Source organism: Phascolarctos cinereus, unplaced genomic scaffold (assembly GCF_003287225.1).
Source record: "Phascolarctos cinereus isolate Bilbo 61053 unplaced genomic scaffold, phaCin_HiC Scaffold_3;HRSCAF=262, whole genome shotgun sequence".
In the NCBI taxonomy this organism is placed as follows: domain Eukaryota; kingdom Metazoa; phylum Chordata; class Mammalia; order Diprotodontia; family Phascolarctidae; genus Phascolarctos; species Phascolarctos cinereus.
In genome coordinates this window covers 157760206-158012175 of record NW_027555736.1, presented here as the reverse complement: position 1 = coordinate 158012175, position 251970 = coordinate 157760206, and the positions used below count along the sequence as shown (strand labels likewise).

General features: G+C 36.6%; 2 protein-coding genes and 1 pseudogene across 2 annotated transcripts; 1 reads left to right on the top strand and 2 right to left on the bottom strand.

Moving 5' to 3' along the window:
* Window positions 1-10827: 10827 nt before the first annotated feature.
* PYGO1 (pygopus family PHD finger 1) lies at window positions 10828-40644 on the bottom strand. Its single transcript, XM_020981346.2, has 3 exons — window positions 40502-40644; window positions 19024-19109; window positions 10828-17905 (listed from the first exon to the last, which is right to left on the bottom strand). Exons 1-3 carry the CDS (start codon window positions 40548-40550, stop codon window positions 16781-16783), a joined length of 1260 nt encoding a protein of 419 aa, XP_020837005.1. The 5' UTR covers window positions 40551-40644; the 3' UTR covers window positions 10828-16780.
* A 30324-nt stretch (window positions 40645-70968) lies between these two features.
* PRTG (protogenin) lies at window positions 70969-205331 on the bottom strand. The gene is made up of 20 exons (XM_020981348.2): window positions 204878-205331; window positions 202252-202554; window positions 153954-154098; window positions 152721-152854; window positions 152155-152292; window positions 151749-151907; window positions 149566-149725; window positions 146527-146774; window positions 144246-144410; window positions 137542-137847; window positions 135424-135612; window positions 96577-96672; window positions 95815-96001; window positions 94628-94755; window positions 92748-92918; window positions 81063-81245; window positions 78427-78547; window positions 75880-76045; window positions 74235-74339; window positions 70969-73607 (listed from the first exon to the last, which is right to left on the bottom strand). Exons 1-20 carry the CDS (start codon window positions 204963-204965, stop codon window positions 73203-73205), a joined length of 3597 nt encoding a protein of 1198 aa, XP_020837007.1. The 5' UTR covers window positions 204966-205331; the 3' UTR covers window positions 70969-73202.
* Window positions 205332-228324: 22993 nt separating this feature from the next.
* Window positions 228325-251450, top strand: LOC110206997 (small ribosomal subunit protein eS6-like; annotated as a pseudogene).
* Window positions 251451-251970: the final 520 nt, after the last annotated feature.

The following is a 251970-nucleotide window of genomic DNA, read 5'->3' as shown; positions in this document are numbered from 1 at the left end:
ACCTCTGTCTGCCTGTTTCCCGTTCTGCAAAATGGGGGTTCTACCTTCAAGCATTGTTGTGAGGATAAGATAATGTTTGTAAAATACTTTGCTGACTTTGAAGCACCGAGTCAAAGATGGCTATTGTTGATCTCGTCGTGGTCGTCTCAGCCTTTGCAGAGCTCTGCCTTTCCATAAGTCTTCCATAGGCAATCCAGGACTTCTGGGTCTTTAAATATCCTGTGTGTGCCATAGGAAACACTAATCTGCTTGTCTATTACAAGCCAAGTCCTGACTTCTTTTAAGAACTATTTTCTATTTTCTTTCATAAAACAAAAATCCTACTTCAGTTCTTCATGGTAGCATAGGAGTGATTCTGGGTTTTTCTAAGGCTGTGCCAGCAGAGCCTAGGGACTGGCAAATTCTACCAATGCTTTTGTTTACAATTCCAGCAATAGACTAAGTAGTCTCTCCCTGGCTAGAGTTCAGGGAATCTGTGAACTTGAATTGGAAAAAAAAATAACATCTCTGTTTTCACTAGTATGTAACTAAATTCAGCATTTTCTTTCAGTATGAATGTCGGCAACAAATATTCTGAGAAAGACTGGCAAAGGAATCCATAACAAAGGTTAAGAACCCCTAATCTAGGTAATGAATTCTGTGACCATGACAGTCCCGGTTGGATGTACAATTATATGCTGTTTACAAACAATAAGACACCTACTGCACAGAAGACTTTGCCAAGGAAACACTAGCAATAGAGACAAAAACAATGACACATTTCTTACTGTTGTAACCAGAATTTCCAGCCAAAGCCTGGAGAATTTTGCATGAGGCTCTACTAATTGTTGAGAGAATGCTGACAGTGACCCTGAATGCCTGACTTCATGGGGAATGGAAATGATGTGACAACTTGAGAGAGTAGAGAAATTCTTTCTTCACTCTTCTTTGAGACTATTTTTAGGAACAACACCAAGGAGAAGAAAGAAGACATTTAAGGGGAAGCCAGCTCCTCAGCATGTTCCTGATTTCCACTTTGCATTCCTAGAGACTTTGGGGAAATTCCCCTTAGGTGAGAACAGGACCTCTTTCTTGGTTGAGTAGAGATGTCTTGCTCTCTGAGGGAGAAATTATTTTATTTTCTAGTATAATCAGATCTGTATAGCTTCTCTGTTTTGGTTTTTTGCTTATAGAAATGGATTTACTTGCTATTCACTATTTGTGATGGTCATTTGTGTAATCAGTATTTGACAGGAAGAAACCAAGCTGATGATACTGAGTACCCCTTTCCCCTTAAGAGATAGGAGCCAGAGTGGCAGCTAGGTGGTGCAGTGGATAGAGCACCAGCCCTGGATGCAGGAGTTTGGTTTTTTGCTTATAGAAATGGATTTACTTGCTATTCACTATTTGTGATGGTCATTTGTGTAATCAGTATTTGACAGGAAGAAACCAAGCTGATGATACTGAGTACCCCTTTCCCCTTAAGAGATAGGAGCCAGAGTGGCAGCTAGGTGGTGCAGTGGATAGAGCACCAGCCCTGGATGCAGGAGGACCTGAGTTCAAAATCAGCCTCAAACACATAACATTTACTAGCTGTGTAACCCTGGTCAAGTCGCTGGCTATTGCCCAACAAAAAAAAACAAAACAAAAAAAAGAGATAGGAAGCTTAGAGGTTTTCTTTTCTTAACCAACTCTGCCTCTAAAACAGCAATATTTAGCAAGACATGTAGATATAATTCTATTCTGGTAACCCTTCTTTCAAAGTAGAATAGGGCAGCCAGCTTCATGGGGGGGGGACCCTTGTACCCCACAAAACAAGAATTGCAGTCACCCTAAGAAAGAGGTAGGCAAGATTCCAGAGATATCTCGGTGCTTCTGCTCAAGCCACTTGTCTATATACTTAGATATCCAATTTGAACATACATAACCTACGTGGGGAGCACACACCTTCCACACTCTAGGTGCTTAACATGAACACAAAGTATCCTTACTACAAAGCAGAGTAGAGTAAAGGCAAAAGAGATAGCGGACTAGAGAAAAGTATGATAAGGAAAGAACATGTAAGGGAGCAAGATAGAATTACAAAGCTGGAAGAGATCTTAAAAAATCATCTATCTCAACTGCCTTATTTCATATTCAGGAAACAGATTTGCCTAAGTTCATCTAGGTTATAAAAAGCAGAGCCAGGATTTCTACTCAGGTTTTCTTGACTCCAAATTCAGTACTTTTCCCCCTTCCAGATATTGTTTCTCACTTCACACTACAGTGACTCCCTGGAAGATTTTATAAAAAACAGGCTTGTGCATCTCCACAGTAGACTCCAGCTCTTTTCAAGTGTCTCTACCCTTACCCCAGTTCAAAAAGTCTCACAATTTCCCAATGTAGTTTTTTTATTTGATAACAAATATTTCACTATTAAAACTTTGTCTTAAAAATAATTTTGAGAAGGCTAAATGGAAATGGTGCCTGAGTTGACCCTTAAAGGAAGCAAAGGATTTTTAACAGGTGCAGATGATAACAGAGTGCATTCCAGGCATGGAATATGGCTTGCATACTTAGAGGTGGGGGGTGGCAAGATGATATCATGAATAGTTAGTAGTCCAGTTTGGTAAGAACATAAAGGAACATGAAGGGCAGTAGTGTGAAGCAAGAATGGCAAAGAAGAGTGGAACCAAGTTGTGGAGAAATTTAAAAGCTAGACTGAATTTTAAAATTTGTCTTATTGGCCACAGGGGATCTCTTTTGGGCTACGGAAATATACCATTCTTCCATTTTCGTATTAAGAGTGGAAGAATAATACCGAAGGACTAGAGATAGATGAACAAGCCAATTTTCAAAAAAAAAAAAAAGAGGAGGGGAATAATGTGGCATCTTCAAATGATTGACTAATTCCAGACAAAATTGTAGATTATTATTAAAGGGATAGTTTCTGAGAATTTACAAAGGAAAGCTGTGATTGCTAAGAACAGGCATAGTGTGATCAAGAACATGTAAAACAGACTCATCTCATTTATGTTTTTGATAGAGTTCCTAAATTAGTTAATCAGGGGAAATCCGTAGGCATAATCTAGAATTCATTAGACAAAGAAACTCCTTATGAGTATTTTGATGGTACTGGTGGGTTGACAGAGAAGTGGCTGAATGACTAGACTGAAGAGTAGTAAGTGATGCCAAAGTAGAAGGTTTCTAGGAGAGAGCCTCAGGGATCTGTCCTTGATTCTATTCTGTTAGAGCATTTTTATTAGTAATTTGGATAAAGGAATACATAATTTACTCATCAAATTTACAGACAGCCCAAACCTGGGAAAGATAACTAATGTGCTACACAACAGTCAGGATCCAAAATTATCTCAGTAGGCTCCAACTAATGATCAAATGTAATGAAATTGATAGGGATGAATGTAAATTCCTACATATTTTTTTCCAAAAATCAACTTCAGAAGCATGGGATTGAGGAGGCATGGCTAGGTAACAGTTATGAAAAAGATTTGGAGGTTTTAGTGCAATGCAAGCTCAATTTGAATTATCAGTGTGATATGGAAGTCAAGAGAGTTAATGGGATCATGGGCTTCATTAATAAAGGCATAGTATTCTCATAGATAAATGAACAAAACATATGAACAAGCAGTTCTTAAAAAAAGAAAGACTGCCAACAACCATATAAAATGCTCCAAATTACTAAGAAAGAGAAATACTCATTTAAAACAAATCTGAATTTCTACCTCACACCTATCAGTCTGGTAAAGATAGTAAAAACCCAAAAACTTCTATGTTAGAGATCTTCAATAAAAGCTGGATGATCACTAGACAAGCAGATGGGATTCTTGTTCAGGTACTCATTAATGCCACTAAAATCTCTTCCATCTCCAAAACTGTATGACTCTGAAGAAATTATTTTTAATCTACAGATAAGGAGTTCATGTCCAAACAAAGTATGGAGAAGACCTCTTAAGATAAAATGGGTAATTTTATCAAATAAAATTTAAAAACTTTTGCATAAGTAAAACCAATGAAGCTAAAATTAGAAGGGAAACAGTTAACTAGGAAAAAATATTTGCATCAATTTTCCCCAAGGTCTCATATCCAAAATATATAACAAACTGATTCAAATTTATAAGAAAAGATGTTATTCCCCAATTGATAAGTAATTGAAGAATATGAACAGGCATTTTTCAAAAGGAAGAAATTGAAGCTGTTAATAGCTATATGAAAAAATGTTCCAAGTCACTAATAATTAGAGAAATGCAAATTAAAACAACTCTGAGGTTCTACCTCATGCCCATTAGATTGGCAAAATTGACACAAAAGGAAAATGACAAATATTGGAAGGGCTTCAGGAAAACAAAGCACATTAATGAACTGTTGGTGGAGATGTGAACTGGTCCAACCTTTCTAGAAAACAATTTGGAACTATGCCCAAAAAGTCACGGCATTGTGCATTCCCTTTAACCCAGTGGGGTACATGAGGTGTTCAAGGAAGACTAGCACCTCTGGTGTGAGGGCTTGCTGAATCTTTTTTCAGGGTGTCTCATCTTTGATGTCCACCTGGCACTCACCTGTCACCTATGACTCCAAGAAGTTGTAGCATAAGCAGCAGCCACACAGCTAGGTAAACTGTCTGGGCAGATGGGCTAAACCAGGTTGAAGGTAACAGAAGGGCCTCAAAGCCACCAATGAGTTAGAGGGGTGTCTGCCCCAAGGACATGAACACTTCTCCCAGTGGAATAGGCAGATGAGAAATTTGTTCCAGTGGCCATGAAGATGACTAAAGCTAGTGCTGTGGAGCACTTAGAGCTTGGTCAGACATTGAAGATGCCAAGGTCATCCACTGTATCCTGGGCCATCGGGAGTCATTCTGCCTTTTGTCTTACCACCAGACTTCAAAGGCTGTGGAAGAGAGATTAAGGCTGACAACTGTGTAATTATATCTCACATAAATCCAATTCATGGGAGTCAAGACATTACCCCATGACTGGTCCTCTTGAAAAAATGAAGGACAAACAACAATCACTATTAGGCCTAAGTAATGAAAGAAAGAGGGAAATTATCCATATATTCAAAAGTACTTATAACTCTTTTTCTAGTGGCAAAGAACTGGAAAATAAGGAATTATCCATAAATTGAGGAACAGCTAAACAAAGTATAGTATATGAATATAATAGAATACTGTTGTGTCATAAGCAATGGCAAAGGGGGGGTCAGCAAGGTGGCACAGTAGATAGAGCACCGGCACTGAAGTCAGGAGGACCTGAGTTCAAATCTGACCTCAGACCAAACTCTTGACACTAGCAGTGTGACCCTGGGCAAGTCACTTAACCCCAGTTGCCCAAAAAAACCTCCCAAAACAAAACAAAGAAGCTTTGAGAAAAACCTGCAAAGACTTGTATGAACTGATACAAAATGAAGTAAGCAGAATCAAGAGAACAATTGATGCAGTGATAACACTGGAAAAACAAACAACTTTGAAAAACTTAAGAACTCTGATCAATGCAATGAACAAGCATAATTCTAGAGGTCCAGTGATGAAGTGTGGTAATGAGGGGGAAGGTGAGAGGGAGAGAAAACTGAAAGCAATTTAAATTGAACTGAAATAATTAAAAACGAAAAAATGTAAAAAATCCAAAAAAGAGAAATTCTATGATTTTTGTGGAGGCCAGTAGGAATAAAACAAAACAGGGAGAGGAGGCTTCTAAAAACTAATTATCTGAGGAAGAAAAAAGATGGGAAAGAGATGCAAAATGATTGATAATTGTATCCAGCTAGTCAGCTATAGTTTGCATTGAACCTTTGACAGAAAGCTATTAATTATCAGTGAAGTCAGCTGAGAAAGCTGCACTACAAGTGAGGCAATATGGATGTCAATAGGAGCACAGACTTTGAAGGTGAGGTTTAGGGAGACACAGAGAGTGAGATAAGGAGAAGGAAGATTGACAGCATGAACACAGTCTTCTCCTTGGAATGGTCACAGGTTTGTTGAGAGTGGCAAGTGAGGTTCTGTCTAATTGAGCAAGGCAATGTACAGTGCAGAAAGCCAACAAATATGAGTTCAAGGATTTTGCAGCTGTTTGAGCCAAGGGAAAGTATGGCTTCTATTGAAATGCTTATTGCTGTGAATGACTGGTACCATTTCTTCCGGTACACATTGCTGTCAAGAGATTAGTATTAGGCACACACTTTCTGTTCCTTCATTCTGCAATGGCAGCCAGGGAGAGTGAAGTTCCCTGTTTGTTGGTGAAAGGATTGAGATATTTAAAGTTTCTGTTAATGCACAAATTGGTTGCTTGCATTTTATTACACTTGTATTTATTTGAATTAAATTGCTCTTTGAAGTTATGACTCTTACCTAAAAGTTGACACAGCATGTTGGGAAGGGATAAGGACATAAACCATTAATTAAATTAGTCATACCCAAGATAAGGACTGAGGATAAAGGTGGGTGGGGCATTAGGTCCGTGGTACTGATTATTTATAGAGGACTATGCAGCTATAATGCAACCACACACTGTATTACAAATGAATAAATAAAACCTTGCTTAAGAGCCCCCAGAGATAGAGCCTTGCCTGAGGCAAACAAACTTGGCTAACAGACTCACAGCATAGGAGTTACCAGGAAGGGCCACCAGGAAGGAAAATAGAGAAATGAAGAGTGAGGACCAACAGATTTAAAAAAGACATTTAAAGAAGTTGGAAGCAAAATTCAGTAATAGAGGATGAATTTTTTAAAATGTAGCATAGTCCCATAGCAATAGTAATGAGTACTAAAGCTCAGAATAAACTGAGGCTAAGGAGAAAAGCTAATTGCAATATATTTTTTTATTCCATCTTTATGCCTTATAAATCCTAACCCTGTTCTTCTTTCTCACTGTGACCCCTAAACACTATCTCTCAGTTCTTTTCCAGGCCATTACCCCTGTGCTGGCCATTTTCTTCTCCCTTCCCTTCATGAATCAATTTAACCCTGTACTCTCCTCTACATATTAATCCATTATCCATTTGGTGATCATACCTAGCCAAACCCCATCCTTGGATTACTCTCATCTTGTGCCACCTTCACTCCTATTCACATGTTCTGAATTTGAGCTGGAGAAGGTCATGAAACTGTGGTGACTATGTGTATGACATTTCCTACCTTTGCATTCTTCTTATGCTTTACTCACTTCCTTGAACTCTCTGAGTTCTTAATATATGCCTGTTGCCTTATTAACAGAATTAAAGGTATATTGGAGAGGAGAAAGGAGGCTAAATAAAGGATAGGACCAAAAATCAAGTGGATGGAACAAGTCAGCCACTGATTACTGTTCAGGGTGGCCTGCTCAAGGAGAATGGAAAAGCAATAACATATGATGAAGAGAAATTGGAGCTGCTCAACACTTATATTACTTGTTTCTTTGCCAAGGATCTTTGGGTTGTAAGACAAAATTTAAAAGGCTAATAGGGAATTGAAACTCAAGATGAGTAGGGAAGAGAACACCTAGCTGTCTTTGATAAGTTCCAATTTACCAGGCCTAGATGTACTAAATTTGAGACTGCTTTAGAAAATTAGCAGATATGAATAATTTTCAATGATTTTTAAAATATCATAGAGAACAGGAATATTTTAAAAAGGGGACTAAACCATGAGAAGCCAGCCTTTCAGTGCATACGCAGTATACTAAGCCTGATTCAATCCCCATCTAGATTTTGTAATATGTACAAGTATTCTATGACTATTTCTACTAACTATGTGGTGAAGACTTTAAATTGGCGGCTAAACCAGAATTGAAAATACACATGAAAGACTCCCTGAGGAAAACTCAGTTCTTTTTCTTTCCCTGACACCCAGCAAACAGGACAAGCTACTGTGGGCCTCTAAGTAAGAGAAGGAGCACCCTTTTCCACCTGGAGTCAGCATGATGCCACAAACATATGGCACTGTTGTTGAAAGATTTATTTTCAGTACCAGTGCCCTATTCTCTCCACTTGGGCTAACCACCATCTTCCCAGTCCCCCAGGCTCCCAACCTAAGGCCTATCAATTTTATGTCTAAAACATCTCTTTAATACGACTCCTCTCCTCTGATATTGCCATAACCTAGTGAAGGCTCTCATCAACCTCTTTTTGATTTTATTACTAAGTATAAATTGCCACTTAATCAATACTACTAATTCATTCATTTAATTTTGCACTTTACACTTACTGACACCTGTTATATTTTCTTCTTTTTCTCCCTGCCTAGATTCACTTCCTTGTAAGCTCCTACAAAACAAGGACCAGGTCTCAACTACACTTTGTAAAGTCCCCAGAGTAGTACTATAAGCTATCCACAGTAGAGACTTTATAACTAATGCTTGTTAAATTGAACTTGAACCAAATTAAACCCAAATCTTGTCAGTTCTTGATCCAGTCTAACTTTCATAAATCTTTCTTAATTAACAAGACCACACTGATCTCTCCCTTCATTGAACTTGTATAACTATTCAATCGTTGCCTTACATTATTGATTGTTTAAATATGTAAATCTTGTTTCCACAAATGATTATGAATTCTTCATTTGAGGGAAGACTATGTTATATTAACACAGATCCCAGCTTCCTTTTGAATCTGATACTTTCCAAAAAGTTTATTTCTAAGTCTGCTGTTTGGAATATGGAATGTTTTTTTATTAAAACAATGTTGTAAATGTTATATAAATAAATAAATGGTCTACAAAATGTTCCTAGACCAGTGCACAAGCCATAATGCATGCGGACTATAGTACTAAAAGCACTATTTCAATGATAGATAACTTTATATCAAAACCTTTTCTGTGAGAAAATGCATTGTAAATTCCAATGAGAAACACATCTGACTTTGCTGCATGGAGTGGTATGCTGGTGTGATGCCAGTTCCCATTGACATTTGTTAACTTTATACAAATGCACAAGGCCCTTCAAGGCTAAGCATTCCTCAGGGTATAATAAATTGAGTATTTTGACACTATTTTCCTCCCCTCCTTTTTATCCCTCCCCCCCCAGTTGTCTTTCCACATTAGAATGTAAGTATCTTGAGAGTAGGGACTGCCTTTTTTTTGCTTGTATCCCCAGCACTAAGCACACTGCCTGGTTCATAGTAAGTTCTTTAATAAATCCTTGTTGACTTGACTTTAAATTGCCTACATGATGCATGTAGTCTCTGACATGGCTACTTTCTGGCTTTCTAAGTAAAATATTCATAAATCAAAGATTACCTAATTTTTCCCTCCTCACAACACAGTCTAGACACATAGTAGACACTCAGGTATTTACAGATTGTTTTTTCCTAGGTGTTTAATCTATATCAATGTTTCCCAATGTTTTTCTTCCCAAACCCTCTTCTAACAACAAAAATGTGGTGTGAATGTGCAGGGTAATTTAATATTGTATTCACAATATTCTTTTAGATTTAGTTAAGTACTTACAAATAGTACCATAATAACTTTTGTCCTTAAAAGCTCCAAATAGCAGCAGAAACAAACTTGAAATCCTTCAAACATACACATTTGCATGCACATACTGACACAGAGGGAAAACATATTTGTAACATAATCAGACAATTATTTACTGCTTAAGGTGTTCTTAAAGAATTTTTAGCTTGAACTGTTGGTGGGAATCCCTTGAATAGGAATCACTGCCTTAGACATCCCCTCTCATCTATAGTAACAATTGAATATTACTGTGCCTTAAGACAAAACAAGTATGAATGTAACCTGTTTCAACAGTTCTTCTTAGATGAAGAATTCAGAGAAATGTGGGCAGATTAGTATGAACTGACAGAGTGAAGTAAGCAAAACTAGAAATCAGTTGATATGTTGATTACAAAAACATAAAGGAAAATAATATAGAAAGACTTCAAAACTTAAGGCCTAATGGTAGTTTATTCTAAGTGCAGCATGAAGCATATATTGTCAGACATTTACAGTATGATTTGTTTTGCTCAACTATTTGTTGGGGGTGGGAAGTAGAGGAATAGGAAGATTGGAAAGGAAAGTGATATTAAAAAAAAAGATAATCTGAAAAACTTTTTAAAAGACATTTCTACTCATGTTTACATACTTGGGCCCTGAATTCCTTTAATCTTATATTCACATTTGTATTCATACCCTGACATTCTCTTTCCACCTTTTAGCCCTGTCCAAATTCAGCGGCAAAATTCCTTTTTCATGTAAACTCTTTATACATTCAACAGACTACTCCTTAAAAACATTCCATACCCTATGATCAGTGACATTTTGGTAAACCCAACTTTCACATGAAAGTTCAGTAATTCCCCTTTTATAGAACTTTTAAGGTTTACAAAATGTAGTCTTCACAACAACTCTATGAGCTAAGTAAAAAGTAAATCCTCAACAGAACTATATTATTCTTTTTATCAAAGAGGTCAAGCTTTTTGGGGTTATGAAGGAACCCTTATGCATTGTGTTTCCTGCCCCAGTACTAAAGTCCTGTTTAACGTAGAAGATACAAATTAAACATAATAAAGGAACACCAAGGCTCCTTCATAAAGTCTGAAATCCATAGTTCTACAAAAGTTTCACAGATCTAGAAAAGGAAATGCCTGATCTAAGGGGCTGGTCTCATTAACAAGATATACGAATGAATTCTGGGGCCACAGTGCTATATGATGCTTACCTGTACCAACATAGGGACAAAGATGCTTATCCCTTACTTGCCATAAGACAAGCCCTCATACTTAAATAAACAGGCATTTTCTCTTTAAAAATTAGCTTTATTTCAAAGAATTTACTGCAAAATAACAATATTGGAAAACTTACAATACATATTGTTCAAGAAAGCCTGCCATACATAGTTTCTACTAATAGTAGATGTATTCTGATAAACAAACACTCCTTACTATGCACATGACATTTGGCATAATCTTTTAAATGAAAGGCCAACAATAACTCATATTATGAACTGTCTGGATGGCAGTAACTGTAACTTTTCTTACTACTTTTCTATTTGCCACTAACCTGAAAGGCCACAGTAATGTGAAACAAAAAAAATAAGGTGGAAGACAATAAATTATACTCCTTCAGAAGGTCTTATATTTAAGAATGGTGTGTAGTGGGAGACGAGAAAGAGAGAAGATGATTTACAAATTAAGTATACTTTGTAGGAAATATTTTAAAGTTAATTTTCTCATAAAGAAAATAGAATTGGCTTGTCATTATTTAATTATTATAAAGAAATTGAGAATATTTAGCTTAATAGTTGGAAGCACTTAAATAATTGAATTTGAACATTTACCATTCAATCAATGAGCCAATTTTATTTCCCTAAAGACAGTAACCTATATACTGTCCAAATAAAAAAGCCTAAACCATTTTGAGCAAATAATTCAAGTCATATCATTGTCTTTTCTCATTTTAATTTTTCTACAAAGTTACTTGAGTTAGCAATTCATGAATCATTTAATAATAAATACTTCTTTAAACCTGTACAACTGAATCAAAAGTGAAAATCAGTTTCAAACAACAATATGCTAAAGTACCAGACAAAAGCAAAGTGCTAAAATTTTTCCTATGCATTCAAGTCTAAAGTCATGTCTATAATCAACATAATCAGTCCAAAGACTGCTAACAGACCGATCTGTTATTTTTTTTCATGTCAAAAACTAAAATCAATTTTTCTTCAATCAATTTGATCATTAATACATGATCAGATGACTAAAAATATGGGTCGGCTATGACCCATACCTGCAGCATGTAATAGTGTCAAAATGAACACAGATTATGATACAATAGAACTTCACTAAGTCAGAAGAACTTCAATAAAAAGTATGAAAATTAGGATTTTTTTTAAAGAAGTACATTTCCATTCTGTTCAAAAGATACATATTCTTATTTGAATTAGATCAAGTGTTGTCTAGTACAGGGACTGCCGATCAAATGATAATGCTTTGTGGTTAGAATATTATTTATATGTAAACATAAATAATATTTGCTCTTAAAGTGCTTAAAAAGTTTCTTCTCTTAAGGTTAACATTAATTATCCTTATGTTTTTGTGTATATAGGTTTTTCTCATAAACATCTTCCTTCATATAGAATACAAAAGTTAAGTCCAATTCAGTGCTTATCTTAATAATCACAAATTCTGAACTAGTTTTGTTCAAGTTAATGAAGTTTTACATTTTCCTAATGTTTTTTTAAAAAAAGAAATACTGGTCATTATTTCCTGGAGAGGGGAAAGGGAAGGGGCTGATGGTGGAGATTCATACAAGAAAGGCATTACTAAAAGTATAAAATTTGGTGTATTTGAAGGAATACTATTTAATATTTTCATTTTTAAAAATACATAGAATTTATTCTAATCTACAAAAGCCTTGTGAAATAATTAGATGACTAAGACTCTATCAAAAATATATTTTAGTCAATTGATGATCACACAGTATAGGTTTAAAACCCTGAAGTGTCAATTTGAAATTTAAAATTAAATAGCATATTAACATTACTAACCACATTAAATAATTCTACTATATACCATATTTTCCAGCTAACTATTTCCTATTAAATTATGCCTGTAAGAGATGATTAAGTTTTCAAGAAGTATTTATTCTACTATGAATATCATGAATTGCTAACATTAAATTTACCCTTCACTCCCAGTTCAAGGACACCAGGCCAGCCACCAATCCTTAAACAGTGATGTTTCACATACTTCACAGAGTAGCTTAAAACACACCATCATATGAAATAATTAGTATTACATAGTAATTTTCTTGTCATAAGAATAAATGTTGGACAAAGTCTGGAAACTTTTTTTTTTCCAATTTGAATTACAGTAATTTTGCCACAGACCACAGCACTAATGCATGTGTTAATTCAGACATGCTCTAATTTATAATCAGAACAAAACTCAAAAAAATTAGTTGCAAAAATACATGTCACCAATGTGGAACACACTCAGATTTGTATAAAAGTACTGAACTAATATCCCAAAAAGAGGCATATGTAAACAGTACATAAGGAAGGAATAGTTTTAATATGAAACAGTCATTTAAGTCACATACATCATGATAAGAAGCAGGACTTTCTTTTATAAAAGATAACATTTTGACTAGCAGGCAACATCATCTATATAACATGAAAAGTACTGGTAAGTGAAGATAAAGTCGTTTAAATATAACTACAGATAGTGTTATTAACAAGAATGAGAAAAAAAGGGACATTTTTGTAAAAACTTCAACTTTTGAAGTCCTTCTTATGAATGACCTTTACATCAAAATAGCTTATTCAATACCCTCCCTTCTATCTTTTAAGACAGGATCCTCTGTCCCAAAAGTCCCCCCACCCCACCCCACATCCAGTAGAAGGGACCATTTATCTATCACTGGACAATTAGACAGAAAAAGCATGCCACTCAGGTGGCCAGATGATATTGGATGGGGTTGAAGTAGACAAGTAAAGCCTGAAAATACTTAGAAACATAAAAGAACCTGTGGGTTCAGAAGACTGGGAAAAGAAGTTTTAAAAAGAAAGAATTGTTAGGAAAACTGACCCCAGGCTATTTATTCCAAAATACCTTATCACCATAGCTCACATTGCCTAATTTTATTTTTCCATTTCAATCTGTTAACACTCCTCGAGATCCCACCAATTAAGAGATTCATTTGGGTTAACAAGCATTCTATACTTCTAGGAAGGTTTGGTAGCTATTAGACATTGACACTTAGAGTAGATTAAGTAAATGAGCCATAGCCATTGATTAGCAATTTCTGCACCCAATGTGTTGTGGCAGGGAAGAGGTAGAAGGAAGGAAAAGATGAGTGGTCAGGCTGGGGGAAGAGCTCAACAGGCATATATGTGGCCAAGATGTCAGTGTCCTGAAATGGTTATGGGTTCAGCAACAAGCTTATTTCCTCTTAGTTGAAACAACTATACTAAGGAAATGGGAGTTTTGATTAGATGGGAGATTGGTAACAGAGAACTTTGGGGTAGGGCAGGGCTGAGATATGATGCTATGGAGTAGTGGTTAGGGCAGCATGAGGGAATCAGCACAGAGGGCCAATAGGTGTGCTGGGAATGCAGAAACAAAAGTACAAAGGCAATAAAAGACAAAACTTTATTTACTTAAAAATTCTGCCTAAGGCTGACCCTGTACCAGAAAAGGGGTAGGAAGGACCCTGTCTTTCTCTTCCCATGTCCTCCCTCCTCTGTGGGCCATGGAACTCCTGCCTCAAAAACCCAGAGCTCAGGTTGCACTGTAATTCAGCTACAATATAAGTTAATTAACTAGGCTTTTATGGGCTAGCTTGAAAACCTAACCACTATTTATAAGTATTGTTTCTAAGGCAAAATATGTTTTGAATTCCAAACAACTTAATACATTTTTTAATATACCCCACCTTTAACTTAAGGGACTTGCCTGTATCCTTTAAATTAAAAAAAAAAATCTAAAATTGTATAGATTTTTTCCATGCCTTTATACACTAGCAAAAGAAATCCAAAGCCTCTTCAGCTGCCTTCAAAAATAATCATTGCTTATATATTATTTCAATATTCATTATAAAATAGTTAACATAGTGAAGGGTATTGTACGCATCAGCCCTTTTAATGTGTGCAAGACAGACAAGTTTAAAATATTATTAGATGAAGACTCTTGACACTTCTTTCACCTGGGATTAAAATCAATAGGTTGCAAGGTTAAAGCACACTGGAAGGAGGTCATTCTATCAAGGCAATGCTGGGAGCCTTAAAAAAATACTGGATTTCTTTATGTACTATTTTATTATCTATGCAGAACAATCACTAGCCAAGAAAATGTCCAGTTTTATTTACACAAGTATTCTAATTTTGACAGTTAACTCTTTAGAAATGCTTTTAAATATCACACAACTTAAAAATCAGGACAGATCTAATTCTAACCACTCTAACTGATAAGCACCATTTATTTTCCTGTACAAACTAAGCTAATTCTATACTAGTGAATCTGCAACATTTTATAACCAGCATAATAGGAACTCTCCAGTGATATATCAAGACAAAACCTCATGGTAAGTTCTGATAGAGGAATTGCCACTATGAAAATTTCCATTAGTAACACAGCCTTTTTGAAAGACCTCCTAACATTTTAGCCAGGTGGAACATTGGCAAGGCTTCCAAGACTGGATAGAAAAATTCTTAAGATTTTCTGCTCAAAATTTTTTTCTTGTGACAAAAGAAGCCTTTCAAGAATGAAAAGAGGACTGCACCAGAGAAAGAGCTGTGATGCTGGAGAATTAATATACCTTTGTGCAAGTCCTTTCATTACAAATTTTCATACTTCTAGGGCAGTCTACCACTGTCCCAATAAAATCATATCCATATGTTTGATTAATTCAACCCCCTTTTGGTCAAACTGAGCCAGGCAATTAGTATTTGGCAATAGCTTGTCTTCCCCAAGAACAGTTAAGTGTAGGAACACTCTAAAAGTACCACTGAGCTAAATATACAAAAACATTCAACTATTAATATACAATTCAGATATGGTAAGTACATTGTCAGAATCAAGTACATGTGGTTTTCATTTCAATATTTACAAGATAATATTTACTAATGTTGTTGCAAGCCTAAATATTTGAACGAAAACCCTCTTGATGCAAATACATAACTTCTATTTGAAAATGGAACATGAGAGAAGACTGTTACAAACCAAGTATCTTCAAATTTGCTTGGGAGAGGTAAATTTATTTCACTTTCATAGAAATAGCTGGCTGCACATTATAAAAGGTAGCATAATTCTTCTAAGCAGAGAGCTAAAGAAAATGCAGGATCAATTTAAGCACAGAATACAACTCAAGTACTATTGTGCAGAATGTTAAGTGGACTCCTGAGAACAAACACTGAAATGCTCTATTCACAGTAACTATCCAGCTCTGTACATTAAACACAAAAGCAGAAGAAATCATGATCTCACTCTAAGAATAAGAATACAGCATGCAATGAATCATTTTAAAAACTATTCACAAGAAATCAAAAGAAATTGTAGTTGGCTAAGTTGATTGCTTAAAAGTTTACAGCAATTACGTATTTCCAACAAAAATACAATGTAGACAAACTAGGGCTTTCACATATTACTTACTACCAAGTGGTAGGAAGACAGAAAAAAACAGATTATAGTTTAACCTGCTTTATTAAGTGCTAATTTTCACAAAATGCTACTACCCAGGTATGGAGTTCATTTATTTTTAAACTTCCCAAAAATGTGCAGATGTTGTATTTACCACAGCTTTTGAGGATTTTTCAATACTTACCTCTAATTAAAGTCAAACAGAAAAAACTGACTAGAACTGAGTTCCTACTATTTATATGTATAACATCTTCCTACCTACAACATACGTACATATGCACTGACAAGGAATATTTGCAAATGTGAAGGTAACTAAAATTGAGATAGCTGGAAAAATCTGGTATTCTCTTAAAAATTTATAAAACCTTAGTGTTTCCCATTTGTGTTTCACTTACACAAAAATATTCTTAAAACAAGCTAAAAGGACCCTTACAATAGGGGATACTAAACTCAGTATTTTATATGGTGCTTTCAAAGTTCAGCATTTTGGTACAGTTTATTCATTAAAATATACATTTGGATTCACTGATTATTTTTTTTTTACAGTTATAACCTGTATATGACCAATTTAAATTTTAGCAGATTGTTTTGAAGATTAAAGAGGCTTTTATATTTCCTTACAAAATTTACAACAGTACTGAAGCTAAATATTGTAAAAACTAAAGGATAAAGTAACTGATTTTGTTTTGTTTCTGTAATGTGAAATTTTAAGATCCTATGCAATAACTATGAAAAAACTGTGCTAAAAAACTACTGATTACCCATCAGAGCCCACTGCAGGTGGTCCAAAAGTTTCTCTAGTGCGCATTAACTGGACATCTTTTTCAGCCATGCAGGTATCACAACCCCATACTGCTGAAGCTTCTGCAGTCAGGAGGCCATAAGCAGTTTCAGTCATCCCTGTACAGATCCGGTGGAACCATTTCTGGCATGAGGCCTCACATAAGATGGCATCCTGATCATCATTCACTTCATTTGTACAAATGCCACAAGGATATACTGGGTCTGAAGATGAATGGCCATGTCGACTTGGGTGGAGAGTGGTTTTGTTGCTCTTTTCAGAATTACACCCATCAGCTGTGACTCTGGACTGACGGGGCTTATTCTGAGTTCCATTTGCATGGCTGCTGTTTGCATTATCAGTGCTGTTGGAACGGTTGCTTTCTTGATTTACTGTATTGTTTCGACTAACATTTTTCAAGTCAATATTACCCTGGTTTACAGTTTCATCCATATTGAGATGAGGGGGATGGGCAGAAGAATTCTGATTAGTGCTTTTAGTTGCTCCTTGACTAAAGTCTTGTTTTTGTGGGGGTGCTTTTGCTTGGCCAAAGGTGTTTGGTGGAGGGATAAATGAATGATTTGATTCTAATGGGGAGGTAAAATTTGGATTATTTCCAGGGACAAAATTAGATGCCAAGTCTGGATTGGATACTTGGCTGGCATTCTGTGGAGGAATCTGATTGAAGTTTTCAGCAGGATTTTGTCTAAAATGTTGATTAGACATACTAACATTCTGATTTAGTGGACTATTATATGCTGGATTTCCAAAACCTGAATTATCATGTGGCCCAAAGTTAAAAGCATGAGGTCGATTAAAACCAATACCTAAAGGATTTTGAGGAAATGGGTGTGGCTGGTTCCTAAGCGAATAAGGACCACAGTATGGGGATGACATTCTTGGGGGTACATGAGGTGGCATTCTGAATGAGCCGTAGCCTCCAAATCCAGGGTAACCAGGGCTAAGATATGGATTTGATGAAGGTAGAGGCTTGTAGGAAATGGTATTATAGTTGTCATCAAATGGATTAGCTGCTACTAGATGGTCAGCATTTGGATTTGGTGGTGGGGCATATTCAGACAGTGGAGGAAAAGAAGGCCCCTGAAATGAGAATGAAAAGTAAAATATACATTTATGAACAAAAGACTCTAAAATAAATTAACTTTTCATCATAGCACCAAATGACATTTTTCTAGTCAGTTTTTTTGTACTCCTGTTATAGAAAATATAATCCCTTCCCTTTGTAACTGTAATTTTACATTTCATAATCTTTTATTTGCATTTCACAACCATTTTTTCTTTAAAAAATACCCACGAAAAAGGTACTAAATTTAAATCAATCTTCATGTAATACTAGAGAAGTATATGTAATTTTCCTAAGAGATTGCATAATTTACATTTACTGTTATTACTTACAAATCTAGGAAATAGTTCATTTAAAATACAAAAGATTCTAATTAAAACACTTATTAATCTCTGAATAACCATAAAATGACAAGATTAGAAGTAGATTTGAAATATTTTCTTAGATTCATTTCAGAAAGGAGTTGCTAAAACAAGGCATTTCAGTGCCATATTGGAAAAACAAATTTACTGAATCAGTCACACTGCAAGTTCCATAATTAATAGTGGTTTTAGTAGGGGAAAAAAAGCATCTCTATACATACTGTATTATCAACAGTCTTCCATTATAAAAAGAATGCTTCAATCTAATCTATAGGGAATAAAATGATATGAAAACCTAAGTCTTCAACTATATATCTTCAACAGCATATTATATAAGCAAAGGATGCTTACCCTATTACTTTGTGTATATATGATTTCCATAACACCTAATTATTATAATAGGTTACTTTAAAATTATTTCAAATGAAACCTTCCCAATATACATTTAAAAATATTATTTTAGCTGAACTACAGATGTTATTAGGATGATGTTAGGCATTGTTAGACTTGAAAGCAGCAAAGACTTAGTAATATATGGCATGGGATTTTTCAATGACTTCCAAGGTTTCCTGTCTTCAGTTCTACTTGCCTAAATTTACATCTGTAGGACACAAAAAGTAATTCTATGAAAAGTGAAAAATTTATTCAAGGAAGAATCACGATAGGACCTGAAAAATGGTGGAAGTATTTATATCCAATTTCCTTTCTAATTGAAAACCTTATCAAACCAAAAAGGGAAAATGAAAATAAAAAAATTTTAAATGGCAATTTACCTGGGTATTTGTCTTCCGCTTTTTCTTATCTGGGCTTCCAAGTTGCACACCTGGTCCTCCTAACCCATCCAGTCCACTGTCACCACCTACAAAGTTTAAATTCAGATACGTTTTCCATTTATAAGTGAATATAATTATACCAGTCACATCAGAGAAACTTGTTTTTTATTCTAGCAAGATGAAATTAACAAAGGAAGGAGCACTTAACTTTTGTTATCTTTAGAACAATATAAAAGCTCATTAGCTTTACATCAGAATATTCTCAAATAAGGTCACATTAACATGAAAAGTACTAATTAAGTTTCTATGCTCTCAAGTTGGTTTTTTTTAAGAGACTTACTCTAGTTCTACCTACCATAAAATTGCTATCAAAATGAATTTGAATATTAACCAAAAGTTCTAGCTTCATCTGGTCTGACTGCTCTATGTACAGCCCACCCCCCCAAAAAACCATACACAAACCATAATCACAAAAATTGAAACTTCTGATTCGAAGCAAACCTTCTGCTTCAGTTTACATATTCTGCATCTCATTTTCTGGACTTTATCATCATGATTTAGCTACTTTCTCCCACCACACCTAAGAGTTCCTTGTCCTAATGGGGAGTTTTTCCTGGAACCTCCATTTTGGGGAAGGTCTCAGACTAGCCATCCTTCATTAGCCGGACTTCACCACTTGGCTGACTTCTCTTTTCATCGCTGGGGCCCCTTTCTCCTATTGTTAAGTTCTTCCCAGCATTTCTACTTTGGACAAGAGCCCAAATCTGCCATTCCTCATTCTCTGGACCATGTAAGTAACACTACTCCCACTTTTCACATCCCTTTAAATGTGTTGTCTTCTCCAGTTAGATTATAAGTTCCTGGTAGGCACAAACCATCTTTCTTTTTACTTGTATTTGTATACCCAGCAGTTAGTACAGTGATACTTAATAGCAGTTATCACACAAGTAGTTAACAAATATTTGTTGACTGACAAGCTAGTGAATGTTCATATCTGTGACTAAAGAGTTCCAAAGAGATATGGTAAGCTTGCCCTATGTACATAATCTTAATAGTATGATGATACAGTAATAATAAAACTGTTAAAAGACACACAGGTAGAAAAACACAGCTACAAGTTCTGTTGCACAAAGCCAGCTCAGTGTCTAGGAGACTAAATCAATCACTAGGCAGGGGTTCTTAATCTTTTTTGTGTCCTAGATCTTTTTGACTGTCTGGTGCAGCCCTTCTCAGAGTAATGCTTTTAAATCACGGAAGGGAATGCTAAATTTCCATTAGATATTAATAAAAACAAAGATAATTTTTCCCCGTGCAAATTCTCACCGCAGACCTTCTGAAATCTATCAACTCCAGGTTAAGAACTCCTGCACTAAAATTATAAAGAGCACATATTTGGTTGTTGTGAAGAAGAAATATGAGAAGACACCCCCACTTCATCTCTTTGCAGAGACAGGAGGTCCACATGTATTGTGTATTGCATATTCTTAGACTTTCTCAATGTATATTGATACACTGAAAAAGTGTGCAATTATGCTGATTTTTTTTACCTTTGTTTTTGTCTTTAAAAATACTATTTGTTATATGGATGGGCTCTCTGAGAGCGGAAAGGCAAGAATACTGGTGAAAGCTATAGTGATAGAAAAAAAGAACAAGATATAAATAAAATTAGATTAAAATAAAAAAGAACACCTGCAACATTCTTGATGACTATTTTCTCAATAATGTTATAAAGAGGAATCTTGGTCAAGTATGGGTTGGGCTAAATGATCTTTGGAGTCCTTCACAACTCTCAGACCCTGAGATTCCGTCTGTCTTTTCCCCAAAGTCACAGAGTACATTAGGGGAACTCTAAAGATGCACCTGATATTACTGAGATTCATGAGGTTCTCCTAAGTAATGTAGGCCACTGTATTTTTTAAAATTCAAATACAATTTTTAACTTACAAAGGGAATTTCACTTATAAGTAGAATATTATGTAGCCCTTCCCAAAAGTCCTACTCTGATGCTTCATCATAGTATAGTGGTTTCTCAAAGATTACATCAGAGGAACAAAAGTGTGGCAAGTTCTACCGTGACAGAAAGACTTCAGATAAAGTTCTAGCAAGAGACTATGTCTACTTTCTAAGAGGTAACCTAGTTAATCAATCCACCTATTGAAAAGCATAATTAAGTACCTAATATGTTTTAGGCACTGTCCTAAGTGCAGAGAAGCTCAACACCAGTAGAGTGACCACTGGGTCCTGAATTCTTTCACCATGGCAACTCACAAAATAAAATTAAAAATGCCCTCACTTTTGTATTTCTACTTCTCCAGTGACAGTGACTGAGTGGCAGAAAAGGGGATGCTACAAATAACACTAATTGACATACTACTGGAGGAATTAAGTCATATCAATTTGGACATGAAAACACTATTTAAAAAAACCCCAGAAGACAAAAAGAAGGGGCACCTGTATGGAAATATTCTCCCTGGAGAGGCTAGTAATAGGAGGAGGAGGAGGATTAAGTTAACATTTACATATCACTTTTAAGTATTTTTTTACAAGTATTAATTTTTATCAGACAAAGAAAGAGTCCTTAAAAGTAAAAATGCTAATGTGTAAGCCAGTCTCTATTTTTGGGGGGGAGGGTAGGCAATGGGGTTAAGTGACTTGCCCAGGGTCACACAGCTAGTAAGTGTTATGTGTCTGAGGTCAAATTTGAACTCAGGTCCTCCTGAATCCAGAGCCAGTGCTCCATCCACTGCGCCACCTAGCTGCCCCCAGTCTCTACTTTTTAACCTATATGTTCAACCATACAGTGCATTCTTAAAATCATAGCTAAATACATTCCAATAGAAGCACATACAAATATTTCACCCTAATTTATACTTTTATGTTCATTACTGCTGACTACAGAATCAGATGATACTCTATCAGATAACCAAAAAAGTGAAAAAAAGCAAAAACATGCACAAGCAATTTTATTTCCACTTCCTCATGTGTAAAATGGGAATGTTAATATTATAGTACCTGTCTCACAGGGATGTTTTAAGAAGGCTCAAATAAATGCTTTGGGCAGGGAGATAGTATAGTGGAAAGAGGGCTGTATTTCAAGTTAGAGGACTTGGGGTTTAATCCTGCCTTTCCTGCTTATAAACTGTGTCTTCTTAAGTGAGTCATTTTACTTCTCTGACCTATTTCCTCATCTGTAGCAGGGAGGGTTAGACTGGATCATCTCAGGTCATTTCCAACTTTAAATTTGTTATGTTATGAAAATACTTTCACTTTTTCACAAAGAAAAATTCTTTCTGCTAACTGTAAGGAACAAAGAGGAGAGGATAATATGCTCCCTTAATGGTCACTGTCTAACCTCCCTAACTTCAGCACTTAATTACTATAATTAGGCATACATTAAAACTCTGACATTTAGGATCCAACTTCTAACTGTCAAGCATGCTGTGAGCAAACCTGCCTAAAGTCCATTTGAGAAACACAGTTACATGAATTAAATTACTATTCCACAGAGTCTACCAACTCCTTCCATAGAAAATCTCTACTCTAAATCCTCAATTTAGCAAACATTTTGCAATTATTGTGTAATCTTCCCAGCTACCAACAATGGAGAGGTCAGCTGAACACCCTGAGATTCCCCTCCACAATGAAATCAGTGAGGGATGGCTGAGGGCTTCTGGTCACTATGGCTTAGCTATAGAAGAACCCTTCAGGCATTTCTTCCAGTTTTTGGAAATGAGATCCAGGTAGTTGTCTGGTTTTAATTCCTTCTTTCCCTCCTCCCCTCAACCCATGCCACAATATAAAGGTGGGAAATGTAGTATTAACCAACTCCTATCAAAGCTAGAGTGCATGTTCATCTAATGACTTGTTCCCTTGACATCTGCTATAAACACAAGTTGAACTTGTTTCTAGAACTGAAGTCAATTCAGTTCAACTTAAATATTTATTAAGTATCTATTAAGGCATTGTAGTAGGTGCTTAATACTTTCCTACCATTCCACAGCAGTAGCTAGGAGTTTAGATATTTAGTAAAGAATTAAGGCGGGTTGCTAGGATATTGGCTGCTGGCTCCATTTGTAATCTCCAAATGTAATCTCTGCTTATTTCCTAGGCTCCCCTTGCCTCCTAAAGAGACTCCCTTAGGTTAGAATATTCTTAGGAATAGGAGAAAACAGTGCCAATATTATGTAGGTGAGGTTTTTCTAGCATCAAGGCAGATAATTTCTATATATAATTCTATTAAACTGACAAACCCTAACTCTAAAAGACATAACAACTACATTCACTTGAATTTTATTCTTCAACCTTCACCTACTTACTAGAAATTCACTCTCTGGGGGCAGTTAGGTGGTACAGTGGATAGAGCACTGGCCCTGGATTCAGGAGCACCTGAGTTCAAATCTGGCCTCAGACACATATGACACTTACTAGCTGTGTAACCCTGAGCAAGTCACTTAATCCCACTGCCTAGCCAAAAAAAAAAAGATATTAGAAATTCATTCTCTTTCTCTCTTCTTTAGTTTATTAAAGGAGACACTGGACTGTTAAGCTATGTAAGAAGTACAATACAGTGAGCAAATACAAGTCAGTCCTCTATTAAATTGAAGAGGATAGTTAAATAGTAGAACCACATTAATTCATACCTTACTAATCCAGGATTTGTGATATGCCATATTCGATTTTTATTAATACTTCCAAATTATTCCAAATAATTAATTACTATGACAGAAGGTAACCCTTAGCATAGTTCACCTGTCTAGGTCTTAAGTTTGCTTCTAAGAAAAAGCAGTTGCTGAGTTGTCTGCCTGTACAATTCATCTGTCTAGGCCGAAGGGCGGGGAGCCCACAGCCTCGTTTGGCCATTTGATCGAGTCCAAGTTTTACAGAACAAATCCTTTTATTAAGTCTGTGAAGCCTCTAGGGCATAGGTCTTCTTAGAGTTCAAAGAGAAGTAGTTACTGAGTTAAGTCTGACTCATAGTTCTGAGATGGTAGTTGCTCATTTGCATATGACAAGCAGTAAGACATTAGAGTGAATGGAGAATACAGTCTGCTTCAGTGATTTGTATATGAAGAACAGAAGTTCTGGGTTAATAACTGAGGAAATACGGACACCAGAACTGTTCTATGATTGCAGGACAAATGTTACTTCCTTGATTATTAACAGAACATAAGAATTTGGTTACTAACCATCTAACCATAAACTAAGGTGGGGTCAATTGTAGGAAGGACCCATCTACTGAACCAAGAAAGGTTAACAAAAGAGGAAGAAAGAAGCAAAAGAACAAGTTTCAAATCTGTCAAAGTGAAACTGTACCTGTCTCTACACTGCCATTTGTTGCTGGGCAGACTGATTGACCTAGAGGCTAGAGTACTCTATTGCAACCTGCTACTAAAAATCTATAGAGATTACCCACTGCTGTCTATTAAAACTTACTGCTGAGGATAAGGAGAGAAAATATACTCTATTTTCTAAGCTAGAAGAATACTTTTCTGTATCACCACCTGTTGTTGTTGAGAGGTAGAGAAGAAGAATCCTGCAAAGGGGGAGAGTCTGAGCTGCTTTTGGCAACTTTAAGATAAAGATCAATGCCTTTTCCTAAAAGAGCAAAACACTACTTCAGCTGACAGACATTAGTTAAGCCTAAAGCTGAAGATAGCCTGGAAGCAGAGAACTGGCCCAGTGGATCAATAGTCCAGCTATGATGTCCTGCCCAGTGAGGCTTTAGTGAAGCACACAAAGGATCAGTTTAGCTTCGCTGTGTAAAAATCTGTTCAACACAGCCGAGACATTCATCAAAGAACTTTTATGGACAATTAAGACAGAAAGAGGGCAATGAAATCTAGTTCCAGAGTTGCAAGTTGCCCAGGCCACATGTGCTCCCTATATGGGTCCTTTACTATCCTAGGACTCTAGTTGTGTGCCCATTCTCCCCATGCACAGTGTGTACACTGGTGAGAGAGTACAACTGAGGTTTATGTGTGGAATGTTATCATGTGTTTGCTTTGTATTTTCAGCAAATGTTTCGGTTATGATTAATTATTTGTGGCTGATTTGTTGATGGGAAATACACTGATGGGGGAGGGGGCTTACTAGCTATACTGTTGTAGAAATAGCTGCCCATGAGAAAGAGTTAAGAACAAACAGTATCATCGTTCGCCCTCGGGGTAACCATCCCAAGCCAAGTAAAGAAAGCTTGGAGAGAGTCAGAGGTTGGGTATAATGCCTGGACTTCACAAGAAGCAGTGAAATATAGCCTAAAACCAACAGTCTTTTCAAACCAAAACCTCAACATCAAAGATTTCCTAACTTGTCTTCACTTTTGAGGACAGCAATGAATTCCTAGATGTTAAAGCACTTTTAGGTTTATTACATATTGTGCCATTTAACCACAATAAAAATAAGTTTTAAAACCACTTTCCTCATTTTGATGCCTTTAGAAATAATAAAATGACATTTTTCAAATATTCTATACTTTAGAATTTCTACTAATTTAACCTCAGCCCTACAAATATTTATTGAATATCTACTACATTCAAATAATTGAGCTAGATGCTCAAGAAGACAGAAACAAAATAGTCTCTGTATTGGAAGAAATTATAGTCTATTGGGGAAACAAGTCAGACTAGCCTCCTCAAATATTTCAACTTTGTGATGTCTTACTATATATATTATACAATTAACATTCATCTTATCAAGCTCATTTTGGTGAAGCTCAGCAGCTACACTATATATACTTTCATACTTTGAAAGATCTGCCATTTTATCAGTGTGGATACTCCTTCCATCAATGTAAATCACAACCCCACTATGTCTTTTTATTCTGTTATGCTTGTTTATATTTTCCTGTAAACCCTCCATAGAAAAAGTTTCCAATGTGTTAGAGCCCTCTCCTTTATAGCAACACTAGAGGCATAATGGCACAGGACTAACTTTAAAGTCAGAACAGCTTGACTTCAAGTCCTGCCTCACACAATATCTTGGGCAACTAAGAATATAAGTTACAGATAAGTAGTCTATCTGTACCACTGAAGGGAGCTTCCATACCTGGAATTCCCCACATGGATAAAATCAGAGGTCTGGGCAAAAACAAACAAACAAATATCACCAGGAGAATACTGGTGTTTATAATAAAGAGGTTTTTCCAATGCAATCAAGATTAGAAGCAAAGAAGAACATTGGAAAACAATTTTTACAGTGTCTCAGATAAACTTCTCATTTCTTAAACACATAGAGAACTGAGTCAAATTTATAAGAATACAAGTCATTCCCCAATTGAAAAATGGTCAAAGGATATCAACAGGCAGTTTTCAGATGAAGAAATCAAAGCTATCTAGTCAAAAATACAAAAAAAGTCAAAAAATACTCAATTACTACTGATTAGAGAAATGTAAATTAAAACAACTGTGAGGTACCACCTCATACCTATCAGATTGGCTAATATGACAGAAAAGGAAAATGATAAATGTTGGGAGGGGATGTGGGAAAAATAGTGCAGTAATGCACTACTAGTAGAGTTGTGAACTGACCCAACTATTCTGGAGAGCAATTTGGAACTATGCCTAAAGGGCAATCAAACTGTGCATATGCTCTGATCCAGGAATACCACTGCCAGGTCTGATAATAAAAAAGGGAAAAGGACGTACATGTAGAAAAACAGTTTTGGTAGCTCTTTCTGTGGCGGCAAAGAATTGAAAATTGAGGGGATGCCCATCAATTGGAGAATGGCTGAACAAGCTGTGGTATTTGAATGTAATGGAATACTATTGTGCTACAAGAAAAGGTGAGCAGGCAGATTTCAGAAAAACCTGGAAAGACTTAGATGAACTGATGCAAAGAGAAGTTAGCAGAACCAGGAGAACACTGTATGCACTGTATACGGTAATAGCAACATTATGTGATGGTCAACTATGACTGACTTAGCTCTTCTTAGCAATACAATGATCCAAGACAATTCTAAAAAACTCATGAAGGAAAATTATAACTACATCCAGAGAAAAAACTGATGGAGTCTTGAATGCATATTGAAGCATAATATTTTCACTATTTTTCATGTTTTTTTCCTTTTGCTTTGTTTCTTCTCATACAACATGACTAATATGGAAATAGGTTTTACGTGATTGCATATATACATACATACATATATATATGTGTGTGTGTATATACATATATATATGCATATATATACATATATATAACCTATATCAAATTACAACATGACTAATATGGAAATAGGTTTTACATGATTGCATATATACATACATATATATATGTGTGTATGTATATATATATATTAATAACCTATATCAAATTACCATCTTAGGAAGAGGAGGGGGAGGAAGAGATGGAGAAAATTTGGAATTCAAAATTTTATTTAAAAATTAATGTTAAAAATTGTCTTTATGTAATTGGAAAAAAAATACTATTATAAATTTTTTAAAAAAGAAACAGGTTTTTGTGGTAGGGCTCATTCAAAACACAGTACAGTACCAAAGATCATCTAGACCTAATTCTTTCTATGATTCAGTTCTGAGTTGAGCTAAAGATTTATCTGTAATAACTGCTCAAGAAGCTTATGCTGAAAGATCAATTAGATGGACTGTCTACCTAGTTTCATGTCATAATCTCATTACTATGATTTTTTGGATCCACTGTTTTTTCCAGTATGGATGGAACAATCTCTTTCATAATATTGTAGATTTCATTGAAGAAACTGTGTTAATTGTTGCAATAAATACAATGTCACTTGTGAGTGAGCATTTGGAAAACTTTGACATTAATATGAAATATTTCTTTTTATAGGATCATTGGTTCATGTATATACTGGAATTGACTGAATCAATCAAACTACCCCTATTCCACTTAAGGTAACTGGCAAGCCACCGTGCTCTGCTACCTTTTATCAAGTGAGAACAAATCTCAGTTGAATCAATTAGAGGTGTAAACCATGTGTTAACAAGGCTTGGACATGTCCAATTCAATCCAGGCATTTCAACTAGGAGCAACAGGAAGTATGTTAAGATTGGTTGAAGGACTTGGTCATGCCCTTTGACACTTGTATAAAACCAGGAAACTAGTTTGGAACTGAGGATTCAAGGGTCTAGTGGCTTAACGGTAGCAACCTCAGATCCTTGATAAGGAATCACCTAGTGGAGGAAGAGAGAGCATTTTGCTCTCCACTCCAGTTTCTTCCCCCAAACACCTTGACCAGAGGAGGACCTATGAAGTGTGAAGAGTCAGAAGATTTAGACTTCTTCATCAGTACCCAGGACAGTAGTGGCTTGGTAGCATTTTCTACACAAGGAGGCAAAGACAGACTAGGCAGACTGGGTAAAATGAGGAAAGGCTGTATAAGAAGCCCAACAGAAAAGTCATAGCACGCCTAAGGAGAGAAAAAGGACTGCCAACAAATAGGAACTGAGTTATTACCCTTTTGTCATATGTTCTATGTTACATATCTCTCTATGCTTGAGTCCACATTCCCCTGATCTCTGGTATGTACTGTTTGAAGAGTGTGTCATAAACTTTTAGGAGAAATGTTTTGTATCAACTTTTCTTAGTATACCACCAATATAACCTTAGTAAAATACCCCCTTTCTGAAAGGGGATTAAATCTGGCCAACTGACATTAGTAAAATCATAGGGTGGGGGAAGGGATGTGAAGAGGAGGGGAAAGCAAACCAGTGAAGGTTTATGAGATACAGCAGTTTTGGCTGGAGGACCCCTTAATAATCTTAAAAACTGTAAAAGATTCGAAAGAGCTTTGTTTATATAGGTTTTATCTGCTGATATTTACCACATTAGAAATTACAATTTTAAAAATATTTATTCACTTAAAATAATACACATTAAATGTTAACATGAATAATATATTCATGTGAAAAATAACATTTCCCCCCAAAAAAACAGTGAGAAGAGTGGCAACTGTTTTTACATATTTTGTTATATCGCTTTAATGTCTTTTTATAGAAGACTGGATTGTCATATCTGCTTTTGTATTCAATTTGTTATAATATATTGTTTGAAGTATATGAAGGAAATCTAGCCACACATAATAGATAGTTGGAAAAAAGAAGAGTATTTTAAAAGGCAAATAACATTTTAGCATTACTGTGAAAACTGTTTTGACCTTGTAGACCCCCAGGGGTCACCATGATCACACTCTGAAAACTGATGAGCTACAGCATTGGAGAACCATGACCAATTCCTCAAGAATACTCCTAGAACCCAGTGGCTCTAGGGACTCTGCTATTGCTAGTGGGGATTGAAAGGCTAATTCCAGAGCCTGTGCCCCACCTCATATTTGTATTTTATATATATATACATACACACCACACACACATATATGTATAAAGCTCACTTGATATTAATAATAATTCAGTAGCAGATCAAATGAAAAAAGTTCTCTGTCATTTATACCTGTCAGGGAACCTTATATAATTTATACATACTTATGAGGAAATTCTTATTTGAGCATGGTCTTTAAGGCTGAATTTTGTTCTACCTAGTCTCATGGTTTCTTAAAATCAGCAAACACAGTGGGGTCTTACATTCACTATGGAAATATCTGTGAATTGCATGGCATGTGAAGGCAGGTAAGACCAATATAACTAACAGTTCAATAAAACATAAACAGCTGGCTATACATAGTTTATTTTGAAATTACTATTGTCCCTGGTCTATTAAAAGATTAAGTTAAGATACTCAATATCTTAATTATTGATTGACACTTTTCTTGAATTTTGGTTCTGCTACTTGGTACCCTTATGGCCTTGGATGTGTCACTTAATCTCTTCGATCTCAGTTTCTTCATCTATAAAATATGGCAGTTGAACCAGATGGTTCCTCTAGCTGGAAAAGAGGTATAGTAACAGCATAATAAGTAATAGTAATAAAGTATAGTAATCACGTGACAAACAATCTCAGCTCCAGCAATAGCAATCAGTCTTGGAAAATGGGACAGCAATGGGTCATGCAATTAACTTAAGGAGGCCGTTTTCTGTTGTTAACAGAAAAGAAATCATATTTCCCTTGACTCTAATGTTGTGCCCTAAGGCTGTGCCTCTCTCTTTGGTTCTCTCCTTACTTGCAAATAGGTACCTCAGCCATCATGTGGCACCTCTTCTGTTCTCTTGCTGATACTATTTCTTGGTGGGTAGAGTAGTAATTCAGCAGCAGGTCTCCCCTTCTCCACCTCCCTTTTTCTCTGTCACTTGGCCAAATTCAGTCACAGATCTTCTCTTCCCTTTGCTTGTATGTCTTATACCAAATCACTCCAAGAGAAGTCAAGGAAAACTATAAATTTTTAATATTACCCACCATATGTCCACGACTGCTTGTATGTCTAAAGCATTAGAGTTTTTACTAAGAATTATATTTTCAATTTATAGAAATCATTTATGATAGATTTATATATTTGTATTGAGTTGGAAATGTCCCTGAAACTTGTATGCCTGTAAGTTTTCCTTAAATGTCCCTTTCTGCATTGAGGAACACTCATAAGAAACTAGAAAGTCCTACCTGTTTTGAGATGCAGCCAGCCTAAGCCTTGACTCAAAGATCCCAAGAATTGTTGGGCAGGAAGCGGTGTTATTTGAAGACCTAAACCCATTCCTAGAACAGTGTTCATAACAGATAGCTGAGAATGAGTATCCACAGCAAGTAATTTACATTTCTTATGATGTTGTTTGGTACTTGTCACCACAGGTAACTAAGGCTGGGAGGCTAGGGCTTTGCCCCAGGCAGGAGACTGGTGGGGAGGGGAAGGGGAAAGATAGGTCCTAATGTGCTCTAGAGACTGATGTTCCTGCAGTTTTCAGTATTCTGGCATATGCCACCACAGAGGTGACTAAAAAGGTAGACCCTAGAAGAAGGAAAGGGAATAGGGTTAATGGTCAATGCAGGCTAGGGGAATAGGGACAAGAGACCATCCATCACCTTGTGGTACAAAAGTGCTCTGTAATGTTTCCCCCAGGACTTACCTGCACTGCCAAAACAGAATTTGCCTCCTGTGCTAGAATCCTTTGTTACTGCTCCACTTAACACATCCACTCCTTTTGGACTATCTACTTAAAGAGTTTCTGAACACACTAAAAGACTTTAGCTTCTCTCCTTCCTTGACCCTGAACAGTATTTTCCAACTTAGTTTTCAGCATTAGTTCCCTATGTGTTTATTTACATTAAAGCCACAAGTATCATATTTATAAAGTCCCAAATAATTAAATTTAATTTGGAGGATCTTACTCAATTTTTCATAGACTTTCTCTACTTCTTTATCCTCCACAGCAGATGTTGGTGCCTAAATTTTCTTTACCCTCATTATGAGACTTCCAGGCAAGAAAACAGCTAACATTTATATAAGGCTTTAAGGTTTACAAAGTCTTTATATACCTTATTGTACTTGATCCTCAAAATAATCCTCAGAAGTAGGTACTTAAAAAGTAATGTTATCCCTGTTTTACAGATGAGAAAACTGAGGGCCTGACAGGTTAAGGGACTTGCCCATACTCACATGGTAGCAAGGGTTGGAGACTGAAATGTAAACTCAAGTGCTGCCTTCTGTTCACTGTACCACACTGGCTCTATAACTACATGTACCATTAAGCATTTCCTGTTATCTTTGGCTGCAACAAGAAATTAATTATTCCCACAAATTCCTTTATCTGCCTCTTCTAGTAAGTCATTCTTTCATTTGGCTGACAGTTGTCCCTTCCCTTTAGCTGGAAGCTCTTATGTTTTCACTCTATAGTGAGAATATCTATACTGACATATGCATGTTACCTTGTTGGTCACTCAACTGAGCTCACACATTCAAAGAACCAACAGTTAAATCAGTTTTACTAAACAGCCTTATAACTTTGGGATTCCTAATATCCTCTCCTCCTACCCATCACTCCCCCTTCATCACTGCTTAGGTAGAAGGGGACTGCATGCATTTTTATGTATTTCATGGACTGCCATGGCCAAAAAAAATTCATCATGTACTGATCAATCTTCAGGTGATGAACTTTGTTGCAATTAGCAAAGCTGCTTCTGGGAAGGCAGACATATAGTGTGTTGCCTTGTTCATACCGAAAATATTTCCACCTCCGCTGGATCTAACAGAATATCATAACACTGTATTACTCTCTAGTGTCCAAGGCCACTTAATAATAATGCATCAAAGTAGGAATTAATACTGTGATCAGCCAAATTAAAAACCAATATTTATTCAATGCCCAAAGACTGTATAGCACTGGACTTCACACTATAGAAATATTAGAAGATGGAAGGACATAGACAAGATGATATGAACAGGTTACAATATAATACATATAACATACAATATATTACACATAATATATCAATAAATAATATAGTTACTATAATTTAATATATTTTAATCTTTTATAATTATTAATATATTAATATATATAATACAATTCATATATTGGACACAATATATATCACAGATCCATTAAAGCATTCCCGTATATTATGTATGTATAAGAGTGAATAAACAGAGAAAATAGTGGGTTATCCCTCACTTGAGATCTTTAAGCAAAAGTTGAGTGATCACTTGTCTGTTAACATTACAGAAGAGATTATATCGAAGTAGAGACTGGACTAGATGGTCTCTGAGGACTTTTGCAACTTTGAGATTCTGTAATTCTGTCTATATATTTTAATCTCATACATAATATATAGTATTCTATTAAATAACTCATAACTGGTACAGTACCACATGACACTGAGTAGATACTGTTTTTTCATTATGACAGCATAGGATTAGGATTAATAGTAAAGAAATATAGTTCCTAATCTTAGTTTATATAATGATTCACTCAAGTCTAAGCCAAACCACTTACTTTTTGTGTCCTCACACAAAATACATGCTTAACAATAGTAAACTTTATTATGGGCTTGCTTTGTGAATTAATTTGTGAACATAACACATTATAGAAACTACTTTGCCTAGCATTCAAGGCTCTCTACCATCTGGTACAACCAACTTTCCAGCTTTATCTCACACAAATCCCCCTCATGTATTCTATGTGTCAGTCAAACTGGACTACTCACAGCCTCCATACATGTCCCATACTTTTCAGCCCATGTGCCTTTGCACATGTAGTTTCCTATCTGGATTGCCCTCCATTACTCCCTATATTTGCCTTTTAATTTCTATCCATTCTTCAAAGCCCAATTCAAATGCTAGCCTCTCAGGAAGACTTCCTTGATCTAAATGATATGAACTTATCTAGGAATTTCACATTTCACTGTGGGTTATTGTCTTACGTACTTACCATGTATTACTTAGTAATATGGTTACTTACATATTAAAAAAATGTTCTATCTATCTAATAGATTATAAGCACCATGAAAGCATGGACTCTGTAAACTCTGTAGTTCTCTTAGCCCCTAGCAATGTGCTCTGCACATAACAAGTTCTTAATAAATATGGAAATGAATTAAACTGAATTAAATACAAGTGTCTGGTAAAATGCCTTTACAGTTTAGTAGCTGACATTCTTTTTAAAAAATATAAGTAATAGACAGTGGCCTCAATACTTAACTCAAACTATATACACTGAATGAATATTAAACAGAGAGGCACTCCCAGTTCTTGATTTTTCAGATTTTGAATATTTGTGGTTCCTAATGCCAACCCATCTCTTTCTCAAAGTAATGATTCTTTATGTTTACTGAGCCCCATGGGATGCAGAACTACTTTAAAAGATGAAGAAGGGGCATAGGGATGGTGCACATGTGCAATGCATAATAAATACTTCAATTAACAAATCCCCTGGGAACGAAATTTCTTCATAACTAACAGTGGTTAAGAAAAAAAATTTAAATCTTCATAAATCATGTAAAAACAGAGCTTCAGTTAGTCACAAAAATACCTCCAGACACAGCTTCTATTTATCCTCTCACATAGCTGAATGTACATAGAGCTGTTCACCAGAATTGTTAAATTTGAGTAGTTTATCTTCTGTAACTGTGGGGAAAAAAGTGTATGCTAAGATGCAATCTGGCATAATGGATAGAAGACCAGCTTTAGAATCAGAGAGACTAGCCCCTGACACATGTCAGCTATGTGACCTTCAGCAGGTCACTTCTCAGTGATCTTTTTTAGGAAATTGTCTTAAGACTATAAATTATAGGCAAGTTGTCAGTTTGATTACGGATAAAACAAACAAAAAAATCTTCAGTATCTCTAGCTGCCTCTTCTCTTTCCTCCCTAAAGGCAATAACCATTCCCATCCATTATTAGCTACGTAGTACTTCTTTGCTCCCACCTAATAGGAAAATCAGAAAGGTTCAGATATCAGTCATTTACACTTACTGTACTGAATTGAATATCCTTCAGTGTGAATGAATTTATTAATGAATTACTTCAAAGAACATTTTAGATTTTTAATTTCTAAATGTGAATTCAAAGGATTTATTTCCTACTAAAGGAATTTCAAGCAAGCAACAGCCCCTTTCTTTGGGGAGGCAGGGAAGCCCCCAAATCAGTTCTTAGGTTCTCTCCCTCCTTCTTGCTTCCCTAGGATGACCAAAGGTAGAAGATGGGAGGTGGAGGCAGGGACACAGGGAGGGTTGACTAACGAAAGCCTAGGAACTGCTGAGAGATTCTTATGCTCAATTTCTTTGTACTGTAATTTCCCTATTACTGACTTCTAGGACCTGAAGCCTCTCTAGCTTCCCTTCTCTTTGTCCTCATATTAATCCAACCCCATTCCTCTTTCTACCCCCAGATGCATATTTGTCTGAAACATTCAATATTATTTTAATAAGCATTTAGGTGTATTTTTAAATCATAAAATATCTTTAATCAGTCTCAAAGAGTAGGTCTCTTTCTTGCCAAGGCTAATTCCTATACTTGTATCTTTGATTCCATGTCCTCTTGTCTCAGAGGCAGTATGGTAGTAAAGAGAGCTTACTGACTCTAGCATAAAAGAATCCAAGTTGAAATCCTGGAGCTCTTATACTACTCTTATACTACACACTACTACAACTTACACTACATGCAAGACTTTGGTCAAGACATTTAATCTCACTGGGCCTCAGTTTCTAGATTTGACTAGATCAGGGTGGGGAACCTGCAACCTCGAGGCCACATGTTTTTTGACTGAATCCAAAGGGCCAAGCTTGAGGACCTCGAGGGCCACAAGTGGCCTCGAGGTTGCAGGTTCCCCACCCCTAGACTAGATGATTTCTATATCCATGATCTATAATATTTCGAAAGTCTGACTTCATCAACCATTCTTTCTAACTTTGATCTTCAAATTCTATTGGTCTATGGGTTTCTCTCCCCTCCTAAAACATTCTTAGACCCCACCATTCTTTAAAAAAAAAAAAACACCAAAAACCCTCCTCTTGAAGTTGTCATCCCTTCAACCTATCCTCTTGTATCTCTCGTCTTTTTTACTACTAAACTCCAGGAAAGAATAGCTTTCACTATCTGCCTCTGTTTCCTAACCATCTATTTATTTCTTGAACCCTTGCAATCTGACTTCCAACCTCACCCACTCTACTGAAATTGCTTTCTCAGATGTTGCCAATGATCTCTTAAGTACTGAATCCAATGGCCTTTTCTCAGTCCTCAGCCTACTAGACCTTTCTATGGCTTTTGACACATTAATGACCATCCCTTTCTGCTTCAGTTTTTACAAAACCACTTTCTCCTGTTTTACTTCCTACCTAATTCTTACTTTCTTAGCCAGATTGCCATCCTCTTCCCACGCCAGACTATATGTGTGCTCCATAAGGTGCACATTTTAGGCCATTCTCCTCTTGCCTCATAATATTCTCATCTATATGCAGATGATTCCCAAATTTATATATAACCATGTATAATCTCTCTGCTGAAATCTAGTCCCACATCTCTAGTTGTCTACTGGACATCTACACCTAGATGTCCTGCTGGCATCTCCAATTTAGCATGAATTCATCTTCCCCTTCAAATTTACTCTTCCAAACATCCCTAATGTCTGTTTAGAGCAACACCATAATCCTCCCAGTAAGGTTTTTAACGTCAGTGTTTATTTCTTGCACTTCCTACTCCCTCACCCTCCCTACATCCAATCAGTGGTATCAGTTGCCTAGTCCCATTGATTATTCCCTTACAAAATCTCTTACATCTGCTCCTCCTCTTTACTCACATTTCAGTCATCACCCTTTTTTAGGCTCTCTCCAGTTATTATATTAGCCTCCTTACTGGTTTTTTTCCCTCTAAGCTCTGCCTTTCCCAATCTATCTTTCATACAGCTATAGCAAAATAATCTTCCTAAAGCATTGATTGGTCTGATCATGTAACTCCTTAATACGAACCTCCACAATCTTGCTACAAAGTACCTCACCAGATTTATTTCACAATATTTCCCTTTATATATTGTGTTTTAGCCAAATTGAACTACTAGTTCCCTGAATGACATGCCTCTATGCATTCATATAGGCTTTCCTCCTCCATGGAAGGCACTTCCTCCTCACTTTGTAGAATCCTCAGATTCCTTCAAAGCTCAGCTCAAGTGTCAACTGAGTATCCTAAATGATACCTATTGTCCTCTCCCTAATAGAGTCCTTCTTTCCCAAAAAATTATTTTGCATAAATATTATTTACTTACTTATCTGGGTCCTTGTTATACTCCTGTAATTGAGCTTCATGAGGGCATTTTTATCTGTGTATCTTCAGACCTTCGCATAGTGCTCAGCATGTAGTAGGTGCTTAATAAATACCCACTGAATCTTCCTTTATCAACTCAGGTATAATCTCCTAGGTAAAATTTGTTTGACTCACCCAACAAAGTATTCTATTCTTTTAAATTTTCCTGGAGCTCTCCTTTATCCAAATCCCATATTATACTTACCTGTGTATATACTTCGTTCCCCAGTAGGATATAAGCTTTTTGAGAGGAGGAGCTAAGTCATTTAAAAAAAAAATCTTTTTATTCCTAGCACCTACCAGTTCCTGGCACACAACAGATACTTAAATAAATGTCTGCCATTTCTTCTTCTGATACTAAAGTTTTGGAAGATACTGAAGTCAGAAGAAAAAAGGACTAAACTAAGAGTCAAAAGACCTGAGTCTTAATTCCAACTTTACTGCTTCTATCTAGCTTAACTTGTGTGGGTTTTGGCAAGTTGCTTTATTTCTTTAAGTCTGTTTCCTTGTATGGAACTGAAAGGATGCAACATAGGGCAATGAAGAGCGCTGGCTTTAGAATCTGAAGAATGGAGTCTAACTCATGGATCTCTCTGTGACCTAGGGCAACCTACTAAACCTCTAAATACCTCCCTCTCGGGCAACTCTTTAAGATTATCAAAAGACATAGATCAGTCTGATATTCTGTAGTGGTGTAGGTTTTCCATTATCCCTGAAAAAGTCATCGGAAGACATCTTTTTAGTTAATAGAAATATTACTGTAGTTGCTTTTTGAGAGACTAAGTGGAGTAGGAGTGAGGAGTTCAGAGCAGGCAACTAGGACCTTTATCAAAAATAGCTCCTACGACCATTCCACCATTTAGAGATTCAATTAGGTAAACAACTTTCTCTTTTAAAATGCAAGCACTTCCTTTTAGGGTTAAATCCCATTCACAGTTTCCTATAAATTAGTTTTTTGAAGGAAGTAGGGTTGAGATTAGGCCCTAGAGGAGAAACTCTCAAACTGAAAGGCAGACTTGAGTGGATAAGGAAGCAGGACAAATAGAAGGCACAGAGGCCTGAAGGAGCTTCCGACACACCGATATTCTTCAAACTGTTCTAGGGCCCTGGCAATACTAGCTGCTACTGTGAAAGAATTCATCATGCAATGATGACCCTTTTAATACTTATTTATTTTTTATTTATTTTTTGGCTAGGCAATGAGGTTAGGTCACACAGCTAGTGTCAAGTGTCTGAGACCGAATTTGAACTCAAGTCGTCCTGACTCTATCCACTGAGCCACCTACCTGCCCCTGAGTCTCTCAATATTTAACTAGACTAGTCATTGGATTTCTATAGTAGCACTGAAAATTGGGATATCTGAGTTGACACCAAGGCTAGTTGAAAAAGCTTCTAAACTCAGTTCTCCATAATTCATCCTGGTAAATCTCTAAGCAATCCCAGACCTTCCCGTTTGGGGAAGAAGTAGAGGTTATATGTGCATGGAACCTCATTCGTCCTTAACTTTTTTATTATCAATGTATTATGTTGTTAGTATTCAAGAGGTTTCCCTATTCTTGGAAGTTCTAAAATGAATGAATCAACAGATGACAGCTTAATGTAATGACATCTTTATAATGGTGAGTACCAAAACAGCAAAGTTCTGCAGAATTGTTACAAAGATGCTCAAATGTTTTCCTGCCTTTAACAACTCTTCAATCAGCAAGCCAGTTACTACAAAATTATTTATTAGAACTTTGTATATGACTTTAGAAAAATTATTTTCTTTTATTCTCATTAAGCAAAGGGTATCCTTAAACCCACACATGAATATACTGCAAGGTTTATTTAAGCCTATAGGTTTAAAAGCATCAGCCTGAACAAAATGTACATAAAACTATATTCCTCAGGCAAGGCTGAAATACACTTATTTTTACCCAGATTAACACTTACCTACACAACTTCAATGATTTTGGTCACAGGCATAAAATTGATAGCCTGCTCCCATCCCTACAGACCAATTTATAATATAATGCGGCAAAATACCAAGGGAATAATTGTACCTAAGAAAAACTACTCCTTAGGGGCCATTGTCAAGTCATAAACACAAGCATAAAGGAAGACAAGATGGCAAATCTTCACCAATGAATAACTGAACAACAATTAAATTTTTCAGATGACTTTTGAAAGAGTATAGAATCCGCTTAGATGAGCTCTCTCTGGGCCTCAGTTTCCTCCTCTGTAAAATGAGGTGGTTGGCTTAGATCACAGGTGTCAAACTCTCACCCCTCAGGCCACATGCAGCCTGAACCTGATAAAAACATAATCGGGAAATGTTTAACAAATTAAATTAAAATGCAATAGAACACAGAGAATGTTAATTTGTGGTTTTCTACAGCAATATGCCAAAGGGATATATTTCTATTTGAGTTTGACACACTAGCCCAGTTGACCTCTTTTAGGATCTCCCTCTAAAATTCTCTGTTTTGCAATTCAGACTTTACTTTTAAAATCTATTCTTAAATGTTAAATAAGCTCTTCTCTACCTAGATGCTTCTAGGTACTTCTGGGTGGTTTTCTTGGGTATCCCATAGCCAGTGTGTCATAGATCTCTCCAACTACACCACAGACAAAGAGGGAGATGTAAAAATTGACGCGTCACTTTTGTCCATGGAGAAACTGTATTTACTACTCATCAATTTGTAAATAATTTTTAGTTGTTTGGATAAATATTGTTTCCAGGAAACTTTTTTCCTGGAACCTTATGTGTTAGAAACCTTCAAGTCTCAGCTAAAAGTTCCACCTTCTGCACGAAGTGTTTCCAGATACTCCTTAACCTTAGTGCCTTCCCTTTCAGATTTTCTCCAGTTTATCCTGTGTATATCTTGTTTGTACACAGTTATGTGCATGTTGTCTTACCCATTAGAATGTAAGCCCCTTGAAGGAAGGGACTCATTTTTGTCTTTCTTGAGAGCTTATACAAAGGATACAGTGCCTGGCACACAGTAGGCACTTCATAAATGCTTGCTGACTTGATTTGCTAAGCCTAAAAACTAAAAAAAGATCTAAGTAGTCCCCTACTTCGTGATAGTGGATGTTTTTAAATCCATTTTAGTAGAGTATTCCTTTTTGATTTTGTGAAATAGTGAGGCAACGGGGAAAAAACACATCCTAAAAGGTCTTTCATTGTTTACAAGTAAGAATTAAGCAAAAATTAATTCATAAAATTCGACTGAGCTTTACTGTAAGAGCTATTGGGTAACCGTCTATTAAATTTACAATAAGAACTAGCATAGCGCTTTATGGTTTGCAAAGCGCTGTGCACGTTATCTCATTTGGTATATCAATTCTTAACCGTTAAGGAAAAGAAGTTTCTGGTTTGTTATTGTTAATGGTAAAGGCCCTGCAAACCTCCTCCCCAAAAGCGTCTCGAGCAGGCAAACTAACTTTTGGAAAAATCACTCCTCGTCTCTACCACACGGGTCCTTCCTTGGGCAGGTAACTCTGGTGAAGACAGATAACCCGCAGGGCCGGCGACAGGCAGAGAGGACTCTGGAGGGGAGGACGCGATGGAGATGCTGGAGGCGATTTCAACAGCTTCCCCCACGCAAAATCGGGCAGAGCCCTTCCAGCCCAAATCGCGCCCCGGGAGTCCGTGGGGTTGCAAGCAGGCTGCTAGGAGGGCGGCGGTCATGCCTGGGCTCGGATCGCGCCGGGGCCAGGCGGGCTCTGCAGTTAGGCCCCGGACGGCGCCCCAGAAACGCCTTCCCGCTCCTGCCCCGAGACCCCCACCCATCCCGTCCTCCGCAGTGTTCGTTCCCTCTCCCCCTCACCCCACCTCCCCTAGCCAGTTACCTCGAACTCTCTTTAGCGCAATGGGATCCTTCTCCTGTTCTGCTGACATTACAGACTGCAAAGCATGACTCCCCCCCAGGCAGCGGGAATCGCGTCTCTTTGATGCTGCTGCCGCCGCCTCCTCCTCTCGCTGCCGCCGCCGCCGGGGCTGCCGCTGCCGCTGCTGCTGCTGCTCCCGGTGCCGCCGCCGCCGAGCCCGGCAACGGCCAAGGGCGCGGGGGACGCGGGCCCGACTTTGCAAAGTTTGGCAGGAGGACCGGGCCTAGGGGCGGCCTGGCCCGCGGGGGGTCGGCGGCTTAAGGACGGCGGTGAGGACCGCGGCCTGGGGGCAGCCCCCCGCCTGGGGCCGGCGGCATGTGCGGGGGCCGAGCCCGCTGCCTCTGCCGCTGCCTCCGCGCCGGGAGCCGCAGGAGCCGCTGACAGCGGGTGGCGGGAGGTCCGGGCCCGGGTCGGGTCTCGCACACACACGAACACACGCTCACACTCTCTCACACACACACATACACACTCGCTCACTCACACAGCGCCCTCTGAGGAGAGCCCTGCTCCCCGCTCCCCGGCTGCGCCCAGACACAAAAGCCGCCCGCTCCCGGGCCGGGCGAGGGACGTGGCCCAGCCCCGCGGCTTCCCCTGCCCGAGCTCCTCAGCCCCGCACGGGGATGGGCTGCAGGGGCAGGGGGAGGGGGCCCCGCTCCCTCATCCCCTCGTCGTCGCCGCCCCTCCCCCTCGCCGCCGCCGCCTCTCCCCGCTCTCCACGTTCAGTGTCGTCCCAGCCCCCACCCCGCACAGCGGGCCCTCCCGCCGCCGCCGCTACCGCCGCGGGGCGCGCGCTCCCCCGCCTCTGCCCAAATGCACTGGGGAAGGACGTGTGGATGTGGCTGCCCCGCCACACACATACATATACACACACGCACACACACACGCCCCCAAACGCCCTGCCCCCGCCCTACTCCCCACCCCCGGGTTGGGGGAGATCTAGGCGTTCGGGGTCCGGTGCCCACTCGCCCCGAAGCGGATGCCGCCGCCTCCAGGATGCGGGCCCGCCTCGTGATCGCGACCCACGCTGCCTAGGCGCTCGGTTTCTGCAGCCCCAGCGCCCGCCTTGGTGCCACCTTCTGCCCAACTACCCCGGGAGCCTGCCGCCAGCCAGCCAGGCTGAGCCAGTCACTGGGCACAAGCCACGCGAGTGCTGACACCCCTCGTGCAGAAGTGGTTTGTTTGGGGGGTGGGGTGTTGTGTGTTCTAAAGAACTGGCGGTGGAAAACTTCGGGGGGAGGGGGAAAGAGGTTAGCTCCACTAGCCTAGGGCACAAGGACCTGAAAATGGAATCAGGGTCCAAGGAAACTTCACCAGCAGTCGCCGAAGTGGGTTTTTGTGTTTCTTGTGGTGCATAAGTGACACAAACACCATGGTTGTCACGCTTAACGTGGAGCTCCGTGCCTCGACGGGCAGTTTGGTTTGTGGTTTTCCATGAAGATCTAAGACATTAAGAAACCCAGTTTTATTACACAGGCAGGATGTGAGATTGGGAACTGGTTCGTTTCCTAAGTAAATAGCCTGCTCCCTCCCCAACCCCCCACCCTCATCCCAACCTCTCCACCTCTGTGCTGCATCAGTTTGGACTTCATCTGAGTTCAATGCTCGATTCATACTCCAAACATCCGTCTTGAGTTTTAGCTGTATTCTTAGTTAAGAGGAGGAGTTGTGTGTGCCTCCGTGAGTTGAAGTTATTCCTCTCAGTATAGTCTGCTTTTTGGTAATTATCATCAAAAATCACTTTTCAGCACCTATATTTTTATCTGTGCTATGGGCTGTCTTTAAAGCACTCCTGTTCAAAATCTCTCGTATATATCCAATTAAATCGAAACACCTCCGTGCTGTGGTCCCAACCTACCTTTCCACCCTTGTCTTGCGCTATTCCTTTACACTAACCCTGCTCACTGTTCTCCAAATCTAACCAGTGCCTTCCTCCTCCTTTGCTTAAACAATTCTGCCTACCTGAATGCCTTCTCTCCCTTTAGTCCCCCAAATTATTTTATCCTTAAAGGCACAGCTCAAATGCCACCTTTTCACGACACCTTCTCTGATCCTGTCAACTGGAAGAATCTCTGAGGGTCTCGCTGTACAGCATATGATTAATATGCTGCCTTGTGTAATAAATCGTGTACTTGTTTTATCCTTCCAGGAATGGTGAACTCCTTCAGGGCAAAGGACCATGTCTTCTTTTCTGTATCCTTCTCAATGCCTTATCACACAGTAGGCAATGAATTAATACTGGATGAATATGTGAATTTAATTGGACAGTTCCCAGCTCTTGATAGCCTATTCTGCAGCTGACAGACATTCATTCAGATTAACACAAAAGAATACCAATATAACAGAACTTAAAAACCAAACCAATTTGTAAATAATCAAAATATCTTTTTTTAACCACCAAAAATTGGTACATTTGTGTGGTACAGAGTCATGGAAGTTCTGTTTTTTCAAAAGAAGCAGGCCCAGAGAAAGTTGTCGCTTCTTTAAAAATTTTGGAAAGTCTAGGTGGAAGTGGGATTTCAGGAACATCAAGATTAATTGGAAGTTAAGTAGTCTTAAGAGTCAAATCAAGGAGGATACTTCATATGATGGATGGGAACTGACATTAGAATGAGTGGATAGAAGGGGTTTTGAGGGGAGCAACATAGAAAATAAGGAGAGATGAGAAAAGTAAAGCAGATCCCAAGAAGGTCTTAGAGGTATCCAGTAATGACCTTGAGTTTTTGATAATAGATGGCAAGAGGACTTGAGTTAAAGGCAAGAGTTAAAGTGCAAAATCACAAAATTATGATCGGATGTAACTTCAGAGCCTACCCCACACCAATTTTATATTCAACAACATCCCTAGGAAGGGATCATCCAGGCACCACTTGAAGACTTCCAGTTATAGGCAACTCACTAACTATTGAAGCAGCACATTGTGCTTTAGGACCACTGTAACTGTTAGGAAATTTTCCTTTATAGTCTGTCCAAATTTGCACGTACACCTTTAACACTGCTACTAGTTTACTCAGGTATAAATCTAATAATTATTTTCCACAAGACAGTCCTTTCCACATTTGAAGACAGTTATCAATCCCTAAATGTTCTCTTCAATTAGTCATCTTTTAACATTGTTCTGAGGTCCTGAACCAGCCTTGTAACCCTTCTCTGAATGTATTTTAGGTTATTAAAGCCCCTCTAAAAGTGTGATGCCCAGAAATGGTCACAATATTACAGGTATGTTGTGATTAAGGCAGAGTACAAAACAATCATTTCCCTTGATCTAGACATTATGCTTTTATTAATGCTGTCCAAAATTGTAGTTATGTTGTTTCAGTTGTTTCCAACTCTTCATGACCCCATTTACGGTTTTCTTGTCAGAGATACTGGAGTGGTTTGCCATTTCCTTCTCCAACTCGTTATACAGATGAAGAAACTGAGGCAAACAGGGTTAAGCCACTTGCACTTGTTCTTTTCAGTTCTACAATGATTCCTTAAGGTCCAACTATGTAAAAGGAACTATCCTAAGCATTAGAAAAGAGAAAAATGAAACAGTCATTCCTTGCACTTAATGAGCTTATGTTCTTCTAGGGGGATACAATATGTACACAAATATAGTCAAAGAAAAATTTTAGAGGCAGAAAGCAGTAACCTGGGGAGCAATCAGGGAATGCTTCACAGAGGAGATAATTCTGAGAAGCAAAGATAGGGAGAAAGTGTAATGTAGGCATGGAGAATGGTTTGTGCAAATGCCCAGAGGTGGTAAATGAAGATCTAAGTTTTGAGCATGGCTAGTAGAATAGTTTGTCTACAGTATAGGGTTCATGATGGGTGTTAGCATGCAACAGGGCTGGAAAGATTAGTGGGAGCCAGATTGTGAAGAGCTTTAAATATCATGCCAAATTGTTCTGTAAGAAATAATGAAGGGAATGGTTTCAGAGAAACCTGGGAAGATTTGTATAAACTCATTCAGAGTGAATTGAGCAGAACCAAGAGAACAACTAATACAATAACAACATTGTAAAGACAAACAACTTTGAAAGTCTTAGGAACTCAATCAACACAATTAGTAACTGATAAAATTTGCAATCTACCTCCTGATAGGGAGGTGATAGACTCAGGGTATATGACCAAGACAAATTTTTTGGATATGGCAAATGCAGCAATTCATTCTACTTGAACTATGCATATAGGTTATGAGGGCTTTCTTTTCCTTTCTTTTCCAGTGATAGGGGGGAAGGAGAGAAGGTGAATTTTAGTTAATTAATTTTTTTGAGTGTCATGCCAAGGATTTTATATTTTAAATCCTATGAAAAATAGGGAGACACTGGAGGTTTTGAGAAGAAGAGGGATATAGCTGTATGTCTAGGAAGAAATTTTGGTAGCTGTGTGAAGTACAGATTGTATAGGGAAGAGGCTAAAAGCAGAGAGACCAATTACAAGCCTTTTACCATAGTTCAGTCAATCTGCACTCTGAGTCCATCACCTCTCTGTTAGGTAGTGGTCAACCATATTTCCAGAGCACTAATGATAAAGTATGCTTCCCACACCCTGACAAAAAGGTGATAGATTTAATATGCAGAATAAGACACATTTTGTTTTTACATACCACAGTGGGAATTTTTTTTGCTTAACTGTTCTTATTTGTTACAATTGTTTTTCTTGTAGAGTGGGATAGGAAAGAAAAGAAATGCTTGTTAATTTTTTTAAACATTTATTAAATATTTTCATTGTTCTTATTTCATCTTACATCTGGTGACATAAGTCTTAATACTTCTCTGAATCCTTCATATTTGTTGTTTTTTTTTCCTTATGGCAGAGTTATATTCTGTGTTGTTAATGCACCACAGTTAGCTGATCCTCTAATGATGGGCATCTACTTTGGTTTTTGGTTTTTTTCTACACAAAACAGTGCTATGAATATTTTGGTATTTGTTACCTTTTTTTCTATCTTTGACCTCCATGGGATAGGTGCCTGGCAGTGAAATCTCTAAGTCAAAGGATGTGAACTTATTTTTTTTTGTTTTTCCAAATTGTTTTCCAGAACATTTGGACTGATTCATTGTTCCCATGACAGTGTATTAGTGTGCCTTTCTTTCTGTAGTCCTTCTAGCATTGCTCATCTCCTGTCACCTTTACCAAGCTGCTGAATGTAAAATAAAATCTAAGTTGTTTTAATTTACATTCTCTTAATATTAGTGATGTAGAGCATGATTTCATGTGGTTGTTAATAGTTTACAATTCTTTGGAGAATAATTTGTTCAAATCCGTTGACACTATATCCATTGGCTCTTCAATCAACTGAATGGTCCTTAAATTGACTGAATTTTTCACCTGTCATTTACATTATCTGGATTTAGGTAAACTTTGAGAAAGAAAAAAATTGTCTTTCAGTTGTTTTTAGACTTTAAAAATTACTAATTTTACTTTGAGTAGAGAAAAAAATCAAATGAGTTTTCTTCTGTTTTTAAAGTCTATATTGTCAGTTTGTTGCTTTCAAGGATGTAAGTGATAAGTGGAACCTGGTCAATTTGGCAATCCCCAGAGTCATATATATCCATGTCTCCTATATGGAAAATCATAGATGGAGTCCTAGTAGTTATTGCCATCACAAGGATTAAAATTGAGAGTAGTACCAAATATAACAACTACCATGGTGATGACTACATCTGTGGTACATTTTGCAGTAGCAAATACCCAGGAACTGCATCCTAAAAGCCTAAAAGCCTTGGTTAGGGAAGTGATATCCCAAAAAAGTCTTCCAAATAGAGTTGCTTTTTATATTCAAATATCTCTTTCCCCATTGGAAGAAATTTTACAGATTTTAAACACAGATTTACACACTTTGGACCACTGACAGATTTAAAGAATTCCCTGACAACTCTGTTGAGAGGCAGCTGTATTTTAAAAAGTGAAAAGAGTCATGGAACAGGGGATAGAAGATTTCAATTCATTTATTACACACAGAATATTCAAGGACTATGCTGGAAGCTTAAAATATGAAGATAAAAATGAAACAATCCCTGCCCCCAAGCAGCTTACATTCAAGTGGGGGTAGGGGATAAAACACATGAACAAGTAACTACAGAGTATATAAAAAGTATTTTTAAAGGAGAAAGCTAATAACTAGGCAGATCAGGAAATGCCTCATATAGGAGATGGCATCTGAGCTGTACTACAAGGGAATCTAGGGATTCTCTGATGTGGGAGTAAGGAGAGAATTCATTCCAGACATCAGGAACCACTTGTGCAAAGCCATAGAAAGATGAAGTAGCAGGCCATTTTGATTAGAATGGAGATGGCTGGAAGGGCAATAGTATGAAATTAAGTTGGAAAGACAGATGGGAACCAGATTGTGAAGGAATTTAGATGGCAGACTAAAGAGTTTGCCTTTTATCTTAAGGGCAATAGTGAACCAATGAAGATTTGTAAGCGATGGAATAAAATGGTTGGGGCTGTATTCTGGGACCATCAGTTTAGCAGCTGTGTGGAGGCTGGGTTGAAGAGGGGAGAGACTAGAAGCAGAGAGTTAATTAGAAAACTATTGTTGTTGCTGAGTGATTTTTCAGTCGTACAACTCTTTGTGACCCATTTGGGGTGTTCATACCAAAGATACTGAAGTGGTTTGCCATTTCCTTCTCTAGCTCATTTTACAATTGAAGAAACTGAAGCAAACAGGGTTAAGTTACTTGCCCAGTGTCACACAGCTAGTATCTGAGGCCAGATTTAAACTCAGGTCTTCCTGACTATCTATCCACTGTGCCACCTAGCTGAACTATGGTGGATACTGTGTAGATGGAGAGAGGGGGACAGATTTGATGTTACAGGTATTACTAAGATCAGTAAATGATTGATTCTGTGACTAAGGGAAAAGAAAAAGCCAAGGAGGATTCCAAAATTGTGAATCTATGTGATTGGAAGAGTGTTAAGATTCTCAACAGAAATGCTATAGGGAAGTTTGGAAGAGGAATTGGTTTTAGGGACATAGGAGTTCCATTTTGGACATGTTGAATTTGAAAGGCCTATAAGATATCCAGGTAGAGATGTCCAGTAGATACGTAAGAATTCAGGTGAAAATGTAGCTAAGACTGCATTTGTAGATTTGGAAGTCAACTATATAGAGATTATAACTAAACCCAAGTAAGATGATCAGATTACCAAGGATGACTATATACAGAAATGAAAACTCAGGACTGAGCCTTGGAAGATGTCTGCAAATAATAATAAAAATAGCACTTAAATAGGTTTACAAAGAACTTTGCAAATATTAGCTCATTTGATTTTCATAACAGCCTTGGGAAGTAGGTGCTTTTATTGTCTTTATTTTAACAGATGAGGGAACTGAGGCAGTCAGAGGTTAAGTGGCTTGTCCAGGGTTACACAGCTGAGAATGGATTTCAGCTCAAGTCCTATTCTCTTTCCACTGTACCACCTAGCTGCCCACCACACTTGGTAGGAGGAGAAGGGTATCTTAATAAGGATGAACTGTCAGGAAGTTAGGAGAACAAAGAAAAAGTAATGCCACAAAAGACAAGAAAAGAGGCAGGATCCAAGAGGAAGAGGTAAATAACAGTGTAAAAAACTTCAGAGAGATAAAAGAGAATGGGGAATGAGAAAAGGCCATTGGATGTAGCAGATGAGAACCCTGGCAAGTTTGGAGATAAGAGTTTCATTCAGTGGTAGTATCAGAAGTCAAACTTCAAGGGACTGAGAAGTGAATGAGAACCAAAGAAAAGAAGACAACAAATATAAATGGCTTTTCTTAGGATTTTGAGTTCAGAAAGAATATATATAGGAAGTTAGTCTGAGGGAATGGCAGGGTTAAATGAAAATTCCTTAAGGATACACTTGGGTACACTTGGAATATGTTCGTAGGTGACAGGAAAAGCACAATGGGATTAGGAGAGATTAAAGATGAGAGAAAGGGAAGGAATGATCAAGGGAGCAAGCTTCTGGAAGAGGCGTAAAAAGGTAATATCAAGATCATGAGTAGAGAGTTAGATTTGGCATTGCTTCATTAACTGGAAAAAAGGAGGAGGGTCAAGATGAAGAGTTTTGATATGAAGTAAGGGAAAAAGGTGAAGGTAGTAAGGTAGAGCTCTGCTGAAATGGGGGAGTATAAGATGTCTAAAGAGAAAGAAGATTTGGAAATAGACATATGAGAATGTATGATTGTTAATCAGGGAAGAATAAAAGGATTGCCATGCAGCAGCATGGGCCTAGTTTAGGTTAGGTAACATAAATCTGTAGTGAACCCTATTGGCTCGGTTGCATTATTTTTTCCAGGAGCCACATGTGAGTATAAATGAAGAAAATGGATAGTGGGAAGAGGAAGGTAACCCAGAGTTGGGGTCTAGCAAGGTATGTCTGGTTATAGAACAAGGAGATAAAAGAGTATATGGTTGTACTGGTCAACTGAAGGGAAGGAAATGAGACCAGATCATGGGAAAAAGAGAGAATAGACATGGGTAAAGGGACTGGACGTGTGATCATGAATAAAAGGTTTGGGTTGGTAGGGGTGAGGCAGAGAGTAGGGTCTTCTGATAGGATAAATGAATTTTAGAGTTCTGGATCATGGAGCTAGAACAGTTCTGGGTGTTGATCAGATCAAAGTTATGACCATTCCTGTATGTGGCTGAGGTGGAGTTAAGATGGAGGTCAGGTTGATAAACTGGTTTGAGATGTTTTTGAATCCTGACCCTGCCACCTGTTATAGCCTATATGAGCCTCAGCTTCCTCATCTTTAAAGTTGAGGTGATACAACTTGCAATACCTACCAGGAATCTAGCCTTCTATTGAGAGAAGGGGAGTTCTTGAGATGCAATAGTCCCTTGGGAAGAAGAGGGTTAAACATATACCCCCCACCCCCAAAGATGGAGGAATAGCAAGGGATTAAAACCATGACACAGGTAAACAAAAGACTTGGATGTGCCAAGCACTATGCTGAGCACTTTACAGATATGATCTCATTTGATCTATTACTGAGAGTTATTCAGACAGTGACATTTGATAGGAAGGGAGTTGTCAGCCTAACTACCCCAAGTATATTTCTCTTTCAGGAATTCAAAGCTCTCAGGGCAGCGCCATAAAGAGAGAATTAATGAATCTTTGGGATAAAAAAGTGGGACACCCTGGAATGGCTTGTAGATCTAGTAATCATAAATATATTTTCCCCCCTGGGGAAGTTAAGTCTCTGGATGCCTATATGACTCTTGGGGGTGAATGCAAGACTCAGTGGAATGTTTGGAAACTGCTCCTCTAGCAACCTCAGTGCCTTTCCCTTCTGTGAGGAATTCAAAACCACAGAGTAGTGCTATAATTCTGCATAGGGCTTTGGAGCAAGGTGGGACTCATCACAGAGAGAAGAAAATTGTATTGATTATTTATGGGCTACCGAGAGTCTTCTATGTCTTTTCTTCATTTTCTGTACAGTAAAATGAAGCTGTTCTATATTCAATATGCATTGTGACCTTCAGGGTTTTTATGGGACATGAGACCATTCTACCTAGATCTATGATCTAGATATAAACTAGATTCAAACATATTTGAAGATTTCCCAGAAGAAACTGAGTGGGGACAAACAAACCAAAGCATAATGATTTAGGACTGCTCCCAAAACTGAATTTGGTATATGAAAGTCTGGGATGCTTTAAAGGTTACTTTAAAAATATGGGATTTGGGATTGGATTAAAGAGCAGCTTGGTATCATTGAAAACTCTGTGTTGTTTCCCAAATGCAATCCTGCCTGCTCTCTTACTCCTAGACAATTCTTGATTAAGCTCTCTGTCCACCTGTAGTACTTATCCATGATATATATGTATACATATATGTGTGTATGTATTCTATATTAGATATAATCATCATGTGTATTATTATAATTATATGTTATAATTATATAAATATTGTAATCATATATAATTGCATTGCATATTATTATCTAGACAATAGTCATTCTTTATCCATTTGGTTTTTCCTGTGTGGATTGTTAGTCCAATCTTTTTTGAATAATTGTGGATCTCATTGAGGAAGCACTGTAGTGTTCTGAGGCTTGATGCAATTAGTTTAATGTCACTGACAAATAAGAACATCTGGAAGACTGCTCCAATCTATGGGGAATCCCTTTTTCAGACATCTTTTATAATTGCAGCAAACACCTTTGGTGAACATGTCTCCCTGTTTTATGCCTCACTTGATAGTAACAATAATTTCAGTGATTGCATCTATCAATGACCCTTGTATTATCTTAATATAGAAGTCAATCCATGACCACTTATTTAGGAAGGAAAAACATCTGTATTTAAGAACAACTCTGGCACATTTCCCAGAAATTTCTAGTTGAAAAAATAAAGACAGATGATTTTAAATAAGCTATCAAGTAGGCTCTTTGAATTCTGTTAAAATATTCAGAAAATTTCCAGGACAAGATGCTAATATGTCAGTACAATTCTTCTAGATCTTTGTATTTCAAGTGAATTAAAAATCTCTGTTTTCTTTATTACTATAAACGTACAATGTGGCTAAAGAGACCAAGATACAATTTAGTGTTAGAGGGAAGTGGGAGAAAAGGCATTAGCCTTTGTAATTTACATTGAACAGAGGACAATGATGGTAAAGGTTAAAAATAGTTTCTACACCACCATTTCAGTCAGCTCCCTTTCTGTTGGAGAAAGTAGATATTTGCTCCAACTGGGGGGCTGGGGTATAAAAAAAACCAACAAGAATTAAAATGGGTTTTGACCACAAATTAGAGATGAACTGAAGGACTTAGGGGAGACAATATGGAAGAGTAAAGTTAAAAGAGGAATTCAAAGAACACATTTCATCTTAACCTGGAAATCTGCTTCGTTCTAGGAACAGCCTTGCTAAAGGGAAGAGCTTTATAGCCATTGGCTGGAAGAACTGGCTGACAGAGTTCCTGAGACACTTGCTGAAGGAGCTGACTGGGTATAACTATAGAATTCTATTGTGTGGAAGAGGTTAATGTTAACCACAATATCCCCAGTGAATGGTGTACATAATATTAGGTGGGCCCTGAAGATAGCACCTTAGCTAAAAAACTATAGCAGAGACCCAATAGGGAAATGAAAGAACTGACTAAAAGAATTGTATCTCCTCTACTGGTAAGAGGCTTGCTAACCACAGGATTCTAAAGGAAAGGTATAGAATCAGGTCCCCTTGGAGATGACTGAAAAGCAGCTAGAGGGAAGATGAAATTTCTAATGAGAAGAGATGAAGACAAAACCCAGTTGGGACAGGCAAAAATAAAACTCCTGGCAGGGAGCAAGTCTGGCAGAGAGAGGGGGCAATGACATCATCCAAAGATATTGGTAGCTCTGCAGAGTTGGAGGTATAACTTACCCCTACATGTGTTCCCCACGTGTATATGCCTCATGTGTGATAACTATGTATGTTTGCTCTTCTCATTAAGGGCATATGTATTTGTGCGAGAGTGAGTTCAAGGTTTATGGAGCAAATGTTCTGCTGCTACTCTAATTACTATGCTATTTTATTAAATGCCTTTGATTTTTAACAGGGTGACCTCTGGCTGAGTAGTAAAAGTGAACATGTTTGCTAGGGCTTGTAAACTATGGTTTGGAGAAGATTCTGATCCACAAAATACCAAGAACCTGGGGAAGCTTTCTGGGGGTCTGTGCCAAAGCAACTAATATACCAAAAGAAGTCAAAGTTCTTTTCTCATAATTCAAAGACATTTGATTTTTCAGGCTATAAAATGTTGCCAGCATAAGCAGACTGTAGCACTGTGGGTGCCTGAGAAGTCTTTCAGAATAAGCAAGATGTGTGTGTATTTGTGAATGAAACACAGTTGGATTGGGGCACCTAGGAAACAGTCAAAACATAGCTGTTAGAGCAGCACAATGAAACATGAAGCAATCAGCTCTTTAGGAAACCTTCCTAAAATAAAGCCAGTGTTTCCATTTCTATCCCTTTTAGGAAGGGCCAAGAAGTCTTTTTCCAGTAACGTATGTAAGAGAGAGACACAGAGGCGGAGACAGAGACAGACACAGAGACAGAGATAGGGAGTGTGTGTGTGTGTGTGTGTGTGTGTATGTAAACTGGGGCCTTCAGAAAAAGCAATACAAATGACTAAATCTCTAGTTTTTAAACTTAGCATAACTATACATATAATGAAGCAGTGGATAGAGTGATGGGCCTGGATTCAGGAAGAAGGCCTGGATTCAGAAGACCTGAGTTGAAATCCAGCCTCAGACACTGTGTGACCCTGGGAAAGTCACTTAACCCTATGTGCCTCAGTTTCCTCATCTGTAAAATGGGCTGGAGAAGGAAATGGCAAACCACTCCAGTATTTTTGCCAAGAAAATCCCAAACAGAGTCACAAAGATCATACATGACTGAAAGGACTGAACAACAACAAATTATACATATACATACATGCATATGTACAGTACAATTTGTGGGTTTAGGAGTAGGTGGCCACTACTGGTATGACCTGAATAAGTATTAGGAATCTCTGCTTAAAAAATGTCAACCCTACCACTTATTATAATTAAAGTTTCCTTCTTTTCAGTATTAAAATCCCATTGGTCTTTAAGAATCAATGAAAATGTAAATGCTGCCAAAATAATCATATCTTAAACTAATGCCTCAGCTGGCTGAATTGACAGGCACTTTAGAGTCACAGTCAGGTTTTGTTCTGTGTTTGGCATTTTTTGAAGGATGGGGACACAGGTAGGAGGAGGGAAGGGGATGGTTGGAAGAGAGAGCTGCAGACAGGGTAGGTTGTATAATGTATATATGCATTTGTAAAAACAACATATGCCCAGATATATATGGGTGAAAGGGAAGGAAGGAAAGAAAGAGGAGGGGGTAGAAAGAGATAAAGAAAACTGTACTGTTGTAGAAGACAAAGTGCTGACCTTAGAATTAGGAAGATCATGATTCAAATCTACCCTCAAATACTTACTAGTTCTATGACCCTGGGTAAATCTATTAACCTCCTTTTGCATGCCTCAGGCAGCACCCTAGGATGTACCTATAAAGTCATAGGCAGTTGTTTGGACGAAGTGGGGTTTGGGTATTTATATGTGTGTGCATATATATGTATATATACATTATATATATATATATATATTATATATATATATATATATATATATACACATATGTGTATATGTACATATGTATAGTGAGCTGGAATCCTGCCTCAAACACTCATTAGCTATGTAACTCTAGATGTCAACCCCTCTATTTCCTCACCTATAAAATCAATCAAGCATTTATTAAGCATCTACTATATGCTAGGGATGCAAATGCAAAGAATAAAAGAATCCCTATTCCCAAGGGATTTTCATTTTATTATGGAGACGTGTATACACCTACATACGCAAAATACACACAGTGTAAATATAGAAGAAATATAAGGCAGTTAAATACAAAGTAGTTAGGGAGGGAGGGAGGGCACTAGCTCTTGTAGTGAGATCAGGAAAGGTTTCACTTAAGAGGTGATGCTTAAGCTGCATCTTGAAGGAATAGCAGGATTCTCTGAGGGGAGAGGTAAAGAGAGAGTGCATTCCAGGCACGGTGATGGCATGGGCAAAGGCCTGGAGATGAGAGATGAGATGCAATATGTGAAGATCAGAGAGAAGGCCAGTGTGGCTGGATCCCAGACTGTAGAAAGGGAAATAATGTATAACAAAGCTGGAAAGATAGAGCAAGGTTGCGAGGAACTTTAGAAACCAGAAGTTATATTTTACCCTCAAGGCAAGAGGTATCACTGAAGCTTTTTCCATAGAGAAGTGGCCCAGTCAGACTTATGCTTTAGGAAAATTCCTTTGGCAGTTCTGTGTGAAGGATGGATCAGACTGAAGAGAAATGGGAGGGAGGGAGAAAAACTGGAACACCATTGCAATAGTCTAGACAAGAGAGGAGGGCCCAAGTTAAGGTGCTGGCTGTGTGAATAGAGAAGGGTTTGGTTACAAGGGATGTTATATAGGTAGAAATATCAAGATCTAGCAACTAATCAATTCTTTGGGTTGAAGGAGAGTAGAGTTTTGAGGTTGTGAACCTGGGACACTGGAAAAATAGTATCTTCAACAGAAACAAGGAAGTTTGATAGAGGAGTAAATTTGGCAGAAAAGACTGTGGGGTTATGTTTTGGGCGTGTTAAATTTGAGATGTCCCCAGAACATCCAGTTTGAAATGTCCAATAGGTATTGGTGAAGCATGACTAAAGGTCAAGAGAGAGACTGGGACTGAATCAGCTGAATAAAGATGGTAATTAAATTGGGGGGTATTTAAAATGGAGATAATAATAGCATCTACATCACAGTATTGTGAACATCAAGTGGGATGATGTATGTAAAGCATCTTTCAAAACTTGAAATACCATATGTGAGTTGCTATTACTACTACCACCACCACCACCACCACTACTACTACTCTACTACTACTACTACAACTACTACTATTACTTCTATTATTTTATACAACATTTATCTGGCATGTTTAGAAAATGGATTCTGGGGCATCTAGGTGATGCAGTGGATAGAGCACAGGCCCTGGATTCAGGAGGACCCAAGTTCAAATCTGGCCTTAGACACATAACACTTACTAGCTGTGTGACCCTGGGCAAGTCACTTAACCCCCATTGCCCAAACTAAAAAACAAACAAAAAAAAGCATTCTGATTAACTGGCTATTTCTATAAATAGAGTAATTACATTTACTATGCATGAAGCTATATACTTAATTTATTTGGCATCCTTGGGAAAGAAAATATTTCAAATAAGTGAATAAAGTAACAGAAGCTTTCCCCCTTTAAAAACCAAACTTTCTTATTTTAACAATTTATAATGGAAATTCTTCTGAAATGTATTTCATATTCTGCTTTCTTCAACAATTTGAGGTAACTCATATATTACAGTTACACCAATTACACTGATACTATTACTCATGGAATTTTAAGGTATATTTGCTTTTAGCAGGTACAGACTAGTCCTTTCATCTAGGGCTTTGGCATATAGTGTTATCAGGTGCTATTGTTGTCCTGGAAGAAGGGGTGTTTATGCCTCAAGAGTCTTCTCCATCTGTTTCTTATAGCTCTATAACCCCTCCCCCTCCTGCTCTGCATAGTTCCCCACTCTAGTTTCTTAAAATTTAAGTGATTGGTTACTCTATTACTAACACACACACACACACACACACATATGTATATATGTGCATATATAAAGTGTATGTGTGTGTACACACACACACACACGCACACACACAGTTTAGAAAAGTTTTCATTGGGAAGACTTGGACAAGAGTCACACTGGGCAGGCAAGGATGAGTTGTGAGTAGCATCACTGATGGGAATACATGCATCAATGAGATCACAATGGAGTATGTGAGATAACAACAATAACATTTTTTTTTGGTCAAAAGATCAAATAGTATGTTTCGATCTGCTTTCAAACTCCATAGCTCTTTTTCTGGATGTGGATAGGATTATCCATCATGAGTCTTTTGGAGTTGTCTTAGATCCCTGCATTGCTGAGAAGAGCTAAGTCTATGAAAGTTACTCATCACACAATGTGGCTGTTACTGTGTACAATGTTCTTCTGGTTCTGCTCACTTCACTCACTATCAGTCCATACAAGTCTTTCAGGGTTTTTCTGAAATCCACCTGCTCATCATTTCTTATAGCACAATAGTATTCCATTACATTCATACACCACAACTTGTTCAGCCATTTCCCAGTTGATGGGCATCTCCTCAATTTCCAATTCTTTGCCAGCACTGAAAACTGCTATAAGTATTTTTGTACATGTGGGTCCTTTTCCCAGTTTTATGATTTCTTTGAGGTATAGACCTAGAAATGGTATCGCTGGGTGAAAGGGTATAATAATAACATTTATATGGTGCTTTATGGTTCACAAAATACTTTATAAATATTATTTCACTTTGTCCTCACAACAGCCCTTGGAAGGACAGAAAATACTATTATTATCTCCATTTTGCAGATGAAGAACTTGACACAGAAGTTAAGTGATTTGCCTAGGATTACACAGCTAGTAAATATCTGAAACTATTTAAACTCAGGTCTTCTGACTCCAAGTCCAGCCCCATATCCACTGAACCACTTAGCTGCCTATGTATTTAGAAAGCCATTTGGTGTAAAATATATAGCTATATCACTTCTAGTTGACCAAATATGCTATATATTACTATAAAAAACTAGAGATTCAGTGGTCATGAGTTCCATCTCCTTTTATAACATAATTTATAATCATAACTGACATTCATATAGCTATTCCATGAGATATTTGTGAGACTTTTACATACATATTATATGAGATTTTATTTATATATTTATATATCAACTCTGGATATACCCTAACTGTGGGTATATTCTGTGAGCTAGGTACTTGTTAGGGGCAAAAGTGGACTCAGGCTGGCACTCTGATGGTTCAGGTTGAGAATGTGTAGATCATCCTATGGTTACCAAAAAGAGAGTTATTTATCCATAGCCTAGAAAGGATTTTCAATAAAGATACTCCAGCACTTAGCTTGGGTAAACAGGCCTCCCTCAGCTGTCTATGGAGTCATGTTTGGTACACAGGGTATAATGGGCAGGGTATAATGACTAACTTGGTATTGGGGAAATTGCCAAGTCTAAAGTAATTTGATGTCATGTGGGTAAGGCCTTTTTATGCTTTTAGAAAACCAGGAAGCCATATCTGTACAGAGGCTACCAAGAAGCTGCCAAATGATATAACTCTTGAACCAAGGACAGCTTTGTAACTTAAAGGAAAAAAAAACCCTAGCCTAACCCACAAGAAAGGGAGAGAACCCTATCACAGTATTATGGATATAATTGTTAAACATGAAGAAACTAAGGCTCACAGAAATTAAGTGATAGGGGGCAGCTAGGTGGCCCAGTGGATAGAGAGTCAGGAGGACCTGAGTTCAAATCTGGCCTCAGACACCTAATACTCACTAGCTGTGTGACTCTGGGCAAGTCACTTAAACCCAATTGCCTCACCAAAAAAAAAAAAATTAAGTGATAGGCAATGGTCAAATGGCTAGGGTTAGAGGTGAGATTTGAACCCAGGTCTCCCCTCACCCAAGTCAAAGACTTTTCACCATTACTTTGCACTCTATAGTTGTATATTGCCTGAGGTCATACAGGCCTTAAACACTAGAAGCAGAATTTAAGCCCGGGTCCTCTGACTCCAGAACCTCTGGTTTTTCCATTGTACTGTTGCAGGGCAGATGGGGAGGGAGTTGGGGAAGACTGATGCTGCCCACAGGCATGGTAGCTGTGGGAAGAAAATAGATACCAATGGGGAATAGCATATGTGGGCAACACTTCTATGTCCCCAGCTCTATGGGCAATCTACTGGTTTGAACATGTAGAAAGATATCCATTTCTATCCATAGCCCCTGAAGCCACTCAGAGCTCAAACTTTTATAGAGTTTTAGACAAAGAACTGACATGGCATTAATAAGTGACTACCCCATCACCTGTGAGGCAAGGAAGGGGTCTTGAGACCATAAAAAAAGTGTCCTCTGAATTGCTGAATGAGGAATGTGGACCAGGGCCCTAATTGCAAGCAAATGACTGGGGAAGAGTGGGAAAATGCCCAGTCATGAAGTCAGTTAAGCCTTAGTATGAGTGCAACCTGGGGCTGGGGCCCACACCAATCAAATAGATTTTAAGCAGTTCACAACTGTGCTAGTCGCTCAGAATCTTTTAAAAATTTATTTCTGGTTTCACTCCTGTATTCCAGATAACTGAGGCTGCAAGCAGCTTGATTTCCAGCTAAGTAGACTATTACCATACCCATTTTTAACCAGTTTTAACAATAAGAATATAATAAAATATACTTAGCATTAAATGCCTCTACTCAGTCATTCTCTGATTCCTCATCATGTCATAGAGGTGACCCTGGGTTCTCAAAGGCTATGCCAGCAGAACAAAAGTTCTCGCAGGTTCTAATGGACTGGAAAAGTTTCAAGTATGACCACTGCAACAGACCAGCCTGACTAAGAATGAAGAGGTCCATCACTAATAATTCATTACTTGGTGATAAATTGCTTATCTATCAAAACCTTCAAAACATTCCCATTCCATATACCTTGATCCTGTTCAGCCTTTTTCCTCTTCTATAGTGAGAGGCAGAATGTCAGCAAAGGGAGTAGATGATACTAACATGGTCTTTGGGCCATCTTTAAACTTAAATTTGATGGTTGCTTCTCTAAATCAGAGATGTCCAAAATGGGGTTCCTAGAATTGCCCCAGGGGTGTGTGATCACCCAATTAGAAAGTAGGAAGATAGATCATAACTCACCCTCCTTTCCTCCAGAGCCAATTGTAAGCTTGTCTCCAATGTAACTGCCTCAACCCTTTCAATACTTCCTCACTCAACAGCCTTTCTACGAAGACCTCCTGTGTGGTTCCCTCTCCTCCCCTGCCCCCACACCCCTAGGCTAGTTGTAACTTAATCCCATACTAACACCTGGAGCAGCTGTGCTCATAAAATTCCTATTGCAATCCTCTCAGAGGTTGGCTGTGTAATTAGCAACTCCCTCTACCACCACCTCCCAAACCTCAATCCTCACTTTTCATTTATTGGTAGAAGAGAGTAAATAGCACAGGATGAACAAGCATAGATAGGGTGTGATCACACTATTTTTCTTCCCAAATCCTCACCTCTTCAAAACTTTTGAGAGAAATGATTATTAATAACAAATGATTTGGGGAGATCCAGAGTTCCCCCCCACACCTTTTTCTAAAGTCCTGATTTCAACAGTTCAGTCTCTTCCAGGACTGATAATGAGATTGGACTAACTTCTTAACAATCTTATTCAGACCCCACCCAGGTGGAGAAGCCATTGTGTTCTACTCAGGTTTGAGTGGGGATAAATTCTTTGAATAGATTGCCCAAAGCTGGGAGTAATTTAGAAGTAAAATGACATAATCAAAGTTCATTTGGATAGGTTCAGCCCCTCATTGTAATATTCATTCTCTCATTAAGTGTTGATCAGAGTTGATTACCGCCCTTCGGAGCCCCTCTCTTCCAATGGGCATATATGCCAGAACCCACCGCCATGATTGTCTTTGGTCTAAGAGAGAGATGGCCAAATGACCATCCTTTTATTAAAATGCTGACATTATTAATAAAATGATTAAGTTACCCAGCTATTATGTCTCTTGAACTTTTTAAATCCACTTTCTTATTTCCATCAAGGATACCACCACCCTTCTAGTCATCTGGGTACTCAGCCTCCTAGTTACCCTTGTCTCCTAAAATAACTGAATCTACTTTCTTCAAAGTTACTAATGATGTCATAATTGCCAAATCTGATAAGCTTTTCTCACTTTTCATGCTTCTTGACCTCTCCCCAGTATTTAACACTGTTGACTGTCCTCTCCACTCCTCCTGGATACTAACTCTCTTCTCTCTGTGTTGTCATCATACCTCTCTTGGTTATTCTCTTACCTACTTAACTGGTCCTTCTCAGTCTCTAAAGCTAGACCATCACCCATATCATGCCTCCTAACTCTGGGGGTACCCCAAGGCTCTGCATAGGACGTTTTGCTATTCTTTCTACCCACCTGGTAACTTCATCAGAGCCTAGGACTTTAATTATCATCTGCATGCATGTGACTCCAAGATCTAAATATCCAGCCTTAATCTCTCTCCTGAACTCCCTCACCAATTGCCTTTGGGGCATTTTGAACTTGATATCTTATAGGCATCTGAAACTCAACATGTCCCAAACAGAATTTATTACCCTTTCCACCAAGCCCACTTCCTTCTTTTGAACTTTCTTGTTTCTGTTGAGGGCACCACTATCCTTCCAGTCACTCAGATTTGAAACTCAGGTGTTATCCTTGATTCCTCATCTCCTCAGTGCTACAAATATGAAATATTTGTCCAATGACCAGTAAGTGGACGTCCTCCTGGAGCAACAGAGTCATATCAACATTAGTATTTTTGCTGTAAGTTAAACCATGAGAAGAAGAATGGGGGAGAAGGGGCAGAATGTTGAAGACAAGAAACATTATTTCACGGGATTATTTAGTCATCTTGTATTGCACTACTCGTTATAAGTAGACCATTATAAAAAAAGACCATCAAGAAAACATTTACTACTTATGCAACAGGATTGGTTGCAGAGGATGAAGAGCAGAGAAATCCTATGAAGAACTCAATAAGATTCTCCATATGAAAGGAGACTTCCATGAAAAATTGGGAAAAGGTGAGGAATGAGAGAGGCCAAACTACACAGAAGCCTCAGGCCTTTTCATCATGAAAACTTACTTTGAGGAAAGAATTTATATTCTTTCCCTCCCTTTTGCCAAAGGGAGAAATTCCTCTTTGGTGACAAAAACTCATTTTGTTTAGGTGAGCTAAACTGGGGGTAAGAGCTGATAGAAGCAACATCCAGGACCAAATATAGGCAGATATCTATGGAAATATTTTTTATCTTTTGTGAAGGAAAAGTTTATGGGGTAGGAGTGAAAAACCACTTTCCATCAGAGAATTTTGGGTGGTTTGTCATTTTTCTAGGCTTCCCATGACACTTCAAAATAAGTTAGTCTCTGAAGGAAAAGGGAAAAGGCACAGTGAAAATAATGTGCTATCCTAGCAATTGAGTGATGCTATCAGTGCCTCTACTTTATCACGAGCTTTCACTGGTAGCTAGGATAAAAAGCCAGAAGTAATAATAATAAGGAAAATATATGGCATATAATTGAAAAAAGTTTTTTGAATGTTTAAACAACTATTAGATAATGAAAATGGGGAATGGATAATAGAAATGACAATACTTTGGAGTATAATACTTCAGAGTATTGTAGTACAGTAATTTTATATCAATATAAATCGATTTCCATGACAAAACTAAAAGAACTTAGAAAGAGTCCAGTGGGCTGACAATTGGTTTACTTGCCAAGTGGAAAGATATGGCAGATAAAAGTGAAAATGGTATAGGATGTACACTCATTTGTAAAAATCTTATGAAAAAGGATATAGACATTTTTTTTTAAATAGGATCACCTCAAAGAGCAAGAATTAGTAGAGGTTAAAGTTAGTTTAAAGAAAATTTGGCAAGGGACTGACTAAGCAATGTCATTCCAAACGTATTTAAATATGAGCAGAGGAGGGGGACAACAAACAGGAAAGACCCGTAAAGATTATTATAACTAATGATTTTTACCATCATCTATTTTCTCCTTACTCAACATTGCTGTTTCATTTTAAGACTCAACTCTTCCCTTCTAGGCCTTCCAGGTCACCTGAGCTACTTGGGTCTCTCTCTCTAAATTTACCTACATTCTACTCTGTATGTATTATGTATCTGCCCATTTATTTGCCCACTATTTTCCCCACTAATATGTAAGCTGCTTGAGGACAGGGACTATTTGTGTGTGTGTGTGTGTGTGTGTGTGTGTGTGTGTGTGTGTGTGTGTATGTTTTCCCTTTCTTTGTGTCCCCAGCATTTAGCACAGGGCCTAATACAGAATAAGTCCTTTATAAACGCTTGCTAATTGATTGTTTCAAGGACAGTTGAGTTACCTCACATAGATGAAAAATGTCAAGTGACAGAGTTTGTCTATCAGTATATGTATCTGGGACAGATGACGTGGATGGACAATGAGATGTGGATGGACAATGAGTCAGATTTGAAGCAGAGAAAAACAAGCTGATTACCCTTGGAAAATTGAAAATCTTTAATGACTTCCTACTAATAAAAGTTCATTTTTTAGTTAACTCAGTTTTTAAAATTAATTAATTAATTAATTTTAGTTTTCAACATTCCCTTCCATAAGATTTTGAGTTCCAAATTTTCTCCCTCTCCTTCCCTTCCCCCCACCCCAAGACAGCATGCAATCTGATATAGGCTCTACATATACATTCATATTAAACATGTTTTCACATTAGTCATGTTGTAAAGAAGAATTAGAACCAATGGAGCCCATATTTTTAATGCCAAAATTCTACTGGTGTTGCTGTATAGCAAGATATGGAATATCACAATCTCTGAAGAACTGAAAAACAAATATTACATGGAAAACAATGATGGATGAACAAAGCTGCAAAATATAATCACTGAGGAACTTTAAAGTCAAGTTCACAAGTTATTAGGTACCAACTACGCCAGGCAATGTGATAAATGCTGGGGGTGAAACAGGCAAAAACAGTCTCTACCCTCAAGGAGTTCACATTATAATGGGGTAGACGAAATGCAAAACAACTATATACAAATAGGATATATGCAGGATAAATTGGAGATAATATGGGAGAGAAGGCACTAAGATTTAGGAGGACCAAGAGAGGCTTCTTATAGAAGGTATAACTTTGGCTGTGACTTGAAGGAAGTCAGGGAAGCTAGGAGTTGGAGATGAGGAGGGAGAGCATTCCAGGCATAGGGGACATTGAGGAACAGTGAGGAGGCCAGAGTCATTGGATTGTAGAGCATATGGAAAGAAGTTTAAGAAGACTGAAAAGGCATGAGGGGGGAGGTTAGGAAGGGCTTTAAAAGCCTGAGGATTTTGTATTTGATGTTGGGGGCAATAAAAGCCACTGGAGTTTATCAAGTGGGAGTGGGGGTGACTTGGAAAGATTTGTGCTTTAAGAAGATCACTTTAACAGCTGAGTGAAGGATAGATTGGAGTGGAAGAGACTTGAGGCAGGAAGACCAATGCTATTTCAATAATTTAGGTATGAGATAATGGGGGCCTAAACTAGGGTGCTACCTGACAGTATCAGGGGAGGATATGCAAGAAATGTTACAAAGGTAGAATTGTTAGGACTTAGCAACTGTTTGGATGTGGGGCGGGGTTAGAAAGTGAGAAGTTGAGGATGACACCTACATTGCAAGCCTAGATACCTAGGAGGATGGTGGTGACCTCAATAGTAATAGGGAAGTTAGGAAGAGGGGAGTGGTTGGTTTATTTGTTTTTGGAGGGAGTAGATATCGAGATCAGTTTTGGATGTGACTTTGGAGATATGAGATTGGAGGTCAGGAGAGAGGTTAGAGCTGGATAAATAGATCTGAGGACCATTTGCTTAATTGAATTCATGGGAACCAATGAGATTATCAAATGAAATAGTATATAGAGAGAAAAGGACTCAGAAAAGAACCTTGCAGGAAACCTCTGGTTAACAGGCATAGCCTAGATGAAGATCCATTAAATTTAGGAGACTGAGAAGCAGTGATCCAACAGGAGGAAAACTGGGAGAGAGCAATGTCATGAAAACCTAGGGAGAAGAGAAGATCAAGGAGAAGGGGGTGATTTACAAAGGCTGCAGAGAGGTCCAGAAGGAAGAGGACTGAAAAAAGGTTCTTAGATTTGGACATCAAGAGATCATTGGTTACTTTGGAGAGAGCAGTTTCATTAGAATGATGAAGCTGGAAGCCCTGCTGTAGTTAAGAAAAGTTAGAAGAAAAGATATAGAGGCACTGATTATAGGCAACCTTCTCAACCAGTTTCACCCTCAAAGGGAAGAGAAAGATAGGATAATGACTAGCAGGGATGAATACATCAAGGGAGAATTTCTTCAGTGGGCAGTAGGGAAGCAGCCAGTAGACAACGAGGAATTAGTGAGAGTAGAGATGATAGAGGGAGAAATCTGCTGGAGAAAACAGGATGGAATGGGGATGACTTTAGCATAAGAAGAGGGTATTGAGACAGAAGTTAAGGAGGCAATGGTGAAAGGCATTTTGGTGACATGAGATGCGAAGGAGGGGAGAAGAGGGAGCTCTTGACAAATAACCTTTTTTTTTTGGTGAAAAATGAGGCAAAGATCTTAGCTGAGATGGTGGGGGGGGGGGAAGAGGGATGAAGAGGTTTGGAAAGCTTCTTTGACGAGGGGAGTAGTGAATCAATTAGAGCGGTACCCAAGGATTGCTTTGCCACAATGAAGGTCCAGTTGAAATGACTTAACATAAATATATAGTGGAGCTAGTCAGTAATTGTGTGCTTTTCTCTAGCTTCCTTCTGCAGCATATGAATAGGAATAAAGGCAGTGGATGGTGGGAGTAATCCAAAGCTAGGATTGGTAAGGCAAGAAGGGTGATAGGAAAAGGGGGCAAGGGACTTAAGAAAATGAACTGGTTCACCAGGGGTCGAAATGGGATAGGGAGGAGAGTGTAGCTAGTATAGAGGTTATAGCCTGGGGAAGAAAAAAATACTGAGGAATGATTGTAGGTCACAGTGAAGACAAAGAACAGGGTTAGGGTTTGTAAGGTAGAGGGAAAGGTGGAATGATAAAGGATTATGATTGATAAAGGAATTTCAGAGTTTGTGAACATGGAAATTCAATACTTGTGAGTATCATGAGCATGACCATTTCTGTGAGTAACTAGTGGCTAGTGGGGAGGTGGAACAGTAGTAGGGCATGGGAAATGAGTAAATCAACAAACTGGGAAGTTATGGTATTTGAAAGAGTAGCAATATATATGTCAAAGTTCCCTACTATGAGGGTAAGAATTGCAAAAGAGAGAAATATTGTGAGCTAGGCATTAAACTCATTGAGAAAAGAAGGGGAATGTCTTAGAGGTTGGTAGATAAGAGCTACCAGAATACTGATTAGGTGACAAATACGGATTAAATGATGCTCAAAGGACAGGTTACTGAGTGATGAAAGTAGAGGGAGAGTTTAAAAGTAGCAATGAGGAGCAAGGAGTTTTCTGACTCTACCACCGTCACTAGTAAGTTGAGTATGGATGAAAGTATAGGTAGTGTTGGAAAGGGTGGCTATGATATTATGTCATCAAGAAGGAGCCAAATCTTAGTGAGTCCAAGAAGATGGAAGGACTGAGAAAGGACAAGTTTTAGGATGAAAGTAAGCATTCCAGAGAGCACAGTGTAAGGAATGGGTAGATCTAAGTTTAAGCTGAGGAGGATAGGAAAAAGGGGACAGACAGTGAGGGGTGGGGAACAGGGTTTGTACAATTAGAGCTGGGGGTTTGGGATTACTGGTATGGAGACAGCTGGCCATCCTTCATTCTTTGCTCTCATACCTTCCCCGGGTTTTTAGCTCCCTCTTATATGTTGTCTTCTCCCATTAGAATGTAAGCTTCCTGAGAACAGGGACCATCTTTCTTGCTTGCTTGTCTTCATATCCCTGGTGCTCAACACATGCCTAGCACATAGAATATATTTAATAAAATGCTCGTTGTTGAGCTCCCAATTCAGAAGGTGTTTGGAGACCTTGTAGCACCTCAGGACTATCATTACAAACAATGACTATCATCGTATTATAGATATGTGCAAATGCCAGTTGATAGAATTCCAGATGATAAAATGTTGCCTTTTTGACTTCAAATAGTGTGAGGGGAATTTTCAATAATTTTAAATGGACTGAGCTTTCTCTTAATTTATAAGGCAAAAGGGAGTTCCTTTATGGCATTTTTTCTTCTTTTAAAGAAAGTTTTGATGCCTTTGATTTTTTTATATCATATCACAACTATTTTGGGAGATACCTGCTTCTATTCCCAGCTTCAGAACTGAGCCCTTTCTTGTAGCAAAGTAAAATAGTTAAGCAAAAACACCTGATACAGTGACCATGTCTGACAACACACATACAACATTTTGGTTCCAGTAAATCCACACCTTTCAGAATCTTGGCCTTGATTAAGAACATATTTGTTGGGACAAGCTTTTAGATTTTGGTATACTTTAACCCTTTAGTATCTGAGATGAGCAAATATTCAAACCACCAAGATTCTGAAGCCACTCAATATACCATATGAAAGAAAATTCGAGGCTCTACAATCTAGCTCTGTTTCCCTTTCCTCTGGGTGGGCTCCAGAGCCCTCCCATTCTAGCATAGCTGGGCCACCTCCCCTAGAAAATGAAAGTAGAACTTTCCAACTCCCCAAAAGAAAAGTGAAACAGAAAAGAATGCTACGTTTTACTAAGGAAAACTTTTATTAAAACTGTGCAATCAATCAGTATTTAGACAGCAGTTTCATAAACATTTTGGCATTTAAACTTCTATTCATTTTTGGCATGACCTTTGAGATAGCATATAAACAATCCCAGGGAAGGGGAAAAACACTAGGTAACATACACTATAATGCTAGAAAAAAAAAACAACTGACAGCATAACAAAATTATTTTTTAAAAAGACATGAAAAAGGTACATTCAAAATCAAGGCAAACATTGGCTTTCCTCATGCAATGGAATTCACAGAGCTGATCCCCTGAGTCAAATATAAAATTAAAATAACTCAGCTCTATTCTCCATTGGTAAGTCTGCTAATGTTGCCCTTATATAAGAAAATGGTATATGGAGTGAAAGGACCCAGAACACCCACAATATGAGATACATAACTGGCTCCTACACTTTCAGTTCATTCACATCTGAAGAAAAAAAGAAAAAAGTGAAACATTTTGTAAAAAAAAAATATAACAATGTATACCCATCTACTCTAATGACAGGCTGAGGCAATGTGTGTACATTCAGTCTTTGTAAATACTTAAAGCAGGCTCAAATTACCAATTATTATTTCAATTAGAAAAAAAATTAATGTCCAATATGTTTCCAGAGTATCAGATTCTTTTAACGAAGAATTTTGATAATAAGTTAGAAGTATGGAGATGTAGTAGTACTTTCTGAATGCAGTTTACAGTTTACTCTTAATTTATCCACATGTAGATAATCCAGGCAATTTCAAATCCCAGGTTGTACTCTCTCTGCCACTTTCCCCCAACAATCATTTATTTGGTTTATGTTGAGGGGATGCTAATATTTTAATTTTAGACTAAGCAAAGGATAAGGTAAATCTACTGTGAAAAGAAAAGAAAATCTATATACTCTATCCCATAGCCTAATGAAATTATTTTGGAGGTATCTTTCTTTTATTTGGTCAGTTTTTTAACTTTTCAAAGAACTTCTACTTTCTTATTTGTTTTTTAAAACAACTCTCAGAAGTTAACATAAAGAAAGCTATACTTTAAAAATCTGATTCAGGAAGGTATGGAAAAAACATTTCCTGCTCTTTACTCCAAGATAAAAATAGCATCAACTGACAGGCTGATTCACCCACCAACCTAAACTGAGCTACACTTTCTAAGGTCGTCTGTCTAATGCTAAGACAATGAAAGCTAGATTTGTGTTTAATACTGTTTAATGGGAACAGACAAGAACAATTTTTTTTTTGGTTTAAAATACCTCCTATTAGGCTGTAGGCTGCCTAAGGTAGCAAGAGTAAATAAAACTGAATTGGGTTAATAGTAGTACTGTGAGAAAGAGTACTGAGTTCAAAAGTTCTAGGTTTGTAGCAACAAAGCATTTTATAAATGTAAACTAAAACTACACAATGTTAAAACTAAAAAGGATTGGTCCAAGCTCATTTTTCGATGCGAAAACTGAGATTAGGAGTGTTCAGTGAATTGCCAAAGAACATACAATGAGTTAGTCAAAGAACCAGTCCTAAAACCCATCCTAAATCTTAGTCAAGTATTGTTCTTTTCTACTACCCTGGCCCTGCAGGTAATAACTTCATTAGAGCCCAGAAGGTAACCTGGCACCACTTCTGATAATGTCTTCTGCTATTAAAAACAAACAAACCCAACAACAACAACAAAAAACCCAAACAGGTTTGGGTTTTGTTTTAGGTTGTGATATTTGGGATAATTCAAGAGCAAACAACAGTACCAAAGCTTCTCTTGAAGCTAAACTAGTATGATGGGGAATAACATAGCAACTATTTTAAGCAAGAATAGAGATAATCTGAAATAAAATTTTAATTCACAGTAAAAGTATTCAAGAAAAAAGTAGGAAGTCATATTAAATACAATATGAATATCTTCTAAAATACTGTTAAAATTCATAAAGATAGAGGCAAATATTTTTTAAACTTTCTGTTAAATTGGAATCTAAAAAAATCTTTTAAAAGCGCATGTTGGAAAATTAAAGGTTAATTTGCAAATGTATGAAATGTTTTTGAGAGAGAATTTAATATGAACATTTGATAAAATGTCAGGAATTTTATGGTCTCTGCATCATGAAGAAAGGAATTAAATGAACCCGAAAGGGCACCTAACCTCTTTTGCTGACCTTGGACTGCTTTTCTGAGCTATGGAGGATTATAGATGTCTTACAGGTCTGGGAATTTAATGGAAATAACTTAATAGTTGGGTTAATATGACACTTTCCTTTTGCTCTTAAATACTTGGAAAATACACGAGTTGCCTGGCTAAAGACCAAAGACTGAAAACACACATTGTACTAGCCTGGATTCTTATTTTTAAAGCATATTTTTAAAATGAGTTCAAAGAGATTAAAATGGAATTCCACCTTTATGTTCAGCTTCTAAGTATCTTGAGCAAAATCCACAATGACAATTTATGGTGTATTCTGGTCTCCAGAACCCTTATTCTGTGATCACAGCCATCAGAAATTGTTGTATCACCTGTGACTTTTAAGACAATTTAATCAGAGGTCACATAATAAGTTGGTAGGATAAAAGTCTGCAAAGCAAATGTGTACTGTAGTTGGCCTTGGAAAAAGTCAAACAAACTGAATTTATTAACACTGTGGGATTCAAAATTTAATTAATTAAAATTTGTGGCAAATGAACAAATTCAGCCTTTGCTGAACGTACCAACATCTGAGATCTGTTTGTTTGCTTTTTACGTGAATGATTTCTTGAACTAAATTAAAATACTTTCCACACTATATTTTTTGTGAACTTCAATGGTTATCAAAGGCATGTCTACATTATGGCCCTGACAAGACAGTGCTTACAGGCTGGCAACTGGTGAGCATGCTTCTTGTAAGCATCTATTTCTGGTGCAAAACGCTACTAACCCTGTAATATCTCTCCCAGTGCTCACAACAAACTTAGCTGAAACAAAAGTAAATGTAATCCACAATGCTGATGATAGAAACTTCCTTCATATCCTAAATTAAATTTTTTAAGTCACTTAAAATGCTACATGTATATCTTGCTTTAAGCTAACCCAGAATCTACAAGACCAATTGGACACTAAAGAGTCTTTGCTTTACAAAAAAAGATTTCTCATGTAATCCTTTTAATTAGCAACCCCTTTAGTGCACTTGCAGTGATTTAAATAATGAAAATTTGATTTGTAAATAATTTTTTTCAGTAGCATATGTTGCACAAAGTGAGATCTACCCATTCTGTGATCACATCTATTCATTTACCTGTGTCCCTAAGAATTTTACATCAGACCCTTTTCCCCAACATCATTAGTTGAAGAAATTTTAAAACTTTTGAATTAACATTGAAGATAACTGCCTAGGTTAATTCAGAGTGTTGCCATAATGGTCTGAAACTGAACATAGTCTGATTAAATTTCTGGTGGGATTTCATGGCCAGGCTATTAGAGAAGTATTATTCTGTTCTTGGTTTTTTAAAAAATCCTATAGTTGAATCAGCAGATACAATGGAAAGTACATACTCCTGACATCTGTATGTGGAATGGGCTCTGGAGAGACATCATTTGTTAACATAAAAACAAGAGACAGAAGGGTTTAATGTAAAACTAAATTTGCCTATATGCTGAGGTAACTTTAAATATCTTTGGTTTTTCTTTATTTGCTGATAAAAAGTACTTGAATAAAAACATTAATAGCACTGTAGCCATATTGCTTTGAATTATGTAAACTTTGATATCTTTAGCTACTAACGCTAAATATCCTTTCTATCAGCCACTAAACATTATTTCAAATATGCTCATCTTTAATTTGCCTTGTGTAGGCCTATATAATTTACTGGTCTTTGGTATGAAAATACTGATGAGCAACATCTACTTGTACACTTGGCATAAAAATGAAATGCATTGTATTAGTACTTATAACAAATAAATCTTTGGAGAAGAATACAGCTACCCTTTGCATATTAGCCCCTTTGAAGTGAAAAACTCTGAAGTGCCCCTACTCTGAAAGAGAGCAATAAACTTCACCTTTTGGTAACAAATTCAAACTTAGATTTAGCATGCTTTAGCTAAGTAGAAAGTCATCTTTGCTGTATACTAAAATTTTTGCTGGATGAGACATATACATGTGTATGTATATATCTTTGGTGAAAAAAATTTTTTCCCCTCCAACAAGTAGATTCATCAATTTAAAAATATTTACTCTAATACTGTATTATTGGAAAACTACTTGCTGAAGAAAAAAAAATTATGCTTGACATTCTTTAGAACTATTTGCTGGTAAAATGCTCTGGTAACAATAAGGTAGTTAAAACTGTAGAAGTCTATACTAATCTATTTAATCAACTACAATCATATAGGCCCTATAGTTTTGGGTTAGTAACTACTTGGATAATAAAATTTATTCAGCACTTCAAACCTATAGACGTTTTTAGCTAATTCAAAATTTTTTGAAAATAATTTTCAACTTCTCTTTTCTACAGAAAATTCTTTGGTAACAGGATTATTATCATTATTATTATTATTATTATTATTATTATTATTATTATTATTATAAAGCCTGTCTAGCAACAATATGTAAAAGAAAAAAGGTACTGGTACATAATAAGCAAAGAGTTAACAGCCTAAAGATCTGTATCAACTATGGCCTGGTTTATCAAAAAAACAAACAAAATCCTTTTCTTCAAGGACTCTGGATTAGTTTCTTAGGCTTTAACACTAGCTCCAAGTCAAACCATTCCTAGATGCACATTCCATAATCTTGATGGGCTATTTTTTAGCTTTTAAAAATTAAAAGCTTTTGAATTTTGTTTGCTTTTTGATAATGTTTATAAAATTTTTTTAAAAGATCTAATTATATTCCATAATTTTAGACACTGGTAAATTTGGCCCTATATGCTGCTCCTATTTAAAAAGCAAAAAACACCATACCCTGTCAGTTTGCCCACATTTTCATGAGGCAGCTCAAAAGCAACACAATGTTCCCTGAGTACAGGAAAAAAAAATAACACTAGAATAACTTTAAAAGGAGGTAGTATAAAACAGGAGCTGTAAAAGGCAGAAGCAGCATTTATCTTTGCATCAGACTGTTCACCTAAAGCTCTGCTTTTTCATTTCTTCAGGAAGCCCGCATTTTAAATGATCTTTTAAGGGAAGCTCTGAATTTGAGTTAAAAGCAGTTGTCTTGCAAAACCGCTTAAAATTGGTTTGCTTTTAAGCATATTCATTTTGGCACACAACTGTATATAATCCAATAAATATGTCCACATCATTGTTTGGGAATGATAGAATGGGAGAGGGGGTCCTCCAGTTCATTTTAAAATCCTACCCGACAATAACCCTATTTATTCAGGGAAGGTTTTAATGAGATTCAAATATAAAATTCTTCTTAAAATAAGGCCCCAAAGTAATTTCTAGACAATTTTTGTAACTCTAAAGGAATAGGGAACCATTTCAAGACCATGTCATTTAAAAAAATCCCCTTATGCTGCTTGGGGTAGTGTTTAGTACAAAGCTCAATAAACGCTTATGACCCAATACTCTCTATAACGCTCTACTGTATAGACTGTATGCCTATTTAAAATCAGCATGAGGATAAAAATCTCCCCCTGAAGTTAACACTCTTCATTAACAGCACTGATACTGAAGGAAGAAATAGTACTGATTTCTCTAAATAATTCAAGAAAATGGATAGAGCTCTGAATACTTGTAATTTTGGAGAGCTATTGTACTTTACAATAAAAAGCATCCATAAAATTCAGTATATACTTAAGGCAACTTTATGTGCTCCTGTCCTAAGCAACTTTATGAAAATTGACAAGGCATAAGGCAAAGAATTTCATACTAAATAATGGAAGGCACCGTTACAGTGATGTTTTAATAGTTCATTTTACTGTCTACTGGTGTTCATCCTGATCCTTTGGGAAGTTTCCTCATTCATTCAAAGCCAAGCCAGAATTAGGAAACAACCTACAAACTTAAAAGAATTCATTCTCAAAAATGAGTTTTGCAGTTAACCCTGCGAGAACGATGAATGTGAAATACTTCTATGGACAGGCTGCAGACAGTGTAGCCTTTTGAACAACATTGAGGGCACACTGCAAAGGCACAGCTCTGGGAGGGTTATTTGGGTATACTCAGGCTCTAAAGGCAAATCCTAAATGCCTTCAAAGATGTAATTTGATACATGCAATAAAAAACACATTCTGTTATTTCAATAGAGGTCTTTTTTTTTTTTTACCAGTGATTAAAAATGATCCCACTTCCCCCAACCCCCAATTAAATGGTTCAGCACTTCTCCTGGTCAGAGGTACTGAATTATCTCAATTATGTAGTTATTATAATTTGTTAAAAAGTCAGAGCTTCAGATAAACATTCTAACTCTTCCACCTATCACTCCTTCAATCAAACACATTACACATACAGCAATTAAAAAAAAAACGCTAGTAGGAAGTATCATTGGTTACATAGCTGAAATCAACTATAACACAAATGAGGTCAATTAGTTGTCTTCAGAGTTCACCATTTGGCAAACTGAGGTAGATAGTCAGCAAAGGGGCTTAAAAAGTCCTCTTTGCTCCAGTGATATATTCTAAACTCTAGTCAGATATCTTGACCTTTTCACATTTCTGACAATAAAACATTCAAAACAAGTCAGTTTGAAAATAAACAAAAAGACATTCAACAAAAATATCAAAAACACCCAGTAAGACATCAGGACTTTCACAACATGCTTTGGCTTCCTGTTCATTGTCCTTCGAACAGACATATATACTGTGAGCATGTCTGGCATGGCTGTCTAGACTGGAAACTCATTTTTATCAAAGCACAGCATTGCAGACTGTAATTGTAAAGATGAGGTAGAAATCTGCTCAGCAACCAACTGCATTGGAGTGTCTTCACATTTATTCATGGCAGGATCTCCACCTGCATCACTGCCTAAGAAGGAATTAGAGGTAGGGGGCGTGGTACTTATGACTGAAGAGAGGTGGAGCTCATCATTAGATTCATGGGAGAATCTTCCAGAATCTCCAGTCTCATGGCTTCCTTCACTATTTGCAGAATGTTCTGTGTCAGCTGTAATCCCAAAGGGCACTTGGAAACTGGTTGGTTGGCCTGGAGAACTGGGGGAGTCTTCATCACTTATTAATACAGTAGTGCCTGGCTGATAAAAGCAGACTGTTTGAACAAATTTTCTTTGAGGCTGTGCGGAAAAAACAAAACAAAACATAGAAATGATAATAAAGCACCTACAGAAAATCTCAAGTGCTAATAAGTGGAAATGATAATGAGTCTGATTTCATGCGTTCTAGAAAAAGCCACTTTTTAAACACAAACAAGATTTTGTTGAGTCATTTCAGTCATGTCTGAATGTCCATGACCCCTTTTGGGGTCTTCTTGGGAAAGATACTGGGATGGTTTGCCATTTCCTTCTCCAGCTCATTTTACAAATGAGGAAATTGAGGCAAATAGGGCTGAGTGACTAGCGCAGGGTCCCACAGATAGTGTCTGAGACTGGATTTGAACTCAGGTCTCCCTGACTCCAGGCCTGGCACTCTATACACTATGCCAACTATCTGCCCTTGTAATAGAATTTCCTCAATATTATCTATAGTTTTGAAACAGTTCATTTTTATAAGCTGGGTAAGTACTTTTAGCAAATCGTTTACTTTGTGCGGCTAAAGTTAATAAGTCATATCTATAATGAAGAGAATCATATATGACATTTTTTAAAAACTTAAAATTAATGTATAGATATTTTAGTTCTTTCCCTTCTTTATAAATATGGTTTCATATGGAGTACTTTCAGGCCTGAGTTTAGATGAGTTACCTGCTCAATTTTCACCTTCTTAGCGTCTTGAAAAAAGAGCCATTTCTTCTTAGGGTTACTTTTTGTTACGGGACCATAGCTATTAATAATTAGGTCAGTTCCACCCTAAAATAAAAAGGGAAATTTTAAATTTTCTAACTTCAAAAGCTTCAGCATATTACATTTGTATTCAAAAGAAAATAATAGAATAAACAAGAAATAAATTACATGGTATCATTTTTTTGACTCTAGTAATAAATATCAACATGGGATATTTATAAGGTTATATCTAGATTGACCAAAGACACAGAACATGATGCATTTTGTATGTATTTTATGTGCATACTATTTCTATTATTCTGTGCTACATGCAAGCACAAATAGTCAAGTACCCTTTGATGGATTTCTGATTCATTTTCATGGGTATTCCCACCAGCAGAAAAGATTATGATCCATCCATGCTTTCTCAGCTCCTGTCATTCCTATCTACGTCTTTCACCAAATCTACCCAACAGGGGCTTTCCTCTAATTCTTTTAATATTGTGTAATGCCCTTACAGTATCTCTCACTCTTTCCAAATGACTAGGCCACCTCTTTTTTTGATCACGATGATGGCTTTCAGAGTCACATCTCATGCGCCGCCTACTACGTATCTGTTCATTACCCTTTGAGTCATTTATAGTTCTGAATTTTCTAAGGTTGTGGGGGTCCATTATTCCCAGCAGTGGAAAATTACTGGTAGAATAATGGTGTTTAAAAGTTTTGTTGTTGTTCAGTAGTTTCAGTCATATCCAACTCTTTGTGACCCCATTTGGGGTTTCCTCAGCAAAGATACTACAGTGGTTTGCCATTTCCTTCTATGAGTTTTTAATTCTGAAACGATGCCATTGAAAATTATTAAACTGTGTGTACCTTTTGATACAGTGATACCAGTATTAGGTCTATAACCCAAACAGACCAAAGCACAAAGGAAAAGGTACCATGTTACCAAAACATTTGTAGCAGCTCTTCCTGTAGTGGTAAAGAAATGGAAACTAAAGAAGTACCCATCAATTAGGGAATGGCTGAACCCATGATAGTATATGAATGTTAGAGAATATTCGTGTGTTGTAAGAAATGAAGAAGGGATGTTTTCAGAGAAACCTGGGTAGACGTGTGAATTGACAGTGAGTGAAGTGAGCAGAACCATGGGAACAATTAATACAATAACAAGACATTGTAAAAACAGACAACTTTGAAGGAATTAAGAATGCTGATCAAAGAAATAATCCAAAGGTTTCATAGAACTAATGATGAAACACGTTATCTCTCTCTTGACAGAGAGGTGATGGATTCAGGGTGCATAATGAGATATATTTTTTGGACATGGCTAATGTTTTGCTTGACTATGTATATTTCTTGAAAGGGTTTTGTTTTTCTTTTTAAATGGTAGGGGAGGTAGAGAAAATGTAGTTTTATGGGCTTCTAAAGCAGTGTGCATTTAAGGATCATTCAAAGTGCTTCGTGATTTCTCAACTGTGATTCAGAACAATCTTCTCTTTAATCCTTTGGGAAACATAGTTACTTTGCATATGGGCTAACTTTTTGATAAATGTATTTTACACAGGGCATAAAAATGCATATAGGCAACTGTAATATACTGCATTAGCTTCTAAACTCAGAGTACCTTTGCATCAATGAAGTTATTTTGTGCTATCATCGGTAGTAAGGATTCTTCATTCTCTACAATTCCTTCCAGGTTCTTTCTCATCTCATTTCCACTGGCTAATGAGGCACTGGTTCGAGACAACTGCTCAGTTCCTGTTTGTGAAGTTTTAGAAGCAGATGTTTTCCTAAAATATTTTTAAATTGAAAAAAGGAAATATTATCACATAGAAGAAATATGCAAAAATACTAAATTTATACAAATTATATTTTGTGAAGAATAACATTCTCTAATATTTTTTTCTTTACCATATATAGACGTTACCACAATTAACTCTAGTTGTCAATAGTACTAGATTTTACTTTCATCAAAAAACACTTTAACTTTGAGGAACCTACTTACCTTTTCCCATTAATTTCTATACATGTAAAACCTTTCCCCTTAATAGTTAAGCATCAATTCTCTAACATTTATGAAGTGCTTCAGTTGTTAAATAGTATTATTTCTTTTCATGTTAATTATAAACAATTATTTTCGAACCTTATCATTTTCTAAAAATTTCTGAGATAACCTTTTAGTTTGTTGTACAGTCAAAACAGCTGTAATCTATCAAGTTTTAATGACAGTGACTGTTAACAACAGTGCAGATTATGAACGAGACTTTGACATATGAATATGTGAAAAAAGTTAGTGATTTATTCACCCACAATTCATTTATAATCTAAAGTACAGAATTTAAAAGATTTCTTTAAAAATCATTAAAGGTACAAAATAAGACATTAAAACTGAACTGTTTTATCTGAAGGTGGTTTGGAGGTTCTATTATCAGTATTACATGTTTGTACAGTCAAATCTAGATGATCTGCTAATGGAAGGGAAACAGAAGCATGAATAATTTAAAAATCTTGTATGATTGGTTTTGACTTTCAAAAAGCAGATTTACCTTCCTAATGATATTTCTTCTAGACTAATATTAAAATTAAGAATACATTCTTTGAGCATAAATCAGTTGAGAATAAAGGGAGTTAGGGGGCAGCTAGGATAGAGCACTGGCCCTAGAGTCAGGAGGATCTGAGTTCAAATCCGTCCTCAGACACTTGACACTTACTAGCTGTGTGACCCTGGGCAAGTCACTTAACTCCATTGCCTAGCTCCCCAAAAAATAAAATAAAAGGATATTTAGGGGTAGCTAGGTGGCGCAGTAGACAGAGCTGCTGCCTTGGAGTCAGGAGGACCTGGGTTCAAATGCAGCCTCAGACACTTGAAACTTATTAGCTGTGTGACCCTGGGCAAGTCGCTTAACCCTGATTGCCTCACCAAAAAAAAAAAAAAAGGCAAAAAAAAAAGAATAAAGAGAGCTAGCTTATGAGTAAATAAACGGCTAAGAGAACTATTCTAAAATTTAAAACTTTTGGTTTAAATAAAGGATAATTTTCATAAGGCTAAAAATTGATCATATATGTGATCTATATAAAAATGTAGACTATTTCCTAGGTTGGACTGACAATATGTCAAAAGACAAAAAATGAAAACACCTCAACTTATGTGTAAAAAGGATGTTTGTATATTAAAATTAATTTTTCTTCTTTACTGAAGAGGAAATTTTTTGCTCCCTCCACCCTAACCTATTCCTTTTACTTGTTACAGCTTGTCACAGCACTTAGCACAGGGAATTTGGAGCCTGCCATCAGCATTTAGTTGTAGAAATCAGCACTGGATTCTGAACTCACAAACAGCTTTGTAATTCCCCTTTGAGTTTTAGGAAGGAACAGGTTACAAATTAAGCAGTTATGAGCTTTCCCACCTCCATTTAAAGACATATTTAAACTGCTTAAACCAGAATGGCATGAATGATGAAAACCTGGCTGCTTAGGGTCCACCACTTCAGCAGCTACAAATCAATAGTGGTTTGAAATGGTAACATCAAAATTGCCCAGTTTTACATTGTAGAATTCTATTCCTCTCATATTCTGTTCATAGAAACCTCAAAGTAGTTCTCTTTAATTACAGATCAATAGGAGTTATTTTTATAGCAGCTTCTCCAAAAGGAGTAAACTATTTATATTACTCTGGTTAGCTGTAGTCATAAAAATTTATTAGTTCTTCCTGAACAATGAATCATTTAGGCATTTGAAATGGGTACTTGAATATGTAGAAATCCAAGAGGTTTTGATTAAAGATCCCCTTTATAATCAAGTGCCTCACATTTGGTGTATCACATAGAAATGGCCTAAGAGTATCCTGGCATCTCATTTAAAACAACAAAGAAACCAGGAAAACTTTTCTTTGAATATTTCAACAGAAGAGCAGTTTTTTTTTAACAAAGTAAACAATGATGACAAAATAACGTCACAATAAAGATTTATTTGTTAGAATTTCTATCACAAAGAATCTCATTAAAGTACAAAAATATAAATGAGAGTTTTATATAGAAAGATATTACCTCTGCCCCACAATTTTCCAAAGTATTCTCTATACCCTAACTTTTACTAATGTGGTTTGCTTTGTGGTAATAGCTAGCTGTATTTTCTTTTAAACCATCTAAGACCTCTGTCAATGAACACATACCTGGCTTTGCTTCGATAGATCAAAATGAGGATACAGATAAGGATGCAAGTCAGGGCTATGCAAACACCAACAACAATGCCAGTCATGGACTTCTGGTCCAATTGATAATAGCCAGAATAAGCTGTAGGGGAAAACAGTGTATTTATTTCAAAGAGTATATCATAAAAACAAATGATTGTTATACTTCAAAGAATTCTCCATTGCTTGGTTTCTTCTTGTTCACTTTTTCCTAAGAGAGACTAGTGAGTAGTGGTCACAGAGAATGGCAGTGCATGCCTGTAATCTCTCCTACCAGGGAGGCTGAGGCTGGTAGATTTCTTAATCTTGGAGGGTTCAAAGCTGTAGCGCACTAAGTTGATCAGATGTACACATTAAGTCTGGCATCAATGCAGTGAGCCTCTGGGAATGGTGGAGGTGGAGAGGTTGTGGAGGCTTCCTAAGGAAGGGCAAACTGGCCCAGGCTGGAAACAGAACAGGTCAAAGATTCCATGCTACTCAGGACTGGGATGGGGCCTGTGAGTAATCACTGCACTTCCATCCAGGATAAGAAAGGAAGAGCCAGTCGCAAAAAGTATGTATGTACGTATGTATGTACGTATGTATGTATGTATGTATGTATGCATGTATGTAGGTATGTATGTATGTATGTGTATGTGTAAATATATATATTTATATGCATTTTCACACACAATATACTATCTAATATATAGTTAAATATAAGAAAGAAACGAAGGAAGGTGTAGGAAAGAAAGGAAGGAACAAAGGGAGGAAGGAAGGATAGTTTCAGATAGAAAATGCATGTAAATTAAATACTTTTTTTTTTACAATCAAGGAAGTCCACTGGCTATTTTTATTTCAACATGTACAAAATACAGATATTTCCTGATACACAAAAGGTTTACATTCTAGTTAAGTCAGCTGAGAAGCAAACATCTATAGGTTATCGATTATTTTTATGATTGAGAGACAGGAACTAGACCTGTAATTGTAATTCCTAAATAAGAAAACACCTTCCACCATGTGTGTTGGCATGTTCTCTGCAGCTGAGAGTCTTAGAGAGTTGTGTAAAACACTGAGAGCTTAAGCGACTTGGCCAGGGTCATAAAGTCAGCTTGTGTCAGGGACAGGACTTGAACCCAGATCTTCCTTTTTCTAAGGCCAAATCTCTATTCACTATGACATGCAGTAATCAGCTTGACTTAACATTAAAGAATTTAGGGTACATTCCTTCACAGTCAGCTACCATCCTGTTCTTGTGACCATGGCTACTCTTTACCTCTGTTACTGCTGAATCTGGCGCTGAACACCTATTTTCATAACAACTCATGTTCCCCTCACTGCCTCCTTAGTAATGCTGGTACTTTGGAAGGCTACAGACTCACACAGGTCTGAGGCAGTCTCCATTTGCTAAGTGGGTGGAGGATGAAAGTGTCAGATTGGAGTGAGTAGCCTTTTAAGAGGTTCTGTCCTACTGTTAAACAGCTTCTGTGGAGAGAAATGAGCAAACACTTTCTTTCACACTTTCTGTGGAAAAAGAAAACAATGCCCTTCTCAGCCTAAACTCTGACAATGCTCATTTCCAGGCAAGTAAACAAAGGGGCTGCCCACCATTTATCCTTGAATACAATTCATGAAAATGCTTCTTGGAAGAGAGGTGATGGAAAGTAGGGCACAGGTCCAGTAATTGTTGCTAGGACTAAAGTGGCCTCTTTACCCAGTGACAGCACAGAGGGCAAAAAAGAGTACCAAGCATTAGGATGGTGGTGGGGATGTGCCAACAGTAGGAAGAGGAACGTGAATGTGGTAGAGAGAAGGTAGAACTTAACCAACAGCATTTACTTTTAACCTTATGCTAGCTTAGAATTCCACAAAGTGGGTTTCTTCATTTTAGGTGAAACCTGCAATTATAACTCTGAATGGCCAGTAATATCCTGAAAAAATATGGTTTCAAGCTCTTCCCACAGAACCACACAAAGACACTATCTGTTAGTGGGCACTTTTTGTACATACTGAGGTATTCTTTCTCTACTTATACACAGATGTGTCAAATTAATAGCTCACATGGAAGAGGAATCCATCTCTTTCACAAATAACAGACAACTGTGTGGGAGATGTCAAACAAAGGCAAAAAACTGTGGAATATGAGGCTTTTCTCAATAGAGGTGCTAGATGCACGCTGCTAGGTACAAACTGTATGGGTGGAAGCACTGGGTGGTAGGTTCTCAGGGTGGCAATAATGTAAGAGAGGAGTGGTTTCCCCATGCAGATCATCGCTGTACCACTCTGCTGATTATGGCTTTTGTTACAAATTTGCGCCCTCAGTATTTGGTACAACCAGTTTCTGTACAAGATGTTGAGTCACTGATAACTCTGCCAAAGGACGAAAGAGTAGAACTGGAGAATTAGAGGCAAAGTAGATCCAACTCCAGATCCAGATAGTTTCAGGGAGGTGCAAAGGGAAAACCAGAAGAAAGCATGAGAAGCAAGGCAGGTGACCTTTGGTGGAAGGTTTAGAAGTAAAGAGTAACAAGTACTGAGATAGCTAGGAACCCATTAGGGTGATTAAAGAAGGAAAGATAGGACTGAAGAGACTTTCCCCCCTAAGGCTTGAGAAAAAATACAGCATTCCTACAGACCTTTGGCATCAGCAGAATCTAAACGTTTCGGCCTTTGATTTGATTCAGAGGTTTCCTTCGGAAGAACTGAGAGCTCTACTGAATTGGAGAAGGGTCCCTCTCCCACTTCGTTGGATGCCGCTACCTTCACAATGTAGACGTTTCCCGCCACCAGATTTTCCAGTAAAGCCATGGTTATTGCTCCTATAAATACATAAATTCCTGGTTAGCACAAGAGAACAAACTCTCTCGACAACATCTCCCATTTATTTAAGACTTTTCAATTTACAAAATACTTTTCATACATCTCATTTGAACCATATAACAACTCCATAAGGTAGGTAGTTCAAGTATTACTATTTCTATTTCATAGGTGAGTAAAACTGAAAGCCTTAATGTTAACTGACTTCTCTGAAGTCATACAGCTAGTTAAATGGCAAACGTGGGATTTAAACAGGTTTTGAGATTACAATCCAGTACAACCTCTCCAATACTATTCTTTAAATACAATTTTAAAAAGTCAATCAACAAGTACTTATTAAGCACCTACTATGTGCCAGGAATTGTGATAGACCTTAGCAAATAAAATATACAAAATAAACATAAAGGAAATAAACAAATTCAAATAAATACGAAGTAGTTAAATATAAGGTAATTTGTAAGAGAAGGAGCTCTAGCAGTTGCGGAAGATCAGAAAAGACTTCCTAGAGAAGGTGGTATTTGTGCTGAGCCTGGAAGGAATAAGGTAATTGTTTGAAGTAGAGATGAGAAGGAAGTGTATTTCAGCAATGGTGGATGGCCAGTGCAAAGACCTGGAGGAAGGAGATGGACCACCATATGTGAGAAACAGAGAAAAAGCCCTTCTGTGCTGGATTGTAGATTGCAGGAAAAGAAGCAATACCCAAAGATTGTTTGGGCCCAGGCTGTGAAGGGCCTTAAAAGCCAAACACACAAGTTTATATTTTATCCTGGAAGTAATAGGGGATCACTGGAGTTAAGATTGAGTAAGGGAGAGACTTGTCACATTCGTACTTAAGGAAAACTACTTTAATGGAGAGTGGTCTAGATAAGGGAAGAGACATGAAGCAGGGAGACCAGTTAGGTATCTGCAATAATCTAAGTGAGAAGTGACAAGGGCCTAAACTAAGATGGTAGCTGTGTGAGTAGAAAAAAGGGGTTGATTTTAAGAGATGTTGTGGAGGTAGAAGTTACAAGATTTGGGCAGTTGTTGTAAGAGTAATATCCTAATTCCTCCCTACCTTGCAAATTAGTTTTTCCTTACAAGTTATTAAAACATTTCTTTATACCTGGTTGGCTCAAAGGACTGAAGGCTCGGACTGCTGACATATCTCATCACGGCCTGAGTACAAAACAGCCTTGAGGAGCTTCAGGGATGCTTCGCTACTTGATGGTGAATCATGATGGGTAATAGTTAAGGGGAGCTTTGTTCAGATGAATCAGTGCAAAGTGTCATCAGTGCCTATCCTAGTTTAGTGTTCTTCTCTTGCCATAGCTAAGTAAATCTCTTTTTTGTTAAGTATTCAATGACGTAAGAAGTAGTTCATTTTGTTTAAATGTTGAACCTAATCAACTAGGGGACTGGCCTGAGTTAGACTAACTGGATAATTTAGGTGAGGAGCAATGAGAAGTGGAGGATAATGCTAAGGTTATGAATCTGTGAGACTGGAATATAATTCTAGTCTTTATATCTAAATTATTAATTATTAATAAATTAATAATTATTAAATTATTAAATTCCAGTCTTTTTTAATTTAAATTTTTTAATTTTTTCCATACGCTTTTGAGTTGAAAATTTTTCTCCCTTTTCCTCCCCACCACCGTCCCCAAGACGGCACACAATCTGATATAGCCATTCAACATATTTTCACATTAGTGAAGTTGTAAGTAAAAATTAAAACCAAGAGAGATGAGGAACCATCAGAAAGATGAAACAAAACTCAACAGAAGGTAAAAATAAGTGATAGCGATTCGACTTCCATAGTTCTTTCTTTGAATGTGAACAGCATTATTCATCCCGAGGCCTCTGGAAATGTCTTAGATCCTCATAATGCTGAGAAAGGTTCAGTTTAACAATCTTAGTCATTGCATAACGTGGCTGTTATTGTGTACAAAGTCCTCTTGGTTCTGCTCACTTCACTCAGCATCAGACCATATAAGTCTTTCCAGGTTTTTCTGAAGTCAGCCTGTTCATCATTTCTTACAGCACAATAGTATTCCATTACATTCATATACCACAACTTGCTCAGCCATTCCCCAATTGATGGGCATCCTCTCAATTTCCAATTCTTTGCCACCACAAAAAGAGCTGCTATGTATATTTTTGTACATGTGGGTCCTTTTCCCATTTGTTTGATCTCTTTGGGATATAGCCCTAGAAGTGCTATTGCTGGATCAAAGGGTATGCACATTTTTGTAGCCCTTTGGGCATAGTTCCAAATTGTTCTCCAAAATGGTTGGATCATTTCACAACTCCACCAACAATGTATTAGCGTTCCAATTTTCCCACATCCTCTCCAACATTTATCGTTTTCCTGTTTTGTCATGTTGGCCAATCTGATAGGTGTGATGTGGTACCTCAGAGTTGTTTTGATTTGCATTTCTCTAATCAATAACGATTTAGAGCATTTTTTCATATGACTATAGATGGCTTTAATTTCTTCATCTGAGAACTGTCCATATCCTTTGACCATTTATCAATTGGGGAATGGCTTGTGTTCTTATAAATTTGTCTTAATTCTCTATATATTTTAGAAATGAGGCCTTTATCAGAAAGACTGGTTGTAAAAATTCCCAATTTTCTACCTTCCTTCTAATCTTAGTTGCATTGTCTTCTTTCTGCAAAAACTTTTCAATTTAATGTAATCAAAATTATCCATTTTGCTTTTCATAATGTTCTCTATCTCCTGTTTGGTCATGAATTCTTCTGTTCTCCATAGATCTGATAGGTAAACTATTCCTTGTTCTCCCAGTTTACTTATGGTATCAGCCTTTATATCTAAGTCCTGAACCCATTTTGACTTTATTTTGGTATATGGTGTGAGATTTGGGTCTATGCCTAGTTTCTGCCATAATTACATATAAATAGGGAAGTTTAAAACAAAGAAGGGTTATGGGGAAAAGACAACTAGCTCCCCATGTTGAATTTGAGATGACATCCAGGACATTTAGTTTGAAATGTCCAATAGGGAATTGGTAATGTGAGATTTAAACCCAGAAAGAAAAGAATGAATACTATTTTCTTCCTAATAAATGGAGATCCAAGATTCCTACCTGTACCATGTAAACTGTGAGAAAATGAGAAATTAATATGCAACCTTCAAAATTTGATGAGCCTTGATATGAAATGTCTATCTGAAGCCCTGCAATGATTTGTTGTTGTTTAGTTATTTTTCAGTCATGTCCTACTCTTTGTGACCCCTTTTCAGGTTTTCTTGGCAAAAATACTGCCGTGGTTTGCCATTTCCTTCTCCAGCTCATTTTACAGATGAGGAAACAGAGGCAAACAGGGTTAGGTGACATGCCCAGGGTCACACAGCTAATAAGTCTGTGAGGTAGGATTTGAACTCAAGTCTTCCAGGCCTGGTACCATTAAAATGATAATAGAGTGTTATCTTTTTTTTTTTTGAGAAAAAAATGAGGAACACCAATGATGAGAATATCTGAGTGACAGAATTCTAAGAATTCGAAGCTGTCTTAACTACACTCGGGAATGGACCGCACAGGGTCGCCCAGGATTTGTACTGGGTCTTCCACAAGTTTACCATGACTCTGGGAAACCCTAACAACAGTTCCAGTGAGTCTATAACCAAGGACTTTACTCCAAGTTTATATCCAGTGAACTATTGCCCCCTTGTTGCTTCCATTATGGGAAGTCAGCAAGAGCCTAATCTTTTAAGCTGGCGTCCTAATGCACATGGCACCACTTCAGGTCACAGGGTATGAGACAGCTAAACTAGAATGGCAATATCAGGAGCTGACTAGAGGATGTTTTGGTGATCTTAGGTTTCAACTTGACCTTAAAAGCATGTGATCTACTTTAGAGTACAACTGTTAGATAAATACACAGACCCCTATATTTAGAGTTGACTTAGACAAATAGAATAAAAAAAAATAGATATGCCTGACACACTACATCCAGCTGGTATAAGGAATGCTTCAAACCATTCACTTCTTTTTAAAATTCCATTTAAAATTTTTATTTTTACTTTTATTTTTAATTTGACAAATAAAGAAGCAATTAAATGGAGTAACTATTGTTTTGATATTCTTTTTGTTACAGAAGACCAAACATGTTTAATTTTGAAAATGGTGGCTTAGAAAATTTCAAAATATCATTACTCTAGATTCCAAATAAGTCTCATTATGAAACAGTGAAGTTATTTGACACTTAGCTCCATTTAGAGGATTATTTCCTCATTTTCATGATCAACAAAATATGTAAAAGGGCTTTTTTTTAATAGGCAAAAAAGAAACTACCTCAAAAACCCTAGCTCTTTCATAAACAAATAACCCCCCCCAAAAAAACTGCAAAAAGTAAACAAAATAGAAGCAAAACATGAGGACTCTGGGACCAAAGCAGTCATCGTTTTCAGCACCATTATTAATGGCAAAAGTTCATATTGCAGTATTAGAGATCCTTTCCCAATGGTGCTTTTCAGATGGGCTGAATCATTAAAGAGCCTAAGCTCTTTGGACTGATTTACTGCACACCAGATGTGTAACGGCTGTAACCTCTGATCTACTTGGAGATCAGAGAAAGGGGAAAATGGTACTTCAAACTGCACAGGCAGTAATTCACCATCACATTATTGTCTAACCATTTTATCAAGTCATCATTTTAGACAACATCACAGAAACTTAATTGACAGACATTAAAATACTGGAACTCATGGAACAATTTTGCTTTTGTTTTATATTAAAATTTGAACTGGTTAAGGAACATTTTAAATGTTTATATCTGAAAAAAAACCCAGCAGTACAAGGGTGTGTGTGTGTGTGTGTGTGTGTGTGTGTGTGTGTGTGTGTGTGTGTGAGAGAGAGAGAGAGAGAGAGAGAGAGAGAGAGAGAGAATTATATAGACAACAGAAAGAAACTTACATGTCAGGAAGACTGATAAAGATAAATGACAAGCTATATTCGTTGTAGAGTTGGAGGATGGAGTACTGTTGCCAAAGGCAGTGACAATGACACTCATTTGTTATTCAGTTGTTTCATCTGTGTCCAACTCTCTGTGACCCCATTTGGGGTTTTCTTGGCAGAGATACTGGAGTGGTTTGCCATTTCCTTCTCCAGCTCATTTTACAGATGAGGAAACTGAGGCAAACAATGTTAAGTGACTTGCCCAGGGTAACACAGCTAGTAAGAGTCTGAGGCCAGATTTGAACTCAGGAAGATGAGTCTTCTTGACTCCAAGTCCGGCACTCTATCCACTGCATCACCTAACTGCCTCAATAATACTCCTACAACCCTAGAAAACATATTGAGCATATGAGAGAATTCAGGAAGTCAAAAGCACACAGTTGCCCTAGCCATTCATATATAAAAAAGACATGATTTAAGAAGTCCAAGAAGATTCCTTTTCTCTCCAAATAGTTATGTTACAACCCGTGTGTCTTGGAAGGAGGAGGAGAAGAGATTAACGGAAATGGGAGCTATATGGAGGCATTGGCCAGAAGAAGTGAAATTCAGACTAGGTTTTTTTTAAAGTAAATTTTATTGATGCCTTTTGTTTTATAGCCATTTTAAAATATACTCCTTTTACTCCACCAAACAAACTAAATTCTCACTTGTAAGAAAGAAGAACAATAAACCAAAACCAACAATAGTTGACAGTGTTTGCAATGTAGTCCGCCACCTCTCTGTCAAGAGGAAGAGTGGGTGTCTCATATAGGACCATTATTGGTTTTTCAATTACTCAGACTTTGGCTTCCTTTTGATGTTTTTTTTTTTCCATTTACACTACTAAGATTTTTGTGTATATTCTTTTGTTTCTGCTTATTTCACTCTGAATCAGTTTACAGAAATCTATACATTTCCCTAAATTCCTTGTTTCTTACACAGTGATTCCATTTTATTCATATACCAGTTTGTTCAGCTATTCACTAATCAACAGATACCTATTTTGTTTCCAATTCTTTGCTAAGAGATTCAGACTTCTTTGTCAGAAGACCGTAGGGCAGGTAGAGCAAAGTGATAGAATTAGCTTAGTCAAAGTGGGTGGTCAGATCAGGAGTTTTAGAGGTAGATCCTTGAAGAGCACTAACATCTGGATTGAGACAGATTAAGAAGTAGAGACTGGATGGGTTGTAGGGAACAGGTGCTAGGACCAGTACAGAAGGGTTATCAACTTCTTCTACTCTGGATACTACATACCTTTGTATTCTTGCAGCCTGAGATCATATTAGCTTTCCTTGGCTATCTCAGTATATCTCTTACTTGATGAAAAGTTTGCAGTCCATTAAAATACACGGTTTTTTTTTTAAAAATATGAACTACTACATAGGCACATCTGTCCCAATTTGTATTTGGTATAGTTAATGCTTCAAACTTATATACAAGACTTTATATTTATTCCTAGTAAATATTATCTTACTAGCTTATGTCTATTGTTGCAGACTGCTACAGACTTTCTTGCATCTAGAATTTGAAGGATATTTATTTTTATTATTCACATTTAAATTAAGTCTTATATTCTTTGGTTCTAATCTTCAAGAGAGAGATAAAGATTTTTTTTTCTCCTTCAAAGAATACAGTTAGATTGCTCTCTTCCTGTGAGTGGCTCTCAGTGTTTCTTCCCTACCCCATATATCAGAAGACTGAATTAGAGAAAAAGCTGCATATTTCTAACACAAAAGATTTATAAACATAAGGATCCTCCATTTTTTAAGTGAACTCATTCTTGGAAATAGCATGGAACAATAAAATTATAAATAACAGATCATTTTGATCTCATGCACTGTTAAAATTAGAATGACCTATTCAGGGGATGCCCATCAGCTGGGGAATGGCTGAACAAGTTGTGGTATATGAATGTAATGGAATATTATTGTGCTATAAGGAATGATGAGCAGGCAGATTTCAAAAAACCTGGAAAGACTTGTATGGTCTGATGCTAAGTGAAGAGAGCAGAACCAGGAGAACATTGTAAACAGTAACAGCAAGATCGTATGTGAATGATTAAGCTCTTCTCAACAATACAATAATCCAAGACAATTCCAAAGGACTCAGGATAAAAAAATGCTATCCACCTCCAGAGAAAGAACTGACACAGTCTGAATGCAGATAGAAGCATATTATTTTTCATTTTCTTTATTTTTCTTGTGGTGGTTTTTTTTGTCTGTGTTTTCTTTCACAACATGACTAATATGGAAATATGTTTTGCATGACTACACATGTATAACCTGTATCAAACTGCTTAATGTCTCAGAGTGGGGGAAGGGAGACAGGAAGAGAGAGAATTTGGAACTCAAAATTTCAAACAATGAATGTTAAAAATTATTTTTACACGTAACTGGGAAAACCAAAATGTTCTAAATTAAAAAAAAAATGACCTCCAGGTCAAATGGAATGAAGTTACCTTTCCCCACTAGATGGAGTACTAACATTTCTTGAGAAAGAAATGACCATAAATTTGAGACCAAGCAAAATGTATCATTTTAAAAATTCTAGATGGAAAGTGACAAAAAAACCCCCAAAATATCTTGCCCTCATACTTAAAATTCTTTGTTTTTATAAATACAACACTCTTTGGTCATAGCTCAAGTGCCATAACGCAAACTGGGCTTGCCTAGGGGCAGATATAAAGACCCAGAATCTGCTTGCTCCACAAACCAGTAAAACATGGCTCAGGCAATCATTCTTATAAACAAGACTTCATATATGTAGTGTTTCTGAACCCATAACAAGTAATCCTGGCTCAGGTTTTGTACACTGGGTTGTAGTGTGATAAACTGATGTTCTCATAACAATTCTGTAGGATAATCAGTGTAAAGACACATATAGTTTAGTGTGGTAAGATTAGGAAGAGATTCATGTTGTGATAAAGATAAGTACTGAAATATATATATCAATCCTGGTATCAGCAGATATACAAGTAGCTACACTCAATATATCTATTCTGTCATAAAATATTAAATTTAGCCTCTTATCAACTTAGATCAGATGACTTCTTTAGATGTCATTATTAGTTTCCCAGGAAATTAAAACACTAGAAAAGGAAAGAGCAAGGGAATAAACATCTATATTGCACTTACCATGTACCAGGCATCATGCTAAGAACTTTTTACAAAAATTATCTCATTTGATACTCAAAACAACCTGGCTAGGTAGGCACTGTTATTATCCCCATTCTGCAGTTGAGGACACTGAGGTAATCAGAGGTTAAGTGATTTGACCAAGGTCACTTAGTAGTAAGTATCTGAGGCTAGATTTGAACTCAGGTCTTCTTGATTCTTGGCCCAGCATTCTATCTACTGCACCATTTCTCATATCATAATACCCCAAAATCACCATTGAATTTTGTATCCCTAAATATCATCTTAGATCTGTTAAGGGGTTCTCTAATGTCCTGAAATAGCTTGTTTGATAATAAACCAACAGACTGACTTTTCCATAGCTTCAGCTGATTTTAGGCAATATATTTATGGCTTCCAAAACTATTCCTGTTTGAATATAGAAAAACCAAGACTGTTTCCTTTGTCAATATCATCTAAATCTTGAGGTTACAGTAATTGGGCTTATTAATGAGTACTTAAGAATTTTGGTCCTTTAGACAATCCAATTAATACTAAGTCTAAATTCTTTAGAGAAAATTAATGCAAAAGGTTTTTAAGTACTTGGGGATGGCTTAATTGATAGAGTGCTAAAGACTCTGATTGTCCCTAGTATTTACTAGTTGGGTGGCCACTAGTGAGTTACTTCCTCTCTCTGGGCCTGTTTCCTCATATGCAAAATAGGTTTATTATAATAATACCTGAAGTACCCATCTCATAGGTTGGTTGTACTGCTGAAAAGAAAGAATGCACACAAGGTGTTCTGCAAACTTCCAAGCACTGCATGTCAGTTATTATTTTCAGAACACTCAGGCAGCAAATATTTATTAGGGTTATCAATATAAATTCATGAAAAGTCTAAGTTAGAGATTGTTTCTAAAGAAATAAAATTCTATTAGTTTCAAGTGTAAAATAGCTTAACTAGGTAAGCTGGAAAAAAAAGGCAGTAAGATATGATGGAATAAGCTCAAAATCAGGATTTGGGACACCTGAATTCCAGTCCCACCTTTATTAATAACTAGCTGTGCAACTGTGGGCAAATCACTTACACGCTCTGGGGTTTCTTCTAGATCTAAAATTCTATGATAAAGTGTTTGCCTAATTAGAGTCTCTGCTTTAATGAATAAATGTAAGTGGATAAATATTAAAGGATTAGCTTAAGCTACTCCTGCAGACAGGAAATAGCTGGGTTTTTTTTTCCCTGACCTAGTCTTTCGCTAATAGGCTATCTATTCCTTAGTTATGTCTCCTCTTGCCTGATCACGATATCTCTTCTCAGCCTCTTCTCTGGAACTTTCTACACTTGGCATAATCCTAGCTAGAAACTTCTGGTTTCTTTTTTTTGGGGGGGGGGGAACTTCTGGTTTCTTAGGTAATTGAAACCTCCCTGCCTGTGACCCTGGAGCCAGAAACCAATAAGACAACTGCGTTGGGCACCCCCTCTTCCTTATATCTGATTTTGAAGATGTAATTATCCTAAGCTGACTCCAGAGCTGCCATGAGCTATGGATCCCATGGTCCTAGAATAATGTAACTTCTTTCAGACATGACCTAAAGAACACTGTGGTGGAAACTCAGTGGTGACATTCCTTTCTTCTCCCTCCCAAGGCCTTGGGAGGGAGAAGGAAGGAGAAAAACAATAGCAAGAAAGGAGGAAGGTGAGAGAGAGAATGTGTGAAAACGAAAGGGAGGAGGAAAGGGGAGAAAGAAAATCCACGTGCCTGGAGGTGTCAGAAGAGTATTGGTGGACTACTGGGCAGCTAGGTGGTACAATGGATAGAGTGGTGGGCCCGGAGTCAGGAAGACCTAAGTTCAAATCTAGCTTAGACACTTACTAGCTGTGTGACCCTGGAGAAGTCACTAAACTCTCCTAGCCTCAGTTTCCTCATCTATAAAATGAGGATAATAATTGCACCTGCATCCCAGGGTTGTTGTGAGGATAAACTGAGACAATATTTGTAAAATACTTTGCAAACCTTAAAGTGCTACATAAATGCTAGCTGCTATTATTGTTATTCTTACCTAGTTTGGAAATGTGAGTCCCAGTCCCACTGTTAGGGACTACCCTAGTCTGAAAGCATCTGTCTTGGTCCCAGTGTAAAGAGTGGTCAGGGGACTATCTAGTACTCTTCCACGTATGACCTAGTGACCATGCCACCCATATGCTTAAGAAACTTTAGTGGCCACCTATAGTCTTTAAGGCAAAATGCAAGCTCCCCTGTATATCACCTATAGTTGTTTATAATCTGACTCTTTTCAAGTAGTTCACAAACAATATCCCTCCTACACACTGGCCATGCCAGCCACACCAGCCTATATTTCCTATGTGATGACTTACCTCCTATCTCTATGCCCTGGCATAAACTGTCCTCTATCCTTGAAATATAACCTTTCTTTTTAAACTGGGCCACTTAGGAACTACAGGTCTTTTCAAGGCTCAGTTTAAGTGATACTTCCTATTAAGAGGCCTTTCCAAAAATCCCTAAGTTACCCTAATCACTTGGTGTTTATTATGTACATATCTCACAAGTAAGTTGTATTCCCCTAATTGAATAGAGAGGCAGATAAGTGGTTCAGTGGACAAAAGGCTGGGCTGGGAGTCAGGAAGACCTGAGCTCAAATCCAGCCTCAGAAACCTACTGAGTGACACTAGTCTAATCACTTAACCTCTGTTTGCCTGAATATACTGGAGAAGGAAACAGAAAACCACTCCAGTATCTTTGCAAATTGAACAGAAGCTATTTGAGAGTAGAGACCATCTCGATTTTCTATTTGTATCCTAGCTGCCTAACACATTATCTGGCTGGCACATAGCAAGCACCTAAGAAATTTTTATTGATTGATTCTCTTATTGTCTATTGCCTTTTGCTTCCTTGGATTTCTTTTGTTGCAACATGTGCCCTTCCCTTAAACATCCTCAGCAAAGGGCCCATTGCTTTTAGCTTGTCTGGTAAACCTAAGCCCTTACCATCTAGCAATGGACTCTGAGGGCTGTCCTCTGCTTACACTAAAATTACATGGACTTTTTATAATACATGTGTATAACCTCTTCTGAAATACATTTTCTTAATTAGGTGAAATCTTAATTATACTACCAATTTGCTCATGAAGTTTTTTTTTTTTCCACAGTACAAAGCCTCTATGAACCTGAATAAGTGAGATATAAGTTAATGCTGCTTTGTTGTTTATGTACAACGATATATAGTAGCCAGGCATCTACAAAAAGAGCTGTTAGGAATTGCCCAAATGCAGAGAAAATGTAAATTCAAAATTTATAAAGAATTATCAATATAGTTTTGAAAACTGAATTAAAAACAAATCTTCAGAATATCAATCATTTTGACAAAATAGATAATCCTATCATAGATTAACTGTTAACTTTTTCCCAGTTCTTGCCAATTATGATCATATTTACCTTCTCGATGTAGAACTTGCCACTCTCCAGCAATCCATGCTTTCCTAGAAGCATATAGGATAGTGTAACGAGTCACAACTGCTTCTGGACCATCAGGGGGTTTCCAAGAAACTAAAGCAGTGTCATCCTCTATCAAAGTCACCTTCACTCCAACTGGTGGGCCTGTTGGTGCTATGCACACACAAAAATTTACAATATTACTAGGGGAAAGTCGTTCATTGGTATTGAAATTACTTTAGCTGATATACTTAGGAGAAAAATTAAGCATCTGGAAATCACTATCAAAGGCTCAAAATAAAATCTTAAGAAGACCATTGGGTAAATTTCATTTCACACATGTCTTTTTGAGACTTAAACCGAAGCACAAAAATTTTTGAATAGAAGAGGCTGGCTGGCTCATTCAATACGTAATCTCCTCAACACTGGCATAGAGTGCAAGAGGGAACAACAAAGTACAAAGGGAAAAAAACTCAGAAAAAAATTCTAGCATTATAAATCTGCAAAAATCAACAAAGGGGCAGGAAGTAGTATGGCATGGGAGAGGAGGGATGGGTCTAATGAGGGCAATCTGGTGCTTCTGACACATGCTGGTTGTGTGACCCTAGGCAAGTTATTTATCTTCAGACACTCCTCAAATTTAAGAAAATTTTAAAAAGCTAAAGAGAGAATTACATGAATTGTTCTATCAGAAGGGGTTGCTAAAGATGTTTTTGCTGTTTGCTCATTGAAAGGGCAACTATATAGTATGACAATGGAGCCTTTCTTCTCATTACAGCACTATTTGTAAAGATTATATTCAAATGAACTACAAGCATCTATTATTCCATTTGGTACTGCTATACCTGCAGTCTGCTTATGGACCCTATTTTATAAAAATGTGCCAATCTAAAATAAAAAAGCAGCTGAAGGAAATATTATATAAGTTATTTCTCATTAATTAATAACTAGCTTTGAGCACAGAGTTACAGAGTAAACACAAATGTAACATATATGTATGCACGTGCTTTTGTGTTAACTTGCGATTACCTAAGACTGTTGATCAGTAAATGAATTAATTGCTCCTATGCTGATACTTCTGGTTTAATTTACCAGATCACAAATTTCTATAAACTGCTGGCTTATGAAAATGGTGCATGTTGGACCTTACAAAATGATAAACTGACTGTTTACTCTGCTCTGAAAGCTAATTATTTTTGTGCTTTTTAAAATGCCCTTTAATATTTTATATTACCATATAATTTACCAAAGTAAGCCTTTTTCTAAGATGAATAATATATTTGTTCATGTTAATCTAGCAAGTACAGAAAAGACATAGCCTTTGAGACCAAAATACTTCATCATACTCTAGGGGAAGTTTGAATAGAGGGGGATCAGTTCTACTATAAATTGGTATTTTATCTCAATACTGAGGCATCAAGTTTTAATTGACTACAGTTATTATGAGTTAACAGTATGACAGGGCTACTTAAAAGTGCACAGAACTTTATGATTACATTATTATAATATGTACATATAATATTGACGTATTAATATAATAAACAAAATGTTTAAAAATCACAGTAAGCTATATAATTCTACTGTACTCTGTGGTGCTTACACCATTTCAGTTTTATATTTTAAGAAAGACTTTAATAAAAATGAGTTCAGTTTGGTATTTAAGATGTCCCAAAACTATCCATACAGACATGAACTCTGAGTATAAACTACAATCTCAGAGCATCTGAGGGAGAAATGCATTACCTTCAACGTATTTCTAAAATTGTTCTATCAGTCAAAAAACAATCTGATGGGTAGCAACTATGAAAGTACCTGCCTAAAAACAGTTGCATTCTAAGTTGTCAATTTGGACAGAACATATATACAAGATGACATTTCGTTACCTTCTGGAAGTGTCGAATGGTAAACTACAGGGCTCCAGGGACTGGAAAGCTGATCCACATACAAACGAACAGCAAATTCATATTTGGTATTTGGTTCTAGGCTTTGAACCAACATATGAGTTTCTGATCTATGTTAATAAACAATAGATTTGTTAATAATGATAGCTCACGATTCACAAAATCAGACTTTTCAACACTTCTAATCAATACAAAGGAAACATTACTTCTATTCCTTCCCGTTCATATTATCCTTATAGTGAGTTCTATTAGAATAAAATAAATCTCCATGAATGTAACAATGAACCCGGAGGTTTGCTGTCAGAGAGAGGAAATCAACAATATAATCAGTCCCCACATAAAGGGATTACTGTATCACAAACTCAGTTATACTGAGGGTCAAATCAGCTTTCCCATGTACATAGGACAATGTCTCACAACAAAGAAAGCCTAAAATAAGGGTACATCTTCTTTTCCTCACATCAATATTAAAGTCCCTTTTTTGGGGCGGGGATTTCCCATTAAAGATGTTAAGTTCAAAGTTAAAAATAATCATGGTATCTTGGCTAGTAATATATAATCTAGTGGACCTAACATTGATTTACATGTTTTAAACTTGTCAAGTAATAACAACAAAAAAAATCCAATAATACATTTAGTAATTTCCTGATTCTGAACACAGTTCTTTAATATATTCTTAGTTCTAATTTAGCTCTTCCATTTATGAGAGAAACAGCAACTATCTTTAATCTACCACTCATATGAGCTGAATGATTTAGGAATATTAAAAAACAAATCATGTCCTACAATTAGAGATCTTTCCTAGTCCTTTTCACTGCTAGTGCCTTTCCTCTGAGATTACTTTCCATTTGTACTGTGTGTGTATTCACATACACACATATGCACATACATACACATGTATACATATATGTGAATACACACATATATTTTGACATGGTATCTTCTTCATTAGAATGTGAGCTCCTTGAGAACAGGGACCCTGCTTTTGCCTTTTTTTTTTCTGTTGGGCATGTAGCATAGTGCCTAACCCATTGTAAGCACAATACTGAACGACTAAATATGGCCAGGAGGCAGAAAACCCAAAATGAATATTAGGGACTAATTAAAGATGATGGAACAAGTATGTGCAAATGGGAAAAGAGAATAAACCATTAATAGAAGCTACATACGTTTGGAAGTACTGAACCAAAGAAGCATTCTGAAGGCCCACAGGGTTACAGCGGATGGTGTAGTTAATTATCTGTGCAGAGGTAAATGCAGGCCTCCCCCAATGCAGGTAGATAGAAGATGAGGTATTAGTCTTTGCATACAGATGATGAGGTGGTGGTGGTGGAGGAACCATACGATCGCGAACAGCTATTTTTAAAAAAGACAATACTGTTTTGTAAGCAACAAAAAAATTAGTTAAGACTACAGCAAAGTCATAACACCACCACCTCTCAAAGACAGTTTTGTACCTTTCTTCCAAGAAGTACAATACAAACACTATCATATTTAAATCTCAATTACTCTTCTATTAGCCCAATAAAGAAGGAGGTATCATTACTTTGAGTGGAAAACAGAAAATATTAATAATATGTTGTTAATATACTATATATTAAGAGGCTTGCCAAGGTCATTCAGAGAGTCAGTAAATAGTGGAACTCTGGCTAAAAACTATATATTCTTTGATCTTGATGAAATTGCACAATGGTCTGTATGAGAAAATTAGTTTTAGTATTAAATACATTAGTAGGCAATCAAAAAACCATTCCTCATTACTTTCCTTAACTAAACTTCTGTGTAATGTAAGATACAAACCAAAACAGAAATAGATCTTTAAAAGGTTCTTTAACTATCAAAGGTTCTTAAAACTATCTCTTTTCTTAAAAAAAAAAGTACAGTCTTTACAAAAACTTTGCAAAATTATTTCATGGAAACTGAGTACTTACAAACACATCCTGGAGTACTGACTGTTTGGTCTGCCTGATAACCATCTTCCATATTGTTATATGCCATCAGCCTCACATGATATTTCCTTCTTGGATCTACAGAGAAAAGAACAGATACAGGAGCAAATTTCAGACTTACAAAATTATTGCAAGAGCTTTCTGAGATTTTGATTTAAAGGAATTTTTTTGACTCATAAAATTTCTTCCCCAGATGTGATATTCCTCCTCCTCCTCCTCCTCCTTTTTCGGTAGTACCTAATGACTCACCTATTTTGTCTTTTCATCTTTATCTTTGGTAAAATGAGATTGTCTGGCTATCATTAAAAAAACATCTTGTTAGTCTAAATTTAAATACTTTAAGAAAATCACTTCCATACACACAGAACACAAAAAAGAGAAATCTATATGAAAACATGAATCTCCATTTCAAAATGCTTCCTTTAAAAAAATATAAACACATAACTATATAATAAATCCTATTACTTTCAAATCTGTCCTGATTGTGTTTCCTTCTGAACTTCTTTCTATTCTCTTCTGTGAATACTTTAAAGTATTTCAAAGGTTCCCGTTTTTGGCATCACTTGCTAACCTAACCCACAACCAAGAGAAAGGGGAAAACAATTTTCAAAGAAATCTTATAACAAATAAAAACAGTTAAGCAAAATGAATCCACACTGGATCCGTGTCCAGAAGTGTCAATCTCTTTTTTCAACTTGTGCCCATCAGCTCGTCTGAGGAAGTAGGTAACATGCTTCATCATAGTTCTTCTGGAGATACAGTTGCTCATTGTTTTGATCAGAGTTCAAAGTTATTCTCCTTTATAATATTGTTGTTCTTGTATAAATTGTTCTCTTGATTTTGTTCACCTCACTGTGTTAATTCATACTATAAGGGATTCTCTGAAATTATCTCTTTTGACACTCCACATATAGTATTCCATTACATTAACATACCATGATTTGCTCAAATACTCCACAACTGTCTAAGAGGTAATCTAAAACACTCCTTTAGATTCTAATTCTTTTTTTTCTCTTTTTCCTCCCTCCTCATGCACACCTTTCAGTATTATGAAGTTTATTTTGCTTATGATCTAGATTTGCTTGGCCCTCTGGCTCTAACAGGTCCAAGTGGTTTTCATTTATGATTTCTTGCAATATAGTGTCTAGGCTTTTTTAAAAAATCATAATTTAGAGGGAATACAAATGATTCTTAAGTTATTTCTCTTTGATCTGTTTTCTAGGTCAGGGTTTTTTTTAAATATCAGATTTTTTTTAAAATTTAAGCTTTTGATTTTGTTATAATTTTCTTGCTATCTCATGGAGTGACTGATTTCTGTTTGGTCTATTATAGTTTTCAGGAATTCTTTTACTTGAGTAAAGTTTACCATTTTCTCTTCTGAGCTACTCAATCTCATTCTAATTCCTTCCTCAGGAACTTTTATATAATTTGTCTCTTACTTCATTTCTTCTAGGTCCTCCTTGTGGAAAAAATATTTTCCTTTCTTTTGAGTCTCTAATTTTAGTTCTGGAGTTAGATTTGCAAAAAATTTTGATACTAAATTTTCTTTTACTCATCTCCTCAGTTTTAGTTCCAGAAATTGGCAGTTTGTACCAGGGTCAAATTCTGCCTCATGCTGAACTTTTAGGTGGGATAGTTGGCCCTGCTTGGTCTCACCCCCAGGTTCTTGGGCTGAATTTCACATCCAATGGCTTGGTCCCCCTGGATATTTGAGAATCAGAGGGATAGCTCTCCAAGGCCCTTTCTAGCATCTCAGGACAGTATGTTAGGGACCTCACCTGGGGCCTGTTGAGGGTACCCCTTTCCTATTTACATTTGGCTTCTGGTTGATTTTTTTTTGTGCAATTCTGGGGTGGAAGAGGTCACCTACTATAGTTTCTTATCAGATTTCGGAATCACTTATTCACTGTTATGCAAACTTCTTGGTTTTTTCTGGAGTAGATATATGGGAACTGATTAGACCTCCTGTTTAGACAGGCATCTTAGCAAGAAGTCCAAGCTATCATTTTTCATTTTATTTAACCCACACATTTCTTTATGATCCACAAACAGTGCCACAAATAGTACTAATGAAAGAATACTTTGAATAGGTTACTTGGGCCTAATAAAATTAGAATATGAAGTTAGTTTACCTACAAGATTGTTGTAGTCTAGAAAAACTTCTGGGACATTTGGTCCTGGTCTTTCTTAATTCAGTATGCTATCTATTACCTAGCCATACTCTGTCCCTGTTTCTTGCGTCTTTTCTGGAATTCCCCAAATCCAGCATCTTCTATACATAGAACCATTCAAGCCAGATACTTCCAGTTTCCCAGCTGATTAGCACTTCTTTGTCTGTGGCCTCAGAGGTGGAGAAATCAATCAAACCCACTTGAGTAGGACTCCACCTCTTTCTATGAGATATCTGAGCTATCCTATACATGCTTAGAGTGAAGGACCACCGAACACTTAGAACCAAGAGAATAGCAGAAAGGCATTGGACTCATGAATCCCAGTGAGAGAAGCTGGGGTAATGGTATGCTTGTCCTGAGAATACCCTCTTGCAAGACTATGATGAATTCCCTCTTCTTGCTATGGTCTGAAGTTCATCATGCCTGAGGCTACTTGGTGAAATCCCTGTTTACACATCTTTTCTACTTTTCCATCATGTTTTGGAAGTCTGGGAGACTAGTGCTGGGAGAATAGAAACCATCCTAAGAAGTTTCTTTTATTGTCCATACTTTGCAGAGTGAAGTAAGCAGAGCCAAGTAAAAAATATACACCCTGACTATAAAGTAAATGGAAAAAACCACCACATGAAAAAAATCAAAAGTGAGTGTAACAAAATTATAAAGATCAAGCATGACACGAATGAAGAGAGGACACCTCCAACTCACAAGCTCCACAGGTATTACATACTGCATATATTTTCATACTTTGTCCATGTATTGATAAGCTGTGCTGATTTTTTTCTTCTTTTCTTTCCTTTTTTTGTCTTAAAAATGCTATTTGTCATATGGAATGGCTCTCTGGGAAGGGAAGGGGAAAATACACAGAGATAACTAGGATGATGTAAATAGAAGACACCAGTAAAAACATTTTTAAAAAAAGAATGTAAGCTTCTCAAGGACACGGACCATCTTTTTGCTTGTATTTTTATTCAAAGTGCTTAGTGGTACCTGGCACAAAAATAAATGCTTTCTCCAATCTTTAAAAAAAAATGTTCATTTCTGACCCCAAAGTTAACCTACCAGGCTATCTATTCAGATGATAGCTGTATTTATTGTAATGACTGATTATTAGCTCCCTCTGCAGGCCTATAAGGAGTGGAGCCTAAACTGTGTTTGAAGGAAGCTGGGGATTTTATGAGGGAAAAGTGAGGAAGGAGAGCATTGAGGGTCAGGGGATGGGGAAAGAACAGCTGTAGGAGGGAAGGGAAGCAGGAGCTAGGTCACAGATAGAAGAGCCCATAGTCTAGATTGTGTGATACAGAGTAATGTCCTATCAATTTAGAAAGTTAAACTATTAAGAGCTTAAAATGGAGGAACTGTATCTTATCCCAGAGGCAACAGGAGCCACTTAAAACTTCTTGAACAGGGAAGTGACACGGTCAGAGCTGCAGTCTAGGAATATCAATTTGACTCCTACATGGTGGGCAGACTGGAAAATGGAGTAGACTCTTGCTCAGGAATGGGTTTGATCAGACGCTGTACCCTAAGGACCATTAGGCTTTTCCATATGACTTGTGACTTACTCCTCCTATCTGTGTTGTCTCCCCCATGAGACTGTGAGCTTCTTGAGACCAGGAACTACCTTGCATTTCTTTTTGTATCTCCAAGGCTTAGCATAGCACTTTGCATATATTTAGAGCTCATGAATTTTAAAAATTCACTCAAAATCGAACTATCTCTGAAGTGTCACCTCACATCCAGCAAATTGGCAAAAATGATCAAAAAAGAATTTAGTTTTGAAGAGGTTGTGAAATAACACTTACAAATTGGTCCAATTATTCTGAAAAGCAATTTAAAAGTATGCAAAGAAGATTAAAATGTCCAAATCCTTTAACCCAGAGATTCCATTGCTAGGCTTATAATACAAAGAGGTCAGTATAAAAAGGCCCCCTCTACACCAAAATATTTATAGCATCACTTTTTTTTATAGGAGCAAAGAAATGGCTAAACAAATCATGGTAAGTAAATGTAAAGGAATATTAAATGTGCTGTAAGAAATGATGAATATTATGAATACAGAGAAGCCTAGGAAGATGTAGGAATTGAAGCAAAGTAGCAAAAAGCAGGAAAACAATAAACACAATGACTACAACAATGTAAATGGAAAGAACAACAACAAATCAATTAAAACTGAATGCTGTACAACTGTAATAATCAAATTTGGTCCCAAAGAAGACACAAGAAGTCAACTCCTCTTTTTTGCAGAAGTAGGAGATTATGGACATGGAACTCGACAGATAACGTCAGACTTTTCCAGTGTACTGGTTAGTTTTGCTAAAGTTTTTTTTTCTTTTATTCCTCCCTCATTCTTTGTTATAAAGGATGGTTGTCTGGCAAAGAAAGAAGGAAGAGAAATATAAGCGATAAAAAAAGATACCAATAAAAATGTATTCTTAAAAGACATTTTCCAAAACCATTTGTCATCCTCAGAGTTACTTCTGGCCTCTTTGTTGTTCTTTGCACAAGACATTCCAATTTCCTCAGACTCTGGCCATTTTCAATGGTTGTTTCCTATGCCTGGAATACTCTCATTCCTCCTCTCCACCTCTTGTATTCTCTGGCTTCAAGTCCAAGTGAAAAACCCATCTTCTATGAGAAACCTTTCTTGAACCACCTTAATACTATTCCTTCGTTTTATTGATTATCTTCAACTTATCTTGTATAAATCTTGTCTGTATAGTTTTTTCATGTTGTCTCCTTGGTTAGACTATGGACTCTTTTAGAACAACAACTGTCTTTTGTCTTTCTCTGTATCTCCAGCGTTAATCACAGTATCTGACACAAAGTAGGCACTTAAAAATGCCTACTGACTGACTTTGGTAAAGGACAACAGATATCACCATTATTGTGTATAAAGTATGGGCAAACAGTTCTTAAAGATTCTCTCTAGTAATTCTGTTTAACACAGTAGGAAAAATTATTTGTGGTCTAAGATTGTGATTATGAAATTAAATCACATAAAAGTGAATTGTTTCATAACAGAAAGGAGTTTGAAGAGCAAAACAAAAAGCCGTAAACAATTAAGCACAATGGACTAACTAAATGTGGTAGTCATACTGCTTTTTTTTTTTTAAACCAATGGGTGTCATCATGCACCTTTGATTAACAAAAAACAAGAAAAATATAAGGGGAGACTAATAAAATAAAATATCTATAAATTCTAAAGCACCAAAGAAACGCAAATTATTATTTTTACTGTTGTTAAGTCTGTTTTAGTCATGTCCAACTCTTTGTGACCCCATTTTGGGGTTTTCTTGGCAAAGATATTGGAGTGGTTTGCTATTTCCTTCGCCAGCTCATTTTACAGATGAAAAAATTGACAAACAGGATTAGGTAACTTGCCCAGGGTCACACAACTAGTAAATGTCTGAGGACAGATCTGAATTCATGAAGATGAGTCTTTTTGGTTCCAAGCGCAGTGATTTATCCACTGCACCCCATGAATCATTATTACTATTATTTCAAAATATATTGCTCATTTGGCTAATTCCACATACATACATACACACATTTTACATACACACATATACATACATACATACATACACAAATATATACATACTCTATATGTACATACATATATATACACACACTTAAATTTAATATTACTTCAATACATTAAGTAGCTCTTTAATTAGCCCTTCAAGTATCCTAGTAAGAACTTTAGTAAAACAGGGTCTGTTCTATCATGTTTTTGAGGCAATATCATAGAAAATGTGGAACAAAAATCCAATGAACAATCTCCCCCATCATTCTTCTTTTAATGAGTTACATTTTTTGCCACTAGATGGTGCTCATGTGAAGTTCTCTACTGTGCGTACTTTTATTTAGCTGTTCTCCCTCTCAGCGTGGCCTGAGAAATTGGATCACCAAGTCTGTAAGAAGCATTTGTTAATTAAAAGTCAATGAGCTCTGAATATTAGTTTCTAGTACCGAGTAAATTGCCTTTGTGACAAACTGACTCAGATCTTTTTGGCTTGCTTCCTGGGCAGGAAGAAATCTTTTAGGGCCTTAGCCAAAAATATAAATTCTAGTTTTAAACTAAATACCACCACCACCACCACCAACAACAAAACAGCATTTTCAGAGTGATCATCAGTGATGACTGACTTACTTTTGCTTTAGAAACTTTATCTCATATCATTTTAGAAAATTCTTTATTTTTACACATTCATTATTTTAAAGGTAAAGATCATGAGTAGATTTAATGGAGAATCCTCAGACCCTGCTTTTACCCCCAAAACTTTGCAAGGCAATCTACTGACTTGGTATGATTGCAAAAATGATGAGCCTCAACCTAGAAATTTTTAGACCCCCTAATACCAAAAGTTTAGTTTTCTAGAAAATGCATAATAGGAAACAATTTCGTGCATAGTACTTATCCATAACAACGAGAAAGGATAATATTGCTGTCACTAAAACCTTGCCATTGTTTCTTTCAGTTGCTGCATGTTTGTGAGGCTCCAAAAGCCTTGAGAAGAACCAGACCAGAGACAACAGGTTGGGCTAGATAAAATTAAGAAAGAATCTCAGGTCAGAACCATGGGGGGAAAATTCCCTCCTTCCCAGAGCAGTGAGTGCTTCTAACTCCAGTGTCAAGTTGCCTTTTAATTCAATAATGATAAAAAAAAAATGAAAGTACTCCCTTTCCAAGCTGATTTCAAAATTCCTCGGTAGTGGTGCATGTGTAAGGGGAAAAAAAAGCCTTAAGTCTGAAAGTAAATAAGGCAATGCAATAATTTTAGGACAATTGACTGCCTCCTTCATTCAACGTACAGAGAGTTCCATTTTTAGGAAAAAAATACTGCCTTATGCTGATTGCCTGTATACGTTTGAAACAACTAAACAGCCTTGCAAATATATATATTTTTAAAAAATCATAATAATTATCATCCTCACTTAAAATTGCTACTCTTATAAATGGCCATTTAAATAGCAGCAAAACTAATAGACTTTCATAAGTACAGTAAAACTCTGCAAGGATTGTTGTGAAAACTAAAGTGATTTGAGGTTGTATATATTATAATTTTAAAAATTACATACCTAAAAGTATCATGTTAATTGAAGTAAGAATAATCCAGAATAAACATGAAGGGTGAAAGAAATAAGGATAATAAGTTTGAAGAGTATATAACTTAGTGTCTGGCCAAATGTCCATCTTTAATTTAATCTTTTGTGCTTCTGGGTTTTATTTAACCTACAGGTCCATTGTTTGGTGCAGTCTGTCTGTGGAGCTCACTGGTTTGGCTTTCCAGGGTGACTGCACTGCCCCCAAGCTTGCCTCTTCAAACAATAAACTCCATATAATTATTCAGAGAAGAGGCCGAGCTGCTGTGACATCTGGGTCATGGCCTTTGACACAGAATCTGGGGCTAGCCAGGATCTGCTCTGAGCAACAGAAGTTGAGAGGAATAGCTAAGAGGAATGGGTGGGAAAAGGAAAGCTGACTGAAATACTATTCTTTAAAATGTCATATATAAGTACAGTAACATAAATTGAACCAATTAATCTTCTGCATTACCCAAACTGGACCGTTTGCATGTTGCATACTTCAAGAGAATGAAAACTCCCTGAGGGCAGGAACATATATTCCTTTTTTTGTCTTTATTTTAGCACCCAGAACACAGCCTTGTCCATAGTAGGCATTTAATGAATGCTCATGGAGTGGAATTCTAATTGCTTCTTCACGGCAAACTTCAATGAGTTTGGGAAAGTTTGGTTCTTCCAGGTCTGCCCAATTTTATGATACTTCAAGAGGGTATTAAAACAAAAGTTGCAAATTTTTTAAAAAGTTGTATTTGTAATAGTTCAAATTACACATTTCAGGAATGCTTACTAGCATAAAAATTTATTTGTATTTAAAAATACTATTATGCCTTCCTTAGACAAAAGTATAAACCGTACTTAATGCAGGATAAAAAAAAGTATGGTTCCTTTAAATACTAAAAACATTCTTTACCCTCAATTTAAAATTTTAAAGATCTAAGAAAAGGATGTTTTCTTTCATGAGTATTACTTTTGTGATTGTATGATAATATTTAATGCTCATCTTAATGTGAATCTACTCTGTCAAGTAATTCTCTGTAGGGTTATAAGATGTCTAATGGCTCTTGATTATTAGTCTAAATCTGAAAATACTCACCTCCTAATAAAAAACATCTATTCTCACAGGGGAGTGAAAAAGAAAAATTACATGTATGTGGCAATTTGATATTTTGAAGCACTTCTTGTCAATCATCTCAATTTTCAAAATATCAAAAAATCAAAATGAAAGCACAGTAAACATAATGTTAAAAAAACAAACACCAAAAACCTCAGCAACACACAACAGCAACTCCTTGGAATTTTGAAAATCACATAGTATTCCATATTTTTCATTATGCCCTTTCATTTTCACACATTTACAGGGATTTAATGCTTTTTCCTTTGAAGAACAGTTTTAAAATAACTTTAGAATACCCAAATGCCCTATGTTTGAGGATGAAATTTTTTATCTGAATTTACTAAGCACGATTTGTACTATAACCAAATTCCTAAAGGCTGATTTGAAAGTGATATGGGGTCTTGGACAAACACTTTTAAAATCCTTTTATGTTCTTTTCTGGTGGGAGAGCTTTTCTTTTGTTGCTGCCCAGCAGAAGGAACATACTTCATTGGCCCTGCTTTGTAAGATGAGAACACTGCCATTAAGTCCACCATTCACAACACAATCAGTTTAATGGAATTATGCAAAGGAGCCTTGAGGGTAGGGGAAGGATGAGAGAGTAAACCAAAACCAGCAGCACCTAACTGACATAATTTATACAGTTATAACCTAATAATATTTCTGGTGTCCAAGCATGTAATAATTTACTGAATACTTTTGCAGCAAATTTTAAAAACTGTTGACTAAATAAATTACATGATTATGCCTAAAAATAATTATAAAAATATAGATTAAGCCTTGGAGTAATTGGTAATAGGAAGTCTAGGCCTGTACTATAAATTACACAAATAAATTAGACTCTAAATCATCATGAAGGGGAAAAAAAAACTAAGCTTTTATAATTATGTTTATCTTCCCACTAGAAGAGATATTTAACCTAAAAGTATATGAAAGTGTAATACTCACCTTATGTTACTGAATGTTACTTAAACATCTGTTTAAGTAGCTGCTCTATTCTGCCAAAACACATATATTGACTGTCTGACATATAACATCATCTTACAAACAATATTTTTACAAACTGACAGAGAGAACCTATTCATGGCAACAAAACTTCCCCTGAAGCTATCAAATAAATTTCCTTTTAGGATTAACACTTCTCTGTTGGACTGTTATGGACTCTCCATGCCATTTTGACCCTTTTGTAAAGCAAAATGAAAATACCATCTATCATCTCCTGTAGCACAGCGATTTTGTTGTAGGTTCACAGTTTCATTGCAAAAACATCTGTGGTGTGATGACCTTCATTCCAAATCCCAACCGTCTGCTGTTACAGGCACGCATACAAGAAGGGAGGGGTAACAGCAGGTAGACTGGATTTCGTCTCAAGTACCAAACAAATATAAGTTCACTTGACTATCAACTGAATTCATCTTAATGATAAAGTAAGCAATATTTGTGTTTGGAATATTTATAACACCCTCAAAGCTCAAACATTTGATGTATTTGTTTTAAATATTGCTAAATAACAACTTTTTCTACAATAGATATTAATACCAGTGAATAATAAAATGTTGATGGTCACAACTTTATTTTGATGTATACTATAGACCAATGTAAGCTAAGAATATATTATTAATTCTATACTAGAACAGCCTATTCAAATTCCCAAAGTTTTACTTCTATGTAAACCATAAACACACGAATTTCTGCAAGACATTAAAGGTTTATAAAAATTCTTTAAAACACATCACAGAAGACCTTAGGAAGTTTTAGCATGTAAAATGTATAAAGACAAACTGATTATAAGATGATTTCTAATATAAGTAAATTGTTGAAAAGTTAATATTAAAATTAGAGATTCCTTTATAGCAAGCCGTTAACTGCCCACTATGAACAGTTAATGACTTCAGGTACAGTAGAAATAGAGAAAATATTCCCCAAGTCTGAATTGTCATATTAACAATAAAGTACCTATTTTTTCCAATAATTTGCTTCTAAGAAAAAGTCAATATCTTTTTCTAAAATGTTATTTATTTATCAAAATGACACAGTCAGAAAAAGAAAAACAGTGACACATTTTTGGTTCCTTGTACGAATGCTAAAAAGCTGTTGCTCTGTTGATTAACAGTACAGATGCCGCTTATTAAAATTTTAGACCACTGGGGTCATAAGTGGCAGAGGGAGCATTGTAGGCTTTTGAAAGTCAAGCTCACTGTATGGAAATAGCTATGCCACACACAGAGCCAGGGTTAAGCAAATGTGATTTTAAAGGAAATGTGAAATTTTAAAAAAAGTATTAAAAAATTAAGTTTTCCAAGTATATAAAATGTTTAGGGAAAAAAGAGACAGTTTTCAACAGTGTCCTCAATCCTGGAAATCTCCAAAGGTTTGAAATATTCTGTGGGTCAGAACCTAAAGTCACATCTGCCACGACCTTTCTTCTGAGACCACAAAGGTCATTTTATGAAAAGAGTGGGAATGTATGTTACCAACAAACAAAGGAAAACACGCTAAAAATGGGGAAGCCAGGCAATCCAGATGGGGAAAGGTGAAAGTTCAGAAAAGTATGTTGTTTTCTCCCTTATATCCTTAGACCCTTTATCTTAGAACTTATAATTTCTTCAAAAAAACTCTCAAGTTCCATGTGTTCTTTCCCCTCCTCCCATTTCCCCCTTAATATTACTAAGGTAACATTTCAGTATTCTTCAATAAAAAGTTTACAAGTGGTTCCAAGTAATGTCAGCCATTTATACATAGAAGTAAAACATTTAAGAAATCATCTAACTCAATTTCCTTATTTCAGAGATGTTGAATCTGGGTCCCAAAGATGTTATACTATTTTTCCATTGCCATAGTTTGGGATAGAATTCAGTTGCTCTGAATTCCTGGAGATGCAATAGTTCTTTTAAGCTATTATTAATCTATTTACCATGCCATTTATATAATTACCTAATGACCCACTGAGTCCAGATCAATATGCCTCCTTAACTTACTAAGAAAAATTGTATTAACTGTCCTAATTAGATAAAAAATGATATGCATAGCCAGCCTTATCCAAAATGGGGGTAGGTTTTTAATCTCACATCCCACCAACTACTAGTCAACAAGTTTTTTGGGTTTTTTTGCAATACTATGGGGAGTTAAGGCATCCAAGGCATCTCTGGCAAGTCAGCTGAAGCAATTAAGCCAGTTGCTACAATTAACTAGGGTAAAATGTTAACAGGCATACTTCAGTTAAGTTCAAAAGCCACAAAAATGGTAGCCTATCTAGCACACTTTGTGATTGGGAGTGAAAAAGGAATTAAAAAAAAAAAAAGAAAAGAACAATGTAGATAGTTATGCTAGGGGTGATTATTAGCTTGCCTAGATTAAGAGAATAAAGGTAGGCAGGACAGACAGTGAATGTGGGTAAAGTGTTGATCTAGTTTGGTAGAAACATTACCTTCTTCTGACTATAAAGAGTGGAGGCTCAGTCCTATTTTGTTAATTTCTTTCTGTAATTATTTGAGATCTTCTAGCACCAAATTTCCTAATAAGGGATAAATACTTTGAGAGGTTCACTGACTCCTGTAAGCCACTTTGGTGTCCACTACTACACTGGAAAAATATTAATGATTATATAATAGGGCTGATACTACTGGCTGAGGTAATTAATTTTAGGGTATAACTTGGAATTACCCTAAAGTCCTATTACAATACCTTTTATAAAATTACCAAAAAAGTTGTCAATGATTTTCAGTGACTTTTGAAAATAAATGTATCATTTAAATTGCCAAAATTACATCTAGAAGTCACACAGTTGCATCTATCTGAAGGTTTAAAATGACATTCAGGCTCTTATTTCATATACGCCCTGATAAAACACACTAAAATACATTTACATTAGTATGGTACTCCTTTGATTACAAAGAAATCAATTATGGTGGTAGCCAACCTATTCGTTAAACTACAGGATAAGGGATCATTTTTATAAACTATTTTTGAAGTGTTGTCCTTGTGTATACTTTGTTGTTTTTGTTCAGTTGTATCTGACTCTTCATGACCCCATTTGGAGTTTTCTCAGAAAAGACACTGAAGTGGTTTGTAATTTCCTTCTCCAGCTCATTTTACAGATGAGAAAACTGAAGCAAACAGGGTTAAGTGACTTGTCCAGGGTCACACAGTAAGTGTCTGAGGCCAGATTTGAACTCAGACTCATCTTCCTGACTCCAAGCCTAACACTTTATCCACTGAGCCTCCTAGCTGCTGAAGCACAGCTTCAGTTCTAACTCTAGAACCCTAGGATTATAAAATAGAGCTATTTATATAACACATAGTAAGGCTATTCTGGTTTTGTGTAACTCATGGTTTAGGCACTGCTAAAGACTTGAACAGACCAGGTTCAGTTTTGTGGCCTGATCCAAAGAAGGTTTGTGTCTCTTTGCTGTTTGTTACCTTCACCTGGGTATGCTCCCAGAAAAGCAAGTATACTCACAATGTAGCTCATGGCTAGGTTTCCTTAAATGTGAGTAAAAGAGTCCCAAGTTACAAGTCCTCAAGGTACCAAATGTATATCAGGGAAAGGGCAGTTTTTATTTCATTCTACAGATTACAAAAGACATAAAAGGACTCACAAGAGCCCCAAAACAAACACAGGAAAAATAAAGTGATCAAATCAGCAGCCCTGATTAGAAGGCCAGATCTACACACAGGAGTTGGGGCTCCCAAATATTGTCTATAAGGTACCTTCTCAGGCTGAGTGCAAGCTCATGTCCACTTTACAACTAGGCTACTGCAACACCCTCTTGGGTGGTCTCCCTGCCTCAAGGGTCTTCCTACTCCAATCTATCCTCCCACTCAGGTAGCTGCCAAAGTGATTTTCCTGAAGGACAGGTCTGACCAGGTGTCTCTCTGTCTGTCTGTCACACACATACACACACACACACACACACACACACACACACACACACACACACACACACCCATCCCTCAATAAATAACACCCAGGGGCTTCATAATACCTCCAAAGACAAATATTAAATTTTCCATTCACAATCTGGCCTCTTTCTACCTTTTTAGTCTCTCATTTGATTCCCCTCTAAGTCCTCCACAATCCAGCAACATTGGCCTCGTTGTTGTTGCTCCTTCTCTTGACTCCATGACTTTTCAACTATTTGAAAGAGGAAGGCTCTTTCTCCTCAACTCTACTTCCTGGCTTCCTTTAAGACTCAGCTTAAATCCCACCTTCTGCAGGAAGCCTTTCCTAGTCCTCCTCTTTGCGAACACCTTCCCTCTGAGATTACCCCCAGCTATTCATGAGATTCTTAAACTGGAGTCCACGAACTTAGAAAAAAAAATGGATAACTATTTCAATGTAATTGTTTTCCTTCGTAATTCTTTGTATTTCATCTTTTTAAAAAATGAAATTAAAAAGCATTAAAAACATTATGCTGAAAAGGAGTCCATAGTCTTCACCAGTCTGCCAAAGGGGTTCATAACACAAAAAATGCTAAAAATCTCTGATCAAGAACCTACATAATGGTAGGTTCTTGAAGGCAGGGACCAGATTTTTGCATTTTTTTTATATCCCCATAACTTAGTATTGTGCCTGGCATGTAGTGAGTACTTAATAAATGCTGTTGATTGACTGTCCTTACCCAGATAAGCACAATTTCACTTCTTTATCCTTCTCTTTCCCTCTTTCCTCAACATACTTGAAATCTAAGAGACAGGAATTAATGATGAACTAATATGTAAGTATGCTTTTACAGATCATGGAGGAGCATCTCCTTCTCCAACAAGAGTCTATCCCCCAAGTCTCAATCCGTCAATCATCTTGAGTTCCCTGTGTTTCCACAGCAAAGTGTCAGTGAGCATGCCTATACTTCATGAGATGTTACCCCTCAGCTACCTCTGATTTCTACATCTTGTAACATCAATAGGTTGACAGAAATACTTGTACAACTGACAAGGACTCCCCAGATTAACAGCCCCTTCCACTTGTTACTATGTCAGAAATGATATATGAATAACTGGAAACAGAAATATGTAGCCAAAATTGGCTATTTCATTTTCCCAAGAATTTGGAAACATCCTAATCCTATTTTTTAAATTTAATTTTTTCCAAATATTTATTTTTTTCTAATTACATGTAAATATTTTTTAACATTCATTTTCTAAAAGTTTTGACTTTCAAATTTTCTCCCTCCCTTTTCCTATCCTCCCCTCATTGAGAAGGCAAACAATTTGACATGTTATATAGGAACATTCTAATTCTTGACTGAATTTTTCAGTTATCATAATGTAACATCATTTTTGGGAAAAACAAAGTTACCTGTCATGGTTGAGTGGGTAAACACTCTGCCTGAAATTTGATGAAGTAAAGATTTGGGAAAGAATCAAACATAGAGAGAATACATTACAACATACACAAAAGACTAAAGCATTTCACATACTTTTCATTTCATGAACTGAAAAAAATACATATATTCTAAAAGAAAAGGGTTATGTCCATCTAATTATTTTTTTATTAATCTAATAACAGCTAATTGAAATATATCTGAAAAATATAAACACAGAATTAGTGTGGATTTGCTTTGAGGAAAAACATTTTTTAACAGGAGGGGGGATTCTATAATAAGGAAAGGTAGGGCAGAGATAAGATATTTCATGTTTGCTAAAACTGACAAAATTTACCAAAAAGTAATATAAAACCTTAGGAAACATCATTTAATAACTAAAAAAGGTTGTTTTTTCCCCTCTTCAGTCTACATACGTAAGTTAAACAACCGAAGATACTTTCAAAGAATCAAATCATTTAAGAAGTATGCTATCGGCAAAGGCATATTTCCTTAGCATCAAATGCAATATTTCTTTAAATGCTGAGGCACTGATTTTCCCATTCGGGTACAGGCACTACACTGATTAAATGCTGAATAAAAATTATTTCCCCAATAATTCTATTATGCTATTCTATTCTAAAACCTAGAAACACAGAGAGATCGTTTCATTCCTCTATTCCTTCAGCATCTAGCAAGTGATCTTGAACATAGTAAACTTAAATATTTGAGTAACACTCAAATATTTTGTTGATTGAATAAAACCACTGAATTTTAGCAAACTCCATCATCCTTTTAGCACCAAATTTAAAATTTATATTATAAAAGTGAAAAAATGAAGTTTAAAAATAAAACTAGAAAAAAAATCTTTAAATGTTAACTGCTCCTACACAGCAAATGCTTTCTTCTGCCTACTCTGAAGTCTCTTTCATGTGCTAATGGTGGCATTTTTAAAACTCTTTCCCCTTTGACTTACTTAGACCTTTAAGGACCTCACACATCTAAAGGCTCTTCACATTCAACACAAACTTCCAGAGTGGTCTATGGGGATGACATGTAGTATGATTAATGGAGAATGTTGATTTAATTTCCTATACCAAGACTTCTCCCTTCTCTAAGGCAATGTTGTTTACAATGCACGCCTCAAGTATTTTACCTTCCCAATAAATCTTTACAAAATAGGGTAATGAAGCTTTTAGTTTAAGTTTTAGTGCTTCACATTAAAAAAAATCCATTTAAAGTTTTAATCTAAAAAGAAAAACTAAAAAACATTAAACTACAAAAAAAAGTTGCTTCTTCCTTTGATCAATGAAGAAATGAACCTCATTTGTCACCATTTTAAAGACTTTCTGTTAGTAAATGAAATAGAGATAAAGGAAAAACCTACACACTAACAAGTTTAATAAAGAATAACTATTAAGCTACAAATGCAAAATGCTAATTAGTAGTTAAAATGTTTTCATATTTTCTAAGAGATATGTATACAAAAGCAAGGTTAAAATAATATACCTGAAGATATTTATCTACTAAAATATGAGGACTGATTATAAATTCTGTTCTAGACAGAGATGCATTAAGGAGTGGTAAACAGATGTGAGAAATGCCCACCAAATTTTATCTTTAATTCATGGAATTATTTGAACAAAGGAAATTTCCTAGTGAAGAAATATAACTTAAACAACCAAAATTTTCACATATAATTTTCACATTTTAAGCCTCCAGAGATACTAGGTTTTTTTAACATTCACAACAATGAAAAGTTTGTTTTTGTTGTCCCCCTGACTTTCAGGTCTTTGATCCATCTCAAGTTCTTTCATGAAATGTTGCTTTCCTTTGCTCAAAAGAAAAACAATATCGTTATTTCAGCTAGGAGTTTGCATTGGAGGTGGTGGGAAGGGGAGGTTGTGTTGGAGTTTTTGTGCAAAGACTACCCTTAGGTTTTAACTTCCTCTAACATTTGATTCAAACTGGCCTTTTTCAACTAGAAAGAAGTTATCTGTAAGCACAGCACAATCAGTTTTTTTTTTCATTTTATGGACTGGTAAAAATGCATTGTCACTTAAAATAATGAAATTTCCTCCTCCTGCTTATTCTTCCTACCAACACAGGGGGCCTTACTTTATTTAAGGCCCTTTTAAGTTAGGCAAGTGAAGTGAGGTTATATAAGTACTGTAAATCTTTACTCAGTGCCAAAGGTCAAAGGGTTATCTGTGCTCTGCACTTTTAGGGTAGATAGATTTTCTTTACTCTTTTTAACAAGAAAACAAACTTCAGTATCTGAGTTACAGCAAAAGTCCAAGATAATTTGAGAATGAAAAACAGTTAAAGCTTTCTATGGATAAAAATGATTTTCTCTAGGAAAATGTTAAGTTTGTGGTTTTATGAAAAGGAGGTTACAAAACTTATGCCCCCAACATCTCACTCCCCCTCCCCCTTACTGTCTGGCAAAAGAGTGAATTTATTGCACAGATGCTAAAGTAGTAAAAGCAACTTCAAACCTCCCTAAAGCACAAACACACGTATTTCAGTCAATTGAAGAGACCTTTATTTACTTAATCTTTTTTTTAATAGTTGTTCACAAATAAAAATCTGACTCAATAAGTCATATTTTTCATAAAGCCTCATATGTTTTAGAACCTATGAAAAGCAAGGACTTGCATTTCAGTATTTAAACAAAACTGAAAGCCTTTAGTTTAAAAGAATAATGAACTGAATGTTTAAAACAAAATTCTCCCAAATTACAAAATATGAAGATTTTAAAAATGTAAAATGATATACATTAAAATCACAACAACTCTTGTATACTCTAGAAATATTCCTGCCTTGAATGGGCCTTGATAACAGGATACAACAAACTACTGGCTTATTAACTGGGAGATAGAGGCAAAAAGCAGGTGGGGAGAACCAGTCCCCAGTATTTACCTTCCTGTATGTGCTATATGCTGTCACAGTATCTCCTGGACATAACAAGCGGGGGACATGCTGTGTGTATATATCTGGGATATTGCATATATTTGCAGCTGTGCCATCAGATATGTAGAAGCAAGCCTGTTTTTCAATTTATGGGGAAGAGCTATAATGAAAGATATGGTCAGGCAGGGGAAGCAGAAGCTGCATCCCTGAAAATGCCCTTTGTGTGACTCATCTTCCTTAATACTATATCAGCAGCACCTCTGAAGTGAGATGCCCTAGGACCCTAACTCAAATACCTTTAATTCAAGATTGAAAGGCTGAAATCATATTATCCTGAAATTTTCATAAATGCATTTTGAATGACTGGTTTTAGATCTGGTAGGGGCTGTTAAGAGTTTCATTTGGTCCAACTCCCTCATCCTTTAGATGAAATACTGAGGCCCAGAGAGGTTGTGACTTGCTCAAGGTCACATAGCTAGCTTGTAGAGGAACTAAGAATAGAACCTAGGACCCCTAACCTCCCCAATCTATTCACTGCTCTCTCCAACACACTATGCTCTCTTCTACTAGGTAACAACAATTCAGCTAGTCCATTTCACTGGATTATTTAAGCAGCCTTAAATTAAGGCCTGATGTTAAATATTTTCAAAAGTTCAAGAATGTAGAACATTTCCAGTATTTTGTCTAGGAATGCAAGTTGATACCTGGCAAGCATGTCCTTTCTGCTATCCTATGGCAAAACCTCCGTGTGACACTGCCTTTGATTCCTTTTCCTTACTGCCTGTTTCACATTCTTCCACTCCATAGGAAACTTTTCTATATTTAGAAATCAAGAAATTTAAGCAAAATGATTTTCCCCCCAAATCAAGTAAAATGAATTTTGTCTCCATCTGGGCAAACAATCAAGTCAATGAGCTCAAAATTCCACCAACTCTGCAATGAGAGGACTTGTTTTCGAAATCTGCCTCTGATACCGTATAACCTTGGGCAAGTCATTTGCCTTCCATTGGTTTCTCACCTATAAAATGAGGAGCTGGACTAAATGATCTCTGAGGTGCCTTAAAGTTCTAGTTCTAAGATCCTAGGATTCTAAGCCCATAAAATCCTTACAGATCTAGAAGATGCTAAAATGAAAGAGTCATCCACATAATTATCCTCCAAATTCTGTATTGCTCCAGGTACATCTTACCTAAGCCAATTTTCCAAAAGGTATAGAGGAAAGTCAGAGGAGTTCACAGAATGTTAGGATTGTCCCTCTTATTTTACAGATGAGGATGCTGAGGCCCAAAGAAATTCACTGAATTGTTTAAGGTCATATGACACATAGCATGTGGGACTTAAACCCATGTCTTCTAAAACTCTGCACTTCACCCAGGATAGAACTACTACCCTACCAGCCCGTTCCCAACAATATAGGTTAGGGCCTACCCCTCTTCCTTTCTTCTCTTGACAAAGATTGGTTTTCCCTGATTGGCCTGTTTCCCTGAGGCAGCTTTCTGGTCACCTAAAAAGCTCCACTCACATGGCATCTGGCCCCCTCCAACATGGTGGATTTCTGTAGGCCTAGTGAATCACCACGTCCTTCACCATATCCTGGCTTGACGACCAGATGTGTTTGGTGATGAAGGGGGCCGAATCCAAAGAAGCTAAGTATCACTCCATCCTTGTTGCATATCCTTGCTGTGTTAGGATAAACAAAATAAACCTCCTTGTGGAGGTTCTCCTTCTGTCCCATCATGAAATCTGAGAATGCTGACATAAGAGCTTTGTCCAACAAGTAGCCTAATGGAAATAGGTTTCACTTGAATTCTGCTAATTTGAGCCAACAAATACTTATGAAACATTTTGTATTTGTTTACAGAGGCAACCAGATGACTCAATAGATAGAACACTGGGCTTGGAGTCAGGAAAACCTGAGTTCAAATCCAGCCTCAGAGGCTTATTAGCTGTGTGACCCTGGGCAAGTCACTTAACCTGTCTGCCTTAGCTTCTTATCTGTAAAATGAGCTAGAGAAGGAAATTCCAAATCACTCCAGTATTTTTGCCAAAATTACCCCATGGAGAGCACAGTCCATGAGGTCACAAAGAGGCTGACATGATTCAACAACAACGACATGCTTGGGATACAAAGACAGAGGTATGAGACAGACCCCGCTGTAAGGCCCACATGCTACGTGCACTATGACCTTAAACAATTCAACTAAGTTCTGTGGGCCCCGCTTTGGCCCTGAGAAGCTTATAGTATAACTGAGGAGACGTATAACTGTGACTCAAGGAAGACTTAGCTAAGCACTGAGCATAGGTACAGTCAATAATAATGTTAGCCAGTGTTTATATTAGCACTTCAAGGTTTGCAAAGTACTTTACATGTGTTCTCTCATTTGGGCCTCACAACAACCCTCTGAGGTTATCCCCATTTTACAGATGAAAAACCTGAGGCAGGGAGAGGTTAAGTGACTTGCCCAGGGTCACACAGCTATGGCATTTCAGGCAGAATCCAAACTCAGGTCTTTCTGAATCCAACATTCTATTCACTGTACTTACCACTTGACTGCCTAGATTTCATATTATGAGATCAGAGAAGGGAGGATAACTTCAAATTCCGTTCAATGAGCACTGATGGAGTCACCACACAGCACTCTACTAGGTGCTGGAGATACAGAGAGAAAGTCAACTAGTCTCTCCCCTTAAGGAACTTAGATTCTGCTAGACGAAAGTAACGCGCGCGCGCGTGTGTGTGTTTTGTGTGTGTGTGTGTGTGTGCGCGCGCGCGTGTGTGTGCATATATAGAGAGACAGAGAGACAGAGACTGAGAGAGAAAGAGATGCATATTTTAAAAGTAATCTGAGGAAGAAGGATGAGGGAAGGTCTCCTGTGGGAGACAGCAAGTGAGCCACAGTTTGAGGGAAGCAAAGGATTCTAAAAGGTAGAGAGGAGGTGGGAGAGAATCCAGAGATGCAGGACAGCAGAGATGGATGGGACAATATGCAGGGGTTGGGGGGAAGGACAGGAAAGAGACCATTCACCTGGAATAATGAGAGGGGAAGAAACATAAGGTCAAATCAGGAAAGTAGGTTGGAGGTAGACTGTAAAGGTCTTTAAATAACAAACAAAAAGGGTTTGTAGTTTTATTCAAGAAGCACCAGGGAACCACTGAAACTTCTTAAGCCTCTAGGGTAGTGACATGATCTGACCTACTCTATATGAATATCAAACTGGCATCTATGAAAAGGAATAGATGGGAGAGGAAAGAGAACGGAAGAAGACAGACTGGAAAGCTATTGTAATAGTCTCAGCAAGAGGTAATATGGGCATTCAGAACAACGGTGGCTATGTGAGGGGACAGAAAGGGACTTATGAGAGACATTGTGGAGGTAGACTTGATAGGACTTTACTATGTGAGTGATAAGGAAGGGGAAAGAATGACACTGAAATGATGAACCTGGGAAACTGGGGAGATGAGTGAGTTTCTGAAAAAAGAAAAAGTTATATTTTGCACGTTGAGTTTGAAATGCATATGGTGCATAAAATATAAAATGTCTATTAGGCAGTGGGTTATGCAGTACTGGAAATTAGTAGAGGCTAGGGTGGAATATATAGATTTAGAAGAAATTTGCATAGAAATAACTGAACCTGTGAGAGCTGAAGAGATCATTAATCAATCAATCAACAAATACTGACTAAGTGCCTGTTACGGGCCTGGCACTAGGCTATGTGCTAGGGAAACAGAGGCTGAAACAATCCCTACTCCCAATGAGCCTATATTTTAGTGGGAGAGACATTGAGTGTGAGTGTATATATAACATATGTGTGTGTGTGTGTATGTACATATATATATATATATATATACACACACACATATATATCATAAACATCTGCTGCATGGACATACAGAAAAGCAACAAATGGATGTGTCCCATGGACACAGAAAAGTAAAATAGAATCATTTACAGAAAAGAAATAATCCAATCTATAGTTGCAGGATGATTTCCTAACTATGGAAAGGTACAGGAAGTTCAGGTTTAAAAACTCAAATGTCCACCTTATAAAAAAATCAAGCAAAAACCAGTTATCTTTAGTATCTTGAGCTGCGTTAGAGAACTGAATATTTATAATTTCTATTTACTTGTCCGTAGTGGAGGTATTCCTTAAAGTCTGAATTTTAGTCTTGCTAAGGTTTGGCTTAAAAATGGATTGTCTGAGAGAGCCATTTAAAGATAATTAATGGAGGTAAAAATAAAATGCGTTATTTTTTCAATGTCTGTTCTATTTGTTTTAGCTGGTATTCACACTTTGCTAGCCTTTTTCCAGGCTACACAGTAGGTGGTTTTCAAAACAACTTCTTTAAAGAGAACACTAACTTTAGTTAAATGAACCCTATTTTCAGGCCTTTCTGAAAGGAAAGAATGAAGGAATGCAATCATAAAGATTCACTGTTGGACAGTGTCTGCTATTAGTAAAAAAACATATTTAAGTACAGGAAGAACTGAATATGGAGGCAAAAAAAAATGTGTGGTATGCACCCAAAGATCTTGCTCTGCAGTAAATGCAAGCAATAATGTTAATGGAATTTTACACAGGTCTCAGAAAATAGTCAGTTGAAAAATAAACGCAGAGTAATCTAACATAAACAAATGTCATTGTAAAACATAGGGTCTTTAACGCAGTGAAATATAATCTAGTCATTAAGCTTAATGACTTCTCTATTGAAACTTACTTTCTAAATAACTTTAAAACAAAAGAATCTGAGTAACTTCCATTTAGATTTGAGTTCACTGTTTTAAGTAAGAAGCAAACTCATCTGAAGTAAGTCTGCAGAAAGATGTTAAGATATACACTGGGAACCCAGGCAGCTCAGGTGGTACAGTAAATGAATGCACTGAATCTGGAGTCAGGAAGACCTGAGTTAAAATCCAACCTCAAATGCTATAGCTGTGCGACCTTAGACAAGTCACTTAACCTCTCCCTCAGTATCTTCATCTGCAAAATGGAGACAATATCACCTACCTCCTGGAGTTGTAGTGAGGATCAAACTTTAAAAGTGCTACATAATTACTGTTATTGTTGCTGTTGTTATTAATTACCATGGGGCAAAATATAGTAGAATTATGTTTTGTCTTGGCCATTCCAAGGAGATTTCATTATTGAAGTACCAAAATTATTTTATCCCACAGCCACTTCAATGATAAGACATTCCCAGAGCTTTGGATGCCATAGAGAATTATTATGAGGTTCAGCTCATAGGAGAGGGATATATGGAGTACAGGTCTTCCTTTTTAAGAGATATTTGCTATCCTTATAACATGAATCATATGCATTATAAAACTGACAAGTTATTACCTAAAATGTTCTCAGCTCTTCTCAAAATGACAAGTACTACACTGGAGTTCAGAACACATTTCCTCCAATGAAAAGAACTTACTTCACTAATGTTCTTAGGGTTAAAAGAAAGGCTAAGCAGGATCCTTTGGGTACCTTTGTCTTACCAAGTAGCTAAGTCAAATAAGCATGCATGAGCTTGTTCTACAGTATGTGTTAAGTTTTAACTGCCTTCTGGTGAATATGTCACCTTATAGTGAGATGTGACTTTAGAAACTTGACATAATTTTACCATGTTTCCATAAAGAGCCTAAGATTCCCTTTAAATATTAAGTGTAAAGTAATAACAATAATAATATATAATAATAAAAATAATTACTAATAAATAATAATAAGTATAAAGGACTGCTAAAAATTAACAAGAAATTCTCAAGATTATCTGACATGTCTGTTGATAAACACCACTATTGATTTAAAATATTTTGACCTTTTAACATGTGCCACTATGTTTATTTAATAAAGCACCCAAAGCTCTTTAAAATAGCAACAATTATAAAGAGTTTATTTGTTCAGTCATTAATCACATATAAAGAACCACTTTCCATTATAGGACTTGAAGAATCTCTACAAAACAAGAAACAATTCTGGATGTTGGAAGTTATACTTACTTATTTATTCAACAGAGTTATTTATTAATACCTACTGTGTACTGACTGCTGTGCTAGGGCCAGAGATACAAAGAGAAAAATGGTTCCTGCCCACAAAGAGGCTACATTTTATTGGGGGGAGAAAGAACCAGATGCATACAAGCAAGTCAATATAAAATATACATAAAGCGAATGTGAAATAAAAGGGGAAGGGCCATAAATATTAAGAAAGGGTAAGAAAAGGCTTCATGTGGGAGGTAGAATGTGAGCTGAGCCTTGAAGCAATTCTGAGAGGCTGAGGTGAGAAGGGAGTCCGTTCCAGTCATGAGGGACAGCCTCTGCCAAGGCAGAAGACAATATGTAATGTATGGATAATGACAAGAATGTCAGTTTGGCTGAAACAGAGTTCTTGAAGGGAAATAACAGAAAAGCAACCTGGAAAGACAGTTTAGGGTATCAGATCGCGAAGGGCTTTAAAAGTTCATATTTTAAAAGTTCATATCTTCAAAGCAATAAGAAATCACTGAAGTTTCTTATGTAATGTTTGTGTTTTTCCCATAATTCATATGTAAAGAAAGTAATCCTCAATATTTTACATTTTTCACACTTACTAGATTTAAAAAATACAAAGCAAACAAATGTTAATTACTTTCATGGGTGATTATTATGAACTATGAATATAATATTTGTTTGGTTCCCTCCAGAATGGCTGTTTTTAGCTTCAACTAGTTTTCTAGATGAGTATCTAATACTTGTAACTGCAGTCCCATTTTGATTAACCAAGTTCTAAATTAAAGCTTTCATAAAGCAATTACCTAACCTAAATACCATGACTATGAGGTTCTGGTTCTGAATTCATGAATAGAAATCATAATATTTATATTGGTTCAACTGTTTATATTTTCTTTTTTGTTTTTAATGTTGGGTGGTTCTGAAGGTAGGGCATTGATAATATAAATTAGAAGACATATTCTAGTACTATTCATAAATGTTTGTAATTAGAAAGTGAAACTAAATATAATGGGTATTCTTTTGGAATCCTTTTTCCTATGAATACACATGTGTATGTATGCTTTTTTAAAAGAATAACTTTGGTCCAGGGAATGGATGAGCAATCAGATTTTTAAAAATATTCAATGAAATATAAACACTTATATTCTCATATTTGTTTCTGATGTTATATCTTCTTTTAGAAAAGATAATGGACAACTCTGTGTCTCATCTTAAATCTACTAAAAATGTAGAATAGGGTTTCTTGAAAAAAAAATTTTAGTTTCTTTATCACTAAGGATCCTTACTAAGGACACTGGACAGAGTGAACTTGTGTTGGCAAGAGTTGAATTAGATAACCTCTGAGATCTCTCCTAATTCTTGGATTATATTATTCTGGGTAGGAAAAAAGGAGTCTGGATGAGATATTTTAAATAGTGGGGCAGTTTTACTAAATTTTTTGCAATACATTACAACCTTTGCTGTGGTGGTAAAACGAAACAAAACAAATGGGTTATTATAAAAAAGCACTTTATAAAATTGAAATTATTTTACTCAACTGTCCTCCTGTAGTCACTGTTATCAAAACTATTTTCTAGTTGCTTTTGATTAGAATAGTATGAAAAAAAGATGGGGATGAAAGAGGGCTGTCACAAGACCTTAAGAAATAAGGGCCATGTTTTCCACTTTAATTCCTTTGACGTTTGTATTTTCTCTAAGTTTCTTCTAAATAATTCCTTCCCCCAGTATACCATCCTATAAAATATTAAAAAAAAAAAATCTCAAAACTGCATTTACCATCAACTTGTAAAAATAGACTGCTGCTGCTTTATCATTTAACTCTAATTTCAAGATTTCAAAGCAATTTCTGGGATACAAAAACAAGGAACAAAAAATACATGAATCAGTTATTTCAGTCCAGTGATTCGGAGTTTAGGAATTTGAAAACACTATTTTCCTTTAGTTTATTGTGTGGGGATAGAACATTTTTCAAACATGCTATGTAGGTTAGGTTAAACATCATGTATATAATAATAAAGAAGATTTTAATGATCACATATTTACAGGAAATTAAACTGACCCATTATCAAAAAATTAGGACAAAACACACATCTGCCAAACTATATGTTGAACCTCAGTGTATAAAAAAAAGTGAAGGCCATCCATAGTCTGGTGGCCATGTACCTTTTTACTCTTTTTTTTTTTCAAACTGTTCCCCTTCGTGAAATTATGCTTTAGACAAACTAGAAAGCCCACCTGTTTTCTGAATGTGAGATCCTCACCTCCTTCCTGGCACTGGCAAGTCTCTCATGCCTTAAAAACACTCCTCCCTCCCTCCTCTCAACTTTTACAAATTCTTGTCTGCCCTTCAGAGCTCAGTCAAGCACAATTTCCTTTATGAAGACTTCTTTCCTTCCTCAGGTATTAATTAGTGCTTTTCGTTCTTTAATTTTCCCCATTAAACTTATTTGTGTGCCTGATGTACATAACCAGCAGAACGTACAATCCTTAAGGGAAGCAACTGTTTTGTCTTTAGACACCCAATGCCTTGCACATAGTAGCTACTTAATATTTTTTTTTAAAAAAAAGTTAGTGGCTAAAACCTAAAATTATACACACACACACACACACACACATATACATATGTGTGTGTATGTATATTTTAAATTACCAAAATAAATCAAAACAGGAATATCAACATGTCTCTCATACTTTGGTAAGGACTGAACTTTGCTATGTCTTTTTTAAACACTAATTTTCTTATTAATTTCTTTATTTTTAGTTTTCAACATTTATTTCCACAAGATTTTGAGTTTCAAATTTTCTCCCCATCTCATCCCCCTTCCACCTCAAGGCAGCATGCATTCTTAATACCCCTTCCCCTACTCTGCCCTTGCTTCTATCTCCCCCCCATCCACCTTCTCTTATCCCCTTCCTCTTCTATTTTCCTGTACGGCAGGATAGATTTCTATACCCCATTGCCTGTATTTCTTATTTCCCAGTTGCGTGTGGAAACAATTTTTGACATTTGTTTTTAAAACTTTGAGTTCCAAATTTTCTCCCTTCCTCCCTCCTTACCCACCTTCATTGAGAAGGCAAGCAACCTGATACAGGTTATACATGTGTAGTCACGCAAAACACTTCCATAGTAGTCACGTTGTGAAAAACTAACTATATTTCCCTTCATTCTATCCTGTCCCCTGTTTATTCTATTCACTCTTTTGACCCTGTCCCTCCTCAGAAGTGTTTGCTTCTGATTACTCCCTCCCCTGTATCATTCCCCAGCTCTCTTATCCCCTTCCCCCCTATTTTCCTATAGGGTAAGACAGATTTCCATACCCAATTGAGTGTGTATAAACACTAATTTTCTAAAGACTATAAGGCTAGATAAAGGCTATAAGCCTTGCTGGGGCTGATAAGATTTGAGAGGGATTTAAAACCACTTTCATTGATAAAAAAAAAAAGCTAATCCAAATTAGGTTTTATCATTTACAAAGTGCTTTACACAAATTATCTTATTTGATCCTTACAACAGCTTTATGAAGAAGGCCATATAGTAGTAGTACTATCATCATTTTACAGATGATTTGTCCAAAGTCACATGTATAGTTACTAAGTAAAACCCACAGAATTTAGTTCGGGAAGAGAACTCAGAAGCCATTTAGTCAATGAGGAATTCTTAACCTGGGGTCCATGAACTCCACCCTCCCCCTCAAGGAGAGGTAGATAGATTTCAGGGAGTCTGTGAATTTATTTGTATAAGGAAATAATTACATCTTTATCTTCACTAATCTCTGAGATTTAATGTTTCCCTCAATTATGAAGGTAGACAACAAGACATTATTCTAAGAAGTGGTCCATAGGCTTCACCAAATTTTCAAAGGGATTCATAATACAAAAAAGAATCTTTACTATGACCTACCTGACAAATCATTGTCTAGCCTCTGCCCCTGACAGCCGTTACAAAGTTTTCCCTCAACATCAAGCCTAATTTGTCTCTGTAACTTTCACCCACAGCTACTAGTTATGCCTTCTAGTGTTAAACAGAATCAACCAAATTCCTCATCCACATGACAGTCCTTGAAATACTTAAATATGCTTCACTGACTCCTGATTATTTTCTTTTCTAAGATGACCATCCCTAGGTTTCTTCTCTCTATCCTTATGTGGTATGGAATCAGGGCCCTTCATAACCCAACTTTCGATATACTAAATTACGGCATCCATAACTGAATATAATGTTTCAGAAACAGCATGACCACAGAAGAGAACAGTGGAACTTGCACCTCCTTATTCCTGGAAAATGTACCTTTAGCAATGCACCCCAAGACTTCATTATTTTATTATTAGTATTATTATTCAGCTGCCACATCACACAGCTGATTCCTTGAGAAGAAGGGAAAGGAACTATTTCTAAATCACCTACTATGTGCCAGGCACTGTGCAAAGCTCTTTTTTTTCCCTTTTAAACAAATATTATCTCATTTGATACTCCCAACCACATAAGGTAGGTGCTATTATTATGTTTATATTACAGGTGAGGAAAATGAGGCAGACTGTGAAGTTAAATACTTTCTGAGGGTCACACAGCTAGTAAATGTCCAGGTCTGTGAACTCAGGTCTTCCTGATTCCAATCTCAGAACTCTAAGCTAACTCTATGCCACCAGCTGCCTTTTCTATTGAGTGTTCAGTCCACTAAAATTCCCTAGATCTTTCTCAAACAAAATTTTTTCAGTCTCCAGCCACTGTCCAGGTGGGCTACCTCTGTAGACATGAGTCCTGCCCTCCTCACCACCACCAACACTGGCCAAATCAGCAAGGTGCCCCAAGGGAAAGACAGGAGGAGGCATGTACTGGGTGGGCCAAACCACAGTCACCACCTGAACCACAACGTATTCCCTGACCAGAATGGAGGCAGCTTAGTATTTTATGCGGAAACAGCCACGCAAACAGCACCATCCCCCAGGTGACTTCCAGCCTGACCCTTGAAGCAATGGTCCAAGGGAGCAACTCCTGCAGAGACACAATCTAGCAATCGCTTCCCAGACCACCAGCCCAGCCCCCACAAGCCATCACTTGGAGAAGCAACCCTGCAGAGATATGACCTGGCACAGCTTCCTCCAGAGCACAGTTACCTACAGCTATAGCTACACAAGATCTGGAAAAGAGAGTTTTCACCATCAAAGTGTTTGGAATTAACAAATGGTTCAGCATCAAAAATGAATATATCTTTATCAATGAAAATGAGATGAAATAAGCCTTTTTGTTTCAAACTAAGGACCACTGGGCCTTTCCATCAGCCCTAAATCTGAACATTCCTATAAATGTTTTGTCTTCCGCCTAGGAGATTACAAACTCTTTGAAAGCTATGACCATCTTAGTTTCCTATTTGTATTTCCAGAGCTTAGCATATTGCTTTGCACTTAGGAAACACCTGACAAATTCTTTTTCATTCATTCATCATTCATATTGTACTTGTAAAAGTGAATTTTTGAACCCAAGTGTAAGACTTTTTACACTTATCATGACTGAATTTCATTATATTGAATCAACTTAATGCTCTAGGCTTGCTCTAGTATCTTTTCTGGTCCTGATAGTCATCTAGGGTATGTAGCTATCTCTTTTATTCTATTTGTGCCATCTGCCAATTTTGATTGCCTTGAATGCACTGATTAAAAAAAAAACCAAATGTTAAAATTCAGGAAGCCAGGCACAGATCTCTCGACATACTACCACAGAATGTGAAGTGGCAGAGCTGAGATTCAAACCCAGGGATCTTTCAACTCTGCCACACAGCTGCCCCTGAATAATGGATGCAAAAAACTTAAAATATTTGGATAGCTAGAGAAATAGGTATCCTAAACAGCTAACTGAATTTCTTGTTTACCTCAAAGTTAACCAGAAAAGCTAATGTTATCCCCAGTATAATGAAAATACTTTGCCAGCAAGGCCTGGCTTGTTCTCTTTACCCCTCACAGAAAGTATTACAGTTGTCGTACACTCAGAGGATACTTAATAAAAATTTCATGAATGAAAATAATTTGTAAATCAGTTGACTTTCTTACTGGAAATCTAGAAATACTTGTATTAATGAAGATGATGTATTACAAGATACCTGCTTATCAGATATTTTATTATTTAAGGTAGAAGAAATATGATAGAAAACAAAGGGATACATTTCAGGACATCAGAAAAGGGGGTTGTGTTGAATACAAAATAATAATTTTCAGATTGCCATTCAAATGTTTAGGTCAAGCTGAATTTGTATGCTTTAAACAGGTATATTTAGGGATTTGCTGCAGTCAGTACAAAATGGCTTACAAGAGTAGACTGTTAAATTCACGTCAAAATTTACACTTTAGAAATCAGCAAATACTACAAGTTAGAGCTTCATTTATTTTTCAGACTTAACAAAGTGATTGGGAAAATACTAATAATACAAATTAAATTTAAAGCTATGTCCAGAGTACATTTTTTTAAATAATAGAGAGCTGGTTGTTTAAAATTTACCAACACATACCTGGTAATATTCTACTTAAAATTCTATTTATTGGATAAGTAAAACCAGCTCCTGTTAAGAATCTTTAATGATATAGTATGGGGTCTTATTTTAATATAATTAAAAACACAGCAAAAGCAAGTATTCAGCATTCAAGGCACAAACAGGATTCTTTTAACCTACTGGCCTCTGGTCACATCATTCTCTGTTAAACAGGGGGCAACTGCCAGATGCTATGACTAAAAATTATCACAGATGGTCAGTTGTCCAGTTAACATAACACACTGCTTTCCCCATATCTTTAAAAATTGTGAGTAGGATATATGCTGCAGATGAAAAAAAACCCTGACAATGGTCAAGGGGTCATTTGACCTAGTTAAGACTCAGGGTCAATTTGGCCAAAGTTAAACTCTCCTTGAAAATGAATCTAAATTCTTTTCATGCATTAAAAAAAGGATAGGTGTTACATTATAATTTACAGGAAAGACTAAATCCTTAAATAGGAAGAAATATATCCCTATGAATCATGATAGGCAGAATTCTTCTTCTAAATAATAACAACAATAATAGAAGACTTGTTTTTGTTGTCATCCAGTCATTTCAGTCCTGTCCAATTCTTTGCATCCCTATTTGGGGTTTTCTTGGCAAAGATACTGGAGCGGTTTGCCATTTCCTTCTCCAGCTCATTTTACAGATGAGGAAACTGGAGCAAATAGGGTTAAGTGACTTGCCAAGGGTCACACAGCTAGTATGTATCTGGAGCACCATTTGAACTCATGAAATGGGTCTTCCTGGCTCCAGGACTGGTGAGAAGGGAAGTGTCTATCCAAATCCTACTCATTCTTCAAAGCCCAATTCAAGATTCATTTCCATGAAATTTTCCCTGACCATTAAGAATCACACACAGAATATCAGAATTTTGGAATTGGAAGTGAAATACCCTCTACTCCTGGGACCTCTTCCTCTGATTGGGGGGTGGCAAGATCCCCCTACAGCCTCTATCTAAGGAGGGTATCCAGATCAGGCATCTCTTCATCTCCCAACTCTCCTCTAGACTTTTCCATCATGCCCCAGAAACCTCTCCATCCAGGAAGATGACTTCAGCCCTAGAAATTACAGACTTACACCTTAAAAGTAGCCTCTGCTCTCCCTCTGATTGGAGGGCTCCTCCCAGCCATCTCTTCACTTCCCACCTGCTTATACTCCTCTATGCCTCTCCATAATGCCTGTCACCACCAACCCAGGCATAACATCTTTCTTTTTTTCCTTCCAAACCCATTCTGGCCTTTTCAGTTTCCCTTTATATGCTGTCTCCTCTATCACAATGGAAGCTCCTGAAGGAGTTCCCCTTTCTATTTTGCTTGTGTTTTTATCTCCAGAACTTTGTACAATGCCTGGCATATAGTAAAGGCTTAATAAATGCTTGTTCAATGAATGAATAACTGACATTTAGTACAACTCAAGTAAGCAAGCATTTATTAAGCATCTTCCATGTTGACAAGCACTGTGCTAAGTGTAGAAAGAAAGGCAAAAGACAATCCCTGCTGCCAAGGAGCTTGTCTTAGCTGGGGAGACAACATCAAAAACAACCATGCACAAATAAGCTATGTAAAGGATAAACTGAAGATAATCTCAGAGGGAAAGCATTAGCATTAAGGGAGGAAGGGAAAGGCTTCTTGAAGATGGGATTTGAAGAAAGCCAGGGAGGACAGGAGGCAGAGGTGAGAACATGGAGGACAACCAGTGAAAATGCACACAGCAGGGAGATGGAGTGTCTTAGGTGAGAAACATCAAGGGAAGCCAGTGTCACTGGATCACAGAGTATGTAGAGGGGAATAAAGTATAAGAAGACTGGAAAGGTAGGAAGAGAGCAGGTTAGGAAGGCCTTTACAAGAAAAACAGACGCCATACTACCACATAATACAGTCAGCATTTACATAGCACTTAAAACTTTTCAAAGTATGATTTGCTCAGGGTCACATAGTTAGTAAGAGTCTGAAGCAGGATTCAAAGTCAGGTCTTTCTGACCTCAAGTCCAATACTTTGTGTCACTTTGCTCCTTCCAGGACAGCTATCTCTTTATTTCCCACAAGGTTGCTTAATCACCTTTAACATAACCATTAATGGTCATCCAGCCTCAGCAGGAAGGTCTTCAAGGAGGGGGAACACATTACCTTCAAACAGTAGTCCGTATATTTTTGGATAATACTGTTAATGAATTTTTCCTAATATCAAGTTCTACTGATTAATCTGGGTTCTGCCCTCTGGGGACAAATGGAACAGGTTAACATGGCATTCCTTAAAATACTTCAACATAGCTATCATAAGCTCTCTGAGTTTTCTCTAGCTTAGAGTGTCAGTTCCTTCAGCTTATCCTCACATGGCAAAGACTCAATGTCCTCCCTCATGCTGGTTGCTTTATAGCTTACCAATGTTTTTCCAAACTATGGCTCAGAGGATTAAATACAATTCAATCTATGCAGGGTCTGATAAAAGCAATGGGACTATTGGTCAGTGAGCAAACACTTAATAAGCTATGTGTGTGCCAGGCATTCTGCTAAACTCTGGGGATATAAAGAAAAGCAGTCCTTGCCTTTAAGAAGCTCACACTGTAATGGGCAGAGGGACAACAATACATGCACATATTATCTATACAAAATGAGGACATGGTAATTTTGTGGTGCACTAGCAGGCAAGGGGGCAGCTACGTGGCACAGGGGGATAGATAAGAGCACCTGGCCTGGAGTCAAGAAGTATCCTCTTCCTAAGTTCAAATCTGGCCTCAGATACATATTAGCCGTGTGATGCTTGGCAAGTCACTTAACCCTGTTTGCCTCAATTTCCTCATCTATAAAATGAGCTGGAGAAGGACATGTCAAACCACTCCAGTATCTTTGCCAAGACAACCCCAAATGGAGCCCCAAAGAGTCAAACCACAACAACAAGCAGCTGAGGGGATTAGGAAAGACTTCGTGAAGAAGGTGATGCCCGAGCTTGGTCTAAAAGGAACGTTGAGTGTTGAGAGTAATATCGTTAATATTTCCCTCTACCCTAATGGAGAGTCTAAGAGGTAGAGTGAGAGTATGGCAGACACTGGGGACAGCCAGCACAAACACATGGAGATGGGAGACAGCACCAGGTGTGCAGAACAGCAAGACCAGCAGAACTAGATTGCAGAGTGCATGAAGGTCAGTAATATGTTTATAAAAAAGAGTGAAAAGGTGGGAAGGGCCAGGCTGTAAAAATACTTAAATGGGAAGAGGCATTGATGCTAGAGATAACACAGGGAGCCACTGGAGTTTGACATGGGTGACATGCTCAGACCTTCACTTTAGTAAAATCACTTTGACAACCATATGGAGGACGGATTGGACTGGGAGAGGTTTGAGGTTGTTGCAATTGCCTGGGCAAGAGGTGATGAGGGCCTGACATAGGTGCTGGTTGTGTGAGTGGAGAGAAGAGGATGTATGCAACACATGTTGTAAAGACATAAATGGCAAGATTTGGCAACTGATTGACTGTGTGGGGTGAATGAGAGTGAAGAGTGAAGGATGACACTAAGGTTGCAATCCTGGAAAACAGGAAGAATGGTGGTGTCCTTGACAGTAATATTCCTGGAAATTTTGCCTCTCTTAATTCAGCCTAAAATTGCAAAGACTTTTTGGCTGCCACATCATGCTGCCAACTCTTACTGAGCTTGCAGTCCACTAAAATCTTTAAGTGATTTCCAGACAAATTACTTTTTATTCATGCCTTACTCCCCTATCTTATACCTGGGACAATTTTTTGTTTTGGTTTTGTTTGCCTGTTTTTGGTCCCAACTGCAAGACAATATAGTACAGTGGAAAGAACATTTACATTAGAGACATTTGAATTAGGGTTCAAATCCTACCTCTGACATTTTTTTTAACCTATGAGACTTAGACAAAACACAATTTCTGGACCTGTTTCTTCATTTATAAAATAGAAGGTTTCTGCAGTATTTTCCAGGCCTAAGTCTATGATGTATGCCCATTGAATTTCAGCTTATTAGATTTTGTCCAACATCTTAGACTGTCAGAATCTTTTTGGATCATGACTGACATCCTGGATGTTGGTTATCCCTTGCAGCTTTGTGTCAAATGCAAATATGAAGAGTATGCCATTTATGCCTTTGTTCAAATCACCAATAAAAATGTTAAACAGTTGAAGGTCAACCACAGATCCCTGGGGCACTCTGACTTAGGCACCTTGACAAGCTGAGATCCACCCATTAATAACAACTCTTTAACTCTTAACCAGTTCCAAATCCATCTAATCGTACTATAGTCTAGCTCACATCTCTCCACGTTTTCATAAAAATAGAATGAGATAATGTATCAAATACTTTGAAAACATAAATTATATATCATTCCCTTGACCTACATACTTAATAATCTTGTAACATGCATACTATACTTTTTTACTCATCCTCCATTATTTTTCCTTTTTTCTAAATTCTGTATATATCTTTTTAAAAACTAAGTTACACGGCAAATTCTTTGTGCACCCCCTAGAATTTCATTCTTGAAAGCTTTCTATCCCTCCTGGTCTGTCTATTCCTGTAGAATGTTACATCAATGGGATTCTACTTCTCAGCCCTTAACATCTTCTTTCCCAAATTCTAGGGCACATACCAGATTATGTTCAGCTTTCATCTCCTTTTCTATCATAAACTTTAGAAGAAAGTGTTTCCCCCACCTCCCCACCCAAGGATCACATCATTTCCATCTTCACAACCATTTTCTATCTGTTAATGAGAATTAGATACACATTAACATTTCCCATTGGGGAGGTTCTTCCATCTTTTTTAAAGATAAAATTATTAAAATATGTCAAAGAAATTGTTAGTGTCTGCTTGGACCAAAGACCTCTAAAGGCCCAGCAAATGTCTAGATAATTTTTTTTTTTGCCTTTTGGTGAGGCAACTGGGGTTAAGTTATTTGCCCAGGGTCACACAGGTAGTAAGTATCAAGTGCCTGAGGCTGGATTTGAACACAGGTCCTCCTGACTCCAAGGCGGGAGGCTCTCTCTACTACGCCACCTAGCTGTCCAAATGTCTGGATAATTAAATTACACTATTACATGGGATAATTACAGTATCACCTTTCTTAGCTGGGTTTATGATTATCTGTCTCCTGAAATCTGATTCTCCTTTCTACATGGCCTGCAGCATATTTAGAAAACAAAATTACTCCTGTTTTTCTTTCCACTTATCTTAATTCAAATTCTCTCTACCATGCTTCCTCCCTCTCTTTACTGGATTTCCTTGTATAATCTTCTTAATACACAATGTTACTACCATCCTAACTCCCTTTTACCTATTCTGTTTCTTCTGAGTAATACCCACCCAGAACCCAATCATGGGTTTCATCCCAAGTCTCAGTGACACTCATGAGGTCAAATTTGCTTCATTGTATTACGGTCTTTAGTTATATTGTTTGCTGTCTACTTCTGTCCTTCATATACAGACATTTGATGCCATGGATTTTACTACTGGCTTTCTTTAATTTTGCTTCCTGTGAACTTCTAGGTATTTTAACTGATATTTTTCTTCTTTATTCCTCACTCAACTCTCTTACCTCACTTCCGCCTCTGAAATTCTACAGCACATTTGTTCTAAATCACACAATATTGCATTTTGTTACATGGATTTTATATGTTTGTTTTAGTTTCACAAATATTAGTTTTGGGGGCAGCTAGGTGGCACAGTGGATAGAGCACTGGCCCTGAAATTAGAAGCACCTGAGTTCAAATACGGCCTCAGACCAAACACTTGACACTTACTAGCTGTGTGACCCTGGGAAAGTCACTTAACTCCAATTGCCTAAAACAAACAAAAAAACAAAACAAAACAAAACAAATATTAGTTTTGTCTTTTCAGAAAGATGGTAAGCCCATTAAAAGCAACTTACATTTCTTTTAAGCTATTACTTATTTGGAAGAATCAGTTTTATAAAGGAAAAAACAGGTAAAGAATATAGTAGGGGTAGCTAGATGGAGCAGTGGATAGAGCACCGGCCCTGGAGTCAGAAGGACCTGAGTTTAAATCCAGTCTCAGACACATTATACTCACTAGCTGTGTGACCTTGGGCAAGTCACTTAACCCTGATTGCCTCGCCAAAAAATAAAAAAAATTTTTTAAATAATATAGTGGTAGAATAGGTAGAAGTCAGAATGGATAAACTGATAATGGAGAGTAAGGGACAGTGAGTCTTCTAATACCTAAGAAAAGAAATAGTACTAATAGCAGGAGCGAATATTCTGTCAATTAGCTATATATACAGTTCCAAAAGTCTTTGTATGTCAGGGAGTTATGATATGCCTGGATACCTCATAGTGAATTCCTAAGCTAATGAAATAATTGTTCTTTGACATAATGATGTAATATACTAGAATGTATCTTCTCAGGCAGCTATTTTTTTGAGCAGTGATACTAAGAATTATTTATATTCTTCAATATTCCCATTTAGAATATGGAAAACAGTCCAAAGGGCTATAAAAATGTGCATACCCTTTGACCCAGCAATAGCACTTCTAGGGCTGTATCCCAGAGAGATCATACAAATGGGAAAAGGACTCACATGTACAAAAATATTTATAGCAGCTCTTTTTGTGGTGGCAAAGAATTGGAAATTGAGAGGATGCCATCAATTGGGGAATGGCTGAACAAGTTGTGGTATATGAATGTAATGGAATACTATTGTGCTATAAGAAATGATGAACAGGCTGACTTTAGAAAAACTTGGAAAGACTTGCATGATCTGATGCTGAGCAAAGTGAGCAGAACCAGGAGAACGTCATACACAGTAACAGCCATGTTGTGCGATGACTAATATTAATAGATTTAACCCTTCTCGGCAATATAAGGATCTAAGACATCTCCAAAGGCCTCATGACGGAAGATGCTATCCACAAAGAAGAAAGAACTATGGAGTTTGAATGCAGACCGAGGCATACTATTTGCTATTTTTTTTCTTCTGTTGTATTTTGTTTCCTCTTTCTGGTGGTTCCTCCTATTGGCTCTAATTCTTACTTATAACATCACTAATGTGAAAATAAGTTTAATAGGAATGTATATGTATAGCCTATATCAGATTGTACACCATCTTGGGGAAGGAGGTGGGGAGGGAGGGGGAGAAAAATTTGAAGCTCAGAAGATTATGGAAGTGATTGTTGACAATTCAAAATAAATTAATTTAAAAAATAGAATATGGAAAACTTTTTTGACTCTAGAATTTTCAACAGTTTGTTCAATTAAAAATTTCCCTTTTTTGTTTATCTGTTAGATCTATTTAGCCAAGAGAGGAACATTCAAGTTTCCTACAATTATTCTTATTAGCTGTACTTTTCTGCAATTCAGTTAATTTTTCCTTTTGAATTTATATGCTATGCCATTGTTGCACGTTTAATTTTGATGTTGACTCTAAGCATAATGTAGTTTCCCTGTTTTTCTTTCTTGATATTATGAATTTTTTATTTTTCCTCTGTCTGACAGCATGATTACAACTCCTGCTTTAAAAAAAATTGCATGATACAAGGAAAATTTTGTTTTAGACTCTCATATCCAGTCAATGTGTATCTTTACTTTTAGATGTTTTTCATACATACAAGATACTGTGTTGTTTTATTTTTCTTATCCAATATTGTCATTTTCTTTCATTGTAACAGACTGTATAATCTAGTTACATTTAAAGTTATGTGGCTTAGGCTTCCATATTCCTTTACTTATTTCTTTTGTTTTTATTCTTACCAGCCCCCACTCCCTGCTTCATTTAGGTGAGAACTTTGTCCCAGCAATTAGGTTTGCTCATATTATTTTGACACTAGTGTATTCCCAGAGGCTCTCCTTTTCATCTCCCCTAAATTTATCTTCTCTATCCAAAGTTTTTGAATTGTCTACTCTTTTTCTGCATAGATTGATCAGTCATTTCCCCCCTAATCTCTTGCTTTAGTAACTTTCTTTTACTGTGTTTCTTTCCAAGAAGTTTTTCCTTTGCTTTGTCATCCTCATTACTTTTCTTCCTTTCTAATCTATTCTGATTTTTTTTTTCTGATTTGTCACTCTGATTTTCTGACTTACTTGTTCCTTTATTTTTTTTTTATCATTTGTCATAGAGGTAAAGCTTCTGCTATACCAGGTTTGTATTGTCTCTTTTATCCATTTCCTTTGAAATTCTTGCCCTATCCTCTCCTTTTCTTGTTTGCTGTGCCTTGTTCTTAGAAATACCCATTTAAGAGGGAAATAATGGGTTGTGTTATAGAAGCCATTCTTTGTCCCAAACTGTGAGGCCCAGTTCTACTTGTTGTTTTTACCATGATCCATCTCCATCCTTAAGGCCATGTTATTTCATCTTTGGTTCTGTGTTGCCCTGCAAGTCTAGGCGCTAGCTGCTTGGGATGCTCTTAAATAAAAAAAAAAATTGTTGATCATCTTCAAGTCAATTGATGTTTCTACCCTGCATTTTTGTTTCACTTACCCAAAATATAATTAACCAGGATTAATCTAATACTCTATTAGGAGTATACATTGTAAAGAAGTGGAAAGATACAAAGTCAGAGGAAAGGTAAGGAGACAAAACAAGTAACTGAAATTTTGAAAAGCTTCCAAAAAACCTGTTTTGTTGCAAGCAATCGAGTAGTTTAGGGGAAAAAAAGCATTTTCAATTCTTCTCATTTGTTACTGTATCTGTTTCTTCTATCTTAAGTGCAATTTCTTTGTTCTACTTAGACAGAAAAAAAGAAAGAACCAAGTTATACACTCACCTAAACCACTGAGAGTATGAAGAAAGTCACTAGCATCCAAAAGAATTGGCCCATTCTCCTGCTGCCCTTCCTCTTTGTAGTATAACTTATAACCCTGAACAGTTGCTGTGTCTTCAGAATCTTGCTGCCACCTCACTGTAATAGTGGTACAATTCAGAGGCTCCAAATGTAACTCTGGAGACTTCGGGGCTAGACATTTAAAAGCAAAAACAAGAACAGAACATAAAAAGTATAACCAGGTAAGAAAAACTTAATATCTATAAAAGTATTGAGTTTCAGGCTGTGTTTACAGAGACACAGCATCAAGGACTAAGGAAGTATGGTAACGCTGCTGTAATTGTAGGAGATTTGAGTGTTCTCAATGATGGACAGATCTAACAAACAAACAAAAAGTAAAGTATTAAATTTAACAAACTACTGGAAAATCGAGCCAAAAACTGAATTTCCTCTTCTTGATGAAACACTGAAGGAAATAAATGTTTTTCAGCACGATTTCCTCCCTTTCCTGCAAAAGCTGCCCAATATCTGTTACCAACCAACAACTGATGACACCACATCTGGAGAGAAGTGTTCACTTCTGGGAAGCCAATTTTAGGAATAATAATAATGATGAGTTGAGGCATCCAAAAGAGGGCAACCAGGATGTTGAAGGGCTTCAAGATCATGCCACATAAAACTAAATTGAAAGAGCTCAAACTATTTAGTCTAGGGAAAATTTAGAAAAGATGAGAATTCCTATTTTTCAGTAATTAAAGGACTAGCATAGAGAAGAGAGACTAAATTTGTTCCGCCCATCCCTACTCAGCAAATAAGGACCAATGCAGAGATGTTATAGAATGGCCTATTTAGCTTTAGAGTGAAAACTCCTTCTTAACAATTAGAGCTCTCTAACAGTGAAATGGGTTGCCTCAGGAGTAAAGAAGTTACCTGATTTAAAGTCTCAGAGGACATCGGAGAAGAGGTTCTCTATCTCAAATGAGAGATAATATTTGTTAAACATTTAGCAGAGTGTCTGGCATAAAACAGAAACTTAATCTATGTTTGTTCCCTCTAAATCTAATGCTCTTTGTATCAGACTGATCAGATTAAAAAAAAACACCTCATACTCACAATAAAAAGTCATTAGTTTGTAATTGGTGATAATTAATCTTGAATGAAGACTCATGTTTGCACTATATTTGAAGAAAGCATTTCCTATACAAATTAATAGCGTGAACAAGATGTTAAAAGAGGTTTTTTTTAAGCAACCCAATGGTTTCTATGCAAAAAGATACTAATTATAAGTAGATGTCTTTTCTCTTGCAAATTTTCCCAATGGGAGACTAATGATTTATAAGAGGGTTGGGTATTTTTGCACTTTGTGTAAAAAATTCTTGGACTTTTTTTTTAACCAGCCTCTATTCTCTAGACCTCATTATTTACTACTAGTGTCAGTCTTTAAAAGAAATAAATTTCTGCTTCACTGAGACACTCTCAAACAATAGCCATTCACTGGACATAATGCTCTGCCACTTGGCTTTCCCAATGCAATCAAAATTTATAGTTACACAGTGAAATGTTTCTTAGAATTCCTGTATTTTGGAGACCAAAACTAAGGCAATGAAACAGGCATGGATGTTCCTTTATGTACTTGCTACTACCTAGAAAAAAATAGATTTTTTTGGTTTTTTCTGTAAGGATAAAAAAGTTAAGCACACAACAGAAGACACAGGCTACAAGCTTTGGGAAATTGAAATTGCTAAGAAAAGGAGTTATTATGTAGAGAGAAAATGTTAAAAGAAGGAAGGACAAAAAAACCCTCACCAAAGCTTTCAAAAGAGTGGAGGAATCAAATGAAGAAAGGAGAAAAATAAAGAATGGAAGAAAGGGATAGAAAAAAGAACAAAATTTTGAAAAACACAAACCTATTGCTATAAAAATCAGTTGATTCTTCTAAATTTTAGAAGTTTGCACTATCAGACAAATGAAGCGAAATTCAATGAAGCATGAAACAGAATTTTTTAACTTCAAATATAAAATCATTAGGCCTAAGTATCATGGTAAAAGAAAGCTTCTACTTCAGGAAATGAAGTAAAAAAAGATTCCACCCCACCCCATAATGTATTTAAGAAAGTGTACCTTTCACACTTGTAGCTTTTGGTGTCCTATGTGAAGTCCATACTGATGCCTCTCCCAAACCCACTCTTGTTGCAGCAGTAATTCTGACCAGGTAGACACTATCAGGTTTCAGGCCCTCCAAGAGGTATTCATGAATGGTTCCCGGAAGCTCCAAAACTTGGATAGAGCTTTCTGTACTGATTCGGAAGGACACCCGATAAAGTATAACTTGGCCTCGCCGGTATTTGGCTGGGATAGGTAGCCAAGAGATGAGAATATCTGTGGGGCTTCGACTTGTCAAACTAATTTCAGGAGGTCTTAAAGGAACTGTAAATATAAGAAAATGGGGGCATCAATTTGGAATCAAATGTGTCAGTGAATATTCATTAATTCCACTTTATGCATACAGGAAAAATACCAGGTTTGTAATGAGTCCATAATGAAGAGATAATTACTGCTTATAAGGTTTACTAATAAACTCATACTTCTTCAATACTCCAAAGATCAGTAATTTAATTGATGTAGGTCCTTTCTATAACAAAGCAGATTGTAGACTCTTTGTTAGTCATAATGGCCAGAAGACTCATCATCCTGTGGCCAATTTTTTGATGACAAACTTAGCTAAGAAGATCTTTAGAAGATTAAGTTATTGGGCCTCAAATTCAGTTCAGATTGGCTGAAGAGGCAGATGAAACAAATAGTTATGTGTTAAAGTAAGAAATCATATTTTAAGTTAGTGAGGATTCTTGATAATAATAATGACTTGACCTCAAGTCAAACCTAAGCTTAAAGATATTTTTGGCATCTCTGTGGAAGATAGGTTGGAAAGGTGAAGTGACTACCCCCAGTACTCCAGGCATGAAGTGATGAGAGCCTGAATTAGGTGGGGTGGCCATTTGAGCAGAGGGAAGGAAGTGGATATAAAAGATGTGTAATTAGAAATGACTAGACTAGGAAACTAATTGGATAATGATCATGAAAGAAAGGGAAAGATTTCAGGATAGCCCTGAAATTATAAACTTGGGTGACAAGAAAAATGGCAGTGCCTCAGAAAAAAAGGTATGAAAGAAGGGTAATTTCAGTGGTAAAGAAAGCTTTATTTTGGACATGTTGCATTTGAGATGCGTATGGAACACTGATGTCCAGACAGAAGTGCCTATCAGGTATTTGGTGCCGTAGCACCGAAGTTCAGCAGAGAGATTAGGCCTAGATACATAAATGTGGGAGTCTTCTTTATTGAAATGATCATTGAAATCATGGAAGCTGATGAGATCACAAAGGAAGAGAAGAGGAACTCAGACAGAACCTGGGGGGGAATAACCAAGGTTAGGGAGTGGGACACAATTAACAATCTAGTAAAAGAAACTGAGGATAAAAGAACCAGGAGAAAGCAGTGATTCAAAGGAGGGAAGAGAGAGTAATTAAAAGGAATGAGTGGTCAATGGTGCCAAATGCTGCATAGAGGTCAAGAAGGATAGTAGAAAGACCAATGTAAACAGCAATTATGAGTTAAAGTAGACTACTAGGTCTGTATCGCAAAAGAGAGAAAAGCAAAAAGGAAAAGGACTTGTATATACAGAAATATTTATAGCAGCTCTTTTCTGGAGGTAAAGAATGGGAAGCTGAAAGGATGCCCATCAGCTGGGGAATAGCTGAACAAGTTATTGTATGTAATTGTGATGGAATACTATTGTACTATAAGAAATGATGAGCAGGATGCTCTCAGAAACACCTGGAAAGACTTGCATGAGCTGATGCAAAGCTATGTACAAAGTAACAGCAATGTTGTAAGATAATTAGCCATGAATGACTTAGCTATTCTCAGCAATACAATGATCCAAAAGAACTCTGAAGGACTCATGATGAAGAATGCTATCCATCCCAAGAGAAAGAACTGTTGGTGTCAGAATGTAGACTGAAGCATACTTTTTTTTTACTTTCTTTATTTTTCTTGAGTTTTTTTTCCTTGTCTGTTTTTTTCCCACAACACAACTTATGAATATGTTTTGCGTGACTACATAGGCATAACCTATATGGAATTGCTTGCCTTCTCAATGGGGGGAGGTGGGGAAGCAGGAAGGGAGAGAATTTGGAACTCAAAGTTTTAAAAATGAATGTTAAAATTGTTTTTACATGTAAGTGGGGGAAAATAAAATACTAAATAAAAGCTAAAAAAAAGAGCTGTGGTAGGCTGTAAGGTCAGGTGACGTACAAGATGGAGGAGAAGATATTTTCTTGTATCCTCATGACCTCTCAAATGTCTCCAATATAGAAATATTGTGCAAGAGATAAAGCAATTTCATTTGTTTCCATGGTCTAAAGGCACCAGTTAAAAATGATGTTAAACCTGATGAACTAACAAAAAACAAGGCTAATCCGTAACACACTCACTCAGCACCCCCTTCCCCACTGGACACTATTCTCTTGCAAGGCTGCACAAAGCTAACCCATGGGCTAACTATATAACATGATTCTATGAACCTCCTCTTCTCCCTCATGCTGCAAAAATCCAAAAGGCATAAGCTTGCTCTGGCTAGTATTTTAATGGGAGGGTGCCCTGTCTTGCAACAGAGTTCAGCTAGAGCACTGAGGAAAAGAAGGACCTGGGGCAGGAAACATGTACGTTGCTCCACTATGCCTAAAAGATAGAGGGACTGGCATCCAATTGGGCTTAGTAGTAATAGAATTGCTCTAAAACAGACTAAGCTAAAATATTTGAAGAGTCAAAGTACTGTCTTTACAAAGGAAGAAGGAAAAAAAATCTGAATTCAGAAAGAGTGATGGTAACTATGGAGAGAATGATTCAGCCAACTGGTGGGGGAGGGAGGAGGCCAACTGCAAAATGCTGAGAAGTTAATGAGAGATGAGGAAGTGGAGTGGAGGCAAAAAAAAATTGTATTACAGCTATGAAAGGGAAAAGAAGTATAGTATAACAGTTGTAAGGGGATCATATGATCTTCAAGAGTTTTTGTTTGTTTGCTTGTTTTTAAGATAGGGGAAAGGTAGGAACGTTTGCAGATACCAGAGAAGAATCCAGTAGACAAGGAGAGGCTGAAAATAAGAAGAGGCAATAAAAGGAGAAAGCTTCCAGAGAAGACAAGAGGCAATAGGCCAGGGTACAAATAGAGGGAATCTGGTAAGGAGAAAGACTTTTCCATTGTGGTAAAATCTCTGAAGCTTGTGGTCTACTAGCATAGTCTCTGAGAAACCAGGTCACTTTCATGCCATAATAATACCACCACTTAAGGTTATGAGTTAATATGCACAATACAAAAATAAGGAACACCAAAAGAGCTAAGTTTGGACAGGATTGAGAGTATGATTTAATAAACAGTGGGAAATGAGAATAGTCAAGAAGAATAGAGCAAGTTGATTTGAAGATAAGTTTTGTTTGCTCTTAAAGGAAATTAAAAGGTTAAAATCTAAAAAGAAATTAAGGTCATTAAAGAAAAATTTTCAGTTAAAGGTTTTGGAGAATAAAAATAAAATATAAACAATAAATAAATAAAATAAAAAATAAAAATAAGAAATTAATAAACAATATAAATAAATAAAAATAAGAAATTTAAAAAAAGAATTTTTATGATGGTTTCAACTCCTTTCCATCTAGTACATGGCAAAAAAAGGGAAAAGAACAAAAGTAAGGATAGCTATCCAAAAAGAGGAAGCTCTCAGTATAGATGCACCAAAGTGACAGAAAAGACTAAACAAACAGAGGTATACAGAAATATATTTGTTCTCAAGTTTTTGGATAAAGAAAATTCTTTTTCTACTGCTTCAAAGACAGTAGAACAGAGTTATGATGCAAAGACATTTTTCTATCACCATAATAACTTAATGAATTTTCTTTTAGGGGTTTACAACACCTTAATTTGTTTTAAATTTAATGGTTTGCCATGAGCAACATTAGACATCAATACAACCAACAATACTGGATCTGATTTTTGGAGCTACATATCTAACCCTAACCTCTTCCCTGACCTCTAGTCTTGTATCACCAGCTAGTGATTGGACATTTTTCCTCTGTGATCATCTCCAATTTATCCTGTACACCTTGTTTGAACATAGTTGTTTTTCATGTCCTCTCCTTCAGTTAGACTGTGAGCTCCTTGAGATCAGGAACTGGTTTTTTTTCTGCTTTTTTTTCCTTTTGACTTTCTTTATATTCCCAGCACTTAGCCAGTGCAAAATAGGAGGCACCTAATAAATGCATATTGACAAACCAGAGGTTTCATATTGCCTCCAGAATCAAATATAAAACCCTCTGGCTTTAAATCCCTTCACAACCTGGCCTTTTCCTGTCTTTCCAGTCTTCTTACACCTTACTCTCCTTCATATAGTCTTTGGTCCAGCAATACCAGCCTTCTTCTTGTTTCTCACATATGACACTTCATCACCCTACTTTATACCTTTTCAGTGTCTGTCCCCTATGACTAAAATAGTTTCCCTGGCTTCAAGTTTCACCTCCAATACAACCTTCTATATGAGGCTGTCCAATACCCACTCCATTCCTAGTGTCTTCCCTCTGAAATGACCTTCCATTTACACTATATCTATCTATCTATCTATCTATCTATCTATCTATCTATCTATCTATCTATCTATCTATCTATCTATATCATATACGTCATTGTTTGTGAACCCCATGAGAGCAGGGACTGTTGTTTTTTTTTTGCCTTTCTTCATATCACAGTGCCTGGCATATCCTAAGTACTTAATTAAATCTTGCTGAATTGACAAGAAGGCACAAAGAGTGAAATTATTCTCCTGGTTCCCTTCAATTGACTCTACATTAGTTTATAGAAATCTTCCCAGGTTTCCCTGAATCTGCCCTATTAGTTATGGCTTATGGTATAATAATATTCCATTATATTCATATGCCATCATTTGTTAGGCCATTCCCCAAATGATGGGTGCCTACTTTGTTTCCAATTCTTTGTTACAACAAAAAGTACTACTATAAATATTTTTTGTGCATGTAGGTGCTTTTCTGTCTTTCTTTGATCTTTTTGATACTACTGAGAAGTAGTATCAAGAGGTCAAAGAATATGCATAGTTTAGTGACTCTGGGTGGGGTTTCAAAGTGTTTCCCAGAATGACTGGAACAATTCACAGCCCCACTGTGCTATCTTCATAGCCCTAAATGGTTTTTAGTTAGACATAATTGTCATTTTCATTTTTTATTATATCTGCCCATCTGATAGGTGTGAAGAACCTGAGAGCTGCTTCAATTCACATTTCTTTTATTGTTAGTGGTCTGGAACATTTTTTCAAATGTTTATTATGGTTAATTTTCATTATTTCATTTAAATTTTGCCTGTTCAAATCCTTGGACCATTTATTTATTGGGAAATGGCTCTTATTCTTGTACATTTGCATCAGTTTCCTATATATCGTGGGTATAAGATGTTCACTAAAGAAATCTGCTACAAATATTTTTCACTGTTTTTCTTCTAATTCTAACTGCATTACTTTTTCCTATGCAAAAAGATACTTAAATAGTAGCTTTATTTCTCCAAAATTTAATCATGGCGCAGCTAGGTAACACTTAACTAGCTGTGTGACCCTGGGCAAGTCACGTAACACCAATTGCCTAAGCAAAAAACAAAAATAAAACTAAAAACAAAACTAAAAACAAAACCTGATCAGCACAGAATGTCTTGAATTTAATTATATCTCTCTACTGAATGGACATAAGATGATAACTCAAAAGCTGTTTTAACTCATATCTCTTTGATTAACATGGCAAATAATTTCTAATCCATAGGTCTGATTAATTTGGCTTAAAAAGTAATGTAAACTAGACATATCACTTATTAATAAGAAATCTTTCAAGATTTTCCAAACATTTTTGATCTATGAAACTGATACTAAGATTCATGCAAATAATATAGAACCCCCCCCACATTTCATATGTCTAAACAATTTGCCTCAAAATTAGGACAAGTATTTCAAGCCCCTTGTTAGAAACACCCTATATACTACATCAAGAGAAAGAACTATGGAGTCTGAATACAGATCAAAGCATACTATTCTCTCTCTCTCTTTTTTTCTTTTTTCTTTCTCATGGTTTTCCCCTTTTCTTTTGATTCTTCTTTCACAACATGACTAATGTAAAATATGTTTAATATGATTGTACATGTATAACATATCAGATTGCATGCTGCCTTGGGGAGGGTGAGGGGAGAGAGGGAGAAAATTTGGAACTCAAAATCTTATAAAAGTTAATGTCAAAAACTAAAAATAAATAAATGAATACACATTAAAAAAAAGAAAGACCTTATATAAATTTAAGATCACACCATAAAATGCCTAAGCCACATTCCATGTAATCTAAGTCATTTTCTCATTCCAATGACTTAAGCCATGGCATCATATTTAGAATTTCAACTATATGTCTTAATGCTAAGAAAATAACTATACGGCAGTCTTCTTATTACACTGTGATTTAGTTATCAAAATTTTAAATTATTAAAATTATTTTATAAATAACTTACCATTTAAATTATCTTATATATTAAATTACCTATATATATTAAATTACCTTACAATACTTAATAGTATTGTAACTTAGACCCATACTTGAAATGACAGATAAGTACTGCTAATTTTTAAAATGCAAAATAGTTAATATTTTCCATAATTCAAAACTCAAATTTAAGGGCTAATTACAATACTTATCAATTTTAACAAAGTACTTTAGTTCTCTAGGGTTACTTTCTTACCATCTTCAAGTGTGTTCTGAGTCACATGATCAGACATCTGGCTGGCTCCCATTGGCATATATGCCACAATATAAAAAGTGTAATTGCTGGCTGGCTCTAAGTCATCAATAATATAATGGGTCGTATCATTTCCAATAACTACTTGATACTCTTCATTATTTAAACCTGAATTAGAGAAATAATAATTACTATATAAAAATGAAATACCTTCAAAATGAAATGAAAATTACCCAGGTCTATCATTGCAATAAGCATATAATTCTGATCTTTAACTCTCTACTTGGCATCTACCATTCCCCTAAAAAAATGCAAATTAGAAATTAGCAACTCCTGAAAGAAACAGTGTCATCACAAATTATCATAGTTAACAATTTTTCTGAATAAGATCAACCTGAACACAATTCATCTTACCTAAACCTTATTCAATATTGAGTCAAAACACAGAGTAGATAGTGTACAGTAATACAACACAAAACTGCAGTTTTATCATTCAAAGTGATATTAATTCTATTTACTTAAAGTCAACGTGGTCTTTTCTTAAACTTAATTGCAAAGGCTTCACATTTGACCACAGAGGATGTGATGTGATTACTGTCTTTTAAAACAAACAAACCAAAAAGTTATCTAGCAAAAGATCTCATTTTGCTAATAACAACTCTATTATATTAGACTGACATAAGGTTTTACTTTCTTTTATAGTGAAAGCAAAAGGACTGGCACAGAATGTGATTTTAAAAATGTTTTGTCCTGTAATGAGTCTCTTTTGAAGGAAAAAAAATTCTCATCAATTCTTATTAAAATATGCATGGAAAGGTATAGAGCAGGGTTTGTCTTTGTTGGATTTAATTCCTATAGACTGAACCTGTAAAGTAGGAGTGTACTGAAAGCTACTATGCTTCCTTAACAACTCATAGCAAATGCATGTCAACTTAATCAAAACTCTTCTAAAGGCTGCAGCCCCTGCTCTGCACAGCTGAATTTATAAACAAAACAGAAGGCAAATTCCACTATTAAGTTTTCCCACATTTCTGAATTAACTTGATAGCATTTTAATTAGATAAGATTATGGGTATTTCACAACAGACTAGTTAATAGCTTGTTAATTAGGAATCCCGTAGTACGATTTCTGACCTGCCAAACAAGGTTCTTGAGTTCAAATTAAAGGGCCTTGTTCTGTCCATGAATAGACTAGTAGGCCTCATGTGGAGGTTCTAATCAAACAGCTATAATAGAAAACAAGAGCAGCCTTCCACCAAAATCAGTATTCCTTTTGTGCCTTTTCTAAATCACTAACAAGGGAATTAACATACTCCAACATGCTCCCTCATCAGACCTTCATTCTTTCTTGCTACCATGACCCCTAATTTAAATGTAAAATATTCCTCTTTAAAATATAAAAAAAAACCACCTGTTAGTTTCTTCAGACAACATTATTACAACACTATTCTTCCAGAATATCTTAAGTGGTTTTCAGTTTATATTTCATAAATGCTGACTTGATGTGCAATTAAAACTGTGAATGTATTTAACTACTGCATGTTATATGATACCATTAGAGAAATCTCTGGGCTTTTAAAAATGCTTTTCTTTTTGTCTTTTGTGCATTCCTCTGAAAGTGAAATTTAAGGCTAATAAATAAGACCTAATAGAATTGAACAGAAATTTCAAGATGGACTCAATTTCAAACTTAATGAAAAAAAAATAGATTCAACAAAGAACTTCTTATCTAATTTAAGAAGTATAACTTCACAAAACTTTAAAAAGCAAAAAGCATATGAGAATGAAAAGCATACAAGCATGAAGAATGATAATATGTATTTTATGACTTCAATATAAATTGTTACAGAAAAACAATCTTTACATTAAAGCTTACTATATTATAGTGAAGTTATGTTCCACATAATAAAATAACCTTAATCTCTTCATTAAATATTCATTAAGAGTTCATATCTCAATACAAATGAAACCCTTAAGTCCTTTAGCTTGGAATTCATACTAAGTGAAACATACTTTACACTAGGTTTCAAGAAATACACATGCTCTGAACATAGAAAAATCTAGAACTTTCCTATAAGAAAAATTTAAGGGTTTTTTTTTTGGTGGGAGTGTATTGCTTGTTTTAAAATTAGATCTATATCACTTTAACAATTTTGTTTAAAGAGAACTTTCCAAACAATAGCATTGCTTGAGGATTATATACCAATATGTAAATAATTTATACTGAGAAACAAATCCCTTATAGTCAGAGGAATTTAAAAACAAACTTTTAAATAGAGCTCACCTTCTGCTTTCATATAGTGTACTGAATAAGCAATAACTTTGTCAGAATTGTAAAGTGGCCTCTCCCAAGCCAAAAGGATGGCTGAACTTGACATAGTTTCAGCGTGAACATTACATGGAGCACCGGGTCTATCTTCTGACATTATGACAGTCAGTCTGGCTCTGGACAAAATAGATCCTTGGCTATTCTCCGCCATACATTGGTAGATAGCATCATCTTCAGGAATAATCTGGTTAATGACCAATTTGCTGAGGGAAGAAAAAAATTTTTTTTGTTTAAGTCACATACATTTCTAAAGAATTTTCCAAAAGTAATATAAAAAATGAGTTCTTAGCTACTACTGATTTTTCTTGCACTAAAACCAAATTCTGAACGATGCAAAATTCATTGCTAATAAATGCCTAAATTAGCTACAAGGGGGAATATGACATTCAATGTTAAGACAGTTAAATTCACCATGATTCACATGGGTGATGTGGCACACTCTTTCAATTGCAATCAAATGCTTCACATTTAGTAGAAAGTTGTTGGCAAGTATTTTTCAAAATTTGGCCTCATCACTGGTCTTATTAACCAGTACTACTAAAACAGGAGGCAGCTAGATGGTTCAGTGGACAGAGTGCTAGGCCTACAGTCAGGAAGACCTGAGTTCAAATCTGGTCTCAGACACTCATTAGCTATATGATCCTGGGCAAGTCACTTAACCTCTGAAGAAGGAAAGGGCAAGCCACTCCAGTACCTCTGCCAAGAAACCCCCATGTTGTTGTTCAGTCATTCAGTTGTCTGACTCTTCGTTGCCCCCATGAACCACAGCATGCCAGGCCCTTCTACCTTCCACTACCTCTTGAAGTCTGTCCAAATTCATGTTCATTGTTCCCATGACATTATCTATCCATTTCATCTTCTGCTGTCCTCTTTCCCTTTTTCTTTCAATCATTCCCAAAATCAGGGTCTTTTCCAATGAGTCCCATCTTCTCACTATGTGACCAAAGCGACCCCATGTGGGATCACGCAGAGTCAGATGGGACTGAACAACAATTATCACCACATATAATAGTGTTGAATATATTCTGTATTTCTTTTTTACAAATTAGCAAAACAGATATAAAATATTTTATTCAGCACAAACTATAGTACTGATAAGCTTATTCACATTAACATACATATAAAGTTCTCAGCAAATTTTAGAGTTAGGAGGGAAATTGGATATTGAGTCTCTTTTTGCAGCTGAAGAAACTGAAACCAAGAAAGGATAAATGGCTTGCCCAAAAGTCATGCTTCTGGTTAGTGGTAGAACCTAGACTGGAACCCCAGATGTATTAATTTCTGAGTCCAACATTGTCTCTACTATACCATTCTGCCTCTTTTATAGTATGATTAATAAGAGAAAGAGGGCACTAATAGGGGCACATTTCCCTCTTTGACATCACTAGCGTCACCTTCTCCTTTGACTCTCCCAACTTTTCTCTTCCCCAAGGCTACTTGATTCCTCATAAGGATTTGGATAAGATGAGAGTCAAGAACTTCATTCCTTCTAATAAGACAGAAAACAACCAGGTCTAACTATCTGCTTTGCCACTGACTTCCTTTATGCTCTATAGTCCCTGGGCACTGACATCTGATCTACTTATATTACCTGAGGATCTCTGGGCCACACCCATCTACCCCACCAAAGGACCCTTAGGACTTCTGGGACTTTCTATCTATCCTATAGCTGAATTTTCTTTTATGTATAGTCTTAACCAATTAAAATATAAGCTCTATGAGAAAGAGGGGTGTGACAATTTTTAAAAATTTGTATTTTCAAAACTTAATTCAGTGCACGGCACAGAGCAGATGTTTAATCATTTTTTTCATCCATTAACAATGAAACTGAATGCTACAGGATTCTGATCAATCGACAACCATTTTTTAAATCCCTATTATATGCCACATACTGTAGCAAGTGCTGGGGCTATACAGAAACAAAAATACAACATTATCTGCATTCAAGAAGCCTATATTCTTTCAGCAGAAAGAACATCTTAAAAAATGAGGCACACAGAATACATACAAAGTGAAAACAAGGTACTTTCAGTAAGCAGGGAAGCTGGGAGAATTAAGAAGGGCCTCATGGAGGATGGCACTTAAGCTGAGCCTTGAGAAAAGGCAGAAATTATAAGAAGAGGAGATGAGGAGGGAAATATATTCTAGATATGGGAAATAGCCTGTGGAAACACATGTATATGAGAAACAAAATGTTCTGCATAAAGGGTATCAATATTGGCTGGACTGTAGAATGTATGAAGGAGAATAATGGGTAATAAACCTGGAAAGTTAGGCTGGATTTAATCTGTGAAAAGCTTTAAATGCCAAACAGAGGAATTTACATTTTATTCTAGAGGAAACTGAGAGCCATTCTTCTTTATTAAGCAGGGGAATGACATGGTCAGATAGATATTTTGGGAATATCAGTTTGGCAGTGTATGACGAACAGATTGAAGAGAACATGGAAACAAAGAGACCAATCACGAGGCTACTAAAACAGTCCAGGAGACAGAGATTAAGGCACCAAATAAGGGTGCTGTGTAGTGTAAGTAGAGGGAAAAGAATGGATTTAAGAGCAATCTAGGTGGAAATTAAAAAGACTTGATAACTAAATGGATATTTATTTAGACATGAGGAAGGCTGAGGAATTGAGGATGCTTTAAATGTTTTCCATAAAAATACCAAGGAATGTTGGATATTATCAACCTGAATGTTTCACTTCAAAATTGTTTTTTTGTTTGTTTTGTTTTGGTTTTTTTGGTGAGGGAATTGGAGTTAAGTGCTTGCCCAGAGTCACACAGCTAGTAAGTGTTACGTGTCTGAGGCCAGATTTGAACTCAGGTCCTCTTGACTCCAGGGCTGGTGCTCTATCCACTGTGCCACCTAGCCGTCCCCTTCAAAATTATTTTTAAGGGAATTGTATCTCATTTAAACATAAAACACCATTTTTCTTATCTACAGTTATAGATTTAAAATTGTGATTATAAGAAACAGAACAGTAACATATCTTACCTGTTATACATTTTTATTCTTCCATTTGAATGAATCCTTCTTCCATTTTTCAGCCATGACATTTTGGGTGAGGGAATTCCCTCTGCCTGACATACAAAACGAGCAGTGCCAGCTCGGGGCCTTGTTAAACTTTCTGGCCATTCCACGAATGAAGGAGGAGCTATTGGGAAAAGTTTAAAAAAAAAAATCTAAAGTATTTCTCAGATCTCCAATGGAGGGATTCAAAGAAAGGATAGTTATTGGTCTAGATTTTCCCCACACCATCTAAGACAGGATTCCTTGCCAACTGATAAGATAGCTTTCTATCATCCTGAAGATAGTTGTGCATATTTACAAACTACAGAAGCAAATTCTCATGCCCACCATCTTTTCCACAGTAATATCTATTCAGATATTTACCTGTCATAGAAAATCCCTAAATAACTATATACACACATAAACACTAGATATACATGTCTGTTACAGGCATGTTTATATATATATATACATACATATGTATATATATATGTATATATATATATACACACACACACACGTTATATATACACATATATAGGTTATATATATATAGGTTATGGGTATGATATAGGTACATTTAATATATAATAACACATATAAGCGTATAGATGTGTGTCCACATGCAAATCTGTATATACATAAACAGATAACACAATAACTCAATAGACAAAATAGGATAAATATGAAGAAGTAGGCTTAAGTTTAAAAAATCAATCGCAAAACTACATGAGGAGATTGCAAGTTCAATATGAATCAACAGTGTGACATGGGAGTCATAAAAGTTAATGTTAAGTTAACTAAGTTAACTAAGAACAAATACATATATATACATATATACATACACATATACAATATAGAAACGGGGGGCAGATGGTTAGACTACCCCTGGAACATTATATTTAGTTTTTGGTTTCAAAAGAACACTGACAGCTGGGCATAGTGGCACACACCTGGAATCCTTGCTACTAGGGAAGCCTGAGGTTAATAGATGGCTTGGGTTTCAGAGTTCTAAGGTGTCTAAGGCTGAAGGTGATTGAGAGTCTGCACTGTCCAGCACAAATATGATAAGCCATTGGAAGTGGAGGGGCCACCAGGCTGCCTAATGAGGGGTAAATCACACCAGGTCAGAAAAATGGAGTGGTTTAAATAAAGCTTCTGTGCCAATTAGTACTGGGATTAAGCCCATGAGCGGCCACTGCACTTCCCGTCTCAGAAAAATAAGAAACAAAATAAAACAAAAAAACCCAAACCTGACAAACTAGTACCTATTCATAGGAAAGTGACGAGGGGACTTGTAATTTTGCTATATAAGGATCAGCTAAAGGAACCAAGTCAGACTAGAGAAAAAGGTTAAGTAGGGAAAGTAATGCCTATCTTCAAATATTAAAGGGCTGTAATGAAGTAGAGTTAGACTTGTTCTTTTGGGCTCCAAAGGGTAGACCTAGGAACAAGTGGAAGTTGCAGAGGCAAATTCTGGAAAATTTAGGAAAAATTTCTTAATTATTAGAGTAGTACAAAATTAGAATGGGTTGCTTCTGGTGATTTTCATCACTGGAAATCTTCAAGAGGGATATATTAGGTAGGATTCAGGAGATTAACGTTAAAATGTGGGTTGGACTGGATCACCTCAAAGGCCACTTCCAACAGAGACTCTATTGATAAAATGGTATTTGTTATCATAGAATGTTAGAGCTAGAAAGAACCATAACAATTATCTAGTTTAAACTTCTCATTTTTTTAGACAACAAAACTGAGGTTCAGAAAAGTTCAAGAACTTTCCCAGGTCACCAAGCTATTATAAAATACCTATGTCCTCCTGATTCCCACATGAACATGTTTCTGTCAAAATACCACACCTGCCTCTCCATTCAGCATGGCTGAAAGGGCATGTATTTTGGTAACGGGGAGAAAGGGAGATGAAATGAAAAGAGTGGGTTGGTAGGTGGGATAAAATGAACAGTTAAGGCAGTCAGCAAGGAGGACATGGAAAGAGAGTTGGATTTTAATGTATCATTCTAATTTTCTATTCATAAGCTTAGAGTCAAAAATCACTTAAGTAACACATAAAAACCTTAACTTAACTGGATGAACTGTCAGCTTTAAAAAATAAGAAAGCAAAATAGGAAATTTTAATTTTTTTTATTGGAAGGAAAAAGCAAACTTACCTAGTACAGTTAGAGTTGCCATGGCAACTGTGAAATTCCGTGTGCCAGGGGTAGAGGCACGACAAATATATACCCCAGCATGCTGCAGCTTAACATCAGATATCATGAGATTACCATTTCCAAGTACTCGAGTATTAAATACATCAATGGACTTGTGATCTATTTCAAAGAAAATGATCCAGTTACAAGGATTTAAGATCTGTTCTAATATTACAACTAGAGAGTAAGCACTAAAATGGTATAAAGCAGAATTGCATAAGGCATATTTTCCCTTTGTTTCAGAAACAAATATAAAACTTTACAAAACTTCCTACAGAAGAAATCCACAAAATAGCATAATTATGTTATAATAAACATTTTAATTTGTTATAGCAGAATGAACAAAAATAGTTTCAGGCAAACCTACCAAGACGGCTCCAAGAAATGATTGGCTTAGGATTTCCCGTAGCCATGCATTCCAAAACAACAGTTTGATGCAGAGAAGTTGTTATATTCTGTGGACCTGCTATAATAGTTGGCTTGTGGAAGGACTTGGACTCCTTGGCTTTGAAAATAAAAGAAAATGGATATAATTAAAAATGAAACAATCCACGAAATACAATATAATATGGCAAAAATTTTCAAAAAATGTCTACTTGAAAATTCATCATTCAATTCTGATTACACTTTAACTCATTTAATATTGCTATTTCTTTTGAGAACCTACAAAGCAAAATGCAAATAAAAAACAATATATGTTAAGAACCTATAAGGCATATATTTAATTTTTATTAAAGATGCTAGCATCTTTTGTAGACAAGTTACCCTATAATAAGATGATCTGAATGATAATTGGGGCTGCCACTTTAAAATTCATAACTGATGTTACTACAAAGAGATTACAATGATTTACATTTAGCTGTCAATATCTTTTAAAAGACAAAAGCTAAGAAAAGCAAAAAAAAAAAAAAAAAGAAATATTCATCTTGTTACCTGGGATGACAGTTACAGTAGCTTCTATGCTTTTATGTCTACTGGCTACAGTAGTAGCAACACAACGATAATTTCCAGCATCTTTTTGGTCAACACCATAGATCTGCAACACTCCTGATGGCAGAGCTGTTATCCTATTATAAAAGCAAAAAGATAATGGAATCATTTGTACTAGCTTTTGCTTCTCCTTTTAGAGAAACTTTCTAAGAAGGAATATATTACTTTTACCTCTTTTCAAAGAAATGTATAAAATATATTTGATGCCTTCATAACACAGTTTATTCATAGTTTTACTTTGAGCCAATACTATTCTCTAAAGAGGGAAAGGGATTTTATAACATGGAGCCGTGAACATAATTTTTGTACTGTATTTTCCAAGAATGAAAATTAACCATAGGGGCAGCTACGTGGCACAGTGGATAGAGCACCAGCCCTGGATTCAGGAAGACTTGAGTTTAAATCTGGCCTCAGACACCTGACACTTACTAGCTATGTGACCCTGGGTAAGTCACTTCACCCCATTGCCTAGCCAAAAAAGAAAGAAAAGAAAATTAACTACAGAGTTCACAAAGTAAAGCTCAGCATTCAAGACTACAATTAACTACAGATAACTACGTTATCTGAATAAACTCTAATTTCTAGACTTCCAGCTGCTAATTTCCACTAAGAAAGTCCCAAATAGAGAAGAGTTTCCTTGGGCAGCCCTGTTCCTATTCTAGAAAAATGTTTTTGACCTAGTCATGTCCCATTAATTAAAGTGCCTTTGGCACTTTGACAAGACACATGCTAAGAGGCTAACCCCTGTCCTTCCTACAATACAGGGGAGGGGACTGTTGTAATGGTTTTTATAAGATGAGCTGATGTGAGATATAGGCCCATAGAATCTAGCAAGCTCATAACCATAAATGTGATGGGAATACTTTCTGGCAGCCTGGGCTCTAGTATACTTGTACAGGCATGGGAACAGCTAGGAGGAAAAGATGTCCTTGGGGAGACAAACTCTGTGATCTCACCTCCAAGCACATAACTAGAGACTAGCTTCACAATTGTCACTTTTAACACATATGGCATAGAAGATTCTAATTTCTATTCTAAAGCATGAGGCTCATTCAAATTGTTTAATAAATACATTAATACCTGAATAATCTTCTTGTACATCTCTAATAACTCTTTTTTCAAAAAAGGCCTTTTTTATCAATACAGTCCCACTGACAAATAAAAAAGTCTATTTACCTGTCCATAACCAATGGTAAGCTTGTTCGATTTAATTCCCAAGTTATGATAGCAGGAGGGTGTGAAGTAATCTTACAGGCAAGTCTTGCAACCCCTCCTTCTTGGACTTCAATTGAATCTGGCTGAATTTCAAATGTGGAGATGGCTAAAACACAAAGTTTGAAAAGTTAAGAATGATAAAGAAAAAAATAAACAACAGTCAATAAATATTGAAAAGCCAAATTTGTATTCTTGCCAAAATAAGCAAAGGCATAAAGATAATTTAAAGGGTAATTTTGTCAAACCAGAGATTTGTTCCCCATGTCACGTAGGCAGCCCTCCTATTTAGTGCAATTCTGAACTATCATTTCCTTGGAACTTACAGACACAGAGAATTGGGGACAGGGAAGGTTCTGAAATAAGAGAGGGTGGAATCAAAATATACATACATGCTTTCAAATATATGTTACTGGGAAGGAGAAAATCAATAATGTAGCTAGAGTTTTTCTTCATTTTCAGAAAAGTAAGGTTAACATTCAAAAGTAAGAAAACTTGGATAGTATGGAAAGAGGATAGACTTGATATAGGAAGACCAATAAGAAAGCTAAGCTAGAAATAAATGGATCACTTTCACCTAGGAGGAAAAAGTTTAGGGGAGGTGTCATGGAGGAAGAACCATCTGAGTCAGAATTTTAAGGAAGGGAAAATCTTCAACAGAGAGAAATTGGGGAGGGAGTCCATTGTAGGCATGGATTTTCCTGAGCATAGCCACTGAAACAGGAAAGGAAAAAAGAGAATGAGGAAGGAGTTCAGTTGGGTTGGAATAGAAAGTAGTAGGTGAAGGAGAGTAAAATGAGGTTGAAAATTTACTTTATTAATCATCTTCTTTGCAAGGTACTGTGCTAGATAGTAATGACACTGGAAAGCTATGAGAAGAAGCTGAAAATGCAGGTTGAATTTAACTATGGAGGACCTTACTTGTCAAGACTGAAAGTTTATATTTTCTTCAGGTCAGAACCAGAAACTCTTACATTATTTTCTATATTGATGGATTTGCTATTTTTCTTTAAATATAAAAAAATGGTATCTTTTGTTTTCATAGCACCTTCATTTTGAAATCTCTCCCTATCCTAACCAGTAAACCATCACTTGTAACAAAGGATAGAGGAGGAGAAAAAAGCATTTTCAAAAAACAACAAACGCATCACCTGAATCTTCCTCCCTTTCTCTCTCCCTTCCTTCTTTTCTTTCCCTTCTCCTTCTTTCTTATCTTCTTTCATCTTCCTTCCTTTCTTTCCTCCTTTCCTCACTTCTTTCCCTAGCACACAAAAAGCTTAAGAACCTCTGACTTATCAGAACCTCACACATAATAGGGGTTCAATAAATATTTGGCAATTTGAGAATACTGAATAACAACTCAGTAATTTTAGATACTCAGGAGGTAGTTTTCTCACCAGTAAAACAGGGATAACAATTACTGTTTTATTTACTTCAATGAGGTTACTGTGAAGATCAAAAGAGATAACAGCTGCAGAGTATCTCGTAAATTATAAAGCACAAGATACTTTATATAAATATATATATTTATGTCAGCTATTCTTTTACAACTCTGCCCATTAGTTCTTACAAAGCAATCATATTATTTGTACAGTATGCATACAGTATATCCATAGTAGGTGATCAATAAATATAGGCTGAATGAACAGGTACATTTCACCTAACTTGGTTAATTAGTTTGAAAAAAAATATCATATCATATAGTACGACAGGGCACAATTAATTCCATGAGAACAACGTTATAAATGAAACCAGTCTAAAATGGTGTAAGAGGAACAAAGAGACAGGTTTCTCAGAGATCCCCTGAAAAACAACAAGAATAAACACCAAGAAAAGAAACAACTAAGAAAACGGAAGAAAATGATAATCAACCAAAATAATTAGCAAAGCTCATGAAATACTAACAACTATAGCTAGTTTCATACTAAGAAATTTGAGAATCAATAAGACACAGACGATTACCTACTGAAGTATAAAATACCCAAGCCAACAAAAAAAGTATACAACCTTAAGAGAGACTAATGAATTGATCTATTAAGAAGGTTAAATCAGACAAACTATTAATAAACTGCCTTGTAAAAAGGCACTGGGCCTAGGCAAATTCATAAGAGAATTCTACCAAACTGTTAACAGTAAACTTCCTATACCATTTAGACCATCTTAAAGCAGAGAACTACTGGTAGGTTAATTCCTTCTACAAGGTATAGATCAGTATAATTCAATGAATATTGGAATCAATTGTTATTCATTTAGCATTCATCTACTAGCTGTGCTTGTGACTTTCCGGACTTCACTATCTTGACTCAGCTGCCTTCTCAACCTGGAATTTCCATTCCATTCCAGCCTCCTCCAACTGATGAGCTCCTTCTAGGGCCTTCATTTTGGGGATGAACCTAGGCTGTCCATGTTTCATTCCCTTCTCAGCTATGCTTCTGATTCTACATAATGGGTTATCTTCCTCCCCTTTCAACTCCCTTTTATGTGTTATTTCACTTTACTAGAATGTAAGCTCTAGTTGGGCAGGAATTGTCTTTTTGTTGTTGTTGTTGTTGCTTGCATTCAATTCCAAGGGCTTAGCGGGTACTTAGAGGGTAGTAAGTACTTAATAAATGCTTGTTGCCTGCAGAGAACTCCCCCTACTTGAATGAAACCCAAGGCACAGCTGACAAGTCTTGGGAGTTTCCAGGAGGCGAGGAATGACTTGCTCAGTCACAGAGCTAATAAATACCATAATAGTGATTTAAGTCTAGGTTTTCTTGGACTCCAAGCCCAGCATAACATATACCATCCTGCCACGCTGTCTCTATCATTATTGATGATGTAAATAATTAACTCAACAGTTGGGCAACCACACTGGCACAGTGTAGGCTCTGGATCATCAGTGAATATCAACAGCTTTAAGAGGCTGCATGGCACAGTGGACAGAATACTAGACTTGGAGTCAGGAAGACCTGATCTGCCTCAGACGCTTACTTGGTTGTGTGACATTGGATAAGTTGCTTAATCTCTCTCAGTTTCAGTTTCCCCATTTTTAAATTGAGGATAACAGCACCCACCACGTGGAATTGTTGTGAAGGTTAAGTTAGATACTTTCAAAATCTTAAAATATTTACACATGTAAAGTAGTATTACTTAAATTGTCTCTCATAATCAAGTAGAACTTATAAAAGGAAGATGAGTATTATTTAATAACAGGAAACCAACCCAAATAATAAATCATATCAACAAGAGAAAAAATAGAGCATACCATCATTATCATAATATTAAGATACAGAGAAAGTCTTTGACAGGACTTTGAACAAAAATATAAAATTCACACCAGCCAAATGATGGTTTAAAAAATCCACTGCGAAACTACAGTAAATAATTTCTTCCACAAAAGAACTTTGCAAAAAAAGGTATGGAAAAACCTTTGGGCAATTGTATAAGGGAACACAAAGCAAAGCCAGTACCAGTGAAGACAAATATACCTAGCCCCTAAACCAGCTATGTACAATAGACAAACGTAGCCTTGAAGGCTCTGTGTTCTAGAGCAGCAAGAACAAAGCATCCCACGAGCCAAAGCCACAAAAAGGTTGGAAAGACTTAGAGTAGTCAGGAAACACCAGGGTGGAGACCTTGGAAGCCCAGGGCAATAGCAGCGACCAGAGTGGCATGTATGGCATTCAGAATGGAGATGTCACAGGGGGCAGTGATAGTGTTCTGCATTTCAAAGATTGAGGGGAGCCGAAACTTCTGGAGTGGTCAGTACAGGAATCCAGCTTTAAACAAAGAACATTCAACCACCTCATCCAAAAGTTTAGAAAGAGGTGTAATGTGGCCCTGGCACAAAGCCTCAGTTTATTAGTTAAAACTGGAGAATTGAGTAAATTTTTTAAAACTGACCATTATAAAAAACTATCCTAGATCTAAAGATTTCCCCAAAAGAATGAAAGAGTAATAACTGCAACAATTGCAAACTGATACTCAAAGAGAATGTCCCTAATGGAGCAGATACACAAAAATGACAGAACAAACCCGAGGACCTTGACCTTTCTCATGTAACTCAAGTCTCAAAGCCCACTGGCATTAGCCTCTCTCCTCATTGGTGGAGATCAATACCCTGTGCCTGAGTGAGGGGTGAGATTCGGTTGGCCACAGTGGGAAAGGAGAGAGTTTCACTTTCTTTAAATATTTTCACTCTCTTCAGTTTCTTCTGGAGATTGAATCTCTTCTAGTCTTTTTGAGTCTCTTCAGTCACTTCAGTAGCTTCTGGCTTCCAGCTTCAGGAGAGAAGATGGATGATGCCAACCCCCACTTCAGATTTCTGAAGGGACAAAGGTGACATTGAGAGGAGATAGGAGTCTTCATCATGTCCCTACCTCCAGCTTGCTAACACTAGAGACTCCGGGGAATTTTTCCAAGATGTGAGATTCTCTTTCTTGATTGAACTGAATTACCTCACTCCCAATAAAAGATTTCCTTCACTCTGTATTGTCCACATATGCTCTCCTCCTGTTTTAGATAAATGAGTTTCTTTGCTACTCACCATGTGTGTTCATTGCAGAACTGGTATTTGACAGTAAAGGAGTCAAGCCTTGGGTGTAAAGTTAGAGTCCCGCTTTCCCTACTAATAACAGTGATAAGAAATTTAGCCTGAACCTGAAAACTACATCTTTTAGACTAATAATATTTAAAGGGAGCAGACAGAAATAATTCCAGCTCTGTAGCCCCTCTACCTGAGGAGGGCAGGGTGGCTAAGCTCCTGAATTTAACCTCCTGCTTCTCCTTCTGGCAGGAATTAGTCTCCCTTGGAGAAGGGGAGCAGTGGAGAAGAGGGTAGAGATGTCTCTTCTGCCTCCCTTCCAGCCATACCATGACACCCTCAGGCTACACGTGATAGAGAAATCTACCTAGCAGGTAACCACATGAACCAAGGAATTACAAAGCACAGAACCATAATAGAGAAAAACAAACCTGAGGACCCTGTCATTGCAAATATCATAGAGGCAGTGCAACAGAACTTTGAGAAGTTCATGAAATGTGAAGAGACTAAGAGTCAGGACAAGGAGGGGCAAATCAGCAGACTTTGGCTTTGTTGGTACTAGAGAGAAGTGTATAGCTAGGAAATATTCACTATGAAAAGCAACCTAGACCAAACCCTTTGCTGCTACTATGAGTCATGTAGACTGTAGTTTTTAAAGAAAGGACAGAGAGGACTCCTGAAAGGGAAAGTTTCTTGACTACCTTGAGAAAGAGAAGGAAAATTTTCTTTTTTCACTCTTCTCCCTCTTCCACCTCCGCCCCACCTCACAAAGGATACCAAAGTTCCTCAACTCAGGAGCTGAGACCCAAATGACACGATTACACAAGTGACAAATAATAAACACAACAGAATCGTGTATTCATTGAATACATTGAATTAGTCCATATCATGAACAGGTACTGCACAGGATAAATGATAAACTATATTCAGAAATAAGTGGGAAGAAGAGAACAAGCTAGGCACATTGGAAAAATTGTGCAACACTTTCAAAAACAATCCTAGGCTACTCCATGATACAAACCATAAGTTGTTGTTGTTCAGTTATGTCCTACTCTTCATTACCCCTTGTGGAATTTTCTTGGCAAAGATATTGGAGTAGTTTGCCATTTCCTTCTCCAGCTCATTTTACAGATGAGGAAACTGAGGCAAAGAGAGTTAAATGACTTGTCCAGGGTCACACTGCTAGTGTCTGAAGTTGGATTTGAACCAAGGTCTTCCTGACTCCAGGCCCAACACTCTGTCTACTGCACCACCAGTCCTGATATCCATATATTAAAAGACTTAGAAGAAGGCATTAGTGCATTGAGCGGGTCCACTTTGGAGGATTTATGGGAGAATCTGGACAAGAATTACACAGGATGAAAAAGTATGGATGGGCTGAGATCTGTACTAGGTCATGGGTAATATACCCACAATGAAGAAATCATGAATAAATTGAAATATAAGTTCCTTAGGGTGCTAAAGGGCCCACTTGAAGGTCAGATTCAAAGCAATAGACAATCTCCTGGAATATGTTTTAGACAAGTTCTGAAAGGAATTATAAAAGGAATGTTCTTTTACAAATGGATATGTTTTTGTTTGCTCTGTGAATTACCATTATCTGTAAAGAAGATGACATACCAGTGCACAGTGTGGCAGGTTAAGTGCAAACTAGAAACTAGGTAGAACAAAAAAGGAATTAAAGATGTAGCTGACAAAGGACGTCAAAGGCAACAATTAAAAGTTATCTAGTTATATCAAGAGTAGGGACTATTTTTTCCCCTTTCTTTTTATCACTAGTGCTTAGCACAATGCCCTAGCACATAGTAGACACATATTTGTTGACTGACTAGAGATTCATCAGAGTAACTTTCAAATATAAATATGGTATGAAATGCACAGTCAAACCAAAGTAAAATAGAAGCATTTAAGGTATGTTATGTTCCAGTTTTGATATCTCTCTCTCTCTCTCTCTCTCTCTCTCTCTCTCTCTCTCTCTCTCTCAATCATGGAAGACATTAAGGAGAGTCTCACTTCAAAATGTCATTTTAAATAGGTAAGAAACTTTAGGAAAATGATGCCATGGAGATAATTTATGTTTTATGACATTTTCATCAAATAATGGAGTGGGTAGATAGATACTGATGTGGTCATATGGAAGTTCTTATACTCTTATGGTACTTTACCTTGGTAACATCGCTCAGCCTGGTTTCATTCCAAAGTAATTATGACCCCAAACTACTAAGACTTCACTGATTCTACTTAACATAGGCTTCTTTTCAAAGTCTTAGTGATGCTCTTAAAAAATTGCTCCAATTTCCCAATTTCATCCTCCTGCTATAGAATCCTCTCCTTTAAACAAAACAAGCCAACACACTGACCATGCCTAATGGCCCTATGCCTCATGTAGTCAACCACTGCACTACTGAAAGGAGGTATGTTTCATCTCAGTCTTCCTGTAGCTTTAAATAAAGATATCCTTGTGCATACACTCCCCAAAGCACAAATGATAAGGGAAAGTTTTTTTTTTCCTTCTTTACAGCTTCAAAATCTTTGTTATTATATCCTTTGAAACCAGAAGGGGAGAAACCTAAATTATTCTTAACCTCTCTCTGATTTTGGTAAAAATACTAGAAAACTAGTATGGAATAATTAAGCAAAAATTAAGGCAAAGTTATCCTGTGAATTAATGGCAAAATTAGTCATGTAATTCAAACCACTGATTCACTAGGTCATACTATTTACATATACATTTTGCTTTCAAAAGAGTCTTGTATACAAATGGTCTATTCTTAGAAAAATGACATAGATAATATAGAGTCATAATCTCTCCTTTTGCCTTAGTCTCCACGTTCTGTTGAACCCAAGTTTATGCAGTGGGTACATGCATTCCATAAATCAGTTCATTAGTCAATGCTGAGAAACATAAAAGACTAATTTTTACATTTAAAATTTATAACTGTCAGTCTTTAACGAAGATAAAATGCACACAGCCCAATGACAACTACATATAGGATGCAGGAAATCAACTTCAGAAAATATACAATTACCTAGTAATTAAACTCAAGTTTTCTTAGTGTAGAAAATAAATTCATATTAGTTTTAAAAATCCAAACCTCAATCAAAGCATATAGAAAAGTATGTAACTATGAAATAAATTCTTTCATTTAATATCATGTTGATCTTTAAACTTTTTGTGACATCTATTTCTTTTGTTACTGGTTTGGTTTAATTCACATATGACATTTCCCTTTGCTAATGACAATCATCTTTGTAATGGCCAATTTTATATCTCACTTAAAAACTAATTTATAAACCAATATCTGTCATTATCAAATATGTTTTCATGTAAATCTGCAATACTTCTGTCTTCATGCAAATTTCTTTCTTTCTCAATGCTGATTTTATTTCTTCTTGTAAACTGTGATTTTACAAGTCTATTGCTGTCTTGTGAAACCTGACCTCTTTGTAACTTGCTTCTTTGCCCCCATGGCTAGTGCTAACATAAACCAAGAACTCAAGAAGAAGTCATTAAAGTAGTGCTATTAAGAGGCCAGAGCTCCATAAAATAGGCAAGAAACAAAGTATCTAGAAACATTCACTGTTCTCAAAAACAACCTTGTAAATGCAATAAATGTAAGTGCTTTTTTTATTTGAGACTTCCTCTTTTCCACTTGTCTACTTAATCAATTTGGGTCAAAGATTGATAATCAACACAAGTTGACTAATAATATTAAAATTGTTAAATCTTTGTATTCAGTAGTATATTACTATTTTATTTTAAATATTATGTAAAAGTTCATATTTACATGATAATTGATAAGTTATATAGCAATTTAAGGTTTGTAAAATGTTTCCTCACAACCCAGTGAGGTAAAATCAGTATTTAATACAATATTAATAACTTAATATTATATCAAAGTATATAAAAGTTTAAATGAAACATTTAGAGTATAATTTTTTTGTGTTTCTAATGTAAAATCTGCACTATGTTGTCAATAATCACTACAGAGTACAAATGGTTATTACATGCTGATAAAATAGCTCAAGAATGAAGATTTATTGAATGTAATTCAAATCACATAAAATAACATTCTTACATGTAATGAAAACATGAGAAAAATCACTATTTTTTTAAATGACATGTATATTACCAAATAAAAGAGACTGTACCTAGTAAATCACACCATCACGTTGACAGCATATTTAAACTATAAGGTAGTAACAACAGTTTAAATACAGTGCTTGGGTTCCACCAACGGACCTCCATTTCACCTGGCAAACCTCCAAGCCAATCCCAGAAGGGAAAAGAATAAAGCAGGAAGTTTGCCAGAAGACAGCCTTCCTGTTCCCAACTCTCTATCACTAACTTAAAATCTTACAATCAACCTCCAGAAATCTTTGGAAAAACTAGAACACTTAACTCCTCCAGAAAAAGAGACTTCTTGTCCTATGTAGAATGATGTAAAATGTCGATAATACATCATAAATCAATAATAAACATTATGATGAGATTCATTTTTATATCAGTCTTTCAATCAACACACATTAGTTAACTTCAGGGTTTGATAATCAAAATAGTTTAAGCCTAATCATAAGTTCCTCTCAATCTGTCAGACTCAATTCATTTTCACACTACAAATTCTCATAGCTGGTTATACACACAAGAAAACATGGAATGCTTTTGAGAAATACTCATTTCACTGTTTAATTAGGATATAAGGAGGAAAAATTGAGCAATTTGCAGACACTTTTACAAAGTATGCTGAAATTTTAATTATATTCTAAAAAGCAGTCAAAATTTAGAAGCTCATATGTTACTAGAAACAATAAGGAACTAGGATAACAGTTAGCTGAAGACCTGAAAACCAGTTAAAAGCCTTATGTCCCTACGAGGGTTACTCAACTCAGTTTCCTCAGCTGAACAACAGGGACAACAATATTTACACTATCTAATATACAGGATCATTTTTCAAAGTGCTTTATAAGTCTTCAAATACTATTCATGGTATTATTATTTTCACAAAAATGTTCATTCAATAACAATCTCTCTCAAAACAGCCTCTCAAAAAAGATATTAACAATGTTACTGATGTGAAATTTATGGAAGGATTCTGAACACATAGTACATGCTCAAAAGATATCTATTCATTATGAACTGACCTCTCAATTTAATGGGGCAATGTATGGGCTGCTTTATTTGACTGTAATACAATCCGAAAGTATTGTGTTGTAGATTCATTTTTCCAAAATGAAATAATAAGAATACTTTGAAATAACAGAAACCAAAGGCAAGAAAGGGAACCAATGACTAACCTAAATAAGTAATTTCAACAAAATAAACATTTTAAAATATGTTCACATCAACCATTAAAGAGTGGCTAAATTTTGTTCGATTTTTTACATGAAGTCCAGCTAAATACTTTAGAATTGTCATGATTTATAATTGAAAAGTATATATTTACCCATACACACCTGCATATGCACAACTATACAGAAATTAGAACATTTCTCACCAGTCAGAGCAAACTCCCTGAAATTTATAACAAATCAAACAGAAATTAATAATTCCATGAGACAAGAAATGTTAAAACAAAGTCAAAAGACAAAAAAAAAAGAAATAAGGTGTCTTATAGCAAAAACTGACCTAGAAAACAATTAAAAGAGAGATTATGTAAAAATCATTGGACTATCTGAAAGCCATAACCAAAAAAAGCCTAGATAACATACTTCAAGAAATCATAAAAAAAAATTTCTATAACTCCTAAAACCAGAGGGCAAAATGGAAAAACAAAGTTCACAAACCACTTCATGAAAGAAATCAAAATAAAAACTTCCAAGAACATTATAGCCCAAATCCAGAACCTCTAGGTCAAATAAAAAATGCTGCAAGCAGCCAAAAAGAAAGAATTCAAGTACTGAAGACCCATAGTCAGACTCACACAAATTTTAGCAAACATCACTATAAAAAATCTGAGAGCTTGGAATAGGATATTCCAGAAGGCAAAGGATATGGCTTACAACCAAAAATAATTTACCCAGAAAAACTAAGCAAAATCCTATAGGGCAAAAACCTGAATTTTTAATGAAATAGAGGACCTCCCAGGATTCCTGATGAAAAGACCAAAGCTACACAGAAATTCTGAAATACAAAGACAGGAATCAAGAAATACAAAAAAGCAAACAAACCATTATTAACAAGCCAGTATTTTCTGTAATGGTGACAATTAGAGGCCTTTCCAATAAAATCAGGGGTAAGGCACGATGCCTATTATCACCATTACTATTCAAAATAGTGCTAAAACTGTGCATACTCTTTGATCCAGTAATACCAATACTGGGTCCATATCCCAAAGGTTTCAAACAAGGATACAATGTTTACATCCTAATATGGGAACCTCATACAAGCTATCTCCTCAGAACTCTATCATCATCAGGGGTTATAGAAGAAGTCTAACTAGACAGAGGGCCTGGGAATCATAGGTCAAAGAACAAATCACAGAAACAATCAATAATTTAACTTAAAATGACAACAATGAGAAAACATGCCAAAATTTGTGGGATGCATACAAAGCAGTTCTTAGGGGGAAATTTATATCTCTAAACACTTTCAATCAATTAAAGAGAGAAAAGGACAACAAAATTGGTCATGCATCTTTAAAAAATAAACCAACCTTAGAAAACCAACAAATTTAAAACTTCCAATTAAACACCAAAATGGAAATCCCAAAAATTAAAGAGATTAATAAAATCAAAAGCAACAAAAAATTGAATTAATAAATAAAACTAGAAGCTTTTTTAAAGGAAAAAATAAAATAGATAACTCATCAGTAACTTGATTTTTAAAAAGAAAGCTAAATTATCAGTTTAAAAATTAAAAAGATGATTTATAATCAATGAAGAATAAAAGAAATCATTAGAAACTATTTTACATAATTATATGCCAATATTTATAAAAATCCAAATTGCTGAGATTAATAAAGCAAGAAATAGAAGACAAGTCAATCTTAGAAAAAGAAATTTAATAAGCCATAAATGAACTCCCAAAGGAAAAAGCCATAGGGTTAGATGGATTTACAGGTGAATTCTATAAAATATTAAAGAACAATTAATCACAATGTTAAACAAACTGAAAAAAAAATAGGAAAACAAGTTTTGTTTTATGATACCAATTTGGTCTTAATACTAAAAACAGAAGTAGTTAAAATAAGAAAAATACAGACCAATATTTCTAATAAATATTGATGCAAACATTTTAAATATAATTTTAGCAAGGTGACTATAGTAAAATATTATAAAAATTATCCACTACATCCAGATAGGATTTATATTCGAAACAGAGGCCTGGTTCAATATTAGGAAACCTATACAGACAATAAACCATATTAATAAGAACAAAATATGATTATGTCAATAGATTAAAAAAGGCTTTTGACAAGACATGATATTCATTCTTGTTAAAAAAAATTACTAGAAAGCATAGAAATAAATAGATCTTTCCTTAATAGGATAAGTAGTTATCTATCCCAAATCAAGAGCCAGCATTATCTGTAATGGTGACAACTGGAGGCCTTTCCAATAAGATCAGGGATAAGACAGGATACCTATTATCACCATTCCTATTCAAAATAGTGCTAAAACTGTGCATACTCTTTGATCCAGCAATACCACTACTAGGTCTGTATCCCAAAAAGATCATGAAAAAAAGGAAAAGGACACATATATACAAAAATATTTATAGCAACTCTTTTTGTGGTAACAAAGAATTGAAAATCGAGGGGATGCCCATCAACTGGGGAAATGGATCAATAAGTTGTGGTATATAAATGTAAAGGAATACTATTGTGCTAAAAGAAAAGATGAGCAGGCAGATTTCAGAAAAACCTGAAGGACTTACATGAACTGATGCCGAGTGAAGTGAGCAGAACCAGGAGAACACTGTACAGAAATAGCAACATTGTGCAACGGCCAACTGTGACAGACTTAGCTCTTTTCAGCAATACAATGATCTAAGACCATTCCAAAAGACTCATGATGGAAAATGGTATATCCACATCCAAAGAAAGAACTATGGTATCTGAATGCAGATCAAAGAATACTATTTTTGCTTTTTTTTTTCCTTCAAAGCTTTTGTTCTGATTCTTTTGCAAGGAGAAAGGGAGGCTGGTGATTTTGCACAGTCCTCCTTCACTTAAATCCAATTCACTTGTGCGTCGTGGTATCACCTCCCTGATGTCATGGTCCTCTTCAAGAATGAAAGACAAATGACAACAACAACAACAATGTGGAAATATGTTTAACATGACTATATATGCATAACAGATTGCTTGCTCTCTTGGGGAAGGAAGAAGAGAGGAAGGGAAAGAGAAAAATTTGGAACTCAAAATCTTATAAAAATGAATATTGAAAACTATCCTTATATGTAATTGGCAAAATAAAATACTACTAAGTAGAAAAAATAAAAAGGAAAAACTTGAAAAAAAATATGTTATCAGAAAAAGAGGTAAATTAGCAATGTAGCAAAGAAAGATTACCACTAGATAACTTGAGTATTACAAGGGTGTCAATTAAATATAAGAAGAATTATGGCTAACATGTATATGGCAAGTTGAGTTTTATAAATCATTTTGCATCTATTACCAATCAATCAACAATAATTTAATAAGTTTTTAATCTGTTCCAGCCACTGTGTTGTGTGCTAGGAATACAAAGACAAAAATTAAAAAGTCCTTGATCTCAAGGAGCTCCTGTTCTATCAAAGGTAACAACATGTATATGGATAAATATAGAAAATGGGAGAGGAGCAAAGATGGCAGAGGAGAGAGAGCATGCAGCTGAACTCTCCCCTCTTTTCTCGCCAAACAACTTTAAAATAATGCTTCAAATTGAATTTTGGAGTGACAGAGCAAACCAAAGATCAGAGTGAGACATTCTTCCAGCCCAAGGCAACATAGGAGGTCAGAAAGAGAGATCTGTGACATGAGTTAGGAGGCTGGCCTGGAGCCCACATGCATGAAACACCAGTGGCGGGACTAGATGGTGGTGACAGAAGAAGCAGCAGCTTCAGGGGCTCTCAAGCCAGAGATGGTAAGGGTTACAGATTACAGAGTATCCTTATCTTAGCACTGGATGGAGGACTAGACACTGTTTGGAAACTCCATTGCCTATACTCACTTCTGGGTCATAGTTCAAAGACACAAAGGAGTACTTTCAGTCAAGAGGAAGGGAAAGCCTTGAGAGACAGTATAACTTTCAGTCTCATGGGATCAGGGACCTTGAGGAACATTTTAGTTTCCAGTTCTGGATGTATACCTCAACCCAGATCACACCACCTTAGAAGCACCCAAAACTGCCAAACCCACAGAAATAGCTCTGAAAAAGAGCAGTATAAAACAGCCTGAAGCTTGAAACCATGTTCCTCCCCTCTACCATACCTGGAACAGAGCTCAACATTAACATAACATTCCAAATCAAGAAATAGGGTGAGAAAAGAAGCAAACAACAAGAAGAGAACCCGAATGTAAAAAGCTATTGTGGTGACAGGGAAAATCAAGATACAAACTCAGAAGAAATGAAGTCAAAACAGCTACAAGTGAAACCTCAAAGAAAAATGTGAATTGACACAAGCCCAATGAGAATTCCTGGAGGAGCTCAAAAATTATTTTTAAAATCAAATAAGAGTCATAGAAGAAAAATTAGGTAAAGAAATGAAAGCAAAGGGAAAAAATTATGGAAAAACAATCACCAGCTTATAAAACAGGAACAAAAATATAGATCTAAACAACTGGAGAAATACTAATTGTTCATGCGTAGGCTGAGCCAATATGATAAAAATGACAATGCTAGCTAAGTTAATTTACTTATTTAATACCATGCCAATCACCCTACCAATGAATTATTCTTATAGACCTAGAAAAAAAAAACAGCAACATCCATCTGAAAGAAGAAAAGGTCAAGAATATCAATGAAATAATTTTTTAAAAAATGTTAAGGAAGGTGGGCTAGCAGTTCCAGATTTCAAACTGTATTACAAAGTAGTAATCATCTAAACAATCTGGTACTGACTATGAAATAGAGTGGTGGATGAATGGAATAGATTAAGTATACAATACACAGTAGTAAATGACCATAGAAACTGGTGTTTAATAAACCCAAAGATCTAAGCTTGGGGCAAAAGAACCCACCATCTGAAAAAAATTTCTGGGAAAGTTGGAGAGCAGTTTGGCAGAAAATAGGCATAGATCAATATTTCACACCATATACCAAGATAAGGTCAAAATGAATGAATAATTTATACATAAAGGATGATATCATAAATAAATTAGGGGAACATGGGGAAATGTACCTGTCAGATCTATGAATAAGAGAAAAGCTTGTATCCAAACAAGAGACAGAGGAATATAGGAAGTAATATAGATAATTATGCCTACGTGAAATTAAAAGCTTTTGTACAAATAAAATTAATGCAGCCAAAATTAGAAGGGAAACAGGAAATGAGGGCAGGGGGAGGGATTTGCAGCAAATTTCTCTGATAAAAGACTTATTTCTCAAATATCTAGGGAACTGAGCCAAATCTCCAGTCGATAAATGGATAAGAACAGGATAAAGAATATGAACAGGCAGTTTTCAGAATAAAAAAATCAAAGCTATCAATAATCACATGAAAAAAATGCTCTGAGTCACTATTGATAAGAGAAATGCAAATTAAAACAACTTTGAGATACCACATTACAAGTATCAGATTAGTTAATATGAGAGAAAAGGAAAATGACAAATGCTGGAGTAGATATGGAAATATTGGAACACTGATGCACTGCTGGTAGTTGTTAATTAGTCAAACCATTCTGGAGAACAAATTGGAACTATGCCCAAAGGGCTATAAAACTGTGCACTACTCTTTGATCCACCAATAGCACTACTATATCTATATCCCAAAGAAATGAAAGAAAAGGGGAAAGGACCTATTTGTACAAAAAGATTTACAGCAGCTGTTTTTGTTATGGCAAAGAACTGGAAATTGAGGAGATGCCCATCAATTGGGGAATGGCCGAACAAATTGCAATCTATGATTGCAATGGAATACTACTATGCTATAAGAAATGATGAGCAGGATGCTTCAGAAAAACTTGGGAAAACTTACATGAACTCATGCAAAGTGAAATAAGAAGAACCAGGAGAACATTGTAACACAGTAATAGTGATATTATAAGGATGATCAACGTGAAAGACTTAGCTACTCTGATCAAGGCAATGATCCAAGACAATTCCAAAGAACCCATGATGAAAAATCTTATCCACCTCCAAAGAGAGAGCTGATGAACTCTGAATGTAGACTACAGCCTACTTTTTAAACTTTCTTTATTTTTATTGTTTTATTCTGTTTTCTTTTTGCAACATGGCTAATACAGAAATCTGTTTTGTATGACTTCACATGAACAATTAATATCAAATTGCTTACCTTCTCAAGGAAGGAGGAGGGACAAGAAGGAGAAAGAGAATTTGGAACTCAAAATTTGATCTCTTCACTTTTAAAAATCTCCCCAGCTGGGATTTTCTTCTCATGTAATCTATCATCCACACAAGTTTGTGGCCACAGACTACTAATGTTAATGCTTTCATCAAATAATTCTTCTGAATCCCTCTGTTGGACCAAAAAAAAAAAAGTGGTAGGGAGAGTGCAGGAAATTGTATAGAAAAAAAACCCTAAAAACTGCACACAAAGTAAACCGGCATTAATAGTTCAAAGTTGTTCAACTTGTGTGGTTCTTATGAATAGATGGAGAAAAGAAAAATGTGTTGCTTTGTCTTTGCTAGGACTACTTCCCCTTCAGCAGTTTGCCAAGTGACTGCCTCATACTGCTGCTGCCTAATCCTAGAGATGCTTTTCTTATGCCTTGTCATTCCATCAAGAATTAGTTCTGCTTAATAACCCAACTGTGCAGGAAGAACATTCCATGTAACACTTTGTTCCATTAAGGAAAACAGATTGATCAAGACAATGTCTGAAGAAAGAATAGGACTTTCCAACAAATGCCTCACTTTGGTACTTTCCCAATTCTAGAGAACCTGAAGAGAAAACCAATGACAAAATCTTAATTGATTTTCCTATTAAAATTATTTTGCTTTCCTGGAATTTTGGCTTGAGAAAATTCAAAAAACAATTCTAACATAGCAGCTGTAACATTAAAATGCATAATTAAACACCTTCTCCTACAAAGCTTGTCACCACACCAAAATTGAAAGTTCTTGTTGATGTTTATACATATATATGTATATTATATATACATATATATATACATATATATATATACATATATACATATATATACATATATATATATACATATATATACATATATATACATATATATATATACATATATATAGTATTTTCCAGGCACACCATATACACTTAAACATCTGATGGCCAAATATTATGAAATATACCCAATTAAAAGTCATGTCATATCTTGTCCCAGACCTTGTCATAAAGAGTTTTGGGTTTTTCTTTCCATGTATTTGTTTGTTTCTAGCTATATTGTGGCAAATAGAAGATTTTTAAAAGGCTAGAATTGCTGCTTGGAATGGATGGGATCATGATAATGATGAAGATAGTACTGATTGATTTACAATAAGGGAAATCAAAGAGGATCCTACTACTAGCAAGGTGAATGGCGTAAACTTTACAATGATGTGTATGGTGTGATGTTTTTATTTCTATCCTGGTCCAATGACTTAATTGTAATAAAAATACAAGTTGGTTTTCCTACAACTATTAAGAGAAGACAAAGAGGACTAGGATGTCTACTTTCCAGGCTATCAGTAGTAACCTCCTTTTTAAAAAAAAAAAAGACATTAGTGTAAAATAAGGGAAAGGTTCTGAAAGAGCAGAGAGGAATAGACCTGTGTCATAAGTTTACAAGACTATTAAACAGAGGAGAAAGAGAAGAATGACCACTGAGCATGAGGTGCTGTTAAACTTTTATTTTGTTTCGGTCTTTTCTTTTAAAGAGAACAATGTTTGGAGTGGGAGGGAAAACACAAAAATGATTATCATGGAGTAGAAAACATAGATGAGTGGATGTAATTTAAGATGGCATTTAACTGCTCCCAATGAGTTCAAGGTACCAGACCTAGAGGAAGTACATATTGAGGCACTGAAAAACTGGTAAATGAAATTAGTGAGCCATTCTCAATGATCTTTAAAAGACTCTGGAGAACAGAAGTGTTTCCTATAAGGAACAGAGAAGAACAAACATTTTCATTTTGAAAAAAGTGAAGCAAGCAGAGTCAGCAAATAGGCCATTGACCTTGATTATTTTTGTTGTTATTGTTAAAGTAATTAAAGACGGACACATAGACTACTAAAAAAAATAGCATAGCTGCATCAAGAACTGGTAATGCAGACTAACCTCATTTTATTTTGTGACTTCATTTGGAGAACAAAGGAATGCTAGAGAAAATTGTGCATACAATTGGATTTCAGTGAAGCACTGACAAAGTCTCTCATACTACCCTTGTAGACAAAATAATTATACAGTTAGGTGTATTTAGGATTGATTGAATGACAAGACCCAGAATGTAGTCATTAATAGAGCAATGTTAAAGTCTTGTGAGGCATACCCTAGGGATCTGGCCACAACTCTGTGCTGTTCAAAATTTTTATCAATACCTTGTACGAAATTGTCAAAGGCATGTTTGTTAACTCCACAGACGACACAAAGTCGTAAAGGAAAGTTAACAAAATGGTTGACAGAATCAAGTTTCAAAATGATCCTGATGGGCAAGAACAATAACCTGGATGTAAGAAGAAGGAATTTAACATGGATAATTGTAAAAATCCACACATGGGTTAAGGGGGAAAAAAGTCAATTTCACACTCACAGGATGATTAGACAACAGTTCCTGTCAAAGAGATTTGGAAGTTCTAATGAGTGGCAAAATCAGTATGAGCCAACAGTAGGACGTGGAAGTAAAAAAGACATGGGGTCTAGAACAAGGAAAGTAATAGTTCTGCCTTACTCTTCTCTGCTCAGTCAACCTCCAGAAAACAGTCTTCACCTCAGGGAGAGTGCATCTTCCTAGGCATTCTCTGTGGGGTGAACTTGTGGGAGGCCACAGAGAACAGCTGTCAAGGATGGGAAGGCATGGGTAGGTTTTGATTGTTGGAGGGAATTTCCAAATTGATGAACTATAGATCCATTTGAGGAAGACAAAACTTTGCAACAATTGAAGGTGTCTAAAAGCACAATGTCCTGCTTTGTGAGGTGGTGGTTTCCCTGACACTGGGAATGCTATAGTTTTTGATCAAATACAGAATGACCTCAGAGGTACCTTCTGATTCTTACACTTACTAATATGAACTCCCAGTTCCAACCAAGCAAACCTATTTATAACACAGAAACACAAAATTATGGAATCATAAAATTTCAGAGCTAGATGAAAACCTATGAGATCATTTTTTCTGATATCCTCATTTTTCCAGTGAGGAAACTAAACACTAGTTAGAAGAATTACACAGCTGGTTAGTGGCTGAACCAGAATTAGAATCTAAATTCCATCTGGATCTTTACTATACTGCTTCTCTTCTTCCTACCTTCAACACATGCCATTTTTTTTTGTTCAGGTTGTCTTTCCTAAATTCCATGACTGGAATATTATTAGATCTATCCTAATAGACCTGAAAGATTTAACTTTATAATACTCAAAGAGTGGAAAATAGTTATCAACAGTTTTATCTTTAGAGAAACATTGTTTTCTCCACAGAACATATAATCTTTAATACCTCTCTCTTTTATGCTTCCAAATATATGTCTACTACCAAATTGTGAAATACTCGAGAAAGGGGCAGCTAGGTGGCGCAATGGATAGAGCACCCACCCTGAAGTCAGGAGGACCTGAGTTCAAATGTGACCTCAGACCAAACACTTGACACTTACTAGCCATGTGACCTGGGCAAGTCATTTAACCCCAATTGCCTTAAAAAAAAAAAGAAAGAAATATTCAGGAGGGCTGTAGTCAACTTTGACACTGAATACTGAAAATATTGTGTAGAATATTTACATCTTCTCAGTAACCTTCCTACTCCAACTTCCTCAATCTAGAATTTTACTAAACATTATTTCTTTTGTTAGATTACAAGCTTCTTGAGAGTAAGGACTGTTTTGTTCTTTGTATCTGTATCCCCAGAGCCTAGTATAGGCCTCTTTAGTAAGTGCTAAATAAATGCTTTTCTCATTCCCTTAATAAAAGGATTTGTTCTGTGAAGTTTGGATTCAGTCATGGGGTTGCACTTGAGGACCTAGAGGGCCACACATGGCCTCAAGGTTGCAGGCTCTCCATCCCTCCCTCTCCAGAATGTAAATTCTTTGAGGGACAGGATTCTTTTATTTTTGCTTTTGTGTGCCCAGCCCTTAAGAGTGGGGCCTTGAATATAGGAAGCTCTTAACAAATTTGTGGAATTGAATTCAATTATTCATGGGATACAGTGGAAAGAGTACTGGCTCTGCATTCAGAGGATCTGAGTTCCAATCCTGCCTCTGATACTCATTACCTATGTGGTTTTAGGTAAATGATTTCACCCCTCTGGGCCACAATTTCTCCATCTTTAAAATGAGAAGAGTTGCACTAGATGGCCTCTGAAATACCTTTCAACTCTAAACTTAAACTTACAATCCTGTGGCTGTAACTGACTACTCAATGACTCCACCAACCCCCAATATGCAATGGCTCTTTCATTGTTGTAAGAATGCCTTCTAACATGAGGAAAAAACACAATTTTAATTTAGCATATAAGAAACATCTTACTTGGCAGAGCAGATAGTGGGCCAGGCTCAGAGCCAGAAAGACTTGGTTAAAATCCAGCCTTGGTCACATATGGCTCTATGACCCTGGGCAAGTCACTTAATTTCTCAGTGTTCTTTGCAACTGAGCTTACTCATCCTGATGTTACCCATAACAATGAAATCACAGGCCCCAGTCTCTATCTACCATATTATACACAGGGATCAAAACTTTAAATTATAACACTTAATCCTTTAGATCATATATTCCCAAAAGTATTTTTGGGGTTTTTTTTGGGTTTTTTTTTTGGATAGGCAATTGAGGTTAAGTGACTTGCCCAGAGTCACACAGCTAGTAAGTGTCAAGTACTTGGTCTGAGGCCACATTTGAACTCAGGTCCTCCAGAATCCAGGGCTGGTGCTCTATCCACCCAGCTGCCACCCAAAAGTATTTCTGAAAAAACATTTATAAAATGGCATAACGTTTGACTTACACGGGTTCCTCAACATATTTTATAGATAGTGAAGACTACAGTAATCTATCAAATGCATACATACTACAATACTGTTCAGAAGACTCCATTAAGCAAAAATAAGCCTATCTTCAGTTTTCAAATTGGATTTATGTCTCCCAGAAATGTACTTATTAACAGTAATATATGGAGATGCAATACAATAAACTATTTATTTAGTATACCTGTAATTTTTATCATCGTGGCATTTTCATGGCTCCTGACTTTTAAATTTTGCCTCTGATATACACTGTGTGTCTCTGATCACTTGACCTTTTAGTGATCTGTTGTTGTCCAGTCATTTTTCAGTTGTTTCCAACTCTCTGTGACCCCATTTGGGGTTTTCTTGGCAACGGTACTGGAGTGGTTTGCCATTTCCTTCTCCAGCTCATTTTACAGATGAGGACACTGAGGCAAATGAGGTTAAGTGACTTACTTGCCCAGGGTCACACAGCTAGTAAATGTCTGAGGCCAGATTTGAGCTCAAGAAGATATGTCTTCTTGACTTCAGGCCTAGCACTCTATTCATTACACCACCAACTTGCCCTTTAGTGCTCTAGGTAATTCTCAATGACTTGTTCAGAAAGCGCTGACGTGAATTAATACAATTTCCTTAACTGTGAGTTCCCTGTATAAAGAAAGCCATAGGTTAAGTCAGTATCCCTTTCAGGAATATTGGCATGTATTGTCAAATCAGGAAGTAGCACCAAAAGAAAAAAAACAACATAAATACATATAAATACACATACATACGTATATCTTGCTTGTCCTTTGCTTTCAAAGAGGACCAATGACATCATGGGTGATGTCCTGACTTGTGTATGAATTGGATTTAAGTGAATCAGAATTGTATCAGCCTCATTCTCTCTTCCAAAGTCATCAAATTCCAGTGGCTGGACAAAAGTCAGGAAGTCTGTTGACGGCCCAGGATGCAGTGGATGACCTTAGTGTCTTCGCAGTTCTGACCAAGCTCTAAGCACTCCACAGAACCTGATACTATACATACATGTTACATATATGTTTGTAAACTTTTGCCTTAATAATTCAAGTAGACATAAAAGCTTTTGGAAAGAATTCCTATAACTATTGTGACTCTAAAACATTTTTTTCTTTAGGTTATTATATAGCAATTTATGTATTATGAGATGTTCTACAGACCTATAGAGAGGAAGCCTTAGAAGAAAGACTATGTGGTTAAATACATGAAAAACATTTTGTTGTTGACAAATAGATACAAATGTTTCTTCTATTAAGGTTCTTGCTGTTAGAACCCACCTATTGAAGAACACTAAAGCCTTTCAGAAATGTTTCTCTAAAAGGATTTGGCCCTAACGATGTTGAAGTACGCACCTTGGTTATGTTTAAAAAAATACATTTTTTTCTGTAAGAAAAATATTAAATCAAATCTGCCTTGTGAATTAAATTATTTTGTTTTAAATCAAATCTCTATCTGGAGAGTGAAATTCCCTCAATTTTGAACTACTCCCTCTACAGGGCTACTGAGTAGCTTACTGAATCCAATAAAGTATAAGAGAATTATTTTCTTTCTCTAAAAGGATACATCTGTCTACTTCTCTGCATACTCTTAAAATGAATGCCCTTTCCACCCATTTAAGCCCTTGAGTTTGTCAGGTAGAGCCAGGGTCCTCTAAATCACATGCAGCTTTTTCCTTGGAAAATTATAGCAGAATTTTGGACCAAAGCCAGTTTGAAATCCATCATAATGCGCTCAATAAGCCAAATCAAAACAATACATAGTTTATAAGAGTGCACTAAAAGAAACTTGTAGCTCATATTTCATCTGCTGTAGAATGTCTGAGAGGAAGGTTAACTGGTGGGATCTGCCTTTTTAATGCCTATTATTTCCACTGGAAAGAGTTAAACAGAAAGATTCTTTCACAGTTTATAATGAATGCCATGGAAGAGGTATGCTAACTAAAGAAACATGACAGCTGAAAAGACAAATGTAAAAGAGGGTTCATTTTTTTTGGCTACAAAAAAAAGCAGGAATGAACAATATTAATATATTAGGCACTTTTTTTTCTAAATGACCTAGAAAATGACAAAATTTTTAACCCTGGAAAACATCTAAATAATATTTCAAAGGATTTAAATTCTGATATTATTTAAAATTAGTCTATATTCTCAATTTTAAAGCTTGGAAAATTTTTATTACTTCATAAAACACAGTAGTTCACAGTATTAGTAGAACAGCATTCTAACAAAGGTAATAAACTACTAAGTTCATTGCACATAGGTTTAAAGTGTCTATCATTGTTTAAGGTCCTTTTGTTATAGCAATCCTGAGTTTGTTTAGAAGAAATAATTATTGGTAGTACGTAAGTCACAAGAATAGTAATTAAGTAGGCATATAAGACACACAAACCCTTTCAAGCCACTAAAACCATGTTTTTCAACCTTTTTCATTCTAACACCTACTCCTTAGACCTGTATGTTTTCTAAGAGACATAGACTGTCATCTATAAATGTTACATACCAGTTACATTGTTGAGAGTTAAGAAAAGAAACCCAAGAAATATGGTTCCTGTCAGGTTTTATTTCTTTTTTTAAAGTCAAATATTAGACTTGCCCCAAATAATTTTTTAAAAACCCACTGACAGAAATCTCACTCACAAAATATCTAGTTGTATAATACTTTACTCTCCCATCAACCACCCCTAGGCCATTGGGCCCTCTCCTGTCACTATAATAACCAAGCTGCTCTGGGCCAAAGGTGCCACCTGGAAGCTAAGGAAACTATCTGACCTAATTTGTTTATTTTCTTTACCCTCTCCTTTCTTTCAGAGGATTCATGCACATGTCCAGCTCCCCACTCTTCTCTATCCATCATGACTCATAGTTCAGTTAATTCATGTTATGCAACATTTCTTATCCTGTTGCAGTCCAGGAAACCTAAAGTAAACACAGAAATCACTCTCAACAGACCTTTGTTGTTTTGTGAATCATACTCTTTCTTGTGTGTTGATGTAATTGTTTCTTTCGTTGCTTGTGCCCCACATATGGTCCAAAGAGGGTTTTCTAATTCAAACCTAATTAGAAAGTCCCAGGTACTACTTGAAGATCTTAAAGCTTAACTATAATTAATTAGTCTTGCTACAATGCTTTATCCACACTGCATCATTACTTAATGTTGTAAATTGACTTGTGTAAGATTTGTGACTTCTGCTGATTCATGTTACTTCAAGTATCTGCCACTACAATCTCACCTCAGCCTAGGTAGGTGGTTCTGAGTTTTATCTGGCAACAACATAATTGGTAATTCAGCACTGGGCAGGGAGTCAAGAAGATCTGTTTTCAAATTTCACTCAGACAACTACTATCTCTGTGACTCTAGGCAAGTCACTTGACCTCTCTTTGACTTGGTTCCTTTATCTGGTAAAATGAGGAGGTTACATCTGATGGCTTCTAAGTTCTCTTCCAGCTGTAAATCTATGGACAACTGTGCTACTACATATCTCAGAGTTCAGGAATCCTGGAATTCAGGGATGACTGGGTGGATGTTGCTGCCTGCGTCCTTGCTTCACTGTTGTTGTTCAGTTGTTTTTCAGTCATATTCAACTCCTTATGATTCCATTTGGGGTTTTCTTGGCAAAGATACTGGAGTGGTTTGCTATTTCCTTCTCCAGCTCATTTTAGAGATGATGAAACTGAAGCAAACAGAGTTAAGGACTTGCCCAGGGTTATACATTTTAGTAAGTGTCTGAGGCCAGGTTTGAACTAGTGAAGATAAGTCTTCCTGACTTCAGGCCTTGTACTCTATCCATTGAGCCACATAATTGCTCTTATTAATTATTAATTATTTTAAAAGTGGTATCAGCAGTAATCAAAAAACAGCAATCTTGAGCTTTCATCTTAATGTTTTATTGATGCATTTTGTCTTTTTTACACCACAATCTGTTCCCAGTAACTCATGCTCCCCACATATCCATCTCTTCCAAAACCAGAAATAAACAGTTAAGCAAAACACTCATCATAGCGACAACGATTGACAGAGTATGTAACATTCTGCAATAGTAATCTACTACCAGTCTAGAAAGAGAAACAGTATTTTTCATCTGCCATCTAGAACTTACACTGTTCCTTGCATTTAACCTAAATTCTGCTATTTTTATTGTTAGTTTCATTTATATTATTATAGTTTGAGATGTATGAAAGGCAGTTGAAGAGGCAAGACTGGAGGTCAGTAGAGAGTTTTGGGCAGGATAGGTAGGTTTGAGAATCATCAGCAAAGATGGTACTTAAATTTTTCAATAGTTTCTCTTCTTATTCTAGCTATGTTGATTTCGTTCATGCTAACGGTTCATAATTTCATATCATTAAATTATCTATTTTGTCTCTTGTAATTAGATTATATCTTATCTGGTTATGAACTTTCCCCTTATCCACAGTTGAGAATGTTATCTCTTTTCATAGACTCCCCTTTTTTAAGAGGTGTGACCTTCTATTCATGTATATAAAATAAAATGTCAATCTAAATTTTCTACCATACTGACTTTCAATTCTCTCCTCATGCATGAATATGATGGCATGATGGTATTTTTATTAAATGATGAATGTGAAGAATAGAAAGACTAATGGGAATATTTATATGAATTGATGCAAAGCAAAGTAAGCAGAATCAGGAAAACAACATGCACAATGATTACACAATGTAAATGGAAAGAATAATAACCCCCAAAACCCCTCAAACTAAATATTGTGAAATCATAACTATCAAGTTCATTCCTAAAGAACAGGTGTAAGATATACTTCCCTCTTTCCTTTGCAGAAGTAAAAGATTATGGCTATTATGCTATAAAAAAATGTTGGACTTGGTATATATGTTTTGTAGCTTTACTAAAAAAATTTTTTTCATTCTTTTAAGGGCTGGCTGACAGTATGATGATATATACTGGGAATTTAAGGCAATTTAAGAACAAAGAGATCATGTTTTAAAAATCAGTTATCAAATATTTGAGTGCCTGATGAAAAATATTATGGAAGATAAAAAAAGATATACAATAATCCCCACCCGAGAAGAATTTACAATCTCATTGAAGAAGTAAAATATAAATACATGAAAAGTAAACTATTAACATAAGACTACATATATACACACACACACATATATATACACATATACTTGCTAGTGTATATATATATATATATTTTTTCTATATATAGCAACTACTACTTATGTTTAACATTTGAAAGTTTTTTTCCTTACAACAGTCTGAGGGCAGCAGAACAAATATTATGAATCCCATTTCACAGATAAGGAAATCAGTCACACAACTAATCAGTAAATGCCTGTAATCAGTAATCAACTAATCAGTAAGGCATTATTCAAAACCAAGTCTGACAATAAATCAGCATGTTCTTTCCACTATATCCCACTTCCTCTCTAGAAAGTCTACAATGTTTTAAAAGTTCTAAGTCTCAGTAAGGCTAGGGTTTCTAGTATAAATGACCAGGAATGATGAAAACAACAAGGAACTGAGGTCAGTTTTACAGAGCAATACGACAAGGATAGTACAATATTAGCCAATGGTTATAAACATATTTTCATTTTTCTATTTGTTCTATATCATAGCAGATTTTTGGTTTAAATTGTTTAATATCCCATGGTAGGGAGTATACAGCTGACTGTAATCTAACATTATATTAAAGAGAACTATTAAATGATATTTTGGGCATATGGTACAATAATAATGTTGATCAGTGTAATGTGGAAGTACTGTAAAAAAAAAGACCATAAAACAATAAGTTTATTTTATTGTATTATAGTTGGCTGGTAGTACATGTATGATACCTATAGTACTTTTCTAGTAACAAGAATATCTTAACAACCCATTCCCCAGTGATGTCAGATAACTGAGTTTATTGTACTCAGCTCTTAGCTCTGCTCCATTAAAGTCCCTAGAGTGTCCCAAAGTGCAGCTAGATGGTTATATTTTCATAGTATTTGAAATTCTACCATTGCTGTTAAGTCCTAAATTTTCTGAGTTGTCTTTACTAATCTATTTAATTTTGATTATGTTCAAGAACCAAAATGTGATGGATAAATGAAAAGAAATAATACTACATAAGCCCTAAACCAACTGTCTTAGAAGAAAAATAAATGTGGAGCAGAATAATGTCACTTTAGATTATCACTGGTCTGATGTATGTAACAACTTATCTCAGCCATAAATCCCCTATACTGATAAAAAATACAATTCTCTCTTCAAGGGCCAAATGCAAATGGAGCAATGCAAGAAGGCGCTGATCCTGAAGTAATTTCTTCAATCAAATAATTGCATCCTTTCCCTTTTAATAAAGCAGATAACCCTACACAGAACCTTTTTCTCTTTTGACAAGTCTCTGACATAAGAATGCAAACACAGAGGGCTAATGAATTGATCACTAGCTGTGAGACTATGGTCAAGACGCCAAGAAGAAATGCCTAGTCAGAATTCATTGACCGTTGATCAGAGAAAGAAAAATACTCTTAGCCTAATTAAAGCTCTAGTTTGGTGGTATTGGGGTCGGTTTTGTGTGCCAACAAAATGTTTTCCAGAATTGAAACTTACCTATCTGTCTTGACCAAATTATTCTCTGGTCAATTTGTTTTTTTTTTTTCCTAAGCACCATAATAGCTAATCGAAGAGCAATGGATTTCAGGTCCTAATTGTTCATTCAATTTTACCATTAAGACAGCCAAAGTAACAGGACCATGATTTGGTTATTTCAATTATCCTACCTTCAAAATTGGATCAACTATGGAAATAGTCTGATGGATTACTCTTGAATCAACCTAAAACAATTTGGTACCATCCAACACAGATGTTATTTCAGGTCACTAAAATATTTTTCTTTTTGCATAAATCTCATGCAAGCCCAAATTATTTTTAACACTCAAACACAAGCAAAAGGCTGAGACAATTAAAACAAAAAGGAATTCACTGCCAAGTAACTCAAGTTAATAAAATCTTTTGTAATAAATATGGAAAAACATTTCTGAGGCCAATAAGGGGGCTTATTTGGCCAAATAAGAAGTATCTTTAAAAATGCTCAAGTGTTAAAAGAGAAAATAAGTACAATTTTAGATAACATTCTTAAAAACCATTTAGGATTTTGTGCATACAATGTATAACTTAGAAATATTTTATTCATCTAGAAATAAGCATTCAAAATTCAGAGATGAAATTTTAACCATTTATACTACCCCCCAAAAAATAAATTTTAATGAAATACTACACGTGATTTTTTTATAACCTGAACTTGGGAGCAGTTTTTCCAAGCATATTTATGCTGGGAAGACTTGTAAGACTTATACTTCAAGAAGACTTATACTTTCAGATTTTTTTCATATCAACCTGATTTTCAGGTTAAATAAGTTTCTTTTACTTTAATTTCCAACAGGAAAATCCCACTGTATGGAACCAAAGCTTTTATCATCTGTGATTAAATTATTTCATTCCACTGTTTATTTACTTGTAGTCTCTCTAGATAAGATAAATAGACATTTATCTTTCTATATCAATATGTGCCGCTGACTAAAAGTGAACAGTCATATTCTTTCAAAACTAGATTTTTTAAAAATAAACTTATTTTTTATTCCCAATTACATGTAAAGACAATTTTTAACATTTTTTTTTAAATTTGAGTTCCAAATTCTCTTCTTTCCTCCCTCTGGAGAAGTCAAGCAATTTGGTATAGGTGATATATGTGTAGTCATGCAAAACATATTTCCATATCAGTCATGTTATAAAGACATCAAACCCCACACACACAAAAATAAAATGAAAAATAGCATGTTCTGATCTACATTCAGACTCCATTAGTTCTTTCTCTAAGGGTGGATAGCATTTTTCATCCTGAGTCCTTTGGAATTGTCTTGGATCATTTTATTACTGAGAATAGCTGCCATTCACAGTTGATCATCATACATTATTGCTATTATTGTGTACAATGTTCTCCTGGTTCTGCTCACTTCACTTTGTATCAGTACATGTAAGTCTTTCCAAGTTTTTCTGAAATCATCCTGCTCATAATTTCTTACTACATACAACAGTATTCCACTAAATCATATATCACAACTTGTTCACCATTCCCCAATTGATGAATATCCCCTTGATTTCCTTGATGTCCAATTCTTTCTCACCACAAAAAGAGCTGCTATAAGTATTTTTGTATAAATAGGTCCTTTTTTCTTTTTTAAAAATCTCTTTAGGATATGGACCTAGTAGTGCCAGTGCTAGATCAAAGGGTATGTACCAACATCGTATATTTTCAAAAAACAATGGAGATAGGAACAACAGAACATTTGGACCCCTTCTACATATTTAATCTGATTCATTGGGAAGTATGGACTATATATGATATGAACACTTTATTGACAAGAAGACTTCTAAATCGTATGTATCACTACTTGCTCAGGTCTCTTCAACCAAAAATATATTGGCTAGCTTAGAACTCAGAGAACATTTTGAACCAACTACAAATTTTCAAAACCAACAGAAGTTCTTGATGACGTTTTTCTTTAAAAGAGAAGGTATGGACAGCTAGGTGGCACAGTGGATAGAGCACTGGCCCTGGAGCCAGGAGGACCTGAGTTCAAAGCCAGCCTCAGACACTTGACACTTACTAGCTGTGTGACCCTGGGCAAGTCATTTAATCCCATTGCCTAGCAAAAACAAAACAAAACAAAAAAACAGAAGGTAAATTTCTTTGGTTTAGTATTAAAAAAAAAAACCTCAGGTCCATTCAAGATTGTTTTAAAACTTTCGACATTCAGACCCCAAATTCAGGAAAAAATCCCAAAGGTTTTAAGATTCATCTCCAAATCAAAAACCATAAGCAATCAATAAACATTCATTAAGCACTTATTATGTTCCAAACACAGAAAAAAGCCTAAGAACAAAAAGGCAACAACAGTCCTTGTCATTAAGAAACTTAAATTCTAAAGGAAGCCCAAACAAAAGGAGACTGAGAAATGGTCAGATAAATAGGAGGAGAAAAAGAATAGAGTGGTATCCCAAAAACCTAGAAAGAGAATGATTGACAGTGTCAAAGACAGTAGAGAGCTCAAGAAGAATGAAGATTGAGAAAAGGCCACTGGATTTGGCAATTAGGAGATCACTGGAAACTTTGGAAGAGCAGTTTGGGTAGAATGAGGTCAGAAGCTAGACTTTAGGAGAGTAAGGGGAGAAGTGGAAGTGTCTGTTGTAGACAGCCTCCTCAAGGAGTTTAGCCACAAAGGGCAGAAGAGATATGGGATGATAACAGGAATAGAAGGATCAAGTGAAGGGGTTTTTGAGGATGGGAGAGACATGAGCGTGTGTGTAGGCTAAGCAGGGAAGAAGCCAGTAGACAGGGAGAGATGGAAGATAAGTGAAAGAATGGGGATGACAGACAGAGAAATTTGTTGGAGAGAGGAATGGAATCTGATTGCTCATGCAGGTTGAGGGGTTTGCCTTGGCAAGGAGAGGCTGAGCAAATAAAATGACAGTACTACCTAATTTACTTTTAACTTACTTATTCAGTGGATACTAATCAATCTATAAAAGGATTGCTTTACCAAGCTAGAAAAAATAGTGATACAATTCATCTGGAGGAATAAAAGGTCAAGAATCGCCAAGGCACCTTTTAGGCCAAGATGGCAGAGTACAAGCAGTGACTTGCTTTGAGCTCTCCCCCAAACCCCTCCAAATATCTGTAAAAAATGGCTCTAAACAAATTCTAGAGCAGCAGAATCCACCAAAAGACAGGGGGAAACAAATTTTCAGCCCAAGACAACTTGGATGGTTGATTAGAAAGGTCTATTGTACCAGGCTAGGAGAGAAGCACAGTTCAGCATGGGCACGCAGATAAAGACCAGGCCTCAGAGAACCTGGAACAGGCCTCCAGGGACTGAATCACAGGCAGCTGTGGCAGTTTCCAGACTTCCCAAACCACAAATGCCAATGACAGCTTAGAAGGACACTGGTCAATGCCCTGATAAAGCACTAGTCCAGAGAACCAAAGGGAAAACACATTATTTACCTCTTGCCAGAGAAAAGATAAGCTTAAAATGCAGGACGAAGCAAATCTTTTCGGATACCAAGACAAAATGAAAAAATATTTCCTGTCTTCAAGGATCTTACATTTTGATGGTATACATAACATGTAAATAGATGCTGGCAAAGAAGTCACACTTATTTCATATTGGGCTTCTCGCATATACTTATTACCATGAGTAGTGAGATACAAGATGACCAAACATCCAATGAAATGTTTCTGGCAATCTCTGGCAATTATGATTTCCACACAGTAAAATGAACTCTGTCAATTTCTTTGATGTACTTCCCAAAGAGAATTGCAAGTTGTTCTTTCAGCAGCAACTTTTCTTTCTTGTATAGTTTCATTTATATAAAGAATGTCAAGATTAAAAAAAAAAAGAATCTCTAAGCAATAATGGAAGAAAGTAGGAATGAAGGGTATGCACACAGAAGCAAACTAATCATATAGTCTAGTGTTTAATAAATCCCAAAACACCAGCTACTGGATTAACGACTCACTATTTGACAAAAATGTCTGGGAAAACTATAAAGCAGCAAGACAGAAATTAGGTTTAGACCAAGACCTCACACCATATACTAAGAGAAGCACCAAATATCTATAAGACTTAGATATAAAAGGAAGGGGTGTGTGTGTGTGTGTGTGTGTGTGTGTGTGTGTGTGTGTGTGTGTGTGTGTGTGTGTGTGTGTAATAAGCCATTTAGAGGAACAAAGAAGAAATTACTTTGCAAATCTGTGGGTAGAAAAGTTTATGACCAGAGGACAGAGAAGATTATAGGCAATTTTGATTACATAACATTAAAAAGTATGTACAAACAAAATTAAATTAAAATGAAAAGTTATCTGGGAGGGGAATCTTTGAACAAGTTTCTCTAATAAAAGTTTCATTTCTAAGACATATGAAGAATTTATTCACATTTAAAGTAACATGAGCCATTCCCCAACTGATAAATGGTCCAAGTAATACAAATAGGCAGTTTTCAACAGAAGAAATCTAATGTCAATAGCTATATGAAAAAATTATCTAAATCACTAATAAAGAAATGCAAATTAAAACAACTTTGAGGTTCTACCTTATATCTATCAGACTGGCAAAAGAAACAAATGGAAAAAGGAAAATGAAAAATGTTAGAGCGGTTACAGGAAATTAGCTACATTAATGTACTGCTGATGAAGCTGCAAACTGGTCCAACCATTCTAGAAAGCAATTTGGAACTCTGTCCACAAGTCACGAACCCTTTGGCCCAGAGATACTACTGTTAGGTCTATATTACCAAAAGATCAAGGAAAGAAGAAAAGCACCCATATGTTGCTGATATAGTATGTAGCAGAAAAACATCGTTGATAGGAGATAGCCTCTGGTAGCAGATAGCCTCTGGCAGCAGATAACCTCAGGAAAACCTGAGTTCAAGTTCCAGCTCTAACACATATTTGCTGTATGACCCAGGGAGAGTTCTTAACCTCTCAGTGCCCAAGGCAACTCTTCAAGACTATACATAGAAGAACATTTGCCAATTTTCAAGGTAAGGGATGTTTCCTACATCAATGAAATCGCAGCTGACCAAAAAAACAAAACAAAACAAATTTCAATGAATATAATCTATTTATATTTAACTCTCAGGATAAGTATTTTAACTTGTTTCAAAATTTCAAATAAACTACAACTAAAGATATTACTGAAATTTCACATAAAATAGGAGAAAACTGGCACACAAATTATACAATTAGCCATTTCCTATTCAAAACTGCTAATATTTCACGAAGCAAAATGTCATACTACAATGAGATGCTATTTATGTAAAATACTCTAAATTAGAAGTAGAGTGGGAAGTTTCCTCCTATTAATTTATAAAACTTTTTTTTTTCAAGCATGCCTCTTTATTGAGTCTACATATAAGAGAAAATGCAAATGACCATAACGTGCTTTTCTGGGATTTACCATCTGAAAGCTCTCATTCTTCCACAGAAAGTTATAAACCTGGACATGGTGCTATGGTGCTAAAGAAACTGCTCATAAATGTATGTCAGTAACAAAACAGAAATCAATAAATTAATTTAATTCAGTGAACTCTCATGTATTAAGGCACAGTATGTTTTAAAGAGCCAAATGCTCTCCCATTAAAGAATTAGTATAGGTTTCTTAGGGGGAAAAAAGTTGTTACTTTTGTTGCATATTTTTAAAAATAGACTTTCGCCATCAAATATGAAACCATTAGTTTAGCATTTTATATTAAGTTTTAAAACTTATGGGAATTACATTATAAAAAATCTTTAACCCAATACTGCCATTTAATTTACTTCTTGAAAACATATACATATTCTATATGTAGGAATTGAATCAGCCTCTTCAAATTCAAGTTACTTTGCAAGAGTAATACTAAATCTTAAAATTCCACAATTTAGTTGAGTTGTTTAATCCAATTTTAGGCTTGAGTTGTGGGTAGACTTCATATTACATTTTAACAATGGGGGGAAAAAAAACCAGGATTGCTTGCTTAACTTGACTGGGTAGAATTAGGATAGATTGCCAGAATTTGCGAATGATCAATGAGAAATAGCTTATGAACTATGCACCATTCTCCTATAACTACTAACAAACCATATTTACAAGGTTATTTATCTTACAATAAAAAATAAAAGTCACATTTATCCTTCTAATTTAGTAACTTCCTGGTGTGAAATTCCCTTTACTTGGGCCAAAATAGCTATGAAACTAGAACTCTTAAAAATATTCTTGGGAAACATCAGTTTATAGAATGTCACAGACAGTTTTAATGAATGAAATGATAAATATCTCCAAATGGTTTAGGGGTATGGAACATTGTATAGTATGTCAGACTTTTCTCCATGTCTTGGTTAGTTTTGCTGAACTGTTTTGTTCCCCCATTGTTTGTTCTTTGTTAAAAGGGATGGCTGTTTGGGAGACATATAATGGGAAATATAGGTAATGTAAAAACAAAAAGTACTGATGAAAATTTATTTTAAAAAATAAAAATTGTACATTATAAAACATTTGATCACAGTAATATAACAATTTAACCATCTATCTTAATGAAATTTGCTGATTATTACCATCATATATATTATTTCATTTAAGATGATATTTGGGCACCTTTTTTTTTTTAAAGAATTATATTTTATAATTCCAGCACACATTTCCCCCCAACTAAATAAAGAATCCCATTGTGCAGTGAGATTTTTTAAAAAGTTACAGGTCATTTTTCTCAAAAGGAAGAATCTTTTTTTGGAGAGTGAAATGAAACAAATTAAGTACACTCCTCAAACACTGAATATGTATTTACTGAATACCAGTATGTTTAACTCTATCCTAGGCACAATAGAGTATAAAGAGGGTATGAGAAGATTCCTGATCACAAAGAATTTAAAGGCTAATTAAAGAGGCCAGATAAAAACAAATCAGTTATCAAGCCCTATTTGTTGAATTGTTCACCAAATGAAAACTATAAAAGGAGTAAATTAGAGGAAAAAAGACATCTATGCATGCTAAAGTGGTCAGAGAACTTCAAAGGAGAGGAAGAACTAAGGCTGGAAAGAAGGAAAAGGAAATGGAAAGGAAGAGAGCATTCCAGGACATAAAAACACAATTTTTAAAAACTGATAAAATTAATAATAATCTCTTCCTAAGAAAACGAAGTGAAAAATAAAAGTGTTTCTTTTACAACACAGAAAGAATGCTTCACCAATTAGTTAACCTGCTGGGTTGTCCAAATAGCCAATGTTAAAATAAAAGAGCTTGTTGAGATTTTGAAAAACAAGATACCTTGACAAATTCTCACAAAAGCACAACTGATTTAAGAAGTAGGTTTTGCATTGTGTTTAAGGAGTACATACATAGCGGCTATCATAAGTGCTATTTACCTTGGCATGTAGGTCCCCTCAGAGGCTGTACCAGTGGAGTACAAATGTGGGCAGTTCCTTCAATGACTGAAAGGCTTGAATACACACTATCATCAAACAGCCAGCCTTCCTAAGTGCTAATAGCACAGAAATTTGGCTGCTGAGTGAAAATGTTATTGACACAGGAATGCACAAAAGGCAACTTGCTAAGGTGCAGGAGTCTTTTGACATGCATAAGGGGAGGCAGCAGCCAAACCAATGAATTAAAAGATCTGTTGCAGAACTGAAGTTTAGAAATTTGCCAGTTTAAAAGGATTCTCACATCCACTTGTCTCAAAAACATATTTTGAGATCCATTCACTTAATTCAAACCTCCAATAGCTCCCTGTTGCTTCATCACTTTGCCTCCTCCTACCTTTCTAGTGTTCTTACACTTTATTCCCTTCCACCTAATTGACATCCAGTAGCTGTACTCCTCTGTGTTCCTCACTCAAGCCACTCCACTTCCCTATCTTTGCATTTTCATTAGCTGCTCCTCATTTTTGGAATTGTCTCCAACCTCACCTTTGCCTCCTGGTTTTCATTAAGTCTCAGCTAAAATCACTTTCTGCAAGAAGTCTTTCCTGGTCCTCCTTAATGACCATGCCATGCCTTCTCTCTGAGATTATTTCCAATTAATCCTATACCATTTGTGGGGCAGGTATGTAGCACAGGGCATAGAGTGCTGGGCCTGGAGTCAGGAAGATTCATCTTTCTAAGTTCAAATCCAGCCTCAGACACTAGCTGTGCGACCCTGAGCAAATCACTTCACTCTACTTGCCTCAGTTCCTCATCTATAAAATGAGCTAGAGAAGGACATGGCAAACCACACCAGTATCTTTGCCAAGAAAACCCCAAATGGGGTCATGAAGAGTCTGACACATCTGCACAAAATGTTTGTACATAGTTTTTTGTATTTTTCTTCCCCTCCTCCCATTAGATTGTGAGTTCTATGAGGGCAGGGATTGTTTTTGCCTTTCTTTGTATCCCCGAGGCTTAGCCCGATGCCAGGCATATATTAATGCTTAATAAAGGCTTGCTGATTTGACAATATATAATGAAACCAGTAATTGAACTCTGAGACCTAAATATTAAGTATTAGAGGCATTTGTGAGTTTTATATATATATATATATATATATGTATATATATGCATATATATATATATATATGAAATGAAAAAATCTTACTGTCTTTTAAAATAATTTGGAGGTATGAGTTGTCCAGCATTACTGCTCTTTCCATAGTTACCAATAATAACAACTGCCAAATTTGATGTCCTTCTTGACCTTTTTGTTGTATTTGACACTGATGACCCCCTATTCTTCCAAGACACTCTCTTCTCTCTGGATTTTCATGGAACTATGCCTTCCTGGTCCTCCTCCCTACCTCCCTGACTTCTCCCTCAATCTCCTTTAACTGGAAGATCACCTATATTATGCCCCCTAATTGTGGGTGATCCTCATGGTTCTGTTTTGGGCCTTCTTCTTTTCCCTCTCTACCCTGGGGAACTCATCAACCCCTCTGATTCTGATCATCATCTTTATGCAGATGATTCACAGAACTATATACCTAGCCCGTCTCTCTCTATAACTTCACTCAGACATCACCAACAACTTTTTGGACATTTCAAACTGGCTGTACCAGAAAACATCTCAAATTCAATATGTCCAAAACAAAATTTCATATTTCATCCCCAAACACATTCCTCCATCAAACTTCTCCATTTTCGTCAAAGGCATCATGATACTTCCAGTCTCCTGGGTATATAACCTCAGAATTATTCTTGAGTCCTCACTGTCCCTCATTCCATACATCTAGTTACCAAAGCTTGCTGTTACTACTTCCACAACATCTCTCATATCCACCCCCTTCTCTCTACTCACACAGTCACCATATTCATTCAATCCCTAGTCACCTCCCTCTTATACTTTTGCAATGACTTCCTAATTGTCTTTTTTCAACTCATTTGCTTTTTGTAAATGACATTTACTTTTTTGTCATTATCTTTTTCTCCAAACTTAACCCTCTCCTATACTTCCTATTAACTATTAAGGGAACCACCATTCTTCTGGTTACCAAGTTCAGAATCTCTGTCATCCTTGACTCCTCACTGTCCCTCACTCCACATTCATAATCACTTGACAAACCTCTAGTTTCTATCTGTACACCATCTCTTCCAATTTTCCTCTTCTCTGTCTTCATACTAGCTAGCTACCACCTAATTCTGCCCTCATTACCTCTCTACTAGACTAGCCAATATTCTCCTCACTGGTCACCAATTCACCCTCCACACGGTTACCAAAGTGGTCTTCCTAAATCATTGGTCTGACCATGCTACTCAGTAAATGCCATTGATTCCCTTATTGTCTCTAAGATCAAATATGAACTTGTCTGCTTGGCAAGTTCTGTTTAAAGTCTATTTAAAGACCTTGACAAACTAACTCTAGTTCAATTATACGTTACTTTGCTTCATGCACTCTATAGTTCAGCTAAACAGGCCTTCTTGCCATGCCTCAAATATGATGATCATATGAAAGGATAGGCCTCATCACCAATAAGAGAAATACAAATTAAGACAATTCTGAGGTTCCATCTCAAACCCATCAGATTGGCAAAAATGACCAAAAAAAAAAAAAAGGAAAATGACAATTGAAAACAAGCACAGGTGCAGCTAGGTGGCATTGTGGATAGAGTACTGACCCTGGATTCAGGAGGACCTGAGTTCAAATCCGGCCTCAGACACATAATTAATTGTACGACCCTGGGCAAGTCACTTACCCCCATTGCCGAAAGAAAAGAAAAGGAAAGAAAAGGAAAGAAAAGGAAAGAAAAGAAAAGAAAAGAAAAGAAAAGGAAAGAAAAGAAAAGAAAAGAAAAGAAAAGAAAAGAAAAGAAAAGAAAAGAAAAGAAAAGAAAAGAAAAGAGAAAAGAAAACAGAAAGAAAGAGAGAGAGAGAGAGAGAGAGAGAGGAAAGAAAACAAGCACAGCAATTCATTGTTGCTAAAACTGTAAACTGTTTGAAACAACTGAAAGCCATTGGAAATTAACTGCCCACCCCAAATCCTTAAACTATTCAGATTTTTTGACCCAGCAATACCACTACTAGGCATATATCCCAAAGAAATTTTTTAAAATGAGGAAAAGGACTCAAATGTACAAAATCATTTATAGTAGCTCTATTCATAGTGACAAAGAACTGAAAGCTAAGGAAATGCCTATCTATTGGGGAACTGGCTAAACAACAGAAAAAAAGTGAGGGACTCAAAGTGCATAACGATGCATATATTTTTTTGGACACTGAAAATGAGGAAATTTGGTTTGCTTCATTATGCAAAGTTGTTTCTCCTCCCCTCCCCCCTTTTCAGTGGTGGGAAGTAGGAAAGTTGATTTTTATTAATTAAAAAAATAAAATTTAATTGTAAAAAAGGAATGATGAAAGAAGTGGATCCAGAGACACTTGGAAAAATTTCTACGAACTAATACAGAGTGAAGTGGGCAGAACCAGAAGAACAACTTTTTAAAACTTTAAAACTCTGATCAAAACAATGACCAAGTATGACCCCAGAGGACTAATGGTGAAGAATGCTTCCCATGTATTTACCCTCAAATAAGTGACTAACGGTGTGCATAAGTGATTAACTGTGAATAGCAATATATCTAATTTAGGCTAGGAACAACAGATAAAAACTAGTCAAACATTTAGGCTGTTGGGGGAGGGGAACAGCATAGAGAAGAGTACTGATAAAGGAACATGAGGACTCAAGTTCAAATCCCAGATCTGCCACTTAATAAGCATGACTTTGTGCAAGTTACTTCTCACTTCTCTAGGCTCAGTTTCATCATTTGCAAAATTAAGGGAAAGAGATGTCTCTCAAGTCCCTCCTAGGGTACCTTAGATTGCCTCTTAGGCAACTGGGGAATGAGACTGAACAAAAGTGTGGTACATAAATGAAAGGGAATATTATTATACCTCAAGAAATGACCAAAGACACGATTTCAGAGAATCCTGGGAAGTATGAACCAATACAGAGGAAAGTAAGAATAGTCAGGAGAGCAGTTTATACAAGGACAACACCACTATAAAGAAAAACAACTTTGAAAGGTGTAGGATTCTGATCAAAACGATGACCAGCCACATCTCTAGAACAGCGGTGTTCATTTCAAATAGAAACATAAATCATACATAAAGATTCCTGCAGGTCATATGATGACTCAGAAAACCACATATGTTTACATATTTCTTTGTTATTAACAGAACATATCAACACATTAAAGTCAGATAGGTACTACATTTTAATATAGTTCAGGCAGCACTTGGGAGTGCCAAGTGTTTGACATATCTGCTCTAGAGGACCTTTGAGGAGGCACAGGTGATAGATCCAAGGTGCAGATACATACACACACACACACACACACACACACACACACACACACACACACACACACACACACACCCCTTCCAGTGATGGGAGAGAGCTGGGAGGAAGAGAAAATAGAATTTTGTTCACTGAAAAAAAATATAATTACAAAAATTGATGAAACAAATTTAAAGAAACAGTATATTATCTTCAAAACTACAAGCATCTTCACTTCAGGAAGTAAGGAGAGTTAAACGGATCCTACCAAAGGAAGAATGAATCATAGGTACTAATGAATTAACTGAAAAGATTGTTTAAGATTTGCCTATTTATACACAGCAAACATTACAATTTTATACAATCTGTTTCTATCTCTATGGTAAAACACAAATTATCTTTTAAAAAATCCAGAGGCACTGGTTTCATTAATAACTACACTGCAGTTCAAAAATGAAAAAAAAAAAGAGTGAAAAAGCTTATACTTTCCTGGACATACAAACACAAAGACAAAGAGCCTCAAAGAGCATTCATTCTAAAGAGGGAAAAGATCTGCAAACAGGAGTAAGTGGGCATGGAGAAATTCTGGTTTGGAAAGTTAAGGGGATGGTGAATGAGACTATGCAGGAGTAGACTAATCCATTCTGATTCAGGAGTAAAATTGATTCGATTATAGAACTAGACTGTAGGGAATGGAGAGGGCTAAGGATATGCTCTGAGGACTGCAAGGAGGTTGGTGGTGCTTTGGACATAACAGCCAGGTGGCAGGAAGTGAAACGAAATACAGAGGTACTTTCCAGAAACAGAGGTCCAAGAGGTATTCAGAAGTGCGAAGCTATTAGATACACTCCCTTCATGATGGTGCAATCTTAGTATTCCTGGGGAAGTAGAAAGCCTCCTTCTCCAATAATTCAGGATACTTATCATTGTTCCATGAACCAACATTTTAGAATGAAACAAAATGTTCTCTTTAGTATTTTAGAGACTAAGCCAAACTGAGCAAAGTTGCAAATTAAAGTTGAGCACCAATTATTTTATTATTTATCTTTTCATTAATCTTACCACTACAAATGCTTAAGCTATAAACAACACAAATAATATGGAAAAGTATAAAACCCATCTGAAGCCAAAAACATAAACATTTTAAATTCATGTCACCTGTACAGATGATAAGGATTTTAAAGGCTTATCAAAAGTGCATCACAGCGCCTGAGGTTTAAAAAATATATTTTAAAAAGTCAGAGTATTGCTCAGTACTCAGTAACTTCTGTATATAATGGAAGGGGCAAATCCTTTACCTTGTGCAACATGTGTTTCAAACAGAGCATCAGTTTGGCTTAAGTATCAGAGATGTTTATATGAGTAATTCAGCACAAATATTTTTTGCCTTTCTTTTATAACATCATCATCTATCAATTTTACTGAGCTCCTATTACACAGAAGGACAACTGTGATCTATTCTTTTCTCCTCTCCCTTTCATTTACTGAACTATGAATAGTGAGTTTTGACCATGATTAAAAACAAGAGAACCCACCTCCATTCTCTAGAAGAAATAAAGAGCCTTATGATTACATAAAATACCCAGGACACTTTCAAGTCCCTATAAATTTTACATAGACTTTCTAATTTTTTTTTTCTGAATTTAACAAACATCATATAAAACATGCATTTCTATACAGCTAGTAAAACAGAAAAAGGGGATTGTACCTGAAACTGCAAGTCTTTATTTGCATAAGCTTATTAACAATAAATAGCTGGTGTTGACATAGCACTTTCAGGAAGTCTTTGTTTTAAGCATAGTTTTTAGGACCTTCTTAAAGACTTAGATGAATAATTGTTGCTGTTTTATGCACAGTAAAATGCCTGAGCTGACACTGTTGATTATCTTTCAAATAAATGGTGATTACCAGCTTAGAATGAAAGTAATCAATCCCAATTTAGCTTGCAGGCCTTTGAATTTAAAAAAATGCAAAAGACATCTCTACAAATATATGTCCTATTTCTTCACTGAAACATCCTACAGTTTAAAATCCTGCTTAAATAATTTGCCTTTTGCTATTCTTTTTAACTGCTCTACATTATATCAATAAACCCAGCTTTAAATTCAGAAGTAACAACAAATCCTGAGGCAAACAACTGCTAAGAATAACACTCCCCTATTTTGAATAATCAGATCTGACTGACTAAAAGAGGCTATACCAAACAACTACTGTAAGGAGCTATGAAAAAGAAAATAAAGGCACTATGATGTAGTGAAAGGGTTCCTAACCTAACCTTTGGCAGTCTAATGAAACCTGTGGCCCTTTTCTCAGAATAATGTTTTTAAATGCACAAAGTAAAATGCATGGGATTTACAAAGGAAATCAATTATACTAAAATAGTTATCAAAATATAGTTTTTTTAAGTTCACAGACCCCAGTTTAAGAACTCCATGGCTAGAAGTCTGCACTTAGGAATCAGATCTACATTAAATTCTGTCTCTAACACACTTACTAGCCATGTGACTGAAGGAAAGTCACTCACTCTGAACTTTGGTAGTTTTATCATTTGTAAAATGGAGATAAAAATAATAGCGTGAAGCTCAAAGGGCTGCTGTGACAATAAAATAAGATAACGTATTCAAGGAACTTTGCAAACCTTAAAATGCTATATAAATTTCATCTACTATAAAAATGAATACTTTCTATAAGTGATAAGGAAATTACAATATCTCTCTAAAGTAGCCCCTGCTGGTAAGAAGGGGGAAGGGACAGAGATATTGGGAGTAAGAAAAACTTTGACAGGCATTGCAATAGACAATCAGATTCCTGCAGGTGAAAACTGACACTCTCTAGTGAACTACAAAAAGAATAAGGAGAACAATTACCCTGAGTTTATCAGGTTCCTGATGAACCTTTTAAGCAGACATCCTGTAAAAGCCAAGTGTCATTTTAAAACGATTCTGTTAGGCATCTATGTAAGGCATCAACTAAAAAAGTCAGAAGAAAACAACTTCAAAATGAGGCAGAAAAAAGAGGAAGAGAAAGAGGCTGAGTAACACATTTACATAGCACTTTATAATTTGAAAAGAAAATAATTTCTTCAAAAAGGTGGATCTTCTTCAAAATCTATAAAGTGTCAAACCTTAAAAATCCAGAGTTCAGTGCTTTTTCCCTTTAAATATCACACACTTTGTAACAGTCCCATTTTTAAAACCAAATACTTTTATTCTCCTCTTCCACTGATAAATACCACATTTGTTGTTCAGTCCTTTCAGTAGCGTCAGACTCTTCATGACCCCATTTGGGGTATTCTTGGCAAAGATACTAGAGTGGTTTGCTATTTCCTTCACCAGCTCATTTTACAGATAAGGCAACTGAGGTAAACACGATTAAGTGACTTGCCCAGGGTCACACAGCCAATAAGCCTTTGAGGCTGGATTTCAACTCAGGTCTTCCTGACTCCAGGCCCAGCACTCTATTAAATGACACAAATACATTTACAAATACAGTATATTTGCTTAAAGAGGACTGCAAACAGGCACAAGAAGAATTTTGCAATCTATAGCATTCACAGACTTAAGAATTACTCACAATTTTATAATACAACAAAACCTTGTCTATTTTGGTTCAAGAAATTTTTCTCTTAAAACTTCTAAAAGGTAGTATAACAATCTGTACTGGACTTGGAGTCAGGAAAGACCTGATTTTGAATATTGCCTCTGACATTAGCTGTATGATCTGAATTTCTTCATCTGTAAAATGGGCATAAAAATATCTTTGTAGTCCCTGATAGCATTCAAATTACATAATGTAAAGTTCTTATCAAACCATAAAATACTACATAACTGGTAGTTATTATTAACTCACAAAACATAGGTCAGTTTTTATTTATTTTCTTTCTCAATTTTTAGTTTCAAATCACATTTTTAAAATCAATTCCCCATCCTGCTTGGCTGCAATTTATAATTTTCAATTAATTTCAATTTTATTCCCATATTTCCAGGTAAACTTTTTAAAAGTCATCACTAAAGACTGGATTTCTATTTCTGTATGATTAGTGCAGCATCCACAAAATGTTATATTTATTACTTTTAAATTTTATTAAATTATATAGCCACTGAAAAATCATCAAATTTCATCTCAATTTAATAAAAAGTCATCAGAATTAAAATGAAAAAATTCTATATCCTTTAAAAGAATGTCTACTTTTTGCTTAAATTTTAAGTGTTTTAAACAATGCCAACAAATTTAACACACTCAATCCTCAATCTCCTGCTAAGTTACAAAAACAGAATCACAAAAAAATTGTTTTCTACCCAAGTGAATATAACCTTAAAAAAAAAAAACAGCTAAGAAGAGCAAGCCTGCTTTGTGTCCTTTCTCCTTCAATCACAGGCCTTCAATTTCCACCTTTTATGGAAAGGAAATAAACAATTAGCTGCCTGACCAATCACTACCTTACAGCCAGTTACAGACTATATGACAGTCTCTCTCTTATCCTTTATTTTTTCCCAGTCTCCCTTATTTCAACTCAACTTTGTTCAAAAGTGATCTTTTTTCCTTTACTCTTACTTTTGCAAGGAACATTATGTTATTCATTTTAGCAATGACACTGCAAAAATATAATCTAGCAGATGTTTCCCTACCATATTTAGAAAATCTTCAAGAAATTAAAAGTTGGACCCACAGCTATATATGATACAGACTTAGTACTCAAAATCAAATATCATATTACCTGAAACATTAGCATTGATTTAACCTCATAATAAATCATTTAATCCTTGCCTCATTTCTTTAACATTTTACTCCACATGTTGCCTCACAAAGAGCACTGCTGGAAAAGGAAGGTCCTCCCACAGCTTTCCCTCCCCCCTCCCCTTCTGTTTTAGTTACACGAAAATATAAAACTATTATCAAAGACAAGTTGTGGTTTTTTTTTAATTTAGCTAAATATTACTTTAACCCTATAGTTTCCTTTAAAAAGCGATCCATTAGAAAACCTAAGTTGGCCAAATTCTTTTGTGCATGGATGAACAACAGGAAAGCAAAGCCTTGGGGCCTTGGGGAGGAACCTTGATCCGAAAGACCAGCTCTGATGTGCTCATGAGATAAGGCTCCATAGTGACACTTAAGGAAAGGCCTGTTCACATTTGAATTTCTGCATTCCACAAGAACAATTCATGGCAATCACTAACTTTGCAGAAGAGCTACATGAAAGCTTTGGCCAATGAATGAGGGTCATCTGCTCTTTATCACAAGGGTAAACCTCATCCTGGCCAGTTTCTAACCTTTTAACCCTGTGAATTCCTAATTTACACATGAATAATGGAATTCTTGCCTAGAGTGCAACTTTCAGCTTCCAGTTCCTAAGTTTAGAAACCAAGACCTGATCTTCTTGTGTATTTAAAACCTTAAACTACTGCATAGATTAAAGTTTTAGGTTTCCAAATGCTGCACTATTACACTTCTGAGGCAAAAGATAAGCTTTCTGGTGAAAGCTTGGACCAAGCAAAGAAAAAGCGCATACTTGAATCCAGCTGCTATCAATGACTACAGTAGAATTTGCTTTTTTCTCAAAGAAAGAATGCCCACTTTATGCCTATTCTCTCCCTGTTTAATATGTATAACTTCTTTATCCAGGCAAGATAAAGTCATTACAGTCTACAGAAATTGACATTGTTTTTAAACAGGATACCAAGACAACTCTATTGATTCAAAATGGCAAATTCAAAATAATATCCTAATTTTTGTGATAATTTCATACATCCCACATGTCACATCTTAAATCTATCATCTTCTTAAATCTGTCAAATAATGTATCTACCAGAGTTGAGCAACTTCAAAATTAAAATGGTGATAAGTTTTTAATATTCAAGAATAATATTCAATACTAAAAAAAAAAGCACATTGATTTGGCTTTATCTTCGGCAACTAGAGTTTATGCTTAAAGACAAAATAGTACTTTGCATTACAACTTAAAACAGCGCTTCAAAAAACACTTAATTAGACTGATAACTTCTGAGTTTTCTAAAGATACATGAAAAAGAATAGTAGCATGATGAAACATTAAATGTCCTATTTTGGAAATTAAAACAATTCACATTTATATAATCCAGGAAAGTTATCATCCTCATTTGACTAAAGAAATTGAAGCTCCCAAAAAGATGCTCCACCACACAGCAATTAAGTATCTTAAGTTAAATTTGAACCCAGGTGAAACACTCTTTCCATTACACTGAGCCAACACTCTAAGACTCCCACCAGAAATCAGATGCTATAATTTCGTTACATCTCTTACACAGCTGTTGTTGCTTCCATTTAGAAATCTCCATCACCAGTAAAATTTCAACTTTGTTTCAAGGAACACCAGGATTCCACAAGACTTTTCTAAAAGTTCTTTGAATTTGTGGTCATGGTAGACAAGTTTGTTTAATCTGTAAATATTTAACAACATAAAAACTCCTTTCAACATCATAAACAGGATTAGAATTGTTTTTTGAAAGAAAGTGTAGAAAGATTCCACAACTCCTCCAAATTTAAGAAGTCACTGCTTTAAATACTAGGAACTGGAGTTGCAATTTCATTAATAAAGGGAAATGGATGAAGAAGCTCTCTCTACTAATAAAAGTCTGTGATTTATATTCTGAGGGAGCTGACCACAGGACTGCCTGACTCTTAAGCCACACTGCTTTTTAACAGAACCTAAGAACTGGGGCAGCTAGGTGGCTCACTGGATAGAGCACTGGGCCTGGAGTCAGAAAACTCAGCTTGCTAAATTCAAATTATGGCCTCAGATACTTAATAGCTGTGTGACCCTAGGCAAGTCACTTAACCCTGTTTGCCTCAGTTCCTCATCTGTAAAATGATCTGGAGAAGGGAATGGCAAACCCCTCCAGTTTCTCTGCCAAGAAAACCCCAAATGGAATCATGAAGAGTCAGACATGACTGAACAACAAGAGTATTAAAATACTATCTGGAAAATGACACAGCATTCGAGGTCAGGAAAAACTGGATTTGGATCCTACCACTGACACTTACTAGCTGTATGACCCTGGGAGTAAGTCACTTAACTTCTCTGGCCTCAGTTTCCTTATGTCATTAGCTCTATAAAATGAAAATAATGAATAGCAGTTATCCCATATGGGCTAGTGAGGATCAAATGGGATACTATATATAAAGCGCTCCACAAACCATTAAGTACTATATGAATGTGAGCTACTATTACTGTTTGGAAAACAACAACTAGCTAGGTAGGATTGCCAAATAATTAGAGAAAAAAAGTATTCAGCAGAAATCCTCCTATTCTGTTTCTATTTCTTTTTATAGGATATAGAATTAGGAACTGAATTCAAGTTTTTGAGAAATAAAATGCAATCTTTAAAATACTCAATTTATAACTGCTTAATTAAGCCTAGGAAGAAACCATATATTTCATTGACAGGAAGTCCTGGATAAGGAAACCCCCTCTACCAAGGCAAGATGGCACCTTCTCTACCACTCACAATCTTTGGCAGGGTTCTTAACTTGAGATCTAAGAGCTTGTTTTTTGTTGTTGTTGCTGTTGTTTAATGAGGCAATTGGGGTAAGTGACTTGCCCAGGGTCACACAGCTAGTGAATATTATGTGTCTGAGGACGGATTTGAACTCAGGTCCTCCTGACTGCAAGGCCAGAGCTCTATTCACTGAGCCACCTAACTGCCCCAGCTTGTTTTTTGAAAAATATTTTTATACTTATATTCAATATAATTGGTTTCCTTTACAATACTATGTAGTTTATTTTATGCATTTTAAAACATTATTATCCTGAGAATAGGTTTATAGACTTCACCAGACAGTCAAAGGTATCCAAGACATAAACAAAAGTTAAGAATATAAGTCTTAGAGAATTGCCTAGACCCTTGAAAATGAGAAGTTAAGTGACTTTTCCAGGGTCTAGAAGGCAGTATATATTAGAGGCCATACCTGAAACCAGATCTCCCTGGCTTCTCCACTAGAATGCCACCTCTCTGAATGTGCTATGTAATTATATATGAATTTCTCTATAGATGAACTATATAACTGTACATGGTATAACAATGGAACTTTATAATAGCTACAGTTATAGGCATTAGCTTACCAAATTCCAACTTCAGATAACTAGAATTGGATATTTTCCATGGAAAATCCATGTCATAGGAACACACTCCTGTCACTGATATTACAAGTATTCAATTTTCTTAAGTAGGTACACTGCCTTTTAAATGACCAAACCAAATTACAAAGACTGCATGTTTAATAGCTTTTTAAGAAAATGTGAAGACTTTTAAAAATTTTGAATTATATGCTACTATGAAGGAATGCAATGTGACTTGCTTACAGATAAATACTATAATTCTGAGACCTGAATACTCAGATCTGGAAAGGACTCAGTGAGTTTCTTAAGGAATCCCAGGTCCAAGTTTTAGGCTATGTCTTTATATACTCACTGTTAGCAAGTAAAACACTAAATCTAAATTTATAAATGATGGATCTGATACAGTTAAGAGAAAGGAAATGTAGAATGCAAATATAATGACAATTGAAAAAAAAGGTGAGTCAATCTGGTTTCTGTCCCACTTAATGTAATACAGAGATGACTATCATCTCTTTCCCTGCCAGCAGGAAAATAACAACAATGGTACTGACCCTCTGTTTAGAATAAGAAGCAACATGGGTGATCGATAGGTAGACATCACAGAAAATAACTGAGGCACAGAAAAGAATGGGGCAAAATGCAAAGATTTTTCACCTTTAAAGATCATCTACAAAAACAGAAGAAATATAAGGGATAGCTGTTTTACCTGTGAATAGAACAGCTTAATCATCAATTTCTAACTGAAGAGCTTACAGATCAACCTTTATCAGGCTGACCAAGCTTCTCAACTACTTGAAAATGTTCTGATGGCTAGAAGCACTGTGAAGTTCATATCAAACAAATTTCACAAGCCTATCTTAATAAGAACCATAAATAGGACCAAATCCAACTTGGCATGTGTTTTCAACTACTCATTTTAATCTCCAGATATGAATGAAGTGGAAATTTTCATTTACGTTTGGTTGGCATTTTCTTTTTGTCTTCAAAACCATCATTAAAAAGACAAGTTGTTATTTGCAGGATTTTGTCATATATTGACACACAAAAAACAACGTGATGATAAAACAGACTTACTTGCTAATGTCAGATGAGCTTTTTGGCTCAAAATGGCCCCATATTTGTTCAGAGCCAAACACTGGTAAAATCCTTCATCAGATGGTTCTTCTTCTTTGCCTTCTACCTCAGTGATGTATAAAGAGCCATTAGATAAAACATGAATCCGTTTATTTTCAGAAACTTTGGCTCCATTTTTTAGCCATGTGATCTTAATAGGAAGTTCTCCATGTGCCTGGCAATCCAAAACCACTGGCTCCTTTCTTGTGACAGTTACATCCTGTGGCTCTTTCATAAAGAACAATTCACTAAAGCACTGGACTCCTGAAATGAAAAAAAGGGAGCTATACCAAGAATTATAGGTATAAAATCAATTATCATATCTATGAGACTACAAAGAATATAAGCTAAGGTTATGTTTGATAAATCATGTTTTGATTTTGTCATGGTCAAATACACAAATCTATTAATATTTTGCATAAGATTGTAGTTTGAAATGATTGGTGATTCTACTTAAAGAACTAGCAAAAGATAATTAAGTCAGATTTTTTTTTTCACATTCTGCCCTTATTCATTAACCTAGGTAAAATGTTCGTAACAGTAGTTCTCACTAAAACAATCCTATTCTAAATCTGCTTGAATCAGGAAAACCACTGAGCACAAGCTGTTTGCTACTTTTACAAGCTTGTCAAAAAAGATCTTGAACAGGGTAAGTCATAAAAGTCTAATTTTACAAGAAATCATTAGCAAAACTCCAACTCTGTGAACAAGCAAGTTTATTTCCTCATCCCTTGAAGTGTTTTGGAACCCTCTCTGCACCTATTCTTTTGGAAAGAAATTTTATCTTTTGTGACAAATTACAAGTTCGTATTTTAATATTAGTCCTTTTATATCAACAACTTCTACTCCTCTGACAAATTTCTAGGACAAACAATGGAATTTCGAATTAGATAACTTTTGTTTCTAGTAAACTAGTAAGGGATAGGATTAGGAAACCTTTATTTCAACTTTTTCAAATTGCTAACAGCTTTTTTTTTCCCCCAGAGCGTAACTAATTGGTCCTTACAATCTAATGAGTATAGGAGATTGCTTAATCAACCAATAAACATTTTATCAGATTAGGAAAGATTTTATCCTAAAAACATATAGCCTCGGCCCTTCTCCATCTCCTCCCCACCCAATCAGAATTAAGAATCTGATACCTAGTTAAATTAACATAACTTCTTCACTTAACTCTAACCTGTCAGGGTTCCCTGGTAGTGATTGGTTTTGAGTTTAGACCTTGGGAATACATACATACATATATATATACACACATATACATATACATACATACATATACATACACATATATATATACATATATACACACACACATACACATATACATATGTACATACACACATATACATATACATATACATATATATATATATTTGACTCCAATTGCTACAATGTGTTACATATAGGTTGTCTTGGACCTATGATTACACTGGCAGGAACTCCTCACTATTGATTTCTTAGTTTTTCATCAATACTATTCTTCAGAAACCTTAAATGCAATATAAGATCACAAGCAAGGGATCCCTACTTCATTTAATGTATTCCAACTACATCTTTATGAGTCCTATGGATAAACCCGTGCTTTGCAGATGACTCCGGAAGGCTTTTATTTTGTTCCCGATCACCTTTTGTTTTTTTCTAAAAAAAAAAAATTTAAGCCAAAATTTTGCACCCTGAAAATAAACAAATTAACTACACTGGTTCCCCCCCCCCACTTTCCTCCTCTCCCCATCTCTGGAAGCTTACAACATAGAAGCAACCAGAGAAACACCTCTGGCCAAGTTAAAGCTCATAGAACACAAATCGGTCTCTCCCCTTTAACATACCATTCCCTCAAAACACGGGTGGAATAAAACTGATTTAGACACCCTACAAATATCTGAAAAGGTAGCTAGCACAGCACCTTCCTTTTCCCCATCCCCACGCCCAGTGGAAATTGGCAAAAACTCCTATCTCTCCCATCTCCACCTCCTCCTCAGTTCACTGGGAGCAGCGAAGGTGGGAGAGGAAAATAGGGGTTCTAGATTTGCCTCCACCTCTACCCCTCAGGTTCTGGGAGTACCCCTGGTCCACGCCATGCTGAGCCTCGCGGGGCGCCCCCTAGGCGACACCACGGCCACCACGGAAACAATATAAATAAAGCCACGTGCGGCCGTCGCCACTGCTCAGGCTAGGGGAGTCCGGCGGGCTGGCCGAGGAGGCGGGGGAGAAGGGCCGGAGCCGGGACAATGGACGAAGGAAGGAACGGGAGGGAGTGCAAGTGGACAGTAGCCACCGCAGCGCGGTCACTGAATCTGTGGCTGCGGGAACCGGGTCCGGGTCTGCTGGGAAGGGGCGTGAGACTCCCTCCCCCGCCCCTTCACACAGCAACCTCAATAACTCTTGCACCCCTTGCCCTTCCAAGGAATCCAGACCTCCGGGGCGGAGGAGGTGCTGGCTCGGGGGGGGGGGTCATCCAGCCTAACCGTTAGGGACTCCTGACTCCCTAACAGACACAGACCCCTCTCCTCCAGTCTCACGTGCCATCCCTCCTCAAAACTCCACATCCTTCCCTCCATCCCCTCCAAAAAATAAAGGCACCCACCTGGGCCGGAGATGAGGAGGACCAGGACGCCCCAGAGCAGCATCTCCGGTGGCCTCAGCCTGGCGAGAGGTCTAGGAGAAGGCGCCATTCAACGGGGCTACCCCAGCATGTTCCCCTCAAGCTCCACCTGGCCGGCTCAGGGCTCCCCAGCCTGCTGCTGCCTCCCTGTTCCGCCTCGAGGGCCGGGGTGGCGTGGGGACCAAGCAGCCCGGGCTTCCTGCAGCGGATCCGCTGCGGCGCCGCACGAAACAGCGCAACACAGAGCGGCTAGGCTGAGGCTACAGACTCTTTGGCCGGGGTTGCCGAGCCCCAGCGCACGGACCCACGTTCTAAAGGAGGAGCGAACTCGGAGCCCAGCTAGGGGCGGGGTAAGAAGGCGGCGGCGCCAGGGCGGAGGCGGGATGGACGAGAGCTGCTTTCCTCACTCCCGGTGTCCGCCACCGCTAGCCTCGGACTACTTTGTGCATCTGGCCTCTAGTGACCGGCAGGCAGGATGGCCGGCCAGGCGGAAGGAGACGCTGGAAGGAGAAGAGGGACAGCCAAATGGGTGGAGGGGAGGGTCGCGGCATGGGGTTGGGGGTGGTCTGGGCTGGACAATGCACCTGGGGGTCAGGCGGCCGGGCGAAGTGTCTCTGCCCTATGGCCCGCCCCTTCTGCTTCTGCCGCTGCTCTGGGGGCAGGGCCACAAAGACCCTGCTTTCTCTCCCAGGGGGTGGGGACAGAGTGGGTAGAAAAGGAGGAAGGGGCCCCCTCTCTGGTCAGCTTGTTCTGGAGGTCGGAAAGGGGGCGGAGGGGCTTGGGGGAGAGAGGCACGGTGATGAAAGATGTGGTAAGGCCGGAGACTTCTTCTCTCCTCCCTCCCCAGCCCATCCCTCTGGTCCTTCCCCCTCTTTCCACTCTCCCCACACCCTGCGGCCGAGAGGAGGGAAATCTGAGGAGAAATGGGAAAGAGTGACCGCTCTTCACTACAGGGATTTGTCAGCCGTGTGGGACTCATCTTAGGGTCCGGAGCCCCCCAGGCCAGATGTGGAAGAGTCCTTCGACTTGAACATCTCCCTTTCCAGAGAATGGGTTGGGGGGGGGGTTGTTTGTTTTTTGTTATTTTTGGAAAATTAGTCGAGTTCTCTTAAGGTCTTTAAAATACTTTCACACAAACACTCTGGTATTGTCCATAAAATTTTGGTCTTGATTAGGAGCTTTGCAGAGTTCCCAAAGCTTGCTGGGGAAGCCACCTTATTGCCACTGAGGAATCGATTATTAAGTACTCATCATATGGCGGTCACTGTGCTAGGTGATGAGAACATACATATAAAAACTAAGCAAATGTTGGGGACTTGTAGATGACAGTTAACCTTTCACGAATATAATCCTCAACGATTTTTTGTGGAAGACCACAGGAAATTAAACTGAGAAAATTGCGAAGTCTAAACCTAAAAAAAAAAAGGGTGGTTAATTATGGGTGACATATAGACATAAGGCCTCAAGGATGATCCACCTTTAAAGAATTCTGGTGACAGATATTGAACGTTTGTCACAGGAGCTCCAAATAGCAATATCCTTGGCATACTCACAAAATTCTCTTCCTTATGTGGAGGAAAAATTAAGCTGTCCTCAATAAATGTTGATGAAGAATTGTCAGTGTTATCTTTTCCATATCCTACCTACCAAACAAAGATAGTGTAATGGCATCTAATCTGATAGATAGATGCATGGAAGAAGTTTGTGATTCATTTTAAATCATATCCATTGCATATCCAGCAAGGAGATTACTTTTATTTGTAATGGGTGTGCCCAGGCATTGTGTAGAGGCACCTCCCAATAGGGAGACGGTGCTTGGGAACTTAACAATATTAACCAGTCTTTTATGCTACTTTGATTTTAGGTTCAGAAAAGCAATCTTATTCTTTGCCAGATAACTAAAATTTTGCTTTTACTTCAACTGGATTCTAGTTATTCCTAGGCATTTCAGTGTAAAGATTGAAAGCAAGTATCAACATTATGGATGTTTAAAAAAAATAGTTGTAAAAATGATCTAAACTTCTCTAATAATTAAAATGTATAAGAAATAATGTTAGGGTTTATTCTGGTTACAGTTGTCTTAGACATTTTTCATTGTGTGGCTTCCCTCTCTGTGTTCTTTTTTCTCAACCCACCCCCCATCCCCTTTCACTTGACCTTAAGTACTCATATCTCCTGGATAAGAATTGCTAATAAGATGCTTTTATGTTCCCTTTCTTGAATAAATCAGAAGAATAAAGACTGGGGGAAGGGAGAACCAAAAGAAGAAGGAAGGACATTTTTTTTTCACTGCCACTTTGCTTAGCCTTTTCTTCAAGGTTTCAGTTAATCAATCATAGAAGTCTTTGATTCTTAAAGGGTGGTCATAGGCCTTGTGCTATGAGTGAGAGGAATCAATCTATTAAATATGTCTATAAAGTATAACTGTAATATTTCTGGTTTTTAAAAACAAATATAGCAGAACTTCTACATCCAATTAATGCTTTTTTTTTTGTTCATATCCAAACAGGTTTGATCCATTTTCAAAATAATAACCCTTGGAAGGTTATTATACATTTATTTCAATGAAGCTACCATTATTTAAAGTATTTTTGGAATTCTTTCAGAATTGCCTTGCATGTACATGTTTTTGAATTTCTTCAATAATGTTAAATCTTTTTCCTTTGAGGGGTGGATTTGATTTTTAGAAAGAGCTGAAAAGAATTTGGAACCAACTCTAATTAATTAGGTGGTCAGTCTGGGTGGTATTGGTTTGGTTAACATTTATTAAGCACCTACTACATGCCAGCCATATACTAGGTGCTAGGAATACAAAAGGGGCAAAAGACAGACCCTGGCCTTAAGGAACTTATAATCTAATGGAAAGAACAACAATAACAACAAAAACTGAACACTAATTATACTGACCACAAAGTTTGTCCCTGGAAAAAAGAAAATATATATATACATACACTTCCCTTTCTTCTTTGCAAAGGTGGGGAACTATGGGTGCAAAATATTGCATTTATTGTCAGACTTGATTGATATGTTGGTTTTACTGAGCTGCTCTTTTTCTTAGGAGAGAAACCTATTCAGGTATAAAAGTAATGTTAAAAATCAGTAAAACAGGCAGAGTATTTTTAAGCAAACAAAGGCTAAAGGCAATTACAAAAGATAAAATATGTAACTGATTACATGAAACTGAAAAGCTTCTGCATAAACAAAATTAATACATATAGGATAAGGAAGGAAGTGGTTCCTATCGGATTGGCTAAATATGACAGAGAAGGAAAATTAAAAATGTTGGAAGAGATGTGGGAAAATTGGGACACTAATGCACAGTTGGTGGAGTTGTGAACTGATCCAACCATTCTGCAGAGCAATTTCAAACTATGCTCAAAGGGCAATCAAACTGCACATATCCTTTGATCCAGCAATACCACTATTAGGTCTGTAATCCCAAAGAAATCACAAAAAGGGAAAGGACCCACATGTACAAAAACATTTATAGCAGCTCTTTTTGTGGTGGCAAAGAATTTAAAATTGAGGGGATGTCCATTGGGGAATGGCTGAATAGGTTGTGGTATATGATTTTGATGGAATACTATTGTGCTATAAGAAAAGATGAGCAGGCAGATTTCAGAAAAACTTGGGAAGTCTTACATGAACTGATGCAAAATGAAGTGATCAGAATCAGGGGAACATTGTACATAGTGAAAGCAACATTAGGCAATGATTAACTATGATTGACTTAGCTCTCCTCAGTAATACAATGATCCAAGACAATTCTAAAAGACTCACGATGGAAAATTCTATCCGCATCTAAAGAAAGAACTGATGGAGTCTGAATGTAGATTGAAGCAGACTATTGGGGAAATATGTAAGAACATTATGGAAACAAATGACCTTTAAATAAGACCTTATTTAATGACAAAAAAAGGTCATGTTATTTTTTTAATCAACAAAACATTTTTTTAAAAGCATAAGACTATAAAGGAGTGACATTCATTTCCTTGATTTGTAACCTATCTCAGAGCAGTTCCAAAGGAATAGAGGATGTTTTGTATGATGAGAAAATCACTGAAATAACTACATATCCTTCCAGAATACTATGAAAGACAACATTCATTTTATATACAAGTTCCTTTCTGATTGTACTTTCTAACATACTAAAAAAAATTGAGAAAAAATTTCTAATATAGAAAGAGCCATAGAGAAGAGAGAATTGAAGCCAAAGATAGATGAAGAGGGCATGTGGCTGCTTAGAATAGATAAAATCTTTAAAACTAGATGACACATCCTAGGGTAGTGAGGGAACTTTCTGATGTGATCATCTCTGAGGCATCATGGAGAAACTGGAAAGGTGCCAGAAAACTAGAGGTGGACCAATGTTTCAGATTTTCAAAAAGGGGTAAAAAGTGATTTCTGTAAACTACTCACAAGTGGACTTGATGTCAATCCCTGGCAAATTCTACAACAAAATATTAAATAGATAGCATAAGAGTTCTTAGAAAGGAAACACTAGGAATTAGCAAGGCTTTTCTAAGAACAAATTATACCAAAACCTCATTTCCCTTTTGCATCATTACTAAGCTAACAAGTCAAAAGCATTTTCTTCAAGGGCAGAAACTGTTTGATTTTTTGGCTTTATAGCCCAGTAACTAGCACCATGTACCACACCTTGGCAATGGCGACTGCTTAATAAATGTTTGTTGAATGGTGTACTTTTTTCAGAAAAAAAAATTAGCAAAGTTTCTCATGATATTCCCATCAATACAGTGAAAAAATATGGTTGATATGATCTCTTCAATTTTTTTTTTATCAAGGATTTCAATGACATAAGAGGCTGGATGATCACCTGTTTGAGATACAGCAGAAAGGATTTCTGCATTGGATTGGAGGTTGGACTGTCTGACCTTTAGGGTCACTTCAAAGGATTATTAAATTTGAAAATTCCTTATCTGGGAGAGGAAGTTAATATGTTGGAATACATAGGATTCAAAAAGACTTCAGAAGGCTTAAAATGATGGGTCAAAACTAACAAGATAAAATTTAATAGTGATAAATGTTAAGGCCTGCATTTAGGTTTAAAAAAATCGATGTGTAAGTTCAAGATGGAGGAAAACCCACCTTAACAGCAATTCATATAAATAAGAATTAGGGGTTTCAGTTCATTGAAAGTTCAATATGAGTCAATGCTATAACATGCCTGCCAATAAAAGCTAATGCAGTCTTGGCTGCATTAAAAGAAGCCTGGCATCTGGGACATGAGAATCACTACACCAAGACTGTGAAAGAACTGGATCCTATGTCATATAAGAAACCATAGAATGAAGGAAAGAAATTTTGCCTGGGAAAAAGAAGCCTTAGAAGGGGAGAAGAGGAGATGATACCTGTTTTCAAATACCTGAAAGATTGTTAATGTTCAAGAGGAAGTGGAATTATTCTGTGTAATTCCAGCCAACAGAATTCTTGTTAATGAATGAAAGTTATAGGGAAATAGATTTAAGCTTAATATAAAGAAGAACCAATTGCCAAGTCTTTATTATTTATACCACCAGAGCATTTCTTGCATTTGTCCCCTTTTCTCCCCTCACAGGGGGCCACTTCCCTTGCTCAAGTCCTGGCCTTCTTCCTAATTGCTCCCTCAGCCTCAAATTTCTGGCTTCTCCAATCTATATACTGTATATACCTCCTAAAGTGATATTACTACAACGCTAGTCTTGCCACATCACTCCATTTTTCAGTTAAAATCCAATGGCTTGACCTTGCCTGTATGATAAAGTATAAACTCCTCAATTTTTCAGTTAACGCCCTTCACAACCGGGCACTAATCTATCTTTCTTCATTTATTACTCCCCTTCTCTTGCTCTAAAATCCAGAAAAAATGGCATTCTTACTGTTATTTATCCCTTCTACCATCTCCTTGTCACTATACAGCTGTTACCCAGGCCTTAAATGTTCTGCTTCCTCACCTCACTTCAGAAAAATCTACACTTTCCTTCAAGTCTCAACTCAAGCACCATATTCTATAGAACCCCATCCCTGATCCTTGAAACTGCTAGTGCCCGCCTCCCTAATTACCTTTTACTTATTTTACATATATTTATTCTATATATACTCTTCCCATCACACACACACACACACACACACACACACACACACACACACACGATGTCTCAATAAAAATATAAGCACCTTGAGAATAGGGATTTTTTCATTTTTGCCTCTGTAGCCTTAGCATCTAGAGCAGTGCCTAACATACGGCATGGGAATAAAGGTTGTTACTGTGATTTCTTTGATGTAAGGCACTCCCATGTGATGAAATTCCCTCCACCAATGCAGGTCAGTGCCTTTCTTGTAACATATACCTATACTCTTAGGCTAGTGTTAAAAGAAGCCTGGTATCTGGGACAAGAGAATCAGAAGTCTCACTACACCAAGACTGAAAAATCTGGATCCTATGTCATATAAGAAAAAATAGAATGAACAAGGGAAATTTTGCCTAGAAAAAAGAAGACTTAGAAGGGGAGAAGAGGAGATGATACCTGTTTTCAAATACCTGAAGGACTGTTAATGTTCAAGAGGAAGTGGAATTGTTCTGCATAATTCCAGCCAACAGAATTCTTGTTAATGAATGAAAGTTCTAGACCAGTAAGAAGGTGACTTGCCAAGGGTCACAGCTGGTATATGTCAGAAGAGGTACTTGAATTTTCTAGTTTTGAGGCTACCCCTCTAACTACTACTCCATGCTTTCCTATTAAGCACATAGGATATACTTAATAGTACTTAATAAATGACTTTTTTTTTCTTTTTGGTGAGGCAATCAGGTTAAGTGCCTTGCTCAGGGTCACACAGCTAGTAAATATCAAATGTCTGAGGCCAGATTTGAACTTAGGTTTTCCTGACTCCAAGGCCAGAGCTCTATCCACTGCGCCACTTACCTGCCCCCATAAATGACTCTTGATTGAGTGTAAGCACACTATACCATATTACTACTCAATCACAAAGGAAAAGAGACATAAAGGAGTCAACAGAAAGATGTAGAATTGGAAAAGGTGTGATGGCCATGAGCTAGGGAAAGAAATAGCTGATAGATAGCCATGCATTCTATTGGCATCCAGATGGTGTCAAGACAGCTAAGGAAGGTGCCTAGCACATTGAATGGACAACTCATGGAAAATTTATAAGGCAATATGAGCAAGAATTAAGTAGGATGAAATATCATGATTAATTTAGATCTGCATTACTAGAGGGAGTAACCAGTGAGAGCACTGATCTATCAAAATATCAAAGTACTTGGGTGCTTAAAAAAAGACAGTTGGCATGATACTGCAATGCACAAATAGTAAGATATTTATGATCTGAGTTAATCCTCCAACCATAGTGAATAATGCCCATTAGTCAGGTTCCTATTCAAAGACTGTTTCCAGTTTCAATCTCCATAACTTAATTGGAAGGAATAAGGGGTAGTGTGTGTGTGTGTGTGTGTGTGTGTGTGTGTGTGTGTGTGTGTGTGTTGGGAGGATGCACAAAAAGTGGACTTGGGGAGGAAACACAAAGAAAATTCAAAGGTTAGGCAAATAAGACCTATAAAACATTTAATCTCTAGTTACACTCTCCAATGCTGATTGCTCTTTCTCTTATGTACCTCAACACACTAGACCAAGAGATGGAGTTGGTATACGTTGCTCCTTATTTTCACTGGCAGACCTTTACCTCCTTTACCATCATCACTAAGTAACCTCTCTTTCTTCGAGATTGACCCAATTCATCTTTGACATCCATCCCAGGCCCATGATGCTGTGATCTTTTTTTTTTCTCAAGGAATTTAGCATCTTGCTCATAATGTTCATAAGAGTTGGAAGAGACTTCAGAGGTCACACATCCAACCCTCTCATTTTACAGATAAGGGAACTGAGGCCCAGAGAAGTTAATTGATTTGCCTAGGGTCACTCATGTAGAAAATGTCTGAGGCAGGGTTCAAACCCAGGTCTACTTGACTCCAAGATCAGTGCTCTGCACATTACCTCATATTGATTCTCTTTTTCCCCATTTAAATTCCTGGTCCAGGAGGAGACAACAAATATAGAAGATTTCAGGAGCAAGTCAAATGAAAAGACCATGTGATCAATAGGGTTCAATGGCAGAGAGAGAGAGATAGAAAATCCATAAGTAGGAGGAGGTAGGAGCTGGGGAGAAAGAAAAACAAATGATTGCAAGTTGGGGTGGGAGAGGCTGCAGCTACTAGCCCGCAATATACTGTGCCAGATTTTGTACAAATTGAACTGGTGAACTATTATTTTAATTTGATGTGAAGATACCTAATTTTATTTATGAAAAGTTTAAGGAGGAGACTATATAATTTTAATGTTTTTAATATGATTAATTGATTCTCTAATCTTTGGGTCATTGCCACACAGTCCCTGGACTCTCCCTTGAGAATAAAGAACAGAAGAAGATGAGAGATACACAGAAATTTGTAGACATTTAAAGGCATTACCTTTTTACTATGTAGAGGCAATGTTATATGGTGGAAAGAGTACTAGATTTGGTGTAAGAAGAGAACTGGGTTCAGATTATGCTTATCATACTATTTGTGTAACAATGGACAAGTTATTCAACCTCTCTGAGCACAAAATTGATATGCATAAAATAGGTATAATTCTATTTGCACTACCTCTTTCCTAAATCTTTGAGGAAAGCAATTTGCCAACCTTAAAGTATTATATAAATATGTATGACTGTACAACTTTTCAGAAGGTTAAAAGCTGCAAATACTGGTTTTTCACTAAATTATCATTAAATTTATTAAGGCAGGACAATGGTTGCTTTATATTGATACGTAACTGTACACCAAAAATCATGACATGCAAGGCTATTTTTTTGTCTGTCATTTCTAAAGACAGCAGAAATAATGGTGGTGGTTTAATTTAATCACTAAATTCCAAGATAATTAATACTCCATGATGTAACAGGGTAGGACACATTTTATTTCTCACATGTATCAGAGTATTAATAAAAAATCATTAACATTCTTCTATATGTATATTCATTAACAATCAGAGAGATTTGGGGCATTTTAAACTTTGCTCTAAAATTTTCCTTATGCTTACTGCCAAACTGGTAATCATATTCCTATTCACACCAGAGGCCTCATGGCTTAGTAACTAACTGAAACAATACAATGTATACTTGCTTGCAGTTCAAAGACCTCACACTGGTGAAGGAGTGTTAACTTCTTCAAAGGCTGCACAGTTGGCCTCTTCACAGCAGCTCAGATTGCAGTGATTCCTTTTCCATGTCCTGGAGAGTCTGTCCACTTAATCATACTAAATGTAGGGGCAGTGGGAGTGGCTTCTTCCTCTTCTTTTTCTTCTCCTTTTTCTTCTTTTTTTTTCTTCTTCATCTCTCTGTCTCTGTCTCTTTGTTTCTCTTTCCCTCAGGAAGGGGATTCTTTATATTTTATTTTACTTAATATTTTAATGTAAGTCAAAGAGATGTCTCTGAAATGCTCATTTTTATATTGTTTGTAATGTATTTTCTTTACTTAGAATGTTTATCTTTTATTCCACTTAAGATGGTAGCAGCTTTACCCCAAAAGAGAATTTAAGGAAGTCCAACACATGATTAAGTTAGTTAAGAAAAAAAAAAGTTGTTCATTGCTCTCTTAACCTCTGCAGAAAGGCTCTGTTCACTTCAGGTCAGATTTGGGAATTAGGACCTAAAAAGTATAAAAGTAATCTTAGAAGGATTTTTATGGCCAGTTTGACTTCTCTAAGGATCAGAGTAGTTCCAGGGCTATCCTGGAGGTTTAAGGTCATTCTGGTTCAGCCCTAGGATCTCTGGGACTAGTCTGGTCCCATCTCATGGTAAATACAAATATTTGAGTTTCCCTACAATTGACCCATTCTCCCCAGGGTACATCAGATCTTGGGCTGTTCATACCTTAGCGAACCCTGCACACATAATTCAACAAATATATGTTGAATCAATCAACAAGTATTTACTGAGTTCCCACTATGTGCTTTGTCCTATCTTAAGTGCTGTGGGTTTTATCAAAGACATATGAAATGGGATCTTTGCACTAAAGCAGTTTATAACCTAGTTGGGAAGACATGACTAATGGTAAGCTAAAGTACAGTAAATAATATAGCAAATACATAGCCAGCCCTCAGCTTATAAGAAAGTTATGTTCCAAAAGTCCATTTGTAAGTAATTTGTCTGATACTTAGATTGCATTTTCCTTAAAAACAACTTCATAAAAATTGTTTACTTTCCCAGAACAGCCCACAAAGGCTACTTAATAGGAAGAAGGTAATTAAGTATACTCATAGTCCAAGCTGGGGAATCTGATCTTTACTCTACCTGATTCTTAACAACTGAATTAACAATTTTTAGGACTTTTATAAGTTGATGAAGAATGAAACGAGCAGAACCGGGAGGACAACACTGTAAAAACAAAAAATTTTGAAAGTTATAAGAATTATGATCAATGCAATGACCATAATTCCAAAGGACTGATGATGAAACATGTTATCCATTACAGAAAAGTGATTGATTTAGGGTATAGATAGATAGACAGAGACAGAAATATATATATTTTGCTTGATTATACATAGTTGTTACGAGAAATGTGGTTTTCTTTTCTCAAAGAGAAAAATTCTTGTTAATTTTTTTAAAAAATGAAGTGGGGAGTTATAGATATGAAAGGTTTCAATCACAGTCAAATGAATTCACTATATTATTAGCTTTACTTGGCTATTTTACTTTGCCATAAGAGACTTCTCTCGAAGTGGAAGTAATCAGTAAATGTAAAATCAAAACACATAAATGAAAGTTTTCTTTTAAAGGACCCTATCTAGAATAATATCCCTGAATATAAGCCCAGGATAGCTAGAGGTCTTCCTCATCTTCAGTATATTTATGAGTCATCACCACTAACTCTGCAAACTTCAACCCATTAACCATGCTACCCAGGACTATGTCATTCTACTTGCCACTCTACTGCCTATGATCTGGTCCTGGGGCCTCTTTGTCAGCACTCAACCCAGTTCCTACAATCAAAGATACCAGCAACAGCAAACTCGGCCTCAGGACATCACCATGCTCCCAGATATGTGTCTGTTTTCTGACTTTAAAAGGAATTATCTACTGAAGTATTTATCTTCACATTGTTGAGTCTTACGTCTCATCTATGGGACTGCCCTTACAAGTAAATGCTAAATTGTGTGGTATTCACTCAAAATTTGGCAGGTATTTATTGGCATGAACTACAAATGCTAACACAGTTTTAGTGAAGGGGAAGACATGTGAGGAGTAATTGGGAATGCTTCATGGAACATCTTAGACTTGGGCTGGTCCTAGAACACATAGAATTTGTATTAAAGGACAGAAAATGAGAGTACATTCTATGAGGGAGTGTTCCATATAAGAGGAACATGTTTAGATGCAGCAATGAGAACCTGATAAGCTAGTCAGTACAGGGGATAGTGGAGGAACATATGGCATGGTTCCTGACCTTAAGGAATTTATAATCCAGTGGAGGAAATAAGACAAACATATAAAATGATTAGAGGACAATATAAGGAAGAACACCAAATTGTACAATATGATTTGAAAAATGAGAGGAATGGGAGAGATGGAACTTGGCACTGAAATGACTGCTGATCAGATTCTAATTAGGGTTTGCATAGAAAAAAAAGCAGCCTAGTCAAAATGGTACCTTGTATTTCTCAGGTGAAAATAATAAAGTAGCTTATAAGATGCAATATTTGCAGCCTCAGCTATCTGTTTACTACCATGCAGAATATGTCTAACAAAGGTATTCTGAAATATTAATAAATACAATCTCAATTTCACTCAGACTTGGCAGACTAGTCCTCATGACTGATATTCAGAAAAGTATATGCCTGTAATAAAAATGGTGAATTTGAACGGAAACATGGTGAGGATCATTTGGATTAAGACAAAAGGAAAGATATAGACAGCATGGCATAGTGGAGAATGAGACTAAATGATCTCTAATATCCTTTCCAACTCAAAATACTATGATCCTAGAGGTGGTATTGTCATGGGAAGATACTATAGATTATCTAGGAAAATTGGAGATATGATCGATTCTTTCTTAAAATGAATTATACAATGTGCATTTAAATAAACTATAGCAATGAGAGGGAACTTTGACTATTCTTATAATTACTTGAAGCTTCATTCTGATGGGGGGGGAATCTTGAAATTTTTAAGCTTATATGGTTTTAATTTATCAGAAGATAGAGGAAGCCAGTAGGGCAAATGCTATTCTCTATTTAATTCTAACTAATTAAGAAACATTATTTAGTGATATGAAAGTGATAAGAAATGTGGAGAAGAGTGACTATGTCATCCTGGAGTTCATAGCTGGACAAAGACTTTATAATTTAGGAAAGTTGATTTTTTACATTTCAGAAAATACAAAGACCTCATGGTCAGAAACTTCAAGCCCATATGGTTAACTTTTGAAAAAATACATTTTATTAGTGCCTTTTGTTTTTACTTCACAGTCGTTTCCACCCACCCTGAATGAATGCTCCCTGGTGACAAAGAAAAACAATTAGACAAAAACACCTGACAAAATGACTGTATCTGATAATTACAATATAACGCCCTAGTAGTCTCCCACCTTTCCAGGAGAGGAGTTATGTTTCCCTCTCTGTTCTCTGGGACCTACACTGGTTTTTCAATCACTGAGAATTTTACTTTCTCTTAGAGATCTTTTCATTTATATTGTTGTAGTCATTATGTATATCATTCTCCTGGCTTTGCTGATTTCATGCTACATAAGTTCATACAGGTTTCTTTGAACTGCTCTTGTTCATAGCTTTTTACTGCACAATAGTATGAATATTAAATGCGTATACCATGGTTTCTCAGCCATCCCCTAATTGCTATGCGCCCACTGTTTCCAGTTATGACTTCTTTTTAGAGGATGAAAATGGAAATTTTAAAAGATATTTCTGACTATATCATTTTAAATAGTCTTTAATGAAAAGAAAAAGGGGAAAGCATCAAAGCATCTACTGTGCCAAATGGGCCCCCTACAAACTTATATTGTGTAATCTTAACTTAAACTTAGCCCTTGTGGCTCGCTACATTGTAATTTTCTTATTTGCTCCTAAATGACTTTCTATCACACTCCTGCCATATACTCCAAAGTGTCTCCTTTCTCCTCTGATTCTTGTTGCTACCATGAAGATAAACTTACTTCCTACTTTAATAAGAAAATTAAGCACTTTCTGCTCTCTATGTTCTGTCTGTCTGTCTCTCTCTGCCTGTCTCTCTCTCTCTGTCTCTCTCTCACACACACATACACACTTATCAATAGCTCCCTATCAAGTATTAACTTGTTAGTTACAGACATGAGCAGTTCTCCCCATCCTCAGAAAACCTCCACTTCACCCTGCTGTCTTACATCTCCCCTCCTTTTTATTGCCAAACATCTAGAAAGAATCATCTATATTCATTGTCTCTACTTCCTTACAACCCACTCATTTCTCAGCCCCTTGAAATCTGACTTCTGACTCAACCACTTGGCTGAGGTTAGAGGTTGCCAAATGAACTACATTATTAAATAAAATTTTCTTTCTTCAGTCTTCAGCCTTCTTTATCTTTTTGTACCTTTTTGCACAATTGACCCCCCCATCCTTTTGGATCTGTTCTCCTCCCATGGCTTCTATAACTTTTTTTTTTTTCTGGCACTCTTCCTACCTGTCTGATATTCCTCAGCCTCCTTGCCTGAGTCATCATCAGCCATCTCTTAGTGGCACTCTAAGCATGGGTGTTCCCTAAGTCTCAGTCCTGAGTCCTCTTCTTCCTTCCATATTTATGTTTGGGTTTTTTTTGTTTGTTTCTTGATTTAAGTTCATCTTGTTTTTATTAATAAATTTTGATTTAACACAGCAAACATGAATTTACAAATACAAAGCATCACCCTGAAAACAATTAAGTAAAATAACAATAAAGAGTAAATAGAAAAGAAAAATGATAAATGTTGGAGAAGATGTCAGAAAATCAGGACACTAATGCATAATTCATTGGTGGAGTTGTAAACTGATCCAACCACTGTGAAGAGCAATTTGAAACTATGCCCAAAAGGCAATCAAACTGCACATACCCTCTGATCCAGCAATACCACCACTAGGTCTGTATCCCAAAGAGATCACAAAAAAGGGAAAAGGACCTATATTACAAAAATATTTATAGCAGCTCTTTCTGTGATGGCAAAGAATTGGAAATTGAGGAGATGCCCATCAATTGGGGAATGGCTGAACAAGTGATACAGAAATGTAATGGAATACTATTGTCCTATAAGAAATGGTGAGCAGGCTGATTTCAAAAAAACCTGGAAATTCTTACATGAACTGACTCTGAGTTAAGTGAACAGAACCAGGAAAACATGGTACCTTGCAACATCGTGGGATGATCAACTATGATTGACTTAGCTTTTCTTGGCAATCCAATGATCCAAGACAATTCCAAGAGACTCATGATGGAAAATGTTATCCACATCCAGAGAAAGAACTATGGAGTCTGAATGCAGATCAAGGCATACTATTTTCACTTTTTTTGTTTTTTTTTGGGGGGGCTTTTCCTTTTATTCTGTTTATTCTTTCACAACATGACTAATGTGGAAATATGTTTACATAATTGCACATGTATAAATTATATGAGACTGCTTGCCATCTTGGGGAGGGGAGATGAGAGGAAAGGAGGGAAAAAATTTGAAACTCAAAATCTTATAACAATAAATGTTGAAAACTGTCTTTACATGTAATTGGAAAAAATGAAATACTATTTACCATAAAAAAGAATAAATACAACTGATGGTCCATGGAACTTTATTAAAAGAAAGGAAGGTTGTACTTTAACTTTAACAAAGTAGTATCATTGTGTTGTCTATTATGTTTAATCTTAATTTTGTTGCCATTTAATGTCTTTTTTATTAGTTTTTTTAATTGTTTTTTCTCTTCCTTCCACCTTCTACCTCATTTGAAAGAAAAAAATAAAGAAAAACAAAATTACCTGCAACAAATATACATAGTCAAGCAAAACAAATTCCCTCATTGTTTGCTTAAAAGTATTTCTCTAATTCTGTAGCTTGAATTCATTACCTCTCTTCTCAAAAAGTGGATAGCATATTTCACCATTGGTCCTTGGGAATCATGAATGGTCATTGCATTGATCATGGTTCTTATAGCTTTCAAGGGTGTTTGTCTTTACAATGCTGTTGTCATTGAATACATTTGTCTTCTGGTTCTGCTCATTTCCTTTACCATCAGTTTATAACTGTCTTCAAAACTGTTCTTTTTTATGATTTTCATGTTATAACATAAATTGTTCTTATGGTTCTGCTCACTTTACTCTCCATCAGTTCATTCAAGTCTTCCATTGTGTCTTTGAAATCATCTAGTTCCTTATTTCTTAAAGCATAATAGTATTCCATCACATTTATATGTCACAATTCCTTCAGCCATTCCCCAATTGATAGGCATCCCCTTAATTTTCCATTTTTTGTGGCTGTAAAAAGAGCTACTCTAAATATGTTTGTACATATGCAACATTTCATTTTTGCCTTGATTTCTTTGGTATAGCTGGGTCAAAGAACATCTATAGTTTGTTAGTAATTATTTTTGTGTGTGATTCCAAATTGCTTTCCAGAATGGTTGTACACATTCATAGGTCCACCAACAAAGCCTCAATGTACCTATTTTTTCATAGTTCTGACAACATCAACCATTTTTCTTTACTTTTTTTTTTTTTTGGTCAGCTTTGCCAATATGATAGGTATGAGGTGGAACTTCACAATTGCTTTAATTTGCATTTCTCTAATTAATAGTGCAATTATTTTCATATGGCTATATATAGTTCTGGTTTCTTCTCTTGAAAATTGCATGTTCATATCCTTAGACCATTTATCAAGTAGTAACTGGTTCTTATTCTTGTAGATTTGAACCAGTTCTTCATGTATCTTGGAAATGAGACCTTTATCAGAAAAACTTGCAACAAAGATTTCCTCCAGTTAATTATTTTCTTCTTAATCTTAGCTTTGTGCAAAAAAAAAATTTAATTACATATAATCAAATTATCCATTTTTTCTTCCATGATTCTTTTTAATCCCTTGTTTGGGCATGAACATTTCTTCCATCCATAGATCTGATAGGTAATTTTTTCTATTTTTCCCTAATTTGTTTCTGTCAGGCAATAAATATTTATTAAGTGCCTATTGTGTGCCAACACTGTGATAAGATCTAGGAAGACAAAGACTGACAAAGACAGTTCCTGCTCTCGACGAGTGGAAAGTAATATAGGGGAGAAAACATGCAAACAACTATGTACAAACAGGCTACATACAGAACATATAGTCTGAAGATGATTAATAGAGGGAAGGAACTGAAATAATGGTAAGGGGGAATGTTTATGATGTGGTCTTTGATATCTAGGTCATGTTTACATTTGTAGCTTATCGTAGTATATGGCGTGAAGTATTGATTTAAATGTAATTTCTTCCATTCTACTACCCAATTTTCCCAGCAATTAAAAAAAATTAAATAGTGAGTCCTTACCCCAGTAGCTGGGATCTTTGTGTTTATCAAACATTAGGCTACTAGATCTGTTTGCTTCTATGTCTTGTGTATGTAATTTGTTCAAATGATTAATCTATTTTTTAACCAGTACCAAGTTGCTTTGAGAAATATTGTGCTATAGTATCATTGGAGATTTGCTGCTAGCACCCTTCTTCCCTACTTTTTTTCATTTTTTCCCCTTGAGATTCTTGAACTTTTTTACCTCCATATGAATTTTGTTATTATTTTCTAGTTTTTAAAGAAATTTTTTGTTAGTTTGATTGATATAACACTGAGTAAGTATATTAATTTAGGCAATATTATTATTTTTATTATATTGAATCATTCTGCCCATGAGCAATTAACATTTTTCCACTTATTTAGGTCTGTCTTTATTTCTGTAAACAGAGGTTTGTAGCTGTATTTATTTAGTTCTTATATGTATCTTGGTAGGTAGATTTTCAAGTATTTTATATATTCTGTAATTATTTTAAATGGATTGTCTATTTCTGTTGGAGTTTTTTTTTGGGGGGGATTTCATAGAAAAGCTCTTTCCATTTACTGCTTTGCTGATCCCATCTGCTACCAAGAGTTCAATTTTCTTCTCTACAAAGATAATTTCCAAATGTTTGTGTGTGTATACACACATATACACATACATATATGATATCAAAAAAAATTTTATAAGTAAATATTATATGTAAACATACATAAAATATATAAAATTTCAAAACTAAAACTACACTAAAAATTTTTGGACACCCTGAATATATATGTATATATGTATGTATGTATGTATGTATGTATGTATGTATGTCTCCTAATCTTTCTCCTAAATTCTAGTCATAAGTCTTCTCCAGTTGCCTGTTGGACATCTCTATAAGAACATCTCACCTCAAATGTGACAGATCCAAAATAACAAAACCTCATCCAAATTTTCCTGTTTTGATTATGGACACTATCCTCTTTTCAGGCATGCAATTATGGCTTCAACATAGAGGCTTATAACCATGACTTCGACCCTAAGTCTACCTCTTTTTTAACCCCATATCCAGTTTCCAAAACTTGACCAGTCTTTCTCTAATCTCTCACATCTCTCCCCTTCTTCCCACTCTCTTGGTCACCATCCCGTCCAGGCCTTTATCATCATTTATCTGGACTACTCAGATATTGTAGGGGTGGCTAGGTGGCACAGTGGATAGAATACTAAGCCTGCAGTCAGGAAGATTCATCATCATGAGTTCAAATCTGGCCTCACATACTTATTAGCTATTCAAGTCTAAACTATGCCTCAGTTTCCTGATTTGTAAAATGAGTTGGAGAAGGAAATGATAGACCACACTATCTTTGCCAAGGAAATGCCAAATGGGGTCATGAAGAGTCAGACTCTTAAAAATGACTCAACAACAACAAATTAAAATATTGTAGTTTACGAATTTCTCTCCACCTCCAATTGTTCCTCTAGTCAATACACTTTTAACAAAGCCAACACAATAATCTTCAGTGATTCCTTATTGCCCATAGGGTAATATTCAAATCCTTAGACCTCCATAATCTGTCTCCAATCTGCCTTTCCAGACTTCTTTCATATTATTCCTCTTCACACATATTTATATTTTAGCCCAACTGGACTTCTATTCACATTAGCCCTCTCTCACCTCCTTTTCTTCTCTGCTTTTTGAAATCTTTCTCCAAGTCTCAGCTCAGGTTTGCCTTGATCCTCTCAGTAGGCAGCTCTCCTGCCTTCCTTCATTTTCCTAGAGCACCTCACTTTCTTGTGTGCCTCTAATTCTTTCTACACTGTACTTACTTATTATAAGTTGGAGCCCTCTAGTAAAATGTAACTTCCTCAAGAGGCAGATGATATTTTGTCTTTGTCTTTTTAATCACTGATGTCTAACACAGAGCTTTCAAAATAGTAGTTGTGTAATAAATGTTTGTTGAATTTAAATAGATAGATGAATGAATGAATGTATTAAGTGTTTATTATGTTTGAATCACTGAGCTAAATACTGTGGATACAAGTAGAAAACCTCTGCTCTCAACCTTAAAAAAAAAAAAAGATTAGAGGGGAATACTGCCCACACATGTTTTTAATAACTATTTCCAACTCTTTACTACACTTTTCTAGTCTTTTGACTCTTCATAACTCTCCATTGGGTGCAGAGCTAAAAGGGATCTCAGAAGCCATCCAACTCAGCTTCCTCATTTTACAAATGAAGAAGTAGAAGCCCAGGGAGGTTAGGTGACTGCCCAGGTTCAAAGAGGTGGGATTTGAACTCAGGTCCTTTGAGTCTAGAGACATAATATGGTAGTAATTACAAAAATGGCACTCCTTGTTGAAATGATGGAATACATACATTTACATTACTTTTGATGCAAAAAAAAATCAAGAAAAGGCAAGCAATGAATTCTGTAAAGAAAAACTCATGGAATTTGCTTCTTCTTAGGTTTCATTAGGAAAAGATAGCTTAAATTGATTTGACTGTATGTCAGTTCTTATATTGACTGGAATAAAGTGGTATTTATAAACTAGCACTCAGACATCCAGTCAGCATTTATTAAGCCCCTTTGATGTGCAGACTTCAGGCACAGACGCAAAGATGAACCTAGAAACAGCCTCAGCCCTCAAGGAATTTATATTCTATTGGGGTAAAAACATATGCAAAAATAAGTGCAATATATATATGTATATGTGTATCCATGAGTGTGTGTGTGTATACATATATACATGTAAGATAGATAGATAGATAGATAGATAGATAGATAGATAGATAGATGGATAGATAGATAGTAATTTCCCTTGATGATTCTGAACTGAAATGTCCCCCATTTCATCATGTTACAGAGCACACCTCCAAGTCAGGAAGACCTTAGTTCAACAACCCAATGACATAAGGTGGCTGCGTAATTCTAAGGAAGACACTAAACTTCTAAGTGCCCTGGGGCAAGTGACTAAGACCAAGGTGCTGAAGAGTTTCAGTTCTGCATGAGTAGAAGGAGGTTCCTACAATTCCCTATACAATAACTCTAGAAAACCCTAAAACATTTAATCAACTGCAAAGAATACTAGAATAGATGGTAAAACAATGAATGGAGCATTGGATCTGGAGTCAGGAAGACCTGAGTTCAGATGTGATCTCAGACGTAGCTGTGTAACTCAGGGCAAGCCACTTAACTGCCATTTGCCTTAGTTTCCTCAACTGTAAAATGGGGATAATAATAGCACCTACCTCTCAGAGTTGTGAGAATCAAATAAGGCAATTTGTAAAAAGCACTTACTAGAGTCACTGACATACACCAATCACTATATATAACTGGTTGGCTTTATTTCTCTTTTTTCTGATGTAGCAGTGATAGAGAGTTTATTCAGAGGAGAGCATGCAACGACAACAAAAAAATCTAGGTGACAATGTGAACATTATATAAGGGAACAATGACATGAATAATTAGAAAGTGGAAATGGAAAACGCAAGGATGTAATTGAAAAAGGAGAAGAGTCAGAAAGCACAAACAGCTATACAGATTGTGAAGACATTTAGGCTAAGGTCTTAAGAGATGTAGAAAGTAAAATGCAGCAATGAACAGACTTGAGAAGACAAACGGGTCTGACCTCTAGGATCTACAGGGTCCCAATTTGCTTGAAGGAAGATTAAGCAATGACTTCCCTCTTCTTACCTCCCCTCTGCCTCATGATGGGAGGAGAGTTTTTTGTTTTTGGGGGGGTTTTTAGTAACAAATTATTTCTTCAGTCTCCAATTTGCTGCCAAAATAAATCTGATTTGGGAGACACACTGGCTTAAGTCGGTTAATTTCTGGTGTTCTGTTTAAAGACAGCCTTAATGTCTCTTTTTGTTATCATATCAGCGTCCAAAGGATTCTGACAAATCCACCAAGAACTTTATTAAACCTAAATCTTTTGTACCATAAACATTTTTTTTATCAGAATGATTTTTTCTGAAGGCAGTAGAAATGCCTTTTAAGTACGTAGGTACGGAGTAATGAGTATTTATAACAGATATTACATTTGGGTGAATTTTAAAATACCATACAATACATTTTTCTTATGGTTAGATGGAGTCATTCTCAGTGTGGTACAGTAGAAAAAGCCCTGGCTTTGGGATCTGAGGATGTATGAGTTCACATCTTACCTTTAATATTACAACCCCTGTAACTTTGGGCAAGATACTTCTCTCTGGGCCTCAGTTTCTCTAGCAATAAAAGGAGGGGATTAGACTAGGTGACCTCTGAGGTCCCTTTCAGTTTTCATCCTATGAAAGACCACCTTCTAGGTTTTTTTTAAAACTACAGGTGAACTTGGACTACAGGTGCACATTAGCAGTCTATTTAGAGTCTCGTAGAGTCATGTTTTCTCTTCCTTCCTAAAGAAAAAGAACAATGGATTTAAGTGAAAAGAGTTAAAAAATGTGCCTTTACCAAGGGAAATCAGGAGTCCTTTTTCCTCTTTAGAATACTGTCAGAAGAAAAGATCCAAGGCCATTTACTCTGTGGGGTGTGTGTGAGAGAGAGAGAGAAAGAGACAGAGACAGAGACAACCTCAACTCCTCCATGGAACTAAAGTGAAAGACACTAATATTGTATCCATTTTGTAGATGAGAAAACTAAGGTTCAGAGACTTTGGTTGACTCACTCAAGGTTACATAGCTAGAAGTGCTGAGTGGTGGAGCTTTATTCCAACCTAGTTCTTCCCACTTCAAATCCAGTGCTACCTCTACGTTCTAGTACCTGTGCCATCTCCCATTTTCTCTTGTTTTTTTTTTGGGACCAGATCTATGATTTCGTTGGCATAAGGAATTCAACACTGAGCAAGCTCCTTTCCCTCCTACAAACTGACTCTGCTCTGAAATATATAGTCTCAGAAAGTTGCCTGTGGCACTGACAGGTAGTGACTTGGCCAGGGTCACTAGGTCTTCCTAATCCTGAGGCTTACTCTCTACTCCCTACAGAGTTCTATCTCAGCCATATGTAAAAGCAGTCCTCTGGATAACTAAGAGTTAGACTAATCTGACTATATCTGAGCTAGTATTATATTTATACCGGTGACTGACAAATCCCCACCAGAAAGTAAGTCTCTTAGGACAATTACACGTGTGCATCGGGGGATGTATTAGATAGAAACATCTAAGTACCAGTTGTATGTGGGGCTTTTTTAGCCACAGTTCAGAGTAAGTTGGGCAGGTGGGTGACATAGTGGATAGAGCAATGGGCCCAGAATCAGGAAGACCTGAGTTCAAATCCTTAGACACTTACTTGCTGTGTGACCCTGGGCAAGTCACTTAACCCTCTTTGCCTCAGTTTCCTCATCTATTAAATGAGCTGGAGAAGGAAAGAGCAAACCACTCCAGCATCTTTGCCAAGAAAACCTCAAATGGGGTCATGAGTCTGACACAACCAAAATGACTGAACAACAGCAACAGAGTAAGGTAGAAACATTCCTGCTCTACAGAACTGAAATATATCAGGAGAGATTGACAGCTTGTGTGGTGCCAACAGAACATCGCGCTACAGATGAGGCAATAGAAAACCTAGGTGTTCTCACAGCAGCAAGAGACAGCAAACCTACTTTGTCTTTCGCACTCTCCCACATCCATTTCTGCAACATTGTCCCAAGACTCTCTGGTACCTAGGACTGTTAGGTGCCCAGCTGTTCAAACCCTCCCACTATTGCATCTTGCTCAGGTCTGCCTTCTGGGAAAATGACTTATTTTCCAAAAGTATATCTCCTTTCTCTCCCACCCCAACAAAAATTGTCTTTCTCCTTGGTATCTGGATGACTTTAGCTAATATTGGAGGAAAGCCATCTGATTAAAGGAATTCACAGAAAGAAGGCTTACTCTTTCCATTTGAATTTAAAAGAGAGATTTGGTACCTAATGAAGTTCTAAATAGTGAAATGTTTGGAAGAGAGATTTTTTTGAACCAAGTAAACTTTCCTAGTACTTACCAACAACTTTTTACCACTATATTTTCCCTTTCACAGCAGAAAAGGTACCAATCCCTGTCCTGAAGAGTGATGGTATTCAAACTTCCCCATGAATGTGAGAGTTGAACATAGTACTGATTCTGCATCTGGTTTATTAAAGACACATTAATGTCACCTGGAACCAGTGCTGTACTATAGCCAGCTTGAAGTAGGAGAGCTGATTGTTATATTTTCAACGTGAGTATTTACCCTTTAGAAATCAGCAAATATTACAAATCAGGACTGGATTTATAGTTTTGTTAATTGTTTAGCACTTAAGAAAGTGATGGAGAAAATGTAAATGATGCAGATTAAACTTTAAAAATGTGAACAGGGTACTTTTTCTCCCCAGATAGCCAGCTGGTTGCTAAACATTTACCAGGACTTCCAAGAGCCAAGATGGCAGAGTAAGGAGTAAATCGTCATAACTCTCTTATACTTACCTCCAAACAACCACAAAATAGCACCCCAAAACAAATCCTAGAATAGTAGAACCAGCAAAAAGATGCGGCGAAACTAGCTTTTGGCTCGAGAAACTTGGCAAGAAAGGTCTGTCTCACTCAGGTAAAAGGGTAATGCAGTTCAGAACAGCAAACATCCCAGCAAGACAGCAGGAAGCCCACCTCAGCAAACCAGTGGGAGATCCTGAGCCCCAGTGCAGTGGAACAGGCAGACACCAACAATAGGACCTCCCTCCCTTCCTCCTTACTGGGCTTTAGCATAGCCCCGGGCAAACGGGCAGCCACCAGCAGCCAGACCACCACAGGCTTCAGTGCAGTCCTAGAGAAATGCAGAAACACTCCCACAGGACTTAGCACCCACCAGACACCAGCACCCAGCTCAGCACCAGGTAAGCTGCCAGACCCCATGGCCCCCAGCAGCACCAGCCACCCCCCCACACACCACCCCCTCAGCATAGCACCAGACGTGAAGGTTCCCCATGTGTCTCAGGGCAACATCAGCGTGGCACCAGGTAAACAGCTAGGGGCTGCAGACCCCGACACAAGAAGCCTGAGACAGTGCCCCTTCTACCTTGGGAGCAGAGCTCAAATTTAAAAGAGAAGAAAAAGGTCAAAAAAGATGAGCAAAGACAACAGAAAAAGAATCTGACCGTAGAAAGTTATTATGGTGACCAGGAAGATCAAGGCACAAACTCAGAAAGGATAATAAAGTTAAAAATCTATGGCCAAATCCCAAAGAAAAATGGGAAGTGGTCTCAAGCCCAGAAAGAACTTATGGAAGAGCTCAAAAAGGAACTTAAAAATCATAGAAGGGAGGTAGAAGAAAAATTGGGAAAAGAAATGAGAGTGATGTAAGAGAATTATGAAAAAGGATTCAATAGCTTGGAAAAAGAAAACAATTGCTTAAAAAATAGAATTGGCCAATTGGAAAAGGAAGTACAAAAGCTAACTGGCAAAACAACTCCTTAAAAGTTAGAATGGAGGGGCAGCTAGATGGTGCAGTGGATAGAACTCTGGCCTTGGAATCAGGAGGACCTGAGTTCAAATCCGGCCTCAGACACATAACACTTACTAGCTGTGTGAGCCTGAGCAAGTCACTTAACCCCGTAGCCTAGCCAAAAAAAAAAAAAGTTAGAATTGGGTAAGTGGAAGCTAATGACTTTATGAGACATCAAGACTCTATGAGGACTTAAGCAAATTCAAAAGAATGAAAAAATAGGAAAAAATGTAAAACATATCATTGGAAAAACAACTGACCTAGAAAATAGATCCAGGAGAGATGATGTCAGAATCACTGGACTACCTGAAAGCTATAATCAAAAGGAGGACCTGGACAGCATCTTTCAAGAAAGTATCAAGGAAAACTGCCCTGATGTCCTAGAACCAGAGGGCAAAATAGTCATTGAAAAAAATCCATCGATCCCCTCAGGAAAGAGATCCCAAAATAAAAACTCCAAGAAACATTATAACCAAATTATGGAACTATCAGATCAAGGAAAATTACTGCAAGTGGTCAGAAAGAAACAATTCAAATATTTGAGGAGCCGCAATCAGTATTATACAGGACTTGGCAGTTGCAACATTAAAGGATCAGAGGCTGTGGAACATGGTATTCCAGAAGGCAAAGGAGCTAGGACTGCAACCAAGAATTTCTTACCTGGTGAAATTAAGCATAATACTTCAAGGGAAAAAATGGCCATTTAATGCAATAGAAGGATTTCAAGCTTTCTTAAGGAGAAGACCAGAAATGAACAAAAAATTTGATCTCCAATATCAAGACCTAAGAGAAGCCAAAAAATATGAAAAGGGAAAAGAAAACATAAGGGATTCAAAGGAACTGAACACATCACTAGATGGGAAGATGACAGTGGGGTAGGGGTTGGGTGACTTGGCTAGGTGACCCGTATCAGGGTACTAGGTGACACCTCCCCCAATAGTGATTGACAATCAGGGCTGGGGACAATGGGTCACTGAGTTAACCTAGCTTTCAATAGAGGCGACTTGCAAATAACTAAGTAGGTAAATAAGATACATACAATGTAAATGAGAGAGAATCTCAGAGAGATGGCACTAGCCATGGGTGGAAGGTTGCCGGGAGACCAGCAAAAGTCTGTTATGGAAGGCAGATTTAAATTTAGTCTCAAAGGAAGTTAGGAGGCAGAAATGAGAAAGAGAGACATTACACGGTTGGGGAATCCATTTCGTATGTTCCTTTTGGTTGTTTTATCTAGTTAGATTGTAAACTTTTTCGGGGTAGAAACTGTTTTTGCCTTTTCTCTTGGTATCTGGGGCATAGCAGGCGCTTAATAAAAGCTTGATCAATTGATAGAGGGCTTTTGTGGCCCCATCTAGGTGCAGCCATTATTTGTCTGACACACGAAAGAATTGAAATAGTTTTTGACAAGGGACTTTCAAAAGAGATGAAGCCACAAGAAAGCAGCACGAACTATGGCATCAGCAGCTTTGCAAGAAAACAGTTTGTGACGGTCTCTGAGGCAGAGAAATGTTCCAGCTGGTAAGCATCCTGAGGAATTTGAATTGTCCAAGTCACCCATGTTTCCTTGTTTCCTAATGGCCTATAAGCTTGCAGGCAAGTGTGCCTCCTGAATGTATGAGAGATTTTAAAAAATTTTTAACCTAGAAATTCTATTTAAGCAAATGTCTTTGAATTGAGTCAATACCAATTTCTGTTTAGTCTTTGGAGATCATCTTAGGGAGTTCATAAGCTTTCTGTTTGAAAAAAATTTAACCAAAAGCATGATTAAAATCTGCGCTGAGGGTGGCCAGATCTGCAAAACACAAAATATGTACTGAATACATGATAGTTGATGTGGGGGAATACAATAGAACTATAAGAGACAGTCTTATGATGAAGAATTCAAAGCCAGTCATTTTGAGGGATTTTCAAGCATAATTTTGGACATACTCAGTTTTTGTCTTACATACTGACATTAGAACCAAAACCTTAAGTAAAATGTGGCTATACTGTAGACTCAGTTTGTGAAATGAAAGACAATGATGGTGGGCAAAAATAAATTACCTCAAAGTTTATTTCTTGAGGGGGAAGAAGAAAAATTAGTTTCTGTGCAATATAACTGAAAAACTGAAAAAAGGCATTGCCTTCTGGTAATTTATATATTAAAAACATTACCTTCCTCTGTGGAAAAATGTTAACAACCTGGCTATATTAGAAAGTGGGTTTTAATTTCACTTATTTAGCAATCTAAGGAATTGCTTCTGATTAGTGACATTTCTTCGATCAATGTTATCTCAGTTTAAAGGAATGTCTCTGATGAAGAAGTCAAAAGGTCCCAGGAATTCCTCAGCTAGTAAGCAATGTCTTTGTCAAATACAGAGATTTGGCAGTGAAGAGCAACACAGATTAGAATACAAAATCATTTATAAAACATTATAGAAAAGGACAGTAGAAAATAATAAGCAACATGACCTTATAAAATGGTGAAAATGAGCCTGGGAAAAGCTTGTCATGAGAATCATAAGAGCTCTTACAAAGCTTACAACAGGTAGACATGCAATGGATCCTATTAACCAAGACTTTTATAGGGATTTATTCTCGTCAATAACAATAGTAGCTGACATTTACATAGCACTTTGAGATTTACAAAGCACTTCACACACATTTTTGCATTTGTATCTCACAATAACCAAATAAGGGAGGGACATACCATTTCATATGCCAACACTTTAGTTTTTGAAAGACAACTTGAATGTCTCCCTTTCTTCTTCTCTTTTCTAAGTAAAACACTCCTAGTTATTTCAACCAGTCTTTAAGTGATATGAATTCAAGGCCCTTTATCATCAAGATTTCCCACCTTTGAACGTACTCTGGCGTATTAAAGGTTCTTCATAGATTTAGGGTCCTTGAAATGAACACAGTACTCCAGACAGGGTCTGACAAGGTGTGGGTACAAAGAGTCTATCACCTCACCTTCTTAATTCCTGAAAGCTGTACCTGTGCTAATGCAGCCACAAACAGCAGTTTTTCAACCTACCACATCACACTACTGAATCATAGTGAACTTGTAGTCTATTATAACCTCCAGATATCTTCAAATAGTTGTTTGATCACATCTTCCCCATCTTGTACTTGTAAACTGATTTGTGTAACTCAATTGTAAGACTTTTATGTTTATTCTTCTTGAATTTCATCGTATTAGATTTGACTTTCTAGGGTATAAAGATCTTCAATTCTGACTGTCATCAAGTATACTAACTATTCCTGCCAGCTTATTATAATCTGCAAATTTGATAAGCACATCATCTATGCCTTTACCGCATTCAGTGATAAAAATGTTAGGCACTCCAGTGAAGATTTCTTGTCAAGTTGACATCAAACTATTGGTGACTTTCATTGGGTCACGTCTGTTCCCACCTAACTACATTATTGTCTAGTCCACATTTAGAGAAAGTGGATGGTTGATAAAAGTCACTCAGGTTTGGGGTTTCACAGAGATACAATTAGGGATTAAAGGAATCAGGGTAAAGAGCAGTATAGAATTAAACTGGTTACAGAATACTTCAGTGCTATAAGAAATAATGAACACGATGAATACAGGAGCATAGAAAGATTTACAAGAACTGATACAAACTGAAATAAGAAGAGCAAGGAAAACAATATACATGATGATTTTAACAATGTTAGCAGAAAAAAAAAAAGAATCCCAGCAACTACAAAACAATCATAAGCTTAGCCCCAAAGAGATATACTAAGACAGTTCTCCCTCAATATCCCTCCTGCAGATGCTGGAATTCACAGGTGTGGGACATTGCACATAACATCAGATTTTTTTTTTTAAGCATGCTTAATCAGTTTTTGCTGCCGTTTTTTCCCTTCATCTTTTCCATTCATTTAAAAAAATAGTTGTTATAAAGGCTGTCTTGGAGGCGAAGGGTACAGGGGGAATTTAGTTAATATATAAAAAAGTTCTGATAAAAATCTATTTTCAAATTTAAAAGAAAAAGAATTAAAATAGTCAAGAATGTGAAGAGCGAAAACTAAGGCAAAAGCAGTGGGTGATGAACTGGGAAAGCAGAATAGGGTCTAATGACTGGAGGTCAAAATTATGGACAAAGAACAGGTTTAAAAAGGGAAAGATGGAAGGATAAACATTTGTAATCCAATAAAGGAAATTCAGAGATTTGGGGGACTTGGACACATATCTTCTGATTATAAATTCAGTATTTTCTAAGTTACTATGACATATTTATACTTAAGGCACTGTAAAAATGTGTGTGTATGTTTAAAAAATATATACTCTTTATTTTAGCCAAATTTGTCAGGGACCATTTATTAGATCTACCAACTGGGGAGAGGCCCTGACTGGTAAAGTTCTCCCTGCTATATTAGAAAAGATTTACCCTTTTCCCCACTGCAAGCAATTCCCAACTCACATTTTATGGTAATTGTGAAACCAAAAAAAAAAATGAAATTCCACAGCAATGGTAAAACAAAAATATGTGGTTTCAGTCAGGATTTTTAGAATTAGTAGACAAAGAGATTAATGTCACTATCTGCATACTTTTTTTGTAGAGATGCCTTTCCCAAACTGCTCCCTCTAAGGACTTACTTACACTTTGTCTGGTTAATGGTAAACAAAAGAGGATCCTCTCTACATTTGGTTAACAAAAAAGACATTTTCCCTTTTCCTTTGGCCACCATAAATCCCCTCTAATGATTTACCCTGGCATTCTGTCTTCTCTGGGGGAGTTAAGTACACTCCCTATTTTAACTAAGTGTTATATTCTGGGGAGACTTCATTCAAGGGAGTCCAAGGGCTTCAGACCTCAGCACTTGTATAACATAGAATCTTCACACAACATAGAGGTCGGTGATGTATATTTTCATGTGAGTGACAGAAGATGTGTCATAATAGAAATATCTTTAGAATGTATACTCCTTGAAGGCAGAGGCTGTGTCATTTTTGACTTGCTATCCCAGGTGCCTAGTACAGTGTCTGTCACTGAGCAGACACTTAATAAATGCTCTTTGATTGATAACAGAGGTATAAACAACTGCTGTGGGAGCAGAGAGGAGGGAATGGAGAAATGAGGGAATAAAGAAAAGATTCTTAGAATACATGACATTTTAATAAGGCCTTGAAGGATAGATAAGCTTTCAACTGACAGACTGATGGGATTGAATAGTCCAGTCAGAGAAACACCAGGAATAAAAAAAGGCGTGGAGGCAGGAAAATGTCAGATGAGTGTGGGAGAGCTACAGTGGTCTAATTGTGTGGAGTGTAAGGTATAGGAAAATTGAGATTCCAAATTTTGAGTGTGATATATCAAAAACATAGTCTAGTTCTAGATAAATGGATAACTGATCTTGGAGAGAGTCAACACATTATCAGGTGTGCATATTGTCTAATAGTAACATTGGTGCTAAGGTGGCATTTCACCACCGAATAAGTATTTGTCAATGCAGTTGTTTTAGTTGTTATTCTGTCTGACCATCTGATTTTTGCTCAGTACAAACTGGCATTGAGAGGCAGCACAGTGTAGTGGAGGGAGAGCAGACTTCTGACTTTGGATCACCTGGGCTCAAATCCTCTTTCTGATGCTTGACTGTGGGAACCTGAGCAAATCTCTAAATTTCTAATATCCCCAGGCAATGCTCTAAATGGCAGAGCCAGTACCAATCTTTGTCAGTAAGGGGAGTTTCTAATATTCATGAAGTAACGTCTTCTGTCCAAAAAAATATTAGCATTGTCTCTATCTTCAAAAATGGAATTGTTATCCCTTTATATTATAATCATAGAACCTCAGGGTTTGACGGGATCTCAGAAGTCTTCTTAGCCACCTCCTATGGAGCATGAATTCCCCAATTTGTCCCTGAAAAGTGCTCATTCAGCTTCCATTGAAGACCACAAGTGATGGAAGATTTCACTGTCTCTCTAGTTCTCTGTAACTTCAGTTCTTAATTCTTCCCTCTGGGGCCAAGTAAAGCAAGTCATATCCATCTTTCATGTGAGAGCCCATCAAATATTTGAGGATAGCTATCATGTCCCTTTTAAGCCTCCCCTTCTGTAGACAATATGGTTTGATGGAAAATTTATGGGAATTGGAAACAGAGGACCTGGGTTCAAATACCAGCTCTACTATGGAACACCTACTTAACTGTAGGCAAGCTATGTAACCTCCCCATAAAAGGAGTTGAAATAAATGATCTCTAACATACCTTTTGGATCTGTAATCATATGAACCATTCCCTTTAAGGCATCCTGGTATGGTGCATTTTCAAGTCCTCTCACCATCAGCATGGAAAGAAAGCTGGCCTTGGAAGCAGGAATCTAGGTTTGAATTTTGGCTCTGACACACAAGCAAGTCATTTAACTTCTCTGAGCCTCAATTTCCAAATCTGAGAAGTTGTAATAGTATTTGTATTATCTAGCCCCATGAGGCTGTTTTGAGGAAAGTGCTTTGTAATCCTAAAAGAGGTTATATGGTTGCCTCCTTTGGATTTATTCTAACTCATCAATACTGTTCTTTAAAAGTACCTGTCACATCTGAACACAATATTCCAGATGTGGTCTGACTGGGGCAGAGTGCTGTGATATTTTCTTACTTTACACATTAAGCTTCTTTCAATGCTATCATATTATGTTGTTCAATTAAATTCAATTCTACAAGTTTTCATTAAGCACCTACTATGTGCCAGAGATGCTGGATAAAAAGACAGAAATGAAACATTCCCTCCCCTCAAGAAGCTTATGTTCTATTGAGGGAAATGACATGGACATATGCAAAACATAAACAAAATTGTGCGCAAAATACAGGGATAAGGATTGGACCTGTTATGTCACCAGGAGAGGAAACCATCTCTACTAATACCAGTCAGGACTTTTCTTCAGCTTATATATGGCCTTAGAGAATTGCTTCGAGCACTGAGAAGTTGTGTCTTGCCCAGGGTCACACAGCCAGTGTATGTCAGAGGCAGTACCTGAACCCAGGTCTTCTTGGCTTCAAGGGTGGCTCTCTGACAATTACACCACAGTAAATGTAAGGTAATTTTTTTTTTTTACTGGTGGCAGTGAGAAGGCACTAACAGCTGGGGCAAATCAGGAAAAGCTATTAGTAGAAGACGATACCCAGGTGAGCTTTGAAAGGAACTAGGAATTCCAAGAGCCAGAGGTGAAAAGTGACCATCTACAATTCAGGCATGGGGAACAGCCTATATGAGGATTCAGACAGAGGAGTGCCGTGGAATACCATGCATTAGGAACAGCAAGAAGGAGAGTTTGGCTGGAGTGTAGAATATATGAAAGGGAATAAAAAATATTATTCTCCTTGGTAGAAAAAGATTAAATTGAGTTGTTCTGCTTTCTGTCATCTGTTATCATCATCTCATCCAACTTGAGTGCTGTTCTCATCTCTGCTTTCCTTGTTACTCTCAATATAGCTATTTTTTTTTTAAAAAAAAAAGCCTTTTTGTTATCCTTAGCTTTCTTGGCAACTCTCAGATCATTCTGGGTTTTAGCATTTCTGAATTTTTCTTACAGAATTGTGCCGCTCTATGGTACTAATCCTCAGTTATCTACTCTTGTTCCCATTTTCAGAATGTCATTTAAAATTTATTGGTGTCTAAGTTCCCTATACATCTAAATCAGTCTCTTTAGATAGTGCTAGCCCCTATTCTTCTCCATCAGAATAATTTATGATATCAGGTTTTTGTTCTTGAAAGCACTAAATTCTTCTTGTGCTGACTTCCTCTAAAGAATTTGACTTAAGAGATCCTAGCTATCTTTCTTTGTATTTTTTTTTGAAAGCCCCAATCCCAAAATCTAGGACATGTGCCTAGCTTTTCTTTGCTTATCTTTGTACACACTCTAAGAAAAACTCCACAACATAGCAGATAGTGCATCAGAATTGGAATCAGGGAAACCACACAGTGGGGGGAAAAAAAGTATTGTGTTTGGAATCAGAAGATCTGGGTTCAAATTCCATCTCTCTGACATTTGCTACCTGTATGACCTTGGTCAAATCACTTCATCTTCCTCGGCCTCAGCTTCATCATCAATAAAATGAGGGATTTGGACTAGATGGCCTTTGAGGTCCCTTCTACCTCTAAATTGATGATCTTAAAGAAGATACAGCATATGGGTTCAAATCTTTTCTCTGACACTAGCTATGTGACCCTGGGCAAGTCACAACCCTTCTGAGTCTCATTTTCTTTATCTATACAAGGGAGACTAATGCCAGTTGTATCTATGTCACAGGGTTAGTGTGAATATTAAATAATATAAAAGTACTTTGCAAGTTTTAAAAATTATGTAAATATTAGTTACTAATACATACATATTAATACAATATAGTTACTTTCTTCCAAAATTCCTATTATTTCTAAATCAGTACCTGCTTCCTTTTTTGTTTTCTTTGGACTCTTAAACTACTTTCTGTGGGGAGCTCCTGGTGAGGAAACTCTTGCCTCGACTCACTGTCTTAGAGAGTTCCCTGAGGCTCTAATGGGTTAAGTGACTTGCCCAGGGTCACACAGTTACTATGGGCCAAGACAGCTCTTTCTGGCTCAAAGGAGGGCTCCTTATCCCTGGAGCTGCTTCTCTGTTATCATTTTAAATTGGCACTTGCTCTCTCATTGTTGGTCAAAATCTGATGTAGAATAGCGGCTCCCTTGTCAAGTCTTCTACCTTTTTAAGAATTAAATTATTATCAAAGCAAGTCAAGCATTTACCATCTGCTCTGCTTTTAGCAGAGATTTGGCCAGCAGATGTCCACACAGTCAAAGTCCACCTTCAATACTGCATTATTGCTCTGAGACAGTTTTGTAATCTCGGGAGTTATCTTTGATGACAACAATACTCTCTGATACACTTAAGAACAGCACAGTTCTTATTTATGGCCAAAAGAATCCCTGCAGTGTTTGGATGTATTCCCTTTCAACCACAGAACACGCCACCACCTAAAGTATAAGCAGGATTACAGTTTTGATCTTAAAATCCAAACAGAAGATTGGCTACTGCTGACTGCACCTTCCAAATGCAAAGTTCCTTTTCACCCCCCCCCCCTCGTGCTTTTCTTCCGATCACAGCACGAAGGCACTATTTAGCTCTGCAAACTCGAACTACACTACTTTCACCTTCCTTTCCTGTATTTTCAGGCCTGGCTAGCTTGTGAGAGAAGAAGTCATTGAATCTTTCTCAAGCTGATTTGGGGGTGGGAGACACCAAATGAAAGCACTTTGATCTTATGGCAGTGCCTGTACTACATCTGGTTTCCCTCTACCCAAGTTGGTGCCCTGGGTACACTCTTCTTTGATTCCCAGGGCACTTCCAGAGCCAAAATAAAAACACAAATGAGAGTACTGTTTGTTCTAATTTTATAGATATTAAAGTTTTAAAGATCAGAATGAAGCATCAAAGCCCCTTCTTCATCTATCCAATTTTAATCAGTTGGACGCTAGAAAAATACAAGAATAATTTAATTTGCAGGAAAATTAATAAAGATACTATTTTCCTGAAAAATATGGTAAATCAGAGGTTGGGGCCAGGAGGATGTGGGTTTGAAGGCCAGGCTGTTGCATAGACTCAGACAAATTTAAACAAGTATCCTTGCCCACAGTGATTTTCTTTTAAGTTCTCTCGTCTCTCTCCAAAACAGCTTCTCCTTTGATCAAAGTTACTTCTGAAGAGCCAGTCAAAAGATGGGCCAGGTTTCCTGCTGCTCTTGACCCATTTTATCTCATTTAGACATAATGCTGATTAGGCAAAGACCACTTGGCCCCAAACCCCATCCCCTTTAAATTTATCTGACTCCTCTGGAATGCGCTAGCTACAGTACACTGTTGTCACTGAGAGAGTGATTACTTCTCAAGAGTGTGAAGATAAACAGATTCTCCCGTCTGCAAAGCTTGTTCCCAGAACCACATCTCCACTTCATGTTCTAGGAGGTTCAGTCTGGGCATCTCACTTCTTTAAAAATAACAGTCAAAAATAAAATGTGGTGATTTGTGCAAAATCTATCCTGGCAGTCAAATAGAAGTCTAAGAAATCATTCTATGGGGAGAAAGAATCAGGCTTTGTCACTAAGAAAAAGAATAGTGTGGACTGAGTCAAAAAGTGGGCAAATAGTAGGAGACTGAAGACAGGCACTGACAAAGAGTTGTTCTTTGTGTTTGTGTGTGTTTGGAGGTGGGGTTGGGGGATGTTGCCACTTTAGCAACAGTTGTTAGAATCTCATCTTGGGGCTAGTGGGACAGTCAAGGAGGTTGGGTTTCCCTCTCCCATTCAACCTACAAAAACCCTTCTAAAAGCCTCCCACACTAGCACAATGGCATCTGACTTCAGTGTTGAATAGATAAATTATAGCCACATTGTTAGTTTAGTGTCAGAATCCACCTCCGGCCACTGCTTCCTCCACTCTTTTCTTAGTCAGGCACACACATCTACCCCACTGGAACTTCTTATAGGGGACCGACCTTTTCTGATGTCTCTAGTTAGTAGCACTCGCTTTTTGAAATTAGTTTTTGTGCTTTGTATTTACTGGTTTATGAGTTGTATCCCCTCAGTTTAAGATATACTATTTGAGGGCAGACAATTTCATTTTGTCTTTGTATTCCCAGTGCTTATTACAATGCCTTGTACATAGTAGGCACTTAATAAATGCTTGTTGAATTTACAACTAGCTATGCATCCAATTCCCCCTTGGCTAAAAGACAGGCACCTCAAAGTACCAGTGGCATTTTCCCACTCTGTTTACGAACAGCACCATGTTGGGTTTTGTTTTTTTTTAATAAGGCCTCTTAGGAATCCAGTAACTGAGAGAAATTCAGGTTTTCGTGGAGAATAAATCATTAAAAAGGCTCTGGGGAAGCTAGCAGTAAGTTGGGTCCCTTTAAACTATGTGTTTCCTCTTCGAATACTTACTTAACAATTCCATGTATTCTTTCCTGGAAGTGATAAGAGGCTGTGCTGTCAGGACAATGACATTTTGGGTACTAGCATGATTTGCAAGCTGGGATTTAGCTTTTCAAAGTGACAGCCCTACATAAATCTAAGAAACAAACTCTCCCTTAATGGATACAGTCATGTAAATCTCACATCTGCTGATAGAGCTAATGCATGGAAAGTACAGCTCTTGGGTCATGCAGCATTTTAAAATCAATAACCGAAGCATAATAATAGCTGACATTTATATAGTATGTTTTATACCTTATTTCATTGGAGCCTAATAACAAGCCTATGAGGCAAGTGCCACAAGTATTATTATGCCCATTTTATAGATGAGGAACCCGAATAAATGAAAATTATTTATTAAATGCTTCTTATGTGTCAGCAATGTACTAAGTGCTGGGTACAAATAGAGAACATCTGTACCTTCAAAGAACTTACATGCTGATGGAGGAAACAATACATGTAAGGGAACATTTTGGGAAATCACAGGGATGATAAGTAGAGGCTAAACAGATACGCTCTTTTCAGAAGCAGTAATTGCATTGTTTTTAATTACTGTTCCCAAAGTGAGAAATGGAAAATGGGAGTGAAAGAGGAGGCCTGTTTGGTGGCAGGGTAGATGGCCTGGCTGAGGTTGGCGAGATTAGTGGTACAATGCATAGAGCACTGGGCCTAGAGTTAGGAAGACTTGAGTTCGAATTCTGAGGGTGATACACACCTGCATTTCAAAAGTCTGGTTCTAGATAATTTAATAACTGATGGTGGAGAGAGGCACCAAGTTATTAGGTAGTTATTGACTGACTGACTGACAAGTAGCCCTGATTATTAGGGAAGGGAGAAGAGTTTCACTTGACTAGGCAGTACCTTCAGTGGAGGAGGGAAACCCACTGGTGTTGCTGTTTAGTCATTTTTTAGTCATATGTGATTCCTCGTGACTCCATTTGGGGTTTTCTTGGCAGAGATACTGGAGTGGTTTGCCATTTCCTTTTCCAGCTCATTTTACAGATGAGGAAACTGAGGCAAACAGGGTTAAGTGACTTGCCCAGGGTCACACAGCTAGTGAGTATCTGAGGTCACATTTGAACTTCCTGATTCCAGGCCTGGCACTCTATTCACTGTGCCACCTAGCTGCTTTACTTAGACTATTAGCATTTTTAAATGTTTATTTTTCATTTATGAAATAACGTATCCAATTTAGGTACCCAACGATTACTGGAAATTCCAGCTCAAAATGCTAATAGTCAAAGAGTTATTAAACTGTTTATACCCTTTGCCTATTAGCATTTTGAGGTGGAATTCCCAGTAATCATTAGGTACCTGAATAGGATGCAACATGATGAAATTTCAATGATTACTTCAAATAGGCATGAGTGCTAGGATCATAGGATTTTAGCGTGGGAAGGGACCTTCTAGTCCAACACCTTGATTTTACCAAAGAGGAAACTGGGAAGTAATTTTCCTGAGGTCACCCAGCTAGGATTCAAATCCAACTGCTCTGACTATAAATCCAGGGTTCTTTCCGTAGCCTAGAAATATCAGGATCGTGTCTTGAGTATATTAACAAATACTGGCTAGCAGAAAAGTAGTAGCCCTAATAGAAATGGTTAAAAAGGGGCTAAGGGGGAGCCTTAAAACTATATGGCAAGGTATCCTTCTCTAAATTCCCTGGCAGTTATGATGGGCATGCTCAACTAGTTTAATGATACAAATGGAACACCAAAAGAGTGGGTAAGCTCAGAACTGGGCGTGAGCCATTGGGATAGGGAATCCAGGCTTTGAGGCTATGAAGCTGGGCACCAACTAGCAATGAAGGGGACCTGAGGGCGGATGACACCCTCAGGTATGCTCTGACACACCTGGTTACCTGATGGATAATTGGGTCTAGAAGAGGATAAAAAACGTATGCTCTCTGAGCACTAGAATGAGAGTCAGATGATCTGAGTTTTGAGCTCAGTTTTGCCAAGAACTCTTGCCTCGAGAGTCCCTCCCTCATCTCTAAAATTCTATGACTCTGTGATCCTGGAATTGATAACTTGTCTCAGTTTAGCCCTCGAATATTTTTCAGATGGGACAATTTACTTGTCATACTTATTTTAGATGTTTGAGGATTTTTTGGTACATTTGGAGGAGGGTTTTAATTTTGTGTTTGCTATCCAAATATCTCTTTCCTTTACCCTCAGAACACAGAAAATCAAATTAGGTTAAGATAGTGATTATCATGTAGCTTGTACGGGCAAAGATATCTCACCCTTACAATAAGTCTCTAGTATTGTGAAATGTGTGCACACACATATGTAAAACAGAATTGTTGCTGTGTTAAGCAAGCACTTAGATACTACACATATAATTTTCAATAATTACATTTTTTCGGTCCTCATTCTTCTTGATCTCTCTATAGCATTTAACACTTGACCATCCTATCCTCTGACCACTTTCTCCTAGTTTTCTCCTTTATCTGCTCCTTCTCTATCTCTTTCCCTGGTTCCTCATCTTCTTCTCAAACCCTTGGCAGTATCATTCACTCCCATGGCCTCAATTCACCTCTGTACTGATTATTCCCAAAAGTTTATTTGTTTGTTTTTAGTTTCCCTGATCCCTCTTTGGAGCCCCATGATTCCATAACTCCAACTGCCTACAGAAAAAGAGGTGATTGAATATGCATAGAAATCCATCCTGTACACCAGAGCCAGATTAATCTTTTTTTTATGAAGCTTTGAGTCTGTCTCTCCTCTGCTCAAAATTCTTTCATGGCTCCCCAATATCTACAAAATAAATTTCTTCCTCCTTGGGGGTGAGGAATAGTCAGGGCCTTCCAGAATCTGGAAGAATCTCTTTCTTTCTCCAGCCTTATCTCTTCTCACTCTTCTCTTTGAACCCTCAGGTCCTAAAAAACTACTCATTCTTCCGGAACACCCATGTACATTCCTGCCTCTTCAAATTTGCTCAGATCTTCCCTTTACCAGGAATGCCTCTCAGTTTATCTAAATCTTTCCTTTCTTTGAAAGTCAAACTCAAATCCTGCTTTCCCCTCGAAGCCACTTTAGGCAGTGATCTATCTTTTCCTACTCTAAATGCTTACGGCAAAAGAACAACTAACTCTCTTGTCACTTATCCACCAGGAACTCATCTGGTGAGTTATCTTTTTATGTTCCAGGGATTACACATCTCTCCCTCCCTCTGGTACACAGATGAGTTGGTGCTGGCTATCCTCGTATTCTTTACTGGCTATTTCACAAAGCAGCCCCAGGTAATTAGTATATTCCATTCCGTCCGCTGTAGGGGAATTAAGGACAATTAGTGAGAGTGTAGGGTATTCTTTGTGGAGTCTTGCAACTGGTGGGAAAGTGATGATGAGGTTGACTGAGAGAGATTACTGATGTGTAAAGCCTGGGGCTATGTGCAAAAGAAGGCACAAGAATAACAGAGGTGGGTGGGTGGGCAGGAGGGAGAAAAAAATCAATTTTTGTTTGTTGGAAAAAAAAGAAATTTCATTAAAAGGAAAAGAATAATGGAAGCCTGTTTTTTTGAGCAATAAACAAGTCTGTGAAAGTTCTTACCACGTAGGCCTACTGTTAAAGAGCTTAAGAAAATGGCAGAACAGACTTCCAGGTCACACAGCCAAAAAGATGACAGCTAGACATTTTCTCTGATCCTCCTGTCTTCTCAAACCTCTCTAAAATAGGAATTATATGTAATAAGTAAAATAATTTTTTGTCTCTACTGCCTAGCAGGAGAGAAGGCTAATTCCTAATCTCTAACATACTTACTCAGCACTTCCTTCCCCACTAACCACAGTGTTCTAGTTGGGCTATACAAACCAACCCACAGGTTTCCAGCAGAATCCAGGACTGATATAGAACAATAGCAATCTTCAAAGGTCAGTCAGAGAACTGAGGAATCGAGGTGGGGCAGGAAGACATCATGTAGTATAAATATTATAAGGCAAAGGAAAATGAATCGATACCTTCTCAGGCAGAGGACCCTGTGGATTCTTAAGAAGAGAGCATGGAACCACAGCTGAATGTTCCTGAGTGGTTTCAAAGAGAAATAAGAATTGTGAAAGCAGAATTTATGGCCTGCACAGCAGAAATAATTGGCAGAATAGAAAAATTTGAATCCACAGTGGCAAATCTCACTAAAGAAATAAAAGAGAGAATAACTGATTAAAAATGGAAATACACCGAAATGAAGGACAATCTGCAAGAAAAGCAAAAAGAAATATTATAAGAGTTGACCTAAAAGACAATCTAGGTATTTATATCTCCCAGAAAAACATGAGAAGTCAAAAAATCTGAGCATCATAATGCAAATTATAATACGATAAGCTTGCCCAGGACTCCTGAACACAGAAAATGAAGTGCCAATAGGAAGAATCCACAGATCGTCTCTAAAAAAAGGAAAAGACCCTAAAGGCCAAGGCATATAGTGGTTAAATTTAACAATTCAATGATAAACAACAAATTCTGCAAGTAACCATGAAAAAGACCTTCATGTGAAGGAAAGGAAATTCAAATAACACAAGACTGTTCTGTATTCACTATAAAACAAAGGAGGAAATGGAATAATATGCTCTGAAGAGCAAAGGAGCTCAAGATGCAACCCCAAACAACATACTCTGCCAAACTGAGCCTAACCATCATTGAAAAAACAAAGCTGTTTAATTAAAACAGAGACATTTGAAGCATTCAAATAAAGAAAGCCAGACCCTGACGAATCATTTACTTTGTAAACACCCCAGACAAGAAAAAAAGTAACAGAAAGGTAAAGAAATGCATCAACCAAAGAAGATACAGATAATAAAATGAATTACCCTAGAAAAAGACAGAAAAAAACCTTTAAAAATATATCTATAGGGCTAAGAATAACAACAAAATAATAGCAGAAGGGCCATTAAGAGATTTCTTTCCAAAAGTACACGAGGACATAAGGAGACAAACCCCTCCTATAGGTGACTATATATATGTATATACACACACATATACATACTATATATGTGTGTATATATATATATATTTGGTAGGACTAAACTACAGAATGGGAGGACATGTAAAAAGAGAGAGGGGAGAAAGGAGAAAGAGGGGATGTATCCTAATCAAGTCAAAGGTTAAAAATAAAGGGAAAATAACTCCTTTAGTCTTTCTCTTTCTCTCTCTCTCTCTCTCTCAAAAAAAAAAAAAAAAGAGGGCCTATAGGAGAATAGGTGAAGAGGCAAAGGAAGGGATTGAAATAGGAGGAAAGAAAGGAGAAATTCTAGTTTTTGTGGTAGGAGGAGGTGTCACTAAAGAATACTCCCATGAGAAGAGGAAAAATATTCTATAAGTAGATACATACCCATTTATTCTACAATAGGTATACTCTATAGGGATTTTCTGATTAGAGAGACCACTCATCCTCCCTTAGGAGAAGGAAAATAAGATCTTCGGGGGGGGGGGCAACTGACACCCGTGCATCCAGAAACAATGACAAATGAGAACAAAAACAATCACAGTGAGGACACATGGTAGTAATGAACCACAAATACCTAAGCATCTAAATTCATAAAAGAAAAATTATCTGAATTACAAGAAGATATGGAGAGCAAAACAATAGCGGCAGGAGGTCTTCATGCCCTCTCAGTTTTGGACAAATTTAGCAGAAAGATAAAATAGAATTGAACACACATTGACAGAGAAACTAGAACTAAGCGACTTATGGTGTTTTCTAAATGAGATTGCTAAAGAATGTGCATATGCCTCAGCATCACATGGAACTTTTTTAAAAAATTGGTCCTTTATTAGGACGATATTTTGCCATATTAAGAAATAGCAGAAAAGTGGAGAGTAGGAATCCAGCTGGGGTGGTTGGGAAACTGATGCAATTGCTTCATGGAACAGGGGCTTCGAAGTGCTGCAGTCAGGGCTGACAATGGGACAAGCAACACCCTCAGGCAAATAGAGCTGTAGTCAGAGAGGCGCTGGAGTTAGCACTGACCAGTTTTCAAGAGTAGATTATTAAATTTTCACTAAGTTATCTATCCCTCAGAAATTGGCAGTTGTTAACAAATCAGGGCTTGATTTATTATTTTGTCGATTGTCTCAACTTAAGAAAGTGTTAATAATGCTGATTAAGCCTAAAAGTGTATGTACATATATTAAAAAATATTCTGGATAGCCTTATTGTTAAATATTTACTGACACACCCCTGTATTATTCTATAAACATTTCTTGAGTTTATCGGAATGCAGTAGAAAGTTCAGGGAATGAAGGTATCATCAGAGTACAGGCCTAATGATAATTAGGCTAGCAACAACTGACTTTTATATAATGCTTTAAAATTTACAAAATGCTTTATATCAGATGTGTCAAGCACAAACAAACTAATAGCCTGGGCTGGGCCTGAACCAGATTAAAATGTAATCAAGAAATATGTTTACAAAATAAATAAAAACACAATAAAACATGGACAGCTACGTGGCACAGTGAATAGAGTGTTGGGCCTGGAGTAACGAAGACTCATCTCCCTGAGTTCAAATCTAGTCTCAGATAATTACTGGCTGTATGACCCTGGCCAAATCACTTAACCTTCTTTGCCTCAGTTTCCTCATCTGCAAAATGAGCTGGAGAAGGAAATGGTGAACCACTCCAGTAACTTTGCTAAGACAACCCCAAATGGGGTGACGAAGAGTTGAAAATGACTAAACAAAAACAATTTAATGAAACATAGATAATTAACTATTAACAAATTAAATTAATTTGTTATTTTTCTAAGTCAATATGTGGCAGGCAGGGGTCCTTATATATAGTTTAATAGCCGATTTCTTTTTGAGTTTGATACTCCTGCTTTACATCCATTATGTGATTTGAGCCCCACTATACCCCTGGCTTACAGAGCTGTGGAATACGGGGATGGCATCAGTGAGTAGCAATGGGGAGCAGTGACAAATGACAATAAAAACAAAGGTGTTGAATCAACAGAATATGGAGGGAAACGTTGATATAAAATAATCAAATCCTACAATGCTTAGGTGGATCCCTATACAATATAGTACTTCAGGTCATGGATACTATACAAGAGACTACATCAAAGTATTTCTCTACATTGGTGATCTCTTTTCTGTTTCCTCAGTGGGTGATTTATAAAAATCATTTAAAAAAAAGAAATTAGCCAAATTTCTTTTTCTAAGCTGCAGATTTTTTTTTGAGATTTAAAAATATATGAAGACTCATTTTCTTAAGCAGAATAGCACTAGAGCATATATTATTTAATTTTTTTTTTAGTTTTCAACATCCACTTTTATAAGATTTTTGAGTTCCAAATTTTTTTTCTCCATCCTCATTCCTCCAAGATGGCATGCAATCTGATATAGGCTATACATGTACAGTAATATTAAACACATTTCCACATTAATCATGCTGTGAATGAAGAATCAGAAGAAAAAGGAAAAACCATGAGAAAAAAAGAGAAAATAGTATGCTTTGTTCTGCATTCAGACTCCATAGTTCTTTCTCTGGATGTGGATAGCATATTCCATCTTGAGTCTTTTGGAATTGTCTTGGATCGTTGGATTGCTGAGAAGAGCTAAGTCTATCAGAGTTGGTCATCACACAGTATTGCTGTTACTGTGTAAAATGTTCTGCTGGTTCTGCTCATTTCACTCAGGATCGGTTCATGTAAGTCTTTCCAGATTTTTCTAAAATCTTCCCATTCATCATTTCTTATAGAACAATAGCATTCCTTTACATTCATATGCCACAACTTATTCAGCCATTCCCAAATTGATGGGCATCCCCTCAATTTCCAATTCTTTGCCACCACAAAAAAGCTGTAGAGCATATGTTTTTATAATAATTTGTAAGATGGTTTAAAAAACAAAGTTTTTGAAAGCACAAGAAATATTAAAAGAGAAGAAACAAGCTTCAAGAGAGAAGAAGGGTATCTTACTCTAGTAGAATGTAAGCAGGGATTAGTTTTTGTTGTTTTTTCTTTGTGAGCCCAGTTCCTTAAATATACAGGTCCTTGTAATCATGGATCTGGAGCTTGAAGTTAGCTTAGAAATCATTGAATTCAACCCCCTCATTTTACAGTTGAGGTAGTAAGGAACAGAGTTTGGATTTGAACTCAGGGGCTATGATTCCAAAGTTAGTCATCTTTCCTTTGCACTATATTGCCTCCTATAAAAGGTTGTTGGACTGAATTGGATTGTATTCCCAGTGGGGTTGTCTGAAAACTGGACAGCTGGCCACGCACATATGCACACAATAGAATAAAAGGTTCATATATTGTTTTTCAGTTGCAGATCTAAAAATACATTGTGAAATGTTTTATGTTTAAGCTATGTTGGCAACAAAGATCTGGAAAACAATCTGGATACAACCTGAGAGGCTAGGGTAGGGAGGAGAAGAGAGAGTCAAACTGTGAAAAGATAACTGACAGTTTAATTTCAAAGTTAGCTAAGGATGATCTGAGTTCAAGTCTGATCTCTGATACATACTGGCTATGACCCTGGGCAAGTCAACTCTCCAAAACTATAAATGGCAGAGTCAGTGCTGTTTGCATTGGTAGAGGGAGTTTGCTCAGTAGGAATTCTTGGAACCAAAGAAATCACAGGTCCCATTAAAAAATTTCAAAATCAACAAACTACCAATGTTTTAGCCCACAAATACATTTAAATGGGTTGTCACTGCTGTACAAAAATTTACTACTCAATAATAGATTAAGTTCTAGGCATAAATTTCAGGCCCCCATAATAATTAATAATAATAATAATAATAATAATAAGTGCTAGGCACTGTGCTAAATGCTTTCCAAATGTCATCTCATTTAATCCTCATAACAACCTAGGGAGGTAAGTGCTATTATTATCCCTATTTTATAGTTGAGGAAACTGAGGCAAACAGAAGTTAGGTAATTTGCCTAGGGTCACACAGCTAGTAAATATCTAAGACCACATTTGAACTCAGGTCTTCTGGACTCCAGGCTCAGCATCCTATCCAATGGGCACCTAGCCGCCTCTCATTCACTAGGACTCTATATGCCATCAGACTTAGATACAAGTCTCCCAGGTGTCCTTTTTTTTCTGTTCTAGGTCTATTTACAAACAGAATTATCAAGTCATATGCAAATGACATTTTTGGGTCAATGAAAAAATTCAGGTATTTTGGATCATTAGAAGCACAACCTGCTCGACATGGTGTGGCTTTAATTGTTTAGCATTTCAAGCATATTTGTTATTTTTCTGGTGCTTTTGACAATGTGCTACTCCTCACAGGGGCCTGTTAAGATGGGTCTTATTCCACTTGACAGATGTGGAAAATGTCTCAAGGAAAATGTCTCAAAGCATGTCTACAGTCATCCAGTTTGTAGAGCCAAGGGAAGGCTCCAAGAGTACTCTGAAAAGTCAAAACGAAGATGCCACCTTTCAAAAACATTCACAAGAAGTATTGGTAACCTAACTTTCCAGCTATCATCATGAGAATTTGGAAACCATTCGCAATCTTTTTTTGCAGATGCCACTGGGAGCATTACCTAAATTTAAAATGCCTTGCAGAATTCCCCAGTGTAACTTCTTTTCTTAGCAGTGTGTCAAGAAATGATAGAACTGACTTTAGTTTGGTGCTCTTTAGACAAGTGGAAAGTCAAGAGCGAAAGAGAGAGGCTATTTTCATATTTAACAGCAGATGAAACCATTTATAAGGCACTCATTCACTCACCCACACACCACCTGCTCCCTCCCACAACTATGGAGGGAGACCAGAGCTGGGAGGGAATGTTCTTGGAACTAAGTCTCTCCTATCTTTCTCATCCAGGAAGGAAAAAAAGTGATACGTCAGTAAAGTTTACACACATACTCTGAAAAAAAATTTTTTCCCAGTCTTTTGGTCTAATTCTACTCTTCATCCTCTTATAATTTGCTGTGCCGTTTCCCTTTCTCCAAAGCTGAATTTTAAAAATTACAGCCTTAGCAGACTTAGCAGATTGGTTCTTTAGTTCATTAAGATGATACCAAGATTGGATCTACTCCTTGGACCTAAGTGAAGCACTTTGGCTAATAATAATGAAAAATGATTTTGCTGAACAAGATCTATACTACAAATGATGAGATGTGACTATGTGAGATGTGATCTCTCAAGCAACCAAACTTAATCAGATTATCTTCAACTGCCTAGACAGATGTGCCACAGTGAAAATCCTATTGTGACCTCAACCCCATGCTCAAGGAAGAATAGTCTCTCTCATAGAAGAGGAATTCTAGTAGAAAATTTGAAACAAGTTTTCCCCTTTCAGAATAGATCTCCCTTAAATATCCTCCTATGGCTGGTGGAAAGTTGAAAGTTTTAACAACCTTGCATTCAAAACGTCAATAATCAGTCCTTAGGGGTAATTTGATTCAGCTCCTTAGTATTTTCCAGGCTTCCAGTTAAATGAATATTGAATGTTTTGTGTGTGTGTGTGTGTGTGTGTGTGTGTGTGTGTGTGTGAAGGTAAGAGGGAGAGTAGTGGGGAGAACCTATGTGTTTTCCATCATCTTCTGAAAATTTGTTTATTTCCACTTGGGGGAAAGAGGAAGGAATAACAAATTTTAACCACTTGCTTATATGTCTATATTTGGTTTGATTCAACAAGTGTCTAGTCTATACAAGTCACTCTTACTAATGAGAGGTCTGGGAATAGACGTAAAAATATGAAACAGTCCCTGCTTTCAAGGAGTTTGCAGTCCACTAGGCTGTAACTGTATACTTTGTTGGAAACATTCATTCAGATAGCTCTAAGAATGCTTTTCTTGCTGTTTCCCGTGGCAGGTCTGAAGTGGGCGGCTGTGCATCTTTGCACATCTCTTTCCCAGCCACTGGCTGTCAGAAACTCATCGAAGTTAATGATGAGAGAAAGCTACGGACCTTTTATGAGAAACGGACGGCCACTGAAGTTTCTGCTGATGCTCTGGGTGAAGAATGGAAGGGTTATGTGGTCCGTATCAATGGTGGGAATGACAAACAAGGCTTCCCCATGAAGCAGGGTGTTTTGGCTCACGGACATGTCTGCCTGCTGCTCAGTAAGGGCCATTCTAGCTATTGCCCTAGAAGAACTGGAGAAAGAAAATGTAAATCTGTTAGGGGCTGCACTGTGGATGCCAACCTGAGTGTCCTCAACTTGGTTATCGTGAAGAAAGGTGAGAAAGATATACTAGGACTGACAGATACAACTGTGCCTCGTCGCCTGGGGCCCCCAAAAAGCTAGCAGAATCCACAAACTTTTCAACTTGTCCAAAGAAGATGATGTCTGGAAGTATGTTGTGAGAAAGCCCCTCAACAAGGAAGGTAAGAAACCCAGGACCAAGGCTCCTAAAATTCAGCGTCTGGTGACTTCCCGAGTTTTGCACCACAGACGTAGACGCATTGCTTTGAAGAAGCAACGTACCCAGAAGAACAAGGAAGAAGCAGCAGAATATGCTAAGCTTTTGGCCAAGAGAATGAAGGAGGCTAAAGAAAAACGATAGGAACAGATCGCTAAGAGACGTCGACTGTCTTACCTGAGAGCCTCCACCTCAAAATCTGAGTTCAGTCAAAAATAAAGTTTCTAAAAATGTGTTAGAAATAATACCTTTTGTCAAGTAAAAAAAAAAAGAATGCTTTTCTTGAAATGAAAATTTGAGAAAAGTTACTTGAGTTTCATAGATAAGACGTCAGAATAGCTTCTATACCAAAGAAGAATTTTCATTTTAAATTCCCCATCACATCGTTCCCTCCACCATTATTCCTCAGATAGAGCAGATAAAACAATGGCTCTGGAGTCTGAGGACCTGAGTTCAAATCTTGATTTGGTCACTTATGGCAGAATATGACATTAGGTAATCCACTTAACCTCTGTAGGCCTCAGTTTCCTTATCTGTAAGATGAGAGGATGGGTTAGATGACCTTTAAGAACCTTTTCCAGTTGTAAATCTAAGATGATCCTGTGACTGGCCCAAGGTGAGATCAGAAAAGCTCAGTCTTCAGTCAATCAGCTACTCTTATCACTACTTGCCCTGGGCCAGGCTTCCTTGACCTGTGAAGACTATAGGCACTTTTAAAGGGAAAAGAGACATGTTTTCAGGGCTTCTGCAAATTTAACCTCCCTGAACAAGCAGAAAACCCAAGAAATCATGTATG

Excerpts from the sequence above, each read along its gene's own strand:
- PYGO1 (XM_020981346.2), bottom strand. The coding sequence starts at position 40,550 with ATGTCAGCAGAACAGGAGAAGGATCCCATTGCGCTAAAGAGAGTTCGA. Across the intron at positions 19,110-40,501 it reads TGCGCTAAAGAGAGTTCGAG|GTGGTGACAGTGGACTGGAT; the intron begins GTAACTGGCTAG and ends TAAACTTTGTAG. Across the intron at positions 17,906-19,023 it reads AGCGGAAGACAAATACCCAG|GGGCCTTCTTTTCCTCCACT; the intron begins GTAAATTGCCAT and ends TTCTCATTTCAG.
- PRTG (XM_020981348.2), bottom strand. The coding sequence starts at position 204,965 with ATGGCGCCTTCTCCTAGACCTCTCGCCAGGCTGAGGCCACCGGAGATG. Across the intron at positions 152,855-153,953 it reads TTACCATTGGTTATGGACAG|GATAACAGCTCTGCCATCAG; the intron begins GTAAATAGACTT and ends CTTTTATAATAG. Across the intron at positions 96,673-135,423 it reads TCATACTCTCAGTGGTTTAG|ATCCAAGAAGGAAATATCAT; the intron begins GTGAGTGTATAA and ends TTTTCTCTGTAG.